This window comes from Lathamus discolor, chromosome 1 (genome assembly GCF_037157495.1).
Source record: "Lathamus discolor isolate bLatDis1 chromosome 1, bLatDis1.hap1, whole genome shotgun sequence".
Taxonomy (NCBI): domain Eukaryota; kingdom Metazoa; phylum Chordata; class Aves; order Psittaciformes; family Psittacidae; genus Lathamus; species Lathamus discolor.
The window spans coordinates 133,941,515-134,211,668 of NC_088884.1; the positions used below are offsets into that span (position 1 = coordinate 133,941,515).

Genomic DNA, 270,154 nt, shown 5'->3' on the forward strand with positions numbered 1-270,154 from the left:
CCAGAAGGTCCCTTTCAGTCCTTTGTCTTTCTGAAAGGGTGAATATATTTTTAGTTACTCAAGTAGTTTGGAGAGCACTAACTATGTTTGTAACAGTGCCTGGGAAACATTGGGCCTGAACACAAGGATTTAGAAAGAATTAGTATTTTTATTTTTATGTATGCTTTTCATAAGAATGAGCACACATGGGTTGTATTTATTTCCCAATAGAAAAAGTGCAAGAAAAAGGGATTGTGTTAGCACTACCCAAAGAAGCAAGACATCCAACACAGAACAGAACTAAAGTAGTTATAACAGCACTATAACCATCTGGATTCGCAGCAAAGCTCTGAATGCTATATAAGACATAGAACTTAGCACCCTTGCAAGTGAACGTTGGACACTGGCTACACTGGTCTAAAAGCAATTCTTTGCAGTGTAATTTGATTCATCACTGCTCACTGTCAGAACTAAGATAGAGCATGACTTATTAATCCTGGTATGAAGACCTTCCAGTCGCAAGCTTTGTGGTAACCTGGTTGCTTGAAAAATAGTAAATTTCTAGGACTATATATATTAAACGAGCTTGTCCAACAAAAAGTAGATACCTTGCCAAGAAAAGAAAACACCAAAACACAAAGCATCTAAGAGAGATAAAGTTATCTTGAATCCCAGTATTTTCTTTCATGATTCTGCAAAATGTTGCTGAACTTTCCCTCTTGCAAAATACAACAGAAAGATTAAGACTTCAAATAATTAAATTAAATATAAACATTTTCTAAGATCATAGAGATTGTAATAGAGAAGCTATGCTTGTACACTTGGAGATTTAGAGAAATTTTTCTCTGAAATTTATTTTCCATTTAACAATATGTAATGAACGCTACAGACAGTCATTTCTGAAGTTCAACACAGGTGAAACAACAAAGCAGGCATCCGTTCCCTGAACACCAGTCCACAAAAGTACTTCTACCTTGTCAATCTGGCAATTTGCTTTGCTCTTTCTTCCTCCCTTTCCCCCTGCCCATCAGATGCAGTCAGAGGCAGTGGAGCTAGCTCCACAGACTTACTGTGGGATTGGTGGGAGGAAATTTCTGTAGCAGAGCACTCCTTGAGAGTGAAGAAACATGTATTGCCAAGTACTAGTCTCTTCTCTTCCTCTCTGAAACAATCCCAACATTTTCCCAGAGCATTATGTTCTCAGGAAACCATGAGATGCCCTCATTCCTCATGAGAACCACCAAACAGTATGCTAAAAAACGTAAGTTCTGCATATAAGAAAGCAACCAGTTCAGGATTTTGTCCTTATCTTCACTGTGCTGATCATTCTCAACAAGCAAGAAGATGTCTTTTAGACACAGAAGATTGACTTGGGGAATAGAAAAAACTCACATAGTTGCTCAGTTGTGTTAGGAAAGGGCTGAAGATTTTGTTGACAGGAGAATAGCTTTGTACTTCCTGGGCATGTCAGACTCACCAACAGGTTCTGATTCAGTTTGAACAATACAAAGGCAGGTCAGCAACCACAGCAGGTATCCTGGGGCAGCTTGTCAAACACGTTCACAGCACAAGAAGCTGTGATACCATATCTGCAGTAAGGAAGACACTACATCAGAGGGTTTATCATAGAATCATAGAATAGTTAGGGTTGGAAAGGACCTCAAGATCATCTAGTTCCAACCCCCCTGCCATGGGCAGGGACACCTCACACTAAACCATCCCACCCAAGGCTTCATCCAACCTGGCCCTGAACACTGCCAGGGATGGAGCACTCACAACCCCCCTGGGCAACAGATTCCAGTGCCTCACCACCCGAACAGGAAAGAATTTCCTCCTTATATCCAATCTAAACTTCCCCTGTTTAAGTTTTAACCCATTACCCCTTGTCCTGTCACTACAGTCCCTGATGAAGAGTCCCTCCCCAGCATCCCTATAGGCCCCCTTCAGATACTGGAAGGCTGCTATCCATCCATCAGATTGATATCTCTCCAATTTAGAGAGAAGGATGTCGTGTGGGACAGTGTCAAAAGCTTTGCCCAAGTCAGGTAGATGACATCAACTGCTTTACCCTTGTCCATCAATTCTGTAGCCCCATCATAGAAGGCCACCAAATTGGTCAGGCAGGATTTCCCCTTAGTGAAGCCATGCTGGCTGTCACCAAGCACCTTGTTGTTTTTCATGTGCCTTAGCATGCTGTCCCGGAGAATGTGCTCCAAGATTTTACCAGGCACAGAGGTGAGACTGACTGGTCTGTAATTCCCCGGGTCTTCCATTTTCCCCTTCTTGAAAACAGGGGTTATATTTCCCTTTTTCCAGTCATTGGGAACTTCATCTGATCTTTACGTGAGGATACAAGCTGACAACTCTGGCCCATCTGGGATGTCTTCAATTTTGAGAGGCTATCACAGCAGCTGAATCATTAACCTCCTCCTCAGTCACCATCCCTGCACCATCAGGAAGGACGGAAAGGGGAAGAGACAAGCACCTGCTCGGCATGAATACCTCAAGCAGCTTCCAGGACTAGTTCTTCTATATACATCATGTTGACACAGCAGAACAGGAGTTTTCAGTGGTAGTTTCCCGTGCTTTATAGAGTACTGTCAGCTTGGTTTTGTGGCAACTATGAAAAATGGTTCCTATAGGCATGCTTTTACACCCAGTCACGTGCTTCCCTCTGCCAAAGTGACACTGCACCTTGGGTTTATGGAAAATAGCTTTCATAGATGGAAAATAACCCACACCAGTTAGAACTGGAAGGAATTCCATGTGTTCTACTTATGAGTAAATCCATGGTGAAGTAGCATTTGCAACACCTCTCCTTCTTTTCATCTCTGTTTTCACTAACATTTCCTGATCACACTGCAGGCTTAATTCACGGATATAAGGACATGTGCTCTGCTTAGGCCTGCTCCTGCCCTAAGATTCAGTTGTGGACAGCCCCTTATGGAAGGCAAGTCTGAGGCTGATACAGAGTAGCAATAGATAAAGCAGAACAGGCAGGTATAATGTTGCTGGCATTGAACTACCAGTACCTAGTTTATCCCTCCAAATCCTCCAGCATGAAATAAAGCACTGGAATAAATTCTCCTTTTTGCCTGTATAGGAAGTTAGCCATAAGGCTGCAAGCTGTCTAGACACCCTGTTGTAGCGGGGAGACCTACGCTGGAGGTAGTGGCTAGTTCATTGAAAGCTGATGTACTCCAAAGGGAAGAGAGTGCCAGCGTCTGTCTCTGAAAACTTAAAACTTTCAGAAGACTTGCCATCACAAGCCTAGGAATGCATCAGTTAGGTGGGGACAACATGGGTGAGAATGTAAATACTGCTGATTTTCCCACTGTAAATTTTGATGAGGACTGAAAGTCACTGTGTTCTTGGGGATGCTGACAATGCTGATCAAATGATAGTAGGAGCTGTCCACGATGATCACACCAACAACTGTATTACTGTGGAAACTGGCTGGCCAGCAACAAGCATGACTGGGTAGTAGTGAAGGTCTACAGATTGATGTTCACCCTCTTTTCCACAGAGATAAATGATGAGAAGATATATTGGTGCTGAAGGGCAGGCAGTAACTAGAAAAAGAGGCTTTCAGACGTGACTCTCCATATGCGCAAGCTCTGCTGTCCCAATAGTTAGCTTGAGCTTCAGTGATACAGTCCCATTCTTGGCTTGGTAGAGACACACTGTTTTGTGACTTTGAGGAGACCACAGTGGATTCCAACCAAAGCCCAGACCAGGACCTAACATTCTGCTGTTAAAGGAGCATTTCCTTAGCAGATTCTTCCAGCTGCACTAGCAGCAGTTTCCGCATGATGATCAAATCTGGATACGTGTTGGGGTCCCTTTTGGCATGGTCTAACAGCATCAGGCCAGCTGCCATAGCCTGGCATGCAAAACAGCAGAAGTGGGCAGTAGCATTTCTGTGACAGAGGGAAGGACTAGAAAGGATGAGACTCTAAAACACTGTGTTTACATAAGCTAGTGATGTCTAATGTGCACAAGGCAGATGGCTAGTGAGCGTCGACACAGAGACGTCTGCCCTCTGTGGGCACCAAGGGCATGGAATAGCTATTGAGCCAGTTTACTTGAGACTTGTACAGATGTAGATTAGCAGTAGAGATGTAAGATGGCAAATACAACTTGCTCAGTAAGTTCATGTTGTGGCATGCAGCAAAAATACAGTGTAGGCATATGCTTTGCGTGTTGACTATAATCATTAAGTTAGTTAACTGTTAACCTCAGAGTGGACAGTTATGTACAACCATATCTGTAGTGATCTTCAGTTAATGATACATCTCATCTCACACGTGGATTTTCTAGAGATTACATCCTTTCCACTCAGATGAGAACCTTTCAACCATGAAAATCCATGGACCCTAACTGTGACCAGTGAGCAAAAATTTGTTGGAACAATATCCTGGACATTCCGCTGTGGGAACAGATTACAACAAACACTGTCTTCTCATGCATAACCCATGAAAATAATTCACAGAGATAAAGAACATAAATCTAATACTACACACAGTGAGAAATTTTCAGGAGTTAGAGAAAAGACCTTTCCTGAGCCTCAGAGCTTTCAGTCCAGACGTGCCAGAAGTCATTCAAACTTTCTTCAGAATCCACCCCAAAATTTAATTTTTTCCCCAACCTCAAAAAGCAGTAGTGGAACCTAAACCATACTGACAAGGTGGAAGTGAAACAAAGTGAATTCAAATATGAAACTGAACAAATTCTGGAAAAGCACATGTGAATTCAATCATAACACCCTTTCAGACTGAACACTGAGGTTTCTATAACCGTTGCTTAATCAGCTATTTGTCAAAACCTGAATTGCTTGTCAGTAGTTTAGAGATTATCCCATCATCTGAACCTCCTTTTCACAGAAGGTTAGTAAGCGAGAGACTTCACTGTCAACTTCCATAGTGTCAGCTTATCTCCTTAACACTATGGTAGATAAGAGGCCAAGGCAATCACTTGAAATTCAGGAGGATTTCAAGAGGCATTAGGCAGCCAAAACTGATTCTGGCCACTTACAGTGATGGCTTGTCAGGAAGATGGTAGGAATCACATCAGTTTCAGGTGTCCTGCGTAGACATTCAAAGAATTGTGGTTTGCTTTAGCACCTTAATTAATAATATATTTTTTTAATAAAAAAAAAAAAGAAGCCTAATCTTAAGGTTTACTTTTCAAGTTCAGAGAGAAACAAATTCTAAAAATTATAAAAATATGCTTTCACGTGGTGTGAAAAGTTTTTGTTCTGTATTTTTGGAAACAAATGCCATTTCTCTGTTTCCCTGCATATAACTTTGGAGCTTCTGTAAATTTTGGAAAATAATAAAAAATAACTTACTATCATCATGAACTTATGCATAAATCTCATAACTGAAAAGGCCACACTTGCTTCACTGACTTATAATCATCATAGGTCAATGAGGACTTTCAGGATAAACTAACTCTTTAGTATTTTAAACATAGCTTTAGCTAATTCCTATACAACGACCATGGGATACATTTCCCTGTTATTCACTTATTTTTTTCTTCTTTGTTCTTTTTTACCTAAACCCAAATATACTATGTCCATTTCTTTTTCCTCATGTTGGAAAAAATGCTCTAGGCAGACCATTAATACAATCCCGTAAGTTAAGAAAATTTTCTTTGTGAAAATGTTGGAAGCTGCCTTGCTATAGGGATTTTATTTTTCATTGAACAATACTGCTTCAGACTATACACAGTTGTGGTTTGTTTGAACTCAGTAGTCTCATTTCTTTCTCCTAAACTGTGGCTGAGCCCATGACTGAACATTTCAATGGCAAGGGTTGAGAAGATAAAAAATTATTATTTAAAAAAGGAGATATTTTTAGTATCAATTAAGGGAATAATTCCTGGCTGGGATTCTGGATAATATATTGTAAAGGTAGTCAGACTGTCACAGATACTGCAATTTGGAGAATCCCTACGTGACTCGGTAGGATCTGGGACACCTGCCTAACACTTCTTCTCGAAGAGAATTCAATTAATCACTTTCACTCATGGCTGATAGCTGACTCTGTAGTAAAGCCACTTGCAAAATACCCATTTTTAAAAATGACCAATTTAAAGTGGAAGAAACACATTTTTCTGTTAGTTTAATGAAAAACAATATATTTAAAAATTAGTAAATCAGATTTATTCTAACTTTCTGTACATAGTTGAAGATTTAACTTAGAAGCAGACCTGCTCATATGTATTCAAGCATAGCTAATCTATGGAGGGAGGTGGGGGCCTCTCTTCCAAGTTCTCTGTTCCCAGTATAGTAATTGATTACAGCAGTGTCCTGCTGAGAAGCCAAGATTAATAAATTGCTTTTCACTGAGCTGTCTAACTGGCAAAAGAGAGTATGTAGAAATATCTCTCTCTATTGATTTGCATAATGAGGTAAATCCTTAAGCAGTATTTGCACTACTTCAAGAGTTTAGGAGCTTTGAATCATCTTGTGGAAAAGTCTGTTTCCCTACTGGCTGTATTGAGAATCACATCTTTCCATCTCCATTTCCCCTCTACAATCCCTGCTCTAACAACTGACTCATTCCTTTAACTGCTATACATTCCTTTAACTGCTATATGATATGTACCAGCTTAAGTATACCACAGCCGACGTCCCAACACTGTACTCTCCAGCTGGTTGTCATAACATGCTTTGTTTTGAAAAATACAATATTTTCAGAGTAGTTGGATTAACTATTCTAATCTTGTTGAAACGCTCTCTTTTAGCAGTGATCAGTTCACCAGAATCTTACCAGTTTCCTCAACTGGGGGAATCCTCATATAAGTAACTGGACATACATCCTGAGTGATACTAAAACTTTGTCTGTTTTATTTCCCTACTATGCCTTTCAGGCCAGTTATACATCTGGCCCGATACCTATCATGTATCATGTATGATGTATCATATGTCATGTATATATCATATATCATGTATCAGTTCATCTATCTGCAGAATAGGATCAAAACCATTCAAATTTCCAGAGATCTGCTGGTATTCTTTCCAGCATAACCTTGTTTTCAATAAAAATGCAACACGGTTTTGTAACAAGGCAAAATCAAAGATTGCTTTGAGTACTTCTTGGAGGAAGTGTGAAATGGTCAAACCTAGTAACAGCTGAGTTAAACAGTAAAGTGAAAGCTACTCACTGCGTCCTTTACCTTTTCACATGCAGCTCCTGCTTGATTAAGTGGGCGAGAAGTTTGTGTGCCCAAGTGCATTTGCCATGAGAAACTTGCATGTTCCCTGGAAAAGTTCAAAAGTTATGAAACAAATACAAACACACTGTTTCTGAATAGATGGTACTAGTTATCCTGGGCATATACGCTGTCAAGACACCTATGAATTGCACCTTTGGCTGTTTGGAGTCTATCAGTAGTGCAACAGGTAACAGGCAAACAGGAGTTTTGATGCCACAGTGTATGAATGCCTGCCACATTTCATGAGTGAATGAAATTACCCCTCCTCACTAACCCCCAGCCCAACTCTTCTGGTTTTGTTTTATTTCCCCTTCTACTCTGTAACTTGGCTCCCTGTCACCACTCGCATTCAGCTGGCCCCCTTGCCTCTGTATCACACAGGAAGTCAGTTCATCACACAAAAATAAGTGAAGCTAGACAGCTAAAACAAAGCAAATAGTGCAGCAAGTTCGCTTGGCTTATAGGCACTAAAGCCAGATAAATACCAAGACAGAGCATAGGCAGAGGGAGCTGCAGAGCTGGAAGCAGAGGCAAGTAGTTGAAACAAGCTAGTGGTCTGCCTTGATGCACTGGCAACAGTTAGCTCAGCTCAGCCACACTGTGAGCCTCTTACAGATACATACCTTAGCATAGGGCGTGGGCATCTCTGCTCTGGGATCTTGGCACCAAAGAAAGCTCATCTGGAAAGAAACTGCAGCAGTGCAAAGCTACAGTGCCTGCTAAGGCCACATGCTCTTAATGTGGCTTTGTGTTGGAAAAAGAGGGGCTAAAAATCTTCAAAAGGCTTCTTGTTTCTTCAGTAACATCCTTGTACTGTCGGTCTTCCTAGAATTCTCTTACATATTGGAAGTGAAGCATGTGCTCTAAGGTTTTACTGGATGAGACTCAAAGCTGACTCTACTGTTTATGGATACAGAAAATCCACTGGTATCATTCTAGCCCTCAGTGACTTGCCTTCTTCATGTGACATTAATCAAGAACTTCGTTGGTAGTTGCAACAGAGAGGTCAAAACCTATGCAGGCATGGCAATTTGATTTTCCTGCCCCTACAACTTGAGTCAGAGCATTAGGCTATGGATTGTTATTTTGTGTTGCTACCCTCACTGTACCTCTACTGTGCACAGAGGATTTCATTTCCAGGATTTTTAAAACAGCAGTTTCCGTGAGTGTGAAATGCAAATGAAAAATGTTAGAGAATGTTCAGAAGGTTGTGCTTACTGCAGCTTTGCATGACAATTGCAGTAGGCATAACTTTTATCTAAACTGATGTTCTGTTTATTTCTGTGCTTGCCCATTAGTTATTTTGCCAGTCCAAGACAAGCCAAAACCTCTGGTGGGATGTTGAGGAACTGACTCATAAACAGTCTCCTCCGAGCAATGTCTTCGTTTTGCAGCAGCTGATGAATGTGAAGCAGAGACAAAGTGCATTCTCACTTAACTCTGAAAGTCTTCTTGCCGTCAGCAGTAGGATTTGAACTTGGCTGTAATGAATCGCAACATGTACCAGAGAAAAAGTAAATATCTCTGGGGACTGAAAGGATAACAGTGCATTCTTCCAACATTACTTACGCACTGGCTGTAGCAAATGCCAAAAGATGATAACGTATGCAACAAATTGCATCAGCCATAACTGCAAAGGAAATGTATTTCATGGCTGGTTAATTCTTAATTGATTCTGATAGCTCTGGCCTAAAACAGAGAGCAAAATATGTCATGATCAAAAGTCTTGTGAAGTCCACACTTGATGCAATTCATGCACTTCTATGGATCCTATCTGATTTTCAATCAGAAAATGGTATTTCCAACCTTCATTTCAGATCTGAATGAACAGAATAAAATGGAATGATTAAAAACTCCGAGAAGAGTTTTCATCCAGTTGATGGTGTCTCAGATTATGGTTATTCCAGCCACTCCTGCTCAGTAACAGCAGCTGTACTATGAGAAAAACTAGGTCAGAAATGGACCAAAACAGGAGGAAGGAAGGAGAATGGTCACATCTGGGAATGACTTATAGTCCAGTCCTGACAGTGCAGCTGCTGTCTTGTCTGACCAAACATCTCACTGACACTGAATGATCTAGCCATTCCTTAGCAAGAAAGTGGCAGGATGGGAGAAACATTGGCAGGGCTGGAGACAGTGTGACTATACCCATTGCTCCCTTTCCTTGGGGTAAAATGCATTCACATTTTTTTGTAAACACATTTTATTTTCAGCCCATATTTTATCTTTCACAAAACAAATTCATATTGCTTTGTTGTCTGCAGGCAAGAGAGGATATGTAGGGAGATTCTGCTGCTCTGGAGCAGAGCACTCCTGCCATGGCCTTTGCGTGGTTGGACAGGTTTCCACATCTCTGTCCATCCCTTTGTGAGGCTAGTCCCTATTTGTGAAAAATTGCTGGAATACACTGATCAATATAGAATACCTGGGCATTCGACAAGCTTCAAAGGTGTAGTATATTAGCACCTCTAGCCATTTGCACATTGGCATATACACTGAAAAGTTTCTCTTTGTGCTCAGACTATGTTAGTGATTCAAAGACTGTTAGAGATACCTGTTCTCCGTCTTTGCACAGGTAAGCTAGGGAAAACAGCTCTGTAGCATTTCTTTATCCTCCAAGAGGTAACACCTCTCTTGGACCAGGCAGGGCAAAAGATGGGACAAGAATTTCAGGCGTAAGATTGAAAATCGCATGTCATGAAAAACCTCCCCTTGTGCAAATCTGCAGATGTAGCAAAATCGTGAATTACAGAACAACAGACAAGCAGAGCTGGAGACAAACAAAATTCAGTGCTTCAGTTTCAGTAAGTGCAGCTTTTGTCCTTGAGATACTGTACATGCTGGACCAGGGAACAGAAAAATAATAGGGGGAGGCGATGTTAGACAGAGCTCCCTTTTGTGTTTCTGATCTTATCTTTCCTGAAGGGAAGGACGGAGCGGTGGAATTTTAGGCGAGACAGCAGACGGCTATACAGCCACCTTCAGGTTGTGCCCTTCGGAGGTGCCTCGCAGGTCCCTGCGGGTGCGGCCGGACCGAGGCCGGGGCTGGACCGGAGCGTGCGAGGAGCATCCCCGCCGGCGAGGCACCATGGCAGCTGCCGGGGAGGTGGAGCCAGCCGCTGACCTGCCAGCATCGGAGCACGCTATATGCTTTGAATAAATCCTCCCTTTTTTCTTCCTACCTGCGCCAGAAAACGCGAGGAAAAATAAAAGATAAACATATTATTAAAAATAATTATATATATTCTAAAAAGCAGGGCTGGCAGGAGAAAAGAAGAGAGAGGCCGGGTGCTTGCGGCCGCCTCCCCTCCGGCTGCGGGAGGTGCATGAGGAGCTCGGCAGGGGGCCGCCGCCATGGAGCACATCCGGATGCCCAAGGTGGGTCCCGGCGGGCGGGCGGGCGGCGGGGCCGGGAGAGGCCGCCTGGGCCCCGGCAGCACTCCGACAGCACCCCACCATCCCTCCGGCCGGCTGCTGCTTCTGCTGGAAGGAGGCTTTGGCCGGAGCCCTGTGGCTTGAGGCTGTGCACAGCCATCCTCTGCAGGCTTTGTAGCTGATGCGGAGCTTTTTTTCAGCAGGTTTCCTGTGAAATCCGCACAAATACTCGTTGTTTTGCTATGTGGGCTGAAGATTTGTCGGGTATTTTCCCTGGTTTTTATTCTATCCTTCCTGTTAATACTGATGGTGTCCGTGAGTTGCAGGTATCCAAAATGAGGTCTGTTTTCTGCTTCTTAGATGCCTTTCATTTATCCCAGTATTTCAGACCTGGTGATGACTTTGTGTTTGTATACCAACATTTGGGCAGCATGAGGCCTGTATTTGTTAACAGAATTGCCATCATGTCCTGGAAAAGAAGATACTATTTTGACACATGAACATCGCAGGTTAAAAATAATAATCCCAAATGAACAAATACGTTAATTTGAAGTGGGAGTAGGATATTTTTTTTCACATATGTTTATGAATTTATTAACACAACCCCCTGATTAAGATTATTTGTGTTTGATTTGTGGCTATTTGTCTTTTATCAATATTTAGTATGATGACTTGATTTTGAGATGAGGGCGTTTTCTTACTTCGTCTACATTTTGGGGCCTTTAGGTGTTGAGCTGCAAATATATTAAAAAGGTAGGCAGTTACAACAACTGCCTTTCCTCACATCTCATTTAATGATCTATTTTCTGCCTATGTGGGAAGGAAGAATCTCAGAATACCAAGAATGTATCCTACTGCAGGTGGGAAATTATCAGTGAAAGTTGTCTCACAGATGCTCCTGACCATTAGCTGAAGAATGCTGAAAGCACAAATGAGGAAAATAGTGAAAATAAATGAATAAGGGTAGAAAAAAATCCTAAAAATAAATGGTCATATTTGCAGTGAATGGAAGGCCCAGGCAAGCCCAGGCAATGGAAGCTTCTCTGTTAGCTTTTCTACAAGCAAGTCCTTAAAATGTTACTATGCATATGCAAAACCCATTTCTGTATCCAACAGCTGTGAGTAGGCACTATACTGATGACTCAAGACACTGGAAATCTTACTCAGTGCAAGGTGCTTCTGCAGCGTTGGTTCCCAGCATTCCCTTACATAACAGCTATGCCACAAGTTATCTTTCTAATGTGATAAAGCAGTTTAAAAGGCATTCTTTAAAGATTCAAGTGATACAAAAATCCTTTAATATTTCCTACATAAATGTAGAAAATCCAGGACACTCAGCATGAGTCAGTATTGAAATACCTCATCTCTCCAGTTACTCCTAAGTACACTGTATACAGTGTATATACAGTTACCTAGCAGAACTGGTATTTTTGCTCTGTATGCTCAAAAAATCTCAGCTTAAATCAGCCACCAGAACAGTGTTGGGTTTTTTTGGAGGGTGTTGCTTTTACTGATATTTTTTTATTATTTTTTAGAATTCAGAATGTAATGCTAAATGTTTTCCAGTGCCAGTAATGTAAAAATAAGTGAGGGAAAGCTATGTGAATACAGGGGTATTATCACTGTATCATGTAGTCGTTTCTGGTGTCACATTTCCTGACTCCATCCAATTTTGTCCTGAGAGACATTTGACAAGCAACTGCCCTACTCTGTAAAGGTATTAATCTCAGATAATGACACTTTCCTTGATTTGAAAACCCAGCAAAATGGGAAACCAAGATAAACACATACTTAAAAAAATAATAAACTTAATAATATCTGAAAATTAAATTCCTGCCCCAAGTAAAAGCTTTTTCTTCAAAAGGTAGTAAAAAAGTCTATATTACATGACATCCGTTAGGACTTGGCAATTGTTTTTATTTTAATTGAAATATAAATATAGTGAATGATGGATCATAAATATTAAAATAAATCTGATAAAATAACTGCCATTAGAAAGGCAGGAAGAAATTCCATACCAGCTGGACAAGTAGTTCATTTTGATCACTACTCTGTGTCTGACAGTGACAGAAGGAGAGCAATATAAACCTGGCCACGTTCTGTACCTTCACAGTTGTATTAGTGTCCAACCTTTCCTAGTTCTATTAGTGTCCTTTTATGGACCTCTCTGTTTTAATTTTCCCAAGCTTCTGACAACCCTGTGCCTCTGCAGTCTGCATGGAAACAAGTTACAGAAGATCATGGCTACAAAAGAAATACTTTCTCTAGCTATTAAAAATTTCTTAGTAGTTTTATTCAATACTCCCTGCTTCTAGCTTCAAGGGTTTGATGAATCACAGTTCCATGTTTGCCTTCACTGTAAATTTTGATCACAACCCACCAGATTCTGATAGTTTTGGAGAAATATTAACAGTGACTCTATGACCTCTTTCCTGCGTGGTAACTGTTAATTCTCTGTTCATGGTTGTGTAGATATGGTTTAGGTTGGTTTTCCTATAGGCACACTGTTTTGTGTCTATGTTGAAGCTTTTCTATGACTCTTTTGCCCACACAAGGCAAGGCTCTTCCGGCATTTTTGTGCCACAGATGAAGCATTTGACTTTTTAAGACAGCTTATGATCATCCACAACATTGAAGATTTCACTGTATATTCCTTACTTTAGGTCACTGAAAAAGTTGAATAAAACCAGTCCCAGCACCAGACTTTGTAGGACCTAACTGTTGACTCCTCTCCAACCTGAAAAGAGACCATTAAGCCCTAGTCTTTGCTTCCTGTCCTTTAATCGGCTTCATTTGTAAATGGACCTTTCCTCCAGTACCATGGCAATTTAGTTTTTCTAATAACCTTTGATTATCAAAAAGTTTTTTGATCTCTAAATATGTTATGTTCTCTGGGCCACCTTTACCAATGTGCTTTGTGGCAGCATCACAGGATTTCAGCAGGATTTCCCGCTGCAAAAGCCATTCTAGTTCTTTCCCAGCAAACTGTGTGCATCCACCTGAAAGAACAATTCTGTTCTTTCACATGCTATTGCCATAACTACATAATTTTGCTAACGATACATTGTCTAGTCTTTTACCAAAAGACATGATGCCTTTAAGTCTAGTTCTGAAGAATTCAACTGCTGTCTCTCCTTAGCAAGTAAAAGTAGAATCATAGAATCATAGAATAGTTAGGGTTGGAAAGGAACTTAAGATCATCTAGTTCCAACCCCCCTGCCATGGGCAGGAAGATCTCACACTAAACCACACCACCAAGGCTTCGTAGCAAAAAGAGAATCCAGGTCTCTTGACAGTTGTCTGTTAGGTGAAACTGCTTCTCTCTGTTATTTTTGAAATGGTATTCCCTAGACCTTCTGGACCTTCCCTGGACTCTCTGGATAGCCAAGTCTCTAACACACTATTTATTGTACTGAATGCTGTTGTCATATCATTATACTATGGGTAGAACACAGATTGCATGCATGATGTGTGCCTGTACATATGTACATATTCAGTAATGATAGATTTGCAAAGTAAATGCTGTCCTACGTATGAAGGCTGTAATTTGAATGCAGTTAAGAGTTGCTAAAAGTCACTCATTGCTAAATAGAATTATATATAACTCCAATAATATTTTAAAAATGATGAATTAGTGAACCCACTGACTGCTGTGGTATGGATTGAGCAGCGAGATAGTTTTGGACAACTCTCAAAACCCGAAATGTGACAAACTCCTCCTAACAGTCTTAAAAAATTAGTATGCAACACTTCTCCACAGACTAGTGGCACATATTGTTAACATGCGTAGAGATATGTATGGCCATGGACAGGCTGACAGATAAACAGCTCTGAAGATAAGTATACCCCACACAGGAACTTTGTGAACTGTTCCTAATTGGTTACCTGATTTTATTTTATTTACCACTGTTCCATATAATTTGGCTTTATATATTGGCAGGAGGCCTACTGAATGGCCTACTTATAATAGACAATACACCAGATTTATCCCTGGTGTAAGGCTGTATTCAGTGGAGCTAGTCCAGAAATTCATTTGGCTCAGTGTCTCATGTTAACAGAATACTTGGGATAACTTGAGTTGCTCAAGTGCTTTCATTTTTGTGACGACATGGTAAGGTATTTCCTTTCAGTGATCCCTTTCACAGGCAGAGTTTAAGATACGCTGCCATTTCTCATGATAATGTCAAATCTTTCTACCAGATGTACTACTTTCCAAAACAAATTTCCAGTGTGTGTAAATGAGTTCTGTTTCCTTTGGGTTTCAATCTATTTTCTGCTCCATAATTCTTGCTTTTCATTCAGAAAGTTTTAGAATATATGTGAGTTTTTCCAAGGTCTCCATCAAAAGACCCATGTAATTTACATCCACTTTATATATGACACATGTAAATGGCAAAATATTTGTCCACTGATGTCAATGGCAAAATTAAACCCAGCACACCTAATCTCTACTTTGTAGCTACATGGTCTGGGCTATGGATCACCACCTTTTTTTTAGGCTAAACTAGGCATTTCAACCATTGATCATTTTGTGCCTTCTGTTGAAGTAAGAAATGACATTGTAGTTAGGTTCTCCATATTTAGGCTACAATTCCTTTTGGAGAAGTTTGATTTTACTTGTGATGTAGGAAGGTGGCAGCAGTAGTCCTAAGGCAATATCAGGAGTTAGTTGAGGATGTGGGCTCCTTTTTTACCTTACAAGCCAGGGAATGCAGTGCTGCAGGCATTGCTCTGTAGTAGTCCTAGCACTTGGTTAACTTATTTAGTTTGCTACTTAGCAAAGGTAAAGGACACGAGGTTGGCATGGCCGTTGCCTTTTACTGGTGTTTTGGGTCATCAGCTTACTGTAGACACATCACTGCAGCCTCTTTGAAGTGCAAGCTGATTTTCTGCTTTTCAAACCTTGTGTAAAGGTGGTTTCTGTTCTTTCCTCTAATTATACAGCTTAGAGCAGTGCACCTTACAGCTCAGCTGGTGCTTTCTGATTCTGTAACTATCTTCTCACTTTACATAACGGTTAGGAAATGTTTAACATGTTCTGGGGCCAGTGACATTTGACAATTTCAGACACATCATTCTACTTGACTGCTTATACTAAAAGTGATGCATTGAAATCAACACTGATTCTGGACACTTTTGACTCTGATTTTGTGCATTATGAATTCTTTTTCTCTCAGTAAGGGAGCTTCCCTATTTAGAATGCTGTTCAGTTTTCTTCGGGTTCCACTTATTCTATCTTTGTGCTGTGGAATTTTGAGCACAAATGATAAATTTAATACAAATGAGCTTTATAATATACTGTGCCAAAAATCATGCTGTGGTTTGGCATGCATCCTGGAGGCAGATAAAATTAAAATAGGAACTGCAGAAAATATCTAGGTGATGTGGGATTGGATTTAAAACCTCAGTTTGGAATTTGCTCCAAAAATATTTATTTTGAACTGGAGTCATCAAAAGATCTGCTTATTAGGGTGAGTTGAGATTTAAACAAAATCTGGTAACAGCTATTATTCTCAAAATATTTGGTCATAAAATGGTCAAAAGGTCATGCAAATCATGGTTATTGTGCATTCACGATACCTTTTTAATTGAATTACAACTCAAAGTTATTTTTTTTCCTAGCCCATCTCAGAGAATTATGGACTTTTAAACTTTAGCTGTATTTGACTGGACACCAGAACCACAGCCTGATTATAGTAGGGACCACAAACTTGATCCGAACATTATCTGCGGCTTACCTCACTCATAGCTCATTTTCCTAGGTAACCTGACTGTCCTACAATCCAGCTTGGAATTGGCCATCTCAGCCTGAGTTTTCTTATCATCTTTATGACTGAAGTCACATAGTATGCCTTTTGGGGACTAGGAGATCCACAGCTGTCTTTGATTTGGGTGGGTTTCAAGGTTATTTCATTATTAGTGAAATTAAGCTAACTCCTGCTAAAAAGAAATACTGCAATGTAATTTCAGAGAATCACACAGCCAGAATTGCTCATTGGGTGTTGGATTTCCTCCTCCCCCATATCATGGGTTTTGTTTGGCTCATTCCCACTGGTATATGTGTGAATACCAGACTTTGCTTGTTATACTGGAAGATTTTGGCTGCTACTTTATTCCCTGAGCAGAATTTCCTTTTTCTTGTTCACTGATGTGGATGTTTTATTTCTTTCTCCCAGGCTTATCACGTTGTAGTGCTGCTATTTTCCTTCTTTTGGAGTGTTTCTATTGGACTCCATCTTCTTTCCATTCTTCATCTCTTATAATTTTATTTTTCTTTACCAGGAACTTTTCAATTAAGGAGTTTTAAATGGACATGCTCTTATTTACCAGATTAAAATGAGCCACAGAAGGCTATTGTTGTTGCTGAAGTTCTGGGAAAGCATCAGCAGGGTTCTGATGAAAATCTGCCTGTTTTCACTGGCTGTCTCTCCAGGAGGTTACTGAGGATCTGAGAACTGTCCTTCCTCCAAGTCAGCAGTGAAATTGGAGACTTGGGGACAGTCTTAGGTCAGTTCTTTTTTTTCTCCCCACAAAACTCCCTTTTCTAGAGCTTGAAATTGGAAGTCTCACTTCTGAGCTTCAGGGTGCTCAGGGCTTCAGGGTACCAGTTCTCTGGAAGGGCTGTCAAAGTACAATGGGAATTGTCAAATGGGAGTCTAGTGGAAGGTGTCTGTGTCCATGGCAGGGTGGTTGGAACTAGATGATCTTTAAGATTCTTTCCAACCCTAAGTGTTCTGTGATTCTATGATTCTGGAGGGGTAAGAAAAAAACTAAGCCAGAGTGATCAAGGCATTGGCTATTTCTATTTGCCACATAAGCACTAGATGCACATTGCTTAGAGCAGGGAGCCAAACCAACCTTGGCAGGTTCCACACAGGAGCACACCACAGTCCTGAAGTCTTCAGTGCTATTCACTTTCCCTAACTTCTGTGCAAAATTTATTTGTATTACAGATGTGTTTGGCCCAACACTGTTATTCTGCTGAGGCAGTAGACAAAACCCTACATCCTGTTGCTGGGATCTCAAAATATCACAGAGTGATCACACTTTTCTCCCTTGTCTTTGAGCTTGGAGTTGGTGGCACAGGTAGAACTGCTATATGATGCATAAAAATCCCATTTTGTTAAAGTACGTTGCAGTTTTTTCTATGGGCAACATAATGAAATATTTTCTAAGTGACAGTATGCTACTGTGTTTTTTTTAAATAACTTATTTGTTACAGAAGATCAGAACTGAAAATTTGGAGTGCAGTTGCAGCTGAAATGTCACATTTCTGTTTATTTGGGGGAAGTTTGCATTATTTTTTTCTCCTGTTTGTATTTTCCTTTCGAGCATCACTACTTACAGGGTGAGATTTTTACTATTTAGCATTAGGTATATAATTTAAGAACAGAGGCTCCACAGATATAATCAAAGAAATTTCCAGAATCTTATTAGACTAGATCCACAGTCTCCATTCACCATTTATTCTTCATGTGCATAAGCTTCTAATTTAGTTATCTAAATAAGCTACGGAAACTTAGATGGTATTAATACCTTCTTCATTTTGTGCTGTAATAACCAACTGCATCTGTTCACTATTCTTAGATCTCTTTTCTTCTGTAATGTGAGTCGCATTCTCATACTGATATATTAATTCATTTAAAAAAATAAAGGGAGAAAATTGCTTTTGGTTCTTCTCATCCATCTGTCTTCTTAATCCTTGGTCATCCTATTGGAAGTGTCATTTGAAACAGGTAAAGCTGTTAAAATATGTAATATATTCATTGTCTCAAAACCCTGTGCCTGTATCCGTAAGATAGTTCACCATTTAAATAATAGCTAATTCAATGTTTACTGGTTCTATCTAATCTACAGTAAGCCCAGGAGCATACTGACCTTTGTGAGGTGAATGACTTGCCAAGTGACCACAGACCTCGTTTGACTAGATCAGGCTGGTGCTGCTTCTAATTTTGTAACCAAACCATCTAATTCAGAATACTGACAGGCGATGTAAAGGGAAATGAGGGAAAGCATGATCCACCTGGTGAAGATGCTTCCAAATTTATGTCCTGAAGCGTGGACACTGATTGGGCCAGTGGTCTTAATCCAAAGGCCATTTAAGGCACTGAAAGAATTCCTCTGTCTTGAAAAAACTCAGGATCTAACATTTTGTCTTTTATGATTTTGGTCCTATTTTCACTCAGTTTTCTTTATTTCATATTCCCCTTAGCATGAGGGCTCTTCTATTCTGAAAGCTTTTTTGCTTTCAAAACTTGATTTTCATACATACACTTATTTCCAATATGCGCTTTATTTCTGGTTTGATCGTAGTGTTTCGGGTTTTTTTTGTTTGTTTGTTTTTTGTTGTTGTTTTTTTTTTTTTAATCAAGACTTTCTCTAAATGCTTTACTTTTCCCGTATTGTGCGAGTGGGAAGGCACTTTCTCCCTTGTGAGATCTGTGTACTCATTGTATTAATTGGAAAGGTAGCTTGTCTTTAGATTTCTAGTTTTGTGTCTACTCCTTTTAGATTTAGATTGCTTTGTTAAGTTCCTAATAATATAAATATTTTCCTAATCCTGGAATTGGCAGACCTCCTTTGGATTTTCTGTGCTAGACTTTCTTATTTTTAATAATATTACCCTCAGTAAAGAGGTAGCTGGATGAAGTTATAAAACAAGTTCTAAAATCCACGGATAGCCACATACTTTAATTGGCTGTCTTGTCATCTGTTGTCTGAACTAGTAACTCTAAAACTTGTTGCATTTCAAAATGGTACTGAAAATCATCAAGACAGCATGTCTGCAGGGTACTCTTTGAGTTTGAGTTCTGTTTATGCATAACAGGAGACTGAGATTGGTGTGGAGGATTTGGGAAGTTTGGTCAAGGCTGCAATCTCTCAGCCTGCTGTTAATGGACTTGAGTGGTGTTATTTGATGTATCAGTGACTGTAAGCTAAAGGAATGATCTATTTGCAACAGAAAATATACACCAATGTTTCCTGGTGTACAGGTGTACTCTGCTGAGAAAGACAGATCCCTACCATGAGAAAAGGCAGTCCTACAAATCCTTTAATGCAAATCTTTTGTGGCCTGCACAGCTGAAATGGCATGGTTACTGCTGCTCTAAAACAGACTGCTGAACAGGGTATAATTTTGAACGTGCAACAGAAAAGCCTGTGTCAAATGGAGAAATGTAAAGTTACAATTTTTTTCAGTGTCCTTTGGCTGCACACAGAATTCTTTCTCCCTACTCCAGTTTACTGATACGAGCAATACAGTAATTCTCTGTATATGTTTCCAGTACTAAAACTAACACTTTTGGCAAATGAAGTAAGACTTACTAACTTGAGGAAGCACTTTTTTCCCTAAATTAAAGTTGTTGGGTATGATTTTTAATAGAACACACAAAAAATTAGGAAATTACTCAGTTGCCCTCTTCTCCATTTCTAGATAAATAAATCAGATACAGACTGAAAGAGAAAATGTATTATGGATGAGCTTTGTGTTACAATTTTGACACCATATTGCAATGCTAAATATATTTTACGGGTAATAGTAATTACTAAAGAAGTAATAGGTTACTGTTCACTACCTCTACTATACAACTACTACTCAGCTATATCTGATAATATGGTCCTGAGCTCACAGTTTTTATAGGTCTTAGCAGAAAATAGGGGTTTCTTAAGCCAAATTGTTAGGTAATATGTTCACTGTCTTGCAAACATTATGAGTGATTTCTCATGTTTTTTTCCAGCTCTTTTCCAATATTCCCATTTCACTTTAGCCCTTTAGTAAACTCAACTTGTTTAGATTTTTCTTGATTATTTCCCCCATCCTGTCACATTTGTCCTAAGAAAACCTTTTACAATTCAGAGCTTAAGGTTTCTTTGCTTAAATGTAATGATTTTGGTATTTTTGGCTTGATTCTTTTGACATATGCAGCCATCCAACTCTGTGTAACAGACTGATTGTTCATTATTTTACTGCACTTGGGAGAACTTTTCAGAGATAGAAACATAAAAAAGTTCCATGGATCAGCTACAGTTTTCATGATTCTTATGAAATAGAATAGAAACCACATTACATGGCAGCATCAGCTGGCAATTCAGTTTTCTTTAACTCTTGTTCCAAATTTTGCGAAAAGATCACTTATTTTATCTTTTGTTTAACAAGTACAATGCTATACTATTTTGTGTGAAAAAGAAAAAATGTAATAGCATTTGGTCTTTTGCATGTTGTATTTTTTCACCCTCAAGAATTATGCTGAACACATGAATAGCTGAGGTCAACCAGGGTGAAGAAATCTCACATATTCCACTTGGCCTCAAACCATACCAGCTGTGCTCCTTTTTTCTCATTAGGCTCAAGCACTTGGCTTGCACAAGCTCTTCCCTTAGCTTTTGCGTGCCTGCAGTGCTGAAGCCGGTCAGAGTCCTGTCACTAATTCCCAGGATTCAGTTTCTTCTTGCTTTCACTCACATGTGTAACCACATGTGTAACCAGGGCCAGGCCCCATTCCTTTGGGTCAACCTTTTGAGCCGCAAAGATTGTTGTGAAAGTGGTCTTTCTTTACCCTTGAAGAATCACTGAAACTCCTTTGTACAGTCAGATGCCACGGTACTTGATCCGTTTTCTTCTGGAACTTGCTTTGGTAGTCTTTTGTTGTAGAGCAATGAATTTTAACCAGCTGAATGATGGAGAAGCTCCTGAGCATGTGGCCTGAGCTGGACATTCCCTGCTTACCTTTAGATAGTAGCTTTCTCCTATCTGGGAGAATTTTCTGACCTACCTTCCTTTTTTTGTGATAAGCAATTAGAGGAATTGGTAACAGTTCCTCATGAAGCAGTGGGGAGAACTTGGTGATACATGGGAGCAAAGCCATTTTGTTCTTGGCAGCCAGACAGGTTTTCTCCTTCCAGGTGCACAGTGATAATTGTAATGGCCTTCTCAGTGACCACCGTGGCAGAACTTGGCAGTTTCAAGAGCTGTCTTCTTTTTCAGGTTAGCTAATGCACAGGAAGCAAACACACAGACTGAAAACCTATGTAGTCAGAGTAAAAATTCTTGAGCTGTTTTTCCCTAATTCAGAATTTCATTTCATCTGAAAATCCCCCAGTAAAGACCAGCTTGTATCAGATAGCATCTCCATGCTGTACACAGTGTCATTGTGTCAGGAAGCAAAATGATGTGGAGAGGAGCGGGACTGAAGTTTTGCTCCAAGGCATGTTTTTTTCCCAGCATGACCAATCTGCTCTACAGCTTTGCTTCTCTCTCACTTCCTTAGTCAAATATGAGGCCACAGTCAGAACTGATAATGCATTATCTTAAAGAGCTTTCCCATGTGGAGTCACGAACAGCAAGAAAAAGTAGCAGCAACTTCTGCATTTTTTTATAATATTGCCATGTTTGGAGATACTGAAACATCTTAGAGAGGTAAGAACGCAGGTAGCACATTCAAGAAGCATTTGAAAATAGGCCATGCTGTCAGAGCACATTCAAGAAGTAATCTATACTAAAAATGAAAACAATTTAGGGTACATGGGTATTTTTAGGAATCACATTTTGGCACATCAATTTTTCTGAACATTTTCAAGGTCATATCTTTGCCTTTCTTCCTTAGGTGGTGTCCTGGGTTCAGCAGCAGCAGTCATTTTTCTCCTTCTTAGGAGCTAGTACAGTGCCATGTTTTCATTTTTTGGCCTGGGAAGAGAGCTGATGGCGCTGATGTTTTCAGTTGCTGCTCAAATGTTTGGTCTGGCCAAGGACTTTCTGAGCCTCATGCTCTGTCAGGGAGGAGGGGAGGCCGGGAGGAAGCAGAGACAGGACACCTGACCCAAACTGACCAAAGAGGTATTCCATACCACAGCACGTCATGACCAGGAGGTAACTGGGAGTTATCCCGGAAGGGGAGGGACTGCAGGGCTGGACGAGGTATCGGTCGGTGCTCAGCTGGGGGGAGTGGGGCGAGTTATCTGTTGGCTGGTGTTGAGGTGTTGTATTCTTTCCTCTTGTTATTTCCTTTAGCATTATTATTATTGGTGGTAGCAGTAGTGGTTTGTGTTGCACCTTAGTTACTAAACTGTTCTTATCTCAACCTGTGGGAGTTGCATTCTTTTCGATTCTCCTCTCCGTCCCTCCAGGAGCAGGGGGAGGGCAAGAAGGGGGGGGAGTGAGTGAACAAGGTTTGTGGTTGGGTTTAAACCACGACAGGTGGGAGTCCCATTGAAACTGGTGGGAGTTGTGCCTGCATATAGCTTTGACCCATGCTTTTTCCTAATATGACATTTTTTTCTTGAATGACCTCCTGGCAGCCTTGTTCGTAAGTCGTTTTTCATGTTCATTCTCTGAGTAAAAAGTGCCTTCCATCTGGTCTTAATCTGCGTTCCCTTTAACTTCTATTTTTGCCTCCTTTTTTCTGTCATCTGTGTTGCATTGAAAATGGAGTTTCTGGCCAACTTTTTTTATCCCCATGTAAGGGGTTGTAATCATTGAAATAAATCTCTTGGCAGTCTTTTCTTTAAGCCTAGACAACAACAGTCATCAGGCAAAAATAAATGACGGGGCAACAGATTCAAATAAATTACTGAAGTTTTTACTTAGATGCCACTCTCCAGACTGGCTTGGTTAATGCTTTCTTTTCTGCTCTTTCAGCTCTTCCAGCTTTCAGCTTTCCAGGCTGGTTTTGCTCTTTTTTACTCTTTACCTGGTATTTTCTGACCCGGTCTCTCCCATCAACTGTTTTGTTTGTTTTGGGCAAAGCACTTGTCCTTGCCCTTGCCCCTGCCCCGTATGCTTTTTCCTGATGTGTCAGTACATACATGATTTCTTAGCTTCTCCAATAGTCTACAGTAGTTTTTGTGAAAAAATTGAGCACTTTTTGGAGAAAAAGTATGAGATGAATTACCATAGTGTCTCTTTCTGATGTTATTTTTTTTTTTTGTTTTTACTATAAATGCTGATTTCTCAGCACACTGCTACTTTTTAGCTAGAAAAACTCAGCTTCTTCCAAAGTACTACTGCAATGTAGTGTTCCTCTCTTGTGGAAACGAACATATTCTTATTCCCTCTAGACCATTTAAAGGCACTGTTTGACTTGGCTTTCTTTTCCTGATTGGGAAGGTAGAGAAGAAGGGGGCCCATCTCAATCCTTTGATCAGCAGAATGTAATCTAAGACTAGGCTAGCTCTACTGTACTCTTTTCTTCCCTTGACCATGGGTGAAATATACTGCTTTTTCAGAGAGTCTAAGTAGCTGGAAACGAGGCAGAAGAAACATAGATGGAGCTCAGATGAAAACCTTGTAATCTATGCAGGAGGTTATTGCAGAGAGTTTTTAGAACAAGCTCTTAAGAGCTTAGAGTCCCTTACTGCTTCTGAAGGCACTTTATGGCACTAAGTATAAACCACAGAATCAGAATAGTTTAGGTTGGAAGGGACCTTCAAAGGTCATCTAGTCCAACCCCCCTGCAATGAATGAAATCAGAACTGTAGATTTGAATGTAGGTAGAGTTTAGATTTAAGCAATTCCTTTTCCCTTTGGAAAACGGAAATCCCTTTTGGATGTTAGATATGATCAGGTGGTTCATGAGACAAGTTATTAGTAAACCTGCTTTATGTTTCTCATACTACAGTCACAGGTTGACATGTCATTCAGATACAGGCAAGATTAAGCAACAAGTCATGCTAACTTTTCTTGAGCCAAATTTTGAGGTTGTCCCTAACTTTAACTGACCCTTATGGTATTCTCTGAGGTCAGCAGAAATAAGGGCTACCTAAAAATTCCATTTGCTGCATCATTTCACAAACAGTACTGGTTCCTTGTTGAACCTGCAGGAGAGCTCATTCTGAGCTGTACTTAACCCACTCTGAAGTACTGAAAAACTGAGAAGCCCTTGTTAGAATACAGAAAATGTATGTTATTGTGGACTCTGTGCTCTGGCACAAAAAATTGTCAGTATATGAAGAATCCTATTTTCTTAATTAAATAGAAATCGCCAAGAGTTCGATTTAACTAGAGCAAGGAAACATAGACAGTTGGATCAAATGTGTGTGTGTGTTCAGTACAGATATAAGAAGTATGGAAAAAAAAATGTTGAAACTGAAGTTACTGGTTAGAAATGAGATTGTTGATATAACAGGTGTATTAGAAACTTAGTAGAAGAAGAATAATCAATGTGAGAGGCACATAGTGACAAATTACATGGGAAAGACAGGCGAAGTCATAGCTGTCAAAGATCAGAGTTTTTTGTCTTGAAGTAAACACAGTAAAATCTTACAGATTAGCTACATCACAAAAGCAAACAGTCTCTGCAGATTGAAATTACAAGATTAAATAGGAAAAATAGAACTGTAGCAGCACATGACTGGAGTACAGTGTTGGGACTGTACTACTGACTGTCCTACCTAAATAGTGGCATTGCCTATGATAACCTAACAAGATCAAACAGAGCATGAAGACAGAAATGCAATAACAGTGGGAGACGTCATTTACCAAGCTGAGATTGAGTAAACGAGTTGGGAGCGGGGTGATTCTGAGTAAAATTTTTGGGGATTTAAACAATTGCTTATATAGAGGCTATTTGTTTATGTTGATAAAAAAGAAAGAAATCTAAGTAATTCTAAATAATTCTAGGACCTGGTCTTAGTGACAGAAAGACCTGGCTCAAAATACAGCTAGAACCTCTGTGTAACAACAACTAACGCATTTAGATGCAGTATATTGCAGAAAAAGGGGGGTGGGGGGTGGGGGTGGTGGTGGAATCTCCCATGACAGTGTTTAACTTCAAAGAGGAAACTACATGAAAATATGAAAATTGATTAAAAAGAAAGAGAGCCAAAATTTAAAATGTTTATAGGAGTAATGAAAATTGTTTAAATATGGGAGCTCGCTGCAAGCCAACTTCCAGAAAAAAGGCTTTAAAAGACAAAAAAAAAAGCTTTGCATAAGTAAACAGCAGGGTGAATGAGTAAGAGGATGCCTCTTATTAAAAGAACTTCTTTTATTAGAAGTAAAAGGGCTTTCTTCAAGTTGAGGTTGTGCCTAATGAGGAAAATGCAGCATAAACAAGTAAAATATATAAACAAAGTAAGGCAGACCAAAAGAGATTTTTAAGAACAGCTTGGCAAAAACTACTAGTAAAGCCATTTTCAAGATGTCTTTAAGCAAGTAAAATCCTGACAGAAACTCTACAGGACTAATCAATGAATAAAGTGGGGAAGGTATTTAGGAACATGCCCATTCTGGCATATTTTTCTATCAAGAACACGTCAGGAGTTTTGTCACCAATAAAAGTGTTATAAGAAGAGGTTTCAGAAGAAACTGGCAACAGTGAACAGTAAAAAAAATACCAGAACCAGACTGTATCCATGAAGTTAAAAGAATTGAAGTACAAAACTCTCAAGCCAGGAATGATGGTGTAATGTTTAAAAGCTTCCTTGTTGGAAAAAAACAAAAAAGGAGGTGGTAATATGACACCTAATCTGAGAAATTGATATAAGCTGCAACACTTCCTAGGTCTCCTTCTAAATCATTATATTTATGGGTAAGTATGATAGAAAGGGGAAGAATTGGCATAGCTTTCATAGAGGAACCCAGAATCTCTAACATTTCTTTCAAAAATTAACATATGGACAAAGGCAATCCATTTGATAGAATAGTTGGTCTTCCAGAAATATATAGCTAAAAAGCTAGTTGGTTTTCCAACAATAGCTAGTTGATCTTCCAAAACTCATTTGAGCATGTCTTTCATCAAAGGTTCTTGAAGAAATTTAAGTATTATAGTGTAAGACATACAGGTCTCTCAGTAATAACTGATTGAAAAATAAGAAACAAATAAAAACCTATGACCTCAGCTTAGGAAGCTCCAGGAGCTGCTGCTTTTTAGAAGCTGGGATAACATCCTAAGGGAGCACCAGCACATGCTTGCCTCTTATGCTCTTCTCTCAGCAACTGCAGTTGTTGGCTCTGAGAGATACATTGCAGGGGTAGGTGAATCTTTGATCTTACCTGGTGCAGCCATTGTATTTGCTTTAATGAAACATGACTTACTGCACAGTTGTTATTACAACTGTTCCTAATTATGCAGATCTAACCTGTATTTTATTTGTAGCTCTGTATTAAAAAACAACCAGCCAAGAGCTTTGTTTATGAGTATTATTCAGTCATGGGGCTCTGATTGATGAGTGGAGAACAGGTGGGATGAAGAAGCCTGTAAATCTATCCTTCAGCCCTGCCCTGCTGTGTGAATATCTGCTTTGCTAACTACTTCAGTTTGTAGGGTGGGAGTGATGACTGCCTTGCGCAAGATCAGTGTCTGTGCCAGAGCCCTTGTTGCCTGGACAACAGTCTAGGTATGTTTTTTGTACAGACAAACATATTTATTGTTGTTATTTGTGGGGTTCAGATGGGCACTGCCTATGTCTTTCCTTTGTATCATCCCTGCTCTTTTGTATCTCTTCTTTTGCCCACTACTGAATGCTTACTGGGTTAATGCTGTGCTTCTTCCATTCCTCCTCACTCCAATACATGACCTCTGAAGTAGATGGTCCTGGGAAAAGACTTCATCCATGCTTTCTAGCTATTTATTTTGTTTAAAACAGATTATAACTGGTCTTGAGGGAGAAGACTTGGTTTTAGTAATTGTTTGATTTTAAGCATTTTGCTACCAAAATGGCTTATTTTGGTTTTAAGGATTATTTTATTCATATTTTTAAAATAGTGTAATGCATTTGGAATACACATTGTAAACATATAATTCTCAGGTGCTGGCATCATTTGGTTTCTGGTGTAATTTCAGTGGAACTGTTTCTGCAAAACTTTGAGAATACATTGCTACATCCCATCTCTTAGAGTATTTTAGAAAGTTTCTGTCAATCTGATCTGGAATCTCTGGCACTTTAAAAAAACAAATCGATTTTGCTGATGATTTTCTTTTTTTCTTTGTATTTGTCGCACCTAATTCTAATTTTCAGGAAATTAGTGCAAAATTACGTTTATTTTAATGCAAAAATGAGAAAGTCTTCTTCAAATTTATTCTCCTTTTTTTTTTTCTCCTATTTTGTCAGAGCACCATTTAAGTCAGTTTCTGTACTTCGAACACAAGACTAGTCCCCTTTGATTTTAATAAGGACATATCTCTTCAACAGTTATCAGTCACAAGTTCTGAAAATGACTGGGTGTATGAAAGAAATTGTAAGTCTTGAGTGAAGAATTGAAGAGAGGATATAGAGAAAATTAGCCAGTGGGTGAAGATCTTTTGTAGCAGTGGGCAGGCTGCATAGATCTGTGCTATTGCTTGCATGAAACACATGGGATCTTATACAAATCCAACATTCTAAATCCGGATTAAACTTTTTCAGTCATTTATTACAAGTTATATGATATTGACCATCAGCATTCCTTGGTTTCATTTGTTTGAATTAGGTATGTTTTTTAGGAAAAATTACAAATTTTAGTTTTAAAATTGCTGTAGTAGGAAACCCATCAAACCTGTGGTAGCCAACTGTTAAGTATTTTAGGCAGGTTTTATCCCATTTAATATCCAAAAATTATTAAATTAATAATATAATAATGGTTGATTTTTTTTAATTGTTCTAGTTTCTCAGTCAGAAATGCCATATAGCATTAGATAAATGGCTATGACATATGCCATACACAAATATTAATGGTGCAGAAGCAGCAAGCTGGTGATCTGAGAGTTAACAACGTGTCATGGACTTGCCTGTTGTCAGGAGTGCAGTAAAGACAGATTAGCCCACTTCCTGTTCAGTGAGGCAGAGCAATGATGTGAAGTCCTTGATTCCCATTGAAAAGTGACTGTAGGCAAAAGTTTCTGGTGCGACCAATGCTGTCAGCACTAATAGAAGCGCAGTGACAAACACTGGAACAGTTTTTAAACTATCAGCAGAGACTTGCCTGGGAGCCTGAGTGAAGTCTGCTGAGGAAAGATACTCTACCACTATTACTATTGTTTTAATCTAGCTTCCTGTGTATCACTGATCATTCTGGAATGGTTTGAACGGACAACATGAAGCTAGAGGTTAGCTGAAGGCCAGGCCCTTTTGATAAGGTGAGATAACAGGAAAGAGCTCAAGTGAGAAATTTCTTTGGAAGTCTCTGCTAACAGATTTTTGTATACAGAGGTACCACAAAAGGGGGAAAATTAATATTAAGGTAGATCTGGAAATAGATAACAATATAACAGTGTTTTGTAATATAGTTATACTTCCCTGATACTCATGGTACTGAAAAGAACACTTGCAATGGACAAAATGTGGATGTTGAGATCTCACTATCACAGGCTATGTCATGGCCTAATTATTATAGTGTTTTTCTCTGTAATTTCTTTGTATAGGTGGAAAATGTTCGGTTACTTGATCGTTTATCTTCAAGAAAAGCTGCCCTGGGAACCTTGTATTTAACAGCTACTCATGTTATATTTGTGGAGAATGGTTCTGAAGCTCGGAAAGAAACCTGGGTATGAATTTTTCAGTTTTGTTTTTCAGTTAAATGCAAGTGCATGTCACTTTATTGATGGTAATTTGAACAAAACCTTGCAAAACAGTTGAAGCACAATAAGTCAGTTCATATGGATGACTTTATAACTTCATAGCGTGTGAAATTCCAGCCTAGTAATTTTTTAAAGTTTTCCATGGATTCTGGATATTGCAACACAGTAAAAGGAGTAGAAGGACCTTCACCATATGTGCACCAGATGTGATTGACTGCGGAAGAGCTGCTGTGAGCTAGTGTTGCTTCTATCATCCAGGAAGAACAGAAGGACAAATGCTTTGAATGGGAATTGCTGCCGTGCTTCAGCCGGCTCTTGCCTCTCTCCTTGACTGCTTGTGCTGGATCAGTGGTTTTGCTGTTTGGTTTTGGGGCTTTTTTGGCATAGTGCAGAGTGGGATACTATACAATTTCTTTGCATAGTATTTTGAGTTATCTGTTTTGAGGGACTGATAACATAGGTTGCATGTGTGTGTATATATATATATACACAGATATAGCGCTGGTGTTATAAATTTAGAGAGGTTTTTTATGTAGCTTAATTATGAATCCTTTGTCAATTTGCATACTAATTATTAACCCTGTCCTCTTTTGGTTCCACTATTCCTCTCCTGATTTTTATGGTAATGTTTCATCTCATTTAATGCAGTGTTTAAAATTATATCAGGACTCCCATTCTGCCAGTGAAGGATGCTCAACGTTTTAGCCTTATCTAACCAGTTCATCTTTTCACTGTGCAGACAGATGAAAAGAGTCCTTTGCTGACAACTGCTAGTTTGCAGTAAAGCAAACAAACAAAAAGCTTTGGATAGCATGAGCAGGCTAATGTTTGAGCAGCTGAAAATCTCCAGAAACACTTATTTGTCTGTAGGTAATTATCAGGCACTGCTTAAGCCTGCAGCTGAAGATAGGACCCAAAGTTCACAAGGAGGAGTCTGGTGATTTCCTGAAAGAGTAGTTTCAAGAAGCTACTGTGCCTGCCTTGGCACATCATTATAAATAACTATTTTCCTTCCTAAAGATTTGAATCACTTGGCATAAGTATTTTCAATTCCCTCGCAGGTTCTTCACAGTCAAATTTCCTCTATTGAGAAACAGGCCACCACTGCTACTGGTTGCCCATTGCTGATCCGCTGCAAGAACTTTCAGGTCATCCAGCTGGTCATCCCTCAGGAACGAGACTGCCATGATGTTTACATATCTCTGATACGTCTGACACGACCAGGTAGGGGAAGGAAACTGGCCTGAAAATCAGTCCTCATCCTGAAGAGGAATAATGTAGCTGTGCATCTTTGTCCTTCGCAGGATATGTGCTTTTGCACCGCAAAGCTCGCTATTTTAAAAGAAAGCACATAAAATACAATACCAAGATCTGTCTTTGAAGTGTGGTTTCAGAATGAGAAATCTGAAGTGGTTTATTGGTTTTGTTTGTTTGCTTTTTCCCACCAGTGAAATACGAAGAGCTGTATTGTTTCTCATTCAATCCAAAATTAGATAAAGAAGAACGAGAACAAGGCTGGAAGCTTGTGGACCTCAATGAAGAATATAATCGGATGGGTATTCCAAACAACTATTGGCAGATTAGCGATGTAAACAGAGACTATGGAGTGAGTTGTGATTTTCTGTTATAGAGGCTGTCTGTAAAGTAAAGCAGCAGTCTGGCTGTGGATAACCATAGTGCTTAGACGCAGGTTTCCATTGTGCTCAGTGCTGTACACACAGGTAGTAAGGTGCAGTTCTTTCACCCATTCACATATGAAGACACATAGAGTGTGCGAGAAAGGATGTGTCTTCATTTAACACGGAAAACATGTCCACAGTGTTTTAAACATTAGTGCTTGGCTGCTTGGGCAGAGGTTTAAATCATACCTAATGGTATGTGTCTGAATGAATGTTTTCCTGCCATGTAGGGTTATATAAAATTACTACACAGTCATTTTAAGAAAAACAATACTTCAGATAATGAACTTGGCAATATTTTTTCCTCACTAGCAATTCTCACAATCCTTTTGAAACCTCTGTGATTGACTGTTCGTGTTTTTCACTCATTTGACAAGTCATATATCTTCCTAGCTGCCTGCTGTCCTGCCTAGTTCAATCTTGCTCAATTGAAGTCCCTAGAATGTTAATAAATTCTGAGAAATAATAACCAAAGTATTTCTGAAGGAAGTTTGTTCATGCACTCCATTGGCTCTGTTGCTGGAGAATATCCATGTTAAGGAAGGCCTGTGAATTTCTCAGAGAAGACTGAATGTGCTATCAGGGTTTGTTTTCTTTTTGTTAAAACAACTGGAAAAAATGTTTGACCTCTTTTAAGATAAAGAGTAGGGAAAATGGCATCATGAATAAAACCCAGTTCACCACAGCAGCATCAGTAACCACAAGCCCTTCCTGTTCTCCCTCATTCCATATCTCTGACTCTCAGAACCAATTTCTTCCTGGGCACCCTAATTCCTTCAGTCATCTCAGAAAGTCCCAGGGAGATACTGGATATCCTTTTGACCCCAGCCAGAATGCCACAGGCAGATTGAGGAAAAGGAAGTTAGATCAGGACCCCATTTATTGTCACACTTGTCTCCAGAGAACTTCTGGACTTTTTTTTACAGGCTCATTGGGTTCCTTTCAGAAGTGGTAGGCATTGTCAGGGCTCCTTGCCTTTTGGTATCCTCATTTCATATGGATTAATTTCTTTTCTCCAAGTCTTTTTTTTTTTTTTTGACATTGTTTTTTTTAATCATCAGATTTGCTGGAAAATTTGGCTCTGTAGTCCCCTCTCATTACAACAGAGAGGTGTTTGAGACCTTCACCCCCTCCCATCCTTACTTCTGAATTCTGCTACAGAGGAAACTGCAGTTGTAAATACAATCTTGCTGCTCATAGTGACGAATCCTTCCTGTTACGAATGTATGTTCTGCCTATCTGTTCTCAAAGAGGCATGGATTAACATTTGGAAACACAGCCCTTCAACCCTTTTGCTTCAGTTTTGCCATTCATAAGTTAGAATTAATACTTTCTAGCTTCAAAAGACTGTTTTGAGAAACATCAGTGATGTGTATACAATAATGATGGAATATTCCCTGAGGTTAGAGTTCCTTCATATTTTATTTTGATTCTGCTGTGGAGGTGGCTAATGTTACTTGTATGTAGTAGACCAAAATAAGTAGAGCTTTCTTTCACAGGTCTGTGATTCCTATCCTACAGAAGTGTATGTACCAAAGTCTGCAACTGCACACATCATAGTGGGGAGCTCTAAATTTCGGAGCCGAAGGCGCTTCCCAGCTCTTTCTTACTACTGCAAGGAGAACAATGTAAGTGTGAATTTGCAGATCTGAAGTGTTGGCTTATTTTGGGTTTGCTTTCGCAACTCTTCTGGTAAGCTTTCACAAGAAGAAATCAATGATTATTTTATATATATAAAAAAAAAGTTATTGTTGTCAGGTTAGTGTCGTTTGTGCATATGGGCACACACTGGAGTTATGGCTAGTTCGTTAATAGGCATATAGTCATTTAAACCCAGCTTCATCATTCAGCTAACACAATAATATGCAACCTCTGTGTCACAAGGAAGTGGAGTAGTACAGGAGGTCCTGAAACACGGGGGGCAGAAGAGCAAAGGCCAGTATCAGGCAACTGAGCAAGTGACTGGGAGGAGAACAGAGCAATGAAGGATCTGGTAGCCACAGCCTGAGAGGAAGTCTAGGAGGAGAAAAACTACACTTGCAGCAATTAAGAGAATCAAGGGTAGCCTTTCAAGAAAAGGTCTGTGAATAGACCCAAAAAGGATGGCTGAAAGAGCTTAGCTGGAGTTCAGGTTAAGGTTCAGACCACAAGGATTTGAAGTTTTGTGTTTACTCCTGGATTCTTTATGATTAAAAGGGATACGAAAAGGGCTGGAAATGTTGGAAAAAAAACCCTCCTTGTGAGTTTGGAGGTTGGCATGAGTTGCAGCTAACAATGTAATGGGCAGGAGTGGGATAAGATTTGTGATGGTAGACACTGAACAGCGATGGAAACAGCAGGTTGGGAAGAACTTTACTGCATGCAGGAGAGACAGTCTTTCATATCCAGAAGTTACCCATTGCTCTTTGGTACTGACAAATTCAATGACAATGTGGCATCTTTCTCTGCATCTTACAAGATCTGTGTGAGTATGATAAGATCAAACTCTGGAACTATCTGTTCAGCTTGTGCAGTAGTAAACATGACTCCATCTCTTGCCCTACTCTTAAAAATAGCACAAGAAATTTTATAGATGTGTATGCTCATCCTAAGCAATTGGCCTGGGTTGGCAGGAGGTGATCTCTTCTTGGATACTGTGAATAATAATTTCCACTTATGATATCTAATGGTCACTAGAGCATCTTACCTTTCTAATTTTGCATATATTGGCAATGAAAAAGTTTCTTCATCTGGGGCTAAACATAACCTTAAACTCAAGTCTAAATTGACAAACAAACCATTCTCTCATACTGCTGCTTGCACACACCTTAACCCTTTGGGCCCCCAGTATGATACAATGTAATGGGCTGTAGACCATACTTTCCTGAATCCTAACCTTCATTCACAACCCTAACTTTAGCCTTAATCCTGTATGTACGTGTGTATGGCACACTATGGAGGAGACAGAAACATCTTCCTTCTATTAAATTGGCAGGTTGTGGACATATCCAAATGTATTTTTGCTTCATGCAAAGGAGGTATAAGTTTATATTAAATTGCTGGAATGTGTGCTGATCAGCAGGCAAAGCTCTGGATAACTAACAATCTGTGTGCAAAAACTATGAATAAAATATGAACGGGCTCTCACACAATTTAGCTTTTCTGTATTAAAGATCTATGTTTTACTGACTAACTACCCATACTTCAAAGACTTGTCTGGAAAAAAGCATGTCCTTTTTCACATTAATCAATAATCCGTAGGGCAGTCTGCATGGGTCATGACCTTCAGCAGGCAGATTCTCTTCATGCTTATGTTCAGTGCTTGGAAAGTGCACATATTAGCCCCTTGCTCTTTACAAATCCCTCTCCCTAGCAGAAATAAAAACCTCCTTGCTAGCCCATTTCACATTCTCTTCCTTCTTTCCCAGTTTCACGTAAAGGTCTGATCCTGATGGATCTGTGGAGAAACTCTCTTTCCTACTTCAACAGCACTGATTAATAAATGTATTCTAGAGGTCAGGCTGCCTGACCCACTTTCCATGCAGTAAGGTCTTTCTCCAGAGGCAGTGCTAAAAATATACCACCATCAGTGATCTAGCTGCATGTTATGTGGTTTTTGTTTCCTGGACTCACAGGGTCAGGCTGTTTAGTAAAGCATGCACTGATGTGAGCTGGGTGTAATCAGTATCATAACTGGTAAGTGTGAGTGACAGTGCAAAAGGACTCATTATTTATGTTACATGAGTGTTCTTGTGATTGCAGTGTTGTACTCCTCACATCCTCTACAGACCACCTTGCAGGAGTTATTCCACATTAGGACAATACTATATTTAAAATAGCTCTTAAACTTGGACTCAAGACTAGACTTGGGCCAGTGGGGTTGCATTGTTTTAATATTTCCTTTTTAAAAATAAGTTTATAAACATGTAGTTAATTTTTACCATTCCGTCCTTCCCACGTAGCTGTACACCTACGCAAACATCTAATGAGCTGGTTTTGTAAATGCTTCTGGCTGCTAAATAATTTCTGCTTAATAGCTACGTTGATTTTTCTGTTGTTTGTCTGTTTTTCCACAGGCTTCCATATGCAGAAGCAGCCAGCCTTTATCTGGCTTTAGTGCTCGATGCCTGGAGGATGAACAGATGCTTCAGGCCATTAGAAAAGCAAATCCAGGAAGTGATTTCATATATGTTGTTGACACACGGCCCAAAGTAAGTACCTTAAATTTCTTGCGTATAGCAACACTGAATGTGGACTAAATACGTTAGGGAAGATGCACAGCATAAGTGACTCACCATACTTCTGATTTAGTTGCAACTCCACGGGCAAATTGGGGTTTATCAGGGGAATCTCAACTAGGAACCTTGCTCACATTTTTAGCTCCTGGAGAATTATTTGTCTTTTCACTGAGCTTTTATCTTTGTTCTTAACAAAATGTTAAGATACGGATAAGTAAATAACTTGAATTGGAACTGCTTCCACACACAGAGAAGCTATCAGTAACTATATATTACTGATGAGAGCAGTGAAAATAATTTCCATTATAAATCTGTATTTACAGCTGTTTGGAATGTTGCAAACCTTTGCCTGCTTATACTAAGATTTTCCATGCAACATTTCTCCCGAAACATGAAAATTTCAATGACCTCTGCAAAAGGCTGAGGAAAGACCATTTACTGAGGTTACAAGAATTGAGGAAACCTTCTTTGAATATCTCCAGCACTTTTATGCTTTTGAGAGAGAATCTGAAATATGGTAAATAATGATCTCAGATGCCATATCCCTGAATGTGACTAAAATCTTTGGCCATGATAGAAGCTTTAAAAAAATCATGCTGTGCAGAAACTCAGTAATCATCTAGAAGAGGCTGGAAGCTGAAAAACCCTTGTATCGAAATTGACGTGCTAACAAACAGCTGTAGGTGATGAGGACTAGACAGGCTTCAGTGCCTGGAGGTGGCAGTAGGGGTATGTTCTTTCTTACACAATCGGTAGCTTCCCTGATGATGTTACCAAGCATCTGAAGAAAAGAAAACAAAAAGGCAAATCTCCACAAAATCCCTACTAGATATGGGATGAGCTATAGCACAGGAAAAGGAAAGGTGGAAGCAAAGCTTTGAAGGAAAGGAACAAGGAAGCTGTTTCAGTTCCTGTGATGGAGTGAGGAAGGGCAGAGCTGGAGCAGAAATAAGAAATCTGTCTGGTTGGTGGTTGAGTGAAGATCTTGGGGGTTTGGTGGGAAAGTGCTGAGCACCCACAGCTGTAACCAGAGAGCAGAGTAACCAGAGAGGCAGTAGACAGAAAATTAGGGCTTTGGCATGTCTCATTGCACTTTGTAATTTGGTGACTACTTTGACCTTCAGTTCCTTCTGTTGGGAAGACAAAGATGTCACCACCTTACTTGTAGTCCTGAAAAAAACAAACCATGATCAGCACTAGGACAGGATTGCTACCACTGTATTCAGAAGAACAGGCTTCAAATATGAAACACAGACCTAGCTGCCTAAATAATGCTTGTTTGTAACAGTTTTCTATATGTAATAATAGTTACAGCATAATATTTCCTAGCTGATGATACTGGTAGTCTTCCCTAATTAAGGAAGTTGCTCACTGATGGGATTTATTTCTCGAGACTGACTGACTTGGCTATCAGTAATGTTTCACAAGGTATTAACGGGAATGTCCCATTCTGTGAACTTTTCTGGTAAATGACATTGAGACACTTCCTGTGCGCAGTGAAAAAAGCCTGTACTTTAAGTGGAGAGAGTAAAACTGGCTTGCTCTGCCATGAATGATGTCATGTTTCCAGCAACTCTGGCTTCTTCAGAAGCCGCTCAGGACATAAAGTCTGCTTTCATTGAACTTCTGTAGAGGAAAGGGTTTTGATGTAAAGAAATTTGTATACGCAGATTCCTACTTCTCTGTGCTACAGACTGACTAATTTACTAAAGCTCCTGGTGCCAAATAACAGCCTTGTTCTGATTCTATACCTCCTAATGCATCTATAAATCTAGAGTATGTAGGAAGTGATACATATCAGCACAAGCTGCTCCTCAGCGAACCTTTAACAAATGTAAAGGTAAGGTAGCAAGTCTGGTGCAAGGTTTCCCATTGCTCTAGGAAATTAAAAAACTACCTGCCTTGTCTCTCATCAGATTTGGTTCCTTGCAGAGATTATGAATATTGATGGGCCCTGGAATTCAGCATCCCCAGGTGCTCCTCATATGTTGTGCTTCATTGTGTTTGATAATCTTCAAAACAAAGGACTTGGCTGTGGAAGAAAGCTTTTTTTCCCACTTCATTTAACTCTACCAGGGTGACCATATGCAGAGCTTTACTTAGGCTGCTGTCTGTCTTGGTTTTCTCTTTCCTCTATTAGCTTTACAGAAGCTAATATAAACTTACTGTTTATAAGTAGAACAGATTAATTCTATAACTCTTAATAACCAAGTCCTGTCTTGTTATAGTCCACATGAAAGATGCCAGGAAATCTGCCGAGTGAGGTCTGTTCCCTTCAGAGGTTGTATCCTCATATTCACTGAGATTAAGCGAGGTCAGGCACAATGTAGAGAGCTTTACAACAACTACTTTAAGAGCAGCAGATGGAATTTTGGTAGGTGATGTGGAAAACTTGTTAGTAAATATTGTGGCAGCTGCAAAGTTTGGCAATTGACAATATTTAAAATAAACGAGTGTCAGAAAGCCTTGCAAATTTAACCTTGTATTTATTTACTTTTACTGAGGGCTATTTCAGATTGTCTTTTAAGAAAGGATTTCTGTGACAAAATCGATCTGCTGCAGAGACAGTTAACAGCATTTATTTTACTGAGGATTAGGTCAGTTAGGGGCTAGATGTTTGTCATTTTGTGTTTGAGGGGGTTGTGGTGGCTTAGACTTATGTATACAGATCTTTCTTCTTAGACACTGATGTCTGCTTCAAAAGAGAAAGATTAGGATTCAGCAGATAATTTATATCTCTCTAGTAAGTCACACTGAGGACTTTGTCCTTAAAGGACATGCTGTTCTTAGACTATCTGGGTTTTTTTTATTGTTCATTGATAGAATATCAGCAGACAGCTGGTTGATAGACAAGATTTTTTTCCCCCCTATGCTTTTTCCTGAATGCATACTACAAGTTAAAGGAAGTTTTACACAGGACTTGAGTAAATGAAAAATGCTGGGGGTTTCCTTCCGTTCCTATCTTAGAGTCGCATCATGAAATTAGTGTAATGCCTCAATTCCAAATGGTGGCACAGAAATGTAACTACATATTCCTATTGCGAAGTTCTGCTCATGGGAATAGATGGGCTAGAAAGTGTCAAGATGGGAAAAAATCCCAAATCTTTACATATTAATTTGGACAGAATAAAGGAACTGAGAATTTGTCTCATCCAGCTGTTTTCTTGTGAATCTAAAATGAAATTCTAATGGCATAAAAAGTTTTTCGTCTTTAGCTGTTTCCTGTGAAAGTTGAGAGGTGAAATTTGGTCCATTGAAACCTATTTTGACATATGATGTGAAAAGGCTGAACTTGTTCATCTTAGCTGGAGGTAAATTGGCAGCAGATAATCAATCCTACTCAACTGCATTCAGCTCAAATTAAAATTGAATATTGGCAGTATGTGTGTTTGGGGTGGAAGAGATCAGGAAGGGGCATTCTTATGTATCCCATGGTACCATTAGTAGATTACTGAAGTAGATTATTGTGAGTTTCAGAAGCGACCACAGAGGCAGCAAATCAATAGTACTGCCTGCAATATTGGGAAATAAATGAGAAATGGAGCTATCCGCATAGTCTCTTGGCCCCTAGGCAATGCCTAAGAGATATTTTGCTTTGATTTTTCATGAGCATTGGCTCTCACTGCAATGAAGATGAGTCACTTTTTGTCCAGCTGATGCCTCATAAGGTCTCTCCGAAAGCTTTGTTAAGGCCCTCCAGTCTGGATGTGCAATATCCATTGTTATTTAATTCTGAAATCTTTCCTGAGCAGCAGCTGTCAGCTGTGCTAGGCATCTGTGTGTGGCATGGAGGTTCTGCCATGTGGACTGCTTTGTTACTCCTAGAGCCTTCATATTTCTTGTGAAGTTCAAAGGCTCTCCAACCTTACAGTGTGCATTTTGTAGAAGAGCAGGAACTTCATGCAAAAAGGCAATTTCTTCCTATTGTACAGTGAGATTTTGCTACAGGAAATAAAACTTAAAAATAAAATAAAAATAGAGTAATAAAGTAAAAGCACTTCATTCATTTGGATCAGCTCCACCTCAGAAGGGGGAAAATAAGCATTAAAAAAAAACCCTTAATTTTATGCTTGGGAAAACTGAACTAAAGAATCATTTAGTGACTTTCCCACGCCATGAAGCAAGCAAGATATTCAAAGATAAAACTCCATCTTCCAATTGCATGTATTTTTTGCTGAAGCAGAGCACAATATTTGATAGTTCTGCATTGCAACTGAAAATATTTGTGGTAATTTTGTTAATTCAAGTATTTTGTGGTCTTAAACAACTACAGCCAAAATAGTATAAAGTTAGGAAGCACTCCAGCTCTTTCTTCATTATTCCAAGCTTCAAAGAAGTAAGCTATATGAACTTTTGGATGATTTGAGCAGAAAACAGAGTAACTTGGGCAACATTACAGAGTACATGTTACGAAATAGCGGCATGGCAGATAAGACACTGCCACCTGCTGGGTGTGTTCTGCTAGTAAACATAATGCTCATCAAAAAATTAAATCAGAATAGTCTTTTAAACCCAAATTAAAACCTTTATGCTGTTGTCGAGGAGCCCTGCATAAACTGTGTTTTTTTATGTTTAATTTTATTAATGAAGTTTCACTCCAGTGTGTAACACAGAGGTCAGAGGCTCAGCAGCCCAGTGCTGCGCAGTAGGCTGTAAAAGTTCCCCGACTCCTAACCCGTTGTGTTGACACCATGACAAATGCTTCCTATTTGTACCTGACTTAAATCACACTGATATATTGCAGTAGACCACAAGCTTTGTTTTGAAAATAGCATGCTACTGGGTTTTCATATAATTTTCCCTATTTTTCCAGCTCAACGCAATGGCAAACAGAGCAGCAGGGAAGGGATACGAAAATGAGGATAACTACTCCAACATCAAGTTTCAATTCATAGGCATTGAGAACATCCATGTCATGAGAAACAGTCTGCAGAAAATGCTTGAAGGTAATGCTCTATTGAAAACTAGAGGAAAGAGTTAATCCTTCTGCCATTCAAATCAGGGTAACTGCTCTGAAATCAGCAGCAGAGAAAACAGGTGTGAAAGGAGATCTTTGCCCATTGCAGCTGCGTGCAGCTGCCTGCTGACTAATGGGACTTGTACAGTGGAGCATTATCGCAACTAGTGGTGAACTCCTAATCATGCAAACACCTTGTTTTGTGGGTGAAATCCAGATATCATTTACTTCAATGACATAATTCAGTAAAATGTGATGCAGGTAAAACAGTCACTCTCTTTGTGACATATTTATACTTAATTCCTTGGTCTAAGGGTCTCAGGGAGGAAAACAGAAGGATTTTTAGCTCATTACAAAGTCTTGTTTGGGTAGGAGAGAGGCTGGGTAAATAAACCTGTTCTTCTATTTGTTCAGTTTAAAAGTCAAAGTAGTAAACAACCAGCCTGGCTGCATGGACAGTGCTGTGTATTATTTTTGAGCCAAAAGTTTGTGAGAGAGGCCCACAGCTCAAACTGATCTCTAACAAGGTAATTTCTAATTCATTTAACACTTCAGGCTGCTTGGGGCACATTCCTTCTCAGCATCTTTTTAAATGAGCCGTATGCGCAAAACATCTGCTTTTTTCATAGGTTTTATATTTGCTATGTTGAAATCTCTTAATTTAGCAACCTGGTGATAAGATTGGAAATTAGATAAATCAAATCTACGCGTTCAAACACTTGAGGCTTTCAAGTCCTTCTGTTTCAAAACAAATTATGACTTTCAGTGGACGAGAAGGGCTTTTCTCATGACAGGTGCTGTGTAGGTTTTCTCTTTTTCCATTTCCCTTCACGTTTCTCTGGTGGCCTTTAAAAATGGATATGTCTGCTGCTCGTGATCTGGTGTGAGATGTTACAAGGTACATAAAAACCTCTGAAAAGACAAATAAGGCTGACGAAAAATGCTTCATGTGTGCTGCGTTGTTGCTTGGAAGTGTTCGGTGTGGAAAAGAGGACATCAAGACATAATGGGTCTGATGTTCTGCAGAAGTGCAGGGGCAATTTCATTCACTGTACTGCAATTAAGCAGAAGTGAAGGCTGGAGGACCTTCTTCACATGAGAAACTGCAGATTATTTTCCATATTCAATTTTAAGTAACTTTCAATGCTGAGGAAATTTGAACAAAGATTGATTATTGAGTTTTCTATTGGAAAATGCACTTATATTAGGAATGAGTTCATTTCAATGATTTTTCTTTAGGGAAAAGCTGAATAAATTAATTTATACTTGTCATAATGTCAATGATTTATTTGAGTAGGTAAAAAGATTTGGTTTCAGCTTTGTAATTTTACTGACTTTGTTTCTAACAATTTTATTTCTCTTAACTTTAACATGTATTTCCCCTAGTATAATGTTAATTTTGGGTAAAATACATCATTATAAAATGACCGGATTTGTAGGACAATGAGGATTTTTTCAGAATATGCAAGAAAAGTTGAGATTTGACTGTTCTCTGGAAATAAAATGCATGTCAACATGCTGGAGTTTCCTTCCCTCCCCAAAAATATGTTTTACTTCTGTCTCTGCTGCCTCATATTGCTTTAGTATAGCACTGATTTTTCTAAATTTTCATTTAAAAAGAGGTATGTGTGAAGACCCTTGTCACAATTTGATCCTGGTCACAACCTCCTTGAAATTATTTTTAATATTAGAAAGAAATATTGCACAAGGACTTCTCAAAGTAAAGATTCAAGGTCCGACCGAGGCTGTCTTTTGGTGTTTGTGATGGGAGAGCTCTGCCACACATCCAGGCGTCAGCCAAGACTTGACCCCCATTTGTTGTACATTGAGATGATGACCCCACATGCTGCTTCCTGTCTGTATTTAAATGCTGTCTGTATTTAAACAGCCAATATGTGCTTCTCCTCCACTCATACCAGGAGCAGTTGCTGATACATGAGTAGCCCCCTGATCCTTTGACTTCAGCAATGGATCAGCCAGAAAGTGAGCCCTGAGGGTCTGGCCCGCAGAATCTACTCCTTCCCCTACCTATGGCCTTCCCACTAGAAATGGGGGAACTGGTCCAGCATCCCCCTCTCGTACTTTCACTGGTGGAAGAGGCAGTTTCCACTATGTGTCCTGTTTCTTCCTCCCTTACTTGGGAAGGGAGCACCACTGCATTACTATGAGTTCTGTGCAGGGGCTCTGGATTTTCCAGTGCCCATGCAGCGGGTGCAGCAGGTCTTATTTCTCCAAGATTTTGGTGCTTTTTCTGCTGAGATAGAAACACCTTTTCCCTGTAGGGTAAGCCTCATAATTCAATTCATAATTGATCTCAGTGTTAAGGTCCAGATTGGTAGCCAAAATCATGTGAAATATACAGTGTATGCCTTTTGGACAGTCTGAACTTTGCTCAGTGAAGTGGTCAGTAAATATTGACTCTAATTTGGTAGTGGGAATGAGAAAAGCAGTATTTCAGCCTTACCTTGGGCTTTTGTAAATAGAGACAGCAGCTTCAGCCAGAATTCAACTACTAATTGGTCATGCTTCCATCTGCACAGGAGCATTAATCATGTGAAAAGCTGTTTGCTTTCAGTGCCGCTATCTATGCATTTTTATAAATATCCTTCAAAAATGACTTAAAATAACCACCTGGAAGAGGCCCAATGTATAAAGATTGCAGGACTCTGTATGGACACATTAGACTGTGTTCCCCCTGAATTATATGGAGTTAAGGCAGCCAAATATCTTTGGATGTGGTATAAACTCTTACTTTGCTTGTAAAACCAAATTCCAATTACATTGAAAGACTCTAAAGTTGTGCCACTGGTCATAATGGCCATAATTAACTGAGTCCTTTAGATTTCTGGAGGATAAGAGATCTACTAAGACACTATTAATTCATAGATTATACATTAACTCCATGACAACCAGGACATTTTTCACTGTATTCCTTAAATACATTTCACTGGTTCATATCTTTTTTCCTTAAAAGACAGTATAATTGTACATGGATCAAAATACATGTATAGTCTGTTTATGGGGTGAATTTAGTGTCTCGCTGTTGAAAGCAGATTGCACCAAATACTGCTGAGTATTTGTTTGCTGCTAGATTGAGCAACCTTGTGTAGTGGAAGGTGTCCCTGCCCACGGCAGGGGGGCTGGAACTGGATACACTTTAAGGTCCCTTCCAACCCAACCCATTCTACAGTTCTATGATTTGATTTAGATTTTGACTGCCCTCTTTCTGTCCTGAGGTAACAAACTCTGTAATATTAAAAACCAGGCACTTGGATGCAGCAGGGTAGAAACTTAATGTTGTAAAAACTGTGAGAGTTTTTTTCTAACATGGCATAGAGCTTGGAATGCTTTCAGGAAGGTATTCCTTGATGAATTACAGATTTTCCTCACCATCAGTATACTTCCTAGGTGAAGTTTTAATAAGTTTTCATTCAGGGATGGAGAACTGTTGAGTGAATTGCTTTCACTCAAATACCATCATCTGTGGTGATGGTGATGGCTGGGTTTGGTGGGCCTGCTCTTAGCGCTTCATCAGCAAATATGGCTGTGAATGAGAGGCTGTGGCACCACTTAGGTGGCTGGCTGTCTGCGAGCAGAAATTGCATGCTTTCTGTTTCCAAGCTCTCATTATTAAATACATGATCCCCTCTAAGGGTTTTGAAAACTTCACTCCCACCAGAATTCTGGAAAATTTGCTCTGCACAGGATGCCTTTGGTTAACTGTTTGCAACAGGCTTTGTAACAGCTTCTCTTTTTAACTTAAATCAACATACTGGGGGAAACCTGACCCATCCCTCTTTCTTAAATATATGCTGCTTTTTTTTTTTTTAGTGGTAAATTTTGACTGTGAAGTAGCCATTCTTTTCAAAAGATTAATGTTTTATATGGAGGGTATCTGAAGAGATAACTGTTTGGTTGCACAGTCAGTGAAAGCCTCAGGGTCTATGATTACTGTACATTTAAGATGTGGCTTATTTTGCAGTTTGTGAGCTGAAATCACCTTCAATGAGTGACTTTCTGTGGGGCCTAGAAAATTCTGGCTGGCTGAAGCATATCAAAGCCATTATGGATGCTGGCATTTTTATTGCTAAGGTAATGTGTGTAAAATGAGAACTAACCTTGGACTAACCAGGTACAGAAACTGAAGACCAAATTCTCTGCTTGTGGGTAACTTCTGTTATCTTCAGTGATGTATCTGAAAAAAAAAAACCCACCTTGAAATGCTTCATATATGAGGGGAGATGATGCTTAGGTGCTGTCGTGTGGACATTTTGTTAATATGGTAAAAAGAAGCTTGTGTTCTTCACCAAAGAATCCAAACGTACTAAAGCCACTACTAGCCTGCATCTTGTATGCCAGGTATTTGAATGTCTGTACTTTACCCCACAGCAGTGATTGTCACTGTTTCTTTCACTATTTCCCCTGCCTCTTCCACTGATTTCTGGACACTTTCTTTGTTGAAGGTTTCTGTTTAGGACTACTACTTTGCATGTTAGCTGTAATACAGGAATATTAGCTACTGTGTTATCCCCTCTGAGTTATTCAGCCACGAACAAAATTCACCTCCTAAACCAAATCCTGTACATTACCATGGCCAAACTCTAGCAGTTTCTACTCTTAACATACTTGAGGATTGGTTCAGAAAAGAGCTGGTGGCTTTAATAAGATTTTTTTTCTCCTAATCCCACACAAAGTAATGCAGAAATTTATCATCTACTGACAGTAGTTTTAATTTTATTACCTCTTCCTTGCCTTTTACTGTTTAAATTCTTATTTTTGAGATTACTGTTACGATTTCTTACAGGCCATTTTATTCACACGTCCTGCTACATACGACCATATGAATAAAACTTCCTGGCTTTCCCTTAGCAGCTGCTTGTTTCTCTTGCTTTGCTTCTTCCTGCTCAGCAGGCAACTGTTTCTTACCTGAACAGCAGCTGCAAGATAAATGCATGTTGCTATTTTCCCAGCCCTACTAGCTTTCATTACCTTACAGAAATCAGGTCATTTACATTGGCTCTTGCCAACTTCTCCCCCATGGCTAGTCTTAAAATACAGTCCAAAAATATTTGATCCTTTGTCCCTATGCTTGCTAGCTTCTCGTGCCTCCTTGGGCACGCATTGTGACCCGTTCTCATTTGTACCATTCCAGGGTCTCAGCTGTTGGTCGCCTGCCCACAGGGCTTCTATTTTAGTAGAATTTACTTGTCTCTTGAGATAAACACAGATAATTTATTATAACTCCCTGTTCCTTATTAAGCCCAAACTTGGTTTAAATGTTTGTTTTTCCAAGCAGTATCTTCCCTAACCTACTTTATTTCTCTACTTTTAAAATTGTCTTTATAAATGGCAAAGGCCAAACCCCTTCAAATTTAAAAAACCCAACGTCAAATTCCAAAACTAATGCAAACCAAACTTGGGAGAACTTAGTATGATCTCTTCTTTATGTGTTTATGTATAAAATGTCATCCTCCAACCTCCGTTATTTACATTAAAGATACTGAGACAATCTTATTTATTAGATATGGAAGTTTGCTATTCCCGTGGGCTTCCCCACAAACCTCGAGAAGTACGCCACAAGTTTGCAATGCAGTGTGTTGTAATAATATCCACACTAGTGCTGGCATCATAAGCAGACATTGCCGTTATTGACCTTACCATCAAGATGAGAAATTAAAAGCCATATTTGAAGTATGGCTGTTCTGTTACTGGTATATGAATTAGAGCATTAACTGCATCAGAATCTGCTTTAGATAGTTGTCTGCTCTGACAGCTCGATGTACTTTAATTGAAACACCCCAAATCCTCCTATAGTGGAGCGCAAACAGGTGATGCTGCAGCTGCCATGTTGCATGGGATGGAATGAGATTAAGACTTTCCAAATGAGGGGAATAGCACTCAATTCTAGAAATCTGTGCAGAGTAAAAAATGAACGAGGTCTCTCAATATCCATTAATACTCTCTACATTGCACTGTCTCACTGTTCCTCTCTTACTATTGCCTTTCTCCCTGCTTGTGAAATTTCTGACTTCTTCTGTGTTCTTAGGCTGTGGCTGAGGAAGGTGTGAGTGTGCTTGTTCACTGCTCTGATGGCTGGGATAGGACAGCCCAGGTTTGCTCTGTAGCAAGCCTTCTATTGGATCCGTATTACAGAACTATGAAGGGATTCATGGTAAGCAGGTTCTCTTTCATAGAGTAAATGAAGTATTATGGCATCATTTAAGATGAGTATCTCTGGTTTTGATGGAAAATAAACTTTCCTTAAATATAACTTTCTTTTTTAAGTAGAAAGGAAGGTTTTTATCTGTCCATGTTACAGTCTCCCAGTTTCTATATGAAATGGCAGCAAAGGTGGGAATCAGTTGGGCACCCATTTATATCTTTTTTTCCTAACCTTGACAAGAGATGCTTGCAGCCCAAAGAGCTTTCATCCAAGCAAGAATTTATATTCATTTTCAGGGATCAGTGAAGTTTTGAGTATCAGAACCATGTGCTCTCTAGACATTAAACTGCAGTGCGCAGCTATGTTGGAAAATCTGTTCCTTTCCCAAGCAATACAGCATTGGTAAAGCATCTAGGAATGCTTATCAAATTACTGGTCACACATTTAAAAAAGATGATTAAGATGTTTTTAGGTTTTATGTTAGAAAACGATGGATCAAGCTAAGTGAAGTTGTGCTGAAATACTGGCATCCTACCTGCATCCATGCAGAGTGCTACTTCCCCTGAGCTGGCAGCAGTGCTCATCACTCACTATTTTTCTGCTTATTCTATAAGTTATCCTAGATTCTAATACTGCTTTCTTAAATAATTCTTTCTTGGCATTGTTCTGCTTAATCTAAGAATTAACTGGGATTCCAATCCTGCTTGTTTGCACCACCAGTTTCAACATATGTCAGCTCTGCTCCACAACACTGAATGCAATATTCTCCTTTTAGGTGTTAATTGAAAAAGACTGGGTTTCCTTTGGTCACAAATTCAACCACAGGTAAGGCAGTGCTAAGGTTTTCTAGATATATTTTTATGTAGTCACTATCTGTTTCCATTCCAATTTAACTTCCTTCTTGCCTTACAAAGTATGCAAACAGAATGCCCTCAGGAAGCCACCATACCCTTTCTCCTATGATGTCAGTTTGCTCTGTGGAAAAATCAGAGTCGAATATTTTTGTATCAATCTATCTGTCTTTTCCTATATATGCACTCCAAGGCTGCTATTGGGAATCCTCAGTGCTGGCCTTGTAGTTGCTATAAGCATTGAGAGAGCCATGTGAAAGGAATGTGGCTTGCAAAATCCCTTTGGATTCCACCATATCTTTTAGTAGTGCCAAGACTCCTCATGTAAGTCCCTGATCAACAAAGTCTACATCTTCCAGGACAATACTTCATCTTAGGCATGTCTGCAAGTTATCTATGACATAAGACACATTCCTCCTATTACACTCTATTCTAACAAAACAGCAGGATTTGTTCAGAAGCATCAAGTAAAGCAAAGTGGAAAGTCATCTGTTTGGACAAGTTATCTTGCACATCCATTATGTAACCGCTTTAAATAAAAATGCGTGAAGGATTTATACATTTAGACATGGATAAATATCCACATTTTCTTGTATTTCTTTTTAGTTTCTGTAAAGATAAAAAAGCAATTTTTATATTGGAGTTTAATTACATTCTATTGCTTGATTTGAATATGATTCTCTTGTAGTTTCAAAAAAAAAAAACCACCCAAAACTTTCAGGAAATCTGTGTAGCTCCACACCACTTGTGAAATTCTAGCAGGAATTACTACATTTCATATGATATGTCAGATGTCTATTAGTGGTGAGAGATATTATGAAATGTAATCACCACTGCTAGCTTTGGTTTGCAATACAGTATTGCTATATTTTCTTTGATGCATAAAAATAGTAGAAGTTTTGATTTTAGATGTTTATGGAATTTCCATTGGTTGATATATATATATATATATAAATACACACAATAGATAAGCAGAATAACTGATTGAAAATGCTTCTTCCTATTATGTAGACTTAAGTGATTGACTTTTTGTCAGTAAGCCATTGCAGTCATTCTTATGACTTATTTTACTATGGTATAACTTTATATTAATAGCATTAAAACATGTAGCTGTCAGGAAACAAGACATCCATAAAAGTATAATTTTTGTTTGTATTTGATAAATTCTGCTTTCATTCTACTCCACAAATATTGCATCATGTTTGTAAGTAAAAATACATAGTGGCAGTTGAGATTTTATAAATGAACCTTGCGCAGTAAAAATGAGGGGTTTGTTTTCATTAGTTTTAATTAGAATCATAGAATAGTTAGGGTTGGAAAGGACCTCAAGATCATCTAGTTCCAACCCCTCTGCCATGGACAGGGACACCTCACACTAAACCATCCCACACAAGGCTTCATCCAACCTGGCCTTGAACACTGCCAGGGATGGAGCACTCACAACCTCCCTGGGCAACCCATTCCAGTGTCTCACCACCCTAACAGGAAAGAATTTCCTCCTTATATCCAATTTAAACTTCCCCTGTTTAAGTTTTAACCCATTACCCCTTGTCCTGTCACTACAGTCCCTAATGAAGAGACCCTCCCCAGCATCCCTATAGGCCCCCTTCAGATACTGGAAGGCTGCTATGAGGTCCCCACGCAGCCTTCTCTTCTCCAGGCTGAACAGCCCCAACTTCCTCAGTTTAATTCAGTTTTCCTAGAGGATTTCAGGTTATAATTGAACCTATCTTGTCTTGTTTCAGGTATGGCAACTTAGATGGAGATCCAAAGGAGATATCCCCTGTTATTGACCAGTTCCTTGAGTGTGTTTGGCAGTTAATGGAACAGTTTCCTTGTGCCTTTGAATTCAATGAGAGATTCCTCATCCACATACAGCATCATATCTATTCTTGCCAGTTTGGGAATTTCCTGTGTAACAGCCAGAAGGAGAGACGAGAGCTGAAGTATGGAAGTCTTTTCTTTGGTAGCATATTTATGTGTGGAGCCTGTTGGTGGTGATGTATTGAGGAGTCAGACATTTGCCAGTCTACTTGTATGTGCTTTCTTAAGGGGCACAGTGCAGCATAGAATTCTTGGCCGTTGTCTTCTAGCAATGCAGATTAATACAGAAAAAAAAGTTGATCCCCTGCAATCTGGCTCTGCTAGGAGTTTAATCCACGGTGTGCGTGACAGGGATTAGGGAAAACTGACAGGAGCATTAGCCCTTTGGCCATGTGGCCCTACCTTTATTGCAGCATTGACAACAAACAAGGCAAGCTGTCACTGTAGCTCTAATACAAGATATTAATGCTAGTTAAATTCTCAGTTTAAGAGTCACTGCTCTTCTGTGTTTTAACCTGTCTTTGGATCTCATGTCAGGACATTTTATTCCTGATTTCTTCGATACTTTCTTATTAACAGTTTTTGTTGTCTGGTAGCTCTCTCTCAGACTGAACCAGCAAACTGTCCTGATGTCGGGCCCCAAAGCAATTATGAATTAACGTACCTGCCCCCAGGCACAGAGACAGTAAGAGCATTCCTGGCAGTGCTAGTGTTCATATCTGCTTCTGGGGCCCTGGTTCCTGAGGTACATCATGATACCCACCATTTACTGATGCATCCTGATCCTATCAGCAGTAGTCATGAGAGGCAGGACAGAGTTGCTGCTTGCTGCTGCTATTTGGCCCCTTTCACTGCTCAAATGCAGGACTGCCTCAGTGCCATAGTCCATTTAAAGTCAAAACCTTCAGAAGTCATCCTATCCCAAGACCTAACTAACCTAACCTAATGAGAAATGAGCAGCTTAATGGTGTAGGAGTGCTTTTAAATGTGGGGATCCCTTTGGTGTAGAGATCGGTCTGAAAGCTAATTTTAGGGAAGCAATCAACTCGCAAAGGAACCTGTCTCTCCACCTTATCTCACAAAAAAACCCCACCACCATAAAAGCTGCTCTAGCTTTATAGGAAATGGATTGGATTTTGCCTTTAGTGACCAACAAAGGAATATGGGTCTCGTTTTTCTGTGTTTGTAACTCCAGACTAATTCTGTTCAGGAAGTATAAAGCAGATTATAAATGAGTAAGTACAGAGCACTAGGATGTCACAACTAAGCCTTAGTTATATCTGACTTTAATATATTTTAATTACTTTTATTTATTTATTTATTTTTAGAATCCAAGAACGAACATATTCACTGTGGGCTCACTTGTGGAAAAACCGTGCAGATTACCTGAATCCTTTGTATCGACCTGACCACAGTAAAACCCAAGGGACCCTGTGCCCTCAGATGGCTCCATGCAACTTCTTGTACAAGTAGGTAGAATCACTTGCTACTAAGAATTGTAGGATGTGTTTGTACAGAACAGAGTGCCTTTGTATTTAATATTTCTCATTCCATAAGGTGATTTTACGGAGTAAATTCAGTCTCAGATGATATGTGTTTGTTCCTTGTATGCTCATAATCAGCCAACACCTCTGCACCATTTCACAACAGAGTATTAGTCTGAAAAGAAGCTTAAGATTAAGGCTATATTGATAGTTGTGTGTCCTCATTTCATGGTTACTTACTTCTTCCACTGAGAAATGTCTCTTTCAGTTCTGTTCTCGTCTGCAGCTTCCAAATTTCAACTTCTTCTATTCCATGATTTTGTGGTATTTATTTGGATCAACTGGTGTGAAAAATAAAAAGAGACATTTCAAAAAATGATAGGGTTTCATTGCTAAAACAAGTGTTTAGTAAAACAAACAGCAGAGTTCCCCAGTGTCGTTGCTATACCTCAAAGAATACAGGTTTGTTTTTTTCAAAATGTAATAAAATATAATTTTAGAAATAATTACTCAAGTCAGAATGTCAATAGTAATAATTGTGACATGAATCTTAACGAAGATTATGAGAACTTGAATAGAAATTAATGAAAACTGTGATTTAGGTAAAACTGACTGATTTGTTTTCTAGTTGCAAGTAAAAAGTACCTGTTAAAAGTCAATAAATATCCTAAATGACAGAAATAGAATTCCTTCATGTCTGCTGTTCCAGGTCACATCCACTTTAAAACAACTTTAAAATAGTCATTAATCGTGTTCTTTTGGATAGTGGGACTTATAAAAGAACTACTGATACTGCATATCCTCCATCGGATGACTAATCCTGTTGATTTTAATGGAATTACTTGGGTACATAAAGATCGGATGATAAACTTAAAGGGGAACATGACTTACGTAGTATACTACTGGGGTAGGAATAATAAGGTACGTGCATGTTCCACCAAGGAGCATGCACGTACTCTGAAAATCTCTGTCAGCAACTTGGCTGGACAGCTGCAGCTGACAGCAGGTCTCCTGGTTACTTAACATGTCTGGTGAACTCCTTACGTGCTCAGAGTGTGACCGTGGCCATGTATTGCCAGGAAGACAGAAGATGGGAGGAGTGCTGGAGTAAGCTATGGACTCACAGTTCAAGTCCTTTCCTCCTGAAAAGAAACCATCAACTCAGCTGTTTAAATAAAGGTTTCTCCAACAATTCCACAGAACAAGAAAACTTATCAACATATGCAGGTCATGCCATTTCCTTAGGCCAGTTTAAAATGTCAGTTTAAATTTTAAGAGGACACTCTTCTATACAGTGGAGGAAAAAAAACCCTGTTAACTGCTGCACCTCACCACTACCACCCTCACCATCCCCTCTCCTGCCCCAGACAAAAAGAAGCACATAAAATTTCAAAGTTGACTTCATGGGAAGTTAACAGCAGTTGAGAATTAGGATTATGAAAAGCTGCCTTCAACCTCAGCTATTCTATAGGTACCATTCCCCTAAAGCCCAGAGTGTAGAACAAGAAAATAATACAGCCAAAACTTGCGTTCAGTGAACACAAGTGAACTCACAACCACGGGATCCACGTCCAAGGTATGCTCACCTTTTCTTTCTGTTGTGCATCCTAACTGGTTCAAGCTGTTTATGTCCAGAGTTGCATCTTCAGGACGGAGCCAATGCAAATGAACCATATTATCTTACCAAATACTCAATGAACTCAGTGTATGCACTCTAATGATGAATAATCCATGGATGGATCATTTAGGACAACATGCATCTGGAAAAACAAATAAAAGCCCCTGTGTATTTCAGTCTTCCGACGCCACCTCACCAAATGAGAAAACTGCCGAGGTCACTTGCTTTCTGTCAATTCCAGGTTCTGGAGTGGTATGTACAACCGCTTTGAAAAGGGGCTGCATCCTCGACAGTCAGTTACTGATTATCTGATGGCAGTGAAGGAGGAAACTCAGCAGCTGGAAGAAGAGCTGGAGGTCTTAGGAGAGGTAATAAACACTTGATCTCGATGCCTCAGACTTAACTGATTGATGGTAAATTAAACCCAGTTCCATACACTGCAGAGTTCCCTACATGCTACATCCTTTTCCATCATGAGGATGTTCAGCTGTCATCTTTGTTCTCACAGAAATTACTATTTTACATTTAAGACACAACAGTGGACTTTCCTTAGGGATAAAATTTAACCTGTGTTGGTGCACAAATACTACTCCTGAAAGGAATTTTATATCCTTCTGTAACTCAGAAGGAATTGTAACTCAGGATGTTGTAATTCAGCATTGGTTTGTGATAAACTGTGCACTTTTTTACTCCATAAATGCAAATAGGCAGATTTAAGGGTGCAAATTGGGTTAGGCTCTGAACTTATTTAAAAACAGAAAAAGGCAGAAACAGGTAAGAGGATTAGCAGGCCCTAACTATGTCAATTTAATACTTATTTTTATCTTTATTTCAGAGATTGGCAAACCTTCAGAAATCACAGTTAAATGATAATAAAGTCAAGAGTAAGCAACAAGACCAAAGCAAACATTTAGGGCTTTCTACTTCCAGCAACAGCTTAGCTAACACTCCCCAGGAGTATAGCAACGATCTGAAATCATTCCCATCCCGGAGCCCTTCACAAGGGGATGAAGAAGATTCAGCCCTGATTTTGACACAGGACAACCTGAAAAGCTCTGATCCCGACCTCTCAGCTAACAGTGATCAGGAGTCTGGTGTGGAAGACTTAAGCTGTAGGTCTCCAAGTGGGGGTGGCTGCTTGCCTAGTGAAGACAGTGGCAAGGATTCAGATGAGGCTGTGTTTCTGGCGGTCTGAAATACCTTCACAACAGTGAGGATGCAGATAAAGTCAAGTCCCTCGCAGCCTGGAATGAGGTCTTTTCAACAGATGAAGAATGGGAGTGGTGTGTGGCCTAAAGAAATAATCCAAAGAAAGGGAACTGTGCAATTGTGTAAGTAAAGATCAAAGCAGAACAAGCCATTATTAAGGACATAATGCTACAGAAAGGTAGTATCTGCTGTTATATTTAGTTAAGCCAATGTGGTATTTAACTTTATCAATGCTGTACGTAATTATTCCTTACTTTGTACATTTCCATAATTATTTGTTGTACAAAATATTAGTTCTTCTCCAAAGAAGTGAAATTCCAAACTACTCTTTTACACATAGGGACAAGGTTTAAGATTTCTTAGTGTTAGGCTTACTGGTGGATCAGTCAAAACTTATTTTTGTAGAGCTTTTTTGCCTCCAGACAGTGTGCGTATTATTCACTTTTTTTTCAGGGAGGTGTTAGATTTTGAATTCCAACAAATATTTTGCATATTCTCCTATTAGAATCCTTTGCAGCAAAGTAAAACTTAACAAATGGACGTGCTTGCTTAGGGGATAAATGAAGCTCCGATCCTGCAAAGAAGTCCTTGGGTAAGCAGCAGCTGCTGCTGCATCTGAATGCACCCCATTTGTAATGATACACTACTTATAAAGCCTTCCTGGAGAAGCATCCCTTTATAATGATATTCCTTTATAATGCCTAAGTGCATTAGACAGTATGCTCTAGCATCTTTATGTTTTATTATCAAGTTAGATTGTTGATATCTTACCCTTGCTTCGAACCAAGGTAAGATTATAAAGGTAGAATTTTAAAGGTAATAAAGCCCCAAATGTCTCCAGCCTGTTTTGATTCCTACTTGAAAATGTTTTATCTGGGTGGGAGTGAAGTACACATACAGCAGAAAGAACAGGGAATCCTTACGAATATCACTTATGGAAGCATCACTGAATAATTCAGAACTAAAGAAAGGTTATGCCCATAAAAGAACTGTTATAAAGAATATTTCTTCCAAATTTTATTGTTCAAAATAAGCTAACTACAACCAAGGCTATGGGTTTTTTTATCCTCACACGAAATTTCCCTTTTACCCTTTGCCAACCTGACTGAGCACGCAGTGCTAATTTACGACTGATTCACCATGACAGAAAGTTTAACCTCTTTGGAAGATTTTTCATATTTTTTAAGAGTAGGAGTAATAGCTTTCATAATCACAGGTACAGAAGAAACCACTGAAAAAACTGGGGACTCTTTATCAGGGACAGCTGCAATAGGACATGGAGGACTGGGTTCAAACTTAAACAGGGGAAGATCAGGTTAGATATAAGGAAGAATTTCTTTACTGTAAGGGCACTTGGAACAAGTTGTCCAAGGAAGTTGTGAATGCTCCATCCCCAGCAGTGTTCAAGGCCAGGTTAGACAGAGCCTTGGTTGGCATGGTTTAGTGTGAGGTGTCCCTGCCCATGGCAGGGGGCTTGGAACTAGATGATCCTAAGGTCCTTTCCAACCCTAACTATCCTGTGTTTTGAAACTTACTAAAATGGCTTCCATTTGAGGTCTTAATTCTTCAAAGATTTTCTCTTTTTTTTCTTTTACTGAAGCAAGCAATTAAAATATATTTCGTATGGCTGCTCTTTCCTGCTTGAAGGCAATGTGGTATTGAACTCTAGTAAAACAAAGCAGTAGTAATGCAAGTCTACTTACATTGATTTGCTTAAATTGATTGCATTTCATACGACTCCTTCAAATACAGACTTACAGGCAAAATTAAATTATATAAATATACCTCAACTTAGAAGCTTTAATTATTCACTCTGCTTTTACAGAATGGCTTTTCACTCTGTTCTGTGAACTTATGTTATTAAAAATGAGTAGGTAAACTTCAGCATTATTGATGCCCTCTTAAGGGAGCTGCTGTCTTCGAACAAATAATTCAATTCCTAACACCAAGATTTATCTCAATATTATACTGGCAAGGCGAGATCCTCAATTTGATAAATCACTGTATGTCAAATGGAATAATAAATACAGCTAGGATCTACACTCTGTTGAGAATCTAGCCTTCTGGGTTTTAATCTTTATGAATTTTTAATAAATGAAAGCCCTGATTTTAATTGCACTTTTTAAAATGTTTCATATTTTGACTATAGCCTGTAAAATTTATGGTATTAAAGGAGGCTTTGAACGGGGCTTTCTCAAGCTAAAGAAACATGCTGCAGAGTCAGAAATGAAAACAAAACGCAAATATTTTGCCTAAAAATGAGTTTGAAAATGGGCAATATTACTGCAACCTGTGCAATATTATTGCAATCTTGAAATGTAAACTTATGTATGATGGTATTGTGTCCTATTAGGCATGTCTAGAAATAAATGCAGAACAGCAATACATGCAAATTCCAAGTGCTGTCTTCACGTCGCTTATGCACCTCCTTGTACCTAGCTTTACAACTAAAATACCAACACACTAGCATTTTATATTAAGCGTTTACTTAGCAGCCCTCTGTGATTTTGCATTAGCTACTGCTGTTTCATTGCAATGTACGTAACTGTGGCATTATCAGCCTGCTGCAAAATACTTTTAAATAAATATTATGTTATTTCACACCAGTGACTGGAACCAAGGTTTGCTTTCCCAGTTTTTGCAATATAGTTCTTCACTTACCCAAGAGTAATTTTGTCACCATGATCAACGAATTTCTGTATCTTCCTTAATTCAATATTTGAATCCAGTAGTTTAAGCTGTGGAGGAATCTACAATTGGTAACTAAGGACACGGAGGCTCCTGTCTATTGAATTATTATACAGGAGCCTGTAAACACTTTATTATTTTGGGGGATTTTTAAGGAATGTGAAAGAGAAGGGATGAGAAAACCACACTATATGAACTACACTGATTGCTTGTCGCTGGGGGGGGGGTGGGGGGTGGGGGGTGTCCCTCTGCTGCAAGTCCTTGCAAATTTGGCATAAGCCCACTGTAATTTGAAAGAGGACACACATGAACAGAACCGCTGGAAAGAAAGGATCAGAAAAGCATTATAGATTTCTGCAGTGTAATGTCAGCCTCGCTAGTTTCAGCCTGCTCTTTAGTATGAAAATATGCATCTAAAGACGCTGAAGGCAATGGGATCAAACTACTGAAGTTTTCTCTACAGAAGATCATAATCTAAAGAACAGAAAGATCATTGTCACAGCTACAGGTTGGGCAGAGAAGAGATTCGGAGCAGCCCTGCGGAGAAGGACTTGGGGGTGCTGGTCGATGAGAAAATGAACATGAGCCGGCAGTGTGCGCTCGCAGCCCAGAAAGCCAACCGTATCCTGGGCTGCATCAAAAGGAGCGTGACCAGCAGGTCGAAGGAGGTGATCCTGCCCTCTACTCTGCTCTTGTGAGACCTCACCTGGAGTATTGTGTGCAGTTCTGCTGTCCTCAACATAAAAAGGACATGGAACTGCTGGAACAAGTCCAGAGGAGGGCCACGAGGATGATCAGGGAACTGGAGCACCTCCCATATGAAGACAGGCTGAGGAAGTTGGGGCTGTTCAGCCTGGAGAAGAGAAGGCTGCGTGGGGACCTCATAGCAGCCTTCCAGTACCTGAAGGGGGTCTATAGGGGTGCTGGGGAGGGACTCTTCGTCAGGGACTGTAGTGACAGGACAAGGGGTAATGGGTTAAAACTTAAACAGGGGAAGTTTAGATTGGATATAAGGAGGAAATTCTTTCCTGTTAGGGTGGTGAGACACTGGAATCTGTTGCCCAGGGAGGTTGTGAGTGCTCCATCCCTGGCGGTGTTCAAGGCCAGGTTGGATGAAGCCTTGTGTGGGATGGTCTAGTGTGAGGTGTCCCTGCCCATGGCAGGGGGGTTGGAACTAGATGATCTTGAGGTCCTTTCCAACCCTAACTATTCTATGATTCTATGATTCTATCATGTATTCACTAGCTGCTTTTACTGGTAGCTCTATGCAAGGCACAGGCAAAGGTGGTAAATTGGTAATGGATTCTGCAAAGCTGAGAAGTAAGAAGCTGAAGGGCACAACTCAGACTGAAGGATACCATTAAAAGTAAGCAGAGGAAAAGAACAAAGTAAGTAAAAGGAGGAGACAAGGAAGGAAAGCTCTTTGTAAAATTAGCAGTAAGGCAGGGAACCACATTCTTTGAAGACTGGGGCAATCCAGAGCATCAGTTTACACATCTTTAAAGATGCTTGGTGACACAAACTAATAGCAATTGAAACCCAGGAACAAGGAGGTAGCCTTTTCAATGGAGATAAGCATTTTGTCACTGTTGACCAGCTAACTGAATGCTTTTATGCAGATGCTGCCCTGATCTGCATACAAGTCATAAAGTTTATCACAAACATCAGCTGCGGCAATGGTGTCCCTCCATGTGCAGGCTAACAGAGGAATGCAGCTTTTAGGGTGTCTGGTCACCCTGACACTCCATAGGGCAGAGACAAACACCACAGTGACTGAAAAATCCTCCTGGGATGGGTAAGTCACTGACAAGTCATTTGGGAAGGGAGGAACATAAGAGTGGGGTAAGTAACAAGCAGAGCAACTTATCACAGCATTAAGACTACTGAATAATGTGCCAAAGATCTAGGGCTGAGTAAACAGCAAAGCCAGAATTCAGAGAGGCCAGAGACATTACCAGAGAGTGGGGCTATGAGAAGGAAAGGTAAAATGCACATTCAGCTTTAGGTTATCCAAACTGCCAGTAAAGCATCTGGAACCAGGAAATCAAATCATGTTAAATCTTAAAATAAACTTTCAGTCTTTTAATATAAACCATTCAGAAAGGAAGCGAATGAAACCTTTACAGGTCCACCAGGATTGCTACAACTGAGTTCAGGCAAGGACACATTTTGAAGTTTGTTGGCTGTCAAACGTTATTCAGATCGGTTTATTCTGTTTCTGAAGACTAAAGAACATGGTTCTTTATGTTAAAGTATTTCCATGTTATACAAACGAGCTTGCTTTGCAGCTTACTACTGCATATGCGCATTTACAGAAGCAGTAGCCAGAGATGCAATATGGGTTTTGAAAGCCCATTTTAGTGAAGGTGCCTCTAAGAATTACTGCTCTGGAAAGGGCTAAACAGGAAAAGCTCAAATCGCTACACACAAAGATTATAAGGTTTGTTGCTGAATAGTTTACTGCACCCATTTCCAACACAGTTCTGCACCCAACCAAAGAGTCCTGAAATGCCCAACTCATTATGTAGGTTAGACAATACAAGGCATCTTAAAAATCCCAAAGCCTTTATTTGTAAATTGAACACATTACAGCATTTAAGGTTCAGAATAACAGACACAATAAGGCTGTGATAACTGACTTAACTTTGTCGCCAGAGTTTTAATTCAGTTTTATTTGAAGTTCTCTTAAATCTCTCTTTTAGAAAGATTTCTCATCTTTGAGGGAAATAGAAAAAAACCGGACATAAACAACACTAAAATATTTCTAACTTCCACATTTGGTCAAGGTCCAAAGTGGCAAAGGTGCAGAAGTATGTACAGAGCAAACAACAGAACTATAGGAGATCATTAAATACTACTTTGAACTAACTTTAGTATAGTCTATGGCTTGCAGTGGTGGCTAGCATAGCTGTACATACCTGATAATCCCCATCTTTCACAAAGGTTAGCATGTCAAATACACTGTGAAATCTAGAAAAAGCTTTCTTCTATAAGCAGCAGCAGAACGTACCATTAACACCAGCTGTACACAAGATCACTCTAAGATGAAATCTACTTGATTTTAAACTTATATTTTGAAATTTCTCATCTGCAATAGCATCAATTACAATTGCTATATAGAGAATTCTCTTCTGGATTTAAGTGGTAACTTAACCCTGGGAGGAACAAGAGATCTAAACTGACCCAAGAAAACATTCAGCAGCAAGATCAGGTATTAAAATTAAGCAAAACCCAGACTCAATTAGCAGTTACAATACAGAATGTACCCTCACCCCAAACTGCTGCAACATCAGAGACAAGCTACCTCCTTTACTCTTGTATTTCTTGCTCATTTATTTTACTTTTCCACTTGGCAGAACACCTCAGCATGAGCATGACATAGTGCAAGGCTCTCCAGAAACAAGACACTGTATGTACCCTATTATTCCAGTTATTGGAAGAGTTTACTTGACACATGTCAAAGGATTATAGAATATGCTTCCAACAGCAGCTGCTACTCTTTTACACTTCATAGGGAATTGTTTAAAGCTGGATTTACATCTATATGCCACATTTTGGCCAAGTAAGGTAAGGAGTGTGCTTAACAGTGAACTAACAGGGTGCTAGAAACCAAAAAACTAACTCTGTTGGTAGAATGTTACCAGTGTTCAAGTATTCTGGTGAAGGTATGAGGATTACCTGCAAGAAAACATGTTCCCATTGGCACAACCAGTGTAGGACTACAAAAAAAGAAAACAAACCAACCAACCAGCAGCTAGTTGGCTTATCCTTTACAGGCCAGGAACAGGCTGGCCATAACATACCTGTAGCTAACCCAGTACACCACTCTTGAATACAGAGACTTCTTTTCTAGAGGATGGGTCTGTGACTGCAAAACGGGCTAAAAAATAGTGGGGGGGGGGGGGGGGGGGAGAACCCTAAAGGAACAGCAATATGAGATATAGAATAGAGAGAAAACAGAAGACCTTGAACTTTCATATCCCTGAACACCAAACACTGTACTAAGAACTTGCATTGAACAGTGTGATTTTCTCCTAGACATTCTTCTACTATTGTCCGGACTCCACAGAGAAGTCCTGAATTTGTACATTTGCTCACAAAAGTAATGTAAGAGGAAAAGGTCAAGTGTTGACAACTTATACTAGTTTGGGAAGTAAATCCCCTGGACATCGTCTGGCTAGAGTTCAGCCACAGTGAAGCACCGTAACACACCACGCAACAGTAAACAGGAGGGGGCAGGTAAGGACAGAATTGTCATTCCAAGACATTATAAAATGTGTAAAGAACACAGACGCCAAACTCAGGAAGAGCACAAGATGTTTGGTCATCTGTTCCTTTCTCTGCTTACAAGGAAGACACAACAACAACAAAACAGTCCTGTTACAGAATTGTGTGTCTGGTCTTTAAGATAGTTAGCTAGCTACTCAGAAAAAGATCCAAACCAAACTTACACACTCAGCACAAAAATAGATGGAGTTTGCCAAGGTAACACTGATGACTTAAATCTAACTCTTCTCCACAGCTGCAGAAACCACACTACTCAGAGACCCAAGTCAAGACCACCTGAAAAACTATGCAATCTTATTTTTTAAGTAGGGCTTCAGTTAGCACATTAGCAGAACTGCTATGTCAATATATGAGCAGTATTATACACAGCCAGTAGAAGCAGGGTTTGGAAGAAGATACTCTAAAATTATTGCTTAACCATGGCACTTAAAGCCTGTTGATTTTTTCTGGCACCTAAGTATCTTCTTTGGACCATATTTCTATTTTCTTAGGACACCTAACCTCAGAATTCAGACCACCTTTACAAATTAAAATCCCATCAAACACCAGTGAATAGTTTACTCACCCCAAAAGGCAGTAGCTTAAGACAGACAACCACAGTACTGTACATGGCTGAGACTAAAATCCCATTTTAAGACTGCACAAAGTCTGTTCCACAGGCTAGTGACTTACATGGTTTCTTAACTCACTCTTCTCCTAGAAGAGCAGCGTGTTTAGGACTGACTGAATATCAGTGATATAGAAAAGTGCCCACTTCAACTAACATGCTTTAGTTTGAGATCTGAATCTGTGGTGTTCTGTGACCCCATCTAGGTAACACAAAGGGAGTATTTTTGCTAAGAGGTTTATCTCCAGACTGCTTTCTGACAAGAAAGAAGCAGGATTCCCTATATATTACTTAACCAGTGCTTTATCTTATTTATCTTTCAGACTGTACAATTTCTTCTGTTCTTCTGGAACCTGCTTCCGTGAAAACCTAATGCACCAACAAGGTTAAGAAAAAGAATGTGTCTTTTTGCAAGAGCAAGACAGAACATACATGCATGCATTTGGGGGCTATATTTTTTCAATTACAGAATACTGCACTTGGTCCTACATCCATTTCTCACCATATATACTGCCATCCTAAAAAACAGTCAGCTCACCAGAGGCAAGATTCAGTGATTAAAGGGCAGAATTAAGTCTCACTTCCAAATTCTATCAGTGGCCTTAACACCATGCAACTCCAGCCAAATCAGTTTATTTGTTCCTTAAAATTAGGAACAAATAACTGTTACTTCACAAAGACCTTCAGAACTAGTTTTTGTAAAGTGCTTTTGAGTTCCTCACATGACGAACATACTCATATTGCATAAACAGACACTGGGAGCCGATCTGATTATTTTTCCTTTAAGTAAAAACAAATATGAAAATGAAATTGTTAAATGAAAATTGTGTTTAATTCCAGTGGTAGATACCAAGCGACTCCTGAAATCAAGTGCGTCAGTGCTACCAAGCAACATACCAAATCCATGCAGAGATCATTTACTCTATTTTGATTCCAATATAATTTGTTCCAACACATCCTTTGCTTAATCCAAAACACAATACAGGCTATACTCAGTTTTCTATACAACTTAAAAGTAAAAAACCACACCTGTTCTTAAACATTCTGGCTTCAAGAAAACACAGTTTTTGGATCCATTGACAATCTCAAATTGAACTTCTTCAGTTTTCAAAGTCCTGTCATTACTTATCTCAAATGTTTTCACAGATCAAGCCAATTCTTATGTTTAAAGTCCAAAATACAAAAGATATGAATTATGTTTTTATAAAAATGTAAAAAGCTAGTCAAAATTACATGTTTAGATAATCTCTGAAGAATGAAGTATAGCAGCAGGAACTTAAATATAATAAGTACTATCAACAATAAATACAAGAAATTAGTGCAAAGATTGCAATAGAAGAATTCTTGAGTACAATGAGAATATAAAGAAACATTCTAATTTGTACAAAACCCATCTCCCAACTCTGTATACAATCTCTTCTATAAATACAACCATACAAGATGAAATGCTTATTTGCAAATAATAGTTATTAAAAAGTGTGCTTTATTGGGGTTTTCACTCATTTTCTTGGCAGGTGTAGCTTGCAGGAAGTCTGTAAAGACAAATTTCCATAATTAGATATTTTAATTCCTCCAGAAGTTACATTTTAAATACAACTAACAACAGATACAGCTCATACTTGATTTCTACAGAAAGCATTATTAGAACTCCGAGCATTGTAATAGATCTATTTGCAATTAGCAAGTTGCAAGTGTGTGACAATGAGAAAATGGGAAAAAAAAGTTTGCCACTAACATTACAGCAACAGTTTACCTATAGTGGAGCATGAAATTGGCTGTGCATCCCTATTGCCTGTTGAAGTTTTTCCTCTTTGGCTCGTCTACAGTGGCAGAGCTACAAAACAAGACACCAGAAGAGTGAATTCTGAAAGGAGTTTTTTATAATGCACACTACAGTTTGTCTTTAATGATTTAGCTACCTTGCAGGTTCCTTAAAAAAAGGAAAGCCCTGTGAATCACCTCCCTTCCAAGCTTCAGGCTCAACTGTCTATACCGACAACATTATTCCATCCACATTCTATGTTATGAAATGCATTTATTAGGCAACTTCAAAGAAAGGTGCGCTACCCAGTAAGTTGCTCTTGTCACAGCATAAGCAAGAACAGTGGTTTTTGAACCTCACTTACTTTTTGGGGGATAGCGATCAACAGAATAATCAGTTTAAGAGGTTTAATCAAGAAAACATTAAGGCTGCTTAATGTGTCATCGTATGTCTACTTACGAATTTGAAAGCTGTCAATGTGGCTATCTTCTCTATACAGGATATAGAAAACAAAGTGGCACAAAACTATCTGCAACATCACATGACCAGGGTCTAATGCAGCAGACCTTTGCACTCCCACCTTAAACATGAGCCTTCAGAATGCATCTATAGCCTAAAAAGACTGAAGCCATTTAGGGATATATTTTTCCTCTGCTGAAGCTTACTCCAACGCAGGACTGCCAAACCCTGTTTATTCACTGTGTTTTGTGTCTCTCAGATTAGAATGATTTGTATATTACATACCGTTCTCTTTTCCATGAAACTACTTAGGAAGTCATCTATTTCTGTTTTGCCTTCCAGGAAGTCTTCTGCAATAATGTCAGATTCCTCTTCAGCTTCATGAGCAGCTACTTTAAGTCTGGCTTGCAGAGCACTTGGACTGCAACTCTAAGAAGATAAAAACTTCTATGTAATATTAAACTGTTCATCAAAACCTACATTTCCAAAAAGAAAGCCAAATTACTATATAAATATGGGATATACAAATAGAGCATTATTATTATTACATAAAAGCATAAGTGACCAGATGGAGCTTCATCTCCAGGAAACAGAATAGCTTGTCAAACTATTCAGTGTGACAAAAGTGTTGCTAGCTTAGGTCTTAGTTCACAATCACTCTCACAAATATGAAGCTTTTCAACTTTTATCGTATAGTGTAGAAACCATTCAAACTTGGAAATCTGACAGGTTTTCAAGTGCATGGTTTCTGAGTAGAACTGGTGTTTCAAGCATCTTCAATAAAAAGGGTCACCGTCTGAGAGGCAGTAGTGAGTCTAAGAAGTATGAAAAGGTAAAAAAGCAAATCCTGTTCAGCTTTTAAATATCCTTTAGATGACTGTGGAGAAGAAGATGGGAAAGGACAGAGCACCTACTCAAGAAGTACATGTGTTGCTAATCTAAACCCATGAGTATACTCATTCTTCCATTCTTATAAACTTCAAAGCTTATTTTGGTTTATTGAATATAATTTCATTATTTTTCCTCTAATATGTTTGGGTAGTTAGTAAGAACATGATTCGCTTCTTCAGGAGTACACACAGAGCCAGAATGGCAAAATTAAGATATTTATAGATTTTAGATGCTTGGCCTACTCTTCATCTACCCTATGAAAGATATTTCACTTGTGTACTGTAAAGCTGTAATGTAAAAAGACATTTCCTGTTAAATTAATCTTCTGCAAAGTAAGGACAATTTGCTCTAATAAAAAATGAGTAAAATTCACCCACAGTACAAACAAAAAGACTTGTCTGGAACTTTGAAGAAGAGTTAACAGGAGACACCAGGTAGTATGCTGTGAACATCAATACCTGAACATACAGCATATATTGAAAAATAGCACAGAAATCCAGCTGCAGCTCCCCAAGTCTCAGCCTCAAATTGAATCAACAACTCTATCCCAGAAACAAATAAAGGGTAATATAGCAGTGGGGTATAATGTCCTGTTCTGAAGTAGTTTCTTGCAGAAATAGAAAGTTGCTCAATGCCAGCTACCTCTGTCCACTTTAAAGACAACTTACATCACACAGAAAGGAAGCATTAGGAGTCAGACAATTCTGGTCTTCCAGTGCAGAAACATTTATTTTGTTTCGATCATTTATGAAATAATTCAGTTTGCTCTCATGTAATTTTTAATTGTTATTTCATATTTTGTTACTTTCAGGGCATTCTGAAATTCAGTTACTGTGTATGCTGTTTTGGTGGACTTGTATTCTTAGGTGACAAGTCTTGGAAATAATGAAGATTTCAGTGCAGAAACTGATTTATGAGAAGTTACACTTTCTAATGCATATCCTGGTAAACATACTGATAAATTATTCTCCCCTTCCAAACTACTTTCTGGAGTATTGACTTTACCCTATTTGTGCTTTAGAATGTGCAAAGTTTGACAGCACATATAACATGTTGCCCAAAGTAAGCATACCCAGTGAACCACAGAATTTAAGTTTCTAAAGCAATGTTTTTAATCATTTTCATCTCATACAGTTTTACAGACTAATGATGTTAAATGGGTACCATTAATTAAACAAGCCTTTAAAAATCATTCTATTCTTAAAAGGGGTTTAACCCAGGACTGCGCTTATAAACAGCTCTAAATGCTCATCACACTCCCTTCCTCCAAGGTTGCTTCTACTGTAGCATTAAAAAAAAAACCCAACCCAAACACCAGGTGCAACTGTAACACTTTTGCTTTTGAACTGTTTTGTACTTAATCACATTTTATTTCATACTTGATGTGAATCTATTTCATACAAAATTAGAGTTTAACCAGAAGAATATTCTTTGTGATTAAAGATACAAACCAAAATTTGAGTTTTATTGAAGAATTCTCACAGGATAATATAGCAAGAGAGATTATACCTCGCTAAGCTCATGCTGCCTTTGCATCTTTTTTTCAAAAGCTGCTTTCATCTGTGTGAGTTGCTCATACTGTAAAGAAGAAGAAAAAAGAATGTTTCCGCCCTGACAAAAAAGCGTAATATTTCAACTAATATTTCTGTAAAAGATTTTATTCTTCGCTTACTTTATCCAACACCATCTGTCTTTTTGCCTCGAGACTCGGCTCCAGCAACAAGTTCTTTTCTGTGAAATAAAGTCACTATTACTACTTCTTTTTTAAAGGATTCTGTGCACAGAACAGTCACAGATGCTAATGTTTTGACATCTTACTTGCCAGCTCTTCAATGCTTTTCACCAACTCATCTCTATCAGTCATGACTTGCTTCAGTTGTGGTAGAGTCACAAACTGTTCCAGTAACACTTCCTCTTGCTCATTCATATTAGTCAACTGTGATATGCTATATTCAACCAGAAAGCAAGCAGATTTAAAAATAACAGCAAATGTTATGTGTAGAGTTACTTATTTCTGCCAAAAGTCAAAATGTAAGCATTTACTGCGGTTTTTCAGGTACACAACACTTGATCACTATTTACTTTTCCCCCTTTTCCTGGACTGTGGGCTCTACTATCTGCAGCAGTGAGTTTAAGTAGCAGTGTGTTAAAAGGTATCTCTCATTTCAAGTCTTTCTTCTTATAAAGTGGGTTTTTTTAATGCTACTATTGATCTTAGCCAACTACCAGACACCCAGCTCTCTCAGTCCTCCTCCTCAACAGGATATAGAGGAAAAGCTTGCGGGTCTAGATGCAGTGAGATCACTTAACAATTACAATCACAGGCAAAGCAAACTCAACTTGAGAAAAACTTGATTTTAGTTTCAGTAAGAATTGGAAGGTGAGAGAAAAAAAGACAAAAACACCTCGCCCCCTTTTCCCGCAGGCTCAACTTCACTCCTTCATTGCCAGCTCCTCTACCTCCAAGCAGCACAAGGTGGGGTTTGGGGGTGAACTGCAAGTGCTGCAGTCAGTCTGGAACAATTTGTCTCTGCTGCTCCTTCCTTCTCATGGTTTACCCTTGCTCCAGCATGGGCCCTTCTCCACAGGCTGCAGTTCTTTGCAGAACCTGCTCTAGTGTGAGTTTTTTGTAGCTGCAGTTTCCTTCAGGGCATATTTGCCTGCTCCAACATGGAGTCCTCCACAGACTGCAGGATGCATTTTGTCCCAGCTTAGTTCTCTACATGGGCTACAGGGTCTGTACCTGTCCTACCTGTTCTACTCTGGTCTTTTCCAAAATTTCCATAAGCTGTAGATATCTGCTCTGGCACTTGGAGCGCCTCCTCCCACTTCTCTGCCTTTTGTGTTTGGAGGATACTCACACTGTTCCACCCCTCCCCTCAATCCTCAATGTATAGGGCTGTCTCATTGGATACGAGCAAACTGCTGGGAACAATAACTAGCACAATTTTTTTAAATCATGACAAGATATGCTTTTGATGAAGATATTTGTGTAGTATGTGGAAGTGATGCACTGGGACAGCTAGCACATTTACCTCCTGCATTTATCTAACCCACCCTCCCTGCACATGCTGAGCTGCTCACAAAGTAGTCTGTTTACCCTGTGCTAAAGTCCTTTGGAATTTAAGAGAATGCAATTTGTGAACCAGCCTCAAGTTCCTTTCCCTGTCCCCTCTCCTCCTTCCAGTTACACTTATTATCTTAGTAGAAATTAAGGCCCTGGCAAGACCCCAGAAGACAGCAGAACACTAAAGTTAGGAAAAGTAAAAATAAATGCTTTTCTTCCTGGTGCTGAATCCTGAAGTACTGTTCCTGATGAAAAAACCTAAACAAGCAGCGCATTCGAATACAAGGCTGGCTTACTTTCTGACGCTACAATTTTGGTAAGTGGCAGTTCTCCTATTTTTAATTCCTACAAAAACCTTTCAGTGATGTACACAGACTTTTGTCAGATACAGACCAGCTGTAATTGCCTTTAATGACTACAGAAACTTCTGCTACCTTTGGAAAAATTACCTTAGTTCTGAGAGTTCTGGAAAGGTATCAGGAACATCAGGCATCTTGTAAGTAAATCCATTCTGGCCAACCTAAATGGAAGTTTAGACGTGTTTAGCAGATTTTTGAAGAGCAATTTCTTGATATTTAACCCTCCACAACCAGCTATGTTTTTTTGCTAGCAACAAGAAAAGTAAGACAAGCAGTGAGAATCAGTAACACTAGTCTCTGAAGAGAAGACGACTAAACCATGGCAACAAAATATGTGGGGATATTCCAGGTGCCATGTAGTAAAAGAGGAGACAATATTGGCAGAAAATAATTCTGTCTTGCTATGTACCCCATCTGACAAGAGCTGGATGACCCAGAAACATACAGGAGGCGTAGAACTCAGGGAAGTGAGAAGAGGTAAAGAGACTGACATTTTGATCTCTTTCATGTGGTTTTTAAAGCCATAATCCCTTGGGGAAAAAAGTTCAGGCAATGAAAAAAAGTCTGTCTTGACAGAATGTAGAAATTTTAAATTATACAAAGCCAGGAAAGTGTCTTCCAAGATTATGAAAGCTTTTGTTTCTAAAGACAAGATCTGATGAAAGACTAAACATTGAGATAAAATGTTTTTGGAAGACATCCAAAAAAAGTCCTTCCAGGGTGCATCAGTGAGAGGGACTTTGTGAGTACACACATACATGATCTGCAAAAAGAAGCTATTTTAAGCTTGAAAACTCTACACCTAAAAGCTTGAGACTGCACACTGTTCAGGTTCTGGGCAGGAAATCCCATACAGAGAACAGGATCTCATTTTCTGTGTCTGGTGAAAGGGTCACAGTTGCACTATGGTGGAGTGCAAAAATGTGTATTGAAAGATATTTAGCATAACACTAGTTTAACTGAAACTCAGAAAGACAAACTTCTTGTTCTGACTTACAAGTTTGCTCTAAATAACTTTTCATCAAAGCCAGAATGAGTTTTGTTTTCCTAGCACCAGCAAAACAATCAAGTGCAGTCACTCGGACTGTTCCCTCGAGTTTTGCAGCAATGCTGTGTGTGTCCTTAAGAGAACCTGTATCCAGTGTCTGATACCTTAAGCAGCAAAACTCTGCACACAGACCTGAAGCCCTGCTTCTGCTCTTGGAACAGGTAGCGGCAGATCAGCAATCAAGCCGTAAGAGGGAGCAGCAGGCTTGTCTGTAGTGTAGCTTGAAGAAACTGATTCAGCAACTGGCACGGCTGCTATTGTTCTATTTGTTTCTTGAGGTGGGTATGGAGGAAGAAATGGAAACCCCTGAGGAGCAAACGGAGGCATTCCAGCTGGTTTGTTGAAAAGGCTAAAAACAAATGAATAAAAAACCCCACAATATGAGCAACCAACTGCTTACAGAGCATTTCTAATCATTTGAATCCGGTACCTGAAAGGGGCCTATAAGGATGCTGGGGAGGGACTCTTCATTAGGGACTGCAGTGATAGGACAAGGGGTAATGGGTTAAAACTTAAACAGGGGAAGTTTAGATTGGATATAAGGAGGAAGCTTTTTACTGTTAGGGTGGTGAGGCACTGGAATGGGTTGCCCAAGGAAGCTGTGAATGCTCCATCCCTGGTGGTGTTCAAGGCCAGGCTGGACGGAGCCTTGGGGGACATGGTTTAGTGTGAGGTGTCCCTGCCCATGCCATGGGGGTTGGAACTAGATGATCTTAACTATTCCATGATTCTATGAATTATAATTACCAGATAACAGACAAGATTTTTAAATGACCGCAAACTTTGCTTTTTCTGTTCTCAGTTACTTCCAACATAGTAAGTCTACTCTGTCTTGTACTACAACATATATTCCATTAAACTCTATTCTTGTAGAACAGCCAAATACAGACTCACACTTTTCAGAAACCCACTTCTCAAAAAACTACAAGAGTGTAAATTTGTATTGTTTCCACCTAAAAGTCCTGAGAAATGCATCTGTGATGTGCATTAGTTCTTATTTATGGTATTTAACAGCTTGGGCAACACACACATAATTACGTCTAAATAACATGAATGATTTTTTTAAATTCAGAACTGCAGCTGCATCTAAATGCAGTATTATTGCCAGCCACAAGAACCGCAGTTGTACTGATAACGCTGTAATGTCTCAGACCACTTTTGTATAATTAATACAATTCCTTAAATTGCACAATTTCTGTTGCATAGCTGTGCAACAGAAGCTGCCTTTAAGCCTGGGAGATTAGGAGCAGAATATGAAGAAACATGACTGTTAAGATCATGATCTACAGAAAATGAAAGATTTCATCTGATAATATAAACATTTATTCTTCTTCAAGAAAAGAGAAGCAAATTAAGGTACATCAGCATTTTGATACAGTAACTCCAATGAAAGCTGTGTTTCTTCTCAAAACAATTATGCCATAAAGCACGCACATGAAATTGTGCAAGGGCAAGCAACCTGTCTCTCAGTACACCCAATACATTATTCCTGTTCCCACCTTCCCAATACTTGGTTTCATCTCTTTTTTAGCAATGTAAGTTAACACACACAGTTCCATTCATCATGTTTATAGATACTTACTATGGAAATGATGCTGAGCTAGGAGCCAGAACTGGAGGATTCTTCCAAAACTCATCCAGTAAACTCTGAATAATTTTTCCAAGATCTGAGTGCATTGTAAACTGGTAAAAAAAAAAAGCCCAATGCAGCAGAAAAATTTATTCCTGGAATCCAACAGTTCTAAAATGTGCTGAACTTGACTGTTTATTATATACACACAGCAGTGCTGGAAGCTATCTCAGAAATATACTAGCTAGTCTAAAACATGTATACATAAGCTTCAAACAAAGTTATAAAACCACCCAGAACTGAACAGAAAGTAAAAGTTGTTCATTAACAATGGAAGTCCATTAACAATTTAGAATCAATCAAGCACATCTCTGATCACCAACCAAAAAAATCCCACCTTAAGTTACCAAGTTACATTTGGGAAAGCAAAGAAAAAGAGAAAGAAAAAAAACAAGCAACCAAACAAAAAACCCAAATCCAAAGCCAACCAAGATTTAAGACAAAAAGGCATTAAGTGCATTCTGAAAAACTCATAACCCCTCCAGTACTCCCACTCCAGAAAACTACACCACATCCTTGTTGGCAGAGAAAAAGGAAAGGGAATTAAAAAAGAACAGCATATTAAACCCCTGATTAAAATTCTGAATACTGGAGCTGAAATCTTGACATCTTTCTAATTAGCATTACGGTAGAAAGAATAGTCTTACAAAACAGTCTTAAAGCATCCTTCTCCCTTACCTAGAGTACACTGTAAAGAAACATGTACTGCTATTACTACTAATAAGAAAAGCACCAGGAACTTCCTGAGCCATCATAAGTTAGAATAATTCTAGATACATGGAATACTAAGCTCAGTATTGGTAGCAGTAAAAAACCAGTAGCATACTGAACACCACTGAATTTTTGTTTTCAGACCTGTCAAAATACGGTTTGAGAGGGATAAGGATCTGTACTGATCTTTTTTACCAGAAGTATTGGCAATAATCTAGTATGACATGTATTAACATTGCTATTAACAGTAGATGTATGTGAAGCTACAAATTATACATACATTACTTATTAATGGACCTGTCACATATACTCCCTGCTTGTCCATTAAATGATGTCTCACAGGTGGGAAAACACTGATGACTGGTTTTTCCTGAGGAAACTGAGGTGGAAGCAAGCTGCAAATATAAGAATAATCATTAGTACAGCTACATCCCATGATAAAGTTTCCATAAGAAGGCTTCTTATGTAAAGAGAAAAACACTATCAATTAATTACATAAACTTTTATATGAGAAGAGTTATGGAGAAATACAGAGTGAATGAAGCAAACAAAACCATTATTCAGTTACAAACCTAGAAGTCAGACAGATTAGAATACAGGACTCCAATGGAACTAAAGAGAGCATTTACTGGGCAAAAGTGTAGTGTAACAATGCAGCAATAATGCCCACAGACAAAGAAAAAGCTACAGCATAGTAAGAATATTTCCTAATACAAATGTTATTACTTCAAAGATAATGTACTGTAACCTGCAAGAATATCAGGCAAGTTATCAGGCCAATGTAATAAAAACTTAGGAACACCATCAATGTTTGCCAGAGAAAAAGCACCCCCAAAATAAATTCACAGGAAATGTTACAATAAATCACTTAAGTTGATAAGTATGATCTGGAAGTTTCATTGGGCAAGAGTCAGGAGTTACAGCAGATTAGTAAATTATGAATTAAGTTTACTTTCAGTTGTAGTCATCAGAAACCCTCAAGCATTTTCTTTACCTTCATCTCAAATCATGCAGGTATCTTGGGAGCTGAGCACAGCAAACCATAGTTTTACTTTCAGCTGAGCATCTGCACCTTGTATATAACCAGTTCCACTCATATCATTACAACTACTAATACAAATCCAGGTTATAGTTACTGATAATAGTTATGAGATAGAAAGTAGTAACAGAATGTAAACGGCTTCTTTTTTTTTTTTAAGAACAATTTTAATATTCAATATGTGCATAGAGATATCTGTCTACTTACATGTTAATATTAATTGTCAAGTTGTTTATAGTGAATGGCAGTCGATATTCCACATCTTTCTGAATTTCTGCAATGCTGTCAAAAGAAGAAATTGTCACCATCCAAATAATGACCAATATAACAGCCTAAAGTCTAAAAAAAAACGCATGACCCCAGATCTTTGTATTTAGTTTTGAAAAGCCTTATCAGAATAAAATTGAAAATGCTGGAATAGATTAATATGCTTCAGAAGGTTATATTGAATATTAAGATAGAACAAAAAATAGGTTCAACTATTAAAACTTATACATGAACACAAGCAACATAAATACAGTAGGAGAAACAGTGCTACTCACGGATCTGACAAAAATCTCATCTTTCTCCACTCACTGGCTTAATCTAAGACATCACATCAGTGATTTTTTTTTTTTATACACTGAATTTTATGTGATAAAACATTTACTTTATGAAGGCATTACACTTGGTTCACTACAATATATTGCTCTGCAACACTGCCTACTGATCAATATTTGGAACATACTTTAAACTAGGCCTTCTTCCTTAATGTATTAGCTTACTACTTAACAGCAGGTTTTTTCCACATGCACCAAGTTCTATGCACTTGCAGATGTATTTTCAAAAATTATCTGGAGAAGAGCTACTTGAAAGAATGCACAGTTCTGTAATACAGCGACACACAAGACACAGACCCCCCGAAAGCACCAAGCAACGTGTTAAGACCAAATCCAAATTTGCTTCTGTTTTAACAGCTAAGTTACTGAGGAAATCTTTATATCAGGTACATCAACAGGGAATTGATTTCAATGTTTAAAGCACTCTATAGCTTGTATGCACAGCAAGACTATTTTGAAAGATGGCATCCCAAAGAATGCAGAGGAGGAGGAGTTAGCTCAGATTTCGCTCAGAAGCTGAACTTCCAGACAATACAAACATACCTAAGGCAGGACTCGGGGAAAGGAGGGCAGAAAGTTTGCTTCATCTTACAATGCCTCAATCAAAACAAAAACCAGACTGATTCTTCTTCTGCATATTCTTCCTGCCTGTACCTGGTTAAGTACAGGCACCTCCCCTTCACGTCTCTAAGGCCCCCTTATAGAGCGAGGAAAGACAGCTCCAACCGGGAATAATGGCAGTTGGGTGTTCTCAGAAAGCCTTTTGCACCCAGCTTCAGAATTGCCCCTTCATCCACCTCCACTTACACTCCATACAATTGCTTCCTCAAAAACTCCAAAACACATTACCTGCAAATGTGTATTAAGCGTAGTGTTAGGAGTGTTTTGTATCCTTCCAAAGCATTATTTGCATATAGAATTTAAAACTCTTGTTTTCGGAGCTTCAGGAATAAACGGAGTAAGACAAACCTAGCTATGCACCTTGCTTTCCCCAACCCAACCTTACTCCTCTCAAAGACAACTCACAGTACCTGCTCTTTCCCTGTGAAATCACATGCTGTTTGAAGAACCTACCAGGCTTCTTCAGCACAGGCAAATTCTCTACTGTGATATACCACACGCAGAAATCGCTACTTCCTCACTCTTAACTGAAGGATTCTCCCTGAAATCTCTCATGCATATTCTTGCCCTATAATCATCTGTCATGCATTTTAATAGCCTGCTACAAAATCCTTTAGAAGAGTATATAATTATGTTCCACACACAACCTACTGGAACTGGGGAGGAAGCGGAGAACAGGGAGGGAGAACCAAGAAATCCAGAACCTCATTGAGCTGTTTGAACTATTATAACCTCCTTTAAGAAAAAAATTGAATCAACTTGGTTGTCCCTTCCCCAGGTGGGAACAGGTACACTGGAAAAATGACACACTTTGGCTAGAGCAATAGCAAATGTAAAAAAACACTTGTTTTTTTTTAAACATAAAAATTTCATTTCAAGCTCCTAACCTGGAGTCATCCTGAAAAGGAAGACTAGCTACTTTAATGAAATTAAGACGACATATACCTAGGCTTTTACAAATATACTCATCAGACAAAGCAAACACTAGAATGACATTTATTTAATCATTGCTTAGGAAACAATGCTGTTGCAATGATTAATGTATATTCCTATCCTATAGATCTGTGCAGCTATGGCGTCCATAAACAAGCACATCAGTCCCACCCAAAAAAAAACTTTGCACTTTTGAAGACTTGGACAAACACACACCTTTTAAAGGCACAGAGTTTGAGGCACTGTTAATCAGATTTATTCAGTAGTATCTTATGAAACCTGTACACTTTGATAGAATTTATTGCTTTACTTGCCTAATTTGGGGGCGTTTTGCATCAAGAGAGATGGGGCAGATGAGTTTACATGACTGCAAAATTCTGTGACAGCAGCTATTATCTCCCTACCATTCCCAGCTGCAGAGTCCTTTCTATCTCTGCCTGTGCTTAACTGATGCCCGCACAAACAGGTGGCAAACCAGTTCAGCAAGCTGACTTTGACAAAAGCTGATCACCTTTTTTTGACGACTTAACTTGGAGTGAGTTCTTCTCCAATAGTAGAGAAAAAAGGGTGGAAATACAAGGCTAAAAGAAAGGCCAGTCCAACACAACTATTAGTTAGGTGAGCTGCTGCATATCCACAGAGGCAGCTCTTTTGACAGCAATCCTGTCAAACTTATGTTTCCTGTGTGATAATTCAAAATATCACACAGGATATGTTAGGATATCCTAAAATTAGGATTTTAGGATAGTGAGAAGTCTGCTCGGAAATACAGTAAATATCTCTTATGCTCAGCCTCAGTCTGTCATAACAGAAAATAATTTTCCTTTTTCTGTATTGTTTTGGAGGCATCTAACATTCCACTTCAACAGACATCCCAGAAAGCATGAGGAATGCTTACACATCCACGGGAAAGTCTAACCTGAAATATATGAACTGTGGATCTCCTTTTAAAAGGCTAAAATTTAGGCAAAACTGGCCAGCATACTGACAAGCTGGAGTATTTCAGGGTAAATGAACTTTCTGTTGCGGAAAGCATAGATTCTGAACAGGAAAAACCTACCTGCCTCTGGTGAGCATCTAAATAAAACGAGTTACCAAAGAACAGCCAGTTATTAGCAAATTGGCACTGTACATCAAAAAAATCCCCAACATTTTGTGGAGCCAGCAGGGCTGCTGCGCCACTGCTGGTACAAGCACTGCGACACGCAGCTCCTGTATGCTCTGTGCTGTACTCTGAACTTCTAAAGAACTACGCTCCTATAATCAGTTCCCAGAAAAAGGGAACTCACGCAATCTGTACTTCGCTGTAGACTTCAAAACCCACTAAACAACCCAGCTGCCTTCCCGGTAACGCGGCCGGTGCAACCAGGCGTCCTCCCGAGCCACACCGACACAGCACGGCCAGGCGGGACGGCCCCCGCCGCCCCGGCAGCGCAGCTCACTTTCGGTGCAATCTCCCACCCCGCCGCGTCCCTCCGGCCGTCCTCCGGCCACGCGCAGGCGGCCGTACCCCAGGACAGCGCCCAGGCGCCGCGGCACGCTGGTCGCCCCGCTCCCACCGGCGGGACCCTCCGTCCCCGAAACCCTGCGGGCTATGGCCTGCCCGGGCCGCGGTTTCCTGTTTACCGGCGTCGCGCACGGCCGAGGACCGGCGGGACCCAGCCGGGCCTCCCCGGGAGCGAAAGGTGCGAGATCTCGTCCCTGGGCGTGTGCGTGGGGACACACGACAGCCGCCGGGGCGCGGTCTCGCAGGGGCCCCGAGAGGCGCCGGGCCCGGGTGGCGGACACAGGCTGCGCCCCCACCTCAACCCCCCTCCCTGCCACTCACGAGGCGTGCGCTCCGCGCAGGGACTCGATCTGCCGCTGCTTCTGCTGCTGCAGGGTGGTGAGGGGGGGCAGCGTGGCGGCGGGCGAGGCGGCGCCGCCGCCCTTGGCGAGGGGGAACAGCCAGTTCATCCTCCCGGCGGCGGCCCCCGGCGGGCGCGGCAGCCCCGGCGGCACCGCGACCCGGCCTCGCTCCCTCCTTCCCGCATGCGCCTCTCCTCGTCCCGCCCAGTCGCTACGTCGGCGCGCAGGTTGCGTCACCCGTGCGCGCCGCTGACCCGCTCTGCGGAGGGGGGCGGCGGAAGGCGTGGGCGCGGCCGGCGATTGGTGCCGCCGCTGTCGGCGGTCAGAGGTGAGGGGGGAAAGGCCTGCGCAGCGGCGCGCGGCGATGATGTAATGGCTTTTGTGCGGGGGGGCGGCGCTTCCTGCGTCTCGCGCGGCGGCTGGTGGCGGTGGGGCGTTCGCGGGCCGCCGCGGGGCCTCCGCCAGACCCGCCGCGGCCCGGCCCGGCCCGGCCCAGAGCGTGAGTGAGCCGCGACGGAGGCACGGGGGGCGGCGGCGGGCTGCGGGAGCGGGGGGAGCTGCGGCGGCCCAGGGCCCTGCCCTGCTCGGGCCCGCGGTGCCCCGCTGCCTTGCTGGTGGTCCCGACGGCCTGCCGCGGGTGGGTCGTGGTGTGGCGGGCCGCCGGAGGTGGGCTCGGGAGCGGAGCCTCTGCCGGCTCCAGCCCGGGGCGGGGCAGGGTAAGCTGGGGTGGCCCCTTCCCGCCGCGGCCCGTTCCCTGTGGCGGAGTGCTGCCCGGCGCAGCTCCGCGGCTCCTTGAGGCGTTCTTCGAGCCTGGTACGCGCAAGGAAGCGGCCGGAAACCTGTGAGCGCGCGGCTGTCGGGCAGTGCCTCAGCCCGCTGCGCCCGTACGAGCTGAAAGAGACTCTCTTGCCCAGGGAGGCGGCCAGCCCGGGCGGCTTCCCGCCGCCTGCAGTGCCCCCCCAGTTCGGCGTAACGCAAAGAATCGCTTTGCCGCTTCGTTTCATGTTGTACGCAGCCGTGGCGTCCACAGGAATGCGCTTTTCTAACCCATGGGGGAGTAGCGCTTGTGGGCTCAGGTATCTCTTTCATCACTTGAACTGGTGCTCCTTGCTGTGTGCAGGGCTTTGTGCAAGAAGTGAAGTTACTAACAAAACCATAGGGTTTCAGTTTTATACAGTATTTTGAACTCATATAGCTGAAATTTGCATGGTTCTGATGGCTATGTTGTGATTCTTGTATGAAATTCTGAAGAATAAAGCTTGATCCTGGAATTAGGATGGGCTTTTGTCCCAGGTAAATGAAGAATAAAAACTTACACTCTAATACTTTGCTTTTTTGTCTCTTAGGTTAAAAAAATAAACAGTTGACGTTCTCTTTATGAAACTGGTTCTCAGTCAAGTGTAACTTTTGATGTATGGTCTCTAAAGCCCCCCACTATGCCAGCAGCTACCGTAGACCATAGCCAAAGAATCTGTGAAGTTTGGGCTTGTAACTTAGACGAAGAGATGAAGAAAATTCGTCAGGTTATACGGAAGTATAACTATGTAGCTATGGTAAGTGGGCATTTGATGTTTTTCTAGCAAATTACCATGATAAATATGATGCCTTCATTTGATGTTATTAAATTAAAGCTATGGACTTCTCCATTCATTTTTATTGAAAGAATAGTGGAATCTTACGGTTGAATTAATGCTGTACAAATGTTAGGATCCTGATTATTACCTTTTTAAAAGCTAAATGTACAGTAGTCTTTAGCTATGAAAGATAAGATGCTTGAAATGTTTTATTAAGAATGAGCAACGTGTATTTTTATGGGTGCCTTTTGTTGAAGTTTTAATTCTGTTCTTGCAGGATACAGAATTTCCAGGAGTAGTTGCAAGGCCTATTGGAGAATTCAGAAGCAATGCTGACTATCAGTACCAGTTATTACGCTGCAATGTAGACTTGCTCAAAATAATTCAACTAGGACTGACTTTTATGAATGAGCAAGGAGAATACCCTCCAGGAACATCGACTTGGCAATTTAATTTTAAATTTAATTTAACGTAAGTCTTAAACGTCTGTGCTGGTGAACGTGTGTTTCTGACTTAAAATGTGTTCTAGGTTGTGGAACCTGTAGCAGTTCTTTTTATCTGAATAATTGGAATGCTCTAGATACTTTATGTATCTATACATATATCTATATAGGAAAAATCTTGTCAGCCACATACATACTTTCTTTCCTCACTTCTGTGCAGCCTGTCTTACTGTTAGTAATTTGGTCAAAAAGTTTCAAAAAGAGGCATTTATAGTTGGTGCAGCAGTTGGCTTGGTGTTTTCATATTTGGCATTTCAAAGTGCCTCTACCTTAGTTTGACTAGTCATTACGGAAGTCACATTATTTCTTTGTGTATTTTTAAATGGAAAATACCAATGTGAAGAACAATATGTTACTGAAGTGACTAGGAAAAGGAGCATGACAAATGTTATCAGCAAGTTCTAAAGCAAGTGTGATATGTGCTCTTTGAAATAACACTATTCTTAAGAGGCTCACAATAAGTTCTAGATAATACGCTAGTAAATTAACGTTCAGTTTTTTAATACTGCAGCAGTTTGTCTTGTGTTTTTTCAAAGCTACGTAATCTGAGCTACTGTATTTTTAATTTTCTTATATAGTATAGTATTGTTTAGGTTGGAAAGGACCTTTAAGATCATTGAGTCCAACCGTTAACCTAGCACTGCCAAGTCCACCACTAAACCATGTCCCTAAGTGCCACATCTACAATCCTGGGTCTTGTAAATACGTTCAGGGGTGGTGACTCCACCAGTTTTCCTGGGCAGCCTGTTCTAATGCTTGACAATCCTTTTGGTGAAGAATGGGTTGTTGATTCTACAGCATAACTCCTGTGAAGATTTTTGTTCTGGATTATTTCTGTAAAATGTTGGTTGATTTTTTTTATTTTTTTTTTTACTGATCTGTTGGAGTAATATTGTGAACTTTATTTTGCAATGTGATTTTCATCAATGTTAAATCTTCTAAGTATAAACCTAATTTTTCCAGTGGGGACTCCACAGATGCTTCTGTGGAGTTCTGATTATATCTTTAGCAGGTAGTTGAGACAAGGTTACACAATACCTGATTTTTTTTTTTTCCTGAAGTAAACATAATTGGTCTGATAAGTTTTCATATGCCTGAATTGAGTATCAGTGCAAACACTTCTTAGATTTAAGCATATTGAAAGCTTTTGGCAGTTTACAAGCTGATCACAGGGCAAGCTGATGTACATGACTTAAAACTGCAGCCTAAAGGAGCTTTAGAGAAGAGACCTTTTTTTCTTCTGCAGATAAAAAGAAGTGTTTTCAAAGTAATCAGGCTTCTTAAAAAAAGTCTGCTGCTGTCTCTTGATCTTTCTGCATTTCTAAACTATCAGTGCTGTGTCTTGTCAGTGGTCAGTTTGGCTAAGGAATTACATGATTTTTCTAAAAGGTTTTGTCTGAAGCATCTCTTAAAAGAACTGGGAGTACAGATTTGTTATTTTGGTATCTCTAAACTTACCTGGCCATATAAATGCTCGACAGAAGGTTTCTATTTTCTTAATAGAAGAATATACTAATCTGGCTAAATATGGGAGGAGGAGAAATGAATTAGTAACTTCCAAACTGTGATCTGGGAAGAAGAGCCTGTGTTATGTTTTATTTTCTTCAAAGGTCCACTTAATGTCAAGCAACTGAAAATAAAAGTAGTTTTCCATCCGCTTGTGCCAGATACTGCGTAGACAGGACTGCTTAGTAAGGCAAGATAGACAGTTACCTAACGAATTAGTTAGTAGTTCACTGGGAGGATTTGGTACAAAATGTGAGCTAGGTAAGTGCTGCATAAACCATGAGGTTTTTTTCTTGTGCATGGTTGAAGAAACCTCTTTTATGTTTTTCTGAACTTCTTTTTGGGAAGTGGCCCTGTGCCAAGTGTTCTGCTCCTGAAGCAAAACAGCTGTTGGCTGTTCCTGGAAGGTAGTTTTGTTTTGTGGTGTTCCAGCCAGGTCTTGTTATAGTGTGCTTTTAAAGAACATAAATATTTCTCTAAACTAACTCATCTAAATCTGATGAGTGCAGAGCAACAAACTAGAACTGAAACTTCTTTTAAAATAGGCATGTTTGTTTTGGATGGGTTCTTTAATGTGTTATGGAGATGGACAGGTGTTGGAAAACTGATGCCTTAAAGCTGGAGAACTAATGAGCAGCTGTGTAGGAGGGAGGGGAAAAAAGATACAACACATCTCGAGAATGTATCTCTATGTTCTGATGAATGATGACCTGCTGTTAGGAATAAGGGGGATGAGTCTATGACTGAATCTAGTAGTCAAGTTTGATATATTGGTTGTCATATCTGTTTTATTTTTTGTGGTTTGTTTTGGTTGTGTTTGTTTTTTATTAAAAATGAAAACTGTACACTGAAGAGAGTTTGTAGAATAGTATATTGCAGACAGCAATATGAATATCATCTTCTAGGTAGATTAAACTTTAGGACAAAAAAAAACCCCAAACATCGATCTCATCACAAAATCCCTAAGACTTTAAAAAAATGTTAATAGTGAAGGAAATAAATAGATGGATATTAGGGGATCAAACAAGGCATAGAGGAATCTTTTTTCTAGCCTGTGAAATTTTAGGTCCAAAATATGGCTATTAGAAGATGGTCTTTAGAAAGAAAATGTTAGGCTACCTGAATTTTAAGGGTTGACTAAGTGGAGCAAAGGTTTAATTTCTAGTGGTGGTGAGAAGGAAGTTCTGTGCGTGTGTCTAAAACTTTACGTACACTTAAATCACAAGACTGTGTGAAAAATATTATTCACAGAACTACTGCAGCACCAGGATCTGGATTATACTACTCCTAGTTCTATAGTGTAGGGCATTAGTGCTTCAGCTGTTACGTTCAATTTGTCACAGTTCCAGCAATAGATATTGTTCAGTAAAATATCTGTATTCATACATTAACTTTCCTTAGATTTGCTAAAAGGGGAGTTTTAGGTAACTGGGAGAGGTGCCGGAACTAGTTTTTTATGAAGGAAGAGAGAATGGAGATGCTGGGAATAGTGAAATGCTGATGAAGGTTCATAAAAGCCATGAAAATGGTTTGTTTTGAAATTAACATGGAAAAAAAGTCAAGTTGTTCACACTCTATGCAGCGAAGTCTGTGGAGTGAACAGCAAAAAATAAACGTTACCAGGTTTATAATCACTGAGGCTTGTAGATTCTGAAATTTACTTTTCCTCTTTCTTATTTTTTTTAGAGAAGATATGTATGCCCAGGACTCTATTGAGCTGTTGACAACATCTGGTATCCAGTTTAAAAAGCATGAAGAAGAAGGAATTGAGACACAATACTTTGCAGAACTGCTGATGACATCAGGAGTTGTACTATGTGAAGGAGTCAAGTGGCTTTCCTTTCATAGGTAAATACTGCATGTTAAGGGTTGGAATTTTTGATACTGATTATTGAATTCTAGAGCTTGGATTTTGCATCTCATGTGCTAAGTGGTTTACATGTGATAGCATATATAGCAAGTACCTTGGTTGGGAAGACTTAGAAAGTATTTCTGCTGTAGTATGTATAGCACCATTCTGTATTAGAGTTTAGTGGTGTTTTACTATTGGTGTTTACACTGTAACTAGAAAACTGTAAACCAGAAAAACATGAAACTCCTAAGCCAGCAGGTGGCATTGTATCTTTTAATATCACACATGCAATTAATGATTGTAACAATGATAAAAGCAAGCTATTCCTAAGCAATTCTTGAGCAAATGCAGTTTGTCTTATGGCAGAGACTGCAGAACTGTCAGTGAGGAGTTCTATAAAGCACTTTTAAATGTGTTCTAAGTCTCCTAGTAATCTGGGCTGCTGAAATTGCTCATCTTAAAGGAGAGTCCTGATAAACCTTGATTCTGTATTCTAAGCCTTGAATATGTTTTACTGTTTATAGCATCACAGGAGCACATTTTCTAAGTAGGAATAGGGTTGTGAATGCTAAATCTCTGTGAATCTGTCAGGACAGAAAAGATCTTCAGGCGTTAATAAGATTGAACACCTTAAAACTTAGACAGGAGTCATTGTGTAGTCAGCTACCTGCCAGAGGTAATTTGCACTTTTTGCAAGCAACAGTGGCTTTAATGGCTTATTGTTATATAATGCCCTCAAGTTGCCATCTTAAATGCTGCCTGCTAAATAAGTCAACAAAGGTAGAGCAAACATTTTAGCTTAGACTAGTAGTTTCCTTACAACCTTTTTCTTTTTATCACGTATGCTACATTGGTGAGCTGTAATACGTAGATGACAAAATTAGAAAAAAAAGGAAATTCTTCATTCTTAAGTATTAAAACTTGGAGGGGAGTTTCAAAGAGAGAGTCACATGGAATTAGAGAAGTATTTCTATTTTTAACCAACTGAAAAATAAAGATTCCTTCAGCAAACAATGCAAAACAGTAATAGAAAGATGCATATAACAGCCTGTTGTGGAATTCATCATTTTGGCTTGCTTTGTAGAATGTAAGTATTAGACTGACTTTCCTTCCAAAAGGGGGGGGAGCGGGAAAACAGCTAACAAAAATAAAAAGGGGGGGATCCTCTTTGATTACGCTTGCCACCTAATCTGCCTCCATCTTCCACTTGCAGCTGTCTCTACTCACAATATGACTCCAGAATAATCTTACTCTTGCTATTGTGCTACTGCAGTAGCACCATGGGAGAAAAATACTGAATGCCATGAACTGTGTCAAACTAGCTACAAAGGCTGAATTAAGTTTCTTTAAGCTTCTTAAACCCATTATTATGGGCTCTTCTGTGCATATTTTTTATTTACACTTGACTATAGTAAAATAACCCGAATAGCTCAGAAGGGCTGGGGAGGCATATTATGCATGTATCTGGTACATCAGCAGACACTGCTGCTTAGGAGCAGTTACAGCTACAAAAGTGTTTTTCCAGTATCACTTAGTAAGTTTAAGGGTCCAGTGTAAGCTATCCTAGCAAAAGAATACCTGAACCATTTCCACAGTAGGGATTCCTTTTAAAACATAATTACATTGATTGTTTGTGATTCCTGACTCATATGCTGATTGAAGTGTAGTGCAAACTTTGAGCCATAATGTCATTTTTTACTAGTGCAGCTTATGAAGGGGTTTGGAATGGCTTTGTCCAAGTCCAGTTTCATCTGTGCTTGAATGAGTTTCTGGACTCCACTGTTGTGGACTTCACTGAAAATGTCTTTAGAAATCCTCTTAAACAGCTGTTCCAGTAAATGTTTATCCAACGCTGATTATCAACAACTCTGCCTGATGTCAGAAACCGTTTAAAGGCTCTTGTGCTTAATAGAGTATGTTATTATCTTGAGAACAGAACTTGGGAGCTAACATTGCACAAAGCTGCAGATGAGCATGGGTCGCATAAAATGTGCCACAAAGAACAGTAAACAACTGTTTCTAAATTTATATTGTGTTGATTGTGATCATATACTGTTGGTGGAAGCTTAAACAGCAGGACAGCTCAGTTGAAAATTTGTTTCATGTAGGCTTTCCACGCAGTAGTACTTTTACTACTGCAGAAAGGTGTATTTGATGTTGCTGACTGTACTATTGGTTCTCTTTCCTCAAAATGCTTCAGTTACTACTAATCCTCCAAATGTATGAGTCTTCTAGGAAGTGGGCAGATGGAAGTTACTCCTTTTTCAGAGTGAGCTTGTGTGTTGGTTTTGTATCATTTCCCAGTCTTTGATTTACTTGAACTGTTATGTAGTTTATTTCTAAGTTGTTAGCTTCTAAAATAGCTTGCTTTGTGTGCTTTTTACCTCTGCATTTGATGTAGCTTCCTTACTTATTGGTGAATCTGTATGGATCTGCAGCTCTGCCAGACATGAAGAACCCACTGCACTGTCACCAATTCTTGTATATATCACAACATCATAAGTGACTCAAATCTTGTGTGTGTTGAAATGTATTTGAGTTGAGAGAGGAGGGGGAAGCCCTGAATTTCAGGTTCTTATCACTGTCGAGAGCAGTGAGTGCTTGGCAGTTTAACAAATTATAAAACAGAACAGCTCAAATACTGGTTTTGTGGATGTTCAAGTGACTGATGTGCTGAGGTTTTGAGTGTCCACCTGTGTGCAACCTCAGTCTACCTTTGGGGGCTTTGTACAAACATGCCTCTTAAACCAGATGTTATCTGGAAGTGGGAAAGTTCCAAGCTATTGTATTTCAATAATCATTTGTGTGAGACTGATTTTAGTAAAATTGAATGTGTTGGCTCATTTCTGTTAGCCAGTTAGAAAGTGAGCTAAAGCTTTCTCAGGTCTGTCAGGTTTTGACTTATTTCAGAGACTGCTGGTGCTTGAGTAGAATTAATTGTTAATTGGCTATCCGAATTTCTGGAAGTATAGGAAAGAAATACAGGCACCTTTGATCTTTTGCATGGTCTCGTTGCCTGCAGCTGTCCATGTTCAGTGCAAAAAGAGAAAAGCTTTCTGGCTCCAGGGATTGTGGTTAGCTGCACTAAGTAACAGTAGGTGATTATATTAGAAATAGTGAAAGCTTTATAAGGAAAGGAAGCCTGTGTGCTTCAGGGTAGAAACCAACCACTAATTGTCTATTAGAGGATTAGAAGGGAAGTTCTTTAATGAGCATGTAATTACCAAATTGCTCATTGTGGACTTTCTTTACCCTTGTCAGCATTCAGCAGCAGTGGCCACTCAAATTTTTGAACTTGGTGTATCTTAGTCTTGAATGGAGGTGACAATCCTTATGTCTGTGTAGGCTTGATGACTGGAGCATATTGCCCCCCCCCCCCCCCAAAAATATACTAAAAAGATTATGTAAATGCCTTAATACTGCATTATGATTAGTAAAGCATGGTTTGTGGTGATTGTTAATGAGCACACTGGGACTAAGTCTAAAGAGATGGAACTTAAGAAATATGGGACATCATTTGTTTGAGCTGACTTAAGCTAACCCAGGCTTAGGATCCAAGAGCAAATATCTGACTGAATGTTGTCATGCAGTGGAAGAGCAATCATGTCTGGTAAAACCACTGTTTGAATACCCTGTTGCTTTTTATGCATGAGGATCCTGGAATGAAAGAGTCTGCTACAGTCTCCAAGGGGGGTGTGGGGGGTGTGTGGAATTATGCATTAAAATTGTGGATTTATGACAGCCTCCTCCCTCTTAATACAAATAGTAAATGAATCTTGATGTTTCTTTTCTTACAGTACTTCCTTCTTAATAGAAGTTGGAAGTGTTTGAGAGCATATGTTTGCTTGTAATTCAGTGATGTGCATAATTCTTTTGGGAAGGGGAGGAAAATCAAAAAATTTACGAGGAGCACAAATACTGTTTTCTTCACTAGAAAAGGTTTAATACAGCTGCTACATTTGAGCCACAAGGATGGCAAATGTCAGGAACTCAGTGAGTTAATAAACTCTCTAATCTCCAGTGGAGTAAGTCTCCTTAATCCTGAGCAGCCTTTTCTGCATTTTTCTGAACAGCCTTTTTTGCTAGCATGGCTTTTTTCTTTTTATTTTTTTTCTCTAGAGGGCCTTATGCTGATACAGGCTTCCCCCCCTTCCCTCCCTGAGATCTAATAAAACTAGGCTTCCAAGCTACTGTTTTGCCAAGTATATTTCAAATTCTTACTTTATAAAACTCGGCTGAAATCCTTCTTTGTCTTTGGCTTCTTTGCGCCTGGCCAGTGGCTGCTACTGTAGAGGCTGGAGTGCTGCCAGCACAGCTTCAAGGCACCAGATGCAGTACAGGATTCGTTCAACATGAAATTCCTGTTTAGAGTACTGGAAAACCCCCCATGGGAGGGCTGCAATAGTCCATTAATTTTGTGTATCTTGTAATAACGGACTCTTGGCAAACAATCCATTCATTCCCAGTATGTTTAAGATTTTCTACTCTCTGTCTAGAAAATCATAAGATAAAGATGATGTAGAGAACCCCGTTGTATAAGAAAGGTACACAAAGCAATCCTCTTCACATTGAGCATGCAAGTGAAAGCCTTGAGTTTACATCAGAAGTCAACAGTCCTTATGGGTGCTAAATATCCACGGGCTCAGTAGTACAGTGCCTATTTGTAACTGATTTGTCTTCTGTACTCCCTCAGTTAATTCTGTTCATCTCTCAGATAAAGCTCCTCATGTAACCGAGAATGAACATGAAGTCTTAAACCAGGAATTTGAAGTCTGTGGTAGCCACCAGTTCTCTTGAATTGTCTCTCAGCTATACACTAAGGCTCCTTAAGCAGTAAAACTGATGCAGCCTTCAGCAGAAGCAGCCCTGCTGTGTGTTTTCATCATCTTTGCTAGTACAGATGTTTTTAAAATTGCATGTCAGTAAAATCTAGGAACTGGATTGGTTCAATGCAAACCTAGTAACAAAGAAAAGAACATACCTGCCCCTGTCTAGTGTATGTATGTGTGCGTACACAAGCAATTCTGCCAGGGATCAGAACAGATCAGATTCATGAACAGATCATGGCTTGTAACTTCTGTCTTCCTAGGGAAAAGGATAACTTGTCATCACTGTTTGTTGTGGCATTTAGTCCTGCTTAGTACTTGACATCTGTATTTCCTGTGCTTTAAACCCAGGGGTTCCTGTTCTTTGTGAAAGTATGTGGTTTCCTTATTACTGCCTCACCTTGTTCCTATGTCCTCATTCTTCAGTCAGGCTCTTGGGAAGGAAGTCTTCCCAAATTCTTTGTTCCACATACATACTATAATACCTCAGTTTCTTCTACCAAGTCTGTACTGCTCGGTTGTCTTTTTGCTTCCTGCTGACTTACATGTACACAGATAAATTTTTCCAACTTCATCTGTCCTTGCCTCCAAAAAGAGTAATAGTCCACAATCTGTTATTTTTTTTTTCAGTTGTTTAATGTGTGCTGATTTAATTGGGGAAATTGAAAGAAAGTCCACTCTTTGTTGGTGAGGGTGAAATTTGCCTTCAGACATAAACATGTGTTGGCTCTAGAAACTCCTTAATCTTTTGTATTTCAAGAACTGTAAAAGTCTGTCTTGTTCAGTTTGTAGTGAGAAACTCAATTCTTACACCAGAATGTAAGTTTTTGCCAGACGAAGCCACAGCAGCATTACCTTGTTTCAGGATTTAAGAGAAACTCCTATAGGCAGACCTTTTTCTGTCTTCACTTGGCCTCATTCAGACTAAATTAAAATATTTTCCCTGGGGTCTGTAATAGGGCCATTAGCACTGAGGCTTTCATAAAAGTCAGTCTTAATTGCATTGAAATTAAGCTAAATGTCCTGCTAATGTGTAATAAAGTCTTGATGTTGGAAGTGAGAAAGATGCTTCTAAATTACTGGCTTATATTGGTTTTGTTTTTAATTTGCAGTGGGTATGACTTTGGCTATCTAATCAAAATCCTGACAAACTCTAATCTACCTGAAGAGGAGTTGGACTTCTTTGAGATACTGCGGTTGTTTTTCCCGGTCATCTATGATGTAAAGTATCTCATGAAGAGCTGCAAAAATCTGAAGGTAACCTGCTAATGGCTCAGAACAAGTTTTGGGTTTGGTGACAGAATTCCTTATGCCTAAAAAAACCCCAAAATCTTATTTTCTACATTGTTACTTACTGGTTTTGCTTTGATAATACCTATTAAGCACTGTTGTCTCAAGCTTTTTTATATTTAATATTAAAGGCTATTGATAGAAGCAGTCAGGAGCACACATCAATTGCTATAACTGCTTACCTGTTAAAAATTGCATGTTGATGCTGCCTTTACAGTGCCCAGGCTTTGTTGACAGATGATAAACCAATGTTTGAAATTAATCCTTCACTTTCTGAGCCATAAGAATTGATGGGTTTTATATACTCTTATTTCTTCATTGTGCAGTCCACTAAAGGACTGCAGTCATCTTGGCAAGGTAATTGCGACGATGATGCTGTGGAATTATCTTGGGAAGAGGAATGGAGTGAAGAATAATTCAGATGGCTTCATAAGGAAAGATAAACAACAGCATATGTTCAGGGACAATATGTGGCTTCTGGCCAAAAAAAGCAGTACTAGAAACTTATGTCAAGCCAGTGAGGCTCGTAATTGGCTTACTCTGTCAGACATAAAATGTGGATACTTAATTGGACTGGAGAATGAATACTGGACCTAAGTATGTGAAGGGGAAGACAGCAAATGAAAGATGCTACAGGGGCTGTGAACAGCTTTACTTGCCAAAGAACTGTAAGAATCTAGACTGCTGCTGGAAGGAGGTACATCACAATTAATGACTTGCTGCTTTTATGGGAAGTAACTTGATTCTCTAGGCTTCCTTAATGAGAACCTGCAGGGAAAAGAACACTGACTGTAGTACAACCAAATCCTAAGGGATGGCTTGCCACTTTGTTGTGCTGGACCAGTGATCTATATGCTGTTTGTAGTCCTCTGTTTCTTTCTGAGATAAACTAATAGAGCGTGTAAATTTTTAGTAGCCTACTTGTGTGGGAAGTAAATAGTGTGAGTCCTTTGTTAACTGAATTACTGTTGGAAAAGAAGACCTCCCTTCCAGTCAAAAAAGAGAAATATACCTACCTGTGTTCATTTGGATCTGCTATTGGTAGAATCAGCTGAGTATTAATGAACATCATAAACACAGCTTTTCTCCACAGAGGCCAGAAGAAAAAGTTCAGGAATCTTAAAGGAAGGGTTAGGGGAGGCAAACACTAAAAAAAACCGTCCTCACTCTATCACTCCTGGTGAAGCAGCGTAAAGCATCTGGTGTCTTAGTGGTGGCAACACACTTTCCAAAACCAGAATGTGTAACCCAACTTTAGCGATGTAGGAGAGATGACAATGTCACTATTCCAGAGGTCACATTCCCAGTGAGTTTGGGGAAAAGAGGGATTATATTTCCTGTCATTTCATTAAGATGTAATTGTGAGACAAGATAAACCCTCCCAGGTTTTATTTCAGCAAACCTTAAGAACAAGGGTGATATTATTTTTTCAGAGCTGAATATGTAGGTCAATTTCCTGCAGTAAATCTTGATCCTGTCATCTAATGTGCAGACTGGTAATGACAGCAGAGAAGGTATGTGGGCTACCCTGCCCCTCCAGATTTACCAGTGATGAAATCATAGTGGACTTGTACTGTACCGAGAGCAGCTACCTGAAACAAATTGCTAAACATCTAGTTTTGTAACTAAAAATGCATGCACTGTCTCCTGATGTGTCACTTTCAGTCTATTAAATTGCACTGAACTGAACTGCTGTGCACTTGTCCTTTATTGACTAGTCTTAAGATTTTTTTCATATGGAAGTCACTGACCTACTGTAGGCCCCTCATACACTGCCCCCACACACCCATAGTCAAAAAGAAACATGGGTCAGGATCAGGAAGCTGTTTGATGCTCTTTTTGTGGAATTAAGTAGTCTGTTTTTAAGTTACTGAATTTATAGTATGTTACTCCAACTTAAATGGACATGAATGTACTGATATGCAGGTTGGGAGTTAACTTGGGGTATTGATGTAGTATAGGTTAAACTCCTGCTTGTTCTCTAAAAATCATTCATGTAAACAGTTCCAAATCTTTTCGATAGTAATGGTAACTCTAAGGTAGATTTATAGACCTTGTTAGAAACTTGCTTTTAAATACGGGGGTTCATACAGAGCAATAAATTCTGGTACCAGTGCCATGAAACCAGTGTTAGATCTGAATTTGCTGTTGACTCTGGTTGTATGATTATGTAAATCGGTCTGTGGCTTTATTCTTGAAAGACTGATGGTGTGAAAATTTGGGAAGCATTTGTCCTTTTCTCCCAAGAGTAAAATGTTCTTATCTGCAGTGCAAAGTCTTGCCTGAAAGACAATCCCAGTAGTCTTTCAGAGACAGCCAAATTCTATTCTGCAGGTATTGCAGTTGTAGACCAAGAAGTTCCACACAAGTCGTGTGTGATACATTAACAAATGGATCCATTCACAAATGGATTAAAAGCACTACTTTCAAAGCATTCTTCTGTAGGCTGCAGTTACTGTAAAGTTTGAATTACTAAGGCTGCATTCCAAAGCTTGCAGCTGCCGTGTAACTATTACTTGATTTTTATTCTTGAGTGTTTTTTTCCTCAAAGTTACTTGAAGCTAGAGTAGATAGTGTTACAGCTAGCAAAACCTGGTGATGAGGCACTGCTTATTCACAGGTTGAGGAAGCAGAGAGGGTTTAGGAGCTGAAAATGACGCCTTGAAAGGGTGATGGGCCTACCTGCTGTTGCTAACTCTTCACAGCTTGTTTTTGGAGTTTGAAAGCAGCGAACATACTTATATCTGAGATGCACTTTTTGTTTTCTGCTGACCACTAGGCCTCAGCATGTTTTTGAGTGTAAGTTAGATTGCTGAGCATGTTTGCAGTGTTCAGATACTGTATCCAAGCACGTAAAGAAACTAGCTGGCTTCAGAGCTTAACTGTATAATGTATAGACTTACTATCTTAAACTATATTCTTGCTGCTCAAGCTAGAATAAAACTAGCCATACCAGTACTATGTTTTCATGTTGGTTTGTAGGTGTTACTTCCGAATGGTTTTACTGAAGCTTCTGTATTTTTAAACAAAACAGAAACCTGGCCCAAAACCTGTTGCCATAAGATTCACAGAAATTTTCATAATGTTTGATCTCATTTTCAGATCAGGCTTTATTGCTATTGCTTTGTTAGTTTTAACTTTGATTGTTATGCTTTTGCCTCTCACTGCTTCCCTTCCTGTACTTGAAATGGGTTGAGAGCAAGGAAAGGTGAACTGTAATACTAGGCAGTCTTTCTTTAAAAGCACTGCCTCTGTGCAACATTCTTTTCCCTTCCAAACCTTATGGGAGCACTAAGCAGTTTGTCTTCACATTTTTGATCCTTCTAGACCTTAAAGAATGTGCACATGCTTTAGTCTGTTTCCAATAGCTTTATGGCTTAATCACCTTAATTTTATACATAATTTATTTTTTTTATGTGCTCACAGTGTAGTTTACAGCATTAAAAGACTGCAGTTACAGTATAGCCTGTCTGTCCTTCCAACAGATTTTTCTGTGTAAAACCAGACAGATCCTGACAGGTTTGCTTCCATACATAGTGGTTAGTAGCATTTTGGGGGTAATAATCCCCAAACACCAAATAAGAGATTTATTCAGTCACTTTGCAGTTAAGGGAATAGTTTTTCACATCAGCTTGTTGGGAAGAAAGTTTGCTTCAGAACTGGGTAAGTTTTACGTTTAAGAACAGATAGATTTGCAGCTTTGGAGTGATGTCTGCAGCTTCACCATGTGTTCAAAGGAGAAAGTTACTATTTTGAATTGTTCCCTTTTTGTACGTGAGATGTTTAAGTACTTTGATAAGTACTTTGTAATGAAACATATTTCTTATCAACACGTGACTGAAATATGGATCTCTAACAGAAAAGCTGTCTGCATGGTTGGATTTTAGTCTCTTGGAAAAGTAGTTGCAAGGCAGTGGATTTTTTTTGCATCTTCTAACGACAGCGAATAAAACAAACTTTCACAAGGGGTAGCATGCCTTGCAGAGATGGAGTGGTTGCTTTCTTCCTCTTTGGACTTTACCATCAGGTTTCTAAACGCCTGCTGTGTAACACGTTCTTGGACTCCCTATAGTGTTCTAGATACTTAAGGATACTCTCAGTTTTTGTGAAGGGAAGTGGAAAAACTCAGTTGTTAAAAGTTAAGTGGAAAGAAAAAGGTCTGTTTCAAAGGAAGCCTAGGTATTTTTAAGTCATGGAGGCTTATGGGCAACTCATTTGTAAGCACCTGAATTCTTGAGGTTGTAGAACATTTTTACCTTTTAAACTTTTGTCAACTTTCATGCAAATAAGAGTACAGGAACACCTGGTTTTGTTCTTCAGCACTGTCAGTTCTTCTAACATCTTGAAGGAGTTGTTTTGTAAAGTAATGACATCTGGTTAATCAAGAAGCTGGAACATGAAGGAGGAGTAGTTTTGTTGATACCGCTTTATTTAATCAATACTGACACAGAATTCTAATGTTGCTATTGATACTGAATGTTTGATTTTTCCAGGTGTGTATTTATCTAGTATAATACCTCCTTCAGCTACTGTGCAAATGTTGAAATACACCTGAGGTTGTGTGACTTGTGTAACAGATTTTCCCCAAATACAGCTGTTCAGTTTTCTGCTTTAATTTATTTTTCAGCAGTTAACACAATTGTTTTCTGTTCCAGGGTGGATTACAAGAAGTGGCTGAGCAGCTAGAGCTGGAAAGGATAGGACCACAGCATCAGGCAGGATCTGATTCTTTACTCACAGGAATGGCCTTTTTCAAAATGCGAGAAGTAGGTGGACATTCTGGTTTTATCTCCATGATAGTAATGTGCTGTGATAGGCAGATGAGTTGATGATTCTGTTAAGTCTGCTGTATTTTAAGGAGGTCAGGGGTCATTCTTGATAAAGATAAGACTACCTGTGTTTTTCCCAGCATAAGTGTGAACCAGCCCTACTGATTGCCTGCTTAGATGCTGTGAGTGCATATTGCTTCTTTTTTCTGTGCCTGACTTCTGAAATCTTGTGTGGGTTTTTGGTTTTGTTTTTTTCCATTACTTGTTTTGCAGGGTACCATTTTTAGGTGGCTCCAGAAGTGAGCATATGAGCTGCTGGAACCATACACCATTCAGGGAGTGTGGTTCCCATACTCACACACTTAAAGCCAACTCTCTGGAAGCTTCTGCTCAGTATAGTACTCTCCTGGCATCCACTGCTGCTTATGGCAGGCCTAGAGAGGGAAAGTGTTGACTAGTCACAGCTAAACTTGCAGGCTGTAGCTACATTAAATAATGACTCTCAGGCTGCTGTGGAAAATGTCCATGCATTTGTTCCTTACTATTAAGTAAAGCACAGATTAACTCGGGTTCTAAAAGATTATACATTGGTCAATTAATTCAAGGTTTGCAGCAAGGACAGTCAGGTCTTAGAAGCTTCACACCTTCTTGCTATTTGTCTGCATACAACAGGAAGATACTGGTTTATTTTGCATTAGCTGAACAAATAAATGTTAAATGGGCCTCTTCTGCAAAGCATTTGCCAGTACATCTGAACATGGTGTTCTGCTAGCAATTCACTGTCACCATGTCAAAATGGATGGCAGTAGTAAACCTCATTTTTTAATACCGTTTAGTATGAAGTGTCTACCTTCTGTAGTGCAGCCTTTTGTATAAAGGAGAAAATGACCCCAAGTTTCTGACAAATACTAGTGAGACAGCAGGTAAAAAAATAAATGTCGTGATTTAAGCTGGTTTGCTCATTGTAATGCTCTGTTCTGCTTCCACTGGAACTGCAGTTGTCAAGCAGGTCATAGGCTACAGATGCAATAGAGAGGATTGTATTTCTAATATGATCCAAGGCCAGTGAGGCTAACTGGCATCTGCCCAGTATTGTTCTTTCATTCTTGAACTGCAAATAAAAATCCAAAGCAAATAAAGGGAAAGAGGAGGTATGTGAAAATCATGCCTAACATACTGCCTTTCAAGTTAGTTTTCTAGTGGAAAAGGTTCAAACCCAGGACCATGCCTCTAATGAGATGCAGTTTGTGTTATGTGGCAAATAAGCTTCTTGAATTTTTTTACCAAAAGCTGTTATTGGGAGAAGTAGAAACCTTGGGGTTTAGTGCAAAGCAGCCAACAGTCATGGATTTGATTATGATGATCTTTTTCCAGTTCTTTCTCTGATTCCTTGCAAATGCAGCCTTTCTAAATAAGGGCACAGTAGTCAGAAATATTTAATGTGCATTTTTAAAGTGTTTTCAGTAGAGTTCATTGTTTAACAATGTATTTGAGTGAAAAAACTTCATTTTACAATGCTTTTGGAGGTACAAAGTTTATTTTACTGATTGCTGTGAAGGATTTGCAGCTTGCTTGCTGGGTGTTGGAGTACCAGCCAAAAAAAGTTCCTGACACATTTCTTCCCGTCAGAAACACTTAAATACTGATTCTGCAACAGCAGAGCTGCTGTTTGGGAGTTCTTCTACCTAATTTTTTTAAGGATTGTTGGGGGCTTTAAAACTTTTGAGGTCTACAATTCCTGCATTACAGATCTTCCCATTCAGACTGGGGTGCTCAAAGTAAAGCTTGAAGGGAGAAGTTTTCAGCCTGGATGGTATATGCAGTCCTCTGCATTCAGATTGAGTATTGTGTCCACCCTTCTTCTGCATGATTCTGGCTGTCTTAGGTTTCTGATGTTGATGATGACTTGGAATGTCAGCCACTGGGATGTGGTTCACAGTAGTTCACAGCAGGGTTGCTGTGAAGTTTTTAGTGTAGGTGGATGTCCTCTTATTTTTGTGGGGTAACTCATGGTTTTGCTTGAAAACCTGAGTCTGAAAGATAGAATATCACAGGTTACGTATGTTACGTAAGTTACGTACGCTGAAAGGTTCTCTTTGCAATTAAGACTTGTATAAATGCAGTCTTACAGCAAAATTTAAGTAAATTTTGTGCTTCCTTATTAAATGAAGTTCCTCTCTGTGAGGAGCTAGCTGGAAATATGTCTTTCTGCATTTCTTTCAACTCCATATAATGGGCTTTGCACTCAAACATTCTACCCACACTCAAACCTTTATAATATAAATGAGGACATAACCTCCATTTCAGGACACAGTATGATGAAAACACTCATACTGAGGAGTAGGTAGAGTATGGGCACCGATGATGGATGCCAAGCATATGCCTGTTGCGAGAAACTCCACAGAGATCAGTTGGAGAAATCTCTCTGCTGCACCTGCAGAAAAGCAGGTGATAACCGATAATACAAAATGACCAAAACATTCCATTTGGCCAATCAGGAAGGGTGCACAAGAAGACTGATTGTATTCCTTGACAGATTTACTTTAAAGAATCATGTGATATAAGCACATTTTGATAATGTGTTAAGTGTGTTTATTATGTTAATATATCAGCTTCTGCACTTTGGGATTTCATATGTTATGCTAAAAAGTAACTTTTTAACACCTTTGTATAGTTCTGTTTAAATTGAGCCATTTCTTTGGCAATAATTTGTATCTCTCTTTTAACTCTTTAGATGTTCTTTGAAGATCACATTGACGATGCCAAATATTGTGGCCACTTATACGGCCTTGGTTCGGGGTCATCTTATGTACAAAATGGCACAGGAAATGCATATGAAGAAGAAGCCAACAAACAGTCATGACATGAAATGAAAGGCCATCTTTTTGACCTCCACGTGCTTGTATATAGGTTTTATCTCTGGTTGAACCCCTTGGACAATAAGGCTTTTTTTCCCCCTTTCTCAGCACACTTTCTTTTCTGCCTTTCTACGTACTAAACTTGACTGTTCCTATCACAGAATTTTGATCTTAATATTGATACGTAAAATTTTCTGGGTTACATTTTGGCCTCATAACAAGCCCATTTGTAAAGAAGCATGTATAGGATCAGTGTGGCAGAGAGAAGGGGAATGTTAAATCATAATGAATTTTAAGTCTGGTAAAGTTACCTGTATTGATCTTCTGGTGTTTTGTCTCTTTTTCCCCTCCCTCCTCCAAATTATCTGGCACTGATTATAACTAACTTTCCCCATTCATGTCTGTTCCTTCCAGTACGCAGGCGTTTTAGCTATTCAAGATTGTGGACCATCAAATTTGCACTTTAGAGAGTGACTCTGACTCAGATCCTCTGTTTTAGTTGAAGTTTTGTTTTGTTCTGTTCTTTTGCCCTGAGCTAGAAAACAATCATCTGCCAAGTTCAGCAGCTTCACGCTGTATTGCCTTGGTATCTCAACCCACGGAACGTGACTTACTTGCTGCATAACCTCTGTCTGTTTGAGCAAAACAAACTACTGAAATCATAGTAACTGCTGTTATTTTACTAGTGTTCAGTCATCTTCAAACACATCCTGCACATGTCAACTGCTGGTTGGCCTTCTGCTTTAAAACCGCTCTGTAATGGGGGAAAGAGGCTTGAAAAAACAGCTTTACACCCTTCAGGAAAAGAACAGCTATGACTTCAGCGTTTTTGCCATGAAGCTGAGAGTTGAAGGATATTGGAATAGTAGGCGTTTCTAAATGGCACGCTTCCCTTGATTAACTTCCTAGCTTTTATTCTAGTAATGTACACCTCAAATATTTTTTATGAAGTCATATTTATTATGTACTTGATTTCATGATTTTTGAAAGTCAGTTTAATTAAAGACAAAACCCAAAGATCTGAAAAAACCCTATTTAATTGAATTAGAAGGACAGTTAAATCGTGCTTTTTTGTAGTTGTTACAAAGACAGATGTTGCAGATATTTGTTGTAAAACAACAAAATATAAATAACTTATAGCTAATAAAGTTACCTGAGGAGTGTAATGCTAGTTTATTTTTGAGTATATCTTAGCAATATATTTTAGATATATTGTTTTAAAGGACCCTAAAGGACATTCTTAACTGCATAGCATGTGTACAGAGCAGTTGTGCAGGAAGGACTTTGTGGTATCGAATAGCTAAATACTAGCCTGAAATGATGGAAAGTGCGACACTGTGTGCCTGTGTGCTCGCGCGTACGTGTGTGTGTGCTTGGCACAGAAATCAATAGTAGAAGAATCTCCAAATGTTTGCCAAATTACTCTGTTTTACCTTGTACTTAAAACACCTTTTTTCATGGAGTTACAATGATGTAACTGGGTGGTCCTTTTTAAACAACAAATAATTTGCATAACAGAGGGTATTTGTTATTAAAGCTTTTGTAAATAAAGGCCTAAGAAATGTTTTCTTACATAACAACACACTGGTGGTTTTGTTGCACACTTCTTCCTGGTGTATTTAGTCAGTTCAGTTCTGCATTCTGGTTCATTTAGGCGTGACAGTTCTCTTCCGTGTGCTTATAAAATGATCTTAACTCGCTGCTCCCTGAGTGATTCCACTTCCAGTGCAGAATTCTCTTTGCGTGTTTCCAGTCACTTCATTCCTGCTGATGTAAGTTGCAAGAGTGGTGGTTACAACTATGGAGGCATCCAAATCCCATTAGTAACTAATTTTAATACCATTATGCATTATATGATGGTGATTAGTTTTAACTTTAGTTGCCTTTGGCTTTAATAAGATAGGGACTATCTAACGAAAAAACAGGATGGATTCTTACTGTGTGTTACGTGGAACATTTGCATACACATGGAATGAAGAACCCCTGAAGTTTGATGCCTTTGCTTTAAGGTTTAGTAGCTTTGCCTGAAGCATGCCAGTGCAGCACACTGGGGTTAACTTTTGAAAGGAATGACTCTTTGAAGAACTTTGATGGCTTTTTGTTTTGAAAAAACTTCTTAGTTGTGGATGAGAGAAAGTTTTAGAGGCTTCTGGATGTGTGCCTACAGTAGAAGTTTTACTTCGGATTTGGATGCACTTTTGAAGCGAATGCTGAGCATCCCACATGCTGTGCTGTGCTTTTCTTTGCTTCTCATCATGAACCTGTAAGAGTTTGGGTTCCTTTTGGAAGAAGCTAAACCCAAAGATATGTGATAGGTGTGTGCCTTGTGTCCCAAGTGCTAATGAGCACACTGTCTGCAGGACCAGGCTCAGTGTACTGAAGCCCAAGCCTAAACTTCTCATAGGGTGTTTGACTTCCAGCAATTCTCCTGTTTAGTTTTCTTTCTGTAAGAAAAGCTTTTCTCAAAAGCCACCAGTCAGCATGAAATGAAGATTACGCTTTATTCTGTGTGAGAGCTCAATCTGATCAATGTGATCTGTCTGGCAGCTGTTTAGAGCTGGGGAGACATCTGTGCATCATTCAGTTTCCGTGGCAAAATTAGATTTAGGTTCCATTACGGAGTGATTTAAATGGTAGAGATTATGAAAAAAGTAATTTCTTCTTATGCGTAGGACTGTTACTTGTGAACTGCAGAGCCTGAAATCTGAATCTCTTTCCAAAGTGGGCAGCATTAATAGCTTTTGCAAAAATGAATGTGCAGGCACAGTTCCAGCTGTCTAGACGTGCACCTTTTTGCTCAGAGATAAGAATTCTCTTCTCTCTCTGCTCTTCTCAACCCATTTAAAATACTGTTGTTTGAATTGTCAGAAGAAATGCAATATCAAAACCCGTTATATTTACTCTTTTTATTATTTACTTGTATTTTTGGCTTCTAGCGTCAAAAGCGTGTTCCAGGAATGTTATGTTCTCTGTCACTTTTTTTAAAAGCATTTAATCCCTTTGCTCGCTGGAACTAGGTAAGAAGGATCTTCTGAGATGGAAGAGAATGGGTTTGGAAAATATTCAGAGTATTTGAGGCTTTTTCCTGTATGAATTTGGGAGTGACCTATAACCTGACATCCAAGAACTTTCTCTAATCGTACCTGACTTGTTACGCCAAGCTCCAGAATGGTTCATTCCCTCACACAGGAAAACAGAATGAAAGTAACAGGAAGCCTGCATCGATGGACAAACTCAGAAAGGAAGTGTGCTGAAGGTGGAAGCAGGGACAGGTGACAGTATCTTCAGTGTGCTGGGATCAGGTTAAGAAAGCTAAAACCTATCTATCTGGATTTTGTTTTTCAAGACAAATTATTTTTAAAGGGTAGTTGTTCCGACTTTGAAAGAAGGAGATATTTATATATAAAAGGATAAATACATGAAAATCCAAATCTAAATCTGAGTGTTTCCATAGAAATAGTGATTTTTCTTTGCTATGTACTCTTTGAAAGAAATAGTCACGGGTACTTACGTTGGATGTGTGGGGCTGTGGAAATGTTTGAAGTTTTACTGTTTTCTTCCTGCTTACCTGCCTAGGTATGGTAAAGAAACGAGGAGGATTCTCCTGTGTTATTTTAGCAGTCTTGTGTTGGGAATGAGATGTGCACTGATGCCACCTATGAGGCTCTGGTTTCTTGTCTTGTCCTTTTTCTGCCAGCACAGATGAGAAGTTTTTTCTGCCTCTGCCTGTGCCTTTCCTGTGCTCCTGAGACATCTGCCTCAACTATGTTGGATAAAGGGAGGGAAACAGATGGAGGGAAGAGAGGGGAATCCTTCCCTTTGTGCTTCAGGTAGAAATTGGCAACAGCTGAAGTTCTGAGATGCATTACAGAGAATGTGCTTCCTCTTACAGGGCAGCAAATTGTAGCTATGATTGCAGCTGACTGTATCTTTTGCATACCTTGCATCACCTAGGAGCTGAGCTTTGCAAGCTCCCTCTTTTCCTTCATTCTTGTCCCTCTGCATGCTCTGGAGTGTTTTATATGAAGGTTAATCACTAGAGTGCTTGTATCTGCACTAAGCTACAGATTTTCTCTATTGCATCTGTTTGAACTACTGACCAGTTTAATCTGATACGATAAAGTAACTGAGAATAGGTTCCTGTTGTTCAGGCTGTAACACACAGCTTGTAAATGTCTTTATTTATAATTTATCTTTTTAACTGGGACTCCTTCCCAAGTGAATGGAGAATGATTCTGTTTTCAGAAGGAAAAAAAGAGCAAAATGGCTTCATAAAATGACGACTGTCAGGAAGCGCTGGGTCTGTTCCAGTTATGCCAATCCGTTAAACTGAGTTTGCAGGAGGTGGGAAAGGGGACATAGCTCACAGCACGCGCTTCCAAATGCTGCAGTCAAACTGTTGGGCCCATCTGCTTGAGAAGATTACAGTGATCCAGGATGGAGCATGTGATCGTTGCCCCAAATACTGAATTTCAGGATGACTGAGTCACTCTGTTTATTTCAGTGATGGGTGCTGTTAGGAAAACTTGGGAGAAGTGAAGGGAATGCTGGTCTAGAATAAACCTTTTAAGGGAGAAGAATAAGAGGATGTAGACTTTAAGATTTAGCTGGACAGGGTGCTGGGACATAAAGCCTAGATGATGCTTTGGCAAGATGGGTTGGACCAGATGATCCTTGAGGTCTCTTCCAAGCTGGTATTCTGTGATTGTGATACAGATTGTACATTTCAAATGGAAGACTTTTCAATCTGAACTTCTATGGAAAGGAAGGGGAAGAGTGAGAATGATGATCAGGAATCTGCAAAGGGAACAACTGCAAAGCTGCAAAAGGGAAGGAAGAGAGCCTTTCCTTAGGTTACATCAGCTGCTACTTGTTCCCATTCTCACACCAGAAGGCTGCTGCTTTTCCCATTTTAGCAGGTCAGTAATAGCTGCAAGTGAAGTATCACAGAAACACCTCTCCACCCATGCACTACAGCATGTGCTTTTTTTAGTTGTCTTGTTTTGGATGAGAATAGCATACAAGTAAGTATGGAAGGGTTGGAAATAAAAAATGGGAAAAGCTCATAGCATACACAGCAGGTTATGTCTGACCTGCAGCAGGTGAAAGCCACTTTCATCCTCAGGTACCATTCCTGTCTGTTTAGAGGCCCCTGAGTAGACAGTCTCATCCCTCCCTGCACCAGAGGTAGATACACCACTGCTCCAGTGGAGAGCTTTAGCGAAGTGCAAAGAGCGCAAAGTTAGGCCGGTCAGAAGAGTCTGGCAAGTGACTGAAGAGCCCTAATGAAGCAAAAGCTGTTGTGGGTGACAGCCTGTTAAGTAACGTATTCCACTTCCTTGCACCTCCTCAGGTCTATGAATCATTAAAGCAACTAGGTTGGAAAAGATCTTTAGAACCCCCTCTTTTGGGGGACAAAATTCCACCTTTTTTACCTTCGACATCCAAAGGAGTACAGCATGTTCTGCTCAGCCAGCATTAAGCCATGGAAGACTAAAAAGGATCTAGTTTCCTGTTAACCTGTTTCCCCATATAGGTGCTGTGTGAGATGCTCTGGATCTAGAAATTGAAATGAAGACAGAAACCTTACCTATAAAAGCCAAAGACTGTTGGTGAAGGGATGAGGGAGGACATCTACAGCAACTATGCTGATGATACTATAGCAGAGATGTTCTGCTGTTTGGGTACAGTCAATTACTACTACGTATGTGACTTGCTGAACATGAAGCATTTATTTATGTGAGCAATACATTAACAAGTGGCAAAGTTATACACTGAATTAATGTAGAAATATATTCCTCCCACACACACTCTAGCATACCAGTCAACTAAATCAGGTCACAAACTCTCAGTCCAAATAATGATCATAACAGCTACAGCACACCATGCACTAAGCCAGACTTTATTTCCTGCAACCTGTCTCAAGTCTTGCTTGAAGACCCCGATTTTAAGTATGCAAACAGTAAAAAACAATTAGCAGTTTCATCAATTACCTGCCCATAGTTACAGGCTACTAAAGAACTATCAACCTGCAGCTTAAACTGGACCATGGTTTTTCTCTCAAGTTAAAGAATCAAAGTGCATAGCAGCACCTGTGTTTAACATCGAGGTGTTCCATTTTCTTCATAAAAATAGTTCTCTGTGAAGACTGAGCACTTCATCACCAGCACATCACCTGACACAATGTGTATGAGCCACCTCTGGTGCAGATGTGTATTGGATCTATCCTAGCCTACAGATTAGGGAAGCTTCTTATGTATGTGGGGGGCTATGATTCACATGACTGTTTACATATATACAAAATAAATTTAGCTCTGTTGTCATTAGGGAGACTCAAGCCCATCTGAGGAGCGTGTAGAACTCGTTCAAATTCCACTGAAGCTTGACATGCAGTCATACTGCAAGACAAATATCAGGGCTATTACTTTCTTTTAGCAAAAAGTAGATTAGTAACTGTACAGTAGGTAAAAAGCAGTCTTTAAAAAAAATACAGAAGTTACACAAAAGGCTGTAGTAAAGTGCCTAGCAAGAATATAAAGAACAGGAGAATCAGTTTAAGTGGACAAACAACATTGCCTCTTCACAAATTCTACCATGTGCATTGTAACAGCCTCAATGCTCAATGACAGTATGTCAAAAAGGCCATTTCCACTTTGCTATATAAAGTATTAGCGTAAAGCCGAGAATATAGTCCTATAAGAAATTAACACTTTGGAGCATGATTAGCTCACTCACTTTTGTTCATACTCTATACAACAAGAACTGCCAGGAACCCTCCAAAGCCTGGTGACAGTACTCTTCCCAGAGGCACAGCTCATACCCTTCCTGAGAGCTCTCTGGCACAGATCCACTGAACAGTGAAATGAGCTACTGCCATTTCTCTTTCCCTTTCTCCTCCCTCATCAGCCTACGTTTCCCATGCCTCCATCAGTTTTCTGCCAGACAGCCAGCCTCTGGCTGCATCAAAGCTGCAGGCTATTCAGGGCTATTGTGCTTTCCAAGCGTGACTTCTGAGACACGGAGAAGCCAGGCATTTCTTGACCCCTTACCCCTGTTCCTTTGTCTCCACTGATCCCCAAGCCTTACTGACCGCTGTCAAGAGCCCTGGACATAGCCAGGAAGGCTGATACCTGCATCAGAGATCCATTACCGTTATGAGCTTTGCTGGGGAAGAAATCTGTACTTTGTCTTTATGTAAAAATATGGAGCAAGTCACACTGAAGCTGAACGTCAACTTCCTACTCAGTATTTTCAAACGCATGCTCCGTGCCAAACCACCCTGTGACTGACCGACCGCATAGAAAACAAGACTCTACAGCTAGAGAACCCGAAGTGTTAAAAAATATATTTTCCCTCTTCCCATTATTCTCTTGACAAGTCAGCCTTTAAACAAACACTAATACGAGGTAAACTGACAGAACAACACTGAATAAATAGCTGCAAAAAACTTTTGGTTGCTAGATGTCTGCAGGCATCATATAAACTGTATGCTACCTTCATGCTAGTTTAAAAAAAGGTGTTCTACATCAAGGGATCCACAATCTGGCACTTCTGGCAAGGAACAGATGTTTTCAGGCTGGTAAAGTTCTGAGATTCTATTAAAAAAAAAAAAAGTCAAATAAGTACATTTTTCTCATTAGAAAAAACAGCCACATTTGTGCTCCAACAGCTGTCACTGAAGTTGAAAACCCAGGAAAGACAGATTTTAAGGTTACCTGCCTGTAGTAGAGTGAATGGTAAGATTTTTGCTTTGAGAGATCCGTCACTTAGTCCTGCTGCCAGTTTTCTAATCACACTGGCATCTTCACACTGCGAACCAACCTGCTACGTGACTTGGGTTTGATAACAGATGTACTTTCTGCTTCAACTGAACTGAGCTTAGTCTGAGAGGTTTTAACTTTTTCTTTTGGACTAGTCCTTTTATCTAGCCACCTAGAAAGCGTTACCGAGTTCCTCCTGAAGTTGTTTCCAGAGTAACAGTTTGCATTTAAATGTAAACACTGATACCATAAATGTAGTGTATACAAAAGGCACGAGACAATTAGATTTGTGTAGCTGAAACTTTCCTAACTTTGGAAGTTGATAATGCATCTTTTGTTGTCTGGCTGGTAAATTCTGATCCTAAGCAAGCTGCTAGCTTCTACCTCAATTGAAGGGGGTTTCCTACTTGCAGCAGCTTGGATTTTTGGTATTGCAATCAAATGTCTGCTGTCCTGTAAAAGCAAATACCACAAGTTATAACCATGTCTTTGACCGTACAAGGTATTCATTAAGTTATGCAGTAAGAAAGGCAGTGTCTTAAAAAAGAACAATGAAAAAGTGAAAAAGAAATCTGAGACAACTATTGATTAATAACAAATGAGCATTTGGAAAGACAGTGGCTTTCGGGAACATAGGTTGGTAAAAAGCCTTTTGGATCGAAGTTAAGTGCCAACATTAATTTCTCAAAGGGGCTAATGGCTCCAAATGGCACAATAAGATCCCCAATTTCTTTCTTGCACTGTCTTGTGCAACTCCAATCAAAACCCCCACCTGGCCACGTTCATTTTTGTATTATCCATCTGAACACAGGCTTTTTATCACTCCACTTGCTAGTGACCCACTGTACAGCACTCAATTAACAAAGGACTTTCTCCCCCATCCACAACTTTTCCAGCTATTCGTAGTTCAGATCTGAGGGACAACGGAGCTCTTGCAACCACATTTTCCAAAAACACTTCACAAATAGTCACACTTCACTGGGGTCCCCGTATCTGCAAAAGTTGCTTATTGAATGCTTGAAATAAAAACACAGTCCACCAAGCCACTAAATTCTTCGTAATCAACACTGGCTCATTTCCAAATCTGTAAAGCCGGTAGTGCAAAACCTTGATCTGGAAGTCAACTACTTACAGCAATCTGAATTAACAGGTGAGTTTTCACAACCAAGGCAAGAACATGGACTGATATGTAAGGAGGTCACATCTTTCTTGTGCTGAATATTGAAGTAAAACCAGCCATGGAATTTTTACAACTGTAAACTCAGACTCTGTTTTTTAAATTTCGTAATACTCATCATCCTTAACCATTCCAAATCAGTAACTTTAAGTTGAAACATTCATTATATGGTTCAGAAGTGGTAGTATGTTTAGTTTCATGTTCCAAGCAGTGACATGGAGACAGCTAATCATCTGTCCGTTTGTCTTCCGAGCACATCCACACAGGAGCAGCTGACCAACAGGGCTGATACGTGGAAGAATTCATTTTCCTTCCAACAACAGCTTTTCCTTGAACTGGAACATAACATTAATCACAACATACAGTATTAGAACTGAAGAACACTTTAAGACATTGTAACAAGCCTCATCAACTCAATGCGGAAAGTGAACAACAGCCACATGAAAAACCCACCCTGAAGAGGAACCTGCAAAGACTGTTCACAGGATCCACTTCAGGATGACTGTGATTAAAGACTGACTACACAGCAAGCGGGCACCAGTTTATAAAATGAAGTGAGCTATTGTTGCAGTACTTCCAGACACCAACATCATCAAAAAACAATTCTCCATCAATCACATTTATGGAAACTGTATCTGGCACTCTCAGTTATTAGTCCCCTCATTAACTTTGAAAGATTATAAAATACAAGATATTGAACACAGAATCATGGAATGGTTTGGGTTGGAAGGGAACTTACAGCTCATCCAGTTCCAATCTTCTGCCACAGGCAGGGATACCTTCCACTAGACCAGGCTGCTCAAAGCCCTTTTCAACCATCCAACATATCCTCAGTTAGGACACAAATTCAAATTACTAACACACTGGCAGGAACCATGAGCTGTATTTTCCATGTCAAAGATTGAATTACTTGGTTTTGTTGTTATTTAAAAATCTTTATTATTCTATTCACTCCCTAGAAACAAATATAACTCCAATACTGACAATAAAGTAATGAAGTTAAAAGCAAAGTAGTTACTTCTGCTTTTAAGGGCTCTCACTCCAGCAACTAAATGTCAGATATATATAAACACACACACGCATACAGTAATCTAGCTCTTTTTCACATCTCCAGAAAGTCTTTTAAGTGCCACACAAGTATCTCAAACAGAGCTAAGGGTGCAACCAAACTGACACTTAATCTTATTCCAGAGAAATCATCAGTCCTTAGCTACTGCCATTTTGAGATGTACATGTATCTGTCTAAGGCAAAACTAACTTCCAGAACCCTCTTTATGTGGCTTTACTCTTATTCTCTGGAACATAACCTCCTCTGAAGGTTGTCTCTCTAAAAAGCTGCATTTCAAAATGGATGCTCACAATAAGAAGTAATAAAAAAAAAAAATCACAGACAAAAATTCCACCCCAAAACCTAGGGGCTGAGGTAATCAGACTGCAAACACAACCCTAAGTGTTACTTTCTCAGACTGATAAAAGAAAAAACAGAACAACCAACCAAAAAGAGCATGAGAGTTTTTAAAAGCTCTTTATCTTGATGAACAACACTTTCAGCATCTTGGGAACAATCACAGCCTATGTTTGAAACTCAGAATAATCTGAAGGACAAAGTCCCAATAAAATGTACACATTCTTGAAAGAAAGATGAACATTTCAAAGTTATTACTTTGAACATTACAAAGTTATTACAGGACTTTACAAAGCAGAACTCTAACTGGACAAAACTAGTTCTTTAAAACCTGTCTCCAAAGCTTTCCTTGAGTAGCGATGGCATGTAAGATACTAAACTAGCTGAAGTTGAGTAATTTATTCTTCCCAGAAGCCATTCTGCTGAAGAACTGGGAGAGGCATAGCATCTTACAGTTTGAACAAAAGGCCGGAAATGAGATTTTTAGATTCTATTACAAAAATGTACACAGAGCAGTCAAAATCGCAGAAAATGGCTGTTTCATTCCCTCATCTCTTTAACTCTGTTATTTGACACCTACATTTTTAACACTAACACTTCACACAATCAAGTCTGTAGATGTACCTATATCTGGAACCATCTGCGTCTTCACTCGCCACTTAACACAAAACCAGATTGTAAGGGTCAAGAATTTTTCAGTTTCTCTGATGAATCCAACTGAACTTGTGGGACCTGTTTTGGTAGAAGCTGCAGGCCACCTGCTGCTGTATGCACACCTACCATTTTTATCATCTGCCTTGACATTGCAACACCATGCCTGATGGATCTGGTAACAATCACTGAAGTTCTCTGATGGCATTCCACGCCTTCCACTTCCCCCAGGAGTGACGGAAAGCAACCCGAGAGCTATGACACAGCATGGTCAGGAGCCATGTCACACACAAATGAAGGACATGAACTGGAAACACTTTTTTCAGGATGATTGAAAAGGTGCTTTCAATAGCAGAGATAGAAATGACCCTGCTAGAGCAACTCCCCTGATGTTGGAAAAATTGTACATTATTCAATATGCTGAAACTCTTAGGAGTGGAGTCAAATTCTTTATCCAGCTTTAAATATTAAATAGCTGATTTCCATATGCTTTGGTGGAGTTAGAAACCTTCGAATATGAAAGTGAATATGATGATCGTGTTCATTCCCTGCAACCCAATTACTAAGGTCTCCTCCTCTCATGTACATAACAGAATGTACTAACTGCTTTTCAAACCTGAAGTCTGTGTTGCAAGATACCAATGCAAGAAAACAAAAAAATCTTAGCTGGTTTTGACAACAGGTGACTAAATGCTCAGGAAGTCATATGGGCACCTTTTGTCTTCAGTAGGCAGCACTTTTTTGCTATTAAAGAGGATTCAGCTCAGTCCTTGGCACAGAAGAACAAGCTGGTAATAGCTTACATACTCAAATCTTTTTTCCTTCATCATCTGATAGATCTTTACCTGTTTTAGCAGACCAAGCTATGGTTCAGTGTTAAGAACTAACTTCATTTTCGAACTCAGAGTGACAAATATTTGCTGGACTGTTTGAAGAGTCACAATTTCATTACCTTTCTAAAGAAAGGGAATAATACTTTGGAATATTACCTAAAAGCAGAGGGTATAAAGGTTAAACTAGTTTGCAAACATGACATATCAAGAAATAGGATATTTAGTTTAAAACTATGAATTCATGTGCTACTAATAATGGTAAAAATAATTAAGAAAATAAAATAGGAATTGCTTTAGTAATTTTGTTTTGTGCATTCTTCAAGTGGTAAGGTATCATGGAAACATATTAAGTACAGAGAATCTTAACATACCTTTCCTTACATATTCAAAGTGTTTCTTTTTAGGGAAATTAGGTTTCATTTTCCATGGTTAATGCAGGATTGCTCATACCTTTAGAGAAAAGACAAAAAAGAGGCATTTCCATAGGAAAAGGTCTCATGTCTATTTCAACAAATAATACAGCCTTTAATTAACAAGCCATCTGAATGTCATTCCACTATTACCAAGTCTGTTCCTCTCCTGCATCCATTACACAGCTTTTCACTAGTTGCAACAAGGTGTCATCCTATTCTAGTATAAGCAATTTGTTGCCAAAAGCACTATCAGACTCAGCCTAAATGATAATAGCACCTAATGGTACTAGTGTTCTCAGCATCTCTTGGTCAGGTTTGAGTGGGAAGAACACAGCAGCTCAATACACAAAACTTCCTACAAACGTGGATTTAAAATAAGCTTCATGAATTTTGGTTCATGAATACAAACCAAGTAACTGTGGTCAGTTTTACACTGTATCCTCCAAAAGTAGTTTACTACAAAACAAACCACTGCAGCATAAGATCAGTTCCTTACCAACTTTGCCCTTTTCAGCCTTTGCACTGGTTTCAGACCAAGACGGCGTATCTGTGAGAAGGTGGCTCTGGGAATCACGCAACGGCTTTGCAGGAAACAGATGGTTCTCACTGTAACACCAATAAAAAGAACATCAGCAAACTGCAGTAATTTTTCATTATCTTACCATGCTTTACAAACTGTCATAATCTGTATTTTACCTACCTTACCTTGCTTCTTTTCTGATGAATCACAACACTTTCATCACTACAAACATTACCCTGTAGCTGTCACAGATGCAAGCGTGTGACAGATGCAATCTATAAAGCAACTCCCTATCACAGAACAGGGGAACATTCCAATTTTTCCCTTGACAGCTATTATATATTAGTACATATACTTCAGTTCCAAATGCACTGTAACCATATTCTCTCCCACTACAACAAACCTGACATGATAAATAGCAGAGAAAACATCTCCAGATTCTCTTACTTAATACAAGCTATGGATCACTGGGGTAAGATTTAAAACATCAATAAGCAGCTAGCTGAAATGTAATGTATTTCTTTTATGAATAAAAGATTGTCTCGACTATTCCATGATAGTTTCTTAGTTGCATATTCAAGTCTACTCTACTTACCACACTCTTCATTATGTAAATGTTGCAAAAAAGTTATAGTATGACATACTAAGCTATTATATTAATTTAGTTTAAGAAGCATCTGTGTACTTTTCACACTTTAAAGATGTCGTGTCTATGAAAGATAACAACTAAGAAAATATGTCCTAATATCAGGAGAAACAACACGTACATTTAAAAGGCAGCCTCCTGTGCTTTGGCACAAGTTTTTGAAAGGAAGATGGAGTGAGGAGGTGGCTCATTAATCTTCCCAACTAACAAGTGACAGGACAGGAAGCAATGGTCTCAAGCTTCATGAGGAGAGGTTTAGATTGGATATTAGGAAAAATTCCTTCACTGAAAGGGTAGTCAGGCATTGGAACAGGCTGCCCTGGGAAGCGGTGAAATCACCATTCCTGAAGTGTTCAGAAACTGTGTAGGTGAGGCCCTCAGTGACATGGTTTAGTGGCAGACTTGGCAATCCTGGGGTAAAGGTTGGACTGGATGATCTTAAAGATCTCTTCCGACCTAGTTGATTCTATGATTCCAAGCGCTGAGGCCTGGGATTCCCCGGTGTGAAACCTCTTTAGATAAAAAGCAGCAAGCCTCCCCAAAAGCTTGCAAGATAATGCATCCGTATCACAGGCAGACCAACAGTCTCCTATGTATGCAGAACAGAATGTTAGGTGCAGAAAACTCAAGTCCTGGGATGCCACTGAACTGAGACAAAGCACATTGGGTGGGTGGGTGGGAGGGAAAAACATCTTATTTCTATGAATTTAAAATGTAATTGAGGATTAGTAGAATTACAGCTTAGCTGTTTAAAATCTGAGCTGTATTTATTCATAGGATACTCTTTGCTTGCTTACCACTTTTACATGTCTTATAAATGGTTCTGTTTATATGTGCAGAGGTAAAAACAGACTATCAACTATTTGAAGTAAGTAACAAAAAGCAGATTACTTTTTGGATGTTGAATTAAGACAACCAGGTGTGGAAGCTTGCTCAGGATCCTGATTAACGAGGCAAGTTGGGAAGGAGCAACCATCCCCTAGACTGAAAAATTCAGAATTAGCATTACATGCACCAAACCCAACACAAATTCCAAAGAACTTCTTTCTGAAGCAAATATTATTGTATCTTATTCCAAAATACCAACCACCCCCCTAAACCCTGTGGATCCTGCTTATTCAACAGTTCTAACAAACGAAGCACTAAAAACTGAGCATACCTTGAAAATATGGGCAGCAACCAGTATTTCTTCTCATCGCCAAACACTTGCCTTAGGTTTTTGCTGAAGCCCAAGCTAAAGCCATTCTTGTCTGTTCTGTGACGAAATATGGGAGCTCTGAATACCTCTTAAAAGAAAAAGAAAAATAATTAAATCTCTGCAGGATAGCATGTTTCAAGTTTCACACTGGTATTTAGGCAATTGCACTGATTATGCCATTACCCAAGAGGAGAGGCTGTACTGCCCAAATGATTAAGAAAGCTAGTCTGTACATGAAAGCCGAAGTCAGTGCCACAGTCACTGTGTGTGCAGAGGAAGTCCCACGGCCAAGGAAGGATGGAAGTCTCCTTTACCTTCCTCCCTAACCAAGGCAAAGAAGAGCATGTAACTCATTTTTTAAGAAGGTGTGGTATATGAAGAATTCAGCATGTGATTATATCACAGTGCTCAAGAAAGAAAAGCCTAAATGAAGGGTTTATGACACAAAGAGTACCGAAAAAGAGGAAAAGCTTAACCTACTTTAGTAGTAAGACTAGCTTTTCACACCCTAGGGTATTAAAGTGCTGTGTATTTTTACAGCTACATAAAGAAAGCATTTACTCATAGACCCAGATTATTCCCCAGACGTCCAACCTAAATTCCTGGAGATGAGCGCTAAACATAGCTTCAAGTATTGGAAAGTGCCTGAAGCAGAAAATTCATTCACTTTCCACCAAGTGACGGATAGCCATTTAATTCCCTTAACTGGCTATATATATTAGGCAAACCATGTCCTGGTGTCCTGACAGTACAGCTCAAACCATGCTGAAACCGTGCAGAAGTCATCCTTCTGCAGTAAATCTTTAGCTATGAACTGCTGGAAATTATCTTCAACATGTAGTATACATAACTAATGAGTTACAAGATGTTTTAAAGAAGGGGGAATGGAAAATAGAGATAACCTTTTACATGCCCATGTCAGGCTACGAAAACAGCTCCCTGGATTTAAGAACACTCACACTTAAATCTGCCATGACTTAATTTCCAAACTATTGCATGTTCAGGGTTTCGCATATTGAGCAATTTCCCAAGGTAAAATAGGAAGAAGAGATTAACAGATTTTTTTGAGTAGCTTTGGTGTACAGAAAACACGATATATTACAGGCATGGAATTCAATGTGTTTTGAAAGTATGAAATGTTGAATTAAAAGCAGCTCTAACAATTTTGTTTTGCACTAAAATGGTAAGACCAGTTTATAAACACAATGCTTAATTATTTCTGTTCATTTAAGCATCATTAGTAGAAGTTTTTCTCCACTTATCACTAGACTGAACAATTTTTTTCCAATACTAATTTCTAAGTAGATTATTTGCAGCATACTGAAGAAACCCACAAACCCTGGAGAAATCTCGAAGTAAACAAGCTGTCTTTCAAATACATATATCCAAAGTTTTTCATTAATCATCTATATATTAGTAAATCCCAAGAGAACTGGGGGCAAAAAAAAAAAAGGAAAAAAAAAAATCAATGCATTGGCTCACTCAAATTCAGTTTAAATCAACAGAAAAGCATTTAGAGATTTAGAAACTTTAATATTATTGCAAATTGGTATTATTATAGTCCAGGATATAGTGTAGAACAGGCATTCAAATTCTCTGCACCTCCATTTATTAAGATTTGTAACCAGACAAACATGCACTCAAGTGGTGGGAAATCCCACCTTAATGCTGGTACTCAATGAAGTTATATATACTGCCCCATAGCAAAGGCACAGGCTATCTTCTTTGAGGTTTTTCAAAATAAACTTGTAACACAAGAGTCCTTTCAATACATCTATAATTATGTGGTAGACAGGACACACAACTGTATCAAATACAGAAATACTTTCTCAAAGTCTGTTCTTCCATATTAGATCATTCTCTGACATTGCCTCTTTCTGCTCATTCATGTTGATCAAAACTAATGCCACTAGGGTGACAATCAACCTGCCTTCTGGATTTTTTATCCCCCTCCTTGCCTCCGGTAGAGGCAAAGTTTTGGAATTAATAACTATGCTTTTCAGAACTTCTGAACAAAAATATGGCTGAACTGAACATAGGAACTTTGGTTCTGCAGGGAGCAAGGGTGGGAACTGAGCATGGGAGTCACTGCCCTGCCTGAGACATCACACCAGCCGACTCTACTCTGCGGGGCTGGAAATGTCAAACAAGAAGCACTTCCGTAAGCGTGCATTAGTGAGATGGCATTTATTGCAAACTGTTCTCAACTTTTTTATTTATTTATTTTACTACTATTATTTAGCTTATTCAGTTACTATTAACAAGCTGTGCATGAGAGGAAACAGGAGGGAGAGGGTAACTTCAGTAGTAGCATGGGGCAAGAGGAAGACACAGAATTCTTGAGGAGCACCAGAACAGGGAGTCAATACTGGACACTGCCTGGTTCAGGCACATCTAACCAGGATCAAAGTAACCTCTATAGGATTGCCTGCTTTTTCTATTACCCTCATACATATAATATACATTTATTATTTATTTTCAGCTGTCAAACACAGAAGCAGTCAATCTGCTTACCTAATGTAGACTTATTCTTGCTGACAAGCCAACAGTGATACCCAAAGAGAGAAGACAGACTGACAGAAAACATAGCTGCAGCAAAGAATAAAAACATGATGTGGAACTTGGCTTGAGTATCAGGAAGGCCATTCTATAAATAAAACAAACAAACAAGAAAATACTTTAGAACTGGGGAAATAGCTGTTTAATTTGATTATTAATAATCCTCTATTCAGCAAATTAAATTCAGTGCAGACACAAACACACCACATACAAGAGTCTGAGTAAATGAGTTATACACCTTCTACGTACAAATGGCCATGAAACTAGGTTGCTGACAGCATCTAAGTTGAAGAAACAGGCCCTTTCTTGAGGAAGTATAAATACTGACAACAAGAATCTGAAATCTGGATCTGAACTTTGAAGTGTCTTTCAGTGAAGAATAATTTATCTTTACATCACTTGTCTTGTTTAATTAACCTTTTCAGAAAACTTATAGCATAAATATTGCAAATCTAAGAAGGTAATACCCTAAGTTGTGAACCTAGATAATTGTAACTAAAATACTAGAAAATGTCTCTGGAACTTTGCACAGCATAGCATCAGAGTTAACAAAACCTACTTATAATGTAAATTCCATTGTAAAATGTTTTCTAAATAACTGCATACTTGTTCTACACAGCTTCAAAATAAGGAAGAAATAAGTGAAAATTCAGAAACTATCATAAACAAGTAGTGGGCTATGATTACTAGATAAACTTTTGTGCCTCCTAGTAGGAGATACTAGATGACAATATAACACCTTGGAATCTTCGACTTCTTGTACAGTGGTAACTTCACATGCTTAAAGACAGTATGTAGATTATGGTACTTACTGTCCAAAATTTGATAAAATACTGTAAATCCGTTGCGGCAATGAACAGGCAATACAGTAATGAGTAAGCCAAGAAGAGAAGAAAAAATTTGTAATTGGAGAATCCTACACAGTTGTTCACCCTGTGATAATAAAATGTAAAAATGTAATATGATGTGATAATAAATATGTGATAATAAAAATGTAAAAATGGAATATAATAGTTATTTTCTCTCCTTTCTTCCAACATAAAATTGAACTTATTTACTCCAAAAAAGTAATTAACAGCATGTAAATCAAGTTTCACTTTCTATCTCTAGTGCCTCAAGCTACTGTAGCTTAGTTAGCTTCAGCTCCCAAATCAGTACAGTAATTCTAACCAAAAACTACCACAAAAAAAACCCAAACCAAACTTTACCAGGTAAAACCATTTTCAACAGCTTACTGAAACTGAATTTTCACTTACTGCATGAAATCTGTTCCCAGCACGTGACATAAATGTGACTGCAGTTATAGTTAATTTTGTAGCTTGTAGGTAAGTTTAAGTATCCACGTTTTACTGTCAGGCATATTGCACATAACTAGGACAGTTACAAGCCAAGAAACAATCTCAACTGAATTTTGTGAGAATAAAAGCAGTCTCATTTTATCCATATACCTTCTCTAACTAATTGATATTGCTGTCAGAAAGATCAGCTAATTAAGATAAGACTACATCCATGAAAGCATTTGTATGTTGACAAGTAATTCTCAAAACATAAGAATTCATGGTAAGACTCAACTTTAGCTTTTAGAAGTACATGACAGTTATTGCAATTATTCTCTTCTTTAGGGAGCCAGTGATGGTGCTGGCAGAATAGGTAATATATGGTAATCAGAAGAGGGTAAAGTCTCAAAATACCAAATAAATTTTCACTGTACGCTACTGTTACCCATCCTCAGGATGGATAAGGGGGTTGTTTGGTTTGTTATTGGCTTTGCTTTTACAAAACATGCCACCCTGGCCAACTACTAAATTCAGCATTGCCATTTAAACATGCAGTAATAGCTAAGCATCTGTATCAACTACAGTTAAGAAGGCCAGATAACAGATTGCTCTAATTAAAAAGACCCATAGGATATTTTCTAAGCTCACCATAATTTTTATTGGAAAGTAAATTTATAATTCTCCACAGTGTTCTTTTTCATTAAATATATCAAAGTAAGAAATTTCATGATAACCTGCAAGCAATTCAGATTCCAGGTTTCTCTCATAACCCTATTTTCCTTTCATGGTATTTATTTTAGGACAGTTTTTACTCTATGACACTGTTTAGTGAGAAAACAAACATCAAGTGAAATGTTATTCCTCAAAGATGAAATTTCTTGAATCAAAGACAGATTTCTCTCTCGTTGTTTTGTACTACTGCATATGGTACACACATTAAAATAAACTTTCATAAATTATTTAATTCTATTCAATTTTGAAATAGCTGCAGACTGAGGAGTTCTTACTGGAACAGAATAGTTCATCAGAAGATTGGAGAGAAAGTAAACACCAAGGTTTTGTGATTGTACTATTTGAACCTATAATAAAACCTAAGAATGGTGGTTAGATTCGAAGTCTACGATTTCTGAGGAAGAGCAAACGTGATAAATGTCTGCCTAAATAATGATGTGCTATTGCAGTAAAACATTCATATAAAAGAACAGTCCAGGCTAACAATTTGGATTACAGATAACATTCAAAACACTAAACACTTAAGACTAAGTTTACTGAAAGTGCCAAACAAATAACCTACAAGACACAGAAAGTGATGCAACTTGATTAACAAAAAGCATCACAGAATTATGGAGAAATTCTTTTCAGATGACTCAAAAGACAAAGGAGAGATGTTTCAAATTTTTCCTACGGTGTTCCTAATGCACCTTATTAGCATCAGAGTTCTTCTATACAAATTATACTTTTGGTGACACCTCAACCCATTGCATTCCTGCCTGCAGCTCCATCTATATTCAATACTAGCATAGGAATCACTAATGCTTGTATGTCTGCATCACTTAAACCTTTTAGAGTAGTTAGAGGGCAATTAGCATTAAATGTTTCCATTTATCACAGCACTACCATTAGTGCAGGAGTGATATCCAAAACAAAGCCCCCCAAAAAGGAGAAGACAACTAACCTGGGACTAGGACATGACTACCATCTTACTACCTCTGCCTTCCAAACGCTTCAGCTTACTTTCTCTAGGTTATTTTTACCACAGCCTGTCCTCTCTCCAGAAATCCTTCTCTTAGCAGAGTATTAAAACAGTAGTATTTCCCACTAATGTTTCTGTGGTCTCCCTAAGCATTGCTTGGGTTCCTTCCCCCTTCTTTCTTACTCCCACCAAAAAATCCCAACACAAAAAGCAAGGAGGACCTAATGGTACTTTCAAGGGGGCTAAACACGACCCCTTATACTGATTTGCACTATTACTTTTGTTGGCAAAATAGCCCTGTATTTCCCAGTACAGGATTTGATCAGCATCTGTGTAACATTTCAAACACTCTGTCACTTCCACAGGGTTATTTTTTTAAGGGTGAGCAAGGAACTATGGACGTTTACTCAAACTAGGAAAAATAAAGCAAAACAATACCTCTTTTTCTAGTGCATTTCTGCTACTTGGAGTAAAAAAAGAACAATTCTCCATCCAGAAGCATTTCCATGTCTTGCAAGTACTTTCTCCACTGCTAGGTTGTGGGTTTTTTTTCAGCCATTGCTTATTAGATTAAAACCAACGAGCAATGTAAATATTCTCTCAAACTGGGTATGTTTATATTGTTTGGATACAAAGAGTGTGCAAACAGGCAAAATAAGCAAATGTTACTGACAGGAAAATTGAGTTTATTTTTCTAGAAGTCTATGCCCTAGTGAAATACCACTTCACTACCCCTTCATACAACACATAAGTGCTCGGTTTATGATTTGTTATTTGATGCAATGGATTTTTATTCTGAAATTGAAGTCTACATGAAGGACATTTTCAGGTACTATCCTAAAGCAGGGCAACTAAAAAATCCCAAACAGATCATAAATCTTATGGGAAGTGTGTATAACACCAAATAATAATAATAGTATTGAGATGCTTCACTGACACTTTGCCAGGAATAGCCTGACAGCTATTTTTCTTACAGCTTTCTACAGGACAGCAGTGAGAAAGCAGAGAACAGGAAACAGCCTTTTTTCTTGTAAGAAATTTGTTTTACATTCAATGGTTTTATCTGTGTGGGTATTTTTCTTTTGAGGTTGGTTGTTGGGTTTTGGTTTTTTTCTTAAGAAGCACACCAATAACACTAAGCATCAGCAAGTTTCACATGCTAATATCCCTACAGCAAAAAAAAATATATAGGAAGTAACTCTGCCCTATATTGTTAAGTATTTCTTTCAACTGTATCTACCATGCTGCTGCAAAATAAGGGGAGACTCTTAAATCATACTGCATTATGTCAGAGGCTGTAGCCAGGACCAAGACAAACAGAAGCCCTGCAGCCCTTCCTCCCCCACTACAAATTGATCTATGAAGGTCAAACCAGCTGCTTAGAACCATCCACCATTGTCAGGAGACTCTTCTTTTACGACTGGTTTCATGTGGTAAAGAACTGCCATGTACCACTCAATCCTCTTAACCTGAATTTTACTAAAGAATTATCTTTAAGTATTTTCATGAGATACCTGCCAAACTGATGTAAAATTAATTACACATCCTGTTTACCCGCTGGTTCTAAGGGCTGCTGAAAAAGGACAGGAAAACAAAAAGAGGAAGGGTGGGAGGGAGAGAGGATAAAAAATAGAAAGAAAACAAAGAAACCATAAAACTAAAAAGAGCTAACTTGCTGTTTCCAGCAAGGCCACTCAAGCTGTCCCAGGAGCTTCAGTAAGGGGAATAAGGCACAGCCCTTCCCTTTGGTTTTTAACATAGCGTAGTATTTCATCATTCAGTGCAACTAAGCCACACTAATACTCAGAAGTCCATGAAGATGAAATTCTTAAAAGAAGTTTTCTTAGTGACTAGAATCCTAAATCATCCTAACTGTAAAAACATGGAGATACCTACCTCATAGGTCTAAGAAAAATCATAGAATCATGGAATAGTTAGGGTTGGAAAGGACCTTCAGATTACCTAGTTCCAATCCGCCTGCCATGAGCAGGGACACCTCAGAGTAAACCATGTCACCCAAAACTCCATCTAACCTGGCCTTGAACACTGCCAGGGATGGAGCATTCACAGCTTCCTTAGGCAGCCCATTCCAGTGCCTCACCACCCTCACAGTAAAGAACTTCTTATATCTAACTTAAACTTCCCCTGTTTAAGTCTGAACCCATAACCCCTTGTCTTTCCATACCTCACAACTAGGGTAAGAAGACACAGTAAATAACTCCATGTCCTGGGTTCAGCAGTAGCAGTCATTTTTTTTCCTTCTTAGTAGCTGGTGCAGCGCTGTGTTTTTGACTTTCAGCCTGGGAACAGCACTGATAATGCCGATGTTTTTAGTTGCTGCTCAGTAATGCTTGCTCTGACCAAGGACTTTGTGAGTCTCATGCTCTGCCAGGGAGGACGGGAAGCCGGGAGGAAGCAGAGACAGGACACTTGACTCAAACTAGAGAAAGAGGTATTCCATACCACAGCACATCATGCCCAGTATATAAACTGGGGGCAGCTGCCCGGAAGGGCTAGATCGCTGCTCAGGCTGGGCTGGGTATCGGTTGGCGGCTGGTGAACGGTTGTATTCTCTTCGCTTGTTATTTCCCTTATCATTATTATTATTGGTGGTAGCAGCAGTGGTTTGTGTTATACCTTAGTTACTGGACTGCTCTTATCTCAACCCGTGGGAGTTACATTCTTTAAAATCTCCTCCCTATCCCTCCAGGAGCAGGGGGAGGAAGAGGGGGAGTTAGTGAGCGGCTGCGTGGTTCTGAGTTATCGGCTGGGCTTAAACCACGACATCGCAATAGTCCTGAAAGACCAGTAACTTCACGTAAGCATCTAACTGCAGGAACAGTGAAGCATCACCTTCATAACAGGCCCCTCAAGAATTTACAAAATCATACAGAAAAAAATGAAAGCCAACAGTACACTTACCAAGGGCAATGGTGATCCATTTTCAAAATACATCTTAAAAAACCCCAACAGAATTCAAAGCATAGCAAAAGGCAAGAAGAAGAAGAAAAAAAAAATAAAGTCAGATGCACAGTTATGTGTCAGATTTAAATTATTCAAATACAGATTAAGAACTGCCCATATGTACTACTGGTTACCTAATCTATTTTAAAAAGGTATCTTTTAAAATTCAGATAATACAGTTTTCCTAAAAGTAAACTGGAGGTAACCCAAACTCATAATACTTGTTCTGTCAAGAGGGTAGTCATTTAAGAAAACACAGCCTGTAACTTCAACTTTAGGATTTGGTCTTCATTCTGAATAGGTTTTTCAGCTGTTGTTTATTCTCTGACAGAGACTTAGAAACCAGGCTAGGTCAATTATTACATACTTAGTGATACAACTAAATCTATTTCCAAGTATACGATTTGCTTTTCTAGAAATATATACAGATGCACACAAGGTTTTTAAGAACTTACCTCGTATGAAAAAAAACAGACATTTTTTCAACTAATCGCCCTCCATGCATAAAACATGCACAGGAAAATCAGATGTAACTGACTTAAGTGAATTGTGACAAGGTAAGGTAAATAAAGGTATTCTGCAAAATGTATTGACTAATAGCCTTCTGCAAATTACTCACATTTCATAGGATAACACAGGTCATCCTTTTTCTCCACCCTGCTCAGACACAAGAATGCTCTTGTCTTACATTACAACCACAATCCCATACAACACAACCAAGATCCTCCTTCTGCCTCAGCTCAGCTACTCTTTCAGTGCTTCAGCTGTTTTGCTAGACAAAAGGAAAGTCATCTCTGCTTCACAACCATGTTGAGAGCTTTGATGTATCATCAGCTGAAGAGCTCCTAGAACAGCCTTAAAGCTAAGAATAAATCTATCTCTGAGGAAGCCCCTTCTCTAAAGTTAGAAATTTAAATCACTGAGGGCAAGAGTGGAGAACCACACAGACACTCAAGCTAAATGGACAGAGGTCAGACTGAAGAACAGCCAAGAGAAACGTTAAATTAGAAAGCAATTAGACTTCTGGGGAGCATCACCACGAACTTCCTTTTGTGTTAGACAAACAAAACTTCTATTTTATGACTTAAGTTAGAAATGGGGGATGCTTGGTTCTTTCTTTCCTTAAAAAAACCAAAAAAAACCCTCTGCAAGTTATCCAGTGAAAAATAGGATATTAAGTTTATTACCTCAGATAAGATGCAAGTGACATCATGATTAGATTGAGATGGGTAGTGATATTCAGATTCTAACAAAAGAAGCAAATTTTTGTTTATCAGCTATTTTTGGTTACATTCTTAAGGAAGGTTCTTTATTAATATTCATCATTTTAACCATTATGTAAAGAATGTGTAAGACCATGTAATCAATGCTGGCATCAAGAAAGCCATCAAATGAATTAGAGTAAGCTACAGACTTCCCTAGAAGTAAGTAAATAAAAATTAAATCTGAAAAAATTCTAAGGGAAAAAAAAAGCTCATATGCCAAAACATTAAACCTGAAAAATCTACGCATAAAATATAAAGGCTCCGTGTCAAAAAAGAAAAACCAAAAATCCATTAATTCAGAAAAAACACTTATTTAAAATATTTTCTTACTTGTCGCATACAGAGCAGTGATGGCAACGGTCTGGTTTTACAAGATGGCATCTGTCACAGTATCTGATTGCTATAGGAAAAAGTTCCAAGATTAGATTTCAATGTACAGTTACACATCTTGATTTCTGAGGTCTGCACAAAGTAAATACTAGCAGCTCAGCCCAGCAGAACCCCCAGGAAAACATTTCAGCATGGTCATAAACAGTTGCATTCTGTAAGCACTTGCGATGCTGAATCTGACAAAGTGCACTCAAAAAAGTTCAGTTTTTGCAATCTCTGCTAATCATGCTAATCAAGCTCTTTCTTCCAAACCCCTCAGCTCTGCAAAAAAACCCAATGAATCAACAAAATTCACACACAAAACCCTCACTAGATGGGAAAACCTTTAAAGACTGTTCAACAATATGGCTATTTTAAGCTATTATTCTAACAGCTTTAATTCACTATACAAGATTATCTCCTGGATTTGTTTAGATAGTCAGAATTTACAAATTTACAGTATTAGTAGGTTAACATTAACTCTTTCCTTGTTCTTGCAACCAAATAACCAGCAAGTAAAACACTAAGTTTGTTACTGTGATCTATCTAGCTATACATGACATGCAGTGATATTTATGTTTTTCTCAACCTATGAAGAAATTGATGCAGTTAATGACTGCTACAGCCTCTTCTACAGTTAGTTAGTATTACAAGCTATTTGTTAATGTCAGTTTGAGAACATTTAGCAAGGGATTGTCAATCCACTTTAAAATCCTAAATCATATGCAGCAATTTACTTTTCAACAATGTTTCCACTTAATTAATGTAGCTGCATAAAGTTACATTAAAGTTCTCAGGTCACTTTATTTATTTTATAAAGTATGAAAAGCAGATCTTCCCTACAATCCAAACCTTTGGATTTTTTTATTTAATTAGTTTAGGTAATACATCAAGACACCTGCCTTTAGTGGTCTCCTGAACACCTATTTACCTCCAGACATTGTCCGTGTATAGATAGGAAGATCCTTGGCTGCCCGTCTTAAGACTTCTTGCTGGGATTCACCTCTAGGCTCCCTCTCTAGGGATTCCTTGTCCGAATATGATAGATGAAACTGGAATAATTTTTAAAATCAAAGATATGTTAGCAAATTCCAAGTTAAGTATCCGCAGAGATGTAAAGAGAAGTAAATATTCATTTCATAATGATGAATTTGCACCACATACAAGGTACTACAGCAAATAACCCAGTGTTCTTAAGACCCCTAATTTAGTTTATGACAACTAAAGACAAAATTAGAATTACTTCTGGTTTGGTATTGATGCAATGCTGAATGTTTCCAGAAGTAATAAGTATCACTGTTCAAGAAGAGGCTCGAACGCTTACCATTCCTTTGAAGGGTGAGTTAATTTACTTCCGTAATACTAAATATTATATAGTTAATATAAGCTAGATAGCAGTCTTTAACTGAAAGAAAATACACTACTAGTAATAGCAGAAAATATAGCTTTATCTTCTCATGTCTCGTATTTTCCTTTTTATTCTTTGCCACTGGAGACTTGCTGTTCTTTTCACCAGCTGTCGGAATGTGTTTTTACTTCAGAGACTGGCTGAGAGAAGGAAGAGATGGGTATCCCGTATGACAGAATAACCACTTAACATCTTCTTGCATGAAAGTACAACTTCTGTCACTACCAAAAATGGCCACAACAAACATTGCTCTAGTAAAAACTGAGAGGGTAAAAATTACTGAAAGAGATGCACAATATACATGACACAGTCCAAATTTCCTACGCTCTTAAGTCCTCTGCAACACAGCAACATAGTCAGCTTTCGCTGTAGCTTCAAGAAATGGGAGATGCCAAGGTTTCTCTACCAGAGAAACAGGATACAAAATCACCACTGAAAAGACAACCACTTTTCCTGCCAAATATGGATGTCTTTAACCTATACTAGAAATAGAAGACCTCTGCATAGCGTTTATGTATACAGAAAGGCTAGTCACTGGAATTTTTTTTTTTTTCCCCTAAATGGAAGTGATGCATGCAAAACTAAGAAAGCAGACAAACATACAGTTAGCAGCCTATTCTCCCCTACACAGAGAAGGCACCACTCTACCTTCCTAACAAGGCTCACAATCTTCCATCAGAAGCTGGAGCTTCTCTATTTAGCATCAGTTTCTCAAGACACCTTTTGTTTTTTTCCCTAGCAAGAACACACTCTTGCTAACACCTGAATTGATTTATATTGGGATACATAGGATTTCTCACTACAGAAACTTGATTCAGAATACTTTATTTTTGTAATGCGTCCTGTTTGATGTACATGGAGCTATTGCTCCATCACTTTGTATTGGTTCTCAGAGTTGTCCTAAGTCTACAAAACCTTCCTGCCTGGGAAACTATCTTCTCTCCCACCTTCATGCAATGACTGTATACAGCTAGTGAGCCATACAGGTACACACAGGTAGAGAATGGCACACACTGAAGTGAAGTCCCTTGAAGTCTCTCTAAGACAAACTGCAGCTGGAACTTTAGAGCTTTTCATACGTGTATGAAGTTGAAATAAGCTTGAAAAGAAATGTTACAGGCTACATGGCTTGTACCACCTGCAGTATCCATGAAAACACAAAATCTTTATCTGTGTTTTCAGCCTTCAAACAAGTATTTGCTATAGTTGGTACAGCAGTTCATTTACAGACTTCTGCTCTACCACATCAGGAGAAAGACATGGAACAAGAAGAATGTCAGTTACTGCCAGCAACATTGTGTAAATTCAAAGAACACAGAAACACCACACACTCCTTTCTACCACCCAACTTCGATACTTTTAATATCCCATTTGAAGTTCTCCACTAGCATTGCATGATGGCTTTGAAATCCACTCTAATTACTACAGATTTGTCAAAATGTTTTGGAAATCTTTTACTGGCATCAACCCATTGATTTGAAAACCCTCCTAATTATCACTACACTCACCATATACATACATATACTTTGCTGCAATTACCAAATGAAATGGGTTCTTAATTTATTTCACTCCTCTCTGCCCCAAGCTGTAGTAAAGACTGCAGTGTGAAATTCAAGGAAGATGCCAATTACTTTGAATTATCTACTTGTTTCCACAATTACATATCTTATTAGTGAATAAAAACTATTCAGAAAAGAATTTCCACACAACAGACAGCAGAAATCACAAGCTATTTATTTTGTGTTGGCATAGTAGTTATAGAAACTGCAGTTGCAAGTCCATGCCAAAATAAGCATTGGCTTTGTGGATATTTCAAACTCCAGACTAGCCACAGGATGATGACTCTTTGACCTCAGAGGCTGTCTGACAACGTACCTACTGAGGACTGCGGGGTATCTGTACAATGACAGGATGGAAGAGGCTAAAAAGGTGTGCTGGTTGTACACGGGGAGGATTTTCATCAAGGTTAGGGACAGTTTTGGGTTTTTTTCAGGTTTTTTTTTTTTGGTGTGGGTTTTTTTTGTTTGGGTATTTTTTTTGGTTTTACGTTAGAAAGAACATGAAATTAAAATAATGTAATACAGTCCAATACAGGACTAAAAGCAATTATCTTGAGGCTACATTATGTTAATCTCAGTTTTGTGTATTAATATTCTCCAAGACAACTGGATCCTCCTTCTTTAACACTTCTTAACTAGCTGGACTTAGAGTTGGGTATAGGTTTACTCAGACCTCTTTTCCATGCAGCTGTTCTACACTAGCTTCCCTTCCTGCCTAGCCAGCTGTGACTTCCCAGCATCACCTTACCTGTTTGTGTGCTCATGTCACAACCCTCAAATTTCTTCATACCAAAACAAATGGGGAAGAAGTTCTAATTCAGAGGACAACAGACAGATGCTGACAGGCCATATGCCTTAAACCTAGGGAAATCAATTTTGTGCCCCATGCAAAGATTTAAGCTGCCAGTTTGAGCAACTGATTTTTCAAGTGGAGAGCTTTTTTCTTCTTAGTATCATAAATACAATGTAATTTTACAAAGCAATTAAAAAACCTTTAAAACTTAGAGAAGGTGTAATTTTTTTTGTCTTGGTCATTACGCTGTTTGCAATCTGACTTACTGCTATCGAGCAGCTCTAATGACCACCTGTATTTTCTACAGTGTAAAACTACGTGAGATCAGAGCCTAAGATATTCAAAACCTACAAAATCAGGCATTTGAGTAAGCTACTTCAGAAACAAAAGTGAAGTTTATCTTACTTCTTTTGAAGGATTCATTGGTAGCGTAAAGATTGTTTTCCAATATGACCAGACGAACAGCATGAAAAATATGTGGTAAGCAACCAGGCACACAACTAAAATCAAAAAGGAACAGAATTAATACAAATAGACCAGCGACACTATAGTACTTACAAATGGCTGCTATATATATATATATATATATATATCACAGATAGTTACTCTAACAGATGTAAATAGAGCCTCTGCAAAAGCTTAACAACAAAAATACTGCACTGAACTTTACATGAGACAAATAGACACTTTGTGGGGAAAGTCATGATACAGGCTACATACATTACAAAAGTTTGAGGGAAACAGTTAATAGCCTATGAGAGCCCCATAATTATTTAGCAAGCATTTATGCACTTGTTAAATCCTACTTAACTGATGTATCTCTTTTTTAGTTTTATAAAACATGTATAGATACTTATAGCCATGCAAAAGGAAAAAAAAACAAACCAAACCCCCCAAATCCCACAAAAGGAAGTAGAGCTACCTAAACAATGACTACAGCAAGGGGAGTCTTCGGGTGGCTATGCATATGATACCTGAGCAGTAACCATAACCAGTTAATCTGTCTTCCTAAGATTTTCAGGAGGGAGGACAGTAGTGTGGTTTTAAAAAACTTGCAAGTTCTTTAAATTCAAACATTCACTCACTACTTGACATTCTTCATAGCCAGTGATTTATTGTTTGATTTTTTTAATAGATGCCACTCAACACCTATCATGCTGAGTTGTTTTACTAGAATACAGAAGGTAACATCTTTCCCAAAGAGCCTGCCGTGGATGGATAGGTGTTTCCATTTAAAATCTCTCACTGTACCAAGCAAGTCATTACAGTAAATCCAGTACTTGTATCCCATGATAAACTTGTTCTAACACACAACAAAGATTATTTTGTTGGATTTTTTTTTTTTACTCAGGCAGAGAAGCAGCAAATAGAGGACAGCTAGGTAAGCAACAGTCAAAAATACTGTTTCTCTGCTGCACAGATGAACTCAGATCATAAACAGCTCAAGGTTACATGTGGCTATGTTGTCAAATAGCCTTTATACAACTTGTATAAATTCATCATCAAAAATAACCGTCATAAAGGGAAAGCTGTGTACTTTCACTACACAATCTGAAATATTGCCCTTGTATGGTTAGCCTATGTTTTTACATACATAATGATATTCAGTGCTAGAGAACTTTCTGTAACACATGTATGATACTGGGTATAAATGCAGGAACAGTAGGTCAGTACGTTCTTGGGTTTTGTAATTTTGCCTCAAAAGTAACACTGAATAAATGTTTCTGGTGTTGAAGTTTGTTTACTCAAAAAAAGCAGAAACACAGTAAATATTTATTCTTATTCACTAGGCAGTTAAAAAATAATACACAAAAGCTAACAGAATATGAGGAGCAAGCCTGCACAGAGCTTTTGGGATGACAGGGGAAAAGAGCCATATGCCGTGTCTATAAATTGAAAAAAACCCTCATCGATATAAGTAAGCAATGGAACTGGATTCTCCATCAAGCATAATACATTAATTGACCATCTGGTTATTGCACAAGCATCTGGCAGGAACAGTCTGCGTTTTTACCAAAACATTTCTATCAACTAAAAAAATCCCCTGATATATTCAAACTAAATCACTATTTTTTTAAACAATGATATATTCACGGCATTACATGAGAGAAAGGTAGAGCAAGCTACATCAGTTCTGCTTGCCATGCACTTCCTAATCTGCAGCAATATTTTATTGTTGTGGAATAATGGTAACTGACAAGAAAATTCCTCTTCATACACTAAAAAACTCAAGACTGCTGGAGGAAGACAAAATATTAGCCTGAAGACAATTACCCCATGTTTCCCCTTTAAGGTCTGCACAAGATTTAAGCTCTTCTTGTTCACTCATGCGCCTCAGTTCTCCAACCTGGCCCAGGTCCCGATCAATCACTTCTCCCAGATTACCTACCCACCAGTTTCCCTGCACCACGAAGTGACCCTTGGACAACCAGCTGCTCCACTGGGTCTTTTAATCAGTAAACATTTAGAAGAAGTGAGGGAGTCACCAATGACACAGTAAAACCTGCTGGAATTCCGCAAGAGTAAAATGCATACAGTTTGCCTCTTAGGTCCCAACTCCTTCCTGCAAAACCTTCACAGCACTACACTTTACACTGCCATTTTGTGCTGTGGTATTAAAACAGCATCTGGAAGAGCAATCTAAACATGCTACAGCCTTGGGGTACAAACTCTAATGACAGCCAATCAGGCAGTTTTATTATCTTCTGAAGAAGTTATGTATCTGATGGCTTGTTTCTTCAAAGACAGAAGAAATGCTGAAAAGAATCACCTCCCATTTAAGTATGTTGCACTCTGCACAAAACAGCTCATCTTTAGAAGTCCTGGTTTTACAAGAGCTTTATTTGTTCTGAATGAAAAATTTTAAAAACAGAATATAAGGATTATTTTAGCTGACACTTCAGAAAGCCAGTAAGTAGAGTTAAAAGTTCTATTTTTTTTTTAAAATCTGTATTTGGAATAGCAAAAGCAATATTCAGGAAGAGCAGGATAATAAGAGAAGCTGAGGAATACAAAAAAGTACACTTACTTCAAACAGGTTAGATCTATATCTCAAATCTACTAGTAAACTACCCTGATATATGAATTCCACTTATAAACAGCTAATAAAAAAATCAACTTACCTTTTTCTCCAATATTTGTCATTGTCACTGGAAAATGAGAAAAAAGGATAGAGTAAAAATGATGTTTAAGTAGCAAATGATGTAACTGAATATTTTAAACTTCTCTTTTTCAACGAAAGTGGGGAGAGCAATCACTAAAAAATACCTGCTTTAAGGCCACACACTATCCAGCTTTTATGCTGTGTACATTCATCGCAAGAATAGGTAGACAATGCCAATTGCTTATCAGGGTTTTTGGTTCCCATTTCCAGGCCAAGTTCCTGAGTACTAGCACCTCCATCTATCTGAAGTTACTCAAGTTTAACCCAAGAAAAGCCACCTCTGCAAAACAGTTACTTCTTTAACTGTGGCTGTACAGGCTTTACTGTTTCCATACGTTACGTTCTTGAGGCAGAGGTGTCGGAATCCAGAAGTAGTTTTGCAGCAATAGTCAGTGATTCCTTATATCTCCAAGGCATAAAAATCCAAAAGTAGACAAAAGCTGTATTTCCATCAAGAAATTGTCCATACATTACAGGATTTGGGGATAGTAAGAGAGGCCCAAGTATGTCAGGCATGGAGTGAAGTACACAGTTATCATGTATCAGCCACCGCATTTATGAAAGAGAATAGATATTTTATTTTTTTTTTTTTTACACCTATATTACACCCTCAGTCGTATTTAAAAAATAACCACCCACAACAGATAACTCAGAGAGACTGGAAACTCCCTAGTGATCAAAAACCTCATGGTGCTCTTCCCTCTCCACCCAAACCACACATCTGCCCGTCCCAATTAAGCAGCCTACAAACTGTAATATATTGGCACCTACAACTGTGAGCAAGAGGACAATAGCTGTATGGATTTCTCATCCTCTCTTGCTGTCCTAATAAAAATGGCTGCACAAGGCTGCTCTTCAAGCAGCAGGCACAAGGCAACTCCTACTGAAAGGCCAAGCAGCCATACTGCCCTAATCTGATGTATTAAACTTAGGCATGTTGACGGAGTGAAAGTCACTTCTTAAGTATATCTTGCACAATGTAAGGATGTACTGTGGGACCAGTGCTGCTCAACATCGTAACTAATGCCCTGGAAGGGTGAACGTTTATCAGGGTTACAGACAACACCATGCTGGGACATCAGCTGATACGCCTGTGTGCAGGACTGCCATCCAGAAGACCCAGACAAGCTGAAGGAATGGGCCAACAGCATCTTTAGGAAATTCAACGAGGGCAAAGTCATGCACTTGGTAAAGAAACAATCCCCTGCAACGACACAGCCTGAGGACTGCTCTCAGTTTTCTAGTTCAGCTAAGAGAAGTCTTTAGGGCTTGATAAGCTAAAACTATCTAGACAACCCCTAGAGAGAAACTGAGGGAATATGCATACACATTTAAATCTGAGGAGCAGAGATGCTACAGTACAATAATGTGCAAGAACTGTAAAACTGTAAGCAGTCATTCACAGGCAAAAAAACCAGGAGACATCTTTAGAGCTGATGTGTAATTTAAAGGTGCTGGAGCTCTCTGATAGGGCAAACTAGCCACTTCTCAAATTCTGATTTAAATTTCTCCACTCAGTATGGTCCGCAAGGTGTGCAGAAATTTTTCCAGTCTGCTTGGAATAACTGCTCTCTGCTAATTTAAAAGCCACAGCCAAGCATACATTGCAGAATCACCAGTTTCAAACTACAATCCACCAACCTTTCACAATGATTTGTGACATTTTTCTCTCTTAACAAGGGAATGGCACAGAACATTGCTGTGAAAGCAGTTGTCACCTTTCACACACACACTTCCAACCTTAGATAAAATGTATTAATGAATGTGTTTGAGACTTTTACATTTTCCACGTCTGTAAGTAAAGGACTAATACAAGTAAAAATTCCAAATTCAGATACCTACCTGGCTGCACTTCACAATTTCTGCCCTCTCTTCGGAGCCTGTACCTGCTCAGCAGACTGCCTTTTCACCTTCTGTAGTATCTAGCTTAGAAGCCAAATGTTCCTGACAGTCAGGAGCTGCAGGCCATGAAAGCTAAAACTTAAGTGCCCAAAGATGCCAGTTAATCCCAGCAGAGTATTTTTTTTTTGATACATTTTGTATCTTTGCATCTTCAATCTTACCATCCTTTTTCTCCACACTTACTGCAACTGGTGTTCATGAAGAGACTGGCTGAGCTGCTTAACAAAAATCCATGGAAAGTAATTTTCTAACATGAAAGAACTCCTCTAATCTTGGATTTGATCAAAGAAATATTTGCTATTTTCCCTGCCTTCTGAACATCACACCTGATGTATTTATTTAAACCAAATTTTGTATTTTTCAGTAGATTCAGCAATACAGATTTGCTATATTATTCAATAATATTCAATCTTATAGTCTTCTGTGAATCATTTATATTAATCTTTCTGTCAGTTTTCTAATTTCTCTTGCAAGGGGTTATATTAACTGCTGATAGTGCACAGAAAAGTAGGTCAGGCTGTGCATCCTGTCATTAATAAATATCAGCTTAAATGTTGCGAATTCACTCTCTAGTAGTCAAATAGCATACAAATAATAAGGGTAAAAAGCATTTATGCCTACAATAGCTTAAAATACGCACCAATGACACACCAATCTTAACCATTAAGCAATTTCTACAGTGTGGGAGAAAACAAGGTAACACTCTGAGAGGGAAATGGAATGATACTCTTGTGTACTCAGAGATGGAGATAATTATAAAACCATGACATGTCCTCCAGAAGTCATTACAATGTTACAGCACTGTTCGCCTGAGATACTGCATTCATTAAGAATCAGCCTTCCACTACTAAAGCATCAGGATGCCATTTACAGTTCAGTACTAGCAGACTATCACATAATTAGAGCCTCTCTGTTTCATTACACAGCTTGCAGACAGCGCTCATCAGAATTAGGGATCAGGCTGGGACATATGCAGGACTTCAGCCAATGTAGATGCCAATTTTCTGAGCCAGAAACACCATGCCCTGCTACCCTGAGCCCCAGGCAGCCAGAAACAGGAACAGCACATTGAGTAGTCAGTGCTGCTGAACAGCCTATGTTTGCAAAAATCAATAATGACTGAGGACAGAAAGTTGTGTTACAAAAGACAGAAAAAAGCCCAGGATGGGAAGGACACCCAGAGAAGCCTGGAAAATTCATCCCACACTTGCTAGCAGTCTTCCCCACCGGGAGAAAGCTATGCAGCATTAGAAATGTTGCCCCGGCAAGCAAAGAGGCACCACAGTATCTCAAACCTGCCTGTCACAACTTCACCTAATTAGTTTGCTAAGAAGAGAAGCCACACTGCTAGGCCCCTTGCACTGGGTCAGACCTTAATTCAGTCATAGAAATGGATTTCCCATTTCCTGAACTGTGGCTCATTTTCTCTGGAAATCTTTATTCTTGCTCACCCATGGAAAAATAAGGGCATTTGTCTCCATGTAACTAGAGACACGGCAAGACACATTGCTACTACAAAACCCAAACTAAAAATCCAAAAGATTTTGGAAGATAAAATCACCTAAAGAATTGGTATTCATTTTCTAGCATTAAACCTTGCTCTACTTTTAAAGCCAAAATCAAGCTCCTGAACCTTATACTAACTGTAATGGCTAGATTAAAAAAAGATAGGAGAAAGCAATTTTTTAAAGCTTTGATGAAAGTAGACATACAATATCTTGCTTCCATATTTTAAGTACATTTGCTAAATATTTAAAACTTCGGAATGGGAAAATAAGATACATCTGATTCAGAGACTCTGCAGCCACATTTATAAATAGGTGTTTCTCTCAAACTTTATACAGTTTAACATCTTGGCTCTGATCCACAAAACTAAGTACATATTTTATCTTTATAGCGCTGTTTGAAACTGTGAAACACTGATCTATAGATGCAGTTTTACTCAGCTCTCTGTACACATAAAAGTGTTTTATAGTTGTGACAAGTGTTCTATCATTGCCTGCAACAGTTCTTTAGAAAAAAAAAATAAAAAAAAATCAGTACTTACAGTAAAATCTACCACTTTCCTAGACAGAGCAGTGGTTTGCATTGATTCCGAGTGATGAGGTGGAGACTGCCACCAGTTCTTCACTTCAGGACAAAAGTAACAGAAATATTTCTGGGAGACTGAAGGTTGGCATAAGTAATTGTCAATAACCCATACATCTGGATTTGACAGTATTTGTGAATGTTTCAGTAAATTCCTCTTAGCCCAGCAAACTATATCACCATACACCAACCCAGCAGAAAGCTGCCATCTGGTACTTTTTTAGTTAAGGTCATGACACCACTGCTTTTGGATTGAGTGTGACTAAGGATTGATCCATCTTTCTGCTTTACAAACTCCCATTCACTTTCCAAGTAACACAGACTAACTGAAGAGTGAAAGCTATTTCTAAAGTTGTTGACCAGACTGCTCTTAGCAAACAGAGTATACTCTGAGAAGAATACCCAAGAAATTATTACGTATCAAGTACTGTTCTATCTTTAACTGAAAACACAATCTTATCTAACAGTTATATCCTCACAATAGACCTCATGTTTTCAACTTAAAGCCACGGTTTGAATTTCAAGTCACAAAACCTATAGGTAGTGAGTACACTAGGCACTACATGGAGAGCTAACCAGTCACGCTTAACACAGACTTGAGTTCAATTTCAGAAGTGGAGAATGGCAGCTGCCACTTGTCTGAGGAAATTAAATTAAATTTGAGAAACATACAGCAGTACTACTGGCTAAAATTCAGAAGCCTATTTTGCTTCATCTGCCAGTTTCGAAGCTTTCCTGAAAGTAACCAGGGAACTCAAAAGAGGAAAAAAATGTGGTGTTTGCAAATTATGGTATAAAAAAAAAATAATCAAATCTGTGTTGACCAAAGTCTTTTGCTACCTTAGCAGCAAAGTACAGACAGGGTATTTAACTGGTATTTGGCAACTGCTAACTGCAATATTACAAGGTACTTCTATAGCCAAATATAAACTGTGCATGACTGCAAGACATGAGCAGCAATTACCATTCATCCTTTGATCCATCTGGAGAACATCCTGAGCAAAGAGCTCAAATCCATCTGATCAAATCTTGGGCCTCACCTTTTTTTTTCCCTTCCTGCTTTTTTAATCCATCAGCTTGTCTCCATATTTTCTGTGCTTCTGATCCCCTGATGACACTGGGCCATGCCTACAGGGCACTCATTAATTCTGCCTCTAAACTGTGATGAATTAAGCAGCTTTTTATCCTGCTGTAATTCTATTCCACTGATGTTAAAGACAGTCAAACCCCTTAATTCAGCACTAATCAATCTGATCCTCCAGCAAAAATCATTCATGATCATTAACATCTTTAGCAGCTGGATGTCATTCCACATTTTCCTGTTCCACACTGACAGTAGCTGTGGCCAGATCTCAGTCTCATATTCTACTCCAAAACCAGATGAGGCTTATGAACATTTCTGACTGTATTGTGAATGTCTTGTTCTCCTCTTCAACTGTACTGAAGTCATTCATTCTTTACTAAATTGGGTAAACCATTCACCAGGTGACAGTATTTCCTTCCTTTCTCTTCACTTAAGTAGCCAGAAAGTGCTTATTGTTCATTTGTATGTTCCACAGCAAATCTATCTTCCTTTTTCAACTTACAAATTCAAGTTGCATTTTTGGAGAGGACCCCCTGAGCAAAAGCATCCCTAGAATTAAGATCAGTGACATGTAAAAATTGATCAAAATCTAACATATACTCGTATTTCATCAGCGCAGTCGTTACCGTCACTAAAAATATCTACCACAGCACTGTCAAATTTTCCCATTTTCCTTCTTACATGCAACACCAAATCACAAACTGCCAAGAAAACGAAACAAAAAACCAAACAGGATCTCAAAATCCGAGTTTGTCGAAAACATTTCTGACCAACATCTACTAGAAACTGCAAAAAAACTACTGGTTCCGCCTTATCCAAAGCGTGGAGTGAAAAACTACTCCAAGTCCCTTATAGATCTATTAATTCAAGTTAGAGATACACCTAAGAAGGAAGGCATAAGAATAATTATTGTCTTTGTATATAGTTTACTGAATCTAATATGTATTTTCTAAGACACATGGATGCAGGAGCTGGGGGAAAGAATTCTGTTTGCGCTACATGTTACTGTTGTTCCATATATCCTAGGCTGAAATTTCAGCAGCTTCAGCTACCAAAGTTCAGTGTAATCACTGTACATTCCCATAATTTCCTCACCATTTTTTGGAGGAATAATGATAAATCTGTAACCACAGGTTTCATAAATACACTCAAATTTATATATATTTTTTTTTTTAAAGGAAGGCATACTTAAAGGCCCATTAATTTTTAACACGAAGTTATTTTCGGGACAAAGACAACTACTGCTGCCAGACAGGGGTTGTGAGCTGACAATATCAGCAAAATCAAGAGAATGAAAGTGGATTAGAGAAGGAATTCTCAGTCAGGTGATTTAAAACCAATTCATCTGCACATTTAATTCCATATTCTATAATTAGCAGGAAGAAGACAACCATTTACTGGTGTTCAATACCCTTCTCCTTAAAGGTTAAAGCAGCACAAGCATTTAACTGAATCCACTAAAAAAAGAGACAGAACTCTAGATATGGTAATACTACAGTTAAAAGTTTTGGATTCCTTTTTCTGTTTCTGAAACTTTTTTTTTGTTTCTAAAATGCTGCTCAGCAGTTTAACTATTCAGCTTCAGGGATGAAAGGGATCATCTTAGTAGACTTTATCTTTCCTTTTTAAAAAAATATATTATCTCCCTCTTAAAACAATCGGTTGAAATTGCAGAAAACATTCAAAATACTACATTCGAAACACTTTCTCATTATTAAAAGCTTGTAACTTACCACTTACAGCTGTGCAAAGTCATTGCAAAGTCCTACTGCACAATGGTTAACACTGTTCCCTGCATCATTAGCATCAATAAGTCGCAGTAAAATAAGCAGCTATATGCATCCTCTTTAGCGATCAGTGCTATGGGAATGAAAAACACATTGAGTAGACAGGCTGGCTTCAAAGCGCTGAAATGCTTCCAGTCTATTTCTGCCATAGGCTTTCATTCTCAGAGTTGTTAGCTATTCCTTCTGTTGTTTACACTAAATATTCATCAGTAAGACAAGACATAAGTTTATTTTATCTTAATATGCCAAAACTGAGGGAAAACATCCAGACACAGATAAAAATACGGAATTAGTGGAACTTGCGGACAACTATTAGGCTGAATTCGAAAACTGGTGAGCCAGACAGAATGGGAAAGGGGGGGGATGAGGCAGGGAACAGAAGTCATCTTTGTCCATAGAGAAGAGCTCAGTAGAAGATGTTTTAGCAGAGGCTCATGATTCCCTCTTCCTGCCTTCCCATTGCGTACCTTTTGTTTTGAGTGATTCTCAACGAATTATAGTACCACAGCTTAAAGCAAGTTTGGAGCATGCCACTTCCTTAAGAGGTACCTGCTTTCAGGTAAGCAAATCCACAATCTTTCTCTGCTATGCAGAATTACACAGAATACAAAAAGCACACTAGATCACTCAAACGGTAGTGCCTGAATCAGGCCTACTGTACTGCACAAGCACTATGGGGCTGTGTACACTAGGACAGATGTTAACTGTAGGACCACTTTCCTCCCAGACATTCCTGCCCTCCATGTGTCAGCTTACAGCTCCCCTTTCCAGGTTCACACATTCAGCCTCTCCCACAACCAAGTCCCAGTTTCGAGTTGAGAAGCAGCATTTAAAACTAACAGATTTGAATGTTGTTAATAAAAAAAACCCAAACAAACCAAAACCCAAAGACACAAAAAGCCCACCCCCAATATAGGAACCACAACAAGTCTTGATACCTCCCTCCAAACCAGAGGTGCTAGGCTTGGCAATCACTTTTTTGCTTAATGTCTCAACTGCTCAGCCAAGCATCTGTAGGACAAGAATTTTATCACACTCTTCTGTTAAAAAAAAATCAAAATAAGAAAAGAAATCCAAAATTAGGTACCAGACTGCTGAGATTTTCAACGTGAACAGCTCAAGTCTGGCAAAATTATATAGGCACATAAGTGCACTCAGCTTTAGTTGGGTATTTTCCCCTCACTGCTGTTCCTTAAACATGCTGAATGACAGTCACTGTGAACCTCACCTACAGTAGCAAGGGGAGACAACAGCTAATCTGTATTCCTTCGTGCCATTCGCATAGTGCTCATGAAACATCAGTACGCTGTACATTACCCTCTAAAATGCAAAGATTACAGTGTTTTCTACAGGATATACCGCAACAGAAACTGAACTGATTCAAGGCAGCCTAGCAAGCTGGTCATTTAGTAAATCCTTCTGGCTCGACTGCTCGAATTCACGGAGATACTCGGCTCCCACCCAGTCTCCAGTATGCGATTATTTGCCTAACGCGACGGAGCAGCCGAAGGGCACTATCAGGATGACTCCCGGATGAATTCCAGCTGCTGATGCCAAAGGACCACGAAGTTGTGGCAGCTGGGCATTTTCCAGATGACTGAAGCGCGGCACGGCGATTTCCCGTTACCTGCTCCTGCTCCCGGGCTAGCTGACACAAGACCCTGCATGTCTATGTTACCACATTATGTAGGCTCCCGCACGCAGCACGGGCAAAGCGAAGGGACGCCAACTTTGCGGCACAGCCCCCACGTCCCGCGCTCAGGCGGGGTGTGATCAGTCACTCCCGGTGAACGCCACGGAGGAACTCACGCCCGCGCGAAGCCCCGTGCGATCCACTCCCTCCTCCCGTGCAAAACACACGCAGCGGGCCGGGGCGGCACAAGGCAGCGTCCCGGCCGTCCAGCGGGACCAGCCCGTGGGGGCTCAGGCCGCCAGCGTCCAGCCCAGGTCAACCCAGCAGCCCGGCCCGGCCCGGCCCACCGGCGGCCGCAAGCGGCGGACCAGCCCCAGCCTCGTTCCCGGCCCAGCCGCGGGCGTGGCGGTGGCGCCCAGGCGCTGACAAACAAGGCGACGCCGCTGCCCCGGCCCCGGCCCCGGCCCCGTCCCGCCAGGAGCAGGCAACGGGACCGCGGCGGCGCCCTCCCGGCAGGGCTGGGGAAAGGGGCAGCGAGGCGGCGGCGGCGCCCACCACGTCCCGCGGGACCCGCCACGGGTGCACTCACGCAGGCAGAGCTGGGTGACATAGGCGTAGTAGGACCAGCAGAGGATGCTGGAGATGAAGAGCACCGGCACCCAGTAGAGCAGCCGCTGGCAGCGCCGCCGCACGCTGCCCCAGGTGCCCGCCGCCCTGGCTGGAGGCGGCGGCGGCGGTGCCGCCATCTTCCCGCACCGCATCCCACCCGCTCGCTCCGGGGGCCCGCGCCCCGGCCGCGCACCCCGCCGGAGCCCGCCCCGGCCCCTCCCTCCCGCGCTGACAGGGCTCTCCGGCGGGGCCGCTCCTCCCACTGCCCGCCCGCCTGCCTCTCCCGCCGGGCGGAGTGGGGCTGGGGAAGGGCTGCCCCCGGGGTCCTGCGGGCCCCGTCCCCGCGGGCCTGTCAGGAAAGGGGACCTTCGGGACTCCTTGAAGCTGAGGTCCGGGCCCTGAGGCAGCTCGGCTCCCTCCAAATGAGTTTCGTGCGTCAAGCACCCAGCACATGTTGGAGCCCTTGGGTATTAGGTGGCTGGAGGCACCCATAACATCTTCCCCCATTGTAAGGCCCGGTGTGGCTTCTTCCAGCTTTTCCACCTCCAAAATAAGTGGATACTTAATGGAAATACTTTAAAACACGTGGTTAAGAAGGGCATTGCCTCACTTGTGAATCATGTCTCAAGAGTAAGGTACAACAGTGGCCAAGTGTCGCAGGCAGTTGTGTCACGGTGAGGCCGCAGTGGCCGGCCCTTGCTCACCAAACATTCGGCCAAGGGAAGCGGGCGTAGGGTTGTGCTGACTCACTCCTTCCCGAATAGCGTTATGGCCATCGTAATGAAATGCCTGTGGAATGTCATAGTAAACCCAGGCTGCGGTGCAGTGTGTGCGCCCAAATGGCTGGTGAATTACTGTTCCAGAATTAGAAATGCCGAGCACGGCCCGTAGTATTTCTGCAATCTGCTATAGTTTCTCAGAGCACCGGCGGCATGGGAGGTAGGAAGGAGCTTGGTTAAAATGTGTTTGGACTTTGAAAAAAGGCTTGTGTAATACTACACACTGGAGACTGAAGTGATCGCAGCATGGAAGGTGTACAACTGCCTTTGACTGAGAAACAGGCTGCAAGGGAGGAAAAAAGCTGGAGAAAATATGACAAAAACAATAGTAGGTGTGCTGCCAGCTTCCAGAGAGGATGAAACAGAGAGACAGGAAAAGAAGTTGACCATATGGCTGCTGTATTTTCATGTAATGCAAAACCATGTGCCCCCCCTTATTGTAAGAGGAAGCAGAGGAATTTGTATAGTTATCATAGAAACAGACGGAATATGCGGTTAAAAGATTGGAACATAAGAACTTAAGAGAAGATTCTGCATAATGCGGAATTATGTATTATACATCAAAAAAGCAGAGATGTAATGACTGGTGCTGAAAAACTACATTTGATATTCCTGAATACTGTATTTCACCAAACCCAACATGACATAAGCAATAAACCCTCTTTAGCTTACCATAATTAATTATGGAAGTCACCACATTTTAATAGAATATTTAGAGGATTTGACTTCAGTATGTTTTAATGAGAACATCCATAATTATTCAAAACAGACTTTAAAAGTATAAGGAATAAGATTACCCCATGCTTTAAAAGCAAAAGTGAAAAGAAATGAAGGTAATTCAATTCATTTGCTGCCTTTTTGCACTAATATGGGAACAGCTGACAGTGACCTCTCTCAGGTGCAAAGGGTAACACATCTAATGACTTGTGTGTTTCCGGGGACACACAGCTGTAGCACAAGAAGCTAGCAGCTAGATGCTCTATGTATAAGGATGAAGGAGGTTTTGTGTTGTACTGTGGGGGGGGCAATGAAAAGCTTCCTCCTATAAAGCATTTTTAAATGCTGTATGTGTTATGGGGGTTATTAACAAGAACACATGCCAGGGAAACATAGTAAACATCAGAGAAAGCTTTTTAATGTAGTAATTATTTGAATTAATAGTTATGATACAAAATTATGTACATAGAGAGATGGCAATTTGCTGAAGATAATGGAATAAAAAGATGTGTTACAAAGACCTCAAAATAAATCATACAATTCCTGGTATTAATTCCTGGATAATAAAAAAAGGCTTTTTATTACCCCTTCATTGAAATGAGCTTTCTAACTAATTTCTAAGTCCAGCTTTCTAATTTTTCCTTGGCCACTATCACCCTCTTCTCACTGCTCAGATTTCACAATAATCAGAGTTTTCTTACTTAGTATGCTAATAATTACATGAATAATAATTATTATAGCATACTCTTTACCAGACCTCCGAAATCATGGTCATTCTGGTTCAAATTTAGCCCATTTAGTCAAATAAATAGGCAAATCTCAGTTTAATTTAGTTGGGACAAAAAAACCTGCCTTGACTCACACTCCCAGTTACCTTGGAGCATTCTTTGGTGAGAGACTTGTAAAGAATTCTCCTCCCCTTGTCACTTGTCACTCCCCCTTCTCCTCCCCTTGTCCCTCTTGACTTCTCCCCCTGGATTTGGGCTCTCTAGCTCTTCTTCATGCTCACACCTCCTTTCTGTTCCTTGCACAACTCTCACCACTGGGTCTTAAGACACCCTTGTTTCTGTGCCTGTCCTCCTCCCTCCATGATATAACCATCAGAAATTTTAGGTAACAGCAGAACAACCTGAGAGTGAGCATATCCAAAGGAGCATTGTATTATGGCAGAAGTAAATCCTGGAATAATCTAAACCATTAGGTATTCATGGACAGATTTCCCAAATGACTGTGCTCAGGCAGCCTCTTTCTACAATGATAGAGGTTACTTGGGACACAGGTAATTGATGCTTGTGTGAAATGTTCACAAGCTAGAGGAAATGAAGGCAATTTACAGGCTTTTCTTCTTGTCAGGAGCTGGTCTGAAGATAGCTGGGGTTTGGGGAGGAGGCTTGAGTGTTTGACAAATGAAAACAAAATGTTCTTAAGTGGTACACTCAGCTTTTCCCTTCAGGCAAGGTGTGTGCAAAGTACTGCTGGTGGATTTTTTTTAAGAAGTGTCTCTCCTGGAATACATTTGGGTCTTTCTAACATTGCCACATCTGACTATATGAAATTGTGTGACCTAGCTAGTGCGAAGGAGCTGCCTCCTGCAGCTCTGGGGCTGGGCATCCTCCTGCCTGGCTGCTGGAGGCCAGCCTGGGCACCCGGCATCACTGACTGCATTTTGACATGGTCATTGTCCATCTGATCTTGCTTAAACTAGCATCCTTCTGTTCCACACCCCCTTACCAGTCAGTCTGGCTGGTCCCCACTATTGTCTCTGAGTGTTTCGGTTGGGTTTGTGCCTCTGTATGTTTGGCTTCCCCCCTTCTCCTTGTCATACCACTTGTCAAGGTCCTTCATTAATGAAGGATGACTTTAATGAAGCAGGCACCCTCTCCTTCCACATATGCTGACAGGTAGATTCCAGCTGGGCTCAGATAAAGAACCCAGCTGGATAGATAGAGTGGACATAGTGCCTCTTTCTGAAGGAAGGCATCCCAGTACCCTAACATGCAGTCCCAATTAAAAACTACTCATGCACAAGTCTAGGGGTCTCTACTTTGTTGAACCACCTTTAGATAAATAATTACATTGTGGTTCTAATCACTGACATTAAAAGTTCATTGATACTTATGGTCAGCTGATGCTGCATTTCTACATTGCTCATTGTAAATTGATACTATTCAGAGCATTTCGGGACATTTAAGAAGTAAGAAACTACTAGAAATTCTGGTGTCACTAAGTCCTCTATCTAGAGCATACAGTAGTAGGAGGTTTTTACACATCTAATGAAGTTACACAGATGTCTTGAATATATTTTTTTAAGACGTGATAAACAGTTCCTGATAATCAATCTCATAAAGTAATGGCAAAATGGAAGGAAGCAAAAAAGGACGCTTAACATGTGTCAGAGAAAAATTACCTGTTACTGATAATTCAGCATAGCGAGTGTCTTTGGAGCTGTTTTGTACCAGTTTGAAAGGTCATAAAATAAGAATAAAAAAGTAAAATGAGCTACAAAAGTGATTATGAAAATTAACAGTGTTCTCCTTATTACATATATGAACTGAATACCACAATACTGCAGTAAGAGAGCATCTGGCTAACATTACGATAGCATTCATTTAGCCTCTTAGGTATTTAATATCCAAGGCTGGCTATAAATGTTTGTATTTCCTCTCCATTCATAGGTTATGATGAGAAGCTCAAAACATCCTATGTGTATGTAGCTCATTACATTTCAGCTAAAAAATTACACTGAACTCTTAAGACTACCATTACAACAACTGAGTGTGGAAAAGTAACATTTCATGTTACTGGATCATTTCAAAATGCCACAGACTTACCGTGCTAGAACAGTTTGAAAATGATAAAGCATGATACATTTTTTTAATCTCATAACTTCCTGATGATTTTAATCACAGTATTTCTTTTATTATTTGGTCAATTAAAAAAAACCCAAACTGTATGCAGAATACAGTGAATAATAAATAAACACACACGAAAAATGCTTTTAATTTAACAAGTATTTTTTCAGACTAGGAACTTACAGCCTATAGACTCTGAATATCTCCTCCTCTATGTAAGCAATCCGATATGATGGAATACTTTCTCTGCTGCCACTTCCCACATATTCAGTGGAACAGCAAAAGGAGGAGGGATAATAGAGGAGTATAAATATTTGCTCTCACAACAGTGCAATACACAGACCAGCAACCAGAAGCAGGAATACACATGGACACAGACATACAGGTGCACGACACTAATGACGTGACCCAGGGGCTCTGCAAGGATGCTCTCTATTTTCACAACAGCAATCATGTTGCTTGATTCTCTCCAGAATGCTTGGGTGTTGGACCACACTTAACACACATGGAAAAAAAAGCCTCTCTGCAACATCTCTGGCATAAGACATCACTTGGAAAATCTATGTTGCATCCCAGCTGGAGTCAAGTACCAACCGTGTGTAGTTTGTGGCTCCCTGCTACATGAAAACAAGCAGCTTGGTTGCCTCTCCTATCTCAATCTAGCTGTCAGATGCATTTTAATTGAAGGACTAGCCCAGATGCATTAATCCACTTGCTCTCCCTTCATCCCAGCTAGGAGCAGTTATTTACAAGTGGAAATTTGCCTGGTTCCCCACAGGAAAGGCTCATTTAGTTCCTTTTCAAGTCATGGTCCTTCCTGGAATTTCCTGATTGCAACCTGTCCTGTTTTCAGCTGGGATAGAGTTAATTTTCTTCCTAGTAGCAGGTGCAGTGCTGTGTTTTGTCTTTAGTCTGAGAGCAAGGCTGACAACAAACCCATGTTTTAATTGTTGCTAAGTAATGCTTACCCTGATGGAGGACTTTTCAGTGTCTCATGCTCTGCCAGTGAGGAGGGGCATGGGAAGCAGGGAGGGAGCAGAGACAGGACACCTGACCCAAACTAGCCAAAGGGGTATTCCGTACCACAGCACGTCATGCCCAGTCCAGTATATAAACTGGGGGGGTCACCTGGAAGGCCCAGATGGCTGCTGGGGTCGGGCTGGGATCAGTTGGCAGGTGGTGAGCAATTGTATTGTGCCTCACTTGTGTTTTCTAAATCTTTATTTCTCCTGGTTTTGTTGTTCCCTAGCATTGTCATTACTATTATTGTTCTTATGTCTATTATTATTATATTTTACTTAATTTCAATCATTAAACAGTTCTTATTTTAACCTATGGGTTTTACCTTCTTCCGATTCTCCTTCCCATCCCACCTGGGGGAGGAGCAGTGTTGGGAATGAGCAAGCAGTTGTGTAGTACTTAGTTGGCTGGGGTTAAACCATGACACTACCCCTGGATTAATACAATACTATTATTTGCCACAGTCTGCCTTAGGGAAGTTGTTTAAAGTCCTATTTGGGCTTTCCCATCCACTTCCATCACTTTCAGCAGTCATTTTTTCACTGTGTTGTTTTTTCCCCAGATGTATCCATCTTCAGAGTTTTCATTCCCCTGCTGCTTCCCCTTTTGCCACTTCAGGTGGGAAAAAAGGGGAAAAGTTAAGGCATTTCTAGCCGGTACTAGGTTCTGGTGCAACAGAGGTTTGTACAGTGCCCCAAGACATGACTCTGCTTAGCTAAAAATCACAACCCCTGTAGTGGAAAGGCCCTAAAGAGCTGTATGTAAGAAACCTTATCACATCTAGTGCCATCCCAGGCTGTGTGCACTGATCCAGTGCTTAGGAGTACCTACGCCCTTAGGAGTAGAAGTTATGGGGCTTAATGGCTGACTCCAAAAGTAGGCATCGAAATGTAAAACTATCAGTCTGACAATCTCTTGTTGTTTTTTTTTTGGTCTTGAACACTTCCAGGGATGGGGCAGCCACAGCTTCTCTGGACAACCTGTGCCAGTGTCTCACCACCCTCACAATGAAGAATTTCTTCCTGCCATGTGGTTTCCAAGTGCAAGGGCATATTCTCTTCACAAGCTATGTTATCTCCGGCAAGAAGCGTAATTTGATAGCAACTACCACAGCAGCTCAGGTCTCTCTGAATCCAGACTGCCATTATCTTGTTCTCCATCTCTGCTTCAGGCAGTGTATTTCCACACCACCTCTATGCTGTCCCCAGCATTTGCGTAAGAGGGAGCTGTTCTCATTGAATCACATCTGTACGTAAATACGTATGTATGTGATTCTTTTAGCTGTGCTACTTTCTAACTCTGAGGCATCTCACGCCCCTCACACACATGCCACTGCCCATAAAGGAAGGTGCATGAGAATGCACAGCTCCCAGGAGCTCTTACGACATCCCTATACTCATTGCTGCCTGGTTAACTAGTTGAGCTAGTTTGCCAATTTAAAACAGTTTGTGGTATTTCTGGATCTTGTGCAATTCTCCGCTTGCATTTTTTGGACAGCCCAGGTAACTAACTTCAGACTGAGTATTTTAGTGCAGAGATCTATGTCAAGTTTCTTTTCACAGCACTACACTTTTCTGAATCCAAGTTCTGCATCAGGGTTAGAGTGAGTTAAAAGTTCATTGTTTCAAACCAGAACAACCTCACGCACATTCCCAAAGTCCACTTAGCAGTAAACCCACACATTAAAAGAACCATGGTATACAGGTACGGCTACTTAAAAAGAAGGATTCTAAATCTATTGTCAGAAGCAAACTGTAAATGAAAAGTTATTTGCAGCGGACAGCTATGAACCAGGAACTGGAAAAGTTCCTCTACAATGATATTTGTTTGTTTTTATTAGGATGGACATATAAATAACTCATCTCTCTGTATTTGAACAAACAAACCAACCAACAGGACTAACAATTTACTTGCTTATATTGAATAAATAGAAACACATTACTAAAACTTAAATACATTTAATATGCTGCTGTTTCTATGAATGTTTATATATGCAAAATTAGGTATTTTGTATTAAAATTTTCAAGTGGGTACTAACATTTTTATGGAATGCCCCTAGCTAATAATAATGTTCCTCTGTGAGAGGAATTTTTGAGTCAAAACTAGTGGTAAAAATTCACATTACCCACTCAAGATTAAAGCACACCCTCATGTATTTAATTTTGTGTGCATGAAAAAGAAGATAAGATATCCAAGGGCACCATCTGCTGACAGGTTCAGGGTGCCAAATGCTTTCATGGATTTTCAGATATAAGGAAAAATACTGCACATTCAGACCTCACATAAATTAGAAAATACTCTTACTAGTTTTAGCTTGACTTTAAGGGGAGTTCAGACTTGGTATCGCTACAAATTAGTTTCAGATTAATTTTTGTATAGTGAGGTTCTGGACTGATTATTTTCCTTCTGCAAGTATTAGTCTGGAGTTCTTTTGCTAGAAACTGTCTTCAGAGTGTCCTCGGTGAGACAGGAGTGCGAGGCATCATTATGTAGTAAAGAATATTAAGTGAAATCAAAGTGAAAAATTCCTCTATCCTTTTTTTTTTTCCCATTTCAATGCATCCTTATCTTGATATTTACGTGACAAAATCAAGTAACTATAGGAACCCAGCAGTATGACCAACAATATGCTGCAAGTCACTATTAAATAATGTTTTTTTTTCCTCAAGTTAATAAATTTCTATATCCGACAAGACAAGACTCTGCAATGGAAGTAATTTATATTGACTTACTGCCAAAATGTGCAAGGAGGGAAATTGCCATGGTAATCTTAAACATCAGAAGATGAGCAGGGAACAGCCTGCAGTACAGGATATTCTGCCGGACCTAGGAATTCATCAGAGCTCAGGCAAAAGTTAGTACCACAAAGCTACCCAAAGCTCGAGGTTTAACAGCTACCATTTCATTAAAATTTACAGCTGGCCTGGGCATCAGCAGGCAGCTCCTAAGCATCCTCTGAATATCTTCTTACCTTATTACAGTTTTCTTAGCTTAACAAGAGCTGGTTTTAAAAAAACCCTACATTTATGCAACTTTTCACAGAATTTAGCTGCAGCATACACATTTTCTCTGCTGCCAGGAATTTGGCAGATTTTGAGTAAGGTTTCATTGAGCACCGTGACTGCTGCCTGTCTGAGGGGTGCCTCTATAGCAGATGGCATATCCCATCACCCAGCCTTCTTTTCACCTGTCTATCCTTGCACTTCCAGCTCTTTTATACCGAATTCCATGGTAGAAGAGCAAGGCTGTTTAAATAAATGACCAAAAGAAGTAAATAAGTCTGTTTTTTTTATGATGGTGAGATGCTCTAATTGAAAGCACTTACACATTTATGTTAGGCAAAGAAAGTTTTTTTAGGGCAAAAAATCTGAATGATATAAACGGCGAAGAAAATTAATTTCAAGTGCATTTATTTTGAAATAAACAATACTATATGCACATATTCATATTTATATTAAATAACTTATTATTAAACATGAGAAAAAATACTCTTAAATCTGACACTTTCACATTCTATTTTATATTAAGTGACTATAGTTAGGAAATACATATAAAAATGATAAAATTGTCTCAAGCCAGCCATAACAGCAAAGTGCATTATTGCTTAGGGCAGTGGAGGAGCAAAATGGTGATGGTACTGCTGCTTCCAAGGGGAGGATTGGTGTGCTTGGGCAGTAGCGAATGAAGAGGAATGACGCGAACCCCTTCAATAACCCTCTAACTTTTCTTCCATTTTTTTGTCCTTCATCACTGAAGTAGCTATCTGGGTTTTGCATATGCTGACAAGAAGCAGTGAGACAGTTCTGCGTACCAAGACGATACATTGAATACAGTTGATTCCCTAAATCATCACACAGGGATTGCGCCTTATCTGTGTTCTGTTGTATCAATTCAAAAACCTTTATCCCAGTTTATTTGATTTTCTTGTTGTCAGTAGTTTAAGGACACCAAGGTGGATATTTTGTAAGCAACTAGCATGAAACATTAAAAAGTAGCACCCTTCAAATGCTTTCTGACCCAGCTTTTTCTCGGATGAAAGACACATGTAGCACATTTTTATTTTCTAAAATGCCGAGTGTGGTATTTCTTAAAACCCACCTTCCTTCTCGTTTTAATTTTTTAGCAGAGGTAAACCTTATTATAAATTATGCACTTCTAAACTTAGCTGCACTTACACAGATGCTATACATCCTTGCTATTCACATGATAATTAGATGGTATTTGAGCAACACGTGCACTAAACAGAATTTTGCAAAGTTTGCTTTCATGCATTTTGAGTAATGAAAGATTTAAAACCATTATTTTGGTTGTATTTTAATTATCTGACTCCACTATATATTTGCCTTTCTGATAACAACTTAATTGACATTAGTTTTAGTCTGTGTGTATTCAGCTAGAAATACTTCAAGGCACAGATTGTTCCTCAATAGGTACAGACTTATTTAATGCCCAGCAAACCTTTCGAAGAAGGATGCAAGAAATAGGTGCTCATGGTTTTGTGCGTTTAATTGATACCACATACCAATAATATTGAAAGGGAGTAAGGAAAAATGATGCTGCTGGACAGCAAAAAAAATTTAGAGAATACAAAAAACAAATGTTAACAGTGTCCTTACCAGTGTTTCAGTAACATCTAAGCCTACAGGGCATGAAAGGGCATAGTGGCTACTGCCTGCCTGTAGTCTCCATGACCTTTGTAAAGCCTAATTTGTGTCTAATATTTGATATGCAATATTCGATGTGCAGTATTCAAATAATATTACTTAGTGTTGCTCTGTACTGATGCATGCATTCATGTTTTGTTTTGCTTTGTTGTTTAACACAAGCACAAGTTATTATCTATTTTCCAGGCACTGCATTCCAGAGTAGCAAATTAGACAGCTATAATTTCTACTCAGTGCCACTTCATAGAAAAGTGCACTATTCACAAGAAACACATGAAGTTTTACTCTACCAGAAATGTATCTGTGAATTTGTATGTATGGCGATAAAATTTGTAATAAATACTACAAAGTGTGTATTACTTAACATGAATTTGAACATTTTGATTTTTTGACATACTTCTCATAAGACATCCTAAAATCTATACTATTTTTTTAAAAGGATAAGTTACTGAATGTAATAGTAAGACTTGGAGAATCTGAACATCAGAGTCCATACAGTACCTTCCCTAGGTAAATACCTATCATTCACATTATAACCATAACAGCTTTACTCTTTTTAAAATAATAGCTTCTAAGAGTTTAATTTGTCCATTCAACTCGTACATAGCTGTTATGCTACTTAATGCATTCTCATTGCCAATTTTGCACAAACTTTTCATAGTCCTCTTCTGAAAGAAAATTCACAGTCTAAGCTGCTGCAGTTTCTCTTCATTGCCACATCTGCCTACCCAGGTGTAAAACTTATTTATCTTTTCCTTTAAATTGCAATTTTATCTCAAAATAATAAAATATATTCAAAACGTTCTTAAGAAAAAGATTTCTGCCAATCGTGATAGTTCATCATTTAAATAAAATACATACTGAAAAGCAGTTGTAAGAGTTGATGATCACTAGACTAAGTGGAAAAGAAGTCCTGTGTTTTCTACTGCAGCTGTAAGATTCACAATTCACCTGGGTTAGTTTATTCTTCATCAGGAATTCATAGAGATAAATAGTTCTAGCCAGTGCAGATAATCATTCTTTCTTCCTTTATCTCAGCGTATCTCGTCTCCGAAACTGCTTCCACAGATCTCTGAGGTGTTCGCTGGTTACAGTCATCACGCAAGAGTAATAATCCTTCCAACCATATTTTGGAGTCTCCTATGAAAAGTGAAAAACATACAATTGGAAAAAGATATTGTTCATTAAATTCCTTAATACTACATTAAATTTTACACACTCATACACACTAATATATGTTTTAATATTAAAACCATGAAGATCAAATACTTCGATAGCTCTTCTGTAAATGAGGGTTATAAATCCATTCACAGGTATTCAAAATGCATCCTCACCTCACAGCACACAGTTAGCATTCAAAAAATAGCCTATTTATATTAAAAGTTGCAAGAAAGGGCTTCCTTTTTATTCACGTATGTCCTGCTGTCTCTAGTTTTGTTTCTTGCTTCTTTGCATTGACACTGTACTAAAAAGGTCACCTATAACACCAAATAAAAAATAGAAAATTACTGATGTTCATGAAACTGAGGCATCAACAGAAGTCAAACACAATATGTATTATTAAACTAGGTTACCTTAATCCTAAACTGCATTGTGGTTCAGCACTGTTAATGAGTGCCCACTGAGTGGAGAGGAATACCAGCCAAAGGCTGGCCTGGAAGATTCACTGGACTCTATGCTATCCATAGTTATCACTGGATCTCCTTATTTCTTCCACTGTTCCTAACTTCACAAGCTTATTTTGATAGTAAGTATCGAAAAATGGAGAGAGACTATTAAAGCAACTAGGGAAAGAAGCTAAGGGAGGAATAGGAATTGTAATTGCTATAGGTAAGTCAGAAGCATTTACAAGCAATTTCAATTTCGAAAATGGATTACAATTTAAGTCCTAGGAGACTTAGTTTGGCAGGCAGCTAGACACTACACAGCACTTAGCTCACTCCCAGCCCCTCCAGTGGAATGGGAGAGAGAACTGGGGAAAAAACCCCACCAAAACAGGAAGAACATGAACTCTATCTCAGCCAAAACCAGGACACAAAGGGTGAGAGATTGTCTGATAGCTTGGTCTGATTGAACTACGATGTTAAAAATACTGCAACACTGCAGTACATTAAACCTGCCCATTAGAGAATGAAGCCTACATTCACTTATTCTCATCACTCATATAATTAAAACCCATAGAATATTATAGAGAAGTTGTAAAGATTCAGAAAACAAACTAAACCACAGCAGTATATAATCCAGACTTTACATGAAATATTAGAAACAGTACTTACATGAATACATAATTTAGTTGAGATTTATAGTCTTATAAAAAAAAGGAAAGCATTACTTGCAAAATGCATTGCATTATTTAACAAAAGCACGTTCAGTTTAATTAAGCAGTGCTTTAGTACATGCATTTATTTTTTATTCTATGAAACAGGTTCAGACAAATGTTCATGAAAATCATTAAGAGAAACACTGGAGTATATTAACTGTTTGTCTACTTATTTCTAATGTATGCACTGTTGTATCTACACGTAGTGTACCAAATCCATAGAGAGAACATTTTGTCCACAGTCTCTGCAATGCTTTCACATTTCACTGAACATTTTCCTCCCACTGTATACAGGTATGTTTTTAAAGTTCTCGGCAGGTTTAGAATGAAAAGCCTGAGTTCTGTAATTTCCAGTTACCTTTTTAAGATGAGTCAGTAAGGCATGCCTACCACATACTTCTCACTTCCTCAGATTTAAAGAGAAAAGCAACAGCCTCTTCAGGTTTGGGTCTTTTTTTTTTAAGCTATCTCTTATTCCAGATGCATTTAACTACTGTGAACTAGAAAAGTATGGAAATTACAAGCTTTCAAAATAATAACTACGTGACAAATTTAATCTCACTTGACTGAATGAAATATTTACAGAAGACAGCAATGTATTATTGAAACATGCCTGGAAATGAGGTTCCGAATCCATGCTTCAGTCTTTCAGGTCTTTCTCAAAATGAAATTTCCTTCCTCAATCAGTCCCAAGATACTATTTTTAGCTATTAACTATTATTTCCTAAAAACCTTTACTCAAAAATTTAGAAACCCCGCAAAATCTAGAAAAGAGTTATTTTAATGCAAAAATCTTAAGATTTTGGGGGAATTACTGGGACATACAACTTAATTTCTAGATATATATTTGTGACATGTAATAGTTACTTTCAATACTTTGGAAGTCAACAAAATAAAAATTACTGCAGCTACTGAGCACACAAACAGGACTTTCAGATGGACCTGAATTCCTCCTGAAGTTGGCCACTAGCAACTTTTTTTTGAAATGCACTCTGAAAGGGCTTTGTTAGAAATTTCCCTTCCATAAAACATTCAAAGTGGAGTTCTCTCTGCTCTGGCAGGCATTTCTCTACTAACATGTTTACTTCTGTTCTCCCTGCAGTGTACACAAAGGAATACCTGCTGATGCTGAGTCAGGCTGTGTGCCCTGCATGGAGGGCAATGCAGGAAGACAAGCTCTCTGAGAACGCCACCAGCTGTTTGGACCACACAGAGCTTTGTACAGTTGTTCCCGAAGGAGAGATTTTAATTATTTATTACAAGGGTATAACATGCTTTACACTGTGAAGTAAATTGAGTTAGTTCAATTTGGAGATACGTAATGTACAGCACTATGTGCTGTATGTCACTTTTCAGGGTGCAGATTCAAAGCATAGTGTAATCTGTGGTACACATGCCAAGCATCTTAATCTCTCATCAGAGTTCTACATTTACCACAGAAAGTATATCAAAGCCCAGTGAGCTGTACATTTATATGTGGAACAAAGTAAATTAAATAGTAATTGCACTGGACCTAAGTTTGGGATGCAGGTGCAGCAGGTTTTTTTATTTCACATACATTTATGTTTCTGTGTACATCGAACGGAAATTTAGTTACCCAACTGAAATTGTTCAATTTCAAATCTACAATGATTCAATCTTTATTATCTTTTCAATTTATAGACTAAATGGAAAATAATTATTTCTAGAATGATGTAAATCTACTTTCACTCTACACTGTACAGCAAAGACAGGACTACTTCTGTTCTCCTCAGCAGTAACACACACCAAATCACTTCACACGTGTTTTGGCTAAAGTTTCCATACCATTAACTGACACTTGCAATGAACTTTTACTAAAGTTTACAACAAACTGAAGAAACACTTTAATGGGTTGCCCAAGGAAGTTGTGAATGCTCCATCCCTGGCAGTGTTCAAGGCCAGGTTGGATGGAGCCTTGGGTGACATGGTTTAGTGTGAGGTGTCCCTGCCCATGGCAGGGGGGCTGGAACTAGATGGTCTTAAGGTCCTTTCCAACCCTATTTTATGATTCTAAGTTATGTAATGTTTTGCACAAAACGGAATTCCTAATAGCTAAGAAATTAGTATGTGACTGTAACTCATGATAACAGAGAAGAAGCAGTTGCTCAAGTGAAGAGCAGTAGCCAACTAATGTGTCAGCAGGGAAGAAGGATTATTATGTAAGTCAACAAGGCTTACGCTGTATTCTTCATGGCACAGGTAAGAGGTATCTGATACAGACCCACACAAGGCAGCTTAGGTAGAAGAAGCGTTTTTCTTAACAGCATCCAGGAGCTCCAGGTGGGAAAAAGAGCAGAGTATATAACCAGCAACCTCTACACTATGTCAGTGAGGCTGCTTGTAGCCAAGTCTGTGCTGTGAGAACTCACCTGGTTTCTCTGCCTCCCAGTGCATAGTGTAGACATACTATTGTTCAACTTTGGTCTTTTTTTTCTTGAGAATGACTTTATACAGAGTGAACAAAATCTCCCTTTATGAATCTCCACTGTGCATTTCTTTTCCCTGTTTACACCGTCTCAAAATACGAATTAATTTATGGCCTGAATTCAGATCTCTGTCAAGCTGTTGATGTATGTAACCTGATGCTTTTACCACAGTCTCTCTTTTTGTCACCAAGCTAATTTTATTAGGCTTGATTACAGTCAAACCCTCCTGGCTCAGGAGCACAAGATGTGCTGACTACCCCATGAGGTCCATTCACAAGAGACCACCGGCCATGAGACCTTGCTTGTCATGGCATACATCTCTTTGTTAGCTCTTAACAGCCTTTGTAGCAACTACTGCAAATATAAACAGGAAAAATTTGCTGGCACCAACACCTTAAATTGCAAAGGAGCAAACTCTCACTTTATGTGAGAGAAATGTCTACTAGCACATTTCTGCTGCATCCACCATGTGCCAAACAGTTACAGTGCTGGCTACAGAATATGCACACCCCAGTTTTTACACTGAAACCCACAGTACAACCTAATTGTAAGAATAATATTCATGTAGTGGATAGGCAGAAACAGCCATGGTGGTGCTGATTTTTGAAAACTGCTGATATAGCATTAATTGAGCTAAAACCACATTAACGCTTTCAAAAGTCTAAATTGAACTAGAAACAAGTTACTAACAGTCTCTCAAGAAGAAAAATCTGCCTCTATAATCTTCACTGCTAAATACTTCTTAGCTACAGGTACCCAAGAAATTACTTATAAAGTGGTCACAGGACAGATGGAAAACAGCAACAGAGACTATGAAAGAATACTTTTCCTTATTTCAAACATAGTACAAAATCTCAGCTGGTTTACAAAACAGTGATGGCACAAGTCAGTTATTGCCAATTCCAGAACAAAATTCTATTGCTTCAGTCAAAACTACGTGACACTTTGAGCTACTACAGTGCTTACACTCAGATAACCTATTCCTGCATTTTGGAATGGGAAACAAAACAGTGACAGTTTAACATTCAGCCATTCCTGCAAGCATGCCAGCACACTCAGACTGGGTGGCTAACACATACCGTCATTTATCTGCTATAGAGTTCCTTCCTCACGCAGGATTTGAAAGTAGTATACCTCTGTATAGGTTTGTAGCCCTGTGGAGCAGAAGATGGAGAAGTGCGCAGATGCAGACAACATGTGAAGGCAGCCAGAGGTAAGCATAAGACAACAGTATCATGAAAATACAAAAAAATGGCTTTAAGTGATGAATAGCTAGAAGATACAGTATAGTTTGTGCTAGGTAAAACGTTTATCATTTAATCATGTTCCAGATAATTCAGTTTAAAAAATTGAATTTAAAAAGGAAAGGGAATCTTCATATATATTTTTAAATAAAAAAGACATGAAAAAACTATTTTAAACCAAACATCAAGCAAAAATAAAGCTTTTAATATCTGCATAATAAGTTAGTAAGTTTATGGCAATACCCTGACTGACCGCTTGATGGCAGCTTAATATATTAGTTTGTTTCAAACTACTAAAACCAAAAAAGGTTTCAGATTATAATACTATATTCCAGAAAAAAAGAAATTTCATTTGACAAACTCTTTAAGACATTTTCCTTTCCCAAATCATAGCTAAAATATGAGTATTTATTATGTTCCTATATGGGGTAGTACCTGATCTCAGGTCTATGGCTGAACTTCAAAAAGGACAAAGCTGACTGACTGACCTTTCAGAATTCCAGTTTCACTGGACTTGTGCAAAACTTTGCTCTTAAATACATTTGCTGTAGTCAGACTATATAACTACAAAATACATGGCCCTAGTAACCAAGCTCTGTGATGCCCTCCAGTTTCTTCTGGGCAAACATTTTAGTAAAACAACTTTTTTAAAAAGTTGAATTACTAAGATGATAATTGTAAAATCATACTTCAAATTATAGGCCTGTTTTAAACTGTTAGTTTTAGATGGTTTTGGATTGGTAATAAAAGACTACAATGCTTTGGGCAGACATTAATTGTAAGGTACTTAACATTAAAATTGGGTGTTTACACTTTATAAACAGGCTTCAGTTTCTCATGGTAAAAATTTCCATGTTGCTACAAAATACTGCACAGACAGAGGTTATAATGTTCTTTTATCTGTGTAACAGAACTGACCAATCTTAATACGGATTCAAAACACAGTTGTTAACAAAAAAGGTTAGTGATTTGTTAGTTTTAATTTGGAACAAGACAACACTTGAGCCACCACAATGTAGGAGTAAGAGGGTAAATTTTACTTGTTCTGGCCAAGCTAAATGCTATGTAACTTCTAATGTACAAAGAATAGAAAGTAATTAATGATGCTTTCCACCAGTTTGTTCTGGGCAAAAGGTTCTTGGGTGTTTTCTTCTTTTCATTCTAAAGTGAGATTGGGGTTGGAGACGGGTGTTTATTAAACTGAATATACTAGTAATTAGTATAATTGTAATTATACTGATCATACTAGTTACACTAATATAATTAGTATATTAAAATACTGTATTTTTTTAGTATATTAAACTAAGAAAAGGCAAATTTTTGCAGTTTTTACTACTACCCACTCTTGGAAAAATCGTGTTTGTGTGATGCTTAAGGAAAACTTACTGGAAATTGTGATTCTTAATTTTGGTACTATAATTGTCCTGGACTACTAATGATTAGTGAAGGGAATGCATTTTTCTGAATAATCTAACAAATATGCATGTAGGCATGTCTGAATATAACTGAATTATAGGACCAAAATCATTATCATCTCCTGTGCAAACCAGGGGATCTCATGTCCAACCCAAAATTAGACATTTCAGTTATGAAAGATGGTGCTATTCTTCTGTACATCCTTGGCTATTCTTTACAGTTCTTTTACAGACCACTGGAATGTTTTATAGTGGCCTATGCAAAAGAAAGACACATGCAAAAGACTGAACAGCGCTGTATGATATAGATTCTTCAGGATATGTGATTTCTGTCATGCATTTTGTGAAATTGAAACATGTAATACATTTACAAGAATTACTTAGTAAGCAGACTGTTTTCTTTTTAAACATACACTGCACACTTACAATTAGTAAACAATTAAAACATACAGCTGAACATTTTGAAACAAGTTATGAAACAATCATCATTCCCACACCATAATAAGAGGAACTGAGGACCAACAAAGAAATAAGTTTGTTACAAATGCATTTTACATTTGATCATAATATTACAATAACAAGTAGACTATTAGACTCAACACAACTTCACAAAAAGTTCTAAAATTATATTGAAGAAGCTAACTAAAAATGAGTAAAATTGTAATACAGAAGTAACATACTGGAATGTGAATTCAGGAACTATGATAGTGTTTCAGATTTATGTCTAAGTGATTACGTTGTCAGGAAGAACACCATTTTACATTTGGTAAAAAAATGTTAACATCTGCCATGTGAAGAAAAGAAAAAGTGACTTTTATTGATCACATTCTAATGAAAAATTTTCTGCTACTATAAAATTCCCCTGTACTACACAGAACCTGAAGATGGCAGCAAGGCCTATACATTCACCTAAAAGGTGTGATTTAAGAGCTGCTCCCTATGAAAAGCTTCTGCAAGTAATTTCCAGCCCTCTACCTTATAATAAATTTAACATATAAGATAGACGGGTAAATTATTCAAAAGCATCTCTGAACTAGAATATAGCATTCTTCAGCAATTGTTTATTTGAAAATTAAAACTATCTTCTGCTGCAACTCTTTTCGACAGTCATTACCAACACCTGGTACTTTAAATAATGTTTTAGAAGAGGCTACCCTTTAACTAAACTGCCAGAGTCCAAGAGAGACAAACTCTCTTTTCCCTGCAAACAACCCAGTCATTATAAACGACCGTGTCAAAATTCTTAATGTCTATCTATCAATCACACAATACCAAAGAAGCAACAGTATGCAGAGGATTTCCCATTTCCGATTTAGTTTATGTACTATAAAGGTACTCTATGTATTGTTTCCTAACAAAAAAGTCAAGAATTTAAGAAGGAATTTATCTTATATACTGATCCAGATTTCTATAAAACATATGCTTTTAAACATGCGTTGCATGTTTGCAACATACTGGTACTACAGGTGCTAAAGTATATAGCAGAAGCAGTAAAGTCAACTAAGATAACTATAAAAATTAGAATCCTTACCCTAAACCCTCGATTGAGTCTGTCTTTCATAATGCCAATAAATTCTTTGTAACTCAACTGGTCGTCTCTGTCAACATCAAAAATCTTGAACACAGTGTTCACCAAATGTGGTGAAAGCTTCACACCTGTGGCTACGTACACAGCACGTTTGAATTCGTCTGCATAAAGAGAACATCAGAAGAAAGAACAAAACATATAATGAATTTAATTGTACTTTGTGACAACCTATTATGAAATACAAGTAAACTTTTGAGGCTTTAAGCAGTCCAAAAAAAGAAAATGTGAAAATTAGGATTGAATTTCACAATTCTAAGCCAAGTAGTTGTCAACTGATATAAAATGAAGCTGTTTAATTGGTACCAATCATTTTATACAAACGATAAGAGCCCATATACTGTATGTAATAACAAAATTAGAGTATCTTAATTAAACTTACGTTACATATATACCAATGGCATCTACTTAATTGCCATCTGAAAACAGAACCTAAGAAACAGAGCACACAGAAATCAGTATAGTCCTTTGGTAGGGCCACATGAAGTAGGATTATGCTTGTGTGACTGTGTCAGACCCATGAGGATGCTACTTGAAGACAGCACAGAAGTCTGACCAGTTCATGTACTGTTCACCTGCTCTCCCCAACCATCTTAACTATTGTTATTAATGATTTTAGTCAGAAGATACCTGCCTAGTTCTCTCAGCACCCGCTTACTGAGTTGTTCAAAAATCAGTCTAATCCCTCTTCAGACCTTCTGACACCATTTCCTTCTACAACCTTTGTAGAAGGTCAGGTTCCAGATGCCCACTGTGTAAAGAAATGCTTGTATTTGCTTCAAACTGATCTCTTACTGGTGTCATCAAGTGTCTCCTAACTCTTACATTGTAGGATGTGGTGACTAACTATTCTGCATTCAGCTTATCCAGCCCTTATATGACTTCTTTGTAAACCTTTATCATACCTCTTATGATATACCTGAGCCTTTTCCTTTCAAAGCTGGACTCCTAGCCTTTTTAGCCATTTACCTGAGACATTAAAACTACAAACTACGAATTCCAAAGCATTTTTGTAGTTTTGTCAACAGCTGTGTATCTTTATCAACAAATTTTTATATGAATATACTTACCTTGACCTATGGAACGACTTGCAAAATTATACATTTGCATTGCAATTGTAAAGTCTTCTAGGTTGTTCAAGAATTGGAAAAATGATCTAAACTCATCAAATGTGATACCCTAAAAAATGGAAACACAACATGCACCAGAAGAATTATTAGCAGTGGTGACAACTGAATACATAAACCTTGCAGTTACACATGCCTATCAATGCTGTTAAAAATGCACAGACTTTCTTTAGGAGCTGTTATTTGTAGCAATCCAAGATGCCAGCTTAAATGAATCATTGCTTGGCATCTAGTTAGTAAAAGGAGGAAAACATCCTGTGAGCAGGCAGCATGCCATCTGAACATTTTAACATGACTGCACTACGCCAAATAATCATCGTGTTGCTTTAGAGGCTTCTACATACAGCACCACGGAAGATTAATATCGCCAACTGTGAGAGTAGCTGCCTATTACTTCACAGCTTAGACTAATTTTTCTTCTAAATGGAATCCCTAGGTTTGCATTAGTATTGCAGTGTATCACTGCAACAAAACAGAGCGTACATTTTATAATTTCCAAATTATAATGTTATTACAAGTGTAAAAAGTGCATGTATATGAACAGCGCCTCCATGGCAGTAAGATGCAAAGTCCATTCTCAAAAGCCTGGGAATTTACTTTTTCCACTGTACTGACAGTGCATTTAGCAAGCCAGTGATAAGAAGCTATGAAAAATGGCAACATCTTTTTTCACTTATGGGAGGTATAGTGTATGACATACTGATGTATGTTACTGGTCAAGTACCAGGGTATTCCCAGAATGCAGCATAAGCAAACCTGTAACTGCATGTCACAGCTTTCTCGTGGAAGTATTCCTTAACTGATGGTCCCACAAGAGATCAAGAAGAGGAAACTACTGTGGAAGGCTTGCCATCAGAATAGTGGCATTAGAAGACTTAAGAGATGAACTTCCAAGACTACTTCCCTGGTTTAAAAGACAGTGTCTATATTTACTTATTCAACCTTTGCCATTCAAAGAAGTATTTCTTTATACCTACAACTGTAATTTTTCAGTTACCTAAGATGTCATTGCTATACAAACCCCAAAACGTATTTTTTCCAGATTCCCATATATATGGAAATCTTCATTCCACCCTAAACAAAAAAAAACAACCACATCTGCAAATCATGCGAAAAGAGTTTTGTACCACTTCTGGTGCACTGTCTTGGCTTTGAATATTGAATGCTGTGCAGACCTTTTAGGTCTCAATCTTACCACTTTGTCTTAAATCTGGTGCAAAAGAGACCGCCCTGCTTTCCCTTTCTATCCCCCAGCTACATTCACCTCTCAGTGGACCTACTTGCTGTTCAATCATAAGAAGAATAGGAAAATCCAGCTACTTGAACAGAAAGCTGTTGATTTTTAAGGTGTGTTTCTATCAGGTCAGCTGACTGAACTTAATTCCTCTGTAGACTGAAATTACAATACAATTCCTCAAAGAAAAAAAGAAAAAACAAACAGACAAACAAAACACAACCCAAAACCAAACCAAAACTGTCCAAACTGATTTTTTACCTTTTTTCACAAGCTCTGCTGTCAATGCTATTAAAATATATAGCTATTCAAAGAGTTACATTTCTAGGAAACATCTATCTTTCCAACACAAACAAAAGGAGTATATCCAAAACATCCTCTATTTGAAGGGCTACTTTTAACATTATCCTACTGATCACCATTGATACATAGTTGCCACTGCTTTTCTCTCAGGTACACTTCTGACAACACATTGGTTGTTAAACAAATGAAGGACCTCATGACCTTTACTGTTTTTATTACCTTTTCTCTCTTCAGCAATTAGTAAGAACTACATACCCATCAACAATTATATAGAAGTGATCCATTATTAAGACTATAAACAACTAGACAAAGAATGTCAATTATTTCTGAAGAGGTGCTATTCCAGTGGTCATGCAAAACAGAAGAAAACCAACCCCTCATTGCTAAAAAATGGTTCTTTTTCAAGTCTCATGGTTCCTGCTGCTTAAAGTGAATATTTATGTAATACAAAGCTTTGTTACCTAAACTTCAAAAACATTACGGCCTAAATCCTATGGAACATAATTCTCTGCTATTTACTCTTCTACATTTTATTCAGGATGTAATCTGATAAACATGAGACAGTTTATGATCACAATAAAATCCTGGTTCAAATTAATTTAGTGACAGAATCACATTCAGTCCAACAAGGCTGTTTTCCTGTAAATGACACTGGGACTGGATGCTGTGGCCCACTGCTGTCCTTGTAGCTAAACAATTACCTTTTCTTCAGGAATCCTGCAGCGCATGTTTTCCAGGTAACTTGATGTATTTTCCACATTTGTATACCTCAAAAGAATATGGGCAAAGTCCTCCTCACTAATGGTGTTCATCCCGTTAGAGTAGGAAAGGAATTCTATCTCTAGAACTTCTGTCTGTAGGTTATCCATAAATCTGTAAGCACAAACATAAATAGGAACAAGCAGTAGTACCTTGCATTTGTACTATTCATGTCCTTTCAATCTAACCCTGTTTTTTTTTTTTTAAATTCTTCACTCTTCTTAGAATATTTCTTTAAATTCTTGTGATTAACAACATATTTAGTATATCCTGGACACCAAAACTGGGTTAAGTATAAAACCAGCTACATATAAACAGGAAATATAACTTCCCTGATTCTGCTTGATGTTCTAGTTATACAGCCCAAGGATGGAATTAGCTCTCTAATCACAGTACTGCACTGGGAGCTTATCCAACTGTCAACCTGTAACTTCCTTGTCAAGAGGCTCACAAAGGTTCCCATCCTGTAGACATTGTCTGCAACACTCCTTACCAATACATAACTTGACTTCCAGGAACTACGAAGAGTTAAAATCAAAAGGATGTCTCGGCAAAAGTGTAAGTGCAAGGTAAACATACAACAGTATTTCCCAATCCATAGTTTAATGATTTTTCTGAGCTAGTAAAGTGGCACTGAATAAAACTTGATAGCTCCCTCTTTTACACTAGAACATGTCTTCTAGGTTTTGACCTCTTTAGCATTCACAACATCTTACAGCAACAGATGGATATTTTAACTAGATGAGTTTTGAAAAAGTACCATCTTTTCTGGTTGTTGTTTTGAACTCACATCGCAATTTCACTTAATGACACAGTTTTTAGTATTATGTGAAATACTGAATACTTTTGATAACATAGTTTTCACAATTTTACAAACATCTGATTGATTAGAATGCACAGTTAAGTGATAGCTATAAAGACAATAGGTATAGGGAGTATTTACTAATATTTCAGTAAATACTGTATCCATCAATTACACAGAAACAGTTTTATGGCTTTGTTTTTATGGCACTCTCCCTATATTTTTAAACTCTCTTTTAACTGGTGTAATAATTAAGCTGATAGCTTCCACTGTGTTTTCACTTCTTCCCAAAGGAGGTTGTTCTAAGGTGCCTACACAACATATTCAGAAAAATCCTCACATTTATACATGTCCCTAAGAGTAAAGATGCACACAAAGTTTTTTTTGAAGCACTGAAAAACAGGGGAAGAAAATAAAACTAATTAAAATTCAAGAAGGGTTCCTGTATACAATAAAGATGGGCTGAAGTATAATCTTTCGACCCCAAACCAACTATGTACACAAGTGCTAACCAAATTTGCAAATGTGGCAGCATTAGTACAGGATTTTTTTTGTTGGTAGACTTACTGATTTATTTTGTTCTTTGCATATATAATATGCACACAAAGGGAACATAAACTTTATGTATGTCTGAGTAATATAATATAGTATAGTAATATAATACGTATTAATTAGACCAAGTACGCAAGTGTATTTTACAGGGAATTGATAAAGTTGAGACTCACCTATAAAAATCTTCAAAGTTCAGTTCAGCTTTTCCTTTCTTGCCGAAAAAGTGTACAAGCAGTGTAGTATCTGACAGCGAACTTGAAATATCATCAGCACGCTTAAATATTAGAATAAAAAAATTAAAGGCCATGATTGGATTAGTTACAGAAGTATAATCTGAGAATGCCTATCATCACAATAGACATTTCTCTCAAAAGATTTTGTGGTTTATGTTCACGGTCTGAAAAAAGAGTTTTGTATTAAGAAACATTAACTGAATTTAGTCATGCAATTTTCACTCAAAATGGCATTCGGCTATTAATTGCATTTAGCAGGAAACACTTAAAACAGCAATATAATGGAATGGAAACTACAATGAAAGGGAAAAAGCATGAAAAAGAAAACCAGAAACCTGGGGGGAAAAAAAAGAAAAACAAACAAAAAAAGATGTTCTGGTCAGCTGAGGTAAACCATAAAAATAAATCCCTTTGATTACACCATCTCCTTTCCCTTCTATTATTCAAATACAAAGAAATTAAGGAACGTTACCTCATATACTCCTATTTTATATTTCTAAATTATTAAGTATGGGATTGTATTTCAAACCTATTCATATCAATCAGGTGTTCTTTATATATTCTTTTCTATAAGTAGCAGACAATGACAGTTAAAATTTTATTGCCCAAATATATTTAAAACAACAGAATTGTAAGAAATTTTGAAATAATGAAGTAATTCTGACTCACTCTCTAAAGAATGTTCCTTATCTATCGAGTATGTGGTCTCTGCATCACACATGAATCTTTGAACACATACTATTTCCTTAATAAGTAACTACCATATTTGAAGGCACAGAATTAGAATAGTAATGGCAACTAATTTTGACCATTTGCAATAGCAAGAGAGTTGTAAATAAGAAGACACGCATATAAACAGAAATAACTATCATCTGTGTATAGTGACTGTGCAACATTCCACTTTTTTACTGCATACTCATTACCCCTAATGTCATGTCTATGCACTGATTTTACCTCTTTTACAAAAGAAACTCTTGATACACTGAAGAGCTAGTAATACAAGTCAGCAATAAAACGGTCTTAAATAAGCCACAGCCACCATGGCAATGTCCGTCTTGCATTAATGTGTGTCTGCCAACATCTGAAGTTCAAAAGGCTGTTATACTTAGTCTCCTTGCTGCACCTGCCTAGGGAGAACCTTCTATCTGAGCTCTCCTCTTTCATACAAATGCAAGACAGAAGTAAAGCAAAGAGTGGGAGCCAGTAGTCTCTGCTCTTCCTAGGCAAGCTACCACCCATCAGCAACACAGTATTTTTTCAAAGTGTGCCTACTAACTCTACTGTTAAAGTACAAAACAGAATACGCAGTACAGAAACCTAGTACGTATGGGAGATGTAACTACTAATTTATCACCACAGTCATAGATCATGAACCTATGTGATTTACTATAAGTACAAAAATCTGTTTATACATATCTGTGAAGATCTGCATATATGAACCTGCAAGCTGGACTTAAAGGGTCCTTTAAGTCTGACTTTATTTCATAACAGAAGAGGCTATAAGTAAAATTTATAGCAGATGGAGAATCTCTACATGAAGAAACCAGGAAAGAAATTTTAAACAGTATGCAGTAATTCAACATCATGTACCAGGAAAAACTATTTCATACCTACATTCTCTGAAATATACTATATTAATTTCAAATTTACGTACTGATTTGTAAAAAATGTAAACTGCAATACCCATTAGGAGTATTCATGTATCAACAACAGGGAAAAACATTAGGCAGTAACAACACAAACCCCCTCCTTTCAACAGCCAACAAAAGAAGTGAGAGAGACTTTTCTGTACTTTAGTCTAATCGGTTTAAGATTCTCAAGTTTGTATTACATGTACTCTAGCTTCCTCTTTATCCTCATATTCTTCTCCAGGGAGAAATATGATGACATAGTGTACATGGAGGCAGAAAGATATTTCATGTTCTTCAATTAAGACAGCTCCACTCTTCAAGTGAGCAAACTAATTCAGAGAAGTAATCACTATTTGTCTTTTAATACTGTTACCTTCCACTACAGGACACAATATATTGAAATGCAGATACCCTGATTTATTATGTCTTTTAAGCAATTAAGTCCCTAAGCACATTCAAACAATATCCCTCAAGTACCCTGAAAAGGTATCAAATGTTAAATTACAGACTTTAATATTGCAAATAAATTTTCAAAACCTTAGAATTAGGCTGCATTCACCCATATTTAAAGAACTATTTAAAAAATACAATCTGTAAGTCTTTTCACAATTTCAATTTGGTCAACCTCTCTAAAAGAGTAAAACCCAAACAAAATCCGCACCTCAGAAACTCAACCCAGTATGCCTCTCTGCAGAACTGCAGGCAGCTGAAAATTATTCCTGTGCTCCTTCTGCACTTGACAGCATTAAATAAATCCTCTCTCTGAAGGGGTAAGGATAAAAAAAAAAAAAAAAGCCTTAATCATTTAAAACTATTATTTATTGTTCATAAAAATTGAATTTAGCATTTTAGATCAGTGAAAATGAAATGACCACACCTGTTTCCATATATAAAAATGAGCCTCTATTTTGATCTAATATATTGTGCAGTCATTTAAATGAGAATAAAGCCCTGCCTCATTTCTCTTTACCTTTACTAACTGTAATACAAACACAGGTAAAGAAACAAACGAGAGACAAGTGTTTTGGTCACATTATTGGCTTGCTGCATAATGGCAACATCTTTTCCTCTCCATTTCCTAACTTAAAGAGCAGTAAATCTATTTTAATATTCAGCAAAAATAATTTCAAGCTTTTGATTAAAGACGACTGATTAAAACTAAATTATTCCCATAAGGGATGGTCCACTTTTAGCAACAAATTCTGAAAATGAAGTATGCATATTATGCCTTGAATTAACGAGATCTTGCTTCAAATCCCTGATTTTTTCAATAGCCATAATGACTCTACTGATTCCCGGTTTCATTTAGAAATCTCAGAATAAACCCACAAACTGAATTCAGTGATAACTAGCATATTCCAACAGGATGGTGCAGCTGCAAATTAGGAATAGCCGAAACAGTACTGTAAGCTGTCCTAGAAAGAAACTGCACGTGATGAATAAAGAGCAGAGACCTTGTAAGTTGATTCCCACCACAAGCAACCTTATTTAATTCCCTTTTCAACTTACACAAGGCCTTCTCAAAAGGCTATGAAACAACACAGATGCCAGTGTCACCTAGCTTTATGCCACTTTCTTAGTACAGATGGCTATAATATTATTCAGTAGTGAAAGTACCTGGGAGAGGTAAGAATATGGATGAAAGCCAGCTGGCTCAACCTTAACCCAAGCAAGATAAAAGATGATTATGGTAAGAAGTGGGAAATTGCAAAGGACCAAATGCAGGACATGATTTTTCTTCATAAAATGATGAGCAGAGAGACCTTTTATACATTTTACAGACCATTTAAATCAATGTTTAGTAGAGCTGCTGCTAAGCTTCAATTACATTGTAGTTACAGCTACTAGTCTAAAGCACCAGATGTAAAAAAAATCTCTGTCTTTAAATTAAAGATGTGTAGAAATTACCAAACTTGAGTCCATCTATACTTGGGACTGAATCCATGCCAGCTAACTGTAGATTAAGACAACAGTTAATTCAGAAAACTCAGTTCCTCAAGCTCCTTAAATAGTTAATGAAAAGAGTGGCCCACTCTCTCATCTATGTCTGACTAGACAAGAATGCTGATTTTCTGGGTTTTAAAATATGGTGGAAGAAATAAGGACTAATAACTGGACTAATACAGGATCTCATCAATTTAAAAGCAAGGAAAGAAAGGCTGGGTATACTGCTTTATTGCAAGATTACTATGAGGGTATTATTACTGTGAGTACTGCTACAAATAGTAGTATAAAACTGAATTCTGTAACACTACATTTTGTTTTGTTCAAAGGCAAATGAACTCAAGCTGAGAGAGGTACAGGTCTATTTGATACCTGGGAAATACAGGTTCTACCATAAGAGAAAAACAAAAAAACTTGTTGTGTTTACTCTATGATACTTGAAACTGAGGGCTACGACTGCATTTATAAATACAACCATGAGTAAGAAGATTAACACTAAAGAAGAAAAAGCCCTATGAAAATTAAGGGACAACAGACTGGTATAAAGGGACTATGAGCAAATTTAACCTGGAAATTAGAAAAAGTCCATCCAAATCCTAAGGTTATTCAATAGCTTCTGCAGAGGAACAGCAGGGACAAAACACTAATTTCTTTTAATAATGAGCACATATTGCTTATGAAGCAAAAAAAAAAAGATCATTTTATCCTGGAGGTCCATTTCAGTTCCTTGTTCTTTTCTCATTACGATCCTGCTTATGAAGCATGGGACTTGAAATCAGTCAGTGGGGAGCCGCTGTATGCCCTATAATGCCACACCCAGCAGAGCAAGCACCCTAACTGTATGGGCATAGTAAAGCCTAAATGATCTAGTTTTCTGACCCACTTAAATGATCAATACAAAGAAATGTCTCAATTATCTGAAAGCAGATTCATAAAACAAGAATCTTATTAGAATTTAAAGCACTATGGAAATTTATTTGACAGCTCAGTGATACTGGTAGTCCTCCATAACGATTGCATGATATTAAAAAAGATTAATTAATATAACTTATAACATTCCTGGTTTGATCCGACAATTAAAGCAATCTTTGTGTGATACTGTTTTTGTGAAGATAAGCACTTTAAGGACCTAAAAACATTAAAAGCTTAGAGGGCTTCAACTCTCATTAAAGTTGTCATATCACTGGACCAATCCTAAATGACTAAGTTTTCCTGAATTACTTCTCTAACTGTGAAATATCATCACTGCTAATGTTACCAAATGCTTTGTACAGTAAGGACTGAAGAGGATTTGATCTTCCAAGTCTTTCAAAAGGTAACTTGGCTTTTACTTGGAAATTACAACTTTTTATTATTCCCACTGCATGGAACCAAATTTATTTCATCTTAGAACTTTCAGTGTTGGTTTGGTTTTGTTTTGTTATTTTTTTTTTTAATAATTAAAAGGAAGAGAAGATTCAAAGTGCATAAAATAGGAAAATAATCAGAACATAAATAAATAAAATAGCAGTATGTTTATGGACCAGAGACAGAGGTTGGCTTATACCTCCGCAAGGTCCGAAAAGAGTGCTTGGCTTGTGCTACGTCTCAAAGTATCCCAATAGCTTCTGGGAACAAGGTCCTCTCCTTCTGTTTTAAGGACCTGCAGAAGTTTCAAGAAGCACAATTGTTTGAAAACCAACAAACAATAAAACAACCATTTACAGACTTTAAAACTTTTCCCAACTGATCTTCAATAGCATGGCTTGCTTCCTTTGCTTCTACACAGAGAAATTTCTATCCAGCTAAATGACACTTTATAAATTAAAAGAACACTGGTCTGTTACAGCTATTTGCTTATTACTCATAACCTGGCTGTGCAAAAAGTATCACCAGACTCCACTTTCCTGAACAAAATTAGAGAAAACATCCATTTAAATTCAGTATTTTGCTGTTGGTTTTTTAAACAATTCTGTGTTGCCCCCAAAAAAACATTAATTTATGTACTTACAAAATTTCCCATTGTTCAAAATATAAATATTACAATACAGCTAGCTACCTAAAATTGCCTTCATCCAATAATCAGGACATACTTGCACCAATGGAAATAGAAAAAACAAGTCTCGTAAGTCCAACTTCAACTGAAACATACTTATTCAGAAAACACTATGCACATCTGAGGATCAAACTTACCTTGTTTAAATAGAAAACAAGTGATTAATCTCTCCACGCAAAATACGCTTACATTTTGCTCTGAAATGTTTCATTTTTGAAAGCCTGAAAAATCCTCCCCTATTAAAACAGACCTTCCTTTATCTTCCCTTATCTTGCAACTACTCTTGGCAGACTATGCAACACATTCCTCCCACCCCCCACTCCCCCTACCCCGCCGGAACCTAGGGAACATGACCCTAAAGACAGTAGAAGGCTATTTGAACTTGGTTTGGGTTATTGCAACTGAATGAACTTTCTCCTTTCCCTCCACAAGGTAATATAAACTAGGTCTCCTACTTTCAGGGCTCCCCGTTCACATCCATCTGGGCAAGCAAAACAAAGGCAGAATGAGTTTAATCTTCTAATTACAAATAAAAACTTTGTTGTTTTTTTTTTTGACTCAGCTCACATTGCTCTCTTAGAAGATTTATGCTGCTGTGCGATGTATAAACCTACACTGTTATCATACAGAATACGGTACAGACTTGAAGGTTTATTGTCTCTATGTATTCTACATTATGTCAACATTTTATGTACTGCTTCTACAAGTTCTATTACGTACTTCCTCCACTAACCAATTCAGTTCAGCTTTCTGTAAATTGTTATCAAAGAAACATGATGAACTACCACAAATCATACCCATGCTTACTGTATATTATATGCTTGTTTCCTTTTTGAAAAATTCTGGTTTTATGTATCTTTCTCTTATTATGGAGTAACAGTTCCTGCATCATGGCCACAGTATTCTCACATATAATTCCATTCAGTCCTAAACTGCTAAACTCATATAATTTGTTTACTTCAGTGTGGTACAGGGTTAAGTCCTTAGCAGTTTCCCTCTTACACTTTGATGTTTTATTGGGTCATGTGAATAAACAAAACCTCATTCTTTTCTGCATACAATTCTGTAATTATCTGTTTGAAGTGTTCACTGAATTGGTTCTCTTACTGGAGATTTACTTTATCAAATGGAATTAGTACTTGTAGGTGTGCACATTTTATTTATCTTACATGCATCTCATCATAATTAATCATGTTCTGGTCAGCATATGGCTAGAGAAAAGAGTCATGCAATACATGCTGAAGTAGCCTCAACACACGGCTGCAATATGCCCCAGAACATGACTTGAAAGAATTAACCTATTCAAATAAAAATACAGAAACATTTAACCCACTTAAAATATTGCTGTATGCACTCTATGGCTTATAGACTAGACCTTGACACTTCTCATTTGAAGGATTAAGTGAGTAGGAGGGCTCAACACTCTGGACTATCCCAAATGTTTTAGGGCTGCATCTCCTTGGTCTTGAGTATCCTCACCTCCCCAGGACAATAAGGCAAACTGAAAGCTGTTACACTTCTTGTTTCAGTACGAGAAACAGAAACCCAAAATAATCAATTTTCTGGACTGGGGGATTTGTCAGATACTGTGATTTCCTATACATCTGACTCTCCTTTACACGGTGATCTCCATTCAGGTTGCAGGAGGGCAGAAAAGCACGGTGCACACCTGGGCATCATCTTGATAATGAGTTTGGATATGGCTGGAATCTAGAAGGAGACTGTTTACTAAAATTACTATTACTTACTAAAATTATTATATGAGTAGGAAAGCCTAACTAGTTTGGTTTCATTTTAAAACAGGAGGCAGCACAGGAATACGGCAACCACTCTACAGCATCTTTCACTGCAGTGAAGCCTGATCTAAAATCCATTGACTCATAAGGCCTTACATTCCCTACATTATTCTCACAACACTGCAGCATCTACATCATGTCACTGCATCTTTTCATTCAACAGACTTCCTTCCTGCATACTGCCCAGATTGTATGAGCTGACTTCACAGGTAATAAAGTTGTGCATTCCTGTGAATACTTATAAGAAACAGATTTTAAAATTGGAATTTCACTAGTTGTCTAGTTCTCACAGGTTCCCTCCCCTCACTTCAAATACCAAATTATCTTTTTTTTTTTCAACAGTTTGACTTCTGCTGTGATCCAAAAATTAATTAGATCATGATGAAGACATTAAAAAATCCAGAAGATCTCTCTCTTGCTGATTCTCTCTCCCACTCCTCAAAACTGATTGAAAGTTAAGTTTACCATCACCTGTGTAATACAGGCACCATTTTATGTAGATCCTATTCTAGTTCAGCATTGAAAGTTCTTATTTATTTGTTTTCCAAGTGAAGCACAAAAATATAAAAGCTCTCTAGTTCTAGTTTCTTTTTTGGCAGGGGGAGGAACTAAGAGGTGAAGGATTCATTTGACTAATTATTATTTCACATTATACACAATAAGACAAGAGAGAACTGGATTAAATGACTCATATAGAACGACTTAAATTACACACATTAGTTAAAAACAAGTCAATGATTTCTTAAGACATATTTTGTCCTTTCCCGTCAAAATAACGTTTCCTTCGTTTTATATAAATAGAGCAACTTTTCCTCTGGGTACGCTTGCCTGTTTCAGAATGCATGCAACAAGAATGCACTTTTATGCAAGTAAAGATACATCACATTTTTACTGATTAGCAGAAACAATTTACTTGATGAAAAAGACAAATACAGTTAATTTTCTTATAGCAGACTATTTCACCTCACTGGTGAAGACTGCATACATTGAAAATAACCGGAGTACATACACTGTTAGTAGAAGTATGATATCCATACAGCTGAAGACGCTGACATACAGCAAACATGGGCCAAACCAGGTATCACGTCAGAATGACGCCAAAAGAAGAGGGGAGGAAAAAAAAAAAAAAGACAACAGAATAGGTTAAGACAAGCATAACTTTATATATTACTAGATTTGTTTGTTTTTAGAATTACAGTGAAGAAAAAATGGTTCGTCTTTAATCTTATTCTTCAAAATTTCAAAAGAGAAGTACAGAGTTGCAGAGATTACTCTCAGGAGAAAGGTTCCATTTTACAATCCTTACTTTTGCCTAAAGCACTTCCTTTAGGTGTAAGTTTCCTTGTTCAGAATAAAGTGTGTGAAAGACTCAACAGCTGACCTACAGTTTCGAAAAACGAAAAACGGAGAAGGACAGGTCTCTCTGGGTGGGAAGAAAAGATCCCTTTTTATGCTCAGGGAAGGTTTGAAAAGTAGCTAATTCTTGAAATGCAGATTTCCTATGGCTTCAGGACAAAGACCCGAGATCAAGCACCTATGGTTTCAGATAATGGGCACTATGAGAAGCTTTGCACGTATGACAAAAACTTTCTTGTGATAGAGAATTTTTGCCATACATATGCAAACGAACATGTTTAATTCTGCTGTGAGCTTGACAGGGACTTGTCCCTGATTTTACCTGTCCAACAGTAAAATAAGTTCCTGCTACTGATGCCATCCTCCAGACAAACCACCACAGACTTGTCTGACTTACCTTTCTTGTGCACATAAAAGCCGCAAATTTGACATTACATGAGTATCCAATATTTAACTAAAAACGTTTTTCATTGGTCATAATCAGTATTTAAGAAAAAAGTAAATCTGAATATAAAATCTAAGTTCACTTGAATATTTCATCTGCTATTTTAGCATCAGGATCAGTATGTCTACATGAACAGCTTCAGTTAGTTACGAGCAGGAGTATAATTTGGTCTTGCCACTGAGATCTCTCACTCTCATAGACAATAACACTGGGTCATTACTATTCACTTTTCCCTAAATTTATAGACACCAAACGGAATCAACGCGGCTGTCATAATATGTAATACACTATTAAAACACTAGTTTTTCCTTTCTATAGACCACTCAGGGATTTTTTAAATAACTGCAGTTTGGGCTAAATATTGCTTTTTTTCTATCTATAAAATTTTGCCTATTATTTTAATGATATGAATTTACTGTTTGAAAAAAAAGAAAGTGATTAATGAAATACACAATTTCATCCTATATCAATTAAAAAAAATCCAGAAAACCAGCTACCAGCTGTTACTACTCTTACTTACCAGCATTGCACGTTTTTGTTCATCTCCTTTTCTTTCTCTCTTCTCATTTTTTTTCCTGAAAATTTCTTGTAGCTAAAAAACAAACCATTTTGTTCTTACTCAGTTTTTAGGCTATTTCACGTGCATAACAATAATTCATTGTGAGGAACATTACAAACTGTAATTAAAAATATCAGTGTTTCAGTGGTGCTTTATTGTTCATATTAATGCCTTCATGTTCCTCTTGTGACCTTAACCATTCCACAGAAACGAAAAAGGAAATGTTCTCTCCACAAGGTATAATAATTCTATTTGGGAGCACAATACTAAGAATAACCTATTTAGCTTTACATTTTAGCTAATCAAGCCTATAATAAAAGGGGAAGGTCCAGCCCTTTTCACCACCTCTAGGTGCATCCTTTCTTGTCGGCTACGAATTAGTGTCTGTGTGGCTATGTAGTCAGATGGATCGATCTTTTTTTCATATTGTTAAGTTTCCAGCCAGATCAGTTCTTACTCCTGCTGGCACAAGGGAGGAGTGGAAACACCTGGTGGGGGTGAAACATTCCCTTTCAGCAGCAACAAACTACTACTCAAGAATAATTTAGCAAGTACCCTTTTTTTCAAGTCTGTTCAAAGAATACCTTCAGGTCTTGTAAAATACCCCTTTCACAACTTTCTCTGCTTTAAGAGCTTTAAACATGACTTCTGAGAAAACCTCAGATACCAGATCTAAAACATACAGATTCTTCAGCATACTTATTTTTTGAAATTATAAAGTCTTCCAAGCACTGGTCTGTTCTTTTCTTTAAGTACCTGTTTTATTTAGCTATTTTTATTTCTAGTAATACTTGCGAATATTCCCAAACAATTAGAAAAAAAGTATTACAATGCTTAGTTTTCACTGCAAGAGAGATCAGTATTAAGTATGTAAGATGCCATCTATATCTCTACCAACAAACTTCAGCTTTCAAAACCTGCACATGAAAATACTGTACTGCCACTTGCAGCATTTGGTAATCTGAAAGTGGAATGGAAAAAAGAATAAATGCTGTGGCTAAAAAAATCCTTCTACCTAGAATATGGTATTTTCACAACCAAACATCATGGCATACAGACACAATTGTGGGAGTTCTTCCAAAGACCTGATTTCACCTACCAAGAGTCTGATAAAAACTGATACTCTAGTGACATGGACACAGAGCTCCCCAGGGATCAGAATGTGAAAGATAGAGTGTGTGTGATAAATTCTACACGCAAATTTATCAAACTGTATTTCAGAATACTGCATTTCAGGGAAGGCAGATTACTAAGACAAAGGGTTCAGCAAGGTCTACTGCAGGGGTGTAACACCACTGAAATAAATGAACAGTGTTTAGAGATTAAATAGCAGATGAATTTGTAATTAATGTTTTAAGAATTTCCAAAATTGACTACTGTGTTCTGGAATTGTCTCTTTCCAGAACAGAGCAGAATATTGTGTGTATATGTCTTTGAGTATGGGACAAATTTACAGACCTTGTTATGTTTTTTCTCACTTTTTTGCAAACCTGCGGTCACAAATTACCATAACCTATGCTGACAAGAGTCACGATATGACATTTAGGTGGATGGCCTAGGGTATTACACTGCTTGCAACGCTAAACTGTGGAAAAAAGAAAAGCAAATGAAGAGAGAGAAGCAGAAAGAAAATACCTTGTGAAAAGTGAAGTGACAAGCCATCAAGTAGGAGAGGAGTGGCAGCAATTGAAAAACCAGAAAAGATCAGTAAAAAAGCAGTGCATCCTTATATGTATTTCCCCTGCCACAGAGGCAAAGGGAATAGGATTCTGTTGCATTCATCATTAAAGCACTTGCTAAACTTCTGGAAATGGATCTTTTGTTCAGAAGAAATGCTATAGGATACCAGTGAGTAGAAAAGGGAATGCAAAAAGGATCTAGGAGTACTTTCATAGGAACTTTGTTTGAAAGAGGATAATGAAATTGACTGCTGAAAGCAGCAAAGCCAAGATCTCCTGTAACAAGGTAACACAATCCTTCTGTTCCCTGACCTCCACCCTATGACATAAGCAAAGAAGAAAGAACAAACATCATGGAATTAGTTTACAAGACCACTAAAGCTGTTATCAGAAAAATTGTTTTTCAACTCTTCACTACACATACTCTTCAAGAATTGCATATGATCCCTACACCAATATGTTCAAAGTCTCTTCATTTGCAAACCTGAGCAGTATTAGCTATACTTCCAATTCTATGAAGTATACCTTAAATGTTCGATAGAATTCAAATGGGAACACTTAAAGAGTGCCCTGCTACCAGGCGCACAGGAGAGGATGCACATGCAGGCAAAGTAGAGATGCCAAATGCATGTTCTGGGGCTAGGTCTATCACAGCTGCAGCATCATTGAATCAACTATTGTATTTACTTTTATTTACACAGACATTATCCATCTACCTACTTACTTTAGTCTTTCTCACTTTAGATCTAACATTCTGACTTACAGGTTGTCCTGGGTTCAGCAGTAGCAGTTATTTTTCTCCTTCTTAGTAGCTAGTGCAGTGCTGTGTTTTGATTTTTTGGCCTGGGAACAGTGCTGATAATGCTGATGTTTTTAGTTGCTGCTCAAATGTTTGGCCTGGCCAAGAACTTTCTGAGCCTCATGCTCTGCCATGGAGGAGGGGAGGCTGGGAGGAAGCAGAGACAGGACACCTGACCCAAACTGACCAAAGAGGTATTCCATACCACAGCACATCATGCCCAGGGAGGTAATGGAGAGTTACCCGGAAAGGCATGGGGACTGCAGGGTTGGAGGAGGTATCGGTTGGTGCTCAGCTGGGGGGAGTGGGGCGAGTTATTGGTCAGCTGGTGTTGAGGTGTTGTATTCTTTCCTCTTGTTATTTCCTTTATCATTATTATTATTGGTGGTAGCAGTACTGGTTTGTGTTACACCTTAGTTACTAAACTGTTCTTATCTCAACCCACAGGAGTTGCATTCTTTTCGCTTCTCCTCTCCGTCCCTCCAGGAGTAGAGGGAGGGAAAGAAGGTGGGGGGAGTGAGTGGACAAGCTGTGTGGCTGGGTTTAAACCACGACACTGGTTTTGATGTACTTTGTGAAGGGTCACTGACACGGTAATCAAGCATTTAGGATCAGGTTTAACTTATACACATCTGTTAAATACAATAATAGGTGGAGAACAGTGTATCTAATGTTTGAAAATTCTGCTTTCTTCTATCCACCAAGACTGGTGAAGGAAAAGAATAATAAAAAGGAGTTTTTATCAGGAACCATGGCAGAGAGCAAATAAAAATCAAGATGTGAAGAGGACTATAGAAGCATAATTAGAAAGAAAGATGAAATATCTACAGTTAAATGGTGTTCTTGCTTCCTGCCTTATATGCTTACTTAATTTTCAGCATCAGCTTCTGAAAGACAAAGCCTCCTGCTTCAACCTCCTCCCATTTAGCTATTGTAATGGAAGCTGTTTTTTCCCTCAACTGGAAGAGATGGTTGTTAGGAACTAACAATTGGAAAACTGTGCATATTTAATACTGGAATACAAAAAAATGACCAGCATGCCACTATTTGCAAGATGTCAGATCTCATTTTCGTGAAAAGGAGAACTGAGGGAAGTTCAGTTTGTTTCCCTTTTCTTTAGGTTAGCATAGCTTATATGAATCAAACCTTGTAACTTGACTTGAAAACAATTAAGAAACAGCACACAAGAAATTAGGACGCCTTCATTTTAGATAAACCATGGTCTGAAACTGAAATACATTCCATGTGGCTGTTTCACCTTTATGTTTTGCTCCATTTTCTTGTTCTTCAGAAAGGTAGTGGGCTTTTTCTCATATGTTTCACCGTATTTATTTAAAAAGTCAACTACACAAAAAGAAGTATGAAAAACTGGTATCTTCTGCAAATACATCTGATTAAATTCTCACAAATATTTTTATTCTATCAATCACCTCTACTTGTTTAGTAGAAAATAAAGGCCTTGCGCAGTATTCAGAAAGCTTGTCTAAACCACTAAACACAAAATCTTAAATGATAATTTTGAAAATGTCAAAAACTATGTTTCTGCCGTAACTGAGTAATCCCAGACATCTGCTGTGTACGGATAGTACCAATTTAGAAAATTGTGATTTATACTGCCTTGTGGAGTTTGTTAATGTAAAACCATGTAGGCGTCGTTAAATCAGAAACCCCAGTGCGGAGTGGGTAATCTTCGGCATTTCATGATTTTTTTAAAAAATTACCAATTTTGTACTTCATCAGTGACATTGGTTTAGAATAGCATTAACTACTCTCCCTTTTTCTTTTTTTAATCAGAAAATAAATGACATTAACATAAACCTGAAATAGCCCTCTCGTTTCAAGGCTTTTTAATCTTATACTTATCAGTGCAAACATGATTCTTCCGTACTTAGTGGATCCTATCATGAAAATGATGACGTATTAGAATTTTACAATGCAATTATCAGATTTATCATGATAAAAATCAAATTATAGTGGGTCATTAAAGATTTTTTGAAGATTTTTCTGTCAAGTGATGAATTATTCTTAATGCCCAAATCTCAATGATGGGAAATAAAGCCAGTTTTTCTTTCCAACTATGTGCCTTTTAGGACTGTTTAGATTTCTAACCAGAAGAAAAATAAACTGTCTGATGAAATAACTAGCAAGAAAAATTTACAGAACTGCTTTTTCCAAGCAATAAACTGAGTAAAGCTCTAGTTTGAAAAATACTGTAATTCAGATTTGTAATTAACAAAACCATGGGTGTAATGAAACTACTGCCAAATTCTAGATGTTCTGCCAACTGTTCCTACATACATGAAAATTATTCAGCCCCAAATCAATTTTGCTATCAGTAATTTTCTCCTTAAAAAGAAACCAATGAACCCCAAATTAACAAATTGCTTCAGCATATGGGTTTCATGTGTATATATATATATATATATATATATATATATATACACACACAGTATGTTTTATTTCATTAGAAATCTTGTCCAAACCAGATGATAGCGCCACATTACGTCAGTCAGTATTTTCAGGTCACCTGGGTTTATATGCAAAATGAAAGACAAAGTGAAGTGGTCTCCCAGGAAAAGATTCTTTTGCAAGTCCCTCCACCATTATGGTAATTAAATTATTCTTCTGACCACTGATACAACGATATTACTTTAATAAGCTAATTACCTGTGAATGCAGTAGCAATTAAAAAGATCCAGAGTAAAACTGGAATTAAGCTTCAGAAATAATATGCAACTCACCTGTGCACTGTAATAAGGAGCTACTGTTTAAAATTTACATTTGCCATTTACATTAAATAAGACACAACAACTACATTCAGTGAACAGATCATGTTCTCATGATTACTGAAGACAGACAAAAAATATGGATTTCAAAAGTAGATAAAAATATTCAAAGACTGAAAATATACGTACCACTAAGAATTCCTTTTTGTCCACCATCTCATTGCCATCAGTATCAAACATGTTGAAAGCAATTCTAAAACCTGCATGTGGCTCTGCCAAAAAAAATTCCCTATTAAATTATTTGCTTGGAAAGAAATCGAATATAAAACTCCAAGAAACTATTTGGTGTCTGTTTATAACAGCCATATCCTCAACTAATTTGAATTAATACATTTGTGTACATAGTAAAATAATAATATCTGTAAAACAGTATTATCCATGCTATGAAAACAGAAGGCATGCTCTCAAATTCCTAGATTAGGGGAAACAGAAAGTAGAAATAGAACATGGAATATCTAAAAAAATATCACACAGTACTGGCCGGTTGGGGAGTTAAGAGTGTTAGTTCACAACTAGAGTCCATTTTATGCTACAAAACACACATTTGTAGAAAATAAATTCCCTGTGAAAACACAGCATTCTAAAACACACTTTAAAATTTTTGTGAAAAAAGGTACAAGATGCAACTTCTGGTCAAACAAATGATGTGTTGAAAAAGACCCAGAATTTTCTCGTTTACATGCCTAGAGTCCCCGAAATTTAAAATTAGGCTTGAATTTTGAATTATTTCTGAAATATGAGGATTTTGAAGGTTAACTGTAAGTGAAGCTTCAGGCAACATTTTGGTGATACTCAATGATTTGCGATATGGATGAATAATGCCCAGAAGTTAGTAAAGATAACAAGGAAACTATGGAAGAATATCCATTGATCCAACAGTTAGATTGTAAGGGTTCAAGGTCAAGTTCCTGCTCTGATTCATACTAAGAATCCAGATCAAGTCTGGAGAAAAAAACCCACTACCAAATTCTATAAAAGTGTTTTAATTACATACAAACAGAATAGAAGTGAAACACTTTGCTCCTCACAAAAAATACCTCTCTAAAAATCAAAACACAGTCTATATCACGCTTAGTTTACTCTAAGTTACTCTACTTCGGTTTTATGAGTGCTAGAAGAATATGTATTCAATTTTGTTAGTGTTTTCTAACATAAATAAATATTTACTTCAGTTTGGCAGATTTTGTATTTTACAATTGTCTCACTGATGTCACCCATTATGGACTAATAGGTGAAAGAACACTGTATCATTCTCTTCTCCCCTTACTCAGTATCCTTTATGAACTTTAGCTAGAATTTCTATAGGAATTTCAAAGAAGAAAATAAATTTAAGCTCTTAACTGGACCTTGGCTGAAGTGTATGGCTCAACTTTGTCATCAGTAAAGGCATCCACCTAAGTAAAAGGTGTTCTGGATAATAAAGCACTTAAATAAAACGTGACACAAGATTCCAGTAGGACAGGAGAGGTTCAAATGGACAGAGAGATGCATGACATGCACGAGAGGGGAAAGGAAAGAGTATTACAACATACAACGCATGCAGAACTTGTAAATTTATAAGAAAGCTTTTGGTTTTGTTTGTGGTTTTTTGTTTGGTTGTTTTTTTCGCTTCCAAAAATACTTACTTGTTAAAATACATAAGAGGAATAAATATTCTGTGTAAGATATCACACCTGAAGACAAAAAAAATAAATGTATGTTATGCCATATTAGTTTTCCCTTGTCTTCACATCCAACTTGAAAACATTAAATCTACATATAAGAAGAACAATTTCTGTTGCATATGCATATTCATACTTGTGTACACGTGACTGTATTCAAGCTGGTCAATGAGTTAGTTGTCTAAAATATTGATCTATGGAATGGCGGGGTCTCTTTGGGTTTGACTATATTAGGGGAGGAATACATTGACTATAGAATCATAGAATAATTAGGGTTGGAAAGGACCTTAAGATCATCTAGTTCCAACCCCCCTGACATGGGCAGGGACACCTCACACTAAACCATCTCACCCAAGGCTCTGTCCATCCTGGCCTTGAACGCCGCCAGGGACAGAACATTCACAACCTCCCTGGGCAACCCATTCCAGTGTCTCACCACCCTAACAGGAAAGAATTTCCTCCTTATATAGAATCTAAATTTCCCATGTAAGTTTTAACCCATTACCCCTTCTCCTCTCACTACAGTCCCTCACGAAGAGTCCCTCCCCAGCATCCTTATAGGCCCCTCTTCAGATACTGGAAAGCTGCTGTGAAGTCTCCATGCAGCCTTCTCTTCTCCAGGCTGAACAGCCCCAACTTCCTCAGCCTGTCTTCATACGGGAGGTGCTCCTGTCCCCTGATCATCCTTGTAGCCCTCCTCTGGACCTGTTCCAACAGTTCCATGTCCTTTTTATGTTGAGGAGACCAGAACTGCACACAGGGCTCCAAGTGAGGTCTCACAAGAGCAGAGTAGAGGGGCAGGATCACCTCCTTCGACCTGCTGGTCATGCTCCTTTTGATGCAGCCCAGGATACGGTTGGCTTTCTGGGCTGTGAGCCCACACTGCCGGCTCATGTTCATTTTCTCATCGACCAGCACCCCTAAGTCCTTCTCCACAGGGCTGCTCTGAATCTCTTCTTTGCCCAACCTGTAGCTGTGCCTGGGACTGCTCTGACCCAGGTCTAGGACCTTGCACTCGGCACAGGTAAACTTCACAAGGTTGGCATCAGCCCACCTCACAAGAGTGTCAAGGTCTCTCTGGATGGCATCCCTTCCCTCCAGCATATCAACCGGACCACACAGCTTGGTGTCACTGGTGAACTTGCTGAGGGTGCAGTCAATCCCACTGTCCATGTCACCGACAAAGATGTTGAACAAGACAGGTCCCAATACCGACCCCTAAGGGACACCACTCATTACTCGTCTCCAGCCGGATATTGAGCCATTGACCACAACTCTTTGTGTGCGGCCATCCAGCCAGTTCTTTATCCACTGAGTGGTCCACCTATCAAATTGATGTCTCTCCAATTTACAGACAAGGATGTCATGCAGGACAGTGTCAAATGCTTTGCCCAAGTCCAGGTAGATGACATCAACTGCTCTACCCCTGTCCATCAGTTCTATAGCCCCATCATATTGCTCAGGCAGGATTTCCCCTTAGTGAAGCCATGCTGGCTGTCACCAAGCACCTTGTTTTTCATGTGCCTTAGCATGCCTTCCAGGAGAATGTGCTCCAAGATTTTGCCAGGCACAGAGGTGAGACTGACTGGTCTGTAATTCCCTGGATCATCTATTCTCCCCTTCTTGAAAATGGGGGCTATATTTCCCTTTTTCCAGTCATCAGGAGCTTCACCTGACTGCCATGATTTTTCAAATATGATGGCCAGTGGCTTAGCAACTTCATTCGCCAGCTCCTTCAGGACCCGCGGATGGGTTTCATCAGGTCCCATGGACTTGTGCATGTTCAGGTTCTTAAGATGGTCTCAAGCCAGATCCTCTCCTACAGTGGGCCTAAGGTCTTCATTCTCACAGTTCCTGCGTCTGCCTTCCAAGACTTGGGTGGTGTGGTCAGAGCCTTTGCCAGTGAAGACCGATGCAAAGAAGTCATTAGGAATCTCAGCCTTCTCCAAATCCTGTGTTGCCAGTTCTCCCGATAGCTTCTGGAGGTGGCCCACACTGTCCCTAGTCTGTCTTTTATTTGCAATGTACCTATAGAATCCCTTCCTGTTATCTTTCACATCCCTAGCCAAGTTTAATTCTAACTGGGCCTTAGCTTTCCTAACCTGGTCCCTAGCTTCCCAGACAACATCCCTATATTCCTCCCAGGCTGCCTATCCTTGCTTCCACCTTTTATAAGCCTCTTTTTTCCTTCTAACTTTCCTCAGCAGCTCCTTATCCACCCAAGGAGGTCTCCTGGCCCTCCTGCTGCACTTCCTTCTAGTTGGGATGCAGCACTCCTGAGCTCGTAACAGGTGATCCTTGAATATCAACCAACAGTCTTGGGCCCCCCTGCCCTCTAGGGCTAAAACCCATGGAACCTTACTAAGCAGGTTCCTGAAGAGGCCGAAGTCTGCTCTCTTGATGTCCAGGGCAGTGAGCTTGCTGCACGCTCTTCTCACTGTCCTGAGCATCTCGAACTCGACCATCTCATGATCGCTACAACCAAGGCTGCACTGGAGCATCATATTTCCAACCAGCCAAACAAGTACAGTCAGTGGAGAATGGCTCATTAAACAGAAGCTGGCTGGATACTCAGAAGCTAATACAAATTACGTATTTGATTTTCTTTCCTAAAGCCCCACCAATAACTCATGACAACACTCTATAACAGTATGAGAACATTAATAGTGCTCCCCCCAATACGTACTATCTGAATACAAGTCTTGACTTCAATACGTTTCCTAAGTGCATGCCCTATATTAACTGAAAACTTAGCTTCATGTTACTTATGAAAGTACATATTTTGAGTTGTCCTTCTATGAACATTTTCACAATAATTACATGAAGCTTATATTAAAACTCATACTAAATGAACGCATTAATTTTATTAAATATTTTTAAACCCTGTCAGAGACACTTGTACTATCCGTTTTTCTATGTTCAGAAGGAATTTAAGGAATACATTCTAAGCTTTTACCCTTTCATTAGATGCCAAAAGGCAATCACAGTGTGGAATGGCACTTCCTTTTCTCTCCAGCAGTGATTAAGGAAAAATTTAAACTAAAGATGAAGTCAATATCCGAATAGCATGTCTGGTACCACAACCTGTATTTCTGCTTTTCTAGCTGTGGGGTATAGTGATAACCTTGCAGAATGCCCAGAGTACCAATAAAAAGAAGCACCTTACAGTTCAGTAAGAACTGAAAACAGTGACTTGCAGCTTTCCCAAACGCCTTTAGCTCTAATGATCTTTGAGGCTGAACTAGCAAAACTGGTTCTTGATTTCTAATCAATTGACTTTGTCTGTCCTCCAAAACTAAAAGTGTTAAGTCAGTCCACAATAGTAGACTATTTCAAAAGAGTAAAAAAAAAAAAAGTAACTAGATGCCTGAGAGTAAAGATGTCTATCAACTGGGATTTTCAAAAGTTGCTGGCTGTCTCCTTGATTTCAGTCCAAGTCAGGTGCAAACACTCTCCTAAAAACAGCCACATCTTTGGATGTTTAAATATATTTTAAAATCTGACTTACATGAATATGTAACAAAGCATGTAAAGTCATCTGATCTTTTTTCACTGAAAATCCTGTACAATCAGACTCAAAACATTGTATTATTAAGGTAGATTTTACATTTATTGAACACATTTAACATCAGCATTTCCACCAATGCTCAAGTAAGATACTTTGGCATCTTCTACTAATATGTACAGCACCAAAAGTTTTAAATTAAATCTGTACTGTAATAATATTCAGGAGGGACTCTCCGTCCTCTTGAATAGCTGAGATATGAAAATCTCAGCTATATTTCTCTTGGATCTGTCCAAATTTCCAAATGCCTCTCCAAACCTTCAATGGTACTTCAATACTCCTCCCCAAAAGCGACTGTCCTGAAAGAGGAGGACCTTCAAGAGAATCAGGTTGCCTATCCTCAGACACAAAAGAAAAAATACCCAACCAGACAGATCTTAAACCCTCAACCTTTACTAGCTGAAACACTGCCCATCCAACTACCACTCCATTCATAAAAAAAATAAAATTTTTCCCACCTTTTGATCAAAGAGCAAATTTAAGTAGTCAAAAATCAAGATTATAGTACTGTGAGTAGATCTAGTTAGGAAGGCTATTAATTATTGTTAATACCACCTATTTTTTTCCTCAGCTCCACACTGAAGGTTAGCAAAGATTAAATGCAGGCATTTAAGTAGACATGTTCTATGCTTTCTCTTCTTAATTTTATACAGCTGCTTGCAGAAATCAGTTTTCAAAGCTCTGCTTGAATCTGTTTGGACAAGCAGCTATCAAGAAATCAGGTATCTCAAAGGTTCTCATCCAGTGATGTAAAGAGTTTTTTAATAGCCAGTCAATACATGTAAATATGTATTTTTGTTTGTTTGATGACACCTTCTTTGTTGTAAAACAGAGGAAGAAAGTGTGCGTGTTAAGCAGTCCCTCACTGGTACTACTGAGAAAGCAATATAAAAGGTCTTGAAAGCACTCTCTTCTTTTGTTTGTACTGGTATATTGTGGCTGCAGATAGTTCTGGTTGATTGCTGTGAGGGAGAAAGATTCTGAAATGACACTGAATGAAAAAAAAAACTTACACTAAAAAAGAAGAGAGGGAGGTCACTCTAGAATAAAGCATAAAAATAAAACTTAACAACTGCATAAATCTATGTGGCTCATCTGATTTAAATCAAACTACAGCAAAATAAATGGACATAGGCTTTTGCTACTTTCTTCATATTAAAATGTGCACATTTTAAAGAAAATTAATAAACTAATACATAAAAAACCCCTCACTAATTAAGGATTAAGGAGACCTGAATTCTATCCCCATTCCTTTCACTAGCTTACTGAATGAACTTGTCAGTCATAAGACCCATCATCTTTTCTTCTATTAACTATACACAGGGATAATAGAACTCACTTTTTATAAAGGATGTTGAAAAGCTATGGAACTGCTAAAGCTTATTACTAATTTTACCAGATTACAAAGCCACTTTTGTGTCCTCTGATTCCACAAACTTCTGTAGAATTTCACTGGCAGAAAACTGAAGTAAGATATTGTTGAATTAAGACTGCACACTGCAGACATTTTATTACATACTTACGAAGCACATACAGGGTTGTTTCTTTTTCACTGATAACATACTGATGTAACAGATTCTGAAGCTGAATTTTTACGTAACTAATATTTCAGAAGTCAGCTGTTCTGACTACATAGAAAGCAGCCTAGAGCAAGGAAATAACAAGAAAATACAGTGCAATGATGTGCCAGATTCTGCATCTCTGGAGTTCCAGCTGCAGACTCAGAGGAAAAAAAAAAAAGCACCTCCATGCACTAGATTCAAACTTGAGATCCTCCTCTGACGTGCATACTTACTTCGTTAGCAAATTTGAGCTACACTTAAAATAGATCCATCAATTACACACAAAAACTTGGAATTTTGTTTCTGGCATGCTTATTTTAAACATTCCTAAACCATCTTTATTTCATAGCAATCACTTGCGGCTGCTTTTTAAAATATTTTTAAATGCTCCACCAGACCTTTCCCATTCTGAATATAAGCAAAGGAATACGTGGATTATGTAGCACAAATAGCTTTCAAATGTCTGCATGCAAGCCATCGTAAAAAAAAAAAAAAAAAAAGAGACCAGAAGTGGCTCTTGGCTCTTCATTTACCAATAATGTGTGCTTTAAAAGCTATCAAAATCCTTATCTGCAGAATTTGAAGGGATATATAGCATTTCTGAAACTGTCTCTTTGTGAAGAAAATGCTTATTTAGTGATAGAAGATATCATTACTGTCTTTAAAAATAATCACACATCACCGAGCCTATTAAAAAAAGTAAAGAGATAGTGCCTTTATTAGAATATTTTACCTATGGTCTATAGATCATTCTTTGTTACAATGAACTGAATCTGAAACATTCAAACGTCAGTTTAACAAACTCTACAATACCAATTCACTTGAAGAGCCTAGCTGAAAGATGGAATGATTAAAACATTATAGAGACTAAAGAACACTTTTCCATGCTGTAAAATGTGGAAAGCAACAAATGCTTTCTATCTTGTTGAAGATGTGACTCAAATTATAATATCACTTCAGCCACAATAAATTAATACAAGTGATAATTTGGTTCAGGAAAATAAACTACTATCCCTTACCTTTCTCATTAAGGTTACGAAAAAGTTTGGATGATCCTTTCCAAACTGGTGGTGTTTCCATGAGGATCTGATTCAGCTCCTAAAAGAAGATTTAAAAAAGATAAAAGTACACATTTAAATATTTGATGAAATAGTTAACAAATTATGAGCAAATATTACGAATCAATATAAAAGACAAGGAACTGCATGCAAATCTGCCAGTTAATTTAACTTCAGTTTACCACAATGACTCTGGAAGTACTCAAGCACATACATAAATTTTGCACACATGATTCTTACAAGAAATATTCATCCACATAAATACTGTTTGCAGAATTGGAGAGAGACATGTAACGGATTTGCTGCTGAAATTACTCACCACTGCTCATATTCACTGAAGCCAAGGATAAGTCCCCCTGGATTTCAGTAAGGTTTTCATACAAGTTCCAAGCAACTGTTCTTTTAAAATACTCAACCTGAACTAAAGCAAACTTCATCCATGAATATGAATGTACTTTACTTAAAATACAGGGATAATGACAGTCTTTTTGCAGTTGCACAAATGTAAAAAAAAAAAAAAAAACCAAGAAAAACATAAGAGGCACTTAGCAGTTTTTCATACACCTGTTACACTTGTAACACTAAAGAAACTCAAGTCAGATGTAGGCTGAGGAAGGAACTGACAGAGGCTTGAGAAAGTCAGTAAATCAACTACAACAGGCACAGCTGATAAAGTATCTGAGATTCTGCACTCAGCTGAGTCTGAAGTGACAAAAATTCAGAAATTAAAGTCTCTTTCTCCCTTAAAAAGAATAAATATTAAGAGTCCCTTATTTCTCCTGTGACTCTAAATTTACTGCATGAAAGAGAGTATCTGTATAGAAATCTACGGTTTTAAGACAGCACAGGAATTATTTCCCACCTGCTTTGAAAGGGATCGCCACTTTTTAGTACCTGCAACAAAAGACAAAGTTATGAATGCACAGAATTTAGTTATGCCAGTGTGGTGCCATAAAAATTGGACTTCACCTATACTGTGTTTTCCAGCCAAAGAGCTATATTCCCTACTGCATGAGGATAATACTTGACCTCATTCCAAAATATCCTCTTTTGTATTTAAGAAATAATTAGTTTAATACATAATAAACTCCTAACTTTAAAGAACCAATTCAGATGTATAGTTTTTAATCCAACTCTGGTTCAGTGAGAAAAGATACTTTCTACCTCCAAAATACACCATTAAAAGATTAAACAGGAAATACAAGGCATTCATGTTAACCAGTGTTATCAATATTATGAAATTATTATTTAGTAGCAGCAGTAGCAGCATTATTACACAGCAGATTGTAGGGAGACCTGGATTCTGCCTCTTGCTTCAGGGATTACTCATACCTTTTAAAACAAATACAGAAAGAAAGTCTTGGAAACTACAGCAGATGCCAAGACTCCCTTTGGCCATTTCTAATAACTCAGATCCATGCTTCCTCTTCTAGCCTCTGTCAGGCTCAATGTTTTGTTAGTAGTCTTAACAGAGGAGCTGAAGGGGGCCCCCAGTTCAGAACTGGAACTGCTTGTTAACACTGAAAACTGATGAGTAAGACTGAGTATATGCTTTTTTCATAATGCCTTACATGACAGACTCCAGGAGCAAAGATACTTGCATCTGACAATGGTTGTCTACAAGTATCCAAGAGGTTCATTGTCACACTCAAGAGAAACATACACAGGTTCAATATTAAGATAAAGCACTATGAATATCAGAATTCACAAAGGTACAAAAAGTAGCACAGTGTGTGGTCAAATCCATAACTTTTTGGTTGGTAAAGGCTCATTTTCTAGAGCAAACCGCTCTGGCATTAGAAATCCCTTCCTTATGATGAACTCCATGCTCCATGAAGTAACTACCACAATACAGAAGCTACTCACTATAGTCTATCATTAGTTCATGGTTAGAAACTTACTGAAATTTTAGCCTTACATCTTGGTAAAGGTTAGCACCAAGACTGTCCACAAATCCCACTCTAACTATGGTGAAATTACATCAAGGAACATTATAACATGAGCTAGCAGATTTTCATGTAGTTTTCAGTTCAATTTTTTAACATCAATTAAAGTCTTGTTTCAAAATACTAAATACTTCGCCCACCTCCCCAACAACCTCATTTGCCATATAAATTGATAAATGTTTATGCCTACCATAAAAAACTTGCAGAATAAATATATCTAACTTTCCAATCAGATAATTTCCCAGTCTCATACATGATATATAGATTTTCTTTCTGGACAAGCAAGTGAAAATTTATCTTACAGCTCAGAATTACTCTAAAGTACTATAGTTGGAGCTAAAGGAAACAAAATATATTTCCTCTTCTCTTAACTGGCTTTCTAAATATATAAACATATACACAGACGATAAAAATGTATCAAGCATGACTGCTAAAACTGTTAGATTTTCCCAAATGAAAGCCTGCACTAAAAAATCATTAGCAATTACAGCATTTATCATATATCTCTTTTTATAATAACCATCTGTAGTCAAAAGTTATGTTTTATAAAAGAAAACATACTCTTACGGTATTAGTGTTTAATCAAAAAAGGAAGTGAACACCCTCTTGACTTTTGTAGGGTTTACAAGATTTCCAAAGTAAATCAACCACAGTAGACGCATTCACTCCATCACAAATCTCATTCAGGTCTAGTATTATTAGCTTTTCTAAAAAGTAGACATAAAGAGCTACTATTATTACTCTTCAAAGGGCATTTTTGCTTTTTGACAAAACTCAAGACCTTTCTAGTCTTCATCCACAAAAAAACCCAGGTGAATGTTTTTTGTTTTTTTTTTTTTTCCCCTGCAAAATATAGATGCTCTACTGTGTCAGCCTGAATGGACTCCATTATTTATAACTTGCAGCTTATTTACAAAATGATCCAAAAATACAAAATAAGATGTTTAGAATGAATTATTTTATTCAGAAAAATACCTTCCTTAAACTTACTACTTGCAACAGAGCAAGGCAGAAAATTAAGGCTTGCCCAAAACAGACAAAGCGGTACTTTGGCAAAGCTGCAGTACGAAGGTTAAAATTAACATAGCCGGAGATCAAAAGCTCGAACTGGTAATCTGCAGGTCATCTACTTCATCTATTATTTCCTACTTGTCAGCCTTCTTCCAAATGTCCCACACAATATGACTTCAACTATAATGAAGTCATCCACTTCTACTTAGTTACAGCCTCTTACACTATCCCTCAAAATAACTATCTCAGTCATGTAATCTCTGATACTAGTCTATAAAACTAAAGGACATACAGGATAGTTTTGATTTCAGTCTCAAAGACTAACTGTATGCACAGGAAGGATTTTGGTACATAAAAGATTTGCCACACTCAGAAGGCTGCCTAACTGTTCAACTCCAGATTTCTTCACTTTTGGAATGAGGGGAACAGAATGTCCTTGTGAGTTTAACGTTTTTTGGTTTGGTTTGTTTTTAAATCTGAATACCCGCTGTCAGAGAGCAGGAAACATAATTTTCTTTAGCATGGAAAAATCTTAATAGCAAATCATATATACAGTGTGTTCGAGCCAATCAAACTGTCATTAAATTGAGTTAAACTGTTTAACTTATGTCCAGTATATGGCACAAATGCTTCATGACCATATGTGGTGGAACTCAACTCCATAGTAACAGAAAAAGGAAGACTTGGACATCTGGGCAGAGGAAGTAGATGTAAAATGCTGATATGTATTTGTATTAACTTCTGTGATAAGGAATCTGCTTCCTCTCATTTAACTGCAGAGCTAAAAAAAGAGAATGAAGACCTGCTTTCTGGTAAAGAGTTTCAAAGTTTTCCAAGTTTTCACCATCTAAGCTTCTGTCTTTATTGTTACAATGAGATTATATCTTTATTCAAAAGTTACAGAAGTTTTGACGACTGATGTGCCATGGCTGAATTCTTTCCTCTTGTTTTGTTACTGTTAAGAGAACAAAGGGGAAAAATCTAACATCTGTGCAGAGCTTTAAGCTCTCCGTTGACTGTTTTAGCTGCTTTTGACTGTTCTCTATACTAGCTTTGTGGTATAGACTTTAGGAAGAAAGACTTAAGGTGAGTTATTATACATGTCACACCTGAGCAAAGATACTCACTTGCCCCAGAAGTTGTGTGCTGCTACCAATGCACTGCAAGCCTGAGGGCCAGGAAATCAAACTAGATCAGAAATAGATCACCTTACTATTTAGTTATCCTTTGATACTTAAAGCAAACATTTTACAATAAGTGAATTAAAGTTGATAGTTTATTTTTCATTAATTTAATTAACACATAGTGCTTAAGTCTGGCAACTTCTAAGCATAGAAAGTGGATCCCCTGGGGGACTGAAACTTTTAGTCAAAGCATGTTATTTAGAAAGATGTGATATGGTTGTAAAATCTCTGTAGGGCAAAAAAATCCCAACATGATAGCAGATAACAATTTAAGATGGCAAAAATTGCAAAATAAAATTATCCTAAATTATTTAGGACACTCATATCTTGCCTATTTACACAGAAACTACAAAGAGGAGGAGGAAGAGTTTTACACCTATACTGACCTGCTCAGGAAAAAGAAAAAAAAAAAGTAACAGTAACTGTGTCAGTGCAAATAGTACAAATGAACTTCTTGTCTTTCACACCTGTTGACCTCTAAGACAAGAACATTTAAATAATGACAAGTATACAGATGTTCACAATCTAGTAATAATCAGGATACTGACTGCATGCACTTGGGGATACTATTAAAAAAAAAATTCTGGAAGACGCAGTACCTTTTTACCACAATCAGAAACAGAAGTAGTAATCAAAAGCAAATGAAAAAATAACAGACACCACTGGCATTTTCCCAAGCAATTTAATCAATATAAAATTCCTGCTTACGTTTGGGCTCATCACTTGTGACAGCCTGAATGAAGTCGTATGGGGTCATATACAGCTGTCCTTCAAATTCTAAACTGGCAAACCTGCGAAACCGTTGCTCCCGAGGAGTTGCATAAAGCTCCAAATCTTCAAGGTCTGACCTGTTTTCTGTAACCTTGAAACAAAGAAGGAAACAATTTTAATGTGCAAAAAAAGTTTTGTTTTACAATTTCCACTGCCATTCACCATAAAGAAACTGTAAATATAAGGGTGATAATTCATAAGTTCCATTCATCCAAATACTTTTGTATGGTGAGAGCTGAAAATACAATCAGGATTTCACTGATTTCATTTTCAGTCTTCTAGAATTTTAGCAATCAATCTTTAGGCTGACACTACCCAAATTGCTGACACTACCCAAGCTCAGAAAAAATTACAAAGGAAGAAGAAAATGAGAGAACTTAGGCTCTTGAATCATAGAAGAAGGGGCAACTTTGACTCAAGGAAATCCACGTAACTTAGGCAGTAAAACTTTAAACAACTCTGCTAAAATTATTTAGTTCTCCAACATTTCCAGAAGAGAATGAAATAACATTTTTTTATATTGCTTCTTAGTATAGAGCACAGCTGTTGACAAGAGTAAGCAAGACACCTCATAATATACCCTAATGTAAATCTTCTATGAATACAACTGTATCAAGAGTCCAGTGCAATTAAAGCTACCATACTTGGGGACAGAAGAAAAGAAAAGCACAATTACTTCTCCAGAGTTGCAGAAGTACCATATGGCAGCAATTTCACACCTCATGAGAGTTTATAGATGTCAGGAGTCTCTGGTATGTTTACCATCCAGCTGATTTACATGTAAACTTAGTAGTACAAAACTGTAAGTGTTCTAAATTATTACATCTTTGTGTTACACTGTCCAACCTTATAACAGAAAATACGTTACCACTATGCAAAACCTCTCTTAGCCCATAACAAGGCAACCTACTCCGTGGAATCAGCATCCTGAAGAAAATGTAAGTATCTTGAAGTTTTTTTCAGAAATGAAAAGTATAAATCTTTCACAAACTGTTTTATAAAAGGTAAAACGATGACATAGCTAACTCCTCCCAGTATGCTAAAACAGGAATTTCATCTTACCTATGAAATACCCCAAGCTGCCACTGTTCTCACTGTTCCTGTCATTTCATACAGAATCCCTGAAATTCTTCAGGTGTCAAACTAAGAAAATGCAATCAGCAGCGCTTGATTTAACTAATGTTCATGTTTTCTTTTAACAACTAATAAAACAGGTAAATTTTGTTTTTCAGAGAGGCATATAAACACAAAGATAAGTTGGGAGATGCCTGCAATTCTGTACACTAAGACATGAGTCCTCAACTACAAATGGAAACTGGTTTTCCAAAACCCTTCTAAGAACAGGTTTCATTCACATTAGTAAGATTATGGCAGCAAAACAAATTTTTATGGCTTCAGTTGTAACTAGGAAATTAAATGATGTGTGTAAAATCGATCAAAAGTGCTTTTGAAGGAAGTCAAACGATTTCTATTCAGAAAAGAACACACAAAAATCATGTATATATAAACACACTGTAACAGAAGACTCACAATTTCTTGAATTTATATATGGGAGTCTCAGTATTGCAATAGTTTAGATTTTAAACAACCTTCTAAAAGGAAAAAGAGACTACTGACTGTGTACTTCTCCTTCTGGATTGTCCCTAGTCTTTCTGAAATCATTCCTTTTAGTAGGTGTGTACATGTGTGAAAATGTTTCATTTCAATGGAAAAGTCCATCATGGAAAGAAACAGAAATGCTTATACAATCATCTAATTTTCAGAACACTACTTTACATATAAATACACTGCATTTCTGCCCGAGAAGCAGCTTTAAGCCTGGTCTTTGTGGTGTTTAGAATTTTCAAATGATCACCAAATTAAATACGGGGAGGAAAAAAAAAAATAAATCTAACAGCTAGACCAACAAACTTACTTTAGATAAACAGAAAAAAACCTGAATTCTCTTCTGACATACTCATGTGCAAGCCAAAACATTTCTGTCCTATCTGACTGCTTGAATGTTATGGCCTTACTGATCCTTCAGCAGTCCAGCGGCATTCAAGCTATGCCTTCATGTGGGATTTACACGACTCAATTGTTTTGACAGAGCTTGTAGTGACATTAACTGATTATCCCTGTATTTGAAGTTTAATAATCTATCTTATTTTTGATACATGTTATTTTATCAGTACTAGAAACATGCTTTTTAACACATGCAGGTTGTAATCATGAGTAATAAAGCTGTATTTCTGCAAAGTCAATTTTCAGAAAAGAAACTGCTTCAAGGCCATATTACACATACAGTAGGTGTAATCAATAGTAATCATTCATAATCAATCATACATAATCAGGAAAATCTGTAGATAATGTACCACTCAAGAAATATCACCTTAGTTTTGATCACTGTTAGTATTTGGAAAGCATGTTGAGATTCTTTGCTCTCTCAAGAAATTCACACTTTCTCAGATACTACTGCTTAATATTTTGCTTGAGACACTTCGAAAAGCATTTGCTAAATTCTCAGACACATATTTCAACATTATCTAAAGTACTCTATGCTACTATAAATATAAAATAACATTCTGCAAACAAGGAATTTTCAAGACACTCTTAAACTTAACTCATGTAACTACTCAGGTCTGCAAAACCTTAATTTCTGCCTCATTTTAGCCAATCTACAGTTTCACTCTGAGTATATAGCAATGCCTGCTTTCCACACTCGGGTTCAAAGTCATTGTAAACTGATAAGAATGCAGCCTACCACCGAAAAGAGCTCAACACCCTGCATGCTCTTACTCTGACACTTTATATTCATTTTTCCACGTGTCAAATTGGATAAGGGAATTGATCTGACTGAGAACTTTTGTTTTGGTGATGTAATTTTTAGCCAGATAAATGCCTGGATCTACTCCACAACAGCTGTTTCAAAACCTAGGCCATGGAAATTTGCAGCTTATGCAAAGAAGCTATCACCTGTTCCAGCAGCAAGCTCTGGGAAAACTGCAAGCTCAAGGACAATTTTATTCCAAGGAATAAAACTACCCCTTTATTTTGAACTGTGCTTGTATCTGAAAGAACCAAACCAAGTTGTTTCTGCTACTGCTCCAACATGAATTCAAACAAATGTACACAGGGCTTAACGTGTACAGTTAAGTGTACACTCATCCACACATTAAGTGTCCAAATAAAAAACAAGGTTTGGCTGCAGAAGACTGCAAGAACATAACTTGGCAAACTGACAAATAAAACCATCGCTGGGAATACTACTATTTTTTGTCCAAGTTTCTTGTTTATAGCTGTCATTTTTCTATTACTGCTTAACAGTTTATGTATGATACAGCAACCTTCTCTTGCATAAAAGCTGCAATTATAAGGAAATAATCAATATGCTAAATTAAAGGCCAACTCATTCTAAAGTATAGGCTCAATTTGCACCTCTTCAGGCATGCATTTAAATATGAAATGTCCGTGTTTTCCCCAACATTAGCAGATCATAATCCAGTAGCAGTGACTAATGCTGAGAATCTTAGTGACAGCAATTGCTCTAAATTTATCTATTTCATATTTATGCCCAGGTTAGGCAATCTTATTGTATTTAGTATTATTATTATTTGATACTATTAGCATTAGTATCGAATCCAACAGACACATGAACAAGACACAGAAAGTAGATGTTCAATACCTCAGGTGAAAGAATGAGCAAGATTCAGTAAGATTCCAATTTCTATTTGAAGTTTCAAGAGCTTATCCAGACTAAATCTCTCTGTAATTATCAGCAATCTTCAAAAACTTTCATGAAAGTACATCTCTTTGACAAAAAAAGGAGGGGAGATTTTTTTCTTTTATGCTCTATTTACTAACCTTCTTGGCAACCCCACTTACTAATTACTATGATCTTGTATCATATTATGTTATGGTTCTCTGCCTTTTAAAAACTGGACACTGCCATTTCCTTCAAGCAGCATGTCACGAATCTCCCAACAGCACTATTGTCTTCATTTTAGGTGTAGCAGGTTAGCTTTGCTTTATCTGCACATCTACACCAACCCACTTTTGTTATGGGAACTATCAGGAAAACAAAAGCGCCACAGCTGAAACCAAGAACCTAGCTAGTAGCCAGAATTTCTGTCCTAGTTTCACAACTCATGAAGTAAATAAAAAGAGGCAAGCTCATTAGCTCTCAAGAACAATATATCATCTTTTCCCTATTCTCAAAAAACTCTTCAGCATTAAGAGTTGTAATCAGAAAACTCCTGGTTATCATCCTTCTGCCCTTCCTCCCTCAAACTCTGGTACGTTGTTGCTCCGTATTTCACTTCCTACCTCCTGTCCTCCTGTGCCATATCTTGCAGAAGGAGTGCTAAGCCAATACAGCACCTTTGTGGGGTGATGTTACGCACGGTCTTGGCTTCCATCTGCCTTCTGCAAAACTAAGAACAGAGACTGCGTGACTCTTCTCAGCACAGATTAAATCAGCTGAAGAGAAAAAAAATATCTTTGGCTATTTTCTTGCTATCCCCCTAACACAGAAATGTATATACACATATATAATTTTCACAGAGCTGACATTTCAAACCACTTTCTAAAATGGATTAAATCTGGCTTTCCCATAGAAACAAGCTCAAATGTCAGGTAAACGGGCAGAAAAACTCATGCCTACAAGGTTATAAAGCTCTGCAGAAGTAATCTGCAAAACCCAGAACAATACTCCCAGCTCCCAGGTTCTCAGAATGTCTACAAATAATGCAATGTATTTTACAAAACAAATAGGTAAAAAAATATATATATATGTGGCATGTGCACGCAAGGCAAAAAGCTCCAAGAGTACCACATGAAGTCCCACAACTTTGCAGAGTTCCAAGCTGAATCTGTGTTCTATGGCTTTTTCCAACTGAGATAAAGGTAAGACTATTTTAGCTAAAGAAGCCAACATTTACTACTAAAAGTACCTTTTGCTTGCAGTCAAATAAATGTTCTGTTACAGTAGTTTAATCTTTAATTTATTTCAAGTGAGTTTCTTTGAATTTTTGCTTGCAAAGTAATCTGTCTTCCATCAATGAGAATCTGTGCAAACTATTAAAATAAAAAGGTTTTCAAAGCAATGCTTTTCCTTACTTCCTTCGTTTAGATTTGACTTGAGGCTTATTTAATATGCTCCCATGTAGATAAAAGTAGCACATTTTGTTTTCATGCTGGGTGGCCAAAAGGTTAAACGTCAAGTTCCCAGTGTGGGAAAATCCCAAGTAGACAAAACTGTTTTGATGCTTACTGAAGTTATATTTCTAGCAGACTACTTAGATGCAGTGCAGCCAACAATTCTGTGTCAGTTGATCCCGCTTCACTGAGATAAGGCCATTATTATATTAAAATATTTACAAGCATAGGAAGCTGGAATGTGCTTAAAATGCTGTAAAAAGGGCCCTGTTCAAATAAAATACTGTTACAGGAAATCCTTGGGGTAACAATGTTTAGCTGTAAGCACAGCCATTCCAGAAATCTTCCAAAATAAGTATTATGATAAAATATTCTCCAACAGTCCTTCTTACATTAATTTCATATGGAAATTACTTAATCTCTTAACAGCTCTTCAAGAAGCTTTAGTCACTGTGTATATGCTGCTATACATTGCCATATGCTTCACTGCTTGTAAGACTAACACACAGTAGTAGCTGGAGCTGTCTGTCCCAAACACGTCTCATCCTTTTTTAGCATCCCGAGGAACCACAGAATCAATGCTGAGAGGTAAATGTTCCTTTTCCATCAGCATATCGCTCACTAGAGCTGCCTGGCACAGTATCCTTCTCAGGGTGATGACCGTGAAGTTTCAGATGTCATCAGCCAAAGAGCAAATCATCTTCCTACATTTGCCACTTGATCTATGACATGAAATGCACCATGCTTATGAAAAAAGGTTAGCTACAAGTGGTTCTTGTAAAAGTGATGCTTTATGCGCCTCTTGGAACAGCATCCTCTTTCAGCATGCAGGAGTCTCCTCCTTAGGGGACTCTGCCTCTGCCTTACTTTTTGGAGTTAAATTTTGTTCTTCATTATACAGATGGAAATACATTATGTAATCCACTTAGAAATGTGCTGCTACAAATAAACTTGACCTTTTGAGTATTTTCACAGACAGAGAGTTTGACAGTACTGCTGAGGTACTAGAAAAAAAAAACCTCTGGAAACATCTGAAGTATGTAGCTTCCTTCTCTTGGAAATCAGTGTGCCTTCAAGAAATATGATAAAGTACACATTCTGTGTCTGCCATTCCCTGCCCACCTTTTAATTCCTAAATCACCTCTGAAAGATGTGATTCTCAGAGTATTCCGTAAAAACAGAGAGACCTGGAGTTCACTACCTTTACACAGTGACAACATGATTACAGAAAAGATCTCTTTGGAGTGCAAAGAGACATCATTGGTATTTTCAAGACCATTTTAATAAGCTTTACAAATTCACTGTATTTTTGAAAATGAGGAGCACAGAAGCCAGGAACTGTAAGACAAATATTAACTACTCTGAGGAATTCTGAGATCGGATTAAGTTTTTCTAAAATTGTAATTTTTTTCTCTGGAAAAAAACCCTCAGCTATTCCAACAAGGTAAATACTTCATAAGCAGTATACTGAATCAAGGTTCTTCTTGAGCCAATACTGTTCTCAGTTGTCAGCACACAGAACCTGTATCAAAGTAATATTTTTTACAAAGAGTTTCCTACTCTGCACAAGCATCTCCTAGACTTTAAAGAAACTGTCTGTTAGCGGAGCTTTCCCACTCTGGACCAAAACCTTCAGATATGAAACCAGCAGCTCTAAGCGCAGAATTTTACTTTGGTTCTGAAATGTCATGCAGTGGCAACGCTGGAATTAAAACTGTTGCTTTATTATGCTGGAATTAAAATTGTTGCTTTATTACTGTGTCTAAGATTTTGCTCCAGGTAATCACAAATAAACCCCTGGTCCTCAAGACTGCAGTCATTCTCAGAAAGGGTCTGGGAAAAGGGAATCCCGTAGGGAGCTTAGCTTCATGTTGGTCCTGTAACAAATCTTACTCTCTACCAAAACACCTCTAGTGATATGCTTAGTCAAGCAAGTATTTTTTTGTACTGACCACATGAGATTGGCCTGTTTGAAATGTCTGCCACACCACTAACCCCATGTTGGTGACACATATCCTAGCTTCCAAGAAGTTGTGAGGGGACACACCTGGAACAGCTGACTCCAGCTGACAAAGGGACATTCCATAATACACAGTATCATGCTCAGTAAAAAAAAAAAAAAAATTGGGAAGAAGGACAGGGAAGGGGACAACATTCAGGGTGAAGGCATTTATCTTTCCATTTGTCTCCCCAGGTAACTGTTATATGTGACGGATCCCTGCTTCCCTGGAGATGGCTGAACGCCTGCCTGCTAATGGGAAATGGTGAATGAATTCCTTGGTTTGCTTTGCTTGTGTGCATAGCTTTTGCTTTACCTGTTAAAATGTCTTCTTTATCTCAACCCACGACTTTTCTAACTTTCACCCTTCTAATTCTCTCCCCCACCCCACAGGGGAGCAGCGGGGGTGAGCAAGCAGCGTTCTGGGCTGTGTGGCGTCTGCTGGCCAGGGTTAAACCCCAACAAGATGGATGAGACAGCCACAGCTATCTTAAATACTTTTCAACACTTTGAATATCTGAATACTTTACATTGTGATACTGTCGCAGTTAAAAACTTACTACTCAATAACCATTAAAAATTAAATTATCCATCATCAATTAATGTTTCAGAATGGATTTTCTTCAAATGGAACCAAAAACTATGGGAGGAGATAGATTTTGTTTTTCCCGCATTAGGACATTTGTAAATTCTTTATGAATCTCCAGCAATTCCATGTTTTAAAGGAAATTATTTCAGGTTTTCCAAGGGTTTAGCATCAGTACTGGGTTTTTTTTCTAGTGGTTCTGCTAAGAAGTAACTAAGGTATGAGCCTATGCAAACCATCACCCCAAAATACTCAATTTGTTAGCCAAGTCTCCCAAAATTTCCACCTGCTATATGGTCATTCTACGTCAGAACCTTACTGGTGGGGACAACAGAAACATTCAGTGTAACTGCTTCTACCAGCTGCTGTAAATGTCTATACCAAGACATGGAAATACTAGGATGAAATAGAAAAAGTCGGATTGGATGAGAGGAGTAAAAAACCATATTGGATGATTTGCCTTAGTGGCATGAAAAGCAGACTGAGACTGGAAATTAAATGGGGAGCTAAAGAAATAGGGAAGTGAGGGAAGGACAAACCTAGAAAGCCTCAGAAAACATTGCTAGACTTTGTGCATCAGGAATAAAGGATAAAGGTCTTTGACCTTCAAAAGCAGCTGGAGAGGATCCCAAGATGCTTGAGCCTCATCATTCTCTGCTGGCCAGTAGATGACAGAACCATAAAAACCTCCTTAGCAAAAAGTGCATCACATTTCCTTCAAATTCATCTATACAGAAACTGCAGGTTATCATTCTCCAGCCATTACTTTAAATACACTCTGCAGTAAACCCATGAGCTCCAACCTTTATCTTCATAACACTTACCTGACAGAACCCAATAAAATCTATACGACTTTTCACGACAAAATTTTCTATCTCAAACATTATGTCTTTTAAGCTGTTAAACACTATTAAGGTGTAAGCTCAGTACTTAAAATTAGGAACTAAAAAGTTACTGTCACTCAAGCAACATAAATACAACCTTCTAATAAAGGACATTGCAATACAAAACCACTGCAGAGTACCATTCAACGCAATTTGAACACAGTATTTGCACCTTTTTTTTTCCCCCGGAAGACACCTCTGGAGGTGTTTTAGAAACCTGTAATGAAAGAGTTGGTGCTCAACACAGGTCTAGAGGGCAAACATAATTGGGAGTACAGATCACAGATGGAGCTCATGGTCAAACTATCCTTGGTAGCTCACCAGCTAGATCTGGTATCCAACTATGGTCTTTCCCCATTGACACATAAGCCCTTCTGCAACATGACAGTCAACAATAAAAAAAGCAGAAGCAACCCACTACCTCAGACCAAAAATTCCACAACTATTTGAGCCTCATTTTTGGTGGGATTCAATTGAAAGGCCATTTTTTCAGGAATGCTGAGCACTCAGATCTGAAATTTAAAATCAGTGAGACCCCTCATTCAGAAAGTAAAAAATGGAACATAAAGCTAATATTCTGAGATGTCATGCTGTGCATACACTCTGGCCACACAAACTGAGTGCTAGTTAATCTTTCAAATTTTTTACTATGCAAATGGAAAACCGAACTAATTAGAGCCTTTTCACAAAGGAGCAAGGCGATTGTCTTGAAGAAAGAGTCTTGTGTACACACAGAAGACAAATTTTATACTTTTTTTTACATTGTTCCAATATAACCTTAATTCTGACTTTGTAACCTCAGTGGTTTTATAGTGAAGTGAAAATTCATAATCACACATCACACTAAATTCACCCCTTCCAAGGGTGTAGCAGCTGTATTTCCCTTGAAAGAAAATTAAGAATTAAGACCATCTAAGTAAAAATGTAAAGTTCTGTCAAATCAAGGCAGTATGAAAAGCTGGAAGAGTTTGCCTTTGGTTTTCTGTGCCATAGTAACATACTCAAGACAACAAGCACACAAATAATAAAAAACACCTGGCTCCACTTCCTTTCATAAAGGATGCTGCTAATAGAATCTGCCTTTTGCCTAACGACTCAGGGCAAAAGGGCTAACAACATTTACAGTTAAGCCGAAGGCCTCCATTGCAAAGACACAGATCCTCTTCCTAAGCATATTATAAGATAGACTTGATCCACAGAAAGAACGCTGTTTGTACCACTGATTTCCAGTCTCAGCAGACGCCATATTGACAAACTGCCTAATCACAGCTCTTGACATTTTAAAAAGAACCCAATTTTTTAATGAGGAAACTACTATCATCACCATACGTTATGTACAGCATGCTACAGGTGTACCATGCATAATGGTATAAGCTATCTCAAATGTAATGTTTGAGATAGAAAATTTTGTCATGAAGTTTCCTAATACAGGAAACTTCTTTTCCAGACTCACATCAACTGCTTTTTGTTACCCATGGTGATTTTGCTGAATTAGTTCAACTGAAGTGCTGCTTATTTATCACCAATCGCTATGCATATACACCATCACTTCTTGTAAAATTCTGCAAGAACTTTCACCCTACAGAACATTTTACAGTAAGAAGGTAACTGTCCTAAATACAAAGAAGACGAGGACAGGTTTTGCACTATCAGCAGCAGTTCCATTTGCAAAACACTATTTTCTATCAAAGAAGAAAAATTCGCCGAGGACAGCTCCAGAGTCGAAAAGCCGTGGAGGACGCATGCAGCTGACGCTCTAAAGCGCAGCCAAGGCCGGCTGCCTGCCGCGACGCCCCACTGACAGGCGCGGAGCTCCGGCCCCTGCCCTCACCGCTGGCCCTGCCTCGCCTCCCAGCCCACGGGCCGACCCCACTCGGCAGTCACCTCTGCGCCACCGCCTCGCACGGACCTTTACACAGCGAAGGGGAAGGGAGCGACGTTCCTCCATCCCCGCCGCGCTGAGCCGAGCCTGCCCGCCGAGTGCGGCACAGTGCGAAGGCGCTGGGCCGTGCGTGAGGCGTGAGGGGCGCGGCGTGCGCACACACCTACCGTCTCCTTGGCAGCGGCAGCCACGGGGATGGAGAGTAGCGCCCGGGGTCCGCCCGGCCCGCCGGCGGCCGGCTCCCGGGAGGGCTCCCGGTGCCGGTCGGATAGCCGGTACCCCATGTACGCGGCGAGAGCACACCCCGCCGCCAAGCCCAGCTCCCGTCGCCACCGCTTCAGCCCCGCCGTCCCGGCCCCGCCGCCAGCCCACAGCCGCCGAGCCGGCTGCGCACCAGGCGCGGGGCCCAACCGACGACGCCACCGCAGGAGGGTGCGCAGGGCGGCCATGGCCGCCGCTCCGCCCCAGCGACAGCGGACGGAGCCCCTAGGGGTGCCGGCACAAGCCTCGCGAGAAGCGGGGAAGGGGTGGGGAAGCGAGAGGCCCCTTCAAGTCCCCGCCCCGCGCCACCTGCCCCGCTGTGCCGCGGCTGTCTGCGTGCCCGGTGCCGTGGCCCCGCAGCTCTCACGGCGACCCCCGCGTCCCCAGCGCCACCCGCCAGCGAGGCTGGCACCGGCTCCCGCCGTGGCTGCGGGAGCCCCCGAGGGGCTCGCCCGGTTTCTGGCACAGGCGGCAGCAGGCGGCTGGGCGTTCCGTGCCCGCGGCGGGCTGCAGCCGGGGTGGTGGGACACGGGGCGGTTGCACACCAGGGAACAGAGCAGGCGTGGACCTGGGTCCGGGCAGTTGAAGCCGAAGTGCCTAGGAAGGGCGGTGTCTTCCCGTGGTGGAAACTGCCATGACTGCTGGGCCTCGCTGCAGCTTGTTACGCAGACTGTGTGCGCTCAGAAACGTAGCAGAGCCGGACCCTTTGCTTCAGCACCCTTGCACTCAAGAAAGTGTGCCAACACAGCCTTGCAATGTATCTGCAATAACCTGGAAGTGCTCCTATCGTAAAAGGAAGAGCTTCCAAGGGTACCTCATTGGTTTCACAGCCGTGAAGGCCGCAAGTGGCTGCAGCAGCAAGATTGGTCACTGGTTTACTGCTAAGGCTTTAGAAGCATCCAATGATGCTAGTTACCATTACTAGAACGAAGATTGATGCAACTCTTACCAGTCCTGTAAAACCCAATGTGTTTCCAAAGCCTTCAGAACTCCTGGGGAATGCCCAATATACACCTGAAACAAGAAGCATGAGGATTTTTTCACATAAACTGAAATTAAACAGCATTGCTTGTGATACAGCATTTGTCATATTAAATCTTTGCTTTTAAAATTTACTGAAAGCTGACAAACAGTCTGGCGGACTATTGCATATTTTCGAACTGTGTTGCAAAGTGACCGTAAATGGCACTTAGTCCCATGAGTAACAGTTTTTAGAAATTAAATGTGAAACAGGGAGCTAACCAACTTGCCAACAAAGAGTTGTCCTTCACCGTTCTCAAGACTGATCTAAATAACACTCCTGTTTGGTTGCTTACTGCACTGATGCATTGGCACCCAATTTAAATACTTGATTTCCTAAATACCAGTAGGCTGCCTTCCCCAGGTCCAATATCTCTCTTTGTATCCCAGGTTCTCAGAAGAGGGAGATTCTCCTGGCCCTATTTCAGGTGTGTTTGCTGTTCATTTCACAGGGACCCCAAACCATGGTGTGTCCTACCCTTCCATACTCCTGTGTTATAAGGTCCTCTCTTCAGGAAAACAGACACTTGCCATGTCAACAGCCTCTCCTCTGACACTCTTGGCTGCAGGCAGTTTCGTAAGCATAACCAAGAGCTAGTTAAAGACCAGTTGTTAAAGGTGATCATGTTCTTTTATCCCTGACTGGTGCTGATGGGCGATAGGCACTGTCTGGCATTTCACTTGGGTCATTCCCCATGCTGCAGCCAGCATCACCACCTGCATTACCTCAAAACTTCATAAACTGCACACAGACATTTCAAGTCACAGCATAACACAGGGTATTTTTTGCAATGGTCAGGTACAGCCTCAGTCTTTGTGTAAATATGTTTTTCCCGAGTTTCAACCATTTTTTCCCCCTAAATCATTGATGGCTTTGTATATTATTATGAACAAGATTTCAGAAAAGACACAAACTATAACTTAATTAGAATCATAGAATGGTTTGAGCTGGAAGGGACCTCAAAGATCACCTAGTTCCAACATCTCTGCCATGGACATGGACACCTCCCAGTAGACTTGATTGGTCAGAGCCCTGTCCATCCTGGCCTTGAACACTGCTGGGGATGGGACAGACACAGCTTCTCTGGGCAACTTGTGCCAGCGCCTCACCACCCTCATAGTAAAGAATTTCTTCCTAATATCTAATCTAAGTCTCCCTCTGTCAGTTTAAACCCATTTGCCCTTGTCCTGTCACTACATAACCTTATAAAAAGTCCCTCTGCAGATTTCCTGTAGGTACCCTTTACACACTGGAAGGCTGCTCTAAGGTCTCCCTCTAGCCTTCTCTTCTCTAGGCTGAACAAACCTAACTCTCTCAGCCTGTCCTCATAGGAGAGGTGCTCCATCCCTTTGTGGCCCTTCTCTGGGTTTGCTCCAACAGCACCATCCGTCTTTACACTTGGGGGCCCCAGAGCTGGATGCAGTACTGCAGGTGAGGTCTCACAAAAGCAGAGTAGAGAGGGAGAATCACCTCCCTCAACCTGCTGGCCATGCTCCTTTTGATGTAGCCCAGATTACATTTGACTTTCTGGGCTGCAAGCATACATCAACAGGTCAGCCTTAATAAGTTTAAGCCACTCTCATGCATTTTCATTTTTTAAGAAACCGTTTCAGTGGTTATGATACTGTGTCAAGGGAGAATCGTGGCCATGTTTGTCAACCAGCAATCTGACATCATACAACTGTAATCATGGCCAGGGTTGAATTACCTCAGAGCTATGTCTGGAAAGGCAGGTATCTGGGGTGAATGATAGTTACGGTATTTCTTTCAACATTTTAGAATACTGTAAGCCAATTCATTCCTCAAGTAATTCAGTTCATTATTCCCATCTGTTAAAAACTATTTTTTTTCATGTCTACTGCTTTATTTATGCTATATGTATGTTTCCCAAGCAAAGTCTCATCTCCAAATGTGTTTTACGTCTCTGTACTAAATGACAAAAGGCCAATACAAAGGCCAATATTTAGGTGTCAAGACAGTAATAGTTTCAGGTGCTTAGCATGACTGAAACTCAAGTATTTCTTCTGCAGTTACATGACTAAACATCCAGTCTGGAAAATTTTGTACAATGTGTCTCTCGGATCTTTTCAGTTCTAGCTGCCTCATTAAGAGACATCATTCACCAGTATAATTACCTGTTAAAAATAGTCTAGTGTTTCCATTTGATTAGAAAAGAAGCCACTTTTGGTCAGTGTAGTGCCCCAAAGTAAACCTGTTTGCTGGATGACTCATGAGTTCCCTAAACTGTGGACATGGCTGTGAGTTATCTCCCTGCTCACATTGTTTCCCTGAAATTGGTTAATGACCATTTTAATGACTTTTCAATAACACCCTGAGGCTAATCTTTTTTTTTTTCCTTTTTTTTTTTTTTTTCCTTCACTTCAAAACACTGAATACGCATCTGTAACAACTTACACCTGGGTATGTTAGTCAGAACTTCCCTGCTGAGGTGCTTGCTTAGGAACAAGAGCACAATATATTTGTGCAGCAAGTCAAAAACCATAAGCTGTCTGCACATCTTATGTGTGCTGATTTAGAAACCATGTAATTTAAATAACTCAAGGTAGTTTTTATCCAGTGATCCACTTGCAGAACTAATATAAAAGCTGACAAAAGCAGTATTTGAATGTTGATGTACATGGAAAAGGTCCATTCTCACTGGATGGAACTGGGTGTAAATGTGTGTTCACTATGCAGGTTCTCTGTCCCATTTTACTTATGCAGGAGTTATTCATGTGTATCCACAAAAGCAGGGACAACAAAATCCTGAAACTTAAAAAGCTCTATGAATTTCTGTCTTCATTTAAAGAAACAAAAATGAAGATGCAAGAAATTTAGAACTTCCATACAAAAATAATTTTTACAGCACTGTAAATAGGTAGGTATATTTATATATACATGTATGTATACATGCATACATACCTGTAACTTCATCAGTTCAGAAGAAGTTCTGAATGCTTCTAAGTCTGCATGTATTGCATTCAAAAGGCATTAGATCATTAGATTATATCCTGATTTGTACATGGATCTATGAAAATTATTCTGTTGTTCCTAGTAAATCTTGCGCAAGAAAACGCCTTATTTTACTCAAGTTTGCAGTGCTCAGAAAAGCTCTCATTGTAACTTCTTTGTGTTGTGCTCATCTTGTTGAAAGCAGCCAACTATGTTCTCTTGTCCAATCTAGGACGAATCTGGAACTGTCCATGACACACTGGTATCTCCAGCTGGGCATATTCCTTTATGTTCTACTTAGTGTTTTTTGTTCCACACCGTGTTTGCTTTCTCATGTATTCATGGCCTCCCCCCTTCATTCTCCTAGCCAGTGTTTTATCACTGAAATTTTATGGCTTGCACAGCACTGTTGTAAGGGAGTTCTAAAATTAATAAAAGTGCAATAAATTGCTGGGCATAAAGTTTTACAGCCAACAGATATTTTTTTATCCACCTTGACAGAAACCTAGATCCATCTCTCTCTATATAGACATATATATATATATAGCCTAACTATCAAAGATTTCAGGCCATTGCTTTCTTCACTCCCTTGGTAGCTACCAGGTTTTGCCTATGACAGTACGGAATTCTTAGGAAATACACAGTAATTATATTGTCTATAGAAGCCCTAACTACTTGCTATGGAAATAAAAACTCGACCACATATGTATTTGTTCAACGACACTAAAAGTGCCGTCTCTAGGAAGTATACGTAGAGTCGATTAGATTGTACTGTATACTTTTAAGCTGAATTATGTACTCTTGTAAAAACACTCTTCAAAATTATTTAACTTCCCATGGTATAGTCTCAGAAGGTGCAAAAAAAAAATAAATCTTCAGTGTTATCTTTTCCTGTCACGTGACTAGTGCAAACACAAAAAAATTTCTTATCTTTTTGTTTCTTTTCTAGATACTTTATAAAACAGCATAACCGGTTTAGTGCCCAGACATTAAAGACTCCACTCGGAAAAGATTGAGGTTATATATTCCACTCTAAATGTTTCCACTATATGACAGGAAAGATTTAGCCATAAGGGTCTTCCAGTGTATGATGGCTGAGGATTTTGGAGTTTGTTTGAAAAATGAACCGTTCTCTACTGGAGACAGTGGTGCCATCAAATCAGAAGAGCCCTCTACTCTTTGTAGGACTTGGAGAGTACTGCTTGGACTCAGAAACATTATGTGTACTGGAGCATCTTTAGGCATAGAATAATAAACTTCCTCCATTTAGGTGTACTATCCTAGCACATGTCCTGCAACTTAGCAGCTGTGGTGAACAGTTTGATCTTAACCTGCCAATCATGTCAATAAAAATACTTGATGCGTGTTTCAAACGTTTTAGGTGTATTTGAGCAATCAATGTACAGGCTACTTGAGAAATAGGTGCCATATAGATTATTCAACTTTGATCTATTTCTTTGATTTAGCACTGCAATTAAGTAGATTTGGTTCAAAGAGAAAGCTCATTGGTTGATGTTTTACACTGATGTGATAATGTTTACACAGATGTGCTTTGAAATCTCGATTATGGTGGATTTTTGGGTCCCACCACATGACAGGCTCCTGTTATTTGAAAGGTAAAATAATATAACATCTATCTGTAACTGCCTTCAGAGCAGGTCCGCCCGTGCGCTCCTCTGAGGTGATTTATCTGATCATTGTATTTAGCGTTAGTTTTTTCAGTTTTAAATCCCTCCACAGTAAATCACTTGCTTTAAAGCAACCTTTTTATAATTCAGGTGCACACAGGGGCAGTACTGAGGACTGCAATGATGAAAAGGTGTAGCATTACCTGCTTTAAAGCACCTGCCAATTAATTAGCCCTATACTCTCCATAGCAAATAAAGCTAAGCAGGCAAATCCATTTGATCTCTCAGATTTAGACTGTGACTGAAAAGACCACGGAGCAAGACGGGAGAACTAATCTTTCATGATTCTCTGCAACTTTTTTGTTTAAATGAAATCTTAAACCACCAAGTGGTTCTCTTTTGAACTTTTGAAAGAAAAAACTATGAGAGATCTTTGCGTTTTATACTGGCAAGAAACTGCATTGCATATATTGAACGCTAGTTTGAGTCCTAAAATTCATTAGACGTTACAGAAAAAAGCAGCAAAGAAGGGAAAAGTCAAGCTCTTAGGTTTTTTTACCATTGCTAATAATGAACACGTGTTCCACCAATGCATTTATGTGCATGAACTGTTCTACTCTGGGGATGAAAAAAATGCATATGCTCATCTGGAACAGGACAGCAAAGTCCTAAATCTATTCAAAACACTGTAGGAAGACAACAGAGATCTTTCAGTAGATGATGTTACTGCTCATTTGTGATGCTCACAGACCTCGGTTACGGGCCCAATGCAAAACCCCAAAGAAGATGGATTAGGGGAGCTGCCTCTCAATCTTTCTTCTCTGCAGTTTTGAAAATATTTATCCCAAACCACGACATCATGCCCATTTCTGCCTTTAAGACGAAGTGTCGATACCCAGGCACTATAAATCGGTTTCATGTCACATTAACGATAAATTAAATGCGAGGGAGAATTTGCAGAGGGGAAAACACCTTCCCGACTATGCCAATTTCTGTAGAAATTCCCCTCCTTGTAGCTGAAGCGATAAAAGGGAAGGGTAATGCATGTACATTTTATTAGCGTTTCAGAAACAGGGAGTAAAACTGTCAGATCTTTGTGTTTTCCCTTTCATGTGTGTCTGGGCAGGTCTAACCCTCAGGTAACGCCCTTTCTCCTTCTTCCCTCCTGCCTCTCCTTGCACCTGTCCACGTAATGCTCCGGCAGCTCCCGCCCGGGCCCCGCTCCCGCCTGCCCGTCCCCCGCTGCCCGCTCCGCTCCGTTCCCCCGCCTCCCCGGTGACTGGCTGCGTTCGGTGGGGCGTGGGGGCTGCGCCCGGAGCTCCCTCCCCGCCGCCGCCTCAGATCAGAGGAAGGTGCGAGGAGAGGGGGAGCTGGTTTACAATTTCAAACGCAGCTTCCCCGCTGAGGGCTTCATTAGCATATGTCAGGGGGACCGCCGTATATATATATACACACGCGGGGCGTATAAACACCACCCCGCCGCCTGGCTCACTCGGCTCGGCTCGGCTCGGCTCAGCTCAGCACGGCTCGGCCCTGCCGGCTCCCCATGCTTGGGGCCCCGCTGCGCACCCCCACATGCCCTCCGGGAGAGGCCGGCAGCCGCTCTCCGCCGCCGTGCCCTAGCCCGCTCGCCCCGCTCCCCCATGGCTCCGCTGGCAGAGGTGGGGGGCTTCCTGGGCGGCCTGGACGGCCTGGGGCAGCCGGTGGGCGCCCACTTCCTGCTCCCTCCCGCCGGGGAGCGCCCGGCGCTGCTCGGGGACCGCCGAGCCCCGCCGGAGCGGGCAGCCCGCGGCGGCGCGGCAGCGGCAGCGGCGGCAGCAGCGGACCTAGCGCACTTGCAGGGCATCCTGCGGCGGCGGCAGCTGTACTGCCGCACCGGCTTCCACCTGCAGATCCTGCCCGACGGCAGCGTGCGCGGCACCCGCCAGGACCACAGCCTCTTCGGTAGGCGGCTGCGGCACGGCCCCGGTCGCGCTGTGCCTGCGGGCCTGCGCAGGAGCGTGCTCCCGCTCGTGTCCGTGTGTGCGCGCGTGTCCGTGTGTGTGCGAGCGTGTCAGTGTGTACGTGTATCTGCTGCCATGCTAACGGGAAGGCGGTGCGGGACCGGTGGTGCTGGGCAGGGGGATGAGCTCCCGGTACCGGCGGGATAAGCGACATCAAACCTTGGGGCTGCAGCAGGGCAAAGGGGCTGCGCATCCCTTGCCGGGCTCCGCTGCTGCTTGGGTGGCTGTCACTGCGGTAATGCGCCTGCAGGTTTAGTGGGGAGGGTCGAAAGTCCTACCGACTTTTTCTGTGTTCCCTGTCTATATCCCAGCTGCTTGAGTCTTTGTAGAGTAATACAGCTCATGGGCATCCTGACCCTTAGACTGGGTTAGGCTGCTTTGGTTTGCAGGGTGGAAAGTTGAAGCAGAGGGGCCTAAAATGCCTCTTTGCTCAAACCCTTAACATGCTTCCCAGTCAACTTATCTGTCAATAAACCAAAAGCAGGTGAAGGCAACCCCAAAATATAAATGCTTCCTGTGATGTAAGAGTAAATCCTAGGTAGTAGTCGTAGGAACTGGACATCTGAACAAACCTGCCGTTGTCAAGTACATGTGAGTTTCTGTGTGTATTGATTTAGCAGTCGTAAAAAGGTGATTAAAGAGTTTCCTATCGTTCTCTCCATAGTCAAAACAATCTGCTGGAATAGCTCTTAGTTGCTTTTATAACACATGGGTGTTTTCAGAAGTAAAAGAACAGTAGTTAAACAGACAGTTCTTCTGAGAAGGAAGATTTCCTACAGCATGTAAACATGAAATAAATCTTTGCTTTAAAAGGGAAAAAAAAAAAAAAAAAGGAAAAAGCCCCAGATCAAACATTTACTGGGCTTTTTAGAAATGTTCTTCCTTTATGCTACCACTACTCTCGGCAGGTTTGTCTGATGTGGTTGCTTTGTGGGTTGAATCACCTGCTTATTAGAGTTTGAAAAAGGCTGGCTTAGAAAACGATACCAGAAAGACAAAATACCTCCACCTCTTTTTATGGGACTTTGTGCTTCAGGACCTGGAAGACTAGGATGATTTACGTGCAGCAGAATTTGTAATGCTTACTCTTTGTAAAGGGTTTACTTTCTTTGCTGCGTGGTAATATAAATACGAAACCTGCAAAGCTCAATTAAAATTCAAAACATTTTAAATTGTCGTATAGTCCAGACAGTCCATCTGTGTGAGACTGAAAAGTGGTCCTAAATGATAAAGAGTAACTATAAACACAGCAAGTAGACAAATGTCAATATCAAATGCACCACTTAAACCCACCTGTCTTAGATTCAGACTTTTTAAAATGTTTTGTGGTTTTGGTGCTGCACAGCAGAATCTCAGATATGATTCTAGAACAACTTCTTTTTGAGGCTTTGTTTACACTGCTAACAACTTCCAAAAAGCCAGTTCACACGTTCCCTTTCTTTCATGTTTTATATGTGCTGTAATCTGTGCATATCAATTGGTTAAATATGTCGGTCTACCCTTGCCAAATTCAGGCTTCAAATAGTGCCTCATCTCTTGAATACTTTATATTATTAATATATATTACATTTTGGGGCAAATGCATTATTTATATTACTATAACCCAAACATTAGCAAACAAGCAGCATATTTCATGCACATAAAAAGCCTGCACTAAAGACAGCAAGTTGTGTCAAGAGGTGTGGGCCCATATGCTAGATAAGATGTCTGGCAAATACTTTTTTTTTTTTTCCTGTGGGTAGATTCTGTTATATAAAATTCCCATCTGTACTTTGATTTCCATTCAAATGATCTAATAATGGGTGTGTTTTTTTAAGATAACGCTATAGAGAATGTAAAGTATATGTTCAGGTAATTCAAACCTATCTTCCAATGTTTGAGTAGGCAGTTTAGCAAATAGTGTGTAATCAATATTGACTCCAGCCACATAGTACTGAAGGCTTTAGCGTCAGTGCTGAGTAAAATCCTTGCATATTCAGTGTTAAAAAAAGCCCAGGTTCTTAAATGATGTAGGGTTCTTGTTCCTAGATGCAGCTTCTCAGATGCTTTCCTGTGCATGTTCAAATGCAGTATTTGAAATTTCAGAGAGCTAAGCCACATTTATTATCACATGTACGTTTTCTACTTATTTTCTACTTATTTTCACTTACTGTTTTCTACTGTGTTTTGGATGCTACATATTGTATGCTTACAGGTTGAACTAAGCAATCTCTCTTATTTTTTCAGGTATCCTTGAATTCATCAGTGTGGCAGTGGGACTGGTCAGTATTAGAGGCGTGGACAGTGGCCTTTATCTTGGAATGAACGAGAAGGGAGAACTTTATGGCTCTGTAAGTACCACTTTCAAGTCAGCTCATACATACTGAAGTTTTGATTCACTTCTTAGCACTGTGCAAACCCCTCAAGTAGCTAGCTGAGGTCATCTTAGCTTTCAAAACACTAACATCTTTTCCTGTTGAAATGTATAACACATTTTTAAAGTATACAGTATACCCTTGGATACTAAATATTTGAAGAGAAAAGTTTCTCTATCCTAAATGAAGAGAACAAAAAAGAAATGCTCCTCTTAAATTATGACAAAAAATAGATAAACCAGGTATTCAAACAGCATTTAAGTTGCTTGCTAATTTTCTTTCTATCAATACTGCCAGTGTATCGTAGTGCATACTCTATCATCAAAAACATTGAATGCAACTGCAAAAAAGATAAAAGGATATTTAGGGAACAAATAAACAACAATTAGTATAATGCCCTGGCATACTTTATGCATAGCCTTATGCTCCTTTACAAATCAGCGGATGGTACTTCCAGGTACCAGCTTTTTAACATAAAAGCAATCTTTCAAATGCTGGGCAAAAGTGTACAATACCACACGTCAAAGTTAGATGCCACTGTTTAAAAATTGAAGTGGTGCAAGAGTATTGGCAGCATCTGTAGATCCTGACTGGAATATTTTCATTGAATAATGAAGCATTTGATTTGTATCCATTGAATAACTTCAACATATGACCGTAAAAATGTAATCTTTGATTTTTTTCCAATACTTTCAGGGAAGTAAGTCTTAGACTCTTCTCCTTTCAAGTCTTAAAATATCTTGAGATAAAATACTCTGTCTCTCCAATTCCTTTGTTTGTGGTTTAAAATGTGGGAAGTGATGCACACCACAAAGAACACATGGAAGTATCTTCCTGATATGTTCCATTGCATCTGAGTCCCTCCACCAAATCTCATTTCTAGAATGGTAGATGCAGCTTTACATAACAGAGTTCCTGTAGGCCAGGTATTTTAGTTAAATCGTAAATAATGCCTTCTTAGATGTTAATAAATTTCTAATTTGTGTTTAAAATCAAAATTGTATATGTACGGGTCCAGTTTTAAAAACAATGAAGATTAAAGTAGGCTTCCATACTCAGTGTCAGGTCTACATACTCTTCTGGGGTTTGATGTGTTGACAACAATAAGGCTACACGGAGCCTAAACCATTTTGTTTATTTTTATCATGTATTTTCTTTACGTGTGTTATGATATCTAGCAACAGCTTGACTTATTTTTCTTTGCTGTTTCTTTCTGTAGGAGAAACTAACTTCTGAATGCATCTTTAGGGAACAGTTTGAAGAGAACTGGTACAACACTTACTCATCCAATGTGTACAAACATGGAGATTCGGGGCGTCGATACTTTGTAGCACTTAACAAAGACGGTACTCCCAGAGATGGGGCAAGGTCCAAAAGACACCAGAAATTCACTCATTTCTTGCCCCGGCCTGTGGATCCTGAAAGAGTTCCAGAACTGTACAAAGATGTCTTAGGATACAGCTGAGGAGGGAGGTGACTGTGGGAAACCCCCCCCACACTGGAGCTGTTGCCCCTGCTTTCATGGCAATACCAGCATGAGGAACCTGCAGAGATCTGGGACGATGGACTGGAAGAAGCTACTTTTTGATAGGCGAGCATCTATTTTATAACCTTTGGATTTAGGAAAGAAGCCTTAAAGCTGACAGTGGACCGGCCTCCTTCAAACCTGCTGAACTGTTTGGTAGCCAGTAACCAGAGGGAAGCTGGAGTGTGACTTTTTTAAAATAACAAAATCTTGGCAAATTTGTCTGGATTACCTATAGTCTGTGAATTAGCAGAGGACTACCTGCATCATGCTGATGAGACGACAGCTGGAAGAAATAGAAATAAATGGACTGTAAAATAGTAATAAATCCTGAGAACTGTATATGAAGTCATAGTGTCTCCACTTTAGCAATGGATCTTAGATGTTGATGCATCATAGAGCTGGAACTTTTCTTCAGGATGGACCTATTTATACATCTCCAGATAGCATATATTTATTTTATATATTTATTTATTAAAGAGTTTATTTTTTACTGGGATATGAAGAGAATACAAGCCCCTAACCCCAATGGAAAATCATTTACAGTGCCAATATTTACACTTGAGTAGTGTCGTGAGGCAGAAATGACATTACATTGCAATGCATCCAAAACCTGAACAGTCATATTTCATTGTTTATCAGTTACAGATGAGGTTATATTTTCTGCACATACCATTGCCTTGTGACTGTCTTTATTTTTTAAAAGAATGTTTAATTTTTTGATTTTTTTTTACCTGAGAGTGCCTTACAGATCTGTATTGAATTCCAATGCACATTTAAAAAGGGAATTAAAGATTATTTCACTTTATTTGATTTACTGTCATTTTTTAATTGAGAGTCACTTAGCACACTACGTGTAACATTTCAAACCTGCAACATTTGTGATGTGTATTGCAGTTACCTTGAAAGAAAAAGTGTTAGCTCTTGAAATCTTGATGCAAATCACAGCATGCTTGATTTCTTTTTTTCTTCTTTTTGCCAAATGGTTACTACCTTCTTTACTAACAAATAAATATTCTCTGAATTACTTAAAATTTTAATGTATGATTCTCAACACTATATATTTTAATTATATTCCCTATCAATGCATTCAAGGAAAAACAGTATCAGAGTAAGAGGTTTCTGATACTGCTGAATGGAAAGCTTCTGTGGATGAAGGTTGTTTTTCCACTGAATGCAGAGGAGCCAAAGGAGGCTACTTTCTCATCTTAATTGCTCCTTTAAGGAATAATCTCTGTGGAATTTTTTGTATGAAGACTGTCAGGACAAAGATGAGCTATGTCTGTATGTTAGTTAGTTACAGCTATACAACAGATCACACTGATTTACTTTACAGTAACTCAGAACTGTCAATTATGAAGCACAAACTCATCTGCATATTGATTAATGGGAAAGTCTCTGCCCTGTGTATATATATACACTAATATATATAATGTATATGTATATACAATATACTAATATATATACTAATATAATAATATACTAATATATATAATGTATATGTATATATAATACTAATGGTTAATGACAGAATCTATATGATTTAGACCTAAACTTCGCTAAAGTTTGCTGTCAGGTGATTACCACCTCCATGGCAAAGGTTGGTCCAGAAAAAGGCCTGCAAGAAAGTCCAGGAGAGGGCAGCAGTATTTATAATGCACCAGAGGTGTGCTCGTGTTTCAGGTGCCAACACTCCCAGTGGACTCCAGCTCATTTTAGCTCAGTTTTGTGGATGCGATTCAAGTACTTCATATGCATCATTTATGTCAAACCAAGATATTGACAAAAAGCATTTTCCAGTATATAACACACTTACTAGAGCCATTACTATATCTCAACTTCTTTCAATCTGTAACAGGAAGTGGATGAGCATAGATTACTGATGAACTGCAGACAAAATAATTTTGCGCTCTGCCAAATAGAAGTTGAATGCAGATACACAAAAAAGTGTTTCAGCACCTTGTGGCTAGCAAAATGCAACTTAGAAAGGTTAAAGGCTTCGTTATAATAGTCTGCAAAACAGGCAGTGGAAGATCTACTGTGCACTGAATGCAGTTTAATAAAATACTATTGTAATGCACTTCAACTTATCATGAAATAACGATTTTATGGATGACACTGAGTCATCCATAGATGATCAATAGATCAATAACTGAAATAGATCAATAACTGAAAGCTAAAGTATTTGCTTTAAATAGATTTTTTTTTTTTCTTTGCATGTTAAAAAGTAATTTATTCCATGTAAGTTGTGTAAAAGAACAGCGGCTGCTGCTTAGGGCATAATTCCATGCATTTCTGGCAAACACAGTGTTTAAATCATGCCAAAAATAGAATTATCTTTCTTTGGATTAGCAGTTTACTGTTAATCCAAGTACCTCAAAAGTACTTTGAAGATGGGAAAGGCTGTAGTCCTTGTTATTATTGTTATTATGCATCTTTCTTTCACAGATATGACACAGGTATACTCCAGAACAGTAACTGGGGATAAGTGGTGAATAATCAGCTGAAACTTCTGCATCCAAACACCTAGATAACATACAGATGAAGAAAGCAATATATACTTTTAATTTTCTTGCCCCATTCCCATTTTAGATATATGCCAATAATCCTTGAAGAAAATGTAGTGGAGCAGGTATGGTGGTGATGAATGACTGTATAAAACCTCCAGAGCATTAAAAATCTGTCACAGCCTCCTTTTTCAGTTCTCATGTACTGCCATTGAAGAAAGATACCGCATTTTCCTATTTCATTTTACTTGCAGCATTACTTTTTTCTCTGTTATGTTCTGTCCATCATGATCTTCAGATGCAGTTAATGTTTTTCTAGTTTGAAAATGGCAGATGCAAAAGTAACACCTCAAAATAGCTCTTTTCAGATGTCCTTAGACTAATAACTTCAGTTGTCAGTGGCTGTTTTATTTGTGTGGTTTCAGAAAGCCCAACTGGATAAAGGGGGAGGGGTTGGTTTTGTGTAACCAGTAGAATTAATGATCTAGTTTACCACTCATTACATTTTGCATAGCCCTATCAATCTGAAAGCTATGGGGGTGCTGTAATATGAAGAGGATCAGTGGAAATCTTTGAAGGCAGAGAAAATGTCAGTGGCTGCTCTTTTTTTTTGCTGTTCCTTTTTTCCAGGGAAGGAGAACCATTCAAGGTAGTTATGGAGTTTGTATAGAAGGTGCAGCCCCACTTTCTGCTTCTCACTGATTCTCCTAGTAGCTGTAAAACTTGGCCCTTTGATCTCTGAGCTGGCTGGAAATTGAGTTTTCTATGCCAGTTCTGTATTTCTTCACATGCTTTGTTTTCTGCTGCTTTCTTTTCTAAGTTGTGTCAGAAATAATATACTGGCCATGCAGGAGATTTTCTGAAATCCAAGGGTAACCCTGACTTCTGAGCATATTTGAAGTAAAATTGTTACTTTTATTAATCTTTGTGCTCTTGGTCAGAATGCAGATGGTAGTATTTTTAACGGTCTTTTGTGGAAGTCTTCCAGCTGTAATAGATATAAAATATAGGAGAACCCAAGTGCCTCTGGAAAGGGGTATTTTCTTATTAGGCAAGCTGATATAATCAGAAAAAGAGAGTGCTAGTCAACAGGCACACAGTCCTTTCATTGGTCTGAACCATTTGTGTTTGCATGGAGCAGTTTGGCCCTGTCTGTATCTTCAGGTTTTCTGTCATAAGCTTATTGATGTTATCCTCATGCTCAGGTGTGACAGCTCAGCTTCACTGATTCTACCTGAAACTTCAAATTGCTGGTATGGCTATGCACTCTGGTAGTGCTCCAGGGTTGTGCAGAATTTAACTTCTGACATGTGAGAGTAATTTAGCAAGTACATTTTAATATCAGCTTCAATTTCCAGCTATTTTGATTTCTTGATGTGCTTTGTTAACTCTTTTTCATAGCCAAACAATCATGCTTTAGTAGCTTTGTGAAGCTTTACTTAAACAGAGGTCTTTACCAGCAGCCACATGTGCTATCGGTGTGATTGTTATAATTTGTTTTTTTCAGTTTATGTAATCATATTCGTACCACTGTATCACGGCTCTAGTTATACCATTGCAAACTGTTAGGTTTGCCATGCTCCTTTTTTTGTACAGCAAAGAACTAAACAGAGCTCAGCCAGTTTTATACACCGTAAAGGCATCTTCACTACTGCCTTAATGTACTGGACCAAGCCTGTGTCATAAATACTGAGAGCACTGTGGTTGAGATGCTTAAGTTTTGTTCCATACTGCATGGAGATGCTATCAGCAAGGAGGCCTTTTGGAAATCTCTGCATTTGGTCCTTTTGCTTTTCATGAGAGAAAAAACTATTGACTTCATTGCTGTTAAAGTTGCTGCACTTATTTGGTGGGGTTTTTGGTAGTGCAACTATTTGAAGGTTGAAGTTATAGGAACATAACAATGGCTGCATGAGATCAGACCACACCACATCTCTACTGCATGGGGAAGAGAGTAGAAATAAGGGTTATATTCTGGGCATTCACAGTAGAATCCTGACTAAGGTTAGGACCTGGCTAGGATTAGTCAGTTCTCCTCTGGGTAATTTCCTTTTACAAGGCAGAAAAGAGAAGTAAGCATTTTACAACATTGAAGAACATGATGGTGGAGTTCTACACTTCCTGGATGTCTGCATCAACCTGCACTTTATTAGACATTTCTCTTAATTTGCTTTGCTGTGGTATATTCAGCTGCTGTGGTGAAATCGTTGCTGTTAGTTTACTTAGTGTCAGTGTATGTCTGACATACTTAGTGTCATGTATACATGTTCTTGTCTCAGTACAAGGCAATAAATAAATTTGTCTATGCTAAAGAGAAGAATAGAACATTCTGAAGTTATTCTATCAAAATGTTAATCAGGAAAGTTTGGTTTATGGCACCAATTGTAGCTAAGTTGTTGATACAAAGTTTTGCAGCACTTGACAATGCTGCGTTATCGTGCTGTTAAGAACCCTTAACAGTCCGAGATTCATGGGTATAAAGCCAGAAGGGTGTAAAAGCTTCTCAGGTGGAACATACTTAACCATGACATCTTTGTGAATAAGTTGTGCGCAAGTACGGTGAAAAAAACCTAAACAGGGAAGAGGTCAAACAGTTACTTCTATTGCCAGTTGGAGAGAGATTAAGTTTCAAACAGAAATTGGTTGGCAGCTTGCCAAAATAACTGTTTCATCTGCAACGTGATCAGACACTAGAACCATTCTGGAAGTTCAGGAAAGAGAGAAAATACTGAATTAACACAGTGGTGACAGTAGCGCTCTGTATTTCAAACACATCCAAAATGGTTTTGGTGTTCTCTTATCACAGAGAATCTGTAGTAATTGCAATTCATGGGGAAAGGAGTAAGAGTTTTAGAAAGGCGTTCTACTGAAAGTGAGTTTAATAAAAGTCTGTGATAAAGTCTTGGTTTATATAATTTTTCTAATTATAGGAAAACTTAATCATGCTTTATTCACACTTAAAATATCACAAACCACTGCTGTGGATATCCTCAAGTATTGAGTGTTACTTGATTTATGAATAGAGCTCAAGTTAAATCACATTTGTCTCCCAAATCTCATCTTTTTATATGTATACTAGCATATATTCATGGAAGATGCTTCTAAAATTACAACATTTCCTTTGTTCCTGGCAGTAACAGTCTCAGTGTTTCAGGGAACATATCTATCTTTTTGTTATTTATGTGAGATCTACCATCCATCTCTAATTCCAGTGGCTGTAAGGTGCCAGAGACATGAACATGGGTCTCATGGTGGCTAGATTTGCCTTAGGGTGGTTTCATCTGTACATGATTGAGAACATCAGAATTAGGTGATGGGTTTACACCTATGATAGTGCTTAGACCTACGAGTTTTAGCAGTTGACCCTTGTGGTGCTGAAACTTCTAGGTAGGAGCATAAAGTAATATTAGCTGCCAAGTCATGAATATCCTAATAATGCTAATTCTATGTCTCCTATTTTGCTTGAGCCAGAAGAATATAATTTCTTTTCTTAGCAGAAATATGGGAGTAAGCCAGTTGGCTGGAACTTGGCATGAACGTGATGGAGGTGAAATGGTAGGAAGGGGAATATTCTCAGGACTTTTTGCAAGCTCCAAGATGATTTTCACAATTAGTAAGTCTTCGTTACTAGAGAGCCTACTGATCAGGTGGCTTATCAAGTTTTGAACTCCATCCAGAAACTCATTTCCTTTTCAGCTGAACAAAGACTGTGTCTTCATCTCTTAGATTTAGCATCACTACTTTTTCTGAAAAGTAGCATAACCCAATGACAGCATGAAAAGTCAGAATTGTGTTATGCTTTTTGTTCTGCCTTTTCCTCCAGCTATTCAAACTTGGGATTATCTATTAAAGTCTTTAGATCTTAATTTAAACACCTATAAGGGGACAGTATTTCTAATAAATCATCAAGCTAAATAACCACAGAAAAGCCTTATAACACACTCGACTGTGCAAATTTGTCAGGAGATTTAGCCTGCTGCAGAATGGGCCTATTAAAATGGCCTATACATTTGGTAACTTTTAACACAAAGATACAGATGCCTGCTTGTAGGCTACTCTATTCCAGATATCATTTATAACAGGGTTTGGTTTTTAAAATGTCAGATGGTAGCTTTTCCTGTTCAGGAAACTCCTTGTCATGGTTCTACAAAGCTATGCTGTGTTGCTGGCCCTCCAGTCAAACTTTGAGATCTGCAGCTCTTAACATAGATCAGAGGCTTCTCTCTTTTTCCTTTTTATTTTTTACAGAAACCACTTTAGCTACCCCCTATAATTTACTGTAGGGATCTGGATACCTGTTTTTTTCTTACTAATCTTTTTCCAGCTAATCCAAAAGAATACCTGATCTTGCTACAGTCTTATTCCTCTTTGAATAAACTGGCAGTAGATTTTTGCTGTGAGAAAATTGCTTTGTCCAAACTTTCCATAGTGAGTTAGAATTCAGTACTTAACAGTCACCAAGTACGCTTAATCCTATGCTATAATCTTTATGTATAAACTAAAAACTGACAAACACTAGACCCTAAACCTGTGTGTGGCATAGTATCTAGTCACTCACACTTCACACACATTCATGGTGTCATGCATACACATTCCAAAATCACAAAGTCTCTTGGGGTGAGTTTCGTGCTTTGTGATTGCTGAGCATTGTAAGGTGCAGCGTGAAATTGTCTGATGTGACCAGAAATGTCTCAGGTTTATATTCAAGTACCATTGCAGGTGCCATATTACATTTGATTTATTACTACAAATTGGGCCCCAAATACCTGCATTTCTGTAGTGCTTCTGGTTTTGTGGCTTATAACCTCAGTTAACTCCTCAAGTTTACTGTAATCAAGTGATAAATTCCTTTATCTAGGAATGTGTCTGCTAATTTTAACTATGTAAAGTGTTCTTCATACTGATGATGGTGCTAGCAAACAACAGCAATAAGTAAAATGTAGATGTTTCTGTAGGTTTTATTCAAGGCACATACCCTCTGAAAAGCTCAAGTCATCTAATTCTAGGTTATCAGCAGTGTTTGCCTTAAGACATTCTATCTGCTTTGTTGATGTTTTTCATATGGTGAATCTGTATTTTCTTAATGCTCTTACCTCCTCTCCCTTCTTCAGGTTACTCTTTAGGATGGATTTCCTATCCCTGCACATCTCTGAGAACAGACCACTTGCAGCTCCTCAGTGCTCCTTCAAATACTGTTGCAAGAGAGATGAAATAAGGTATAATCTCATAACCAGGTATTGCATATGTTTTTTGATACTTTTTTCCTTGTTGATTTGGGGAACTAGGCAGTGTATTCAGGGTCAAAAATCAAACCTATCTTGGCAGTGCAGTGTACTAGCCCTTGCTACTTTTACGTATTTAGGCAGCCCCTTGAAAGCATTTTAAATGAAAAGGTGACAGATAATGAATGACATATAGCACTCTCATATGTTTTGATATTAAAAAAAGAGGTACTATTGTTTCAAAACATCAAACTCTTTTATCTCATGAAGAAACTTCAATAGTTCCATGGAAGATTTGGTTGCTTAGAAAGTTGGTGAGTGTGCCCATATGCTTTCATACGATTCTTTTATGATGCTGGCCAGCAATGATGAAATTAGCATGTTTTGATCTATATACAAGTTGTTCATAAAGTACTTGAAAGGAGTAGTTAGGAAAATCCAAGTGTTGAAACATTTAAGATATACTTTCTGGTCTCACTTTTGTGTGATTGTCAGCCAGGGACTATCATGATCAAGGTAGCTTGCCAATTGCCTGCCACAGATACAATATTTATTGCTGCAGTGGGGATTTCCTATCAGAGATCTAAAGACAGACTTTTATACATTGTTTCTCCTAGGTAACCTATTCAAATCAGGAGAAGAGATCTGATAGTAAAGTAAAAATAATCAAAAGATGTATTTTTGATCTTTGGGTGGTTTTGAACTTCATTTTTTTTTCCTTCCTTCACATAGCTGAAAAAAAAAGAGAAGGAAATTGGCTGGTGTTCTGCTTTTCTATATAGAATTCATAAATGTGTAATGATACTAAAATTAATGTATTTTGCTACTGACTTATGAGTTATAGCATTTATTTTTCCTGTTACCAGAAAGTAAATATATACAGTGTAGCAGGAAATTAATCTGTTTAAGGTCATTGGAAATATAGGGGAATACTCATCTAATTAAATCATAATTGGCTAACATCTCTGCTTCTCTTTATTGAATTAGAAAGGCAGAATTAGAAAGTGGTCCAAAGCACTGAGAATGGCAGGATGGGGTTAATGTATTATGAACAATTCCCAGTCCCAAGTCCCTGACTATTTGCACAAAGTATTCTCTCCATGAAGCTGATTCCCTCCAAAAGTTGATCTGTCAGTCATCGATTCTTCTACATACATATCCTCTTACCTCCCTTCACAAGTCACATTCAGCTTCATGAGGAAATGAAGTCTTCCTAATTACCCTCTAATTTTTTAGAAGCTATAGCCTGAATTCCTTGATCATCCCTTATCTCCTGTTTAATTGGAGAGAGCTGGACCTTTCTGATGAAGGCTGTGCCACAGATGCTTGTACTGTTTAGTGTTTACTGTGAGAGGCAGCTCTGGATTTTGTAAAGCTGGCCCTGGCTTTACGAAGAGGCATCTCTTACTGCTCTCAAGGAAATCATTGCCTCGCTTCCTGGGACATGCCAAATCCCTCACCCAGCATTGCTACCTTAGCCTGCAGCAGTAACACTAGCATTTAGTCCTTGGTTACATAGGTGGGAAGCAGGATCAGAAAAGGGTCTGATGCAAATCTCATTGGCTGTCTATCCTTAAAAGGCAGATGAACTTTTTTCTTTTAAAAATGTTCAGTAGCATTACGCACCACTTTCCATTTTGTCTGAGCTGTGGTGCCTGAGGCCTTTTGAGGTACAAGTTTTCATATCCCTCAGCATTCTGTATTTTATTTGCCAGCTAAATAGTCAAACAAGGGTGATTACTGGCAACCATAGTGGTGTTTTTCACACGTTCTACAAACTAAATGGGAAGCACAAATTTGTTTGATAGCGAATGCTGATCAAACTATAATTTTATAGTAACTTTTTTTTTTGGCAACAATAACTGATGATACAAAATTCTAAACACTTTGGGCTATCTATTCTGTCCTGGTGTGACACATTCACTTATAAATAAAACATGCTAACAGAGTTACGTGCTCATATTCACTTCTGTAGTTTTTCATATATATGAATTACATTTAAAATTTCCTAAATCCCCAGATGGCTCTGTAGAACATTTATGTTTTTCTAGTATTAAAAAAAAAAAAAAGAAAAATTATGTTTCAATGAATTATTTTTAAAATTTGAAACATTAATGTATTAGTAAACATGAATATGAGAACATTATGTTTCAAATCTGAGTTAGTATCTGATTGAGTCCAACGAGAAGACAAGTTTTGCCAGAAGATATTTCAACATGAAGGCATGATAGAACACATACTGCAGAGCCATTAGCAAGTGCTTCAGCTTCACTGGGAGCTGTAGCCACCTATAATGCATCTTAATGAACTTATAAAACATGATTTGCGATATCTTTTTGCTATACTATACACAATAACAACTATTCTTAATAACAATAAGAATAATAATAATGTTCATCATCATCATCATCGTCATCATCCTCATCCTCATCATCATCGTCCTGGATTTCATTCTTAAAGACCTCAGTTTAAAAGTTATATTTCTGCTTGCTATATTAAAGCTACCATGGAAAAAAACCCCAACAGTTCATAGCCATGTAGATGGCAAAAACAGAAAAAGATTGGAAACCATTTTTTTTCATGTATTATCAATACTAAGATAATTTCTTCTGTTTGTGTTCTTTCCTTCTATTTTTAATAGACTTGTGTCATCTCATCACATTATGTGTAGCCTTCTTTCTTCCAAGTACCCAATAACAATGTCAGTTTTCTGCTATTCTATTTCGTGGAACTGAGTAACTTGCTAGTAAAGTGAAGCAGAAAATTAAATTAAGAGAATCTTATATTCTTAATGAAGTTTGAAAAAGAAAAGTAGGGGGCAAATAATCATGACATTATAAATATAGCAAAAATGAAGACAGTCCCAAAGAGGCATTTCTATCAGAGACACAGGTTTGTGACCAAATCTGTGCTATGTTTATTCTGGAGTAAACACAAGGAATTAAAGAATAATTTCACACAGATGGGAAAAACCAATCAACTGCGATAGAGTGCAGGAATAACAACTAGCCTAAAATAGGTCTTTGCAAGACATTTGCTGTAATTCTGTACTCTCAGAACTCCACTTAGCACAGAAATGCTTTCCTAGCCTTCAGGGTAAATGTCAGTAAAGGACATGGCATTTTGCTAGCATGCCTTTCCAGAGGAATAGGTGGAATTTTAAAGAACCAGAGATTCTTAAAATGCTTGTCACATCAGATGTTATTTGAAACATAGAAATCCTTCAAGGAATATTGTGAAGCAAAACCAGTCCACTTCAGCACACTGCCTGAGACTTCTGCTCATGGAAGGACAGTACAACATTAAGGAGGGTGCTTTCTCTTATCAGACACCTGCAGTACTAGCTCTGTAACCTTGAGAAGGACAAGCAGAAGAAACAGTACATCAGTAACCTTGTTGGCAGCAAGTATATTGCAGAGAGGGAGAAATGTAAACTGCATTTTTTAACAGGGAATTCTTTCTTTTCCCAGTAAAAGTTCTGCTGCTATCAGAACAGCTGCTGATAAAGAAATGCTGAAGAAGAACTAGTGTAGTTCTTTAATATTCCTCCAGCAAGACCGAAAGCCTACTGATTTGCAAAAAATATAGAAGTATAGATCTGCATGGATGGAGTGATTCAAAATGCAAAAAACGCTTTATACATGGAAGTTGTGTTCGTATGTTTCAAAGGCAGAATTCATTCCCGGGGGAAAAAAAAGGATGCCATCTGAAGCACGTGGCACTTGAGAACAGTCTGAAGCATGTACATAGCATTAATTATTCTTAATAGTATTTTTTCCTTATGAACAGTGGTATCAGGTTGGACCAGAATGTCTGTCAGTCACTCTCCTGTCCGATCTAATGGCCAATGCCAGAGGGGAATATATGTCCAGGACAAACATACAGTGTTATTTCCCCAGCACCCTTTTACCCTCCAACTCCTTGCAACAGAGGGGTTTCTTGAATCAGAGGCAATGCCTTTGTATTCAGATGTTTGTATTTACGTGTTCTTTGTTTTCCACAAATTTGTCTTAACTTCTCTGAGCTTATGAAAACTTTAGCAGTTAAGTGATTTCCACTATGTAATTATACATTCAATGCAGAAGTTTGTCTTTTGTCTTTCTTCTTTCTCTCTTTCTCTATTTGACTCGTACCTTATATGGGTACCTTTGAACATCCTTATTGCCAATTTATTTTTATTCTTTTTGTTGTTGATGAAACTGTCTACTAAATTCATGATATAGGTATATGGTTTTTTGTTTGTGCTCTAAGAACGAATCCATGTAAAGTAAGCCTTATCATTTTTCTTGACTGTTTTTCCTGGACTGCTCCTGAGAGCTGAGATGAGTTCTGTTTTCATGGAACTACCTGCCATAACACTAGATCCTTTTTCTGAGTCTCAATAGCTAGTTTGGAGGCCGCTACTGTGTAAGATAGCTTTTTCCGTTGAATTTCATATGTCATTTCAATTACCTGGTCACTAGGTAAAAAATACCCTTCTGCAGCTCTTTGCAAATGTTTTTTATATTTAGTAACTTTTTTCCATGCAAAACAATGTTACTCAGTTAACTGTAATGAAAGGCTAGATTTCATCGTATCAGGAAAATACTTTTTTTTCACCAATTCAAAATAAACCAGCATGTTCAAGGGAAGCTGTCTGTGTCTTCAGTACTATGAATTATCATGTATGAAGCTTTCAAGGTCTGAGGAATGTATCCTAGCATGATGGGAATAACTTGTATATAATAAGTTGTAGCCTAGGGCTTTTTATTAGTGTGAGAACTATTAAGTGATTGGATTTCAAGGCAAGATTCTCGTTCAGAACCAGCAAGTTACTGTTGGCCAGTCCTGAAAACCCATTCCAGCACAGGCCGCATTGCTAAACTTAAAATTGCAAATAAAGGAGAATATGAAACTTAACTAGATATTTTGAACAGATTTGATTTACTTCACTATTGGTCATACCAACTATTTAATACTTCTTCCTCCTTGCTATATGTATCAAGAGATGAAAGGAGCATAAAGGAATTAGGAAAGGAAAAAAAGTCCTGAGATGTGCTTTCAGTTGTAGAAAAATAGGGATTTCTGAAAACTAAGATACCAAGTCTTTGCACTACGGAGCAGCACAAACCAGACTTTAGTGTAGTAGATAGGCAGCATAGGTATCTATGATACAAGAGGAATAATTCTTTGATGATCCTTGGCATTCTAAAGACTCTTTCTACCAGGGAAAACATATTAAAGTAGTTCCGAACTTTCATCTGGAGCTAGCTTGCTTCTCAGCTATCCTAAAGGTCAAAAAGTTACAAAGAATGTTTAAAACCATCATTCCTCTGAACAAATTGATTTCTGCAACACAAATTTCTTGACTAGACCCTATGAGTTCAAGATGACAGTAAATAATATGTTATTCATTAAAAGTTATATTTTTTTTGCAAGAAGAATAATATCTTGATTCAGTTATCACCACTCAGCATTTAAATTTAAGATACGCTTCCAGATGATAGATTGTAACATTCCAAAACGTAAAACTAAATTTGTCTGTAGAAGAAGATTGGATTTATCACTTAACATAAAATCAGCTACTTTTTTGGTGAATATGAAATAAATATGTATAAAAGAATAAAACATTTCTTTTGAATGTTACACTGCCATCTAATGAGGTAACTGTAAATTACATGAAAACATTTCATGGTTTTGTCATCTGTTTTTGGAAGTAAATGATATGACACAGAATACAACCTCATTATTAATAGCATTTATAGTAACAGGAAAACAGGACCTTTATTAATTAATATAATTGTACTAATAATATCATTAACTGATGATGTGCTAAGTGGCTGGAAAAAAGTTCTTACTGATGATATTTAAATAAAACAGCAAACTAAATGAATACAGTGAATAAGGTTTTCTTAGGAGATAAGAAGAAAAATGAAATTTAATTTCATGTCATAATAAGTTTTTTCTGCATTTCAGGCAATCTTAAACATAGTGTTTGCACTGCCAGAGGTTGTTTTCACCAACTAGTGCACATATGGACCTAAACGAGTTTTGAGGATGAAGGTATAGGGAGTAGAAGCACCTGGGCTGTGTTTCCAGATATGCAGTGTATGTCTTGAATGAACTTGATAAGTCACTAAGGGAAAATCCTGTCCTACATCTGTCTGTGTAAAAGTACTCAGACACAGCAGCCCTGCTGTGTGGATGCTGGGGCAGGGTGAGGGGATCACCTGAGGGCTCGCAGTGCTTCATTTTCTGCTACTGTTGGGGGCCAGCTGGGATTCAGCCTTGTTTGGATTTCCCCAGTACTGGTGATTCTGGGGGTCTTACAGAGCTCCTAAGTAGCTTGAAGAAAGCTCTGGGTGTAGGGCTGAGAGTCTCAGCAAGGAAGGACTGTGTATGAGTTTGCTCTGAGCTGTGCTATGGATGTATTTTTCATCACAGTTTTTGAGTCATCCTGCAATCGAAATGTGACATAGACAAAAGGGGAAAAGGCACATACAATAACAATGACTGTAGTCTCACCTATCACCAAGTCAGAGATCTGGCTTTTTAGTGAATGAGGACATCTTGTTGATTTTATGGAACATGAAGATCTTTACACAGAGAAGATCAAAGGACTGTGTAACGATTCAATACATAACTTTATGGGACAGATGGAATCTACTCAAAGAGACCCATGACACTCAGGGCCAAATTATCAAAAGTTTCAGACACTAAAACCTATTAGTGTGCTCAAACCTTTATTCCAACACTGTCAGCACTTTTTAGGTCTTTTAAAAGTGTCAATCTACAATTTAACTACTGCAAAAGTTCAAATGGAGGTTAAAAGGATGGGCTAAAGGAGGTGGCAAATTAAAAGAAACTTTGTTTTGCCCTTTCTTTGTTTCCACACAGATGTTGTCAAACTTTTGGTTATTATTTAGTTTTACGAGGGAGAAATGAATAATCTTGTGTTGCATACCAAAACTTGAAACATCTTTGGTCAAGTAATTAACATAAAAAATTGCACATGTCCTTGCCTCTGAGATCGTGGAGCATGAAAAATACTGCTGCTTCATTGGTGTAATCATACCCTGGCATCAGTGAGGTATGGGGGGAAATGCCTGTTTTGCATAGCAATAGCTGTACTGAATCAAGTTCACCCTTTCCGCTTTGACCCCGCTTTCCGTTGTAAGAAACAAAACTACCTGCTATATGCAGTATCTCATGTTATTCCAGTATTCAGTTACAGGTTTTGGATTTTTTAGAACTTTCCAAGCAACAACGGAAGATACTAAAAGAAGTTTTCTATAGGGAATGGTGAAAGAAGCAGAAAGCAACATCAATTTAAAACTAGAAATTAACTGCCTGTGTCACAAGTTTTCACAGTTAGGCACTCTGCTTTTACCTACAATGGCAATTAGCCTGTGTGGCTTATGTTAAAATTGACTGAGGACCTAATAATGTCACCATAATTTTTAGTATTAATTATGACAGAGGAAAAGCTGTCAAATATTCTTCTTTTTGAATGACATTGAATGGCCCTTAGTCATACCACTCCAGGCTCTGAAAAGCAGAAAGATTAGACCACTCATGTTTTTTTAACAGCATATGCCAGGTCAGATATAACAATGTGATGGCACAAATATTTTGGTAGGCACAGAAAACAGTTCCACATAGCCTATAAAATTTTGTAGCCATAAGTAATCCTTTCCAGTATTACTAAAAACTAAACAATACTAAAAGGCTAAATAGCCTTTTAATACAAATAAAATAGTCATTTGATACATTTTGACAATAAGGCAGAATGTAGTCTCTGTTTTAGAACTGTGCTTTAACATCTCTTTTGATTGCATCATTCAATCCTATCCTATTTAAAGTATGGAATTTGAGAAGGAAGAGGAAAGGGTTAAAAACTGCACTGTCAAGCAGGTGTGTTGGTTAGCAAAGGCTTTAGTTTACTTCTTGGCCCTCACACAGTGCAGGTGTTGAACATCAGCATTTTCATCCTGTTTGATATCTAGGCTTTTGTGTTTGTCATCTGGGGACTTTTACACTAAATCTGTAGGAAAACCCCCCTTGCTTTGTTGTTGTGGCTAAACAGGATAAAACAGAATTTATTTTTTATTGGTCTTAAGTTTAAAAAGACTATCATGATTATATCTGTCAATCTAAGAGGTGGAGGGTTTTTTTTTAACCCGATAGTTTATATTACTATAGATCTTCCCCTACAAAACAACAGCCACTGAGAGGTGAAAAATAGCAAGCTAACAATTAATGAAATCTGCAATTACTGATAAAAAACAGAAAAGCATGGCAAACAGTGTATGTATGTAATGCCTACAATAAACGTCTAAACTTATAAAAAAATATGTAAATTTGGCTGAAATATCTGATAGATGTGCTGGCAAAATAGAGAACATTTTTGCTTTATGATAAAAATTCATTTTTTGATTGAATTATGTATGTGGTGTTAAAGTATAAACAACGAAATACATAAAAAGCTCATGTAACTTTAAAATCCTTTACACATGCAAAAGACATTTTCCATAAAATATGCATATTTAAATTACCGTGTTTCTTTAAACCAGCAGAGGATGTGTACCTTCAATGCCAATAGAATCTGCACAGCAATTTCTTTTTGCCATCAAAATAAATTCTTAAGACATACAAAAGGCTACCACTGCTGCTTTTTGCTCCATCTTCTGTAAAGTGACAAAGTATGATGTAAGCCTCCTGAATAATTATAAAATTTCTGCAGCCACTTGTTTAGTCCCTTCCTATTTAGGGTGTGAAACCAGAATTTTGAACAGCTGATCTGTCATTTGGTTGTTGTTGTTCATAACTTACTTCGTTTTGCATGGAGACCATGCAGGGTAGAAACTTAGAATAAGTTTGAGACATATTTACTATCCCTCAGGGACTCACCTGGAATTACTTGAACTAGTCTGACAGTTAGGATTGTTGAAAAGAAAACACAGGCCTTCCATTCGTTCCCAAACCAATTTCTATAAAATTTTCTTATTTATAGTGCAGTTATTGGCTTGGTGATGGAAAGGTTTTTCAGGGGAGCATGCTGGTATTCCTGGGCAACATAGCAGTATGAAAAGCAAAGAACTGGTTCATTTTGCCTCAGACACTTCAAGTAAAGATGTTATTCTTCCTCTGTGATAACTAGGGAATCCTCTTTTTCTGAGTAATTTTGAGATAGTTGATTGACGATAGGCATACACCAACAGATTTTCAGAGTGTTAAGCAGTAGTTACACTGAATAATTACACTGTCCTGTGTTTTATCAGCAAGAAGAAAATAGTGACATTTTGTTGCAAGGTATTCTGTTCTTAAGAATACAGGTACATTCCCCTTGAATACTCAAACAATGCTTGCAGTAATATAGTGCAACATTTTGAACTATCAACAACTGGTTTCGTCTTTTTAATTCATCAAATGCTGTTTCAAATGAATTCAAAGATAACGTGTGTTTCACAATAATAGACGAGGAAATTGTGGCATCAGTGTGTTTTTAATGTTACTGCAAAATGCAGGAAGATGTTCTTATTCAAGGTCATGTTCTATAATTTCCTCTGTGTGTCACTGAGCTGAGTGGAAAACTCTGTCATATATCTTACTGGAAATCTATAAAGTAATGCATTTGCTACTTGAAAAAAAATCTTGATAAATCATCACACCAAAAGTTACTGTGTATATGGAAGATTTTATCCACTGTGTCAGAGCACTTAGCTGGGTTAAACTTGACTTTCTGTCATTTTATTGTGACATTTACTGCATTATCTCATCATGCCAATACTTGGCTTGGAAGTGGAAAGAGAGGAAATTTTATTTATTATTCATTTCCCTGTTTAATTCTTTTTAGCAGTTACTGTAATTCTTTGTTTTCATAGCACTTCACAGCTTAAGTGAAAACGCATTTTATCATCAGGTCAATGACATTGGAAGGATCACTCTTTAAAGCAGAGAAATTATCTTGATGCATCAGAGCCTGCCTAGAACCCATCCAGATGTCACTGGTACTTCATTATTCATTTTGGTAATGCTAACCAGCTGCCAGTTTAATGTCAGCCAATTGGTGTCCATTTGGGAATCCTCCCTCTCCACAGGTAATCAGGCAAGTTTAACAATTGTTCTATATTAGCAAACTGTTTTATTGCCCTGTGAAACCTAAAATGAAAGTTGCAAATGTTGTGTTTTGAATCACTTTCATGTCTGAACTTGACTGACACAGAATGACTTCATTAACTTTCAGTAAAGTGCATTAGGAAAAATTTAAGTCTGAGCTCAGATGCCAAAGTGGAGAACTATTTTACCTTACTGTTAGAATAGCCCTGGTTTCTGTGCTGATAGACATCAATATTTCTATTAGACTATTAGTTAACCATTTTCAAGTCAAAACACTCTAAAAACATTCTGTTAAATACTTCTGATCATGAACATTTAGCATTACTTTCTGAATTGCTGAAACTGAGAAACAGCCAAGAAGAAAAACATGCCGTACTTGAAGACTGGAGAAAGTTCAGTACCTGAAAATAATAGGAAATTCAGGATTGGAAAATAGCAGACAGTAAGACTTGTGTAGTTTCTAAAGTGGTCTGAAGGCTACTAGTACAACTCACAGCTTATCCGTGTACTAAAAGAGGGTATAATAAATACATGTAGTAAAGTACAACAGTCCTTATTCTTAAACATTATTTCTTCAAGCAGAAATATTATCAAATGTGTGTTTTTTATAAAAAGCAAATCTCAAAGAATGAGAAGTCTTTCACTTAAAAAGGCTCTCAGAGGTATTCAAATGCAGGGTTATCTTGCCCTTATCCTCAGAGTCTACTTTCTTCCTTCCCACTTCCCCCAGCAACATCCTGAAATCAGTCATTAGCTCTAAAACAACCTTATTAATGATACATACAAATTTATCTCACTACTGATAAAAAAAAAAATGCAAAATAACGCTTTTAGTTACTGTGCCTAAAAATGAATGTGGCTGCTGCAGTTTGTTCCCAGGATGTCAGTAAAATACATATCTTTTGAAAAGCAGGCAATATATTATTGTTTGTACAAGCACTCAAAGTGATGCATAAACCAGATCAGGATATGTGCAGATGAGACCCTCTCACCTGTACATGTCCCTCCTGCTCTAAAAACTTTTGCGTATACATTTTGTACATCCCCACGTCTTCAATTTCTTGTGTGATCTGGTATATGGTAGCCTAGCATGATGTTTTTCATAAGAAATCTGAGGTGGATTAATCTGGGTTTTTTTTGTAAGTATTGTATTGAAGCTAAGCTAGTAAAGGGACACTTGATGTGGCCAAGTGTTTTTCCACATTATAGATTACCTAGAAGTAAGATCAATTGAGAATATTATATTTAAGCAAAAGCAGATTTGTTTAACAGATCTGATAGTGAGAAGTGTTTGCCTCTGTATTTGTGTGGCTTTGCTCCAGACTACATTTCTCTAAATTGGAAACTTCAATTTTCTGGCTTTGCAAAGGAAGGCACTGTTCTTTTTCTGACAGCTGCCATGATGCTGTACAAATTGGTGAGATATTATTTATGGCTACAGGTCATACAAGAGGAGTTAATTAAAAGAAGGAAAGAAATGGGAAAGTAGAGGAAAGCTATAGAGTAACTAAAGGATTAATGAAAACAATGAATAGAATTTGTTTAAAAATTTCCTCAAACAAATTATTTTGATCCAGCTTGCTAAAGGAAGCTGTATAATAACTGTTTTTCCCAAAGCCAAGAATGAGCTGCTAGGACAAAGAATGAGTTTTCTGTCTTCCTGGCAAAGTGCATGGTCATTGACATAAAATCAGTAACCTACTGCATTATCTGACTAAACCAAGTTTTACTTAATTCAGGTGTAGAAACATTCTTTGTCAGATTGGCCAGAGTATACAATACAGTTGGCAGGACGTACTTAATATTGCTTCCACATAGCAAGTATCCAAACTGGCTTATGGTTAGAAGCACACAGGCATGTGATACCTGGTCCATCATAGAGTCTCTCAGGAGAAATATACCCATTCACACTTTTGAAAGAATCAGCCTGAGAGAACAAATTCAGATGCTTCAGCTTTCTGTGTCACCAGGTAGCAAGAAAAGGAGGTATATATGGTTTATTTTTAGGATAGGGAGTTCATCCGCTATATATGGAAATAGTAGTGCATCAGTCACTCTACTGAAACAATAAAGCTAGTGAAGGTGATGAGAATTATAGCTAGTATGAGACTCAATTAAAGAATACATATTCTATTTTTTTTTTCTACATAAATAAAGCTTAAATTTATATTCAGACGGAATCCAGTTTTGGTTAACTATGGAGAATGTAGTGAAATAATGTTTTAATTAAGTTTTTGCAAGGCAAGTTGAAATGTGTATGTTTTCTTTACATCAATCAAATAACTGGTTGTATTTTCAGCATATGTTTTTATTGTATCTGTCTTGGCTCAAGAGCCTACTTCAATGCCAGTCATCAAGTGAGGCATAAACTGTATATGCAAGGTTTTTAGAGCAGCCTGAGGGATGGGTAGAGGGTGAGAGGGTCTCGCCTGGAAAAGTTTACTTGACTTCCTTTTGTATGTTCATGACAAAGATGACACTGGTAAAGTATTTCAAAGCCAAAGAAAAGCTCAGGAAGTTTTTCTGGATACCACTGGACTGAGAAGATCAAAAAGAAAAAGGCAAGAAAACTTGGAGGGTAATGAGGATCTGATAGAATTTCAGCTACCTAAGAATGGTGGTGATCAGCAGGTTTCCCAGTGACTTACAGTCTGCTGTGTTTTGCAGCTCCTTCATCAATCATCATGGAGAGGAGAAACACACGCACTGTGATTACAATACAAACGAAGCACCTGAAGACAGGTGACTTCAGCTGTACATGAGTATAGTGAATAATTTTTTTTAATAATCTTTTGTCTTTTTGTCTGCAGATCTAAACAATATTTGCTTATGATGCTAATATTAAAATTTTAGTAATTTTAGAAAACCCAAAAATGCTGCTCCATTCTGACATTTGAAATAGTAGATCTGAAATTTTAAAAGTCAAAAAAGGAATGAGCATTTCCCGCTTGACCTTATTTCATCCTCTTGTGCATATGAATTCTGATATAGCTTTTAATCACATACAGTTTGTCTCACAGGAGTCCTCTGGCTTTCAGAGTGAATAATAGTTATCTAACATTTCTTTTTATCCTGTTCACTATGTGGTTTAGCCTCAGGCCTTATTTACATTACATCATCCAAAATCTTGACTGACTGAAGAATTATTCATTTCTTCTCCTGGGAATTTCTCTGGTTCTCTTATCACACCAGCTAATTGCTTCATGGCTACTCCTAAACCTATCTTTATTATCCCTTTGAAAGTGTATTATCAGTATCCCTTTTTTTTGCAGCTATAGAACTCAAGTGCAAAGACATTAAGGCCAAATTTACTGTGTCCATTTTTTGATGCCAAAGCTGAGACATGAAGAACAATTTTTTTAAAGAATACCTCCTTTTTTTGAATACAATTTGTACGTAATTGCAGTGCTTGCTAACTTTATTTGCAACCTCTCACAAATGTTAGATGCATCATTGAAATTTCTCATTTGGTAGTAACTGCATCATATAAAACCTTAGCGGATTTAACTTCATCAATTCTCTGCCTTTTTCTGATTTTTTAGTTCCCACTTTCTAATAATTTCTAAAACAACAAATTATTTTTTTTCACATATTCCTCCTTTGGACGTGTCTTTCTCAGCACACTGGCTCCTTTGCATCTTTCTGAAATTCAGATAGTTGTGTTGTCTATGGCCCTTGTATTTTCCTAACTCTGCAACTCCTTCCTCCTACTCTTAAACTTGCAACCTGTCTCTCCATGCTTGTCACTCTTCCGCGTTCAAGACAGGTAGTTTCTTCTTCTTTTGCACTGTGTGGGAGCCAGCTGAAAGGTACTTGAGGATAGGAGAAATTGACATTTTGCTTTCAGCTGCCGGGTCCTGTGTCATATAATTTAGCAATTATCTGGAGCAATCATAGAAATGTCTTATTTCATCCTTGTGTCTTTGGGCAACAGTATGCTTAGTACAGGTGGAATCGTGGAAACCTTGACTGACCATGTGCAAACAGAAACCTTGAAAGGTTTATAATTCAGAGACAGAAAACAGTACATCTCGCATCAGGACCACTGATAGCCAACTTTTAGATTCCTGCTCTTGAAGATACGAGAGTGGAGATTCTCAGCGCGAGAACTTTTAAGACTGATCAGTGCCAAAATCTCTTCCTCAGAAAAAGCCGTGCTGTTGTAGCTGAAATCTTCCTTAAACAGTTCATCCTGAGAGAGCTAAATGAAAGTCTGACAAGAGATATAAAATAGCTTCAAATCCAAACGTATTAGTGAGCAATACCTAGATGTTTCATGACACTTAGTAGACTATAAAAAATAATTCTTTTTCTTTTTCTATTACATATGCTTAGTCCTGACCATAACAACCAGTAGATTTTAACAACTTACGGAGTTTTGCAGTCAAAGAATTGAAGATACATTTTTAGTATAAAGGAAAAAGATGTTTCGAAGGCTAAATTTCACCAAAATAATTTCTTAGATCTGAACAGTTATCTCAAACAAGCATTATTATCATCACAACGAACTTTCCATTTTCTCATCCCATTGTTCTGATCATTATAAAGTTTCCTCTTCTGTCTGGCTTCAGCGTTCAAAACCAGACTTGCCATCAAAATGGCCTTCTCCCTCCTTTCTATTGCTTTTGACTCTGGTGTTCTTGTCGTTTTCTTTCCCTCCCCTCCTGACATTTTCTAGATCTTGTAAAGGTTTCCACCACTAGAAGTAATATATATTTTAATTAATATTAGGGATTAGGTAAGGTGATAAGTTGTAGTATGAGTCAGAAACCAAACTTCCAGAAATCTGTCAGTTAATAGAGATGTAGACATTCTGATGAGCAGAACCCAGACAAAACCAATGGCTTTGCATATTCATTTTACTACTAATATCAAGTGGTTTTAAAAATCTGAATTTATGGTGTTTGGTTGCTTTTGATTTTCCTCAATATACATTAGTGTTATTATATGTTTATCATACGGCTATAAGAAGTAGCTAAATAATAGTTATAAAATTAGACTTTCTCTGAAAATATTTATTCACATTAATTTAAAGATTCTGAGAGTATAATGCATTATATTTTGGACTAATAAGTGCATGTTTGCAAGGTACAAGTCTTCCTGGCTTTGGTTGCACAAAAGGAGTTGGCATTTGACATATATCAAAAGTAATATTCAGTTGAAAATAACTTTCCGGAAGAAATGAACTAGCTGAAAATGCAGCAAAATATAAATACTTGGAAAGAAATTGAGAACAACATGATAAGAAATTAATCTTTTTGACACAGATAATAAGAAAGTTTTATATTACAAGGAAATGACAAAACCAAATTATATTAGATGAAAAAAAATTAAACAATGCTCATTAATGGACATTGTTTGAAACATTTTGATATCATCAGTTAACTTTTGACACAGGTGGAGAGTATGTATAGGTGAGAGTGGAAGTAACATTTACAAAAAAGTAGAGGCACAAAGGAATTTGAGAAGATATCCCTAATGAAACCCAGAGCTGCAGTACTGTGAGAAAATTAAAGCTTGGGCCAAGAATCAAAGAGAAGCTCAAAATGCTTCAGAAGGCTTTTTATAGTCTAGGATCAAGGAGGTTTCAGCTTTTAGTGTGCAAAGGGCTAATAATGATCTGCTAATCTACGTGCAGCATTTATGTTGTTTTCCTTGTAATTTCTAACAGTCTATCAAAGCCTCCAAGTAAAGGTTTGCATGTTGAAAATCAGATGTGCCGATGGGTCCAGGGTACATAACACCACACTGGCTTATGTGATGCTCAGGAGGATGTGGAATGCTTTTAGGACTGTCTAAAGGTTAAAGACTTTAAATGCTGCTACTCACTTCAGTCACATTCTGGGAAGAGAGAGTAGACAGAGAGCAGAACAGAAGCACCTGGAGTGTATTTGCCCTACAATAAGACTCCAGCAAGCAGCTAAATAGACCCCAGATCTCTAGAATTTACATTTGACTTTGCCCTAAACTTTTAAATAAACTTCCAAAATAGCCAAGATGGCAGAATTCAGGGAAATTTGAAATGTACTTTGAAATAGAGTATTTTTATTTATGCATATCCAAATAATGTGTTGTAATAGAAGTTTCTAGTTCTTACATCCTTGAAATATTTTCATATACTTCAGACCAACAGATACTTTTTTATGTCCTAAAATATGCAAATATCTCTAAAGTAGGTTGAAGTTTTGACCCAAAGAAGCAGATATTGTTCAGTTTATTTCTATGGTACAGGAACCTGCCTCCAGATTTTATAGTAATCCCCAAAACTAAGCAAATAACTTTCAATCAATAATCAGGTTCTGCTTGTAGATTTCCTACATCTGGACACTAAATATAATAAATGTAATTATAAAACACATATTGACTTCTTTACTAAATAATTTGAAATTATGTAACATCCAGTTTCCCCAAGCAATATTTGCCTTGCACTGTAACACATACACATGTGCGCACATACAGTATCTGTGAGATATGTATATCTGAGAAGTAATTTGTGTAAGCATAATTTATGCTACTAATTATGCTGCGATTCAGTAACATACTTTTGTTTCCTCACAGCAACATGACAGGTTTCAGGAGTGGAAACCATCCATCTGCAGTCCTTGTGAAACCCAGAAACTGTGTATTTAACTTTTAATGTTCATATTTGGTATGTATGCACAGCTAAATGCATCTGGCGAATGAGCACAGAAAAATTTCACATTGCTATAAACACAGAATTGGTCGTGAATTTCAACACCCATAATCATATTTTCAAACTTGTTTTTCAAGGTTGAAATGTTCTGAGTTTAAATGATGCTAAGTGCCTAAATATCACCTTATTACTGCCATCACCTTAATTTACATAATTGGTCTTATATGAAGTTCAATTTTCTGAAGAATCTCTGGTGTTCAGAGGGTAAGCGCTCAGATATCTGAAGGAAAATGCAGACGGAAAAACTATGAGAAGGGGAAAATAGACAATAATTTGGATTATGAATCTGAGTAATACCTATAGGACCCAATACAGTAAATTTCCAGTGTTAGTTTTTCAGCTCACATAGAGTAAGCACCTATGGTCTTGTCTTGTCAGCTCTGAAGGCAGAGGCCTGAATTATTTAAGTTGTTAATTTGTAACTAGTGGTTTTTATGGTTGATCACTTCAGGTTATGCTTGGCAACTATTCTGTTATACATGTAAGAAACCCCCTCGGGATTTCTTTGTGGCACTTCGGTGAGGTTTACATACCCACACAAAACGATAATATGAAAAATGTGAAGTATCATCCAACTTGCTCATCAGCCTGCTTTGCTACATACATGACTGCAGATATAATACAGGTGTACATTTGTGGGTAAAAGCGGTTGGAGCACAATAAGACCCTAATATCATTCAAATAGAAAAATCAATTTGCAGAGCAAATTTGGCACTAGCGTAGGGATGTAAAAGATCTATGAATGTTCATGAAAACAGGTTACCAGGCTGAAAAGGGAAAGACTACATTGATTTTCCCCCTGTGGAAAAAAAAGTGTGATCTATGCTGTTTATGGGCATTAAAGCAGTCACATTGGAAGGGAGAAGGAGGGGCAGAGTTGGGGAGGGAGAGAGGTATTAAGACAATGGGAAAGTGAGGCTGTGGACATCTTGCTTTCTTGAGAATTTATGAGTTATGATATATTAACTTATTAGACACCATAAAATCTGTTTGGGAGGGAATAACCTTGACTGAGGACTGTATTATCTGCTGTTTAAAAGGGTGTGAATATTTCTTTACAGACCATGATAACATATATGTTCCCTCAATGTGGTTTCTCTGATTTCTCATAATGGCTGAGCTCACGCTTATTTTAATTCAGTTTAAATGTCAATCAGTCATGAAATGCAATTTCACTGGATATGCTCAGACAGCTATATGAATTTCTAATGCCTTTCACACTTGTCAAGTAATCTGATCTTAACGGGCCTTGTCAACTATTTACTTTCAGATTTTACAGCCGTATTTAAGGACAGATTGTAGAATTTGCCAGGTGAAATGTGGCCGCTGTTAGGTCTATTAGAGATTACCACTGACTTCAAAGCAGGAATTTACTGATATTGTTCACATTCACATTCTGGAATGTCATGTTTACTGGATGAAGTACCACATGTACTAGCATTGATTTTCTATTCATATCACAAATGCTATGGTATGTTCTATTAGCCAAAGAATTCTTATTGAGGTAAGACCACATAAACTGCTGCTGCTGAACCATTAAAAGAGAGATTAAACACAAATGTTTCATATCAGAAAAAGATATACAATATAAACTCTGGTATTTTTTGTAATCAAAGTAATTAGTTTTACTAGGTAAGCTCCTTTCTAAATTTTGTTTCTGTAGACCACACACGAAACAAGGCACCTGAATAATTCCACATAATTTGCAATGCATCATGTTGGCACAGTCAAAGTCCTTATTTTTGATTCATTAATTAAACTGATACCTAAGAATTTTATGAATATTGATGTGATTTGGGCAGTGTGATACAGAGGCTCTGCAGTGCAGTAATTAACTGGGACCAATTTCTTACTAGCTTGATGGAGCAGTGTGATAGTGGTAGACAACCACCTCTTACTAAAAAGAACCTGTTAAAGAATGACTATGCTTAGGTCCCAGCTGAACCCAGGGCCAGAAGCATAGACACCAAAGCAATAAAAGTTCCAAAAAGACTCTCTGGAAAGAGAAGAAAAGCATGCTGTCATTGCTGACCTGAGAACAAATGAGCATAAAATGATACTCCCTAAAGGGTTTTTGAGATTGTCTAGGGTCTCCCATTTCCTAGGGTCTGCAGAAATTCAGGGAAAGACAGACAGATTTAAAGATCTGATTGTCCTAAAACTGTATTCTATTAAATGCTTTCCAAAACCTGTTTATTACATATATTGCTTAAGGCACTTAAAAAAAGTTTGTGCCACATAGTGGAAATATGGAAAATTTCGTTGTATAGTGAGTCAAGGTAAGGGCAAGAAGGACATGAGTCATGGTAACTTTACTGATGGTCTACTTTTGAAGCAATAAAAAAAGGTCCCCTATATCTCTTTGAATCCTAGAAAAGGAGAAAACCAGAATCTCAGACTTGATTTATAACTCAAAGTTAAACTTGCTGTACTAATGTGTGAAACATCTCTCATATTAGGATAATCAATTATCCTTATAATTATAATGCTGCAGGAATGGAGAGAAGAAAATCTACCATGTCATGTTCTGCTAGTAAAAACAAGAATAGATGCTCAGTTTGCTACATAAAATTCAAGCCATTCATTTGGCACTGTGCCAGTTCTTTATTCCTGTGACAAGGAAAAGGTCAGCTAATTGTCCTGCTTTTTGTCACCCAGCAGGTATTTGGTGCGAAAGGAATTAATTTCCTTCGAATCCATGTGTTAGGTAATAGTCTTATATGCACCAATTCTTCGTAGAACTAGGAATATAAATGAATGAGAAGCCTCCATTGCATGCTAAAAGCATGTGCTACATGGCTATGAAATGCCACTTTTTACTTCATAGCAAATTAAGTATTTAGTTTAAAGGATGAATAGCATACAGGGCTTTGAAGCAAAGAGAGACGTGAAGCTTGGGCTTGGTACTGAAACTCAGCGGGGTCCAAGGGTACTCAGGGTATGCAGCTGTTGTGGCAGGGAACTGCTGCAAGAAAACAGTAGTTTTACAGCTTCTACCTCACCTTCCCTCCTGTGCAGCACCCTTATTTCTGCCTCCTGCCATCTTCTCTGCATACACTAAAGACAGCAGGTAACAGACACCATGCAAGCCAAGCACTTGAGGTTTTGGCTTATCTGTTATAATGCCAGAATAATTCCATGGATACCAGAGATCATCTCTGATATTACTCTTCCTGTGAGTAGGTAAACTCTCAAAGTCATTAAACAGTAGGGCATATTCCAGTATCGTGTTATATGTTGATGATTAAACATGTAAAAAATGCCTTAACCTTGATATGCAGAATATGCCTCTCAGTATAAAGTAGATTACATAAAATACCATAAAACATAGCATTGTATGAAGTTATTTAATGTTTAGGGGAAAAAAAAAAGAAACAAAGAAAAAAATTGCACTTTACTATGTGATTGTGTTGGATAAGCACAAAGAGCTTCCCTGATGTTTTCTTATTATACCAATGTAATAATTGCCAATTTGTATTTGATACTTACTTCCCATCTCTCCAGAGAGCAACGTTATTGACAGTCATTGTTCATCCAGAAGAAAGAGATTCTGACCTAAAAATAATGCTTTTTTTTTCTTTTCAATTTTCTGAGCTATGTTCCCTGTTTTATGTCTCATTCTTTAAGCACGTTCAATAGCTAAGTAGTCAAAATCATATATAGATAACTTCCATAGTAACAGGCTTAATTTAGAACTGCTAATAGAACTAGGATGTTTTTAATAGGTCAAAATGCTATAAATTAAAAGTGAAATTGTGGCTTCAAGTACTGAGAGGTAGAAAATACCTCAGGTAAACAGAAAGATGTGCTTGTGTACTAGCTGCTGCATAGCTAATATTCAACTGCTTTTTCCTTCTTATTGTCCAAATGAATAATGCCATGAAAGGAAAACCACAGAGGAATAGTATGTTGCCAAGATACTATCATAACAGTAGTAACTATTGATGAGCTTTATTATATTGCTTAAAAATGTACCTTTTTAAAGAGCACCTACTTATTTTTTAGTAATCCCAAGAGCAGGCATATTTATCCCCAAAACTAAATTAATAAAAAATTAATATACTCATTTCTTGCTTGAAAAACATATTTTCCAGAAAGATTTTATTATTAGATGTCAAGAGATGTAATGTAAGATTTACTGGCAATGTTTGTTATGGTAAATGATTTTTTAATAGGTATTTTACAAGGTTTTAGTTAAGAGAGTAAGAAATAACTCTCTAAAGATATATTTGCACTGACAACACATGACAGTAGTATGTGTTTTTAATGCTGCAATAGAACTCAGTCTCTGCTAGGGTTATGCTGTGCTCTGCTCTATAAAGTATTCCAACACAGAAACTGATAACTGTCTATAATGATGGGTCAAATTCTTACCTCAATTTCACAGACCATCTACAGTTTTCCATATAAACTATTCAGGCATATAGAAACATGTATGCTACTATATTTAATGTATGCTCTGAAAAAGTACTACTGTCTTAAGCATATTTAATAAATATATTGCACCTTTGAGCCTCAGAGGTCAAATGTATTGTACTCTAAATTTGTCTTTGAATCCCCCCCCGCACCCCCCTTGCCGCATTATGGTCTATGACTGATCAGCAACTGTGTAAATATGTCAGTTTTAGTACAGACGTTGTCACTGTCCTGGAAAATGAATGGTGCCGGATCCATAAATGTACTCAGGAATACAACAGCTTTTGGAAAGGTTAAGAACTAAATGCTGTAATAACTTTTTGGTACCTCTGCTACCTTTACCTGTTAACATATATTTGTATGATATATTTACCTTAATAACATTGTTGATCTTGGATGGCTGTGGATTTTATTTTCATTGAAAAGATCCTGCAGCAGAGGGAATGTTCTTCCTGACCTATTAAGGAATCTGCTGCCTTTTGTAGAAAGATATTTATATAGTGACAATGAATACTGCGAAGCAAAGGGCAGGATAGGGGATTTCCTGAGCTGGTCAGCTAGCAAATATGGCAAACAAATATGACAATCAAAAAAATAAATTTTCAAGTTTGATGGCTTGAATTATTATATTGTTTTTTCCATCTTTTTCTGTGGGAAGGGCAATCAAGATTCTTTCTAGTGTCATAATGAAATCTTCAGAGAAAATCGGCTTGTAAAAACCCAGGCAAGACTTGGAAATGTTTTCTACTTAAGACTTTTCCACTGAAACAGATGAATCGGTAAGCCCTATAATTGGAATAACTTCTTGCCCTCTAGAGAGAGGGTTATTCGTAGAGGTCAAAACAGGGGTTACTGGTAGGTCAACTGAGATAGCCATTACTGCACAGTGTTTAGGCTTTAAGTAAACCAGAGATGTTATAATGTGGAACTGCTGGTTCTTGGTTGGGTTTCCTAAGGTCATTAAGAAAAAGACAGCTTATTAAGCCTGAAATCATTGAGAAAAAACATTAGACCCTGACTCTAAATGGGCATACCAGTTTAAGTAAAACTGGTTTTGATACTTCTCTAGTTATAGTGTAACAAACCTGTTTAGACGCCAGTACTGTTCAGCAACATCATTTAACTGCTTTTGACCCGGTAACTGTTTTTTTGTTTATCTATCATATTTCACTTGATATTTTCATTAGCATACTATATTCAAGCTAGTGATACTTTTCGTGTGTGAAATTCATTCATTAAAAGCACAAATATTTACATTCTGACGAGAATAAATGGCCACTAAAATAGAAATGTGATTGGTTAACTAGAACTTCTATATATGTTTCACAGTCTAGTGTGAATGATCTTGAAAACCAAAGCTCACACTTTCTTCCAACTGAAAACCTATTAATCCAATGAATATTTTTGGCATACCCTGCTTCAGTAAAATTATTTTAATATAGTTCTATAAAGAGAATGGAAAATAGGAGCAAATGGTGGATTTCGTTTTGTTTTCAGGTTTAGCTGTGAATAACCAATAATGAAATTATTCATTTTATGTAACAGCTATGGTCTTGAATTGTAGTCCGCTAGAAATTAATCCCTTCTAAGTTCTAAGAACTTAGTACTTTTATTTTTTTATGTGAAAATTGGTCACATGTTCCCTTCAGATGAGATAGGTACACTGCCTGCTTTCTGAAAAACACAAGAATAAAAGAAAAACACAAGTTTGCTCCCAGACAGGAGCTGAAGTATACTCTAAACAGTGCCTTATCTGGACATTTGGGGAATCATAGCTTGAGGATAAATGGCAGCATGCCCAAGCATGTAAGTAAAGATTCAGCCTGGAAGAAGAATGTGGATCTGTGTGTTTATTCTGAAGTTTAGCTTACCTCAGTTCTCAATGCTTTTCCAACGCAGACAGATCTAAGCTCCAGTTATGGTGTGTTTTGGCTAACAAAGACTGAAGCTTTCTAAAGCTTACTTTTCTATTTTGATGAGTTACTGGAACTTATTTTATGCAGCAGCTGTCAGCCTCAGTTGGCTTGAGCTGATTGCTTGTTTACCATGTACCACGGGAACTACTGTCAAGCAAATACAAAACACCAACCATCAAGAATCAATAATACTAATGGGACCCTGGCAGTAGCTCTGTTTAGAGTCTGTTATTTGAATCTGAATGTCACTTAAAGAGTATTTAAACAAGGATATTTCATCAGTTCAGCTATGATCCAGTTTTGTTCCATCTGTATCAGTGATTCTATCAGAATTTTCAGTCCTTCATTATATTGATGGACAAATATAAAAATTAGACATGACATTTCCTAGGATAAAAGTATCATTCTGACTGTACAAATGATGAATGTTGTTTCGATTTAAAAAAAATGATACAACTTGACAGGGAAATGTGGAAATCCAAATGCTAGTTTCATAGAATCATAGAATAGTTAGGGTTGGAAAGGACCTCAAGATCATCTAGTTCCATCCCCCCTGACATGGGCAGGGACACCTCACACTAAACCATCCCACCCGAGGCTTCATCCAACCTGGCCTTGAACACCACCAGGGATGGAGCACTCACAACCTCCCTGGGCAACCCATTCCAGTGTCTCACCACCCTAACAGGAAAGAATTTCCTCCTTATATCCAATCTAAACTTCCCCTGTTTAAGTTTTAACCCGTTACCCCTTGTCCTGTCACTACAGTCCCTGATGAAGAGTCCCTCCCCAGCATCCCTATAGGCCCCCTTCAGATACTGGAAGGCTGCTATGAGGTCCCCACGCAGCCTTCTCTTCTCCAGGCTGAACAGCCCCAACTTCCTCAGCCTACCTTCATATGGGAGGTGCTCCAGTCCCCTGATCATCCTCGTGGCCCTCCTCTGGACTTGTTCCAGCAGTTCCATGTCCTTTTTATGTTGAGGACACCAGAACTGCACACAATACTCCAGGTGAGGTCTCAGGAGAGCAGAGTAGAGGGGCAGAATCACCTCCTTTGACCTGCTGGTCACGCTCCTTTTGATGCAGCCCAGGATACGGTTGGCTTTCTGGGCTGCGAGCGCACACTGCCGGCTCATGTTCATTTTCTCATCAACCAGCGCCCTCACCCAACCTATGAAATGACATTTTGGTGTGAAACATTACAGAAATAGTATCTCTCTCAAGAGCAGGTACATTAGTATACATGGACTAAGATTAGCATATTTCTTAAGATCTTTCAATGACAATCTCCCAGCATATTGGGAGGATTCTTTAAATTGTTCTAAATTATTTTTACTGAGCAATAAAAAAAAACAAACCCACCTGATCTTAATGGTTGCCACCACTAGTAACTGACAAAAACATGAAGCCACTATTAGCCTCCAGAAAGGTTCATATCATACTGCTTGAATTTTTGTTACTACACTTTTTTTGAACTGTTGTTTCTGCACCATGGGGAGCCATGAAATTTATTAAGAAAATGAGTTTACATGTGTCAGAGGACTTATATTTTCCATCCAGGGTTTCAATGGAAAAAGTAGAGGTTGCCCTTCTGCCTCCCTGCTCCCGCAAAGTGGAAACAATGCATGTTAAAGGGTGTTTGTTAGTAGTATTAGGTCTGATTTAGCAAAGTGTTTTGTTTATATGTATCAAATTACCCAAACAGAAGAGTATGCAGAGGTCTTTCCTTTGAGTATCCAAACACCCAGTCACATAGAATTAGAGGAAACCTGGATCATATATATATATGTTCCTTAACCTACATGATTCATTTCCTCTCTCTTTAAAACTTGATTATTCTGTTCCTTAGGCTCCAAATATATTATGTAATGAAGATCTGAAACATCAAGAATAATTTTGAGGTTCTCAGATAGGGTATGCTGTACCCTACCTGAGAACAGATAGGGTACAGTTAAACAGTATTAAACAAATTGTTAGGAAAGCCACTACAGTATTACTTTTAATAATAAAGAAGCAGTAATACATTCACAACAGTAGTATGAATTAATTGAATCTAGTTTGATGGGATTGCTTTTGTAAATCATTTTTCTGAAGTTAAAAAAGACACCAAGAAACAGGCTTTGGTAAAATTTATCTGTAGCATAATTGCCCTGAAATTAGTGGTTTGTTTATAGATGTAGGGCCAGATTCCATGTTGACACAAACCCTGTCCAAATCTTTTGAAGTCACTGTGACTGTTTGGATGCAAGTTCGCACGGATCTTGAGCTGTATGTTCAAGCAGTTTTCTGCATAGGGTTATCAGTGGTGAGTCAGATGCTTATGAACTGTGAAAATGCTACACCTGGAGGACATACAGAGAATTGCAGCACTCTTTTATAACAGGTAACTGACAGCGTGTGAAAAATCTATAAGCAATTTAAAGAACTTCTACTGAGTTAATGATATCTTTATAACAACTGAGCTCTGCGTTGCTATATTGTTTAACCTGTTTCTTTAATAAGAACTATTAACTGCAGCCATGAAACTGTTCTCCAAAAGAAAAAGAACCTTTCAGGAAACTGCTCACTCTCCGGTAAAAGGAAATTGTGTTGAATCATACAGTATCAGATAGAGACAGTACAAATGATACTTGTTTGCAAAGTATAGTTCTATCTTATTGTTCTGTTAAACACAATGTTTACTAAGTTTACACAGTTTCATACTCTTTAAAACTTAACAGCATGCCACTGATTTAATGTCATTTGCTGTCTTTCAGAAAATATGGGATAAAATGAAGCATCTTTGACATCCCTTCAGAACATATTTTCCCAAACTAAGTAACAGCCATGCAAAGATGTAATGTGATTATTCATGTCTGTATCAATACTCAGACATGTACAAATGAAGCCGTAAGTTGGTTCTCTCACAAGAATGAAAATTCTTTGAAGACTGCCTTTGTGTCAGGTCTGGGCAGATGGATTACTAAGATAAATGGATCAAAATATGTATGATTAACAGAGTAAAAAGTCCATGTTAAGTGAAAATGTTCCTCTTTTATACTGTAACAACTGCCTTTAAAGTTCAGGAAGGGGTCCTAACTGGATGATACACAGGGAAGTTTCAATTCTGACTCCCGTTGTTTGGCTTTAGAGGCAATCTCCACAGTGAGGACCGAGTGGCAATATGCACATATCTGCTGGCCTGGGCTGTTCTTTTCTGAGGGTTTCATCCTGTGATTTGCAATTTTGTACCATGAAAACTTTCTCTGCCTTTCAGATTTGGTGAATAAACACATCTGCAGCCTCCTGAACCCCATCAGCCCTGCCCTGCCCAGCCATGGGCCTTGCCAAGATAGACCCACCTCTGGGCCAGCATCCTGGCATGTCCCCGCCTGAGCTGCCCGATGCCTGGGGCTGGGACTACCCACAGCTGCCCTACTCCTGACTCTGCCCGACCGTCTGGGTACCATGATGGACCTCAGCTCCCTGCCCCTGAGGTGATGCTGTGCCCTGGCAGCACTTGCGGTAACACATCTGGCTCCAGCTCCTCTGTCACCTAACGAAGGAGAGCTGCATGTAAGTATGGTGCTGTCTTGTCTTTCTTCATTATTGGCACCAGCGTGGCCTCCAGCTCCTCAACAAGCCACTTCTGTGGCTGGACAAGAGCAAAGAGCAGCTTCACTGCATGAGCAGTTAAAGCCTTGGCTTGCAAAGCAGTCTCAAATTTGCAATTGTTAGAGAGACTATGGTCATTTAAGCTGTGAAAGTTACATGTAGTAATATAGTAGTAGAATAGCAGAGCAGCATGAATCATTTTACTGACAAAGGAAATTAGTGCAAATGTTGAGACTTGGTTCACAAGCTACAAATGACATTCCTTTTGAATGGGAATAACAGTCATTACCTGTCTTTTGTTAGGTTGTATAAGCCCTAGTAATTTCCTGGTGAAATGGAAGATCAGCCCAGGAAATGGAATCATCACAATTCACAGTCACTTTTTTTCTGTGAAAGGTCCTATGTATGTTGATAAACAAAATACAAAGACAGTTTTGGTTTGTTTTGGTTTGGTTTTGTTTCGTTTTAATTTTCAAAATGAAGGAAATGAAGGGGAAGTTAAACGTTACATAAAATAATCAGCACTTTGAAAAGAACTAGACAGGAAACATTAGTGCAAATGTCAATGAGGTTTAGGAACAGGGAAAATGCAGAATAAATTTGCTTGAACTAGAATTAATTTCCACTCTGAATGTAGACAGTTGGCTTTGGAGCCTCTTCTTGCATGTTTATGCTCATGAATATTTCTCTGGGATAGGAAAACAAAGTTGCAATGTGATATCTGTAAAAATGCCATCAGCTGATAAAAGAAAAGGCAGCTTTTCCTTCTACTGCAGCATTAACAGTGCTTTTTTCTTGGGGGAACTTTTGACCCTATGCCAATATCCATTGCCAGTGCATGAAAGCTCGGGCTCACAAGGGTAGCAGCATGTCTTTTATGCAGCATCTTCATCAGAGGCCAGAGTAAGTTAATGGAACTCTGCTCAGTCATGAAGAGTGCTTGCGAAGTAGAATTTTTGTAGCTACTCCCATAATGATTGGAAATACTACTTTATAAACCTCAACCTGCAAACTGAGCTGATGGAGGTGAGAGTGATCAGAATACATCCTGTGTGATTAGCAAAAATCAGTACAAATGTAGTACCATATTGGCTACAATGAAGAAAATTAGCTTCATCCTAGCCAGACCTGGTACATTTTTCAGCCAAGTCTTCTAGGAAAATTAAATCATAGAAGGGCTCAATTTTCTACATAAATATTGTCTTGCATAATTAGCACTCTGCTACAGGAACACTAAGTATTTCTCATATGAATACTCTTTGGAAAGAGAGGAGAAATAATTGGTTCTTTGGAGAACTATTTCAAATCCATGGCTGCTTTTGTATTTGTAATGTGGAAATTGAGAATGAAAGGTGGAAGATGAAGTAATAGGTGATCTTTGCTTAATTACATAATCTTGTATGTAGACTGATCACAAATTATGTGTCAGACAGTAATTTTATATTTGAGGTTAGTGACAGAATGATTGATTCAAATGTAGTCTTATCTCTGACATGCTGGAAGTATCGTCTGTTATTAAAAATCTGAGCTATTTGGTAGTTTGTACAAGGGAGATTTCTCCAGGTAGATTTCAAAATACATTTTAATTTGCATAGTGAGAAAATTTTCTCTGCACCAGTTATTCCATAATTATCCACTCTTTCATATTCTGTTAAGCAGCTGTTAACAGTCACTTTTAGATGGTAAAGTGGTTTGAGAAGGCCGTTATCTTTAGAAAGCAGAAATGTGGAGAAACATTTTCAAATAAATTGGCGATGACACTGCTATCTCTTTTCTGTTCTGTATGAATCTGTTGTTATTTATTGTTGTGAAATGAGTTGTGCAAACTTGAAGAAGGTTAATGGGAAACTGAGAAAACGTGAAAGCACACCGACACTATAGAATGAAACAAGGTCTCCAGGTAACCAGAAGTATACTGCAGAAGCGTGGCTAAAAATATTTATCCATGTGGCAAGAATATGTGTAAAAATACCACCAAAAATCAGAAAGAATGAGAAAATCTACAACTTGGAGGGAAAGTTAGTTTACAATGGCAATAATACAGTAGACTGTAATCTTAGAGTTAATATGTGAATTGTTCAATGCTGTCTTGCATCTGCAAACTTATTGCACAAAACGTGCAGTAAGAGGTCTTAAGCCAAGAAATCCCCAATCAGTAAAATGGGTTACTGTACTTAGCTTACGAAAATAAAGTAAAGCTTCTTTATTTTATTAATACAGTAACAAAAAGTAATGCTTTTTTTTTTAAGTGTTTGTTAGTGAAGGCTATTTTTGAAACTTTGTATTTTGCAAGAAGGCTTAACATTTTCTTCATGGCAAAAGTTATATTACACAGTATAGGTGTGCCATCTTTCACCTATACCCAGTTTAACTCTCCAGGTATTTCCCTGGGGAAACAAAAGGAAAAAGAAAGAAGGTAGAGGTTAGGTGTATACAGTCATTTAGGATGTTATTGTGAAGCCAAACAGAGCCCAAAGAAACTCAGGGATTTAGGAGAACTTCCACCTGACAAGGCTTCACAGAGATCAAAGAAGGATGGTTAGCCAGGTAGAAAATACAGCATCTTAAGGTAAAGGGCTGGTGGTGCAAAACTGTTGAGATGCACAAAATTTCCCTGCCAACATTTGAAATGGAGGCAAATTACAAGTTGATAGAGTTACAGAAAACCTTGTTAACCTCAAACTCTTCCACTGACGATTGTAAATCTGCAATAGATTTGCATGCATTTCTCTTCAAAGGAAGGCAGCCTGCAAGGTGATCTAAAATACTAAAGCTTAGCCAAATGATGAGTATTTCAGCAGTATTTCTCAGCTGCTTATCATAGAAAAGGGATTGCTTATGTGAGCTAAAGAAGCAGATAAAGCGAAGAGTTAGTCCAGAAGATTGTACATGATTTAAAAGCCTGGTTTGCTAGTAAAATGAATAAAAGAAACTTATTGGTCAGCATATATTGTGTCCTGTCTGTATCAAATATGCAATGTGGCTTTTCCCGTGAAGACTTTCTACTACAGTTCAAGGTACAGAGATTGATGCACACAACTCTGAATGCTCCTGAGCCTTTGAGCCTAGAAGGCCAAAGTGTGTCACCCTAAGGTGGCAAAATACAGAATGAAGTTCATGTGGCCATGCCAGAGATTAGTGGAACATGCTTTTTGCCCAGGAGGCCCAGGGCAGAAGTATACTCACATTACAGATTTAGCACAAATGATCAGAAATAAAGCTAGATAATGTGGTCAGGTTACAGATACCAAGAAGCCAGCCTTCCTCTCCTTTTTACTTCTTTCTTGGGCTGAAATGTGACATTTTGTTCTGTAAAATGAAGTCATACTAATATTTACCATTCCTGATCTTTTTATAACTGAAAGCTTCTAGGGCTATAAGAATAGTTTAATGGAATGACATCCCTACAGAGCATATATAACTAAGTTTCAACCTGTGTATTTTCTCTGGTTATAACTTTATAGACAAAAGTCATAAATATTGCAGGATAATGTTTTCACTGTCTCTCAAGGGGAATTATTCATAGAATTATATTCCTACTATGGCAGATGCTCCAACTTCTATAGAAATTAGGGTTTATGGTTCTTAATAGAGAAATAGCAACTAATCATAGAATCATAGAATAGTTAGGGTTGGAAAGGACCTTAAGATCATCCAGTTCTAACCTATAAATTAATAAAAAAATCATTTTTCCTCACTACGCAATAGCTGAAAATCTGTACTTGATTTTAAAAATATGCATATTTTATAGCGGATGTTAATATCCTGAAGTACCTAGGTACTTAGTATCTGAAGTATTTGATAACCTTCTTGTCAAATGTCATTGAATGCCCTGTTAGGCTATAAGGATGAATCACAAAATGATGTTCCTAAGAGAAGTACTTACAAAGCACAAAAGATGTGAGTTAAAAATCATGGAGAATAAAGGTAATTGTAAGGCTGTTAGCATTTTGTCTGTCTAAATACTGTACTGAAATGACTGATAATATAAACACAGTTTAAGGGTACTTAAAATCTCCATCACATCAACTTGATTTTCAGTATGAAGGGTAAAAACAAAATCACAGGCCATAATGGAAAGGTGTTTTAGGTGGTGTGTGTAATGGCAAATTTTATGGCTGGCTTGCTGCCTGCTTCCCAGCATATTGTGTATTATGAAGAGAATCTATTTAATCTGTTTGCATTTCTTGTTCTCTGTTTGCTTTTTAAAACAAACACAAACTTGTGCCATGCAGTTGCTTAGTCTGTCACAGGAGTAACTTTCAGTGTATTTGAGCACTGCAGAAAAATAGCTTAATAGCTGAATGTTTGCTTAGACATCAGTGTCCTTTAATTGCTACTGAGCACCAGAATAAGGATGACTTTCTGCAGCTAGTGGACAAAAGTACATTTCTATGGGAAATCAGTAAACTTAAATAGTATGGTGCTAAAATCAGAAAATTAGTCCAGTATGTGCCCTAATTCTGGTCCTTTTGCTAAAGAGTGTTCTAGAAGAGTATTAATTGTTCTTGGAAAACTGCCTTTCAACAATGATTTAGTGACAAATGTATGCAGGTACTTACAAAAGAACTATCAAATGCAGATTTGGTATGTATTATATATTTCTCATCCTGTTCCTGTTGCACTTGATTTCTTATTGAAAGCTGATATTTATATTTACCTGAACAAAGTTAGTCACTTGGTGGTAATTCAAACCTTTGCAGAGCCAGATCTAAACTATTTTGGGGCTACACATGCAAACAGCAGTTTCTTTGACTGGAAGGGAAATTTAAAGCAATGTCTCAATCCTCCCCCAAAATATTAATGAAAATAACTAATGTACTAAATAATTTCAGCGTATCAAGAGATAAAAAGAAAGCTGAAATATTTGTTTGGAAATGTGTCTCTGTTTTACAAATGCAAACTGTTAAATCTGTGTCTGAGAATTCAATTGGTGAAAGAGTAATGCAAAATGTTAATGAAAAATAAAGACATCTCTGTAATATTAAATTGTGGTAATTTCCCAAACTTTACATGAGCTAGTTTTCTCTGTGTATGGAATGTCCATTACATTTCTTGGAATAACTAAAGAGTTTGATGAACAGAGCTTTCTTTCAAATATCCCAGTCAACAGTGCTTTGTTTATTCAAATGTTACATGCAACCTAGGAAATTGTAGGAGCAGTTCTTGTATTCACCTCTGATTGAAGTACGAGCAGTTTTAAAAATAGTTTGTTATGTTGCATTACTGTTTATTCTGAAATTCATTACCTAAGAGAGTATAGAAAGATAATGAAGGTTTTATTTGCATTTCTTTGCAGGCTGAGAGTATAAGTTCATTGTAATGGTAACTTTTCACTAAAAACACCCTGAAGAATCCCTAAATGTCAACTTGTTATCTGCTATCTTCCAAACAGAATGTTTCTATCTTTTAATTATTACAAGCTACGTTCCCACCCCACTCTTTACAACACTGTCGAAAGTGTGCGATTTTGAACTTTGTTGTCTCTATTAATGCCAATAAATTTATTGGAGCAATATGTTCATAGGATGAACTGGTTCAGTTTGCTGATCTGACAGAAAACCAATCTTTTTATTTTCTTTTCAATTTCTTTAGTTTTCTATCAGATCACTCAGTTGAGCTGAGACACCCTGAAGCCACAAAGTCATTTACACAAAAGAAGGGGCTTGAGCACACAAGTGGAGACAGAAATGAGGCATGGAGATACCTGTTTTTGTGACCATTAAATTTGATCTCATCTAGTCTGAAACTGCACTCTCTGACAGCCAAAATTACAAGAAAACATGTCTTCTCTCATACCTCTCTTGAGCATAGATGTGAGTTTGCTGCTCCTAATCAGCAGAAGACAATTTTGTCTTTCTATATCTTATTCACTAGACTTGTAGTGAAAAATAGCGTACTCCAGAGGTGAGGGTCCAAGCAGTCTGCTTTTCAGCTTGCAGATATATAACAATCAAGTAGAAAGAGGTGAAACACTTCCACTGGGAGCTGTTTCATCCATTCAGGTGGCAAAACAAACACTATCAGGTTGGGTTACAGAAAAGCCTGTACTTACTGGAAGTTTCCTACTAAATTCTATTAGTAGATAAACAGCTTTTTGCAAAGGTGGAAAAGGTTTTCTGTTCCACCTACTGTTCCCATATGTGAGTGTGGGTGATCTTGCTGGGCCTGTATTTCCAGTATTTTAACAAACCTTTCTAAATTCACGATCTGAAATACGTAATGTGGGAGCTATTTAGAAGGGTTACTTAGTGTTACATAAGTTAAAAGATAAATCCACTAATTGATATAGCAAACCTTCTGAGCACCTGTACCAAGCTGGTGCAAAACAACAGCAGCCAAGGGAGAACAAATATGCTGTACTTTGCATGGGTAATCAGTTTTTGGGAAAAGGACAGGAAGAGAGGATAGAAAGAGTAATACTGCAAGCAAAAACCTTGTACCTGTAACTGCATGCTTACAACTGGGTAACACAGGAAGGTTCTTCACAGAGTTTGAATATTAGAATGTTCCACACAGGACTCCTTAGCAGGGTTTGAGTAACTACTACCTCTCTAAGCATTTTGGTCAATATAGCTGGTGTAAGAAAAGAAACATTTATTGCTTCACAGAACTGTGGAAGTTTTACAAGTTGTATCTATACTTGCTGGTAAATAAAGTTAATTATTGCAACTTAAAAAAGCATCTCTCAAAGGTGCGTTCATAGTAACCACATGCCTCTCTAACTTGTCAGGATGAACACATATCAAATGATAAAGGCTGTGAGCAGTAAGCTCTGGGGTTAATTACCTAATGACCTGTACCTACCTTTCTGCTTTTCATGCAATTGAGGTCAAGTACTACTGTATTGAATTGGTAGCTTTACACACCATCTCCTGGTACAAAATGGACAAAGCAGTGATGAGCAGGACCTTATGACAGCCTGCATCTAAGAAATGTATGTATTCACCTTTAAGAACACCTTACCTCACTGCATCCAATAAAGAAAGATCTTAACTATTTTAATCAGAATATGTTTACCAAACATGATTTATTTCACCCCATTTAGTATTTAGGAGGCAAACTGATATTTCCTATTTAACCACAGCTTATATCTCAAGTGCTTTTCCATGCTATACCTTTAATTCAGAGCATATACACCTGCTGGGTGGAGCTCAGTAGGGTGTAAATGAGATAAAGAGCCACGACTATAAAATAAGCTGCTCCTAGCTCATGTGGCTTCTGCCAAAATGGTCTTGGCCTAAATATTTCTCGAGTATCTGCACTGTTTTCTACTGGGTGTACTGCATTTGTGAGTTCTTAACCTTAAAAGCCTCTGAGTTTTCATTAGTGGAGTCAGTAGTTATTAGAATGTGAAAAGAATAGCTGATTCTTTCAAAAGACTGTGACAGCCAGGTAGAATAAAGGTGTCTTATCCTTATCTGTCCTGAAAACAGCGTTTTTAACAGGTAATGGGTTTTTGCTTCAGCCAGTTTGGTGACCTTTTCAGTTTTGTCAAATGCTGTGCATCACCTTTTGCTACCTAGCAAGTACCCTTGATCTAGTAACGCCTATTTGTTGTCTGCCTCTTTCACAGCATGACCATATTGACAAGCAGTAAAGCAGAATATAGCAGATCTAGAAAGAAAACCAGTTGATTTTTGAGGACATAGAACCCATGCTGTGCATGTTTGGGAGATTTTATTTCAGAATAGCTCTAGTCTGGTCTCCTGATCTGCATGCCAGCTAATGGTTAGAGCACTCTGACCCATTGTTGGCATTAATAAGATGCTCATCTCCTGGTTTAGTTTCCTCTGAAGGGATCCATTTTGGGTGGTTTGAGACAATCCTGTAATGCAAATCAAAGCATGTTAACTGAGGAATATTAAGAGATTTGTACTGGAAGTGCATTTCCAATCCAAACAAAAATAGTAATGCAGACTCGCTGCCAGTTTTTGTTTGAGTTACAAGTCCGTGTCTCCTTGAACTGACTTTTATTTATCCACCTACTAAACCTGTGCTTTGACATTTTATCTCCCTTGAGAATGAGGAAAGTTGCTCCTCAAAGTAGAGAAATCCCTCTCTTTCCAGAGGGTTTTCCCCAGCGTGTGAAATCTTGTAGGGAGCTGAGCATATACCTGAGAGTATGAAAGAAATTCAATCCAAGAATGTGTTTCACAGGGAATTTTTCTATAGCTAGTCAATTGTCCTTTGCAACTCGTCTTGGGTTTATGATCTTAATGTGAGTTAGAAGTGATGAGGCAGCCCCTTTCTTTGATGGGATACGTTAAAATAGTATATAAAATTGGCAAAAATAATACTGAAGAGCTTTCCTCTTGCAATTCGGGGCATCAAGCTGAGGGAAACTCATTGTGTGGGGATTTCTCATTAGCAACCAGAATAAATAAAGGCAGCAGAGTAGTGTTTTTTGGAAATGTCTGGAAATAACCTGGTTGTTGTTGTTGTTGAAATAAGTAAAGTGCCTGCATAGCTCAAGCAAAATAAAAACATACACGCATAACATTACTGTTATGTTTGTAAAGAGACTATTTTTGGCTTAGACACTTAATGCCGTTTAAAAATATTTTGGAATCTTTATCCTATATCTCAAGGTCTTAAATATAAAGTTGCAATTTTTCTTAGTTTGCAGAAGGAAAGTTTCATTCAGTGAAAAATCTTCCATACAGAAAAAACCCCTTTAAGCCAGTCTGGAGAGAAGCTCATTGTATTCTCTTATACTTTTTGTTCTGGGCACCTGAGCAGGGAACAATGCACCACTTTTCAGCAGAACAAAAGATTCCTTCATTGCCCAAACGCTGGGAAAGATGACAGCTGCAAAATCGGAGCCTCAGAGGACAGGTAGCTTGCATGAGTCCCAATAGGAAATGGACTGTTCACGCAGACTTTCATGTCTAACCCTGTCTAGTTCAAACTGAAGTAAGATTAGCCTCCTTTAAAAACATGTACATGTTTAATGGTAATCCTAGATGATTATGGTTGTGAGAGATCAGATGCAGAACTAGAGAAAACAATGTGTCATACATTGATGGATATGAGAAAACTTTTCAACTTTTAGTATACTAAAAATATAAATTATATTTCTTTTATGTGTATTTGCATTTTTCATCTTAAATTATCTCAAGTAAATTCTATTGAACTAAAGAGATTAACCGCATACCATTAGAATTTGAATTCCTTGGCTTGAATTTCTTGAATTATATAATTTAAAAATAAGACTTGGGATAAATGTTGTTAATTGACTGAAGTTTACATTTACACTCGTATGTTAAATGTAAGACAATAATCTTCTGGGTTTTTCTAGTCGGAAATATCTTATTAGGTTATAACTGTATTTCGGGCTTCCTGACAGTTGTAGTGGAAGAAGGTGATGTAAAGGGGGGGTGAATGACAACTAGGCACTAAACTGAAGTACTAGAAGTGCTCAAAGGTGGGTGCCTGACTTTTGCACCTGCCATTCACCGCAGACGTAGGTAGGTTTGCTCTCTCATACCCATGAGTCATGCAAACTAACTATAATGTTTGTGTAAAAGATGCCATGGGCTGTTCCTGCTTAGTTATATAATTTTTGCCAGGAGGTTTTGACTGTAATTTGAAGCTGAAATTTGAACTTGTAGGAAGGTTTTTCAGGAAAATGCATAACATCTGGTTATGACTGATTCTGTAAATTCTTAACAGTTCTGTTAGGACAGTGGTTTTGTGCTAGATTCACACACATTTAAGTATTAATAGGATGTGCCTCTTCATTAAAATCTTTTTCTTTCACTGGCTAAACACAAAGAGATTTAGAAATTGGATTCATGAATCTGCATTCCTTTTCTTTCATGTTTTTCAGGTGTTCATATAAAAATTCTGTGCTAGGCGACTATAATGTTCACAGTATCCTTGCCAAACAACTTGGAAAAGAAAGCTGAGATAACTGTCTTGCTCACCTTCTCAGTTGCTGCCTGTTGGTGTGGGCACGTTTTTATACAGCCTGTCTCACTTTAGCCTGTAATTGTTGCAAGAGGATTTGTTTTCATGTGTATAAAACAGGTGGAACATGGAAAAGCTATCAGTTTTGCAGCTGTCATCATGGAGCTGGGCTTCCTCTGTATGAGCAATGTTGCAACACCTTATGAAAAGGGGATTAAGCTGGCAGTGGAGAAGGGAATGAACAGAGGAGAAGAAATATTTCAACAGCCCCAAAGGCAGGCAAAATAAAATCTGTACCGTTTACGTGAATTGCAGCCTGTTCTTCAAATTCAGAATGTCTAAACCCAAGTTGTTCCCAACTACTACTACCGGGCTGTAATTTCTGATGGAACAATGATGATAATATTTATTGCAAAACTATGTGTTTCTTTCAGTTTCCTTCAGCACTTCTTTGTGCTTCCTAATTTCTTGTATTTTACAACAATCTGTTGTTGTCAATTCCTTAGAATAGGGACTGTCATTCTTTCTTTTTTTTTTTTTTTTATTTTTTATTTTATTTCCCCTGGTGGGACAGCTGGTACATACTTGAATACAGAAAATAATTGTAATAATCATAAAATGACCTGTTGCATAATATGCAAAGGACTCTAGGTACTGAAAACCTTGTATCAAATGATGAAGTTTTAGATTTGGACAGGTTTTTAACACACAGTAATTTTGACTTATTATATGTATTTGTTTGCATTTCCTTATGAAACCTGTTTGTCTCTGCTACCTGCGGGAAATATCTCTGAATTAAAATATATATAGTAACACCATCTGTCTGAGTGATAGTATGTACAGAATTCCAAACAAGAAATGACCAAAAGAGCCACAGTAACAATGGCAGAAAATCAGGAAGAGGCCACCTGAGCTTGCAGATGCCTCCTGTGAGTCATGGCATATATGCTATGTGATACCAGGCCTTCATATTACCTGTGAAACTAAAGCATCTCAAAATAATTCAGCCCATGTAATTTTTGAGTCCTTCATAGAGTTTCTCTTTGCTGTCTGTTTTGGTTGCGTATGGACTAAACTGTGAATTTCGTAATTCTTAAAGGTAATGCCTGTTATTAATTGTAATTCCAAAATGAAGAACCTTGTTCTTAATGATGAATTTTCTAGTTATATTTTTATACCTTTTTTGGCAGGCACCTGACAAATGTAAATAATAAAGGCAATCTCAATTGCAAGGAAATTGTAAAGTAGATTAAGATTTATACAATTTAAGACTGAGGTAAAAAGTCATAATAGATGAACAGAGAACAGTGTGGTAGTAGGAAACATCAGCTGAAGTGAAATTATTTTTTTGGGGGTGAGGGGCAAGTAAAGTTGTAATGAAATATAATAAATGTGAAAAAATGAATGTAGAATGGAAGAAAACAGAGTAGGCCAAGAGAAGATGAAAAGGTGTGAAGGTGAAGAGACTATTAAAGAGGGAGAGACCAAATAGTGTGTAAAAGTCCAGTCCGAACTGCATAGTCCTCTGACAATCATGTAGTCCCACTCAAGCTGTTCATGCTATTACTGTCTTCAATAGCCTTGGTCTCAATGGTCTGATGTGATTTTTTTTTTGTTTTTTTTTTTTTTTTTACTGTGTGCTGTTTCCTCAGTTATGAGTGACAGAGGAATTTTATCTGCAGACACTTCAGCTTAAAAGGGGTGAGGTGTTGACAGGCTGCTCTTTGTGTGCGGTCCTCTTGCTCTGGCATTCAGTTGGCTATTTGATCTGGCAGACCATGATGCAGGATTTGTCTGTTTTCTAGGCTGTGAAGGAGGTCAGGGTGTTCCCAGAGCTGGTAGACCCGAACCTTAAGGAATGATAGTACTATAGTCTATATTTTACTGGTAGGCATGTAGGACAGATGTGAGAATGGTTGCTTCATTGCATGGTCACTGAGTTGTTGCATTTGCAAAGTACTTGTGACTTGTGTCTATAAAAATGGGGGAAAGAGTGAAAAATAACAGACCACAAGACTTCCTCCTAATAGATTTGTTTCCATAGCACCTTTACTTTTCAATACAGAGGTTAAAGTCTGAAGAACCATTCTTTGGTAGATCACAAACTGTCTTATTAGAAACTGTAAATCTTGTCCTGAACATAAAACTATCAGTGCCTTCTGCTTGTAGACCCAGACAAGAAATACAGTTGTGATCTATCTACTGGAAGAGAGAAGAATGTACTTCATTAAACTTAATGCTTCATAGAGCTGGTCTGTAACTTCCAACTTTTTTCTTTGTGCGTGTAAAACTGGTAACTTCTTTATGAAAAAGAATACAGTGCAATAAGAAAACTGTAATATTTTATGTAAGTAAGGAGGAGACTGAAGAAAGTGAGGCCTTTTAACTAGTTTCAGCAATTTCCTAATTCTGGTATTTATTAATAAAGCCTTAAATCTTATATTGCTGCTTACCGGTGATTCATGTGCAGGGACAAAAAAGAAAAAACTCATTAGTACTTCTCTTGTGATCTAAATGTAACCTAAATGTATCTTCTGTGAGGGTGTAAAAACTGTCTGCCTCTACATCTTCTATTAATAGTGAATAATGTAAGAAGGCATCTTTTTAACAGCTACCTACTTAATAAATGGTATAGATGATGGATCTTTTAATGAAGAAAGTCAAAGATCATTCTTGGTCACTAACAACATATAATGGTAAATAAACTTCTGACAAAGGATGGTTAATATGGAAGGACAAGGCATCTACCTTCTTTAGTGAAAATACTTATTCTGTCCACTCTCCATTTCCTTTAAGATCTTTGGTTAGTTTTAATGTCAATCCAGTGATTCCAAATTTTAAGTCAAACCAGATTATCAGATGATATTGAATACTCTACCATTTGAAAAATCTCTCAGAATCAGTTTTGTTCTAGTATTTAGCATTGATATGACTGGATCCCAAACAGGATATGAAGGATCCCAAAAATCTTTCCAAAACTGAAGCTGGAAATGATCTTATTCAAGATCAGAGTGTTTCTGTGAAAACTCTGTCAGAGTACACTTTTATATCAGTAGTATTGTTTGCATATGAATTTGGGCAAGTTTATGCTGTAGACTGCTGGAAGGTAATGGGTTAGGTTTAACTGCTCACAAAGAGAGTCCCAAAGAGATCAACCAGGGACAATTCTTGACTGCTATGAAGTCAACATGGTTTTTTTGTCCATGGAGTTCAGTGCTGTCACAATGTAATATTCTAGGACTATAAATCTGATAATGAGACTAAGCTTTAAGTGGGGTGCTTCTTTTCACTTGTTTTTGACTTTGTAAATTGTATTATACATATTATGGAAAATCTAGTATCCTGGGGAATTATTTATCTAGTAAACTACAAAGATCGCTGCTTGCCTTGAGAATAGAAGTGATGGCCAGTGAAGGCTACTGCCATGTCTTGTGAGTCAGTGGCTTTTTCACAGTGGTTAGTACCACTTCACTGGGGCAAGGGGGAGCCTTGCTATCTTGGGAGAAGGCTGTCTCATCCCTCCAGGAAACTTGAGGAATGGAAGCAAGAGTGCCTGTTGGGGTAGGGTTGGAGGCGCTTGCTTAAGAAATTGCCATCATCCTGTGTTTTCAGATCTGTACGGTGTCTCTTCTGTGGTTGACATGTGGTCTCTGTTATGACAAATGTATTGTACATAATCTAACATAGTTTGTAGCAAAAATCCATCAGTTATTTCTCTGCTACAAGCTAAGAACCTTGTAAAAATTACTTCTTTACATTATTCACTTCAATGCAGAAGGAACAATCTAGTGAGAAAGCATGCAACCTTTCTAAGAGGAAGAATGAGCCTTTCTCTTTCAGTCATAGGTTCTTCTCCATTTCCGTAACATGTAATTATGTTGTGGAGGGAAGAAAAGAGGAACACTGGTTCTGCATTATGTCCAATTTCACACTGAAGTGCACAGTCATCATCACAGAGAGCTTTTCTGTTGTGGCTTATACAATCAGGAATGTAAGGATTACACAGAGTGTATCACGTACATTGTATTACTTCCTGACAGTCTAAAATATCACAGAGCACAATAATAGTGCCTCTCTCAGAATGACTGCTGACTTTCTTTTGTCAAACCCATGAAGATAAATCACATAAGCTTCTTAAGGTTGGACTAATAATCTTTGGTGATTAAAACAGCTGATGAAAGCTTTAGAAGTTGGCTTATTGCCACATACTGACTTGCTGTGATGCCAGGTAATGTTGCTTGGCCAGTTACTGGCAAAGTTTCCTTCTCAGGACTTTGCTTTTGTTGATTCTTAGAAGTAGCGAGTCTCAACGCTTCAAATTTAATTAACATATTAGCTATGTTCAGTCCTTCCTTAGCTGTTAATAGTTCCCTGCAATGTTAAATTTGTAGTTTTTATGTGAACAAAATGCCCATGTATTGCAAAATTCTTAAAGACAAATTAATTCTCTCCAAGGTTGAAAGCCAAAACTTTACAGAAAACTTGCATATTTACGATACTGTTCATTGACTATGATAAAGCCTAAGAGCATTATTATATAACACGAAAGAACAAAATTAGTATTAATATTGGAAAGTTAACACTAGTGAGTGGTAGGAAAAGGCACACATATTTATGAAAGGGTTTAGTTCTGATTGGGCCCATGGATTTAACTTTAACAAATCTGGACATTTTACATCAATTTCAGAAAAAGAAGGGAAAATGCAGATTTTTAAAAATGAACTTGAAAAAGAACATAATTGGAGTAGCCTTTGTACTACTTAGATTTCTGTGTGTTTTACCTTGTGCCCCTCATTCTAAGTTTTAAAATAATTTGATCTGACAAAAAATGTCAGCTGTAAGGCTTTGAAAGCTTGGGGAAAAAAAAACCATGGGTGATTTCTGACTAGCATTTAGGATTTTGAAATAAATTAATTAAATCTAGAATTTTGTTAAAATAATACTCAGTTAATAGTTTTTGTATTCAGGCCACCTCTGTTGCATAGAGAGTTAATGATATTGAGATTTATATAAGGTATCAGTTTCAGGATGGTATCTCTAGATTACTACAGATAGGTTTCAGAGTTAGCATATTAGATGAATGGAGCAATTCGCACTTTTCCAAATCTTTCTTCATACTCTTTTCAGACTCCAGTGAATGTGAATCTGTCTTCACAATGTTCATGTTTATTATTTTTTTGGCTAGTCAAAACAGATTTTGTAGGTGCCAAGTTGCAAGATGTTTGCTTTGTGGGCCTTAGCTTCCAACTACCATAATGTGGCTAGTTTCCAGATGCTAGACTAATTCCTTGATCTTTTCTTCTACTATTTATGCCCAGAGTTCCAGCTCACTGAATCTCATCTTCCTATTTTTAGAATGTTTTTGTGCCAGAATTCCCCTATTATACTGTGTTTGTATTATAAAAGTATTTATCTGTTTGCATTCATATTTACTCTGCCTTTTCTGCACCTTTGAAATTCTCATATTCTTTCGGAATTGCTCAAAACTGAATACTTTCCCTGTCCAGTGGGGTTTCTGCGTTTTAATGTCTTTTCTTTTACATATAGACATTCATTGAAAGCCTCAATTCTGTAAACTGGACTTCTGCAACATTTCTTGTACTTGTACAAATTATTTTATAATTATTCTATCACATATGATATTTGCAAGTAAAAATTTGTACCTTATGAGACACACTTTTATGTACATGAACACAAAAATGCATAAAAAAAAAATACTATCAACAGCAAAATGAATGGGAAGGACATTTTACAGTAAATGTCTTTCTTAAAGGCATTATTTTATTTGCAGGGATTCCTTGGAATAGTATTCAGTAAATCAGGACTGAAGGGTGTTACCACTCGCATAGAGGGATTATTAAGAAGCTGTAAATAAAAGCTTTTTTTGTACAGCCTGATATATAGTCACCAATTTTCACATTTCCCCATGGTTTCAGTAGAACTAATAAATTACAGATGGATATGTTTTTGTTTTTAAGAACTACTGCAAAGCACCTGAGGGAGAAAGAGGTAATATTTTTTCTGTTGGCAACTCCTGAAATTAAATTTAATGTAGGCATGGAAATGATATCAGAGGAAGAGGTTTGTCTCAGATGATCTTAAGTTTTGAATGGTTTTGTTCTGTTTGCACATCTAACAGCTGCTTTCCAGGCCAGATTCTTTCTTGCCTTGGAGTTTGTTATCAATTGTGCTGAATCAAAAGGGATGATAATGCTAAAAAATCCTGCATAATGTTTGCACTCATAAATTTAGCTAGAATTTGTTCATCTAGAATCTTCAATTGAAAATTTGAACCCTTCATGCTTGTGAGTATTATGTTGTGCTCTTTACTGACCAGGTAATCCAAGATGCTATCAGAGCAACATAGATAACTGCTATACCCTACATAGCAAGATAAAGGCAATAAAGAATCAGAGGTTGTGGCTTTCCCACCTGCTAAACGTAACTAACAATAATTCTCCTGCCCTAGAGGGGAACCCAAGTGTTAGAGTAGTCGAAGTGTTGAGCTGCATAGAGGATGAGGGTGTGGAATCAAAAAGTGGAGGTTAGTAGATGATCTGCCTGTTCCATATGTATGTAAAGCCAACAGCAATGGCAGCATGCATTAAGGACAAGAGAATGAGGTCAGTTACCATGAAATAAGTTAGTGGAAGAAGAAACGTAATTAATTTACTTGGTTGTATAGCTGAAATCCTGCCAAAACTACAATGATACATGCTAATGAAGTCAACTGGATTTTTTTGTTTCTTTAGGAATCTTCAGATGCCTGATACTTTCTTGATTTGTTTCTATTTTTTGAACCTTTTTTGTAAAAAAAAAAGCCCCATTCAGATTGCACTCTTAAGGAAGTTGCATGTCAGTTTTTAATAGCTATGATCCAAGTAAGACTTTAATTATGGCTACTAAATGTGTTTCAATAACCAATAGGACATGAGTGCAAAAAAATAAGGTGTACATGCAGGATTTTACCACCCAAATTAAATCAGTCTTAAGTGCTGACCTCTAAAATTAAGTTACATCTGTGACTTGAGTTGTGGATTCAGCTGGCGTTGTCCTGCTGTTCTCCCTACTTTTAGCTGTACATGCCTGTCATCTCCTACTTGCAGTTAGGGGATGTCTGAAACCTCTTTTTTTTTTTTTTTTCTTATTGCTGTCAGAAAGTTAATTTTCAGATGAATCAGTGTGATGACCTGATACATATTGACTGGTTGCTGTGTACTGTCACAAGGATAACAGCAGGAATATGCATCAATGGGCATTGCAGAGGGCACCTTAACCTTCTGATCACAGACTGAAAAGAGAAGGCCAAAGCTGAACTGGAAGTAACAGCAGAATTATTTACATGGCTTTGCTTGATAAATACACTAATCTATTCAAAATAAATTCTTACTCAGTAAACATCAGGTTTCAAATAAGAGATATTCTTTAAAATAGAGGTGATTGTCCATCTCGTGTTTTAATTCTCATACATGTAGGGTCAGCTTAACATGCACTTGTAGGTTGGAGCTCACTTGGTCCAACAGAGAGCTTGGAGGCCAAGTACTTATTTTTAAGGTTGAGCTACTAACTGAGAAAATCCTTGAATGTTAAAATTCACATTCAGAGCTTTGGCCATTGATGAAGTTTTACTTTCAAGGGCATGAAAAAGTAATAGTAGATCTGACATTTAGCTACAAATGCTAATGGTTATGCCACTGGTTTGAGCCTGAAAAGGTGTCCTGGGTTCAGCAGTAGCAGTTATTTTTCTCCTTCTTAGTAGCTAGTGCAGTGCTGTGTTTTGATTTTTTGGCCTGGGAACAGTGTTGATAATGCTGATGTTTTTAGTTGCTGCTCAAATGTTTGGTCTGGCCAAGGACTTTCTGAGCCTCATGCTCTGCCAGGGAGCAGGGAAAGCTGGGAGGAAGCAGAGACAGGACACCTGACCCAAACTAGCCAAAGAGGTATTCCATACCACAGCACGTCATGCCCAGGATGTAACAGAGAGTTACCTGGAAAGTCTAGGACTGCAGGGTTAGACGAGGTATCGGTTGGTGCTCAGCTGGGGGGAGTGGGGCGAGTTATTGGTCGGCTGGTGTTGAGGTGTTGTATTCTCTTCCTTTGTTATTTCCTTTATCATTATTATTATTGGTGGTAGCAGTAGTGATTTGTGTTATACCTTAGTTCCTGGGCTGTTCTTATTTCAACCCGTGGGAGTTACATTCTTTTGATTCTCCTTCCCATCCCTCTAGGAGCAGGGGGAAGGCAAGAAGGCGGGGGAGTGAGTGGACGGGCTGTGTGGTTGGGTTTAAACCACGACAAAAGGTTTAACAGGGCCTTGGTTAATTGAACCGACTGTTTTGAGTTGCTTCTGTTTGAGTGATTTACCACACACTTCACTGCCAAGTATTGTACGTTTGTGCCAGCCAGCCCCATCTGTTCCATAGAGCGCCCTTTAAAATATATCACTTACCCAAAGCAAATCTATTTTATAACCATCATCTTTCAAGAACTTATGAAAAGACTGTATACTGCAAGTCAGCTTTATTATGCTACCAAGTTCGGCATTTTAGCTCTAGCGATATGCCAGACTACATAGACAGAAGTGTTATGGCATGACAAGAAAAAAAAGAGAGTGCACTGAGAATTTGGAAAAAACCCCACACTATTCTCTCTGGACACAACAAATAGTGCGCTTATGGGGTTTTTTTTGACTGTATTAGTAGTTACGATGAGCTATTTTGACCATCTTCAGCACTTGCTGAGCACTTAACAGTATGTTGAATGGAAAATATTGGACAGATGAGCCTTAGCTGATAAAATGCAAATCTAGGATTTATATAGTACAACTTCCATAAGAAATGCAAGGAGCTCACGAATGAAGACCTACCTTTATTTTCTGTGGTCATATACTGTTAGCCATCACTAAACACTTTGATAATACACATAATTAAAAAGTTGGATGAGGTCAGGAATTACAGCATTATCTATTTCTCAATCTGTTTTAGTTAAATATTTTGTTACTAGACGTGTCACAATAAGTGATGCTGAATGATAGAAATAATCTGATATGGCAGAAAAAATCATGAAGTAAGCAAGTCAGCAAAAACAGGCAGCTAGGATAACTTTATGCTTGAGAACATGAGGAATGGGGAGTAGACATGCGCAATAATGAAGCAAGGAAAAAGAAGCTAAGAAATTGAGTTTATCACCATATAAGTTTGAATTGGAAATGAAATTAAGGACAGTGTTGTCAGTGATTTATTCTCCAGTAAAATATTGAAGAAAACCTTGATTTAAAAGCTAGGAGAAATTTAAATTGCTAGGAGAAATTTAAATTTGCCCAAGATGACTGCTATGACAGCTATTTTCGTTGTTCATGTGGCATTAAAAGTGGATTGAAAATTATCTCAATTTCATATTGGAGTGCTGCTTACTGACACAAACCTTTAAGAATAGATCATCTCTAACTTCAGTCTTTTATTCCACACAAAAATATCTGTGGACTGAGCAGCTACAGCTAGCTGGAATATATCCACAATTCATATGATCAGTTGTAAGGTCCTTCATTACTTCTCTTGTATTCCACATACGATCTCTTCAAAGATGCCTTTGGACTTAAAACTTACTATTTTTATACATAAAAATTTATAATATGGAGAAATATTTCTGAGCTGGCTTTGCTCTGTTTTCATATAAGCTGTTTAATAAGCCTGTACATTTCTTTATCCTGCTCTCTAAGTACATTAAGTGGTAAGTGGCCTGCCAGGCATTAGTAAACCTGCTGTGTTTCCAATTCAATAAATCAAAACTTAGCTAGAATTCATAGCATAAGTAAATAAGTTTATTTCATAGAGCAGGTGGAGAGCAACTCCTATGACAATGTTCAGCTTCTATTTTAGGCTTCTTACAAAAGGCGTAAGATGCCATAGCATGTAGGCACAGTATTTTGATTCTCCTCCTTCTGCCTTTGTGCCTTGGTTATGGTCTTCCTGTGACTTTCTTCTGGGTCTAGGCAGTGACATAGAGGAGATGTGGCAAAGCCAGGAGAGATCAGTTGTTGCTGGTGATTTCTGCTTTCTCGTAGGTGTTTTTGCCTTTGCAGGAAGAGCTATTGGAGGAGGTGAAGAAAAGAGAGAAAAATCTGTGTTTATACACTTTTATACCATTCTGAACAGCAACAAAAAACATTTGTTCAGGAATCATTACCCATTCTGTTCTTCTCCTTGTGTACCTCTTTAAAATAAGACACTGTGTACCAGGCATCTAATGATGAAACAAATTTCTTGAATTAAAAGTGCAATCATAGCTAAATCTTCATCTGAAAGCTTGGCCACCAGCTTTTCTGAAGTCAGCAAAGGTTTTCAGGCTTCCTACAACGCGGTGCCAGTGAGTTTCTGTCCTTTCCTTTCATTTTTTTTTTCTCTGCAGAATATGGCTTTGCACAAACAGATTATACTTCCTTGGTTTAGAGGGGAAATTTATTGATAAAAAATGAAGACCCATAGCTGAGACTGCCATATCTGTAGGAAGGGTTTTTGTGTTATTTTTTCATGCAGTTTTTGAAAGTCCATTTTACTCTAGATAAGATTCTGTTGCCTTTTCTCTTATGCTGAGACAGACGTAAACATGGGACACTATTTGGGAAATAGAGGCATCCATATTTATCTTGAATCTGGTTTCCAATGTCTACTGTATAGTACTCAGGAAATTAAGAAGAGCCCTATGGAGAAGGACTTGGGGGTACTGGTGGATGAAAAGCTGGACATGAGCTGACAGTGTGTGCTTGCAGCCCAGAAAGCCAACTGTATCCTGGGCTGCATCAAAAGAAGCAAAGCCAGCAGGTTGAGGGCGGTCATTCTCCCACTCTATTCCTCATTACTCATGGAGTACTGCATCCAGCTTTGGAGTCCTTAGCACAGGAAAGACAGAGACCTGTTGGAGCAGGTCTGGAAGAGAGCCATAAAAATGACCAAAGGGCTGGAACCCCTTTCCTATGAAGGCAGGGTGAGAGAATGGGGGCTGTTCAGCCTGGAGAAGAGAAGGCTCCAGGGACACCTGCTCTTAGAGCAGCCTTCGAGCACTTAAAGGGGTCTTATAAGAAAGATGGTGACAAATTTTTAGTAGGGCCTGTTGTGGTAGAAGGGGTAATGGTTTAAAACTCAAAGATGATAGATTCAGAATAGATATAAGGAAGAAATCTTTTACAGTGAGGGTGGTGAAACACTGGAACAGGTTGCCCAGAGAGGTGGTAGATGCCCCATCCCTGGAAACATTCAAGGTCAGTTTGGATGGGGCTCTGAGCAACCTGGTCTAGTTGGAGGTGTTCCTGCTTATGGACATGGGGGTTGAACTAGGTGACCTTTAAAGATCCCTTCCAACCCAAACTATTCTATGATTCAACCTGTATGCTTCAGATATTGTGGGTAGGCTAAGCTTAATTCAGTAAAACTCTCTTATGCTTTACATAGCTAAAAATGCAAATGTTATAAAAATTAATAATAGACCATCTTTGATATGTCACAATGGAAACACCAGTTAGAAGTGACAGACTAAGAAAAGATTATCATGTAACTATAGTTATGATTTACACTCATAAAATAGAATTCAAATGAGATCCCATAATACAAGTCAGATGTCACAGGAGGTCTTGTATGGGCAGTATATAACCTCTCCTGCTTTGATATCTCCCCTAGTCTGCTTCTTCAAGTAATAAAGATCTCTCTCTTCCTGGGTCAATGACGTTCTTTAAAAGAGCACCTTACTCATCTGCTGTAAGCCATTTTCCTTACTCTACCATAGAGACAGGTATATTTCTTGGAGCAGAGCTTATCTCTCTCCTATTTTCTTTCTTTTTCTTTCTTTTTTTTCCTAGTTCTTCAAGTTTTGTGTTGTTGCTAGTATAAAGGTCTTAAGGAACTCATAGACATTATGGAAAAATAAGTAAGAACACACGGCACATATGTCTTTCCCACATTAAGTGATTTTGTCAATAGAGTATAAGTATTCAATTGTCCATAAATATTTTCCCAAGAAAAAACCAGTAATTTTTTGAAGTAAGATTAATACTCTGCTAGGAGAAAAGAGCTGATCACAGTCTCAGAAGGCTTGCCATGTCAGGTGTTGGCATCACAGAGAAATGAAAGAATTCAGGTTGCATTCTTCACTCTATCAAAGTGCATGAGTCTGGCTCTTAGATGCTGACTGTGCAAGAGGCCTCTGTGAATAGTAATGATTTTTATCCTGTTTCCTTTTAAGTTTCTGTCTGTCAGTGCTGACTTACAGTATCTGTTCACATGCTCTGGATCTTGTTTGCTAACACACTATAAGGCTGAATACAATGCACCTGCCCTTCAGCTTCAGAAGCCACATTAAAAAAGGCAGGCAGATGAAAAAGATGTCACAGCGACATACTAACATTTCCATCTGGCTCATAATAAATCATAGTTGATGTATTTTTTTGGAAGTTCTTACCAGACAGTATTATTTGAATGAGAAAAGAAGACTGCACTGGACAGTATGTGCAGGATCTCTCCTGTGCCTGGAGACACAGTTCTGCAGTAATTTTTTTTCCTTTGTCAGCCTCAAGTTTTGCTGTTTTCTTTTAAAGTAAACTTACCGTGTCTGCCACTTGTTGATGCTTGATTTCCACTTGTGATTTTTATTTTTTTTTTTCCTTCTATGAAGCATTACGTATTACTGCAGAGAGTGCTCCAGTTGGCATCATAGATGTTTTGTGGGACAACCTTAACTGCAGTGCCCAGCACCAACCCAGAAACCATGGACTCATGGGCCTGGGGATCCAGGTGAGCTTGGGCCTCACCTGTTGCCTGAGCAGAGCTGTGGGCAGACCCATGTCTTGCCCTGTCTTTGCTGGTCCTGACTGGATTTTCTGGGCTGACCCCAGACATGGCTTGTCACCTTTGCCTGTCTTTGACCATTACCACTTTTACCCTGCTCAGGTCCTGGGACTGCCTTGCTTTCTTATGGGGAACATTGTGATGGAGACCTTATTCTTACCCCTTGGGACATGTGGTGGATGGTAGCTGAAGTGAAACACAGACTGTTAAAGTAGATTAATAGGGGCAACTATCATTTGGGTAGAGAGGGGACAGAATTAGTTATAAACTGTCTTCTAGAGGATGATAGTTGGAATAAGTAATTGCTTTGACTTCCAAGTCAGATTTCATGCTGATTTCATTGTCTTAGACTTGGTTATATTTAAAAACTCTTAAGCTTTCTTCCCATGTTTGGTGAATGGATCAAAGTAGGGATTGCTCAGCAACTTCTTACTGGTCATTATAGCAGTAAGGAAATCTGAGAGTTTTTCATGCTGGCACAGTAAATTCAGCATATTAGTTATAAATGGGTTTGAAATTACAGCCTTTCCAGTTACAGAGGAAATCTTTTAGCATACGGGACCTGCAGAAGTAGTGGATGTGAAATGGATCCTTCCTGTTGCACAATTCCTTCAGCAAGAAATAGTTAAATGTTTCTGCTGCACAGGCTCTGAGGTTCCTGAAAGAGGGCATCTCACAGTGTTTCTATCTGTATCCAACATGAGGAATTGAGGCCAGCTGTCTAATCTTCCCGTCATCACTACCATCACTCATGCTGAGATGAAACAAAACTAGAACAACGAAGTAGTAGTATAAAAGACTTGAACTGCATTTGAGACTTATGTCAAAAATGTTTCAGTCCTCAGCTAATTTGCTCGGTTCTGGCTCCTTTCGTATTTACTTCAAAGCTTCAGTGAAAATGAAAGGATAGAAAATGGCATTTAGGTTTGCAGATAGCTGTAGTCACATTCTTGTGACTCGATCTTGCCTTGTTGAAGGGTGCCTTCCCTTAAAAGTCAGGAGCTGTCTACACATCTTGAGGAAATGTCTTGCATCAGGGCTAGTCAAGGATACAACAGACCTAGTAAGTCTTCGGTTTTATATCTGTTTTCCTATAACGTACTATGCTGCAAATTAATATAAATCAATAAATTAAATTGGTTTACCTAAAAGCAGCATCTGCTCTTCTTAAAAGTTTATTTATCTGATCAAATAAAAAGTTCATGCAAACACAATCAACAAAAGAAAATATATTCAAGAAAAAAATATATGATTTGCAGGATCCATCGAATGAAGTTTCATGTTTCGTGTGTCAGTAATATCAGTTTAACAGGCAGTCTTTTTCTAACAAGCCACAGCCCAGTTCGAAACCTGTCATTAATTTTAAAAAGAGTGATTGAGTCTCAATATTCTGACATGAGATCACAAATGTGACATGCAGAAAAAGACAACCCAAAATCTACATCTCCTACTGTCAGTGTGGAGTAACTCTTATGGGGACTACTACCTTGTGCAGTACATTTAGACATGTTTCACTTCAGTCTCATTTTTCATTTGTCTCCATCTCACAGTCAGCAAAAATGGAATACTTGGCTGATTCAGTGCTACCTTGTTGCATACAAGCTGGCTTATTTAGCTGTTTCACATAGCTTTCTGGTACTGGCTGTAGCAGCTGAATGCTAACAAGGAGTGCTGTGGATGACCAAAATGATTTCTTTGGTCTTGTAAGCTGGCAAAATGTGGGTGAATTTTCACTGAGATGACTAGAGGGATTTGCGTGATATAAGGGGATCTTCCGCACAAGTTTATGGTGTTTGTGACAAAGTCCAGAGCTGATAGAATATCTGAACAAAATGTCATATAGGTGAGAAACATATATATTTAAGCATGGAGGAAGATAGGTAAATGTATGCATATATACATGTGTGTGTGGAGAGAGAAAGAAATCATTGTTATATTGTCATGGTTGGGCGGCTTTAACTGATGGAGCTGAAGTTTTACAAAAGTGTCCTTCTTGAGGCAGGTGCAGGTGGCATTTGCTCAAACGTTTTAAGGGATTTAAAATGGCAAATGTTATTTCATCTTTACTACCTGTCACTGTTTGTCATAAATTATTTTGGGAATGTCCAAAGCACCAAATGGTGAAGAAGCGTTGAGGCAACACCTAATGTTTTGAATTCCTATTTTAGCTTGAAAGCTCAGTTCATACTCAAGAACTCAAGTTCATACTCAATGCTGCCCACACTTTATAACTTAGTTTAGAAGGATGATAGAGAAAAGTTGAAGTATTACATAAAACATCTGCAATACTTCACCCATTTTATCAGATCAATAAATGATTAATAATCTTACCTTAACCAGTAACTTGAGATGTAAAGTGAGGAACAGGGACTGTGTTTAGCATACAGTTTGCATGGTACTTGGTACTGGGATTGCTTATTGAGAGTTTCACCTCTGGCAGTTTTAGCATTTACTATTACTATAAATTACAGCGCTTGTTTTATGTTTGATCAGTACTGCTCACCGTCTCAAGCACAGAATAGCTGGAAAACTTGATCAAGGAAGGCAGGTGGAGTTGACATCAAGAAATGAAACATACTAGACTATATTTATTTGTTTCATGTTTTCTAAATCCCTTGAATTCTGCCTGGGTTGCTCGTTCACAGTCAAAGTGTTATACGCCTTTCCAGTTAATAATGATGTTAATTGCTTTTGCTAGAAGTAAGGGTGGAGATGGAAGTTTCTTTCTCTCACTGTCATGTGCCATTGACTTGTGCAGGGACTTTCACGTTTTTTCTTTCAGCCCTGGCAATACCTTTTTCAGCGGTGAATGATCTCGCAACCTGTGATCTATATCCAACACACTATTTCTTCTTGACTCTTCCTGTAGTGTTAAACTAAACTACTTTTTAGAACATAAATGGTTTTGCTGTACGCTTATATCAGGTGGCAGATGGTGTACATGCTTTGTGAGTAATATTATTTCCATGCTTCATTGCAGCACAGAAGTCAAATACTCTGCACTGTCTCTGAGTTCCAGCATTTAGTTGGTTGACAGAATATTCTGATAGTATAGAAAAAGCAAGGCTCCCATTTTTGGACAGTCCTCAGTAAATAGGAAGCTGTATGGCATAGGACATCACACCTTCATTGAACCAAATTAAAGGTTGAGACAAAATGTCTGCTGATTATGGGAAAAGTCATTATGTTGCTAGTGATGTTTGTTCCAAAGTTCCCCACCGTAGCCAAGATACATCCCTGGTGTCAGTGACTCATTGCATTAGAAGTAGTTAAACTGTTCCTTTTTGCAGCTGGAATGGGCAAAATCTGACCGTTGATTTTACTCTGTCTACAGTT

The 270,154-nt window shown here is 38.4% G+C and overlaps 6 protein-coding genes and 1 long non-coding RNA gene across 27 annotated transcripts; 4 read left to right on the top strand and 3 right to left on the bottom strand.

The window, feature by feature from the left end:
- Positions 1-10,364: 10,364 nt before the first annotated feature.
- Positions 10,365-55,671, top strand: MTMR7 (myotubularin related protein 7). 4 transcript variants are annotated; one of them, XM_065696603.1, is made up of 14 exons: positions 10,365-10,578; positions 28,911-29,033; positions 30,128-30,290; positions 30,515-30,672; positions 32,245-32,373; positions 34,801-34,935; positions 39,776-39,908; positions 43,902-44,011; positions 45,966-46,091; positions 46,858-46,907; positions 48,679-48,879; positions 50,086-50,226; positions 52,101-52,227; positions 52,695-55,671. In XM_065696603.1, exons 1-14 carry the CDS (start codon positions 10,555-10,557, stop codon positions 53,052-53,054), a joined length of 1,980 nt encoding a protein of 659 aa, XP_065552675.1. In that variant the 5' UTR covers positions 10,365-10,554; the 3' UTR covers positions 53,055-55,671. The 4 variants fall into 4 exon arrangements, with proteins under 4 accessions (XP_065552675.1, XP_065552692.1, XP_065552683.1 ...); XM_065696620.1 differs by lacking the exon at positions 48,679-48,879; XM_065696611.1 differs by lacking the exon at positions 45,966-46,091.
- A 2,633-nt stretch (positions 55,672-58,304) lies between these two features.
- On the bottom strand, positions 58,305-75,845 carry VPS37A (VPS37A subunit of ESCRT-I). Its single transcript, XM_065696674.1, has 12 exons — positions 75,598-75,845; positions 71,824-71,898; positions 70,858-70,972; positions 69,819-69,919; positions 68,369-68,585; positions 67,279-67,349; positions 65,581-65,708; positions 65,435-65,493; positions 65,272-65,340; positions 63,157-63,300; positions 62,404-62,484; positions 58,305-62,182 (listed from the first exon to the last, which is right to left on the bottom strand). Exons 1-11 carry the CDS (start codon positions 75,723-75,725, stop codon positions 62,404-62,406), a joined length of 1,188 nt encoding a protein of 395 aa, XP_065552746.1. The 5' UTR covers positions 75,726-75,845; the 3' UTR covers positions 58,305-62,182.
- An 81-nt stretch (positions 75,846-75,926) lies between these two features.
- CNOT7 (CCR4-NOT transcription complex subunit 7) lies at positions 75,927-96,375 on the top strand. 3 transcript variants are annotated; one of them, XM_065696788.1, is made up of 7 exons: positions 75,927-75,945; positions 76,964-77,170; positions 77,469-77,662; positions 80,887-81,048; positions 86,991-87,135; positions 91,824-91,934; positions 94,672-96,375. In XM_065696788.1, exons 2-7 carry the CDS (start codon positions 77,054-77,056, stop codon positions 94,798-94,800), a joined length of 858 nt encoding a protein of 285 aa, XP_065552860.1. In that variant the 5' UTR covers positions 75,927-75,945; positions 76,964-77,053; the 3' UTR covers positions 94,801-96,375. The 3 variants fall into 3 exon arrangements, with proteins under 3 accessions (XP_065552860.1, XP_065552840.1, XP_065552850.1); XM_065696768.1 differs by lacking the exon at positions 75,927-75,945 and adding an exon at positions 76,009-76,116; XM_065696778.1 differs by lacking the exon at positions 75,927-75,945 and adding an exon at positions 76,358-76,430.
- Positions 93,443-135,716, bottom strand: ZDHHC2 (zinc finger DHHC-type palmitoyltransferase 2). Of its 13 annotated transcripts, XR_010616365.1 has the most exons (16): positions 135,532-135,716; positions 126,408-126,434; positions 123,691-123,785; positions 120,457-120,577; positions 119,487-119,556; positions 117,850-117,882; positions 112,770-112,890; positions 111,913-112,045; positions 109,360-109,486; positions 109,092-109,184; positions 107,531-107,640; positions 106,993-107,071; positions 102,290-104,067; positions 100,231-100,354; positions 96,369-96,562; positions 93,443-93,970 (listed from the first exon to the last, which is right to left on the bottom strand). XR_010616365.1 is itself a non-coding variant. In XM_065696725.1 (13 exons), the coding sequence occupies exons 1-12, from the start codon at positions 135,701-135,703 to the stop codon at positions 107,031-107,033; spliced, it is 1,143 nt and encodes a 380-aa protein (XP_065552797.1). In that variant the 5' UTR covers positions 135,704-135,716; the 3' UTR covers positions 96,204-96,559; positions 106,993-107,030. The 13 variants fall into 13 exon arrangements, 7 of the variants coding, with proteins under 7 accessions (XP_065552797.1, XP_065552766.1, XP_065552760.1 ...); XR_010616354.1 differs by lacking the exon at positions 93,443-93,970 and having other exon boundaries at positions 96,204-96,559; XR_010616352.1 differs by lacking the exon at positions 93,443-93,970 and having other exon boundaries at positions 96,204-96,562.
- Positions 135,717-144,312: 8,596 nt separating this feature from the next.
- MICU3 (mitochondrial calcium uptake family member 3) lies at positions 144,313-198,380 on the bottom strand. Of its 3 annotated transcripts, XM_065696648.1 has the most exons (15): positions 198,047-198,380; positions 187,330-187,483; positions 183,343-183,374; positions 182,442-182,520; positions 176,260-176,307; positions 174,764-174,846; positions 169,332-169,403; positions 168,020-168,058; positions 164,726-164,821; positions 159,545-159,645; positions 157,960-158,131; positions 155,665-155,773; positions 154,541-154,698; positions 151,430-151,504; positions 146,635-146,723 (listed from the first exon to the last, which is right to left on the bottom strand). In XM_065696648.1, exons 1-14 carry the CDS (start codon positions 198,326-198,328, stop codon positions 151,436-151,438), a joined length of 1,494 nt encoding a protein of 497 aa, XP_065552720.1. In that variant the 5' UTR covers positions 198,329-198,380; the 3' UTR covers positions 146,635-146,723; positions 151,430-151,435. The 3 variants fall into 3 exon arrangements, with proteins under 3 accessions (XP_065552714.1, XP_065552731.1, XP_065552720.1); XM_065696642.1 differs by lacking the exon at positions 151,430-151,504 and having other exon boundaries at positions 144,313-146,723; positions 198,047-198,375; XM_065696659.1 differs by lacking the exons at positions 151,430-151,504; positions 198,047-198,380 and adding an exon at positions 197,907-197,998 and having other exon boundaries at positions 144,313-146,723.
- Positions 198,381-205,161: 6,781 nt separating this feature from the next.
- FGF20 (fibroblast growth factor 20) lies at positions 205,162-210,233 on the top strand. Its single transcript, XM_065665255.1, is given in 4 exon segments — positions 205,162-205,187; positions 205,189-205,685; positions 207,971-208,074; positions 209,318-210,233. Coding segments are annotated over 4 exon segments (873 nt in total). The 3' UTR covers positions 209,564-210,233.
- Positions 210,234-251,298: 41,065 nt separating this feature from the next.
- LOC136007372 (uncharacterized) lies at positions 251,299-254,673 on the top strand. Of its 2 annotated transcripts, none has more exons than XR_010609668.1 (3): positions 251,299-251,361; positions 252,813-252,908; positions 253,903-254,673. It is a non-coding gene; the product is annotated as an uncharacterized LOC136007372 (long non-coding RNA). The 2 variants fall into 2 exon arrangements; XR_010609667.1 differs by lacking the exon at positions 251,299-251,361 and adding an exon at positions 251,401-251,518.
- The last annotated feature ends 15,481 nt before the right edge of the window (positions 254,674-270,154 follow it).

Coding starts and splice junctions, on each gene's coding strand:
- VPS37A (XM_065696674.1), bottom strand. CDS start 75,725: ATGAACTGGCTGTTCCCCCTCGCCAAGGGCGGCGGCGCCGCCTCGCCC. Junction 69,920..70,857: donor CAGGTCCATTAATAAGTAAT/GTATGTATAATT, acceptor TTTTTTTACCAG/TTTACAATGCACTCAGATCT. Junction 65,494..65,580: donor AAGCATTGAAGAGCTGGCAA/GTAAGATGTCAA, acceptor TTTATTTCACAG/AAAAGAACTTGTTGCTGGAG.
- MICU3 (XM_065696642.1), bottom strand. CDS start 198,328: ATGGCCGCCCTGCGCACCCTCCTGCGGTGGCGTCGTCGGTTGGGCCCC. Junction 169,404..174,763: donor ACAAAAAGGAATTCTTAGTG/GTACGTATATTT, acceptor TTTGTTTTTTAG/CTACAAGAAATTTTCAGGAA. Junction 146,724..154,540: donor GACTCAATCGAGGGTTTAGG/GTAAGGATTCTA, acceptor CACTTTTCATAG/GAGACTCCAAAATATGGTTG.
- MTMR7 (XM_065696603.1), top strand. CDS start 10,555: ATGGAGCACATCCGGATGCCCAAG. Junction 30,673..32,244: donor ATGTAAACAGAGACTATGGA/GTGAGTTGTGAT, acceptor TTTCTTTCACAG/GTCTGTGATTCCTATCCTAC. Junction 44,012..45,965: donor CTGGCATTTTTATTGCTAAG/GTAATGTGTGTA, acceptor CTGTGTTCTTAG/GCTGTGGCTGAGGAAGGTGT.
- CNOT7 (XM_065696788.1), top strand. CDS start 77,054: ATGCCAGCAGCTACCGTAGACCATAGCCAAAGAATCTGTGAAGTTTGG. Junction 77,171..77,468: donor AGTATAACTATGTAGCTATG/GTAAGTGGGCAT, acceptor CTGTTCTTGCAG/GATACAGAATTTCCAGGAGT. Junction 91,935..94,671: donor CCTTTTTCAAAATGCGAGAA/GTAGGTGGACAT, acceptor TTAACTCTTTAG/ATGTTCTTTGAAGATCACAT.
- ZDHHC2 (XM_065696725.1), bottom strand. CDS start 135,703: ATGCGGTGCGGGAAGATGGCGGCACCGCCGCCGCCGCCTCCAGCCAGG. Junction 126,435..135,531: donor TGTCACCCAGCTCTGCCTGC/GTGAGTGCACCC, acceptor CTCATTTTCCAG/TGACAATGACAAATATTGGA. Junction 109,185..109,359: donor TTGCTGCCCATATTTTCAAG/GTATGCTCAGTT, acceptor TGAATTTTTCAG/TCTAGGGGATGGTTGCTCCT.